General features: G+C 44.4%; 3 protein-coding genes and 2 long non-coding RNA genes across 10 annotated transcripts; 3 read left to right on the forward strand and 2 right to left on the reverse strand.

Annotated features, from left to right (window-relative positions):
- Positions 1-324: 324 nt before the first annotated feature.
- On the reverse strand, positions 325-27920 carry PDCD10 (programmed cell death 10). 5 transcript variants are annotated; one of them, XM_053307048.1, is made up of 8 exons: positions 27699-27920; positions 16460-16674; positions 13731-13784; positions 10171-10288; positions 8938-9064; positions 4390-4468; positions 3756-3838; positions 325-822 (listed from the first exon to the last, which is right to left on the reverse strand). In XM_053307048.1, exons 2-8 carry the CDS (start codon positions 16553-16555, stop codon positions 741-743), a joined length of 639 nt encoding a protein of 212 aa, XP_053163023.1. In that variant the 5' UTR covers positions 16556-16674; positions 27699-27920; the 3' UTR covers positions 325-740. The 5 variants fall into 5 exon arrangements, with proteins under 5 accessions (XP_053163023.1, XP_053163022.1, XP_053163021.1 ...); XM_053307047.1 differs by having other exon boundaries at positions 16460-16672; positions 27671-27920; XM_053307046.1 differs by having other exon boundaries at positions 27642-27920.
- Positions 27921-28093: 173 nt separating this feature from the next.
- SERPINI1 (serpin family I member 1) lies at positions 28094-159169 on the forward strand. Of its 2 annotated transcripts, XM_053307044.1 has the most exons (10): positions 28094-28268; positions 38322-38405; positions 108070-108337; positions 117561-117791; positions 121390-121584; positions 123442-123646; positions 141822-141919; positions 149891-149977; positions 157441-157530; positions 158816-159169. In XM_053307044.1, the coding sequence occupies exons 3-10, from the start codon at positions 108088-108090 to the stop codon at positions 158890-158892; spliced, it is 1233 nt and encodes a 410-aa protein (XP_053163019.1). In that variant the 5' UTR covers positions 28094-28268; positions 38322-38405; positions 108070-108087; the 3' UTR covers positions 158893-159169. The 2 variants fall into 2 exon arrangements, with proteins under 2 accessions (XP_053163019.1, XP_053163018.1); XM_053307043.1 differs by lacking the exon at positions 38322-38405.
- Positions 159170-173783: 14614 nt separating this feature from the next.
- On the reverse strand, positions 173784-200119 carry LOC128349875 (uncharacterized). Its single transcript, XR_008319053.1, has 4 exons — positions 199998-200119; positions 190493-190694; positions 187001-187067; positions 173784-175150 (listed from the first exon to the last, which is right to left on the reverse strand). It is a non-coding gene; the product is annotated as an uncharacterized LOC128349875 (long non-coding RNA).
- Positions 190536-230431, forward strand: LOC128349873 (uncharacterized). The gene is made up of 7 exons (XM_053307045.1): positions 190536-190714; positions 209640-209793; positions 214221-214314; positions 217068-217186; positions 224682-224824; positions 227950-228147; positions 230271-230431. Exons 1-7 carry the CDS (start codon positions 190704-190706, stop codon positions 230380-230382), a joined length of 831 nt encoding a protein of 276 aa, XP_053163020.1. The 5' UTR covers positions 190536-190703; the 3' UTR covers positions 230383-230431.
- Positions 230432-247749: 17318 nt separating this feature from the next.
- Positions 247750-252384, forward strand: LOC128350999 (uncharacterized). The gene is made up of 2 exons (XR_008319540.1): positions 247750-247855; positions 252236-252384. It is a non-coding gene; the product is annotated as an uncharacterized LOC128350999 (long non-coding RNA).
- Positions 252385-266670: the final 14286 nt, after the last annotated feature.

Below are 266670 nucleotides of genomic sequence, written 5' to 3' on the forward strand. Positions count from 1 at the left end.
CAACATAGTCCTTGCAATGTGCAAGTCCTCTCTGTACACACTTCATCTGTAGTGATGAGTTCTTTGCTTCTTTTAATAGATATAGTTCTAGATTAAATATTTCAGGGGGAAGTCAACTTCTGGGTTTAGTTCTCTCAGACATTAAATTGATGGTTTTGATCTTCTGCTCAAGAACCTTTAAAGATGCAGGTTTTAAAGAAGTGGTTCCCCCCATTATCAGGCGAACACAAAATTTAAACCCTTTGTGGTTATGGAAAAAAGCCTGCACAATTCTCCCTCCCTCTCAAATGTATACGATAAAGTCATGGAGACCGATCACTTAGATAATCTAATAGATGTAAACTATTTATTGAATATTTGCCACCAATATTGTTAAATACATAATTCTGCAGTTTTTCGCTTTCAAGTTAAAATGTCAGAAACACCAAATATTTACAATTCTTATAAGGAATGTTACATAATGACACATTAAGGCGTAAATTCTTTTGGCTTATAATTCTTAAAATGATAATAGCAAAAAAGTGATGCAAAATCTTCATCGTGAGATTATGATTAAGCTACAATGTTTTTACAAAAATATGGTGTAAGATGGCAATAAATCCCATTCAAAATCCTGCATTAGGTCCCTTCAACTGGGACTGATAATTTATATAGTCAAGACTTTAGAGTTTACATATAAAGGTTTCCTATCCACCATTGAAAAGTACAGCTCTCAACATATACAGTTTTTTGTTTGTTTTTCAGGCCACAGTTTTGAAGGTCTGGAGTATCAAGTTGGTTTGATGAATTAGTCGGTTGGCACTTATGAACACGTTTATTGCCCTGTTGTAAGAAACAAAACATATTTCAGCACCACACCAGCAATCAGGAAGCTATCCAATAACTTTAAAATATATTCCACCATAAATCTAGATAAACAGGGACATATATATTTTGCTGAGTAACAGGCAGACTACATATACCACACACTGTTTGGCACTGAAGCACATCAGGCGATCATCTCATACCTTCTCATCAATGGTGGAGATGAACACCATTCTAACTGATGTTTGCATTTAATAGGTAGGCTTAGAGGCCCAAGTATTAATCTCCAACTAAACAAAGATACTAAACTTTTGTACAAGAATTGCACAGATTTGTGTCTTGACTCCTAGGACTCTAAAAGAAAAGTTTCATTCACAGAGTACTGTACACAATAAGATTTCTTACAATGTTGGGTGAAAGGAACACTTCTTGCTTATCAATGTGTGCAAAAAAATATAGTTCTCTCATTCATCTGAAACCCTACCAGAAAACTCTCATTTTAAAAAAGGCTTCTGAAATAGAAGTCTAGCTGCTTCTGTAGAAGCACATTCCTCAGAAGATTTAGTCTTTCTTTGTGAAGTATCTCCAGGCTTTTGAAACTCCTTTCTGTTCCAGAAGTGGCTTTCCATAGGGCCCTGTCTGAGAAACAGATCCAAAGCCTCCTTGGGTGAACACAACTATCTGAGTGGCTTTTATTTTTCACACTGGCCAGGTGCATTAGGAATTCTTATTCATTCGGCTGCACTGCCCTAACCAAAGGGCATCTAAGATTAATAAAAATTTATTATGACACTAAAATCCAGTGACACTTGTACAGCAGTGAACAAAGGCAACTGAAACTACAGACAGTTCAACTTGGGTGTTTGACTGCCATTTTCATTATGGCATTAAACACCAATCTCAAAAGCAGGTGTAGCTGCCCAAAGCTTCCCCATCTTCTCCCTCTGCCACCCGACGTACTGAGCTGACCTCTATTTTGTTTTCAATCTCTCATCCACTCAGCTCAGTTTCACCTTTCCGTTTACAATTTGGTCAGAGCATGCATGGGTTAGTTTCATGTCTGCTGACCTCCTGGGCTGCCCAAACCAGAAAAAGGTCTTACCCTAAACTTTAAAGACACACTGCACAATGCAGAAGACTGGAAAGGTTTGTGCATTAGATTTGCTCACTTAACTTTAAGGACCATGAAACAGGTCAAGGAACAGATGGAATTTTTTCCTCCTCACTGCCTCACAAACTAGAATTGCTTGTGCTGGCTTCTGCTGCAGTTTTATTTTTGTTGCCTTCTAAGAGTTACAATGCACCTAGTTTTGTGTGTGCCGCACAAGGCTAGCTCATTACACGTGTTCTCTTCACAAACAGGCAGGGGAGCAGCTTAAGAGTGGTGTGATCCCATGCCACTGGTGCAGGGATGGGGGGTGGCAAGCAGAGACGTGCACAGAACTGGCAGGGGGGGCGGGCTCGAGGGTGGAGCAGGGATACCTTTAAGGACTGGGGAGGGTGCACTCACTGCATTTCCCCTGCTGGCGCTGCAGTGTAAAAGGGTCTGGCGGGGAGGCAGCGTACCTTCCTGCTGACCCGTTGCCTCCTCGGACTGGAAGTGACCAGAAGCATCCGGCACGCGTACTCACATTGCGTTCACTTGAGCGCACCGGGTACTTCCAGTCCGAGGCGGCAACAGGGCAGCGGGAAGGTACGCTGCCTCCCTGCCGGACCCTTTTACACTGCAGCGCCAGTGGGGGAAAACGCGGGGGGTGGGGGTAAGTGCACCCTCCCCAGTCCTTAGAGGTATTCCTCCCCCAGCCTTCGAACCAGTCAAACCGTCGGTCTTTCGAACCTGTTTGGAGGCACATAAAAGGGCCTCCGAGCAGATTCGTGCACATCCCTAGTGAAAAGTGCAATCCCATGCCACTGGTGGAGGGGGGTGGCGGTAGCAAGTGCATGCCTGACCTAAGCAGCCGCATGCATGGGGGCCACCTGCACCCAGGTTCTGATCGGATGAAAGAGTCCTGCACAACTGGCTCTGCCTACATGATCATTCTACGTCACACACACCCCTGTGATGTGATCTCACACTAGCAGGGAAGAGGCTCCCACGCTGTTAGATGGAGGAGAGAGATAAGGGAACACATTTATTGCCATTTCATGCCAGCAATTTATATTTGGAACACAAACCTTTAAAAAAATTGCTTTAAGACAAACATAAGAATTGCTATGCTGCATCAGACCAAAGCCCACCTAATGTAGCATTCTTTTTCCAGCAGCCAGGTGACCTCATGACAGCGATAGCTGCCTTTGTCCTTAGCATCTGGCATTCACAGATATATGCCCTCTGTACATGGAGGATCACTACCATGGCTAATAAGACAGATAACTGCCATTCACTTGACCATGTAGGATAATTACTTCTAGGCAAACAGGAGATTTCCCATCTCTTGCTCCCCTTCCCCAATGGAATGACACAGGTTGCTCACCTGTAACTTATGATCTGGTAGTGATCCGTTGTCCCTGCGTAAGCACAGAACCCATTCCTTATTAATGCAACGGATCACAATCCAGATCTTAAGGCTCTGTCACAACACCACTTTGGTATTCACACATGATCTTTAGATTGTGCTGGGGGTAATGCAGTTAGATGCTTGTGCAACCTTTCCTGTTTTGAACTAATCAGCTTGTGGTTACCTTGTCCATGAAGTAAGGGGAGGCTTTTTGTTTTAAAATATTATTTGTATTCTTATGGGTTTAAAGGCAAATTAAGATCACTCTTATACCCAAGGATGCCAAGGCTTAGAAAATCAAGCTGTTTACAACAGGTGACTACTTTAATAGAAAGCAAACGAGCATTTACAACAATATACTAGCCCATTTAAAGAATGCTTTTTGTTGGTATGAAAATAAAAATAGAAGAAAAGGATTAAACTGCACTAATTCAACTTGAACAAAATACTTACTTTCCATCTTTAAAATAGGTTTTCAAAGTGTCGCTGAAACTTTTGGAGTATTTTACAAACTCTTTCTTTTGGTGTTCGAGTGCCTGAAAATATGTATATGTGAAGAGTCATTCAATCAAAATCTCACCCTTCACAAAGCATCCTATTTTAATCACTAAACAGAAGTGGCCAAGGAGATAAAACTGAGGAATATATAAATATTTGTCATCTACGTATTTGTATATTCTCCAATAGCAGAATTCACCCATTTACAAATGTCCATAGATGCTTCTAGGAAATTATATGTTTGCACACATGAAATATATATGGATCAACAAAGCTTTTTAAAGTTACACTAAAATTTAATGGAGCCATTACCGATTAAAAGGCCACATACTAAAAACACACGCACCAGGAAATAGGAAAAATACTAAAAACACACGCACCAGGAAATAGGAAAAATATTGGCTTAGTGACAGTAGATAAGGTTTTCATTCTTCTTCATCTGCAAGTCTGCCTGTCTTAACTACCAATGATTGTTGTAATGATTTAAAATTCCCATCATTTAAACATAAAACTGCAGATTCTTTCATATTTATAGCTAATATGTTTATATTTCTGACAAAACACAGCAAACAAGGTTTAATTCACATACCCTCCGGTTCTGGTATTGATATTTCTTGAAGACATTATTTACTGTGTCAAGAAGTTCCTTTATTGCACTGGCAATGTCCCTGTTTGGCAATGAAAAGATAATTACATCATCATTTAAAATTAGACTCATTCAATGCAGAATTCTAATCACTTCCAAAATTATGTCTGACATATATTTCTAAAGGATTTGCTGTTTTACAGAATGAGTTTTAGATGTAGCACAGCAAGACTGAACTGCGAGAACTAATCAGATTATGTGGCACTTCAAAGTCCAAATTAGATTTAATGCAATTTTCATAGGTGGGAAGCTAGCATCTGCTTGCTATAGAATTCACAATACCATTAAGCAGCAGGAGCCCTGGTCTACCTTCAGAATCAAATTTTCCTTTTAGAGCAATTCTGAATACATATAATGAGCAGCTCTGACTTTTGCTATTTCACTCTGAATAAAGAAAAGTGGCCCATGATTTGCCTCAAACTATTTTGTGAGTACTGATCTTATGAATTGAGGCTGTTATCTTGCCCTGGCCAAGTCTCTAGACATTTAAATAAAGCTAAACCACCTGGAAGAAAACTGTCACAGCAAGTATCCTTGAAAGCAATTTAATGTCAGTAGCCCTGACTCAGGATTAATGGATACAATTTCATCTGGTTCTAGCTTGGCAGGATTTAAGGTCACGTTATAACATGACAACAGCCTTCTGTTGGGCTATGAGAAATCAGAAGGGAGAGAAGGTAGTTCATTATATTCTTTGCATACAACTCTCACTTTTTCACAATTACAATTAAGACCATGGGATGTCTACCAAAAGCCACTTCTAAAATTAAAAATCATAGCCTGGGAAGGGTTTATGCAAATATCTTCACACAAGATAGGCACATAACCAAGGATCTTTGAGTGAGGAAGCATATTCATGCCTTCAGCCTTGCCGATAAATAAAGGTCTCTCGTCTTCTTGGAGTTCACGCTGAGAAACAACTGTCAAGGCATACAATTTTAAATGGCTTAACTGCCATGTTGAATACAATTACACACAAGTTGAAACTATAATTTGACAAGTGGAGACTGTCAACAAGATGTTGAGGGGCATTTTGTGCTTGGCACCTCAAACACCATAACGGGGCATAACTACACTAAAGCTGCGCAGAACTCCGATTCAGAGTTCAGCATGGAGGATGCTATTCATCGAGCCCCAGATCTGAGCAGTGCTGTGCTACTGTAAATGTTTGAGTGTTGAAAGCTATTTAGCTGAAGAGCAGATAATATGTTTTGGAAAGAAGTTATAGTGCAATTGTTCTCCTGTGATATGCAATTCCATTTCAGGCCTGGCCATGCAGCCAAGCCGAACAGTGAGTAGCACAGCAGACAAAGAGGAAATTTCACATCCTACTGTCTGAGTTAAAAGGCATTTGGAAGGGGGTGCAGGATATGCACCCCTAGAGATGTGCATATTAGGCAGAACAGAAATATGATAAATAAATAAATATGCACCCGATGACGCTGGGGGAGAATTAGCTTAGTTTGAAGGAACAGCCTCCTCTACTCCTAATAAAATGTCCTCCCCACAAAACCCTTAACCTGCAAAGTGTGCAGAGATTGCTTGTGCATGCCTTGTCACCCCTCAATACTCCCCACACTTAAACAGGAGCTTGCAGAGGCTGTGTGCCTATCCATACACAAAGGAATCAACAATACATTAACAGATAGCAGATGTTTTCAAGACAATGAATGGTTTCTCGTGCCCCCCCCGCCCCCCCTCCAAAAATTCAATTTTGGCCAATATCTATTAGATTGTAATCTAAGATTGTAGAAAGAGCAATTTAAGGTTAATTATACCAAAATGTTTTCAAAAGTTAGTTTAAACCCCATGGTTACCACTGGCAGTAATCCAGTAAGTTAAACATGTTTAAGCCTGTTAAGCATAATTTAACTGTGCTGTATGGTGGCCACTGAGTTTTTAAAAGTGTTTGTGACCCATCGGGGCTGCTGGACATGTGACAGACAGTCCCAGTGTTGCAGAACAGTTAGTTGTACAATGCCTTAACACAGCATCTGCACAACTGTAGAGCGCTGCTTCCACTGTTTCCAAAAGTAGCAGTATACTTCCATTGAAACTTGGAAGCATGTATATACTAGCTTAAAAATGCGGCCACCACCACTACGTCTGGCTAGCTGGAAACCCCACTTTGACCATTCACGTCATTCTTCCGCTACAAATCTTCATTCCTGTTTTAGAGATACCTACAAGCCAAGCAGATAGCCAACAGGAGAAGCTAGTATTCGTTGCTTGAGAAGGAGGGAAGAAAGCTTTCTGAAGAGAGCTATAGGAATGCTGGGTGTCTGCTTCATGAAGGAATAAAGAGGTGGTTGCCACCTACACAATGCATTCTTGACTTCACTTGATATTTGACTTTCATGGAAGAGGCAGTCAATTGACAGTTTCACTGGCCAACTGACCAACATCCCAACCTTCATCACTGCAGCTCCCAGAACAGATTACAAAAAACGAAACACACACAGCTAGATTTGAATCGCCACTTATGATGCAGTGCTCCTCATTGTCCTTCAAGACTCTGTACTTTCTCCAATGCTTTTTAACATCTACATGAAACCACTAGGAGAGATCATCAGGGGATTTGGAGCTGCGTGTTACCAGTACGCTGATGACACCCAGATCTACTTCTCCATGTCAACTTCTTCAGGAGCTGGCATATCCTCCCTAAATGCCTGCCTGGAAGCAGTAATGGGCTGGATGAGGGAGAATAAACTGAAGCTGAATCCAGATAAGACGGAGGTACTTATTGTGCAGGTTCAGAACTCTAGAGACGATTTCAATCTCACTGTTCTAGATGGGGTCACACTTCCCCAAAAGGAACAGGTCCACAGTCTGGGAGTACTTCTGGATTCACACCTCTGCCTGGTTTCTCAGGTTGAGGCGGTGGCCAGCTGCGCCCATTTCTCGAGATCAATGACCTCAAAACAGTGGTACATCTGTTGGTAACCTCCAGACTTGACTTCTGCAATGTGCTCTATGTGGAGCTGCCTTTGTACGTAGTCCGGAAACCTCAGTTGGTTCAGAAATGCGGCAGCCAGGTTGGTCTCTGGGTCATCTCGGAGAGACCACATTACTCCTTTACTGATGGAGGTACACTGGCTGCCAACAGGTTTCCGGACAAAATACAGAGTGCTAGTTATAACTTATAAAGCCCTAAACGGCTTAGGCCCTGCATATTTAAGAGAGCGTCTTCTTCACTACGAGCCCCACCACTCATTGAGGTCATCTGAGGAGGTCTGTCTCTAGTTACTGCCAACCCGTTTGGTGGCTATACAGAGACAGGCCTTCTCGGTCACTGCCCCAAGATTGTGGAATGCGCTCCCTGCTGAGATACGATCCTCCCCATCTCTGGCAATTCTCAAAAAACACTTGAAAACCCATCTTTTTGCCCAAGCTTTCTCAGCTACCTAAATTTTTTAGGTTTTAATCTATGGTTTATTTTTAAATTGTTAAATTGTTTTAAGTTTTTTTTGTATATGCTTTTAACTTGTTTTATGCTATTCTTAACTGCCCAGAGACAAAAGTTTGGGGCGGTGTATAAATTTGATAAATAAATAAATAAAAATAATTGGCAGCAGCTCATACAAATGCCCTATGCGTCCCAGAATCACTGGAAGACAGACCCTCCCCATCCATAATGTGACTGTTTTGAAATTAGAACCAATAGCTAGTTGAGATACAGTACTAGACCATGGTTTGAGTCAGAGGGCACTGATGCAGGCATTTTGTTGAAGCGAAGCAGATCTACATCTGCTTAGTGCCTGAATGAGTCAAAATCAAAAGTTTTTCATGAGTTTAAGGGGACCATAGACTGGTGTGCACCCTCCCCTGCTTGTGAATGTAGGAGAGGAGAGCAAAAGCTTTCCATGAACTGGGCAGAGTATTTATTTATTTATTCGATTTCTATACCGCCCTTCCAAAAATGGCTCAGGGCGGTTTACACAGAGAAATAATAAATAAATAAGATGGATCCCTGCCCCCAAAGGGCTCACAATCGAAAAGAAACATAAGATAGACACCAGCAACAGTCATTGGAGGTACAGTGCTGGGGGTGGATAGGGCCAGTTACCCTCTTCCTGCTAAATAAAGATAATCACCACGTTAAAAGGTGCCTCTTTGCCAAGTTATCAGGGAAGTATGCATTGCTGCCCCCACTTGCCAAGTAGCAAGTGTTACTTTAGCCACTATGGCTACAAATACTGCTTATGCTGCAGCAATTAAAGCCATTCAGGCCACCAAAGTGGCCAAAGGCAACTGCCATATATGATCACAGAGTTTTATTCATCTTTTGATGTAACTGACAGTTGTGTTTATTCTACAGCATTGAAGTGCAGAAGCATGTCCCTACTCTGACTACAATTACTGCAGTGGGAGAACGCTTCACATATACTCAAGGAAAGACAGGAGAGCACCAAACCTCAAGTAGGCATAAGGCTCCATTTTAGGACAGTCTTTCACTTTGATCAACAAACCAATTTAAACAGAAGCACTTACTTGATTGTCTGAAGAAACCTCACTCTGTCATTAATCTCATCTGGAATCTTACTGAGAATGTGTTTAAGTGCTCGTGCCTTTTCATTTAGGTCTTGGAATTCTGGCTCTGGCCTTTCAATCATATATTCTGAGGAGAGAAAAGACTGGGGTTTTTATTCCAAGTAAATTTCAAATGACTGAACATGCTTGACAGAAATTGCACCAAAAGCAAGTACACCAAATACGTGGGATGAACACACTGAACTATCATTTCTGACCAACTTTGTCCTTTCCTCATAAGCTAGAGTGTGCAGCATTCAGACTAGTTCTGCTTGTGCAAGTAGACTTGCAACAGGAGAGGAGCAGTCCTCTGCATCGTCCGCCCAAATGTCTGAGGGTTGGAGGACCTTCAACAATATTTTCAGGGGACACAGAGGGCTGTAGACAAAGGTGGTGTGGGCAAAAGTTGTCCCTTCACCCTTGTGGAAAGTGAACATTCTACTACACATCTACTAGTCTGGATGCCGTCTCGTGTACATAACTGAAACCTAAAAACATGTGCAAAGAACAGAATGCCTTAAGAATGTTCAACCCCTATAGCAAAGCAGGTGCTGCCCCTGGGGCACAATGGGCATTTAAGAGCCAATGAAGAGACTACAACACAAGGACTTGGGTTCGAACTCCACCTCCATCACAAACCAATTGTAATGCCTTGGGCAAGTCATTTTCTTTCAGCCTTCATTCCCCTTCTTTAAAGCAGGGATATTTGTTTTCTTTAGAAAACTGTTTCTTTCACTCTTCTCACAGACCCAAACTGGCCTAATGGCAGATTAATAGTGCCAGGATTGTAGTCTGTAGAGCATGCATAATTTACAAGTACTTATATAAGATTTCATTCTTGTAGTCAGAAAACATTTATGGATTGGGTTTTTACCTAGCAATCACTAGACAGCATCTAGGCCTTTAAGTACAGCGATACACTGCTGGAGGAAACTCCTTTCATGGATGGAAGGAAAGCTCCACTCGTGCAGTGACGCCTTGCAAGAGCACAACTCTCCTTCCATTCACAGAAGAAGTTTCTACCAACCGTGCACCAACGCAAAGGTCTGGATGCTGCCCATAACCATTCAAGGAGTCACCTTTTCTTGCAGAAACAAAGTAGTAGCTTAAGTATTTTTGACCTAATTTTCAGAAACCCCATATCTTGATAAAATAACCTCAGGCAGCAGGTGTATAGTCATTTATAAGCAATACCTTCAACATCATCCGCTGCCATGCGCAGAAGAGACTCGGTAAAGTTAACTTCAACACTTTTTTTCTCCAAAATTTTTATGATGATGTCTTGAGTGAGACCAGGATTTTCCTTTTCAGCCTGCATTTCAAAGAACAGTTTATTTAGTACAGCAATGAACATCTAGAAACAAACAAACAAAAAAGCTAAGAACAGATACATGATGGAAATTTAAGATAATTTTAAAAAGCTAACCAAGCAGAACTGGTGCATAATAGGCATCCCATTTTGCACAGCATTTTCACCCACCTCCCCCCAAAAGAAAGACTCATGTTTCTTGTACTACATCAATATTTTTCATTTGTCATTTCCCCCAATAAGCATTTGGGTTCTATTCAACCCAAAACAGCATTTAAAATTTTTACCCTCTAAGGTCAACTGAAATTAAAGCGACCCATATACATTATTGTCACTACATTATGGGCTGTCATGTTCAGCTTATCTTCAGTTTTCACTTATCTTCAGTGATACCTTAGAATTATTTTCCCTACAGCTGGCAAAGTGTTCGTATTGTAACAGGAACAAGATTTTGTATACTCCACAGTATTTCAAAAGAAGCTGCAAACCCTCAAAAGTTTCCTACATCCCATGTCACTCATATCCTACACAGTGGTTTTACACTATTGATTCTTCTCTCTAAAAAGCGAAAGTAAATAAAGTACTAACAGCCACCGAACCCAATAAAGCCTATACTTAATTATGAAATAAGGTTTCCCCCCAAATTTTTTAAAAAAGAAAAAGATGTTCCTGATACAACACATATCCACTCAATAAATTCTCCCAGTCATAAATTGGAATGACTGTCCTTTCCATTTCACATGCTTGTGTCTCAGCATAGTTTGAAAGCACCAGTCCGTCCTTCAAGACAAACTCCTGCCCTGCAACAGGCTATTCTAGACAAGTGATGGCCAACTTCTTTAATCAGGAGGCTGCTGCAGCCCTGGCTGTCCCTGCACCCCAGAAAGAGCTTGGATAAGGAAGGTGCAGCTCCTGCAGGGCAAGCAGACAGACTGGCATTCCATGAGCCATGGAAGGAGAGGCCTCTGTATGTCCTTCCCTTTCACACTGCAAGGGCTCCCAACCAACCAGCAGTATCTTGCAGGATTCTGTTGAACTGGGTGGTGCCGTTTCCTGATCAACATGCTTGTGAAGCAGCTCTGCAAGCCAATGACAGCATACAAGGCACTACTCCCAAGCTAGTGGCACCCAGCATCTCTCGCCCAACTTGAGATGCCCAGGAGGTTTCTACCTTGTCAGCATATCTGCAAGATGTATATCCAACCATAAAGCGAATCTCTGAAGACTCACTAGAACTTTTGCCATTGCTGAACTGCTTTTATGGGCCCCAATCTAGACAGCCAGGTGGTCAACTGTGAGTGCCCAGTGCGTCTTTTGGTGGAGGCAAGCAGTTTTAGGAACCCTGAGAACTTTCAAAGGAACCTTGCAATGCAGCCTGGAAGAAAACACTCATTTTCAAAGGCAAAAAAAATAAGGAATTGGTGGATAAATGCTTGTGCGTGCATAAAAGGGTCTTCTGGATTGTCCATGAACATAAATTCTATCTTTTAAAAATGCTAAGATGTCTATTCTCAAGCAAATAGCATTTCTTTAAGGTTCTAATTCAAACTGTTGGCACAGTTCACCAGAGATGCCCAGTTCATTCAGAGTTTCCCTCATATTTCACTTAGAGATACTCTGATCTCTGTAATACTTCAGAGTCTTGCCTAACTTGCCAAAATTCTTTTGTGATCTGCGGTACCCAGACCTGAGCACAGTGCTTTCAAAACAAATCTACAGTACAATTTACCAACACTAAACCAGGGCTGTACAGCTTTGACAATCCAGATGATGCTGGATTACAATTCCCATTATCCCCAGCCATGGGTCAATGTGCCTAGGGATGATAGGAGTTGCAGTCCAAGAGCAGCTAGAGGAATCAAGTTGTGCAGGCCTGCACTAATAAGAAGATGATTATTATGCACTAAAAAAACCAGTACTATTTAGTTTTTTGGTCCTGGAAACCAACCAAAGCCTTTTGGAAGCTATCACATAAAACTACCATCAGCAGAAGATGTTTCTTCTCTGGCTATCTCTTCAGGGTTCAAGAGTAGGTATTAATATACTTCAATTATTCCATTTGCCCCAGTGACAGAAGGTAGACTCAAGTCCTTCGATAAACACTTGGCTAATCTGAACATTAGCAATAGGACTTGCAAGTCTCCCTTCAGCACAGGCCAGAAATTAAGCCTTCTCCATAAATACTACTTAACTTCAGTGGCCGAAAGAATTCATACTTTATTTACAGTGAATATTATACCAAAATATATTGCAGAGATATAAGTAGCAAAATAATACAGTAAAAGTACTGTAAACTATTGAAATGTGAAGATAAATTTCAACCAATGATTGATTGCATCTCTCAGGATGACAATATTCTACTCTATGCTTTTTTCTTTTTTTTTAAAAAAAAAGAGGGATGGCTCACTTCCATACAGTAAAATCCCAAACATTTCTCCACAACACAAGTCGCTCTTGTTAAAAGTGTTCACAACTCTTAAGAACAGAACGGGGGGGGGGGGGGGGTGTTCCATTTACCTGGTCAAGCAACAGTTGTCCCAGGAAACAGGCAAGAGTGGCAGAATCCATCACTTTCCACTCATGCCTCAAATAAAAAAGGGTGCTAGGGAGCAATCACGATTGCAGCCTTGATAGTCTCATAGCAGTCTTTCCAGCTTGGGGAAAGGGCAGTTTAAGCTCTTTTCATTATTTGAAACCAGAACATACACCAGGGCTAAAACTGCACACGACATGGCTACCTCTGCTGCATCTCCTGGATTTAAAAAAAAGGTGGAAGAGGGAGGAATGTTCTTTATGTCCTTTCTGGCTAGGAAAATAATGCAGCAGTAGGGGGCATGGACATCAGAAGGAACAGAAGTGGGAAAGAGGAAATGGATGTCATCTTCACATCTGAAAGACTGCAATATATATCACCAGTGTCACTGGAACAGGGCTCTGTCTGCCTGTGTACAAACAGTATAGATACTGTGCACAGGTGCTGGCATTTAATATACAAGTTAGTATAAACCAAAGCAATACCACTGATCCATCTAGTCCAGGGTTTCCCAAGTGGTGGTACTCCTGATTTTGCTGAACTACAAATCCCATCACCCTCAGCTACAATTTATTTGGATGATGGGATGTTGGGAGTTGTAGTTCATCAACATCTGGAGTACCACCAGTTGGAAACTACTGATCTAATCCAATACAGTCTATTCTGACTAGCGACAGCTCTCCAGAATCTCTGGCCTCCTACCAAAACTGACAGGAATTTAGCCTGGGACCTTTTGCATGCAAAGCAGGCACTCTACTACTGAGCTATGACCCCATGGCTGAAAAGAGGTAGCTGGATTCCGGACAGAACAAGTTTGGTACTTAGATCTGCTGTGCCACTTAATCCAATTTTTACATTTTATTGATATATATAGGAATGTATGTATATATAATCAATTTTAATTATTCTCACCTTAATAAAGGCTGCTCTCAGTGTCTGAGCTGCAGATAGATTTACCCGCTCTAGCTGCAAGGAGGAGTTAAAAATAGTAAGTTACATTGACTTAAACAAGATACAAACAGTCATCTCTTGCCTTCTCAAACTTCAGGATTCCCAGCTAGCCCAGGTGAGTTAATTTTCTTCTCCTTTAGTATAATGGGATCCTGCCTCTTAAATCAAAATTAAGTGTCAATTCATATACAAATGGATCTCGTCACTCCTGGCCCCAACACCCAGTTTCACGTATCTGCAATCGGGCAATTGAGACTCAACCTTGGTATTTGCAGTTTACAAAAAAGCGTTAATATCCATCATCTGTGGTTACTATGTGGCTGGAAATGACCTCTAAGGCCATTTCCAGCCACCATTTTGTTGAAGAGAGCTATTTTGTGGCTGTTAAAAAATTAGGTACTTTTTGTGGAAATTTGGCCCAACTGGGGGTTGGAGGGCATTGCTAGACACCTGGAGAGCATGGTGTGTTACTTTTTCTCTCTTATTTCTGCTTTTTAAAGCTTTTCCCTGTTTGCACCTTTTTTGCTCTCTAGGAACCTAACTCTCCAATTCCTATTGACTACAAGTCTTGTTATCCGTGTTTTGTTATAAGCAGTTGCAGCAGAGAACAGAAACCCCTGGGGATAATGAGGTCCACCTGTAACAGCTTTCAAACAGAAATAGCAACCTTCAACAAATTTCCTCTCGATAGCTACATGATAAAATCATTATATGAACTGGCCCAAGACTGTAACATTACTTGTCACTAGGGATGTGCATGAATTAGTTCGTGCACTCCCAGAAAGCTGGGGGTGTCCTTTAAGGGGCAGGGAGGGTGCCCTTACCTGCATGGCATGCACGCTGGCCACTTCCGGTATGACTCTGACTGGGGCTGCAAGGAGATACACTGTAGCCCCATGCCAGCAGTTTTGGGGAGAGCACCGGTGGGGGGAAAGCAGTGGGGCAGGTAAAGGCACCCTCCCTCCCCTTAAAGGAAACCCTCCACCTCCTAGCCTGCTCAAACGCTGGACTTTCGAACCAGTTTTGTACTCCAGAAAAGGAGCGCCAAACCGGTTCGTGCACATCCCTACTAGGCTCCACATTCTGACATCACTTTAGCTGTTGGCCTCAAAATGGAAAGCAGTTTCCACTGCATAGCTTCAGCTGTTCTTTCTTAAAGGGACCACCTCCTCTCTTACAGTCTTAAACGCCCCTTTCTCGGCAGCAGCTGCTACCTCGTTTCAAAGACAATGCACTTGGCTAACCTGCTACAGTACGCCCCTTCCCTAATAGCCAGCAACTTGCTCTCCAAACACAACAGTCAGGTTGTGCACAGTCATTCAAGCTGCTAGTCAGTCATGCCCCAGCTCATTGCTGCCCAGACCCCAGGGGCTGAAGGAAGCCCCAAGCCCTCTCTTCAGAGCAGTGGATTGTGCTTTGGCTGCAAGCACCTCCTCAGCTCAGCACACCCTTTTCCTTTTCTTGCAGCCGCATGCACTCCAGAGCACTGAAATCCCCCAAGCCAAACTCTTTCTGAAAGCAACCTCTCTCAAAAGCAGCGGGCTGCATTTTGGCTGCCAGCACCTCCTCCACTTTGCACGCCCTTTCCCTATTCTTGCAGCCACGTGTGCACAGGTGCTTCAGCAGCAGCATGTGGAAAGGACGCATTCTCAGCACACGAAGCAGAGGCAGCAGCAACTGGAAAGCAGCCTATCATGCTGCTGAGGAGTGGTGTTCCGAAAGGCCTGGGGCACCCCACAAAATGCCCGGGTCCCCTTCAGAGTCTCCAGAAAAATCTCCATCTACCTACTGTACACTTTCCCCCTCAAATTAACCTGCCTTCCCTCCAACATCAGTGTTCAAAGTTTAAAAATTTGGATTCCTTATTCAATTCTATAATTTTCATGTTTTCTTTAATTGCTAATATTGCAACAGTATTGTTTTTGAATATTTTTAATTGCAAATGTATAGTATTTCAGCTACATTATGGTTTAAATCAGTTTCTGTGGGCTAGCCTGGGAACCTAACCACCAATTCCAACATTGTTTCTATGAGAAAATGTGTTCCAAGTTCCAAACACCTGACTTACAAACATTTTGAACACAACCCGTTTGTAAGTTGGGGACTTCCTGTATTTGCAAAGGAATTTTAACCAATTACTTATGTTAATGTAATATTTGTATATGGTTTACTGGAAGATTACCAAAGACAAGCTGTTCCTTTATCTATAGTTAAAACAAATGCAAACTCCAGCTTCTCATATCAGCAAAGGTTTCTGGGTTGGACAATGTATAACAAAGATCATTTTTGTAACAACTTCAGTGGCCGTAGAAGCATAACACCAGACACTGTGCCTTCTACTCAGCGCCTGCTCAAACTGGGACACTAATTAAAACCTACTGAGTTTACATTTCAGAAACTTGAAAAATGCTTGGAAGCATTTTGAGAGCCTAGACTTCCTGAAAAGAGTCAGAATTAAGGACCAAACTGGGGCAAATAGTTAAAAGGTTATAGACGTTACTTTTGGTTGGGTGGGGGGGGAGAAGGAGAGCCAGAAAAAGTGGAAAGCAGAGTTGGGGCTGCGAGAAGACTTTGTTAAGAACTATAGTATATCAGTGTAAATATTATATACAAGAGCATGGTTTAACATTAGAAGTCACACCTTGATTCCCAAATATGATAGTGTAGAAATAAACTAGAATACACATTACCTCATTAAAGACAGGATACATAACAGCATACAAAGGCATGGAAACCATAGAAGTGGTCTCTGCTTCATTCTTTATCTCTTCCATTGTCATCCTCATTCAAAGAACCACTCTTGAAGGAAAAAACTATTCAAGCAATGGACTCCTCATTCACTGAAGGGTTGCACCTTTTCTTCCTCGTGTTGAAGTGTTTTAAGAACTGAAATATACAGTATGGCCTTGAAAAGAGAGGAAGAAAATGGCTCCATTACAATCTATACTAATTTTTGAGACAAGAAGTACTAGCAATATTTGAAGGCAGTAGGTTTGGTACTGCCTCTTTCCCCTTCTAATCAAGTTTTGAATATGCTGCCATTTAGCTGAAGATTTATATGTAATTAAGGCAAGGCAATCGAACATGCATTGCAAGTCATTGTTCACCCTCTTTCTTGAAAAGAGCAATGAAATGCTCTTTAAAAGTTTCTTTTAAAGAAACTAGGTCTTTAATATGCTAAAGGTCAATGCTGTTTTTAAAATAATTTATATTGTAAGCATTCAGTGCTAGTGAATTTACTCATGCTTACAGTGAATTGCTTAGAAAGTGATGTAAGTGACCCAAAATAGCAACATATATAGTTGTATGCCAACATAAATGTCAATGACAAAAGTTAACATTTGATATTCATACCTGCAATCCATAGCAGAACTGTTTTGATATAATTTGAAGATAAACATAAGACAACTTATTCAAACCTCTATACTACAGATCGCTTTAGAACAAAGGTCTCAAGCTCCGTTTCCATATGGGGTGTGCCAGCAACTTAATGGAAAATAATAGTTCAGGTAACTCAATCTGGTCTGAGAAGTCTTCCACCCTGCCCAACCCATTACACTTACAGAAGTAAATCAAACAGTGGACCTGAATTTCAAGTATTAGTAAGGAAATACAGCAGCCAGCTATTTCACAGAGTGTATCAGAAATTAAAGCTGGAGAGATGTCAACTGACTATATACCTAGATCTTGCTTTTGAGAAGGTTACAGAATACTAACTTAATCTATACCAAGCCTCTGTATGCTCAAGTATCATTAAGAAATCAGCTCACTACCACCCCTCTCCCCGCCGTTGCTATTGCCCCGACCACATGGCTGCACCGGAGAGAGCTCCCGAGAATGCTTCTCCCTGGTGCCAAGCAGCAGAGCAATGGAAGTGGCCAGGACCAAGTTAACCCACCTCCTTCCCTCATTGGCTGATCCCAGCCATGTGGAGGGGGAGGCAAGATGGCACCCTGTGCCTGCTTCATGTGGTGGGGGGACAACCCTGTTCCCCGTCCCATCGCGCTGGTGCGGAGGCAGGGAGTGGGGCCAGCATTTTGAGGTTAATGTTAGCTATACAATCTCTAGAATCTCTGGTCTGCCTAATAAAGTATTGAACAGGAATATTCACTCACCAAAACACTGCATGAGTTTGTATTTCTGCGTTTGTAATTGCCGAGTGCAAATCCTACACTGAAATGTAGTTGTGGTCAGCTCTGACCATAAGTCCTACAGTGTAGGAGACTTAAGACAACAAATGTAATGTAGAGGATAAAGCAGCTGCTTCACCAACATGTAGTCTCACCTCTTTTGGCTCTTTAAACCAGTTAATTCTCAACTAAGCTCGAAAGTCTTTCATAAGTTACAAAGTGCTAACATAGTTCTCTTTACCTAGAAAGCTGAAAAGCAGATCAAGTGAATATCCATGAGGAACCCCCTCACAAATCTTGCAAGGTTGGGGAGATCAAAATTTCAAAGTGTATGGAGAATGTAGTTTGCATAGCATTCTGAATCGCAACACTTTGGGATGTTTTATATTTCAGCAAATCTGGGCTTCCTCATTTGGGTGTTCACCTACCTGCCCATTCCTTGTTGTTTCACTTCCTCCAACAATCTGACCCTGTTTCCCCACCAGAACCTTTCCACTTCCCCATAGGTGGATGTGAGCCATCCCTCTTCTTCCAAGGAGAAGGCAACATGGACAATTTCTTCAGCCACTACTAGTTACATCAAGGAAGCTATGGTTCAAACTTCATTTCAGAAAAAGGCTACATTAGGGAACAAGGAAGCTAAGAGGACAGAAAAGGTTACAGGGTGATCTGAAGATCCTCCCCCTACCCCAATCTGATTTGGGGCTGCAAGTCAGAAAACTACACAGAAAGTGTAGCAGAAAGGAAAGTGTGCCCTAGGCCTTGTGCTTTCTTCCTCAAGAGACCACCCACATTTGTAAGTAATGTAGTTCTATTATTGGTGCTTTCTGCTTCAGAATGTATAAGTCTCTTCCTACAACTGCTTCCCAAGGAAATGAGGGTATTTCAATGGAGGCAAGCTTTCCACATGAAAAACACTTCATCCTGCTGTATCATTTCTGAAGCACCTGAAGAGTTTGCCAGCTTGAAGTGCAGGGAGGAAAATCATTTCAGGATTTGAACTCCATGAATATCCGAAGCAGAATAAAAAGCCTCCACAAGCATGGTCACATTTTTCAAATACTTCAGGCTAACTGGTTATTTTGCTTCTTGGGGGAAGGGAAAAATCTCTGCTCATCTGGATTAGTAAAAGAAGATGTGTTCAGGTCACCAGCGATTCCTGTAGTGCATGAACATGAGGCAACTAGAAAATGCATTAACTTGTCAACCCAGGCTTGAATGAGCAAGGACACTTCATTGAGGGCCAGAAGGTGCAGTTTTGAATCGTTAGTGGTGCTGTGCACCACCAAACTGCAACTTCTGCTCAAGGCAAGGAAGTCAGGCAAGCTATTCACTGCAAACAGAAAACTACCCTAGGCAAAAAACAAGGGGAACACCACAAATAGAACTGCTTCATCCCTTATGAAATGTCAAATGTGTGTTTAAAAGTTCCCATGTCTAAGTGCCCGCCTCCCTTGCCACACACAGCAAGGTTCCTTAGAAGCTTACAAGAAGTTCTCTTGTGGGCAACTTCCCTAAAGGAACCCTCTACAGAAAGCATTTCTAGAAGGCATGATGTTTATAATCTAGTTCAATGTTTTCAGTGCAAAGCTAATATGCCACTGGTGGTCACAAGTTCAGTGCAACTTAAGACTATACCCTTCCAGGGTACACTATAGTACATGTACAGCCCCCAGTGCCTTGGAGTGGTTTTGTCATTAGTCCATCTAGCCAAGGAATATTTCCATCAAGATCAGAGGGGGCATGCCCCCAACACCAGGTGCTAGGGAACAACCTTTAAAAATAAAAATAAAAAAAAATTGACGGGGGTTGGGAGGCAGAGCAACAACAGAGGCTGCCCTCTGTTCCCTGCTTGTGGGTTTCCTAGATTGGTCACTGGTGAAGCAGGATGATAGTAAGGCCCACAGGCTCTCCTGACAAATAACAAGCTTATACTGAGTTGGGCCACCCAACCTGGTTGAAAGCAGGAGACTTGGAAAACTGACCAGAAGTGCTTCCGTGCTTTAGCATCTTTACCATGAACCAATCCTTGAGCCCATCTGCAGCACCTTCTACCCACTTCCTCTAGCAGAAAAAAGCTAGAACCTAGAGCCTAGACTGTGCCACTAACTGCTAGAGGCCACAAGAAACTGCTCTACATATACCAACTGATTGTATTTTAACTTGGCAGTCTAATTGTAGACTGCTTTTTGAAGCACCCTGACTGAAAAGCAAGGTATGAACCTAAATGTTAGGGCAAAGTGAAAATGAACCAACCCATCTGTAGGTCCAAATGGGAGAGGCATTTCAACATGTTCTCAGGGAAGAGGCAAATGTTCAGTTGCTATTTTTAAAAAATATTTATAACCTGCCCCTCCAGTACATTACTGCTCGGGGCAGCTAACAACATTAATAAATACAATGTAAAATAAAAAGATTAATAAAGTTAAACAAGTTAAAAGAGCAGGCTAAAGCAATTTTTTTTAAAGTTTCAAATTAAAAGTTATATAAAAAGCCAAAAACTGGACTTTTGGGGATAACATCTATTCTAAATATAACAAATTAAACGTGGAAAAAAGAGAGAGAGCTTAGTTCAATAACAGTATAGAAAGTTTTATTCTCCCCTTTATGGTGGCCGTGAGGCACGCAGATTGGTCTCCACTATTAGCTTCCTTAAATCCAGAGCCAAACGAAGTATGACCAGTGGTGAGAGGTGGAGGGGACAAGGAAGATCCATGGACAACCAACTCCTCAAATCAAGGCTGGTTTGACGTAACTTCGAATGGAATTCAGCATTTTCCTAATGAAGAGAAGTCAGCTTTGGAAGATGTAGGATGAAGTGTGTCTGACTATATTGCCATACGTTTAGCATACAAACAAAAGCTTAAGGGAAGCTACAGCAAGGTAATTAACCTTGACCAATTTTCCAACACATTTTCTCAGCACCCCAGCCACAGAGAAAAGCAGATAGAAGCTGGCAGCTGTATATTTGGCCAAGACACATGCACATTGTCAAGCCAAGTTGGCATGCACAACTTGTGCACTTAGCTTCTGAAAAAATTAACACTCATGCTAGGAAGAGTCTGCAGTCCCCAGTCAGGATTTAGCTAGACAAATGCAAACAATGTTTACTAGCTGGCCCGGGTGCAGAGCATCTGCGCCCCTAGTTCACCTTTTTTTCTCCCCCTCCTCCCCCCACCAGTTCTTGGCCCTCCCCCTCCCTCTTGGCCCCCCTCCCTCATTCTCAGGGACTCCCCCTTGGCTCTGCTCATTCTCAGCCCTCCCCTCCTCAGCTCTCCAGTCATCATTTCGGGGCTCTCTGCATAGGCCTGGCCAGTCATTTGGGCATCAAAGAAGGAGATTTCGCCACCCTCTTCCACACCTGCTTAGCCATCCTCCTCATGAGTAGGCCAGTTGGAGGCAACATGTGCTCTCTGCCAGCTTGCAGTCAAGGCCACAGGTTGGAGGTGGCGTGCACTTCCGCTGGACCTCCCTCCGCCACCAGCCGCCACTTCCACTCCCCACTTTCTCGCTCCAGCTGGTCACCTGGCCAGTCGCTGCCACTTCGCCTGCCCACCCGTTTACCTTTTTTCCCCTGGCCGCCGCTTTCTCCCCCTCCACTCCCTGCCCTCCGTTTGCCTTTTCTTCCCCCACTGCCGCTGTCGCTTTCCTCTCCCCCTCCTGGCAGCTCACTCAGAAACTCTTGTGAGAGCTGCTACACATAGGATTAGCCACGGGTATGCTTCAGAGAATTATATAGAGAGATAATAAGCGGGGGGGGGGATCTTTTCTATATTCTACCATCCTGCTACTATGAAATGGTTAAACATGGTTAAAGCAAAGCTGTGAAAACCATTTTTAATTTCTAGTAGCCAGTACTGCACAGTGCTAAAAATAATTCCAGCAACCAGACATGGTCAGCAACAATTTCTAGGCACCTCGACAACTTAGGTGTGTGGAATTTTTCCAGAACCAGACCAAAGCATCGGCAACAAGGAAGACTAACCATGCCCAAACTCATTGTTTCCAGCTGTCATGATTCCTACATCCAAGTATTTTTTGAGGGCGGAAACCAATTCCATATTGAGGATAACAGAGAAACAGCTCAAATTATAATGAGCTCGTGTCCAGCGTCCGGATGTAAGGCTTGCCAGAGCTAATATTTCAAATTTTTAGGTACCAGCATCAAATGTCTAAGTATCTGGAATGTTTCCAACCTGCATTTGAGGATAACAGAATTTAAAGGATAGTGAAGTGAAATAAATCCTCCAGCGAAAAGCTTGACTAACAAGCAGAAGGCTGCTAGTTTGAATCCCTGCTGGTACTATATCGGGCAGCAGCGATTTAGGAAGATACTGAAAGGCATAATCTCATACTGTACAGGAGAAAGCAATGGTAAACTCCTCCTGTATTATACCAAAGAAAACCACTGGGATCTGTGGGCGCCAGAAGTAGAAATCAACTTGACGGCACACTCTACCTTTTTATTCTCAGGTAGCAAGCAGTTGTATATCACCTGTTGGGAGGGATGCAGCAATTGTGTGCAGGTAAGCACAGAGATTCACAGGTGGGCTGCTAAGAACTGAGCACCATGTTACTCTGTCTATGCCAAGTTCACCAATTAGAGTTTGGCACTAGCTATAAAAGCAATATAAAATGTTTAGTTACATGACAGTAAGATATGCAAGTTGGTTGGAGTGTCTGTGGCATCTAGCCCTCACTGCTGAGCAAACTGCCCACATTCAATTTAGCTCCATTGCATAAGACAGCTCAAAGAGAATGAAACAGTGTCACCAGCCCAGTGAGCGTCATGACATCACCTTATCAATTCTTCAATTCTCTTCCAGCATTAAAGAGAATGCCATAAAGCTGCCAGGAGCTTAAAGTAAAGTGTACCGTTGAGTCAGTGTCGACGCCTGGCGACCACAGAGCCCTGTGGTTGTCTTTGGTAGAATACAGGAGGAGTTTACCATTGCCATCTCCTGCACAAAATGAGATGATGCCTTTCAGAATCTTACAACTGTCTATATCAGAACAAAAATTTTTAAACTGTATGTATATATGCGAGTGTGTACATACATACATACTGAACTTTAGTGTTTTATCTCTACACTCTCAGGACTAAAATCCAAGTGGGCTTCTAGTTAGAATTGCCCACTTGTGAGTTTAAAATGTTTTCCCAGCCCAGGAAGAATGATACCAATGATTACAATCAAGCATATTTTAGGGTTCCAACCAATCCCACATACCATTTAGCTGCTGGATCACCAAGTTACAAGGTCACCTTTTATGCACAGTGAGGGGAAGTGGGGCAAGGGGTGAGGCCCATGAATCCAAAGACCAATCTCTCCTACTACGTGTAAAGGCCTAGAAAACAGGCCTAGAAAATGCAGCATTATCTAGGAGGATAGCATATCCTGAATTAGTTCGACTTTATAGGAAGACTATCCAGGTCTCTCTTCACAACAGGTGGAGCTTACCTCACTTGGCAGCAAGTGAAAATATATATCTGTGTTTTAAAATGTTGGTTACTTCAACCAATCTCTAAATATAAATTAACCTGAATAGAAGCACTCAAAGCTTTCCAGAAAGGTAGGCATTCCACTTTTACACAGAATGCTCTGTGAATTCCCTACTCACACCTCTGTGTTTGGCAGTATGCCAACTGCTTCTCTGCATAGTAGCTACACATTAATCCCAGCAGCAGTCTAGCCTTTCACAATTAGAACCATAATATTTAACACTTCTCTACTTATTCTTTTGACCTAGTTTAGTTTAATATGCCACAGGGGAAAGATGTCACTACCTGTTCTTAATGTGGTCTATGTGAAGATTATCTCTCTAGAAGAACAAAGTCTGTTCTCCATCTATTCTTCTAAATGTCTGCAGAGAAAACAGTATTGGCTTGACATTTCAGTCTCTCTTACTGCAGCTGCTAACTTCTCCCTTGACTTCTTTATGGAGTTATCTTTTTAGCCATGAGGGATGTTTTTCTATTTAATGTGGATACTTCATCTTATCAGGATATCTAAAGAACAGCTCATCTGGCTTCAATACCCGGGGCAGGTACTGCCAAACCAAAACAGATCACAGGCCAGTTTCCCATGTCTGACAATGGACAATTACAGATGCTTAAAAGGTGATAGAGAAAACAATATTTTCAGCATAATCTCTATCCTTCAGTAGGAATAATGCTATATGTGTAGAAAGCTAGCATGCTGCAGAGAACAGCATGACAAATTAAACCTGCAGGACTACAGTTCAAATCCCAGTTTAGTCATCAACAAGCCAAAATCTCACCCCTCTACAATACTCTGTAAACAGAACCAGAGGCTTTTCAGAGTGGATTCTAAAAGCAATTGTATAGAGAGCAGTGGTGGCTCACTAAGGTCAAACTAGATGCAATTTTAAACATGCAACAAGGAATAAAGTGCTTGTTTTTTATTCTGTGAATAGCAGCTGGAGGGGGGAGGAGGTTAACCCTAAGTCCCTGCCATGGCTCTGATATATAGACAGAATTCTAGTGCGTGCGCTCCCTCTCTCTCTCGCTCACACACACAGCTATTTACCCTGATAAAAGGTATTTCTAGTGGCAACAACTCTCCACTCCTGGGCAAACAACAGCTATGTGAACTGGGGGCAGGGACAGGGGCTGATGATCCAGATTGAGTCTGTGATGAGGACAAGAGGGTTAACTCCTCTGCAAATCATGTAAAAAGTACACAAGTTACAATCACAAAGTAAAATCTACTGACAAGATATAATACCTAGATTGAGTTTTAGTGGAGAGTGCAGTCACCACAGATATTGTACAGCATGGATTCAACTCAAGGGCTTCTAGGCAGTTAATTATAGGCACGTCTCAAGATATTTGCCTTGACCTCTATATGTTGGACCAAAAAACTCTTGAAAACATCTGCATGTGTCTCTCCTTCTAGTCAACTGAACATCACCTAGTGATTTTCTATGGCAATAAAAGGTTGTGTTGAGGAGAACATTAATGAATTACTGTCACTTAATTTTAGGACTTCCTTTTCTTGGAGTATGTCAAAGCATCTTTTGGTAGTGTTAAAGAAGTTTTAACTCTTTAGGTGTATGATGGTCTAAAATCACCATGTGTTTACTTAAAGTGTATGTAGGTATAATGCTTTTTTACCTCTCAAAATCAAGATCTGCCTACTGCTTTTAAAGGTTGGACCTTTGAAAGATGGCACACAGCTGGTGGATAGCACGGCAGGTAGACTTTCATACCTGTCATACTGATTTGCTCAATCCTCATGAAGTTCTAGAAACTGAAAGAATGTCTGTACGTGTCCATATGAACTAAACAGCAATCACTTTCATTTTCTATTTTTTCAAATATAAAACAAAAAATTAGAAAAGCATTTTGACATCTCAGCATGAATGACTGCACCAAAACATGCAACAAACTACCTTTTAGATATCTGAAGATTTAACATGCACAAAGTATGAGAAAAAGATATTATGCGCTATTGATCGTACAAATAAACAAGCCTCAACAACAGAACCCTAAGCTTACAGATACTTCAGCTGGAGCTCAACTCATGGTTACATCAGCTACATTCAAGTAATCAGGTGATATCATGGAGAGATCAGACAGTCCATCAATATATTGGTACCTTCTACATCTAGCAACATGATGGAGAATCTCTCTCTAAGCCTAACTTTAATATCAAGCCTGCCTCTTGGTGTCTCAGCATTTAATGATCCTTCACTGTCCCCTCCTCCTTCCTATATTCACTTTTCAACACAAGTTTCCAAAGCAGTTTACACTGAAGTAAATAAATAAATATGATGGTTCCCTGTCCCAAAAGGGTTCACACTCTAATAAAGAATCATAAGGCAGCCATTGGAAAGTGGATGTGCTGGGCCAGTTACTCTCTCCCTACTTAACATAAAAAGAATCACCACTTTGAAAGGTGCCTCTTTGCTCAGTTAGCAGGTCTCCTGACCGATATAGATTTCTTGGCCATCCTAAGGAAACTATCTAGAGTCAGGCTACCTTTCTTGAAGACAAAAAATAATTTCTGGCTTCCAGATCTGCTCAACCTAGTCACATGAGGAGAGAGCATGCACCTTCCTCAAGGGAAAAAAAAACCCATGGAATGTTTCCTCCCTTTTCTCAGTTTCCCAAACTACCTATTCCCTTATTGGCAAAAGGATCAACCAATAGAAAGTTCCTTTTATTTGAAAGCAACCTGTGTAACCCACTCAGTAAACCAAAAAGCTCTTCCTCACACAGGACACAGTCTTCTGGTTATAACCCCAACAAACCACATATACCAATTCTGACTCGCTACAACTGCTGACAAAGCACCAATCCAATCCACACCCAACGTTCCCACTCATCCCACTTTCCCCCTGAACATTCCCATTCATAAGAATATAACTGCCACTCATGCTGCACAGTAAACAATCCATCTAGTCCAGAACACAGTTTCCCACAAAGATCAATTATTTGAGATCCTCATTATCCCATGCCTCAATGCCAAGCAGTACTTAGATCTACTGAACAGCCCTCTCAAATTTATCTTCTAAGTACATCAGCACGTTACATCTAAAAGATGTGCTTCAACTTGCACACCCAGACCTTGCCAACTCTATACTGATATGGTAAAAGTGCCCTTGTAGTGTCCAACAGGCTTCAGGATGTGAATTGTGTGACTGAATGCTCCCCCATTAAAAACCCACTTCCCTGCATGTAAAAAATTGAGTGTCAGGGTTGTGACTAGTGTGGGGCCTAGTCTTCTCTTTATTATATACAAGCAAATGTATATACCACCCAAAATTTATGTCTCTGGGCAGTTTGACAGGAGTCAGGAACCATTTCAAGAAGAGGCAGTCCTGCCTCCTTAGGCTGGAGGAAACACCTTGCCCCTGCTCTTTCCCTCATTCTCCACTGCGCCCACTTTGGCACTAGTATAATAATTCTGCATGTGGAAGGATAATTCTCCCTTGTGGAAGGGTTCAGACATACCACCACCACTTCTAGGTTGATGTGGTACAAGTCAAGGGCAGCTTTACCTTTTCATGGACTCCTTGTGTAGACCAGGCCCAAGTCCAGGCTCAATCAGGTTCCAACTCCTGAGAGGAAGAAACTCCTCTTTCTACCTTGACCCAAAAGGGCTCCCAGCTTGCTCCACCACACATACCTTCAGCACCACTAGCTCAATGCAGTCCCCCCACACTCTGGTTCTCCCAAAGCGAGAACCACACCAAGTGCCCTCTCAACCCTGGCTACCATACGTACCTCCACAGCCCCCCACTCCCCGCCCAGTCTCCCGACCCCCTGCCCTGTTTCTGAGCCCCCCACCCCAATGGAAACGGGGCTCTACAAGGGCCTCCTCTTCAGATCGCGGAGTCTGCCCTATTCTTCGCCGCCCCCCCACACAAAAAGCATCCATTTCTTCTCCTCAGCCAGTTCCCTCTCCTCATACTCCCTCCTTTCGCTTCGAGACCCGGGGAAGAAGGAACCGGTCCTCTGGAGGCCGGGGACACGAGACAGACACACACCCCGCCCCTGCTCTTTCCCTCTCCCTGCGCGGCGCCCGCTTCGGCACTAGGCCCCTCTCGACACCAAGGCCGGCCCGTCAGATTCTCGAAGCCCTTTTACGCCTTTCGGGCGGCGTAACTTCTGCAGGGCGGCGAGGCCCTACGTAAACTTACGAGTGACCCCTGCGGACATTGCCAGGGCGACCCCGCAAAGAGATTAAAAGAAAGAAAGCGGCCGCCGCTGCCTTACCTCCCCTCCCTGCCCACCCGCCCTTCGAGGCCTTTGGGGCTCCCGAGCCGGCTCTACCGTCACCGACACCACCCCTGTCTTCTTCTTCGCCGACGCTGCTGCTGCTGCCGGAAGTGCCCGCCGAAGAAGAAGCGTCTTCTTCTCTCACCAGCCGCTGTCGTTACCCCACACCAGGCGTTGTCCGGAACTAGCCGGCAACCGCGCGGGCCCATGGGACATGTAGTCCGCTTTCCGGAAAAACTCCAGCTCCCGAGAAGCATTGCGGTGGAGAAGCCCCAAGAACCCAGGGGCTGGAACGGGGCGAGGGGGAGGAAGCTTTGAAGGGACATCAAGAGGAGGAGGTGCGTGTGGGAAGGCAGACCAATCGGAGCGCAGTGTTCGGAGTGAGGGCGTAGCGCTGCCCAAATTAGGGGAAAGGGGGCGGGGAGGCGGGGGAACTATTCCCGGCGCTGCTGCCAGACGCAACAGAAACAATCCTCGAGGCGGTGCTTGCAGTAGCTGCTGTTCAATTGCTCGCGCAGCTTGGGTCAAAGGAGCAGTCAGTCTTCTTGCGGAGCTAGCCGGGGTGCAGCTACATCTGCAACATCTGCTTCTCCAGCGTCACTTATCAGGGGGTGGTTCGGGCAGGTAAGCACCTTCAGATGCTTTTGCAGTAGCGCAGCTTGAGCTGCCACTTGTGCTCGGTTGTCAGTTGTCAGATGGACAGGTCTTCTACCTTCTTAAAAGATATTTTTGCTTATGTTGAAAAAAAACCCCTCGTGGAATCGTTTATTCCAGGTGCTTTTTAATGAATGCAGTGTTATAGGTCTTTAAAAAATACAATAAAGAGGGGTTTTCTCTCTATTAAAAACAGTGCAATGCTTTTTTTTTTGTCGTGATGCCAGGTGCTTCGGTAAAACAATGTTTCTACCGCTTCTCATTTATTTAATATGTTTTCCCTTTCATAGAGGCGATATAAAGAATCGCTTTTAAACAGTCCACGGGTCGACAATGACCATTTACTCTGTCTCTTCCCTGTTGCTGGATACCAGCTAGAGTATATTGGTGCATTTCCTTCTCACCACCTCTATTGGGTATTATACACTGCATAGTTTTTTAAATCTGCGATTTCCCCCCCTTATTAAGAATTTTGGTAAATACTTGTTTTACTGAGTTATTTGGGGAAACTGATCGTTTTACTTGAAGAGGATCTAGGTTCACCCATTGTCATTCTCCATAAGCGACAATTGACATGTGCTTTTTGCTGGCAATGCTTCAGTTTGTTGTAAAAGATGTCTGGAACTTTAAAAAGATAAGCTTTTATACCTGAAAAGTAGTATTTGTAGTGCATGTGTGTCTATAAGTCACACATATTAATATCACTTCTAAACTGTATTATTGTCTTAGACTAGGCACTCCTCAGTATTATGACACTCTTCATTTGGCTCTGTGTTGTCATTTTGAATTAGTTTTATGTTGCTATCTGAAGGCTGACATGAGCTTTTAAGGACAGCTGTGTTAATATCTCCTGAAAGTTTTTTATAATTTGATCCTAGTGAAATGAGCATCAGCCACTGGGCTCTGTGTCTTTCTGTATCTATTAATAAAGGCTGAAATCTTTTATTGAAATTGATGGTAGTGTTGCCATTAGTTTCAGATGGGTCACTCACTATGGAATACTTACAGCTGCTTCTTAGAAAATGACATCTCAATCTTACCAACAACAGAAATTGATGTGTTGTAGTAACTGGGGAAAACAACACATGCTCCTTCACAAGTCACCTGCACCTGGGTCTACAGTGCTATTAAGACGGTAATCCTGTACATATTTATTTGGGAGCAATTCACATTGATCTCAATGGGACTTGCTTTCATATGAATGTTCATAGCATCAGGCTGCACACTTGAGGTGCTTGGATCTGCATCCCAGAAACACTTACTCAGAAGTAGGGTTATTGTGTTCAGTGATACTTACTCCTAGGTAAGTGTACACAAGAGCCTTAAACAGATCTGTTCCTGTTCACCTGGGTGGCTGATTGATATTGTGCTTTCAGTTTATATTCTTGGTTTGTAATTGTCGGACATTTGTATTGCTTGCAAATGTGAAATCCAGGTTTGGTAAGAACTTTGGAAATTTTACCCTTCATTTGAATGGGAAAAGCAAGTGTTTGCTTAAAACTAAAGCAAAATCTTGCATCCTGTGCATATTAGTTGCAGTGGATGGTTGAACCTATTAGCCATTGGTTGTAACAAAGCACTACTGAGTGAAAAGCACAGATTTTGCCTTTTGAGGCTGTGATGTAAGAGTGAGACTTCAACTCTAGGGGACAGCAACATAGTGTAGAACCATCCTTTACTTTTTCTGTCTAATGCAGGGAAAGCAAACAGACAGGAATGCTATGGAATGCATTTAAATGTTCAGATTTTAAAAAAAGCAATCATATCAATCTTTGCATTTATTTATTTATTTATATGTTATGATCTCAAATGACGGAGTAGATCTATATATTGTATGATGTGGTACCACAAAAATACTAAAGTTATATATTTCTAAGTGCCAGCATTACCTTTAAAAAAATAGTATAAAAAGCATATTCAGATTTCTTAAGATCTAAGGGTTCTCCACAGATGTTAGGTGTCTGGAAAACTAGATACTGGGATTTTCTTAGCTCTGACAATTTGCTTCAGAATTGGATTGCTGCCAAAATAATACTATCATCAGGCTGACCTGTGTCTATAGAGCTGGAACGGAATAAAAGCTTGATTGGGATTTTGTTCTAATGGAAACATCCATAAAATAAACAGTGCAATCTGAGGCATATTTACTTAGAAGTAAGCTCTGTGAAATTCCAGTGAGATGCTTACTGTGGAAAAAGTAAGCTTGTGCATTATCCACGAACTACTTGTTGCAGTCAATGGGCTTACTTTCAAGTAATGGGTTTGTGAATTGCAGTAAACCTGTTGTGAGCATTTGCACTGGCATATTTGTTTGCATTGTCCATATAGGGTGTTTGTGTGGGTTCTGTCAGTGTGGGTCCCAAGCATGTATGTGCTGATGCTGCAATGTTCTAAGTCTGGGCCACAAGTCATATTTGTTACCGAGATAACATATTGCATTCATGTTTCACACTCCCATTGTCAGGCTATGTTTCTCATATTCCCACAATGTGGTGTTCTTGCCTTGTTACCTTGGCTTATCTGCTCTGCTCTGTTTGCCCCAATTCAATAACAGCAAACCATGCATGGAAACAGGTTTCTATGCATGCATAAGCTGTAACGGGCATTCAAAAGACTGCTGAGCTCTGGACAAATGACCCATCCAGCCCTGTGGGCATATGCAGCAACACATGACATCCTTATGATCCCTCTAGCTTTTGTTACCCCTGCTAACTGGGTAAAGAAGCACCTTTTAAATTGCTGGCATTTGTCAGGGAGAGAGCAGCTGTCCCTGTTCCAACATAGCATCACTCTACTGGCTGTTGCTGGGTGTGTATGTGTGGTTTGTGTTAGAATGGGGTGGACAGCTCATAAGAACATAAGAACAGCCCTGCTGGATCAGGCCCAAGGCCCATCTAGTCCAGCATCCTGTTTAGCACAGTGGCCCACCAGATGCCGCTGGAAGCCACAGACAGGAGTTGAGGGCGTGCCCTCTCTCCTGCCATTACTCCCCTGCAACTGGTACTCAGAGGCACCCTGCCCTTGCCCTCAAATGTCCCGGTGGGCCAGAACCAACCATGAACTGGTATGCTGGGGGCTGAGGTCAACTTTCATTCACTTTATTACGTTAAGGTTAATCAAGAATTAGTTACTTGTGGATCGGCTCCCCTCGTCAAGCGACTCACAATTTTAACCAAGGTTAGTGGCCATAAAATAGGCCCTGCCCTTGCTCAGTCAGTGGGGGCCCTGGAGTGCCAGCCAGCCCCAAACAAATGTCAAGTCCTCTCCTCTCCCTAAATCACTGTTGCTTTCAGGTTGCGATCCTAGGCATGTTTACTACAAAGTAAGTCACACTGGGTATGCTGCAGGATGTATGTCCAAGTAAACATGCATCGGAGGTGCTGTAAGGCAGTTTCTGGAGAGGGCAGAGGCTGACCCTCCTTAGAGAAGAGGGAACTGATCAAAAGAATGGCCCTCTGCCTTTATGGGGTGCTGTTGCTGCAGGATATTTCTACCTGTGGGCCCACAAAAAAGTCCCTGCTGGCCATATCTGGCCCCCAGGCCTTATGCTGGACAGGTCTGGTTTAGATTGTGATCTCTTTTGAGATGGGAGACCATTTTTCCCCATGCTTTTTGCAGTGTGCACTGCTTTGAGAACTTCTGTTGAAAAGTGGTATGTGTGGAGATGGATAGTTAATAGGCATGTTAACCCGGCTTGTTACAGAAACAATTCTCCAAAAAGTGTGGCTATCTTTATTATTAGTAGCCATTATAAGCTTATTCCAGGCATTTAGTGAGGCTTGATTAACAAATTTGAGACTGCTTTTGTATGCTTTTTGTGTGTAATTTTCAGTCACTATTTGTATATATTATTATTATTATTATTATTAATTCAATTTCTATACCGGTCTTCCAAAAATGGCTCAGGGCGGTTTACAAAGAGAAATAAAACAAATAAGATGGCTCCCTGTCCCCAAAGGGCTCACATTCTAAAAAGAAACATAACACACACACCAGCAACAGTCACTGGAAGTACTGTGCTGGGGGTGGATAGGGCCAGTTACTCTCCCCCTGCTAAATAAAGAGAATCACCATGGTAAAAGGTGCCTCTTTCTTTGCCCAGTTAGCAGGGGTATATATGGTGTGTGTGTGTGTGTGTATATATATATATATAGAGAGAGAGAGAGAGAGAGAGAGAGTGTATATTTGTTGTTCTGATTTTTATCTCTTGGCTGGCCAACGGCTGTAATAAAAACCAATTGGTTGATTGAATAATAATATTACCTGGTATTTACTTTTTTAAAGCCAGTGTTCCCTCTAACAGGGATTCCCAGATGTTGTTGACTACAACTCCCAGAAACCCCGAACAAAAGCCATTGCAGCTGGGGATTCTGGGAGATGTAGTCAACAACATCTGGGAATCCCTGTTGCTTAAAGCCCTATATGGCGTAGGACCAGGATATCTGAAGGACCCTCTCTTGTCACACTAGCTTTCCTATCCACTAAGATCTTGGCCCTTCTCTGTGTTGTGTTGACCTCTGAGACTCAGTTGGTCAGGATGTGTGAGAGGATGCAGCCGTAGCTCAGCAGCAGAACATCAGCTCTGCATGCAGAAGGTCCGAGGTTCAATCCCTGACCTCTTGGGTGCCAGTTTGATTGTTTTCTGGTTGATCTTTTGGAACTGATCCAGGGGTGTAGGAAGGCTGGCAGAGGCCCCAGGACAGGATGGGAGGCTTGGCGCCACCTCGCCATGTCGCCACTAGGTGAGCTACCCCGTGCTATCCACGCTTTTCCCATCTGCATCAGCGCCCAATCCAGGGGGTGTTGCTGGCGCCAGGCAGGGAGACACGACCCATCTAGCCAACAAGTGCTTTATTCGCCAATCCGGCTGGGCATTTCTTTCCCCTTGTTCACAAGGAAAGATGGGGGGGGTACCCTGGGAAGGTGAGGGGTTGCCCTGACGGCCCCTGTGGCTTAAGGACACTTGTTGTGTGTCCCCCCCCCCGGTGGCTATGCCACTGCGCTGCTGACTTTAGTATCTTTTATGTTTGTGTATTTTTAAAGAAAATGATGTTGGGCAGGATCCGGACTCAGTCGTGACTAAGCAGCATTGGAATAAATGAGACAAGTTGGTCGTGACTGATTTAAGTCCCTTGGATTCCAATAGGACTTAGTCATGAGTAACGTAGTTTGGATCCTGTTTTTAAATGATGGTGTGAGGTACCTTGAGCATTTTTAAACAGAAAGGTGAGGTATAAGGGGCTGTCTCCCCCCCCTTTTTTTTCTTTTTGCTAAATTAAAGCCTACAGCAGCTTCCTGAGGAGCCACAAGAACAAGCAAGGAGTGCTTGTTCTGCTGCTGTCTTAGCAGTGACCTAGGTGAGGGTGAGGGTGACTCCGTGCTCATATTTTCTGTCCACTTAGGTTTATGATTCAGTTGGCTCTTATTAAAGCCTTTTGTACAATAAAGAGGCCTTAACTGCTTGGCTGTGTATCTTTGCATTATTAATAGATCAAATCTTGCACATACTTGGATATGGACAAAACAATAGCTTTGACATAAGCAACACAGGGAGGAGAGCTGGGCTTGTGGGAACAGGCATGAATTGTCCATTTTGCTAAGCAGGGTTTGCCCTGGTTTGCATTTGAATGGGAGACTGTGAGCGCTGTAAGATATTCCCCTTATGGGATGGGGCCACTCTGGGAAGAGCATCTGAGGCTCCGAGTTCCCTCCCTGGCATCTCCAGATAGGGCTGGGAGAGACTCTTGCCTGTAACCTTGGAGAAGCTGCTGCCAGTCTGTGTAGACAATACTGAGCTAGATGTTCCAATGGTCTGACTCAGTATAAGGCAGATCGCTATGTTCCTAACACACTTCCTTTAAGAACATAGGAAGCTGCCTTATACAGAGTAGGGATGTGCACCAGACCGGTCTGGGGCCATGGTAGAGGGGGGGTATGGAGCTTTAAGGGGGGGGTAGTACTTACCCCTCCCGCTGCTTTCCCCCCTCTGGTGCTCGACTTTGCAGCAAAGTTTTTGGGGCGGCAGCATTCCTCCCTGCCGCCCCTGCCCCCGTCGTTGCCCGGAAAAAAGGGAAGTTGAATGCACGCATGCGCCCGCTGCAGCTCGCGCGCCCTGTCTCCGCCATGTGCGCGCACACCGCACATGTTGCGTGTGCAATGTGTGACGTGTGCGGCGCGCCACAACAGGCACATGCGTGCAACTTCCCTTCTTGCCGGGCAACGACGGGGGCTTGGGCGGCAGGGAGGAACGTTGCCACTCCAAAGACTTTGCTGCAAAGTCGAGTGCTGGAAGGGGGAAAGCGGCGGGAGGGGTAAGTACTACCCCCCCTTAAAGCTCCATAGCCCCCAGTGCTGGACCGTGTCTCCGTGGTTCTGTGCACATCCCTAATACAGAGTCATACCATTGGTCTATCTAGCTCAGTATTGTTTACACAGGCTGGCAGCAGCTCCTCCAAGGTTGCAGGCAGGAGTCTCTCTCAGCCCTATCTTGGTGATGCCAGGGAGGGAACTTGGAACCTTCTGCATGCAAGCATACAGGTGCTCTTCCCAGAGCGGCCCCATTGTTTTTCATCTTTAAGTTTTTAAATTGTTTAGTGTATTCTATTGGATGCTTTTTAATGTTGTGCTGTGAGCCACCCAAAGAATAATTTGTTATAGGGAGGCTAACAAATAAAGATTATCATCATCGTCATTTTTAAATCCATTTATCCATCCCCTAAGGGGAATATCTTACAGAGCTCACCCATGTAGTCTCCCATTCAAATGCAAACCAGGGTGGACCCTTCTTAGCAAAGGGGGCAATTCATGCTTGCTACCACAAAACCAGCTCTCCTCCCCTTTGTTTTTAAATGGTGTGTGTTATGTGCTGCCTTAGAAGAGGTATTCCACCTCTTATCTCTTCTAATCTTCTTCTAAGATGGCACCCCCACCCCAACCCACTGTTTGTGTAAATACCTGAATCAAGAATAATTAAAGGTCTTTTGTGTGTGTGTGTGTGTGTGTGTGTGTGTGTGTGTGTGTGTGTTTTTTAAGCATCCTGCCTGGTTATTTATTTTTATTATTATTTATTATTAAAACTTTTATACCGCCCTTCCAAAAGGCTCAGGTGGGGTTAAAGGTGGGGGAGGAAATTTTAATCCATGCAAAAGGGTTTCAGTTGATTAATTTAATTCAATAAATGCTGTAGCAATAAATCTATTTGTCTTTCTGTTGCGAAAGTGCTTCTCCATCTGCTCCCTCAATCGGTTATGGTGTCCCACTGAGGCAGAGTTTTACTAGTCTCTTCTCTGCCGTGCCTATTTACAAGGGATCCAAAGAGTCCCTTAGGCACACTGAAGCACTTGAACAGGCACATCAGAGCTTCCGGCTTTCCTTCTGTTGCAGCTTCTTCTGAAGCTGTGTTGGAAATCTTTTTTAAGAGTGGCTTGTAGAGAGTACAAATGCAGTATTCCCCCTAACAGGGATTCCCAGATGTTGTTGGCTACAACTCCCATAATCCCCAAGCAAAAGCCATTGCAGCTAGGAATATTGGGAGTTGTAGTCAATAACATCTGGGAATCCCTGTTAAGGAGGGAACACTGGTCTGGAATGTAGTGGAGATGAGGATTCAAAAGCCTTGCCCTTCACTCAGATGCTCGCCATGTGGATTTGTGGCTCCCAGACTCGGTTTGTCATTTAAGTTTATCATAAAGGTCAAGACATGAAATTTGGGAGGGTCATATGAACATAAGAACAGCCCTGCTGGGACAGACCCAAGGGTCATCTAGTCCAGCATCCTGTGTCACACAGTGGCCCACTAGATGCCTCTGGGAAGCCCACAGGCAAGAGAGGAAGGCGTGCCCTCTCTCCTGCTGTTGCTCCCCCGCAACCTCGTATTTGGAGGCATCTTGCCTCTGGAGGTGGAAGTGGCTTATAGCCACCAGACAGTAGTAATTGATAGATCTGTCCTCCATGAATTTGTCTAAGCCCCTCTTAAACCCATCCAGACTGGCAGCTATCACCACAGGCTATTCTGTGGCAGAGAATTCCAAATTATGCATTGTGTGAAAAAGTGCTTCTTTTTGTAGGTCCTAAATTTCCTAGCAATCAGTTTCATGGCATTACCCCTTGGTGGTGTGTCCGTGTGTATAATCTACTCTCTCCACACCATGCATATTTTTATAGTTCCTCCACTTTCCGAGATTCGGGGAGTAGTGACCAGGGAAAGGACCTTCTGACTCATGGTGCCCAGTATATGGATGACCATTCCCAGAGAAGCTCTCCTTATGCTGACCCTGATATCTTTCTGGTGCTGGGTGAACACTTTATTAGGCAGGTGCACAAATTGATGTTTGATTCGATTTGTGCCCAAAACAAATCACCCCTGATTTGTTTTGTATCCAAATCTACCCTCTCCAAATCACTCCAGATTTGATTTGTATTTGCTTTGATTCAGATTGATTTGGACCACTTAACAAGGTCCTAGGGGCACCAAATTTGGTTGGTGGGTAGTTCCTTGTGGGTGCCACCTACCACCCAAATTTCAAGGGAGGGGGACACTTGGTTGATTTTTAATGATTTTTTAAAAACTTATTTTGAACATTTCCACCATAGGAAACAATGGGGATTCGAAGTTGCCATATCCTATCCCTAAAACAGATCCCCAGCTTTCATTTTAAAAAGAAAGATAGATAGATAAACTTTATTACGATTGTAGATCAGACTGTACAACAAAAAATTTATACGCTCTAGTCTAAAAAAGAAAGCTAAGCTCTAATCCTTGTAGAAGTGAGGTTACGGAGCAAAATGTCCAGTCATTATTTTTCAAGTGTTTGAATTCTTTGGTGTATAATAACTTTTCCTCATAATGAATCCCTATGAGGATTCATTGCACACCTTCATTTCTTCTGTTCATTTTGACTGTCTTTGGACAGTGGCAACTGTCAACTGCCATGTGTCAACTACACACACCCCCACCACCACCACCACCACACACACACACTGGGGTACTCAGTTTATTTTTAAGGTATTTTTGAAGTGTTTAGATTCTTTGGTATCTTCATTACACACCTTGATTTCTTCTGTTCATTTTGACCCTACTGCTTTCCAGGTAGGGGTGGGGAATTAGTGGCACCCCATGTTCCAACTACCCACAAGCCACTGGCCAGTTTATATTTTATGAATTTTTGAGGTGTGTAGACGCTTTGGTGTGTAATGAATCCTCATAGGGATTCATTGAGGGAAAGTTATTATACAGCAAAGAATCCAAACACTTGAAAAATAGTGACCGCACATTTTGCTCCGTAACTCCACTTCTACAGAGGCTAGAGCTTAGTTTTTGGGGTTTTGTTTGTTTGTTTGTTTGTTTTTGTAATGAAAGCTGGGAATCTGGGGGAATTAATAGGAGGGATCCAAATCTCAAATCGATTCAAATCGAATCAAGCGTGATTCGATTTGTACCTGTATCTAGCCAATGGACCACAGTGGTGATTTGTCTCCAAATCGCCCAAATCAGCTAGATTTGGTTACAAATCAATTTGTACCCAAATCAGTTTGCCCCACTGAGAGGTCTTAAAGCCCAAGTTGAAGATAGATCATCCAGCAGAGAATCTATGTGGTTGCTAAGAGTCGACACCGACTTGACGGCACTTAATCAATCCTCCTTTTTAAAGACCCTGCTCGCCACTCTCCCCCCTTGCCCCCAGCAGTGCCAAACCTGTGCATGAACCTTGGTTTGTGCACATCCCTACTGGTCTTCCTCCACAGACGCAGACTTCTCTCTCCATCGGAATGAGCATATAGCTAAGCTAAGTCTTCTTTCTTTTGAATAAAGTTTCTTACAATTTTGAATCATGGTTCTGAGTGGTTTCTCCAGAACCCAACTCTGCTGACCCTGCCATTCCACTGTCCTGCTATTTGACAGCAACAGAAGGCACAGTTAGAGAGAGGCCTCATTTCTGTTCGTCTCCCGCTCTCCCATACCAGGAGTCAGCAGGCACTGGGAACAGGATCCCCAATTCCTTTCTTGTCTTGCCTCCTGTCTAGACGCATGAACTGGAGCTCCTGTTTCCATTCCATCTGGCTTCCAGTTTTTTCCTGCAGTTTCCTTCTCTGCATTTCCGTGGTGTGGTGAGTTTAATTTTTTTTGTCTTATTTGTTTCTCCTTCTCCTACTTTCCTGAAACACGCCCCCCCCCCCAATTTTAAAATTCTGATCTGGCCTGCCTGTGACTTCCACCTTTTTATTTCCTCTCTCCCTCATGGAACCTTCCCAGACAGAGGATATTTGGGCCAGTTCCCTCTCTGAGGAATTTGCCTCTGAGGAGAGAGGCTGGGCCCTAGCTAGGCCAGGGCCTCCAAGAAGCTTCACTATTGTTCGGAGCAGCCAGGGTTCAAAAACAAGGGTGGCAGCACCATTTTGAGGTGCGAAAAGCTGGAAAGGGCAAAGCCAAGTAAGCAAAATGGCACCAGGCAAAGCAGGCACCTGCTAATTCAGGCCATTTGCAGCCGCATGTGGCTCCTGCAGGTGATGGGGAGACCCAGAGCAAACCACCCCTTCCCCGCTTCTCCAGCTTTCGCCCCAAGCAAACAGGTGGGCGCTCTTTGTGCTCTATCTGCCAGCCATGCTGGACCCAACAACAGCTCTGTTCATATATAGTAAAACCAGGGGATTGCATCGATCCAGCTCCCTTTTTTCATCTCTTTTCACCCTAGCTCCCTGGGTTCTAAGGTAGCGGAGGCCAGCCTCACACACCAGGCCAGAGCGTGTATCACTGTGGCATTCCAAACACTGTCTCTCCCATCATTGCTCATTGAACCTTCAGTGTATCCACCACAGCTGCCTTCTCTGCACACGCTCTGTTTAGTGAGGTTTGCAAGAAAGCTGCCTGGTCTTTCATCTCTCCCTTCATCAAGCTCTAGGAAATAAATGCCTCAAAGGCAGGATGCCTCTGCGTACCAGTTGCAGGGGAGTAACCGCAGGAGAAAGGGCATGCCCTCAACTCCTGCCTGTGGCTTCCAGCGGCATCTGGTGGGCCACTGTGTGAAATGGGATGCTGGACTAGATGGGCCTTGGGCCTGATCCAGCAGGGCTGTTCTTATGTTCTTATTCCTACACTTTATGTGCCCAGCATGTGGCATATGTGGTTTAACTGGTTATAACCGATAGCCTTTAAGAGAGCCCTAAAAACTTACTTGTTTGGCCTGGCCTTCCACAGTTTTTAAATTGTGTTTAAGTATTTTAATTGGTTTTAATGGTTTTGAATTGTTTTTAAATTGTTTTTATATTGTTTACAGTGTGTTTTAAATGGTGTTTGTGTTTATGTATTTTTAAACTTATTGGATGGGGCGGTCTATAAATGTAATAAATAACATCTTTTGTTTTGTTCCTTTTTAGTCTAGCCTACTTGAGGTTTTTTGTAGTTTTTATTGTTTGAATGCTTGTTGTATTTGTACACCCTATACTTCTGTCTCTGGGTGGCTTACAGCAACATAAAACAAAACAGAAATATTTCTTTAAGACCTCCATATTTATTGTATAAAAACAGATGATAAAACTTTATAAAAATATTGTTTAAAATGTTGTTAAAAGCATAATAAAAACAGAAGTTTCGGCGTCAGACGCCAGCCTCCGTGTTTTTCCTTCTAATATGGTTCACAGTTATAATTACACACGCACTCTGGCAGTAATTTCAATCAGCAAATGAGGTTTAACAGGTTGGCGGGGGATGGGAAGAAAGGGGATAAAGAGAGCCAAATTGACACAGCTGTGTGTCTGTGTTCCTATACCACATACTCAGTAGCCAATATACTTCACGGTTGCCAGCCAATATACTTCATGGGTAGGAACCACACTGAGGCTGGTGTCCGACGCCAAAATGTCTGTTTTTATTATGCTTTTAACGACATTTTTAACAACATTTTTATAATGTTTTATCGTCTGTTTTTATGGAATAAATTTGAAGGTCTTAAAGAAATACTTGGGAGTATTTTTAAATAAGTGTATTGGATCACCAGCTTTCCAATTCATACAAAACAGAAATTAAAGCCTTACAATTTAAAACCATAAATCTAGTTAAGAAGCTTGGGTGAATAAATGTGTCTTTAGAGACTTCTTAAAAGTTGTCAGAGCTGGGGAGTGCATTCAACAGGCAGTGCATTCCAGAGTTTCGGGGCGGCAACAGAGAAAACCTGTCCCTGTGTCGCCACAGACAAGCTGGTGGCAACTGCAGATTAAGCTCTCCAGATGATCGCAATGGGGCTCATAGTGAAGAAGACGTTCTCTTAAATACCCTGGGTCTAAGCTTTTTAGGGCTTTATCAATTATAACCAGCACTCTGTATTTTGCCTGGAAGCTTATTGTTAGCCAGTGTGGCTCTTTCAATACAGGATTAATATGATCTTTTCAAATAACCCAGAGACCAACCTGGCTGCCACATTCTGTACCAACTACAGTTTCTAGACGATGCACAAAGGCAGCCCCACATAGAGCACATTGCAGTACAGGCATACCTCATCCCTCACTTACTACCACGAGTAATGAGACCATGAGTAACTAGGCAATATGCCTGGGGTTCAGTTCCAGAATGGACACAAAGGGTTTTTAAACTGTAAAAAAACAGTGAGTGGGAAGCTGAAAATCATTGAAATTATTTACTATACCATGATCTGCAGGGTCTACATGTGTCCAGGAATGTCCTTGCAAATGTGTGAAAAATCCTTTTTTAAAAAAAAAAAAGAAGAGCTACAAAATGTCCTTACAGAATGGCAGCAAGAAGTGACCTCTGCGGTCACTTCCAGCCCTCTAGGAACCACAGATACATGGGTTTTAATCCTTTCATATCCGCAGATAATGAAAATGGGTGTCAATTAGATGCCCACAAAGAAACAAAACTGTGGATATAGAGTCTGCGTATCATTAGGTTTGCCTGCAGTCAAGTCTGGAGGTTACCAGCATATATATTACTGTTCTGAGGCCATTTATCTCAAGAAATGGAGGCCGCTGGTGTTTTGGCTGAAGCTGATAGAAAGCACCTCTGGCCACTGAGTATTGATTGTATTTTGTTTGCTTAACTTGTACGCCACCCTGAAGAGCAGTACAGGGTTTTGTTTTTTGAATACAAACATGTGGTCCTTCTGAGGGAAGAAAGACCCAGAGACTAGCTTGCAAGCCCATGATTCTGGCTCTAGTGTTGAAGCCATGGAGATCTCACCATGGTCAGTGCCCAAATGGGAACCATATGTTAGACATGCTGAGCTCTTTGAAGGAAAACCTGGGAATAAATAAAATTGATAATAATAATAAATAGTAATGTTAAACATGGAATTGCTGGGCAGCAATCTGAAATGAAATGATTAAAAGGAGTAGTTTAGATGGATGTCACCTACATTATTATTATTATTATTATTATTATTATTATTATTTTACTCCTAGGAAGGCTAACTGCAATAAAACCTATTTTAACTTCTGTTTTACTATCTACTTCATGCAGTACCATGGCATTCTTATTCTTTTCAAAGGAAATTTCTATGCATACTATGGGGAGGATCATGTATCATATATGGATGCAGTATTATCAGAAAAAGAGTTTGCCTCAAACTAGGATTATGGCATGACAATTTGGCAAGTGCCAGTAGCAAGAGTGGATGTTCTTGTCCCTGGTACCTCAGTGAGTGCAAGCCACATCTGATCTCCAGCCAACAGGGTACAAACCAATGCTACCCACAGAAAGTGTAAAAACTACAGAAGGAATTGCATGCAAACTAGGAAAGTGCTATTTTAAAAATGAACACCAGGAAAGCCTTCTGGATCAGACCAAAGACGCAGTATTCTGTGTGCCACAGTGTCTGGTCATGTGTCTTCGGGAAGCCCACACGCCATGTCAAGTTGCCTTTGACCTGGGGGATCCCATACAACCAATCCATTGGTGGTCCCTTGCAGGGGGTTGGTAGCCCATTCATTATGAGCAAGGTACTTGTTGACTTTTCTGTAGATGAGTGAGTGGCTGACCAAAAATCATACCCAAATAAAAGCACTTTCCAGTTCTACATGGCATAAATCAAAGGAAATCACAGTTCTCTTACATATGGAATAGTAAATCAAACTGGCAATAAAAGGTTGGAGGATAAGCCAAATCTAGCTACCTGCAGATCGACATAAAAGCAGATTAATAATCAATCACAGTGGAATTTGTAAAGACAAGACAGCCTGTTACCAAATATGCTGAGAGATGGGGTGCCAAGAACAACAGAAACAGCTTTGTCAGGCTTATTCAAAATAAAAGGAAGGAAAGAATTGTTAGACCTCTACTTAACAAGGATGGTGACATGTGAATATTTGGCAAAGAAGATGGTGCTGCTAAACTATTTTGCCTTGATCCTTTCCCAAAAGAGAAACTGTGTGCAACCTCCCATATGCAATATGGATAAATGAGTTCATCTTCAGGTCTGGATGAATTGCATTCCAGGGTACTTAAAAAAAAACAAAACACCAAACACACACCCAAAAAACTTGCTGATATACTTTCAGAACCTCTGTCTAATATCTTTGACAAATCCTACAGAACAGGTAAGGGGCTACAAGACTGGAGATGGGGTGATACTGTCCCAATCTTCAAAAAGGGGACGAAAGAATATATTTTCACTTCAATCCCAGGGAAGATAATACAACAGAAAACGAAGTCGTAAATCTGTAGCACCTTGAGAACTATGCTTGGATTAGTAGAAATGTGTCAAGAATTAATTTTGTCAGAATAATCTTACCTCATTTTTTGATTGGGTTACTGGCTTAGTGGATTGTGGGAATACTATGGTCATAGTTTATCTTGACATCAGCAAAACATGCCTTGGGATAGAAGAGTGAAAGAGTTATAATCCTTCAAGTAACTGAGGCGTGCTGTCACATAGAGGGCAAAGATTCTCGGGGAAGAACTGAATCTAAATGGTTTAAGTTACAGGAAGGCAGATTTCAGCTGAACATTAGGAGAAACTTCTTAACAGTAAGAATGCTTCAGCAATGGAACCAGTTATAGAGGGGAGTACTAGGCTCTCCCTCGCTTGAAGCCTTCAAGCAAGGGACTGGATAGCCATTTGTTGGAGATGTTCTAGCACTAGATTTCTTGCACTGAGAAAAGGTTGAGCTAGATGGCCCAGAATCTCCCCGCTGCCACCCCTGGCCACTCTAGTATTCATTCCAAAAGTCAGAGGTGCTTTGGAGAAGATCCAAGCCAAGAGTGTGGAATAGGCATTGGAGGACAGCTGTCTACATGTCTCTGCTGTTGAGAGTTGGTGTGTGTGTGTATGTGTCTATATCTATATGAAGGACTCCCAATTTCTTATTTAAAATATTTTGTCCCCGTGAGGTGGAGCCATTGGATGGAACAAACGCAGGTGGGGCCACAGTGTAACCTGACAGATTAGTGACAGAGCTAAGCCTAACTCATGTCTCAAGGGTAAAGCCAGGAAAAAAATTGACAGGTCATAGCAGAGCTAAGGCAAAACTTCATTCATTGACTCACGCCCGGATTTTCTATGAGCTATAACCAAAGCAGCTTACAAAAATGATGCAGCAAACTGCCACACTTAAAAAAAAAATTAATTTGCATTTATGGTGATATTTTAAGCTAACACCCAAGCAACAGCAGCAGGATAAAGCATCGCAATCATCATCCAGGCACACCGTGCAAACCAAGACTGCAAATTAAACACCTGCTGGGGCAGGCGTGTTTGGGCTGCAGATCTAAAATCGGATAAAGTGGGAGCCTGGCAAACCGCCCCCAAGAGCATTATAGAGGCCGGGTGTCCCTGCCAAAATGGTACTCTCTTGTGCTTCCCTGCCGAGCCTCCACTGAGGAAAGAAACTGAGAAGGGTCTCCAAGGCAGATTTTAAAGCTCAGGCAGCTGCATGTGGGGAAAGGTAGTTTGTAACACACACGCACAGAGACACAGAGAGAGAGAGAGACACACACACACACATACACACACACACACAGACACACACAGAGAGAGAGAGAGAGACACACAGAGAGAGAGAGAGACAGACACACAGACACACACACAGACACAGAGACACACACACACACACACACACAGAGACACACACACACAGACACACACACACACAAACACAGAGACACAGAGGGAGAGAGAGACACAGAGGGAGAGAGAGACACAGAGGGAGAGAGAGACACACAGAGAGAGAGAGACACACAGAGAGAGAGACACACACAGAGAGAGAGAGACACACACAGAGAGAGAGACACAGAGAGAGAGAGAGAGAGACACACACAGAGAGAGAGACACAGAGAGAGAGAGAGACACACACACGCACACACACACACACACACACACACAGAGAGACAGAGACACAGAGAGAGAGAGAGAGAGACACAGAGAGACAGAGACACACACACAGAGACAGAGAGACACACACACAGAGAGAGAAAGAGACACACACAGAGACACACACACACAGAGAGGGAGACACACAGAGGAGAGAGAGAGAGGCAGACACACACACAGAGGCACATGCACGCACGCACGCACACACATAAACACTTGGTCAACAACAGATGAGAGCCAATGTAGTGGTTGGACAAGGACCAGGGAAACCTGAGTTCAAATCACTATATAGCTGTGAAACTCACTGGGTAACTCTGAGCCAGTCACTTCTCTCTCAGCGTAACCTACCTCATAGGGTTGTTGTGAGCATACACATAACCATGATCTGGGTTCCAGCAAGTTTTGTGGCCTCACTAGCAATGGAGAAAAGCATGTAAACAGGAATCGAATCATTGGCTGGAGTCTGATATAGTCTGATACTATACAGAAAAATATCAGGTAGTGCCAATATTGCATCAAAAACAGTATGTGAAATGCTGCTGATAGGGACAGTATCAGATTGGATCCCATTATTGTTCTGATTCAATGCACAGCCCTAGGACTTTAAAGATTGACATCAGCACCTTGAATTGAGCATAGAAACAAATGGGAAGCCCATGATCAGAATTTAAATTTAATTAGAATTTAAAAGATGGGGTTTTAATTAAATCATTTATTATCCGTTATAAGTATTGATATTCCAGTTTCATTTGTCAGCTTTGTATACCACCTTTCATTAAAATAATCCCAGGCAGTATACAGTATCTTTAAAACAATACAAATATTAATTCCGATAATGCCTAAAATGGCTTACAAACACATAATTAAAAATGTCAATATAATAAAAAAGGAGTTAATAACCATCAATTAAAACACAGCAAAACTGCAGAAATAAAGATTTAAAAACTGCTTAAGCAAGAATATTTTCACGCAAGTCAACCAGGGCAGGGGGAGATAATTTCTCTAGGGAGGGAGTTCCAGGGATTAGATGTGGGCACAGAAAAGGGGTGTGTGTGTGTGTGTGTGTGTGTTTAAGCAAATATTTATCCTGCCTTCCCTATTCTAGTTGACTAAAAATTAGTTAACAGATTTCTCAATCGATAGTAAAAATAAAATGGGGGAGGCAACCAGCAGATAAAAAGAATTAATGTAGGGGTTCTCAATCTTGGTTCCCCAGATGATGATTTTGGTTTTTTATAATGCTTAATTTTTAGCTTTTAAAATAACTTTAAATTTGAAACTTAATACTGATGGTGGTTTTAGCCTGACTTTTAACTTGTTTACTTAGTTTGGTTAATGTTATTACTTTTATCTTACATTGTATCTATTTTATTGTTGTAAGCCGCCCCGAGCAGTAGTGTACTGGAGGGGTGGGTTATAAATATTTTAAATAAATTAAAATAAATAATAAATGATGTTGGACTACAGTTCCCATCATCTTCATTGTGGCAACAGCATCTGGGGACTCAAATTTGAGAGCCCATTTAGCTAATGAGTTCCAAGACCTAGTAGTGTTTAAAATCCTAGTAGCAGCATGTTTGGCCAGCTAATGTTTTTGGAGCCACCTAAAGGCACAGCGGGGAAATGACTTTATTATCAAGCCAGAGGTTGCCGGTTCAAATCCCCACTGGTATGTTTCAGAGACTATGGGAAACACCTATATTGGGCAGCAGTGATATAGGAAGATGCTGAAAGGCATCATCTCATACTGTGGTGGAGGAGGCAATGGTAAATCCCTCCTGTATTCTACTAGGGGTATGCATGGAACCAGCTGGCCTGGTTCAGTTTGAGTCTGAACTGGACCCAAACCAGACCTGGCCAGTTCAGTCCGGCAGCTCTTCAAACCCACCCACCCCCCTGGTGGGAAATTTTAAAATTCTAGAGAGAGAGAGAGAGAGAGAGAGAGAGAGAGAGAGAGAACTTATTTCCTCCGGGGAACTAGCTCTAGGTGGTGATGTGGGATCCGTGAGCCACACGGAAACTGATTGTGCAGGCACAGCAACCTCCAAAATGGTTGGCGCGCCAGAGGAGGAAGGCTCAAACAGGCCGAAGATCCAGCCAAACAGGACACAGACACCCCTGGCCACCTAGAGCAAGTATTCATTCATTCATTAGATTTTATGTTCCACCTTTTCTTCCATCATGGAACTCCGTGTGGTATAGATAGGTTTCCTAGGCAATCTCCCATTCAGGCAGTGGCCAGACCCAAACCTGCTCAGCTTCAAGGTTGTTGTATCATATACCTTCAGACTATGTCCTGGGACCATAATGGAAAATTGGCAGCCCTAGTTACATATGGTAAACTCAATAGCGTTCCTAATTGATCTTAGATATTGTGATGTGGCAGAAAGGAAGGAGATGGCTTTCTAGGTATCTTGGGCCAAGCCTTTATTGCTCTTTTTCTTGTCTTGCAAAGAAAACACAATTGTTCCCCCTGAAGTCCTGTTTTTAATACCTCCTCCCGCTGACTGTGTGTGTGTGTGTGTGTGTGGTAAAGAGTGTGAGAATATTTAGCAATACCCAATTGATCATGCTGTGTGAAGGATAAAGGCACATGTTTTTCTTGGAATGGGCCATATTGGCTCAATGTTATATACATGCATGAAAGCAGGGAATTAAGATTTTAAGAGTAGTTTGATTTAGGTGACTTGACAAGTCGATTGGCAGCAGTAACATGTCCTTCCATTGTCCTCACTTTCCACTGGAGATGGCGGATACTGTTTGTTGCTCTAACTAGCTGACCCGGTGCAGAGCATCTGTGCCTGTAGTTCTCCCTGTCCCCCACCCTCCACTGCAACCGATCCAACTCCTCTTCTCCATCCCTTCAGCCATTCTACACCCCCCCATCTCTTCAGCCAGTTTGTTGGTTCTCCCCCCGCCCCTGCATCCCTTCAGTCTGTTGGTTCGTTCTGCCCCCATGCTTTCTCTTGGCCTTTCTCCTTTCTTCGTTTCTCTTTCTCTTGGCCAGCCAGACGCCACTTGCCAGCACTCCTCTCCCCCTACCCTCACTTGCAAACTCTCGCAAGAGCTGCCACACATGGGATTAGCGACGGGTATGCCTTAGAGCAGGCTTCCCCAAACTGCGGCCCTCCAGATGTTGCTGAACTACAATTCCCATCATCCCAGCCACAATACATTGTAGTTAACATGTAGTTAGGCAACATCTGGAGGGCCGCAGTTTGGGGAAGCCTGTCTTAGAGAAATAGAGAGAGAGAGATTGTACTATGCTGTACATTTAGTGGAAATGCCACAAGTGGCCCAGATAATGAAAAGGTGGCAACTGGTGGAGTCACTTCTGTCATGGCCCAGTAAGGTTGGAGGGGGGAAATGGGGTCGAGATGTGCTAGGCATAAAGTCTCAGATTAAACAGATGAGGACCCAAAGAATCAGAGACAGAAACTAGGTTCAAGGAGGCCTGGTAATCCAGTACTGAATCAGGCAGGCAAAGCAAGGGCATCACTCTGTATAGTTACTCAGACCAATACGTCCCTCAAACTGGAAGCCAAGTCTGGGAGAGTTCTTATATAGGGCCTGCACAGTCCCTATTGTCTCCCCGGGTTACGTGATTCCTTTGGGACTAATTCACTGCAGTTTCCCTTCCTGTTGCTATCAGGAGGGTGCTGTGGAGCAGCAAGACCCAGCCCAGGCAATATCCTGCCCTACAAATTGCCCCAGTGATGCATGGACTAGCCCCTACCATACCTTCCCTCCACTGAGCCCCTGTTTAAATGGGTTTTTCTAGCACTTTTGAGTCAGACACAAGATTAAAGGCCACGGCATGATCATGTTGGCATATCCTTGAGTGATGTTGGTGTGAGCATGTTTGTGCCATAGCCCTGTTATCACATGTAGGAGCAACTGTGGACCAGTGTTTATGTGAACTGTCTCTCTCTGTGTGTGTATATTTAGAGGCCTCTTTCACAGCTACTGAATGCATGGAAGTTTGTGGCGGGACCAGTAGGTGTAATTGTGCTTCCCCTACCCACCCGCATGTTCAATCTATGCATGGAGGGGGCTTATATATTTCTTTCTTGTGTCCTCATTCAACAACTGCCATGGAAGAAGTATGGAAAGTGGATTCTGGATTTGAGAGGAAACTGTCCGAAAGACAGTTTCTGTTAGATTTAATAACCTGCAATGGGGTAAGTAGGTTGGCTTTACAGTTGCGAAAAAGGTACATTAATCTTGCATTTCCTGCCCTGTGTGAAAAGGGTGTAATGAAACCTCATCCTCTTTAGATTTGTGAGATGCCAAATATTAATCCCTAAATTTTACTCAGGTAAGTGATGAAATATAAAATATAAACTTGGTTATAAATCTGAGTGATAAGACACACTATGCAACTTGTATACCCATGGCTGTCTTATTCCAGCACTGATTTAATCAATATTTCTACACTGCCGAGGTTTTATAGGAGAACGTTCTGTACTATCTGAGTGCATAACACCCTGGTCCTAAAATCCTTCCACCAATATAGCATCTCTACCATGCCAGTATAATGCGCTGGTTTGCAAAGATGTCGTGGTTATCAGAGTAATCTACACATTACATAAAAATGAGTGGTAGAATTGGGGGCTGCCCCACATGGAAAGTGCCCTGCATGTAATAAACTAAACTGCATGTAATAAACTTTTCATTTATTTATTCATTTAATGGCTACATCATGCCATTTCTCTTTGATTAGTTAATTTGCTAGTTTGCTCTGTGTAGAGATTTTATGCTGGGAAACACTTCAAACAAATCTCTCTCTCTCTCTCTCTCTCTCTCTCTCACACACACACACACACACACACACACACACACACACACACACACACACACACACCCTACAATATGTGGTGATATAGTCCGGAATTCTGTCATCTCATTCTGCATAAGATGTAAGGCATCTTCTTTTTGTTGGAGTAGCAAGTCTATCATGACCTTGAATGTGGGACTATCCTCCATTTATAGCGTCAAACTCTGGCCAGCCCTACACCCCTGGAACCCCTGCACCAGAAGAACCAGTTATCTGAGCCAGCATCTCCACCATGACAGCCTGCCTTCATCCTTTGATTCTGAGGAGGCTTCTGATGACCCGCCAATCCTAGTAGAGGTTCTTCAGTGCCACCAGGGCCAATGCTTAGAAAATAGGGCAAACCCATTTATGACAGAGCCTTCCCAGGAAAGAGGCCAATTTGCTCTACCTGGGCAGAATCCATGAAAGCCAGCAGGCTGCTCCAAGCAGCATCTGGAGCACCATCCCTCTATGATGTAGATCCAACTGTCTGGTGTTCCTGCTTGGAGTTACCCACAGTCCTGACTTCTTTCTCTTTGAAACTGTTTGATCTGTATCCCTTTCAGTGGAGCTGTCCAAGGTCTGTGTCCTTCCCAGATCCCTGCCTTGATAGAGACCCCAGCACTGCTTAAAACAGGATAAAGTTTTAAGCCTGGCCTGCTTGAACAAGAGCTGAAAAGCCTGACATTGGTGGCACAGAGGGACCTTACTCTGCCTGTTCTCAACAAGACAAAAGAGTTGCATGGCTCTGACACCTGAGATAGCAAGCTTGTTCCGTTAATCATGCCATGGAAGTGACTCAGGAGTTGGAAAAAGTGTCTTCTTGAGCTATATCTAATTCCTTCCCATTGACATAGGTCAATTTTAAGGAATATATGATGATAAGAAGAACCCTGTTGATTCTGGCCAAAAGGGCATTCAGTCCAGCGTCATGCTTACCGCAGTGGTCAATCTGGAAGCCAACAAGCAAGCATGAAGGCAATATCTCTCTCCCATTGTTGGTTCCCAGCAACTGATGTCTGGTGCCATGCTATTTCTGAATATGGAGATTCCATATAGACTGCATGACCAAAGCTAGTGGTAGACGTGTCCTCTCATGAATTGGTTGAACCTCCTTTTAAATCTAACTAAGCTGGTGGCTGTTGCCAGATCTTGTAGCAGTTGGTTTCATTTAATTATGCTGTTAGAAGGATTTTTGCTTCTCTGTCTTGAATCAATTGGATGACCCTGAATTCGAATGTGTTATTTGGGCTCTAGTATTAAAGAAACGAGAATGCTGTCCCAGAATTGCTGCCATGTGTGCCTTCCTTGCTACCTCCCCAGTAATATCAGGAGACCTAGCCAGATGGGGAGAGCACATGACATGGATCTTGCTTCTGCTCAGTATGAGCCCTTTCAGGGACTCAGTCCTAGAGCATGGTCTAAGGGCACATGATAGAGCCACCTTGCTGAAACTAAGGTGGTCTTGGTGTTGTCAGTGCTTGGATGGGAGACCAATATATATCACCTTTGCGGGTGGGGGGAGGCTAGAGGATGCAGAAGGCTCCAAGATTGCATGCAGAATTTATGTATTTATAGGTTGAGTATCCCTAATCCAGACATCTGAAATCCAGAATTCTCAAAAATCCAGAAACCACCACAGCGTGCAGCCACAGCACCGACAAAACATTATTTTCACATGAAATCTGAATTTCATCTCCACCTAAAATGTCATATTTGAGTCTAACATGACCAGCAACATTATTGCATTGAAAACTTCCTCGCAATTAGTTTTTATTACATTTACAGCTACCTGTAGTTATCGTAAATTAAATGCTTATTTGTTTTTATACTTTAAATACCACCCCCCCTAAAAAAAAAACAACCAACAGTGTACAGTAACCTTTCATGTTTAGACTTGGATCCCATTCCTAAGATATCTCATTACAGTATCCAAATATTCCAAAATCCGGAAAAGTCCAAAATCTGGATCACTTCTGGTCCCAAGCAGGTTGGATAAGGGGCACTCAACCTGTATTCTATTTCTATACCATCCTTCCAAAAATGGCTCAGGCTCCAAGTTCAATCCTTGGCATCTCCAGGTAGGGCTGGTAAAGATTGCTGCCTGAAGCCCTGAAGATTCCTGCTTGAAGAAACTATTCTGCTAGTCAGAATATAGAGTACTGAGCTAGATGACCAATGGTCTGACTTGGTATAAGGCAGCTTCCTATGTTCCAGTGCTGGTATGAGAGGGAATTATAGGAACAGCACAAGAGAGGCATGTGTTGCTGCTGCTAAGTAATGTCAAGAGGAGCCTTAAGAGATTAGTATATCGCTGTCCAAGTGTGGAGGACTTCCTTTTCATATCTTTTATCATATTTAATAAAAGATATATAGCAACAATTGAATAAAAGAAACCAGCTGATCCAGTGTAGAGCATCTGCGCCCCTAGTTCACCGCCGCTTTCTCCCCCGCCCGCCATCTTCTTCCTCCCCTGTCCACCCCCTGCCCACCATTATCTTTCCTCATCCCCCACCCCCATTGCTGTTTTCTGGCTGCTCGCCTGCTGGCCGGCCAGCCAATTGCCAGTCGCGACTGTTCAACCAGCCACCTGCTTGTCTGCCAGTTGTGGCCCACCCGCTGCCATTTTCTTCGGCCAGCCTCCACCACTGCCACCATACTCTTTCTCTAGCCCATCCCCGTCGCTATCGGCAGCTGCTTGTGAACTCTTGTGAGAGCTGCCATACATGGGATTAGTGACAGGTACATCTAAGAGAAATATATATAAAGAAGAAGATGCTTATATAAGCTTGACAAAATACCCTTCAAAAGCGATCTTTATATTTTTCTCCTTAATTTTTTTTAAGGGTTACTGACATGTCCTGCAGCATGTCATGCACAGTTCTGAGCCACCTGCACCACTGTGGACATCTAAAACATATGCCTACATTGGTGTGCAACAGGACTGTTCCACTACTATTTATCATTGTGCAACTGCACATTGCAATGCAACTTACTTTGGGAATAACCACAAGTTGCAATGTGATGGTAAGTAGCAGTGGAGCAGCCCTGTTGTGCAACAACATGATTCTGTGCTTGAGATGCCCACGGTGGCACAGGCTGTGAGACATGATAAAATCTCCCTTGTTACACATTTGTCTGTTATTCCAGAGGAACACAGATTTCTCCCCCTATGTTTTGATGATTATTATAGCCTTATTCTGGCAATTTCTGACATACAGAGTAGTTAATTTATATATAATTGTATCCCAGTTCCTTCTGCACCAATCTTCAATGATGGTATTTTATCACTCTACCAGTATTTTGCAGTTAACATACAAGCATCCACTAGTAAGCTTTTTACTATCGCCATATTCGCAATATCAGTGGAGAGGTTTTTTAATCAGCTAAGCAGTGTGGATGAGTTCATGCATATTCCAAGTGGTTTGATTCTGATCCCAGAGGCAGTGCACCTGTCCCTGTAACAGCAGTGCGTCTGTAATGAGGAATGGCATCTTTCTGCTTCCTACTGGGCTCACAATGCCTCCTCCTTGGCCTCTGGATAAACCTTTCAGTCTCCTGTACTAGGCTGTCAACTATCATAAAACTTCGTACATCACTGCTTGGGACGTATTCAGTGGACTCCTCTGGAGCTGCTGATAGAGAGTGCTGCTGGGTTGCAGGGGAGGGATTTCTGGTTTCTGAAGTCATTCTAAAATCACTATTGATTGATTAAGTGCTGCCAAGTTGGTGTCAATTTAGTGGCCACATAGATAGATTCTCTCCAGGATGATTTGTCTTCAACCTGGCCTGTAAGGTCTCTCAGTGGTGCCTTCACTGCTGTCATAATCGAGTCCATCCACCTTGCTGCTGGTCATCCTCTTCTTCTCTTTCCTTCAACTTTTCCCAGCATTATGGACTTCTCAAGGGAGCTGGGTTTTCGCATAATGTGTCCGAAGTATGATAATTTGAGCCTGGTCATTTGTGCCTTGAGTGAAAATTCTGGATTGATTTGTTCTAGGATCCATTAGTTTGTTTTCCTGGCTGTCCATGGTATCCTCAAAAGTCTTCTCCAGCACCAAAGTTCAAAAGTGTCAATGCTTTTCTGTCTTGTTTCTTCAAAGTCCCGCTATGCTGCTCTATAAAATCCTTAAATATTTCAGGATCCTTTAAGAACCAACTTCTCCAGTATTTATTTTATTCTGTCTATCTATTTGCATTTTATGTTGCATTCTTCCTCCAAGAAGCTCAGAACAATGTATGTGCTTATGTTCAAATCCTCACAATGGTCCTGTGAGGTAGGTTAGGCTGAGAAGTAAGTTACTGGCCCAGAGTTACCTAGAGAGTTACATAGTTGAATGGGAATTTGAACTTGGGTCTCCCCAGTCCTAGTCGATCACTCCTAACCACTATACCATACTGGCTCTCCTGAACCTGCCTGAGTGTTTAGATCAGCACTGGAGACCTTTCTTGATGTCTTGTCACCATTGGGTACAGCACGGAGGCATGAGAGACAGGACCTTTTTTGTTGTGCCATCAAGAGTACAGAATGCCTTTCCTACTGAGATCTGCCAGGTCCCTTCTCTCCTTGCATTCAAATGGACAGTTAAGATCTACTTGCTCTAGCATGGTTTTAATCTTTGCTGGTTCCTGTTTTTTAATTTCTCCTATGACGTATTGATGTTGTCCTGTGTGGTGTTTATGTTGTTGTTGTTACAGTGTGTTAATGTGATGTTTTAATTGATCTTGAGATGTTATGACTGACTTGTTTCAATTGGGTTATAAACTGCTGTGGCTATAAAAAGTGGGATGTACATTGTTGAAATAAATACATTTTTGCTTGCTTTCCCTTTGACACAAGACCCTGTGATCTGTGCTTCTGCAACAACCACACAGATTTGGGGGAGAGAGTTATGTAGGTGCATAGTGATGTGGGTAGAAAAGTTCTTCTGTAGGGAAATAATTAATCCCTCCAAGACAGAGTTGCTCTTGTTCAGTTTGCGATCTGGCCAATTGCCGTGTGAGAGTCTATCTCTTGACAGGGTCGTGCTTCCCTTGAGAGAGACAGTTTGTGATCTGGGGGTCCTCCTGGACCCACAGTTCCTGCTTGAACAGCAGGTGGAGACCATGGCCAGGGGTGCCTCTGCCCAGCTTCAGCTGGTTCGCCAGTTACGGCCTTTCCTCGACTGGCAGGCCCTGGCAACAGTAACTCATGCCTTTGTTGCCTCTCGTTTGGATTACCGTAATGCACTCTACCCAGGGTTGCCTTTGAAAATGATTCAGAAGCTTCAACTAGTCCAGAATGCAGCGACCCGCCTCCTCATGGGTGGCTGTAGATTTGATAGTGTCACACCTCTTTTATCGTCTGCAAACCAGCTGCACTGGTTGCCTGTTCGCTTCCAGGTCCAATTCAAGGTGCTGGTTCTCACCTACAAAACCTTTATGGGCTTAGCACCTGTATATCTCTGGAATCGCCTCTCTCAGCTGGTTGTATCTTGTCCTGTGAGATCTCAGCTGGCCCTTTTTAGTTTCCCGGGCCTTGGGTAGTGCGTGGTGCCTCAGCCCGTAGGAGGGTCTTCTCTGTGGCTGCCCCTCTTCTTTGGAACACTCTTCTCAACCCCCCCCAATTCGTTCAGCCCCCTCCCTGGTTGCTTTTTAGACCTGTATTAAGACACACCTGTTTCGCAAGGCATTTGCCCTTTAATTTTTTTTTTTTTTTAAAATCGATGGTATTTCTGTTGTTTGCCACCTAGAGTCTTTGGAGGAGGCAGTATATAAGACATATAAATAAATAAATTTCTACAAATGAATTGTTTCATAAAATTAATTAGTAATATAACAAATGGATATAGTACCACCCAATTTGGGAAGTTTGGTTGGAGTTAACTTTTGTTAGATGGCTATCCCTAGGAGGCATGCATGCACAGATAACCTAAATATTTAACTCTTTGGGCATGCTAAAATCAGCATGTTGACAGTTTTCAGTGATTTTTTCTTAAAGCATAAAGTAAGGAAGCAAGTATATGTTAAGTTGTTATCTTGGAGTATTTACAAGTGAAAATAAAATTTTTCAAAGTAAAGCTTCAAATATATTTTAATCTAACATAAGATTGGCATCCTGGTCAGATATTGCCAGTTGACCACTTATTTGACCCTGCTTGACCTTCACAAATTTTCTTTGGATCTAGGAGCCAGCCCCAAAATTTAAGAGCCAGACAATGGACATGACAAAATTAACAGACTTGATGGCTATTGTGGGTGGGGAGGGTATGTGGGCTTCTCTTTATCCCCTTTACAAGTAACCTACAGAAACAGCGAAGCCACCTAATGGCACAGCGGGGAAATAACTTGCCTAGTGAGCAAGAGGTTGCTGGTTTGAATCCCCGCTGGTATGTTTCCCAGACTATGGGAAACACCTCTGTTGGGCAGCAACAATATAGGAAGATGCTGAAAGGCATCATCTCATATTGCGTAGGAGATGGCAATGGTAAACGCCTACCAAAGAAAACCAAATGGCTCTGTGGTTGCCAGGAGTCGACACCAACTCAACAGTGCAACTTTACCTTTACAGAAACAGGGCTACCTGGGGCAAATAAAGTTTTTATTAAATAACTCTACCTCCCGAAAAGTCTAGTCTAGGCACCATGGTTACATATTTGTAGACTTCCTGACACCTGGGATGTGTCAAGCCCTGATTGACTTGCAGGCCTCATTTTCAGGCAAGCCCAAAGCTAGATTGTTCATTTAGATGAATAGGCAAAATATAGTTTGCTACAAACAAGTATTGGAAGTCATGTGTGAAGGAAAAGAGACAATGAGTGAGCCCAGGAATCCATACAACTTGTTCACATTGCATGGCATTATGTCTGAACAAGTCCATTGTATAAACTCACCTTTAATTCCAAGCAAGCTGGAAGGGTGGGGCGGGACCTCTTTTGCCATCCTCTGTACACGGAAAGAAGGAACATGAACCTATACTCTCTCACAATTATGGGTAAGTTGTATGAGCTTACAAATTGTTCTAATGCTGCAGTTACTGGAGGGATAGAACTGAATTCTAGTGTCTTTCATGGACAGCCCAGGATGACACATTTATTGAAGGCATTAGAGTGATTAAAACACTTTGAATTTCAGCATTTGATGATGGATGTCATGCTCAGCAAATTGTCCTGATATGCTGGAAACGGGTGCTCAGCCACTAAACTAGTTCTCTGTCAGATATAATTATGTTAATTTATTCTTTTGACTTGTAATTCCTATATGGGTTTTGGAAACATTTGTCTAAAAGATGCCCTCTGTGGACAGTACTGTTTGCCCTTCCACAACTATCAAATATCAGCTGGCACTATTTAAAACAATAGTCAAACATCTCCTTCTGACAGTCTCTCTTTCCATGTCTGAGGAATTGATGCCATCCTTGTCCCGATTGCCATTTTCCCAGTGACTCAACAAAATGCCTAACTGCAGCTAATATATTTTAATGCTTAACTTAATTGGCTTAGTAAATCTGCTCTTCCTGAAATGCTTTCCCCTTGGTTGTATTACAGTGAGTTTGAGCTAATTTAATTGCTGTGTGTATCACACAGCTCTTTAGAGTGCATCCAGGTGTGCAGTTTTTGAGAAGCTGGTGTGTGTTTTCCTACCCAGGTCATCCCTGACTTCTTATCTTGTCAATTACATGTCCGTATCTGCTCCCTGTTGTAAAGTCTTGTTGATTGCATAACGAAGCAGTGTGCTTCTTCCACCCAAAAGAGACACGGTGTTACATTAACAGAGATGCATCTTACGAAGGCACTGACTAATTAGAAAACCCTGGTTAACTCTGAATAGCGTGTCTTATTTTTCCAGTCTTCAAGGGGCAATTATTTTTTTTAGTTCTAGTATGTTTTACTGTTATAGTTCTTCCCTAATTTGTTCATTGGCCACTATATTGGCAGTCCTCAGACTTAACACACAATTGCTTCCTAAAAGCTGTGTCTTAACTTGGAACCTGTGTTCCCATAGGAAGCAATATTATAAATGTGGGTTTGATTCCTGATCCGAGGCCAGATACTCTAAGCCACTGCCACAATTATTTCCTCTAGCCAGCAGCCATCTAGCAAAACCGCAAGTATTGTAAAGTGAAACACAGTTGTAAAGTTGAAACAAGGTGACAATCTACAGATGTTTAAGTGCAATTTGTTCTTAGAGCAAGAACAACCTGTATTTCTCCATTATGCTTTGTGCACCACACTTCTGCATGATGAAAATGCGTACCGTGTTCTACTCTAGCAGTGGCTTGCGAATTTTTCTAGCAATAGTGTTGGACTCTTTATGAGCCTAATTGTAGTTGTTTCAGGAAATGCAAATGCATATGTGTTTCTCTTGAACCCATATAAGTTTCCCTGGTTAGAGCTAGCCTTGAGGCACAAACTCTGCTTAATCACTTCTCACAGAACCTGGGCCTTCCCAACAAGAAAAGAGAATTGAGAGATTATGCTTTGCTGATGGGACAATAAGCAGTGGCAGATGAGTTTGTGTTTATGTGACTTGACTTCAGTTCACACGGACTTGTCCTTTATCCATATCAATGAGATCCAAGATCTCCTGGTGCTTCCATGTCATCCTCTGCACATCAGTGGACAACTGGGAAAATGAAGAGGAGCAGAGAAAATTCAAAAACCAAATTCACCATGAAAGTGTAGGCCAGAGAACAGACATCTTAAAATTGCATGTATTCGGGGGACAGGGCAGGGCAGGAGAGAATAAGGAGTGTATCAGAGAGGAATGAGTAGAACTGCACAGTGCACCTGGATGGGTAATAAAGAAATGGGGGTTTCCACTTGGAGGCAGCCTCTGGGTGAGCAGATAGTGCCCATGCATGGCGAATCTACAGTCAACTTGTTTTCAGGTAGAAATACCAGGTTTTTATGGACACCTGTGCAGCAACTGAGATGTATGTATGAATAGTGAGTCTGCAATCACAGTGCACCCACTGCTTGTAAACTTATACATCTATACATATCCTTGAGCCCTTCTTGTTTTGTTTGTTTGAAAGATTTGTATTCTGTACCTTCACAAGGTCTGAGTGGCTTACAAAATTCAGGTTCTTCATTACAATGAAACAATTTGCAATATGGCAATCTATGAGCATCTAAAGTTGGAGGGCTGTGGGCCACCTCCAGCCTCAAAGGCAGGATGCCTCTGAGTACCAGTTGCAGGCGAGTAACAGCAGGAGAGAGGGCGTGCCCTCAACTCCTGCCCGTGGCTTCCAGTGGCATCTGGTGGGCCACTGTGCGAAACGGGATGCTGGACTAGATGGGCCTTGGGCCTGATCCAGCAGGGCTGTTCTTACAGTGGGTATTGAAAAGAATCACCCCCTTTGATAGACCTTAAATTCTGGTTCCCTTACATCCTGAAATGAAAACACAAAGAAAATTCCCTTCACCAGCTGTACTTATCCAATGCAACCTATAACATTCAACTGAAAAACATCACAATTATAGTCCAGAAAAAGTGTCAGAAATAAAAAACAAGAATTACTGAGATTGAAAAAGGATCACCCCCCCCCCAATGTCAATATTTTGTTGAACCACCTTTTGCTTTAATAACAGCCTTGAGTCTGTTGGGATACTTCTCTATCAACCTTGCACATCTAGATGGAGCAATATTTGCCCACTCCTCCATACAGAACTGTTCAAGTTCGGTCACATTGGATGGTAGGTGTTGATGGACTGCTATCTTCAAATCTCTCCACAGATTTTCTATGGGATTTAGGTCTGGGCTCTGACTGGGCCACATGAGGACATTCACTTTTTTCTCCTTCAGCCACTGTGTGGTCAATTTTGCTGTGTGCTTCGGATCGTTGTCATGTTGAAAGGTGAATCTTCTGCCCATCCTCAACTGTCTGGCAGAGGATAGCAGGTTTTCTTCCAGAATCTGACGGTATTTTGCCCCATCCAGTTTTCCTTCTACCCTAACGAGAGCCCCAGTCCCTGAGGCAGAGAAACACCCCCACAACAGGATGCTGCCACCTCTATGCTTCACTGTAGGTATGGTGTGTTGTGGATGGTGAGCTGTGTTGGATTTACGCCAGGTGTACTGTTTGGTGTTGAGGCCAAATAGTTCAATCTTGGTCTCATCTGACCATAAGACCTTTTTCCATTTGGCATCAGAATCTTCAAGGTGCCTTCTGGCAAAGCTCAAACGAGGTTTAATGTGGCCTTTCTTGAGAAGTGGCTTTCTCCTTGCGACCCTCCCGAACAAGCCACATTTTTTCCACAAAAAAGAAAATGAAATGTAGTGAGAAGTCCTGTGATTTTCAGAATCTAATTTCATCAGCAGGTACCATGCTATTTTGGTCAACTGCAAACAATAACAATAATAAATGGTGGTTGTAAAGGAAGGTGCACAAGAGGAATACTGAAATCTTATTCAGTTTGGAGGCCCTGAAGTCTTCGTATCTTAAAGCAGATGATTAACATTGATGGTCAGGATGAGCTCTGTAGGATGCAAACAGCAACCAACACTGAAGTTGTGAATAGAGCTAGTGTAGATGTATATCTGGGTTTTCATGTGGACACCAGCTTGGTCATAGACTCACAGTGGCTTCATTGTCCCTCCGCCTTGGCTGCCCCTCTGTAAAATGGAAGCAGCAATCACCAAGCTTGTGGAGCTCTTACAAGGATGAATATAGGAAAATTGACTGGCATCCTGACTAATGAAGTACTAGTGCTTCTGAAAAGTTCAGCTAACTCGGCTCCGCTTCAGGTTCAAGGGGGGGGGCAAATTTCAACATCCTCCCCTTACCCAAGAAGGTCACATGGCCCTTGGGGACATATTTTAACAAGTTCTCCTTCCTCAGAGACTCTGCAGCACCCTGAAATATGTCCCTGAAGGTCACACAGTCCTCAGGGAAATATTTTTGGGTGTTACAAAGGCTTTAGGGGAAAGGGAGGATTGTTGAAATTACACTCATTCTCTCTCTCTAGCACTGGTGCAACATTAGTCAGGAGAGGAGAGCTGGTCTTGTAGTAGCTGGCATGACTTGTCCCCTTAGCTAAGCAGGGTCCACCCTGGTTGCATATGAATGGGAGACTTGATGTGTGAGCACTGTCATATATTTCCATTAGGGGATGGAGCTGCTCTGGGAAGAGCATCTAGGTTCCAAGTTCCCTCCCTGGCAGCATCTCCAAGATAGGGCTGAGAGAGATTCCTGCCTGCAACCTTGGAGAAGCTGCTGCCAGTCGGTGTAGACAATACTGAGCTAGGTGGACCTATGGTCTGACTCAGTATATGGCAGCTTCCTAAGTTCCTTGTTCCTAGTCTGAAACTCTTCAGATGTGTGGGCGTTGCATTGATGCTTCATTAGTCAGGAAGTCAGCCATTGTTGATTTAGCATGTAAAGCACTTTGACCATTACAGGTGCAAACCGTTTAAAACTGTGCTATGTAAAGGAAACGGCACCATGATTGTATTTGCTTATAAATGTACTGGAGACTGAACTATATTGTCACTCATGCAAAAATTCATTATGTTGAGTACAGTCAGAGCAAATCTAAGAGAATTAGCTTTCTGTACTCTGGAAGCAGGCAACTGCAGTGTAGCAGAAACAATATGAGACAGAAAGAATTGGATAAAATTTGAATTGCTTCATCAAGCTTTGGTAGAACAGAACTGAAGTCAATTTGCCAAGTAAATTGTATTTCTTAAAACAGTAATCTGGAGCTGCTGTTACAGGTTTGCTTGAGGCACAGTGCTTCTTGAATGGCTCCTGCCACCAACCCCCTCTCTCCTGTTGCACTGACCACTGAAGAGCTGGCAAGATACAGAAAAGGGCAACTAAAATGATCACGGGGTTGGAACGCCTTTTAGGTCCGCATGATTGAAGTTTATAAAAGTAACAGTGTGGGGGGAAATGGAAAGAGAACTTGCACGACGTAATACTAGAACTCTGGGTAACTCTAATGAAATCGGCTGCCTGCATGTTCAGGACAGGGGGGGAAAGAAGTAGCACTTCAGGCAACGCTTAATTAACTTACAGAATTCATTTCCACGAGATGTGGTGACGGCGGCGACTCGCTGACATGGCTTTTTGAAAGGGTTAGGCGGATTCATTGAGGATATTATTGCCTATATAGGCAAATAGCAAACTCAAATGGTTGAATGCCTGTCTGACTGGAAGCAAAATGAAGCCGCCCAACAGACAAGGCAGTAGTTCCTACATATTCAGGGGACTTGCTAAGTATGCAGTAACTACATAAATTAAGGTGGGGGGAGAGTCTGAGCGTAGCCCCCCAGAACTTGAGAATGTTGAGGTGCTTGTTGCAGGTGGGAAACAGCAGAACATGGAGTCATCCCCCCCATTCGGGGGGGGGGACTCCAAGCAGGGGAGAATTGTCCTGTTTGGACCCTTTAACAATTTATAGTATCTTAGGGATGGGTGTTGAGAGTTGGAGAAGTGCAACGTCTTGTTTTAGGGCCCACTTACTAATTAGGACTGTCACCTTAAAAAAAAAAAGTGGGGGCTATACTCAAAGTCTCTGTGACCCCTGTTGTTCACTGGATAAAGAAGACTGCTTTAGAGAACCCAGAGTTCTAGTATTATGTGAGAGTTCTTGTCCCATCCATCCTCCTGCTGTTAGGAACATAGGAAGCTGCCATATACTGAGTCAGACCATTGGTCCATCTAACTCAGTATTGTCTACCCAGACTGGCAGCTGCTTCTCCAAGGTTGCAGGCAGGAATCTCTCTCAGCCCTATCTTGTCCATAATATGTCCATAATATGTCCAACCTCCTGTAAAAAACCTGGGTCTCACTTTTCGCACTGCTCTGCGTTGGCGCAAGTCAGCATGGGGCATAGCATGGTGGGAGAAAGGATCTTTCAATGGTAATATCACACAAGTATTAAAAAGAGAACACCTGGACTATTTGAGAGATTTGTTATTCACACTAAAAAAAAAAGGAAGGTTGAACCGGATCTATTTAAAGGATCCTCCTCAGTTAAGCAGCTAAGGAAAACAATTTATGGAGAGATTCTAGAAGTGGGTTTTTAAAAACCTGATTTAGAACATAAACGCTACAAATACCGCACTTCACAGTACTTGTTGCAACCCGATCACCCTATCGCTCTCTTTAAGGAGAAAAAAGTCCCTTTCCATTTATGGGAAACAAGGTGGTGCTTATACCACCAAGTACTACCACTAAATGCGGCTAAACCATGGCTCCCAGAGGACGAGCAAAAGTGTCCTAAAATCACCTGCAAACAGAAAGCTAGTGAGCTAGGCAAAACATTCAGGGAAACCCACTCACATTTCTTAAGAGTGTGTGGTAGCCAAAAGAGTGTGGCAGGGAGTAAGCAAGCTGTTAGAGTGGCCTGATTTGGAAAAACAGACTTGGGAAGAACTAACCTCGGGTTTGAGTGATAGAACCGCCTATGCTCTTTAGCCATGTCTGAAACTGTTGAGAGAGAGAAACTCAGTCCCTCTATCGGTTTGAATTTCCGCTACAGATGTTTCAAACTTCCTCTCAACATAGGTTAGCCATTCTTTAAATCTAGCAAACACCTCTTTTTTTATCTTTTAGCAGGTAACAGAACCCGAATCTCGAATAATCATCCACAATAACCATAGCATACTTGGCCCCTCCTTTGGTTTGAACCAGTGGCCCTATGAGGTCAGCATGTACTAATTCAAACGGCCGTGTAGTAACCCTCTTGCTTCTTTTACTTACGGGATATACCTTGCTTTTAGCCTGTTTGCACACAGAGCAGTCAAGGTATTTAGTACACTTCTTAGCAACACAGCCCTCTGCATATTCAGGCATTTTCTGTATTGTGGCAAAACATGCATGCCCTAACCTTCTGTGTAATAAGTGAGCACACCCATCATGTAAAGGTATGTTCACTTGTACTGCAGAGGCTTCTTTTTGCTCTATGTAGTACAAGTGGTTATGCAACGTGCCTCTTGCCACTATATTGCCATTTTTAGCTATCCTGCATTCCTTATTGCTAAAACACACCTCATATCCAGCAATATCCAGGCGAGGAACACTGACTATGTTCTGTTTGATGCTTGGGACATACAAAGCATTTACATTGTCACATAACCCAGGAATAAATACTGTTCCTTCCCCCTTAATGTCCGAACACCTGCCATTGGCCATGCTGACACGTTTTCCTTTAGCTGGCTTGAGTTCTGGACAAAGTTCAGGGTCTGCAAATATATGTTGTGAATATCCACTGTCTATCAGCCATTCATAGCTACTCACATTGTCCTTCTCCTTAATCAAGTTCACTTGACGACCACCCCTCCGTTGTGGGGCTCCTTTTCGTTCTGCAGGCAATCTCTGCTTACAGTTCCTTTGTAAGTGCTTGCTGGATCCACACGTATAGCACTTCCTCACGGCTTGGACGCTTTCAGCTTCCTCATGACTTGAGGCTTTCCTGCTGTCCTGCCGACACAATGCTTTTTCTTCTCTTCTGCTCCTTCAGCAACCGGCCATACAGCAAATCCACAGTCAGCTCTTTTTCATCCAAAGCCTCCAAGGACATAACAAGCGTGTCCCATGATTCGTCTAGGGAGGACAGAAGCACGTATGCCTTGTGGCTCTCTGTAAAGTCCATCCCTCGCTCAGATAACTTAGCAAACGTGCCAAGCATGAACTCCAAGTGTGCTGCCAACGATTCCCCGGCTCTTAGCTGTTTTCTATACAGTTTCCTGGTCAGTGTGACCTTGGAACCTGCTGTCTTTCTCATAAACAGCCCTTTTAACACATTCCAAAGCTGTATCGAGGCCTCTAACATGAACCAGCAATTTATCTTCCAAGCATAACACGAAGCTAGCCAATGCTTTCTCGTCCAGCCTTTGCTCATCCGCATCTGGCTGGTCAGGGGGGTCATTAATTGCACTCCACAAACCCTCCCTCCGTAGGTACATCTCCATCTTTAAGCTCCAAGCCAAATAATTGTTCCCGTTCAGCTTGCTCACCGGGATATGGAGAGTTTGTCCTCTAGCCATTGTCCTCACTTCAAACTCCACGCCACAAGGGGTTCTCCACTTGCTTCTTCTCCCTCTTCACATTCGTTTATGGGGTGCAGCGGAAGCGTGCTGGGCCCATAACCTGTTGGGTGCTGCGCCCTATTGCAGAGTAAATCACCTGTGTCCCACTTGGTTGAGTAAGAACACTCCACACACAGGTAAAAGTTCAACAAAAGAATACAGGTGAAACTCGGAAAATTAGGATATCGTGCAAAAGTCCATTAATTTCAGTAATGCAAATTAAAAGGTGAAACTGATATGAGACAGATGCATTACATGCAAAGCGAGATAAGTCAAGCCTTAATTTGTCATAATTGTGATGATCATGGCGTACAGCTCATGAAAACCCCAAATCCACAATCTCAGAAAATTAGAATATTACATGGAACCAAGAAGACAAGGATTGAAGAATAGAACAATATCGGACCTCTGAAAAGTATACAGTGTACTGTGCTTGATTGGCCAGCAAACTCGCCTGACCTGACCCCATAGAGAATCTATGGGGCATTGCCAAGAGAAGGATGAGAGACATGAGACCAAACAATGCAGAATTGCTGAAGGCCGCTAATGAAGCATCCTGGTCTTCCATAATACCTCATTGGTGCCACAGGCTGATAGCATCCATGCCACGCCGCATTGAGGCAGTAATTGCTGCAAAAGGGGCCCAAACCAAGTACTGAATACATATGCATGCTTATACTTTTCAGAGGTCCAATATTGTTCTATTCTTCAATCCTTGTCTTCTTGGTTCCATGTAATATTCTAATTTTCTGAGATTGTGGATTTGGGGTTTTCATGAGCTGTACGCCATGATCATCACAATTATGACAAATTAAGGCTTGACTTATCTTGCTTTGCATGTAATGTGTCTGTCTCATATCAGTTTCACCTTTTAATTTGCATTACTGAAATTAATGGACTTTTGCACGATATTCTAATTTTCTGAGTTTCACCTGTATATTGAAGTTGAGGACACTTACATGATGTATTGTCACAGTAAGTCCAGCTATACAACATAAGGCACATATACAGCAGCAGCCAGGTGGACCACAGTGATACAGCATTTACCAATGTGGACAAGTTGCTCTGGTTTGAGCTTTACTCTTATACTAGTAGTGACCAATCACCACAGGCCATTACTCAGGGCCTTATTACTTGTTAACAGGCTTCACATGTTGCCAGTTACACCACCTGCTGTAACACAGTGCCTTGCACTTCGCATTTAAAGCTGTACACACAACACCTCACAGTCAATACATCCTGACAAATCTCTTTTCGAGGTCCCAGAAAGTAACCTTCAAGGAAACGGGACAGAACGGGTGCCCTCATACTAGGGAATTGGAACGTTCCCCTTCTCATAATCAGGTTAGTAAACCTGTATGTCATTTATGCAATGCTCCTGCATAGGAATAGGGAGGGGAGTCACAACCAAGAGGTTCACGCAGATGAGACAGTAAATCACTTCTGGGAAAGTTTGTATGGTTATGTGCAAAAAGACAAGAGTATCTCTTCTAAGCAGCAATGGGACAAATTATAGAAATGGACATTGGACGTAACCCCCCCGATTACCTGATGTGTCTTGTAATCCCCCACCCCTGAGTTACAGTACTACCTGCATATACTTCATAACCTTGTGGGTTTCCAAATCCTTGTGTGTAAATCTTTGTAGATATAACATGTACAAACAACCACTTTGTATATAATTGTGCTTTGACAACGTACTGTATGCTTAGGTAGTTTGTTGGTTCAATAAAAAAAATCTTGTCCTATAAAAAAGCACACCAATCTTGTCCTATCTTGGAGATGCCAGGGTGGGAACTTGGAACCTTTTGCTCTTCTCAGAACAGCTCCATCCCCTGAGGGGAATATCTTACAGTGCTCACACTTCTAGTGCCCCATTCATATGCAACTAGTATGGACCCTGCTTAGCTAAGGGGACAAGTCATGCTTGCTACCACAAGACCAGCTCTCCTCCCTGTTGTTGGACTACCGCTCCCATAATCCCTGACTACTGGCCACTGTTGCTGGGGATGATGGAAGATGTAGTCCAAAAACAGCTGGAGAGCCGAAGTTGCGCATTTCTGAGATAAGGCTTTCTAGGCCAAGACAAGGGGGACCCGTAGGCAGGACTTGTGGGAAGGGGACGAGCTGGGAGAGCGGCAGAACCCTTGGGGCAACCCCAAGCCACAACTTTGAATGCCCCCTCCCCATGACTCTGGAAGAATTGGGGGCCGAGGCTATGCCTCTGCTGCCCTTGAGATCCAGGTGGAGGCCCCAGGTGGAGGTGGATGCTGAGAAATAGCCTGGCATCTGATGGGATGGGACCACTTGGACGCCCTCCACCCACTCAAGTGACTAACCACCTCAGACACCCATGAGAATAGCACACCTAAAGGCAGGAGTGGAAACTGTTGTGATGGTAAAGGTAATCTGTGCTGTCAAGTCAATTTCGACTCCTGGCGCCCACAGAGCCCTGTGGTTGTCTTTGGTAGAATACAGGAGGGGTTTACCATTGCCTCCTCCCATGCAGTATGAGATGATGCCTTTCAGCGTCTTTCCTATATTGCTGCTGCCCGATGTAGGTGTTTACCAGCGGTGATTCGAACCTGCAACCTTCTGCTTGTTGGTCAAGCGTTTCCCCGCTGCACCACTTAAGGTGACTGCTGTGATGGTAACAACCAATAAAGGCCCCTGTGTTGAAACAAAAGACTGGCTGTGAAGCTGCTTTATGCAGATAAGGCAAAGTGTGCCGTCAAGTCGCTGTTGATTCCTGGTGCCCACAGAGACCTGTGGTTTTATTTTGGTAGAATACAGGAGGGGTTTACCATTGCCTCCTCCCACGCAGTATGAGATGATGCCTTTCAGCATCTTCTTATATGGCTGCTGCCCGATATAGTACCAGCAGGGATTCAAACTGCCAACCTTCTGCTTGTTAGTCAATCATTTTCCCACTGCGCCATTAGGTGGCTTACCAGGGCCCAATGATACGGAGCTGTTCCACCCCCCACCCCCGGGCTGACGACCCCATTACAGCCCAAATAATGGCTATTGGCCATAATAGTAAAGAGAACCTCCATATTCAGAGACAGTGTACCTCTGATTACCAGAACCTGGATAAACCAGATAAATGGTTTCCATACCCTTCTTGTGATCTTCCAGAGGCAGTGGGTCAGCTGCTCCTGGAAATACAGTGTTCAATTAGACAGGCCTTTGGTCTTAGCTAGCAAGGCAATTATGTTCTTTGGAAGATTTAAAATGGGGGGAAACAGTTGACAGCCCTAAATCTTTTTCTTTGTCTTACTAGGTAGAAACATCTTTCGATTACTGTCTCTAAACTTGCACAAAGCCAAATTAATTGAGACATGCTATACTTTCCCCCCTTAGAGCCAAAGTAGAATGTTCAGTTGGCCGAGTTGCATGAATAATCCATCACTGTGAATCATTAATTTACAAGACAGTCTGCAGTAATTGATGTCTTTATTCAGGCTATAGGAGCATTCAGGGAAATAATTTATTTATCTTGCTGGCAGATTTTTAAAAATTTGTTTATTTGTTTTATCATGCTTCACGTGCTAAAGACCTTTGTGTTGTAACCTGTGAATCAGACTTATTTGAGGTTAAATGCTTCTGTGAGATGAAATACTAAAGAGAAAAAGAACTAGCCCAAGCTTTTCTTAGGATGGAGAGAGAAGTATGGAGAGCTCAAGCTGCACAGTTCCAAAGATTTTAATATTGAATTCTTCACATGTCATTAGCACAATACAGTATGCATTTTCTTCTGAAGGAAATTGGGCATTAGCCTCTTTGGTGGAGGGCAAGTACAATATACAGTACATATTGTTTTAATGTAACATATGGGATATGCTTATCCCATATTTATATGGGATCTCGAACTGAGGAACATATGAACATAGGAAGCTTCCTTTATACTGAGTCAGAATATTGGTCCATCTTGCTCAGTGTTGTCTGCTGGTGGTGATTCTCCAAGGTTATGAGCAGGAGTCTTTCCCAGCCCTACCTGGAAATGCCAGGGAGTGAACTTGGGACCTTCTGCTCTTCCAGTGAGCCATGGTCCCATCCCTTAGGGCAAGGGTTCTCAAACTTGGGTCCCCAGATATGTTTGGGCTCCCAACCCCATAGTTATGAGAGTTCAAGTCCAACAATATCTAGGGACCCAAGTTTGAGAAGCCTTGCCCTAAGGGAAATAGCTTGCAGTAGTCTCTCATCCAAATGCAAACCAAACCAGGCCCTGTTTAGCAAAGGAGACAGTTCATACTCTCTTCCATAAGACTAGCTCTCCTCCCCAATTAGTAGTGCTGCTACTGTAGCACTAGGTGTCGGGTGCTGCTTTGTCAAGGGTCTACAGACCTTGGACTACAACTCTCATTGTCACCTTTGGCTGTTGTGACTGTGGGTGATGGTAGTCCAGCAACAACAGGGATCCAAGGTTCAGAACCCCTCTGCTCTTCTTCACTGTGGTAACAGTGAGAGGAACCTCATTATGGTAAAGAGAACTTCTGGTCTATTCTTCTTTATGCTACGGCAGTGTGATCCTAAATCCAGGAAATCAAAAGCCCTCTTAGGAACATAGGAAGCTGCCATATACTGAGTCAGACCATTGGTCCATCTCGCTCAATATTGTCTATATAGACTGGCAGCAGCTTCTCCAAGGTTGCAAGCCGGAATATCTCTCAGCCCTATCTTGGAGATGCCAGGGAGGGAACCTAGAACCTTCTGCTCTTCCCAGAGCGGCTTCATCCCCTAAGGGAAATATCTTACAGTGCTCATACTTCTAGTCTCCCATTCATATGCAACCAGGGCAGACCCTGCTTAGCTAAGGGGACAAATCATGCTTGCTGCCACAAGACCAGCTCTCTTCCTTCCATCCTTTTACATCCTATCATCATGCTTGACATTTGTATAGTGATTTCAAGTCTTCAGAGAGCTTCATGTAGATCTTCAGTAATCCTTACAACAATCCTAAAGTGATAAAAGTAAAGACTCCTCTACATACTGGTTTATTCCTGGCTGCCAGCTGTAATTGTATTCCTACATTGTTCATACTTCGGCTTCTTCATGTGATTGTAGATCTGTGTGTGACCAAATGGTTCTGCAAGATGAGCACGTATATTATCTGACCCAACTCATGCAGAGTTATGCCTTATGAAAGACTTCTGCTATTTATTATTAATAATATTTATAGATCACACTTCAACAAAAATTCACAAAGAGGTTTACATAGACACTGCCTCTTTGTTCAGTTATCCTTATACTGTGGCTTGCATATATGTAGACAATATTGAAGATAAAGCCCCAAATCAAGTTCCTCTAGTGGCAAAGGCATTCTTGCCCTTTCATCAGAATAGGACTTCATTGAATCTCTTTTTATAAAAAGAAAACGGAATAGCAACATTGGCTCAGTGGAATTGTCGCTAGACTTTCTAGGCCTGAGATATTTACTCCGGCAAATATAATGCCTCTGAAAATGAATAGCTGCTGCTCATTCCTTTTAGGAAAGGAAAGTACTTGTAGTCACTTTGGATTTATTTTTAGAATAGGGCCTGTCGAAAAAGAAGCAAAATTAAATCTATAAATCAGTGGTGTTGCTTGGGAAATTGCCAAGCTTCAGTGTATGTGTGTGTGTGTGTGTGTGTGTGTGTGTGTGTGTGTGTGTGTGTGTGTGTCAGTGACAAGAATTAAATGTGTTTATAAAATGTGTTATTGACTTGTTTCAAAATAAAATTGGCTTGTGCTCATTTGCATATTTGTACATGTGCCACCGTCCACAAACTGTGAATCTCTCCACTTCCCAGCTGCCCCATTGATGGGTTCTCCTGCCCTTCCACTAGGACACTTCTGTGCCATTCATACATAATTTGTAGCCAGTGCTGCAGGATGTGCTGTGGCCACTAACATAGATGGCTTTAGAAGATTAGACCAGTGATTCTCAAAGTTGGGTCCCCAGATGTTATTGGACTTCAGCTCCCATAATCCCCAACCAAAGGCCACTGAGGCGGGGGATTATGGGAGTTGAAGTCCAATAACACCTGAGGACCCAAGTTTGAGAATCCCTGGATTAGACAAATGGGTATTAGACCAACGCTGGCTTCGTCTAATATCCATGGCTATTAGCATAACATGGCTTCCTCTAAGGAGCCCAGAGCGGTGTACATGGTTATGTTTATCCTCACAATAACCCTGTGAGGAAGGTTCAGCTGAGAGATATGTAACTGGCCCAGAGTCACCCAGTGAGTTTCATGGCTGAAAGGAGATTTGAACTCAGGTCTCCCTGGTCCTAGTCCAACACATGGCAATATGGAACCTGTGGGTTTAAAAGCAGGATGCCACTGAATTCTGTGGACAGCAACAGTGGGAGAGGGTCCTGTTGATGGGCGTCAGAGCTGAGCTATGGACAGCGGCCATTAAGTGGTTCAAGGCCAGAAGTTGGGAGTGGGAGAGCCAAGCAACCAGTCAGGGCTCAGGGATCAAATTCAGGAGTTGAAGGTGAGGAATACATCTGAGGTCAAGCTGAGTACATGTAACATGTGAATTCTTAAGGGCCCAAACAGCAACTGAATTAGATATGACCAGAAGTCGCCTGCCCGTGCCCGTGCCCGTGCCCTCCGGTCATATCTGGAAGATGAGGGCGGCAGGGAGGTACGCTGCCGCCCTGATGGGCTTTTTTTAAAAAAAGCTGACTCTGGTGGGGGGAAAGCGGCAGGAGGGGTAAGTGTACCCCCCGCTCTTAAAGGGAGACCCCCGTCACCTTCAAACCAACCCACCGCAGTTCCGTGCATATCCTTAGTAACAATAAGATCTTGAGTGATGTAGAACTCAGTGGTGCACAGAAAAAACCTGTTGAATTTAGTCTGCAAGAGAGTTCAGTGAAAACACTCTTCTGATTACTCACAAAAGAGGCTGCTGTAATAAGGAAGATGCATGCAAACAGCAAGCTTGTTCACACAACCATTAACTTGGTAGGACAAGCATCCTACCCAGCGTCGGGAGCTGTGCACACTCCCAATTTTCTGTTGAATGTTAGTTAAAAGCTAGGCTGGAGAAGTGGAAGGTGATTGCAGGCTCCTATGCTGTCATCCTACCCAGCATAAGGCATTGCCAGCATCTCATCCAAATAAGCAAGTTATTCTAGTAAGAACTAATCTGCCTACTTTCCTTTCACTATCCTTAGCACTGTATCAAATTTGGTCCAAATCAGTTCCCACTTGCACCTCAAACGTTCATGTGTCCGCCATCTTGAAGCAGGGTGGATGACATCATTACAAACTACACCCTTGAGCCATCCCTATGTGTCCCTACACCTGTAGCAATTTTGGTTCAAATCAGTTAGGCAGGTCACAAGTTAGCCCAGTTGTGCCTCAAATGTTCAGGCATCTGCCATCTTGGATTGGGGTGGATGACATCATTACAATCTACACCATTGAGGTGTCCCTATATGTCACTCACTACAGCTGTTGCAAATTTGGTTCAAATTGTTTAGGCAGTTCACAAATTAGCCTACTTGCACCTCAAAGGTTTAAGCATCTGCCATCCTGAATCAGGGTGGATGACATCATCAGAAACTACGCTGTTGAGGTGTCCCTATGTGTCCCTACAGCTGTACCCGATTTGGTTCATATTGGTCCAGGCATGCACTGGGGTCTTTCCTAGCTATCCCTGTAGATGCCCGGGATTGAACGTGGGACTTCCTGCATGCAAAACATGTGCTCTGCCACTGAGCAACGCAGTGGGCTTTTGTTGATGCTGTGAACTGCAGCTCAGAAGAGCACTCCCTCTAGATGCTGCTTCACTGGAATCCAAACGCCACATGTGTATGAACTGAGCGTGTGTGCACACTCCAAAGAGACCCATCAATATGACAGTAACGTAGGAAGTATTACTTGAAGTCTGTCATCTCTGGAAGTCCCGAGACACAGTCAGCAGGAGAGTTTAGGTGGCCAGCAGAGGGTGAACCCTGGCCCGCTTTCTGTAAGCAAATCACTTAGATTGAGGGGACGGGCCAGAGTCTTGGGCCTTATAGGACCAAATCAGCCCCCATTGGCTGATTGGGTCACCAGACAGCTGCTTAGTCACCTGCAGGCCAGCAGCTTCCTCTTTTGGAAGCTGCCACAATGGTATAGAAAATAAGGTGACTCTGTTTGACGACCAGAGCTTCTGGATTTAGAGCCCTAGTGTCCTACACCAGGATTAAGTAGGCAGTAGATCAGGTTTTACTGGTAGATCTCTGGGTGATTTCCAGTATATCTGCAAGAGTTTCTAACTCCCAGTTGTTTAACAATAATATTTAAAGCCTGCCTGCCTTCCTTCCTTCCTTCCTTCCTTCCTTCCTTCCTTCCTTCCTTCCTTCCTTAATTAGCTGCTGAAAATTAATAAGACTTAGAGGGAAGCCCGGAGTGGATTTTTGTGTTGATGGCAGAACTATGAGCTCAAGTCTACCCCTGCTAACTTAGCAAAGGGATACCTTTTTAAAGTGGCAATTCTCTTATATGGCAGGGGGAGAGCAACTGGCCCTATCTATCCAGCCCCAGCATAGCATCCCTCCAGTGGCTGTTGCTGGTATCTGCCTTGTGTTTCTTTTTAGATTGTGAGCCTTTGGGGACAGGGAGCCGTCCTATTCATGTATTATTCATTTTTCTATGTAAACCTTTTTGAGAACTTGGGTTGAAGAGCACTATATATAGATATCCATAGATATCCATATATATAGATATCCATATCTACCCCTGCTAACTTAGCAAAAGGATACCTTTTTAAAGTGGCAATTCTCTTATATAGCAGGGGGAGGCTGGTAGACCTAAAGGTTCTCATAAAAAAGCAAAGCATGCCTCAAGCATGCCCACCCAGGTCCGACATAGCCCTTTTCAGTCTGGGGGAATTGATGTTTGTGAATCAATAACTTAGACATTCCTGGTTGCTCCATATCAGAACCCCCCAGTGTTAGGGTTGGGGAAAGAAGGATGACCTCTAACACAGGGGTTCCCAACCTGAGGTCCTCCAGATGTTGCTGAACTACAGCTCCCATCATCCCCAGCTATAATTTATTGTGGCTGGGGGTTGATGGGAGTTGTAGTTCAACAACATCTGGAGGACCACAGGTTCAGAACCCCTGATCTGACATATTTGTAGAACTGTATTACTGTATTGTTCAGTGATTTTTTTAAAATGCATTATTGTGGTGTCTTAACTGCATCTAAATGTGCACCAGTGTTTGCCTCAATATGATCTATTTTTTGCTGCCCCATAACCCAGCCCTGCCCCACCGTCTACCGTGCCTAGAATCACTGCCACCTCCAAGTTTCAGAGGGTCCTTAGCAAATTGTACTCCATGCCTCCACCCACAAGGTTCATGGTGTAACTTGGGTAATCAGATGGGAAAGAGAAGGTACTTCTCTCAGCCAAGAGAGTTGCTTTGCCATAACCACACAAAGGTTGTAGACACATAGGTGGTTTCGGGGATCAGCAGTGGGACCTTCTGAGGGCTCGAGGCAGCTGCCCAGCAAAGGCCAAGTCGACTCATTAAAAAAACCAGGGTTATCTGGGAAGGATTGTGCAAGTATTTGTGCTTCCTTAGCAAGGTCACTTGAACGTTGAAGGCCAGAGCTCAGAAGGAATATCACAAGCCTTTAATCCTGAATTAGTCTAAGGATGTGATCTTGCAAGCCTCTTAAGACCTTCTTCCCCCAATAATCCTAAATATCCAAATGGCATGGTATGCTAGACATCTGAAATGGAGAACTTTTATAATGACTGACAAGTAAACTAATCTGCATTGTTGAGAGAATACCATCCATCATGTTGATGAATGGTTGCTGACATTTTTCAGGAGGCCATTGCGACTGCCAAATAAATAGATCATAAATGCCTTTTGGAGCCTGAAATATTTATTGATGCCTGCTTGCTGGTGTGCCGAGCTAAGAAAGCAAAGCAGGGGGGCGGGGGACTCCTCTTGTTCCAAAAATCCTATTTCCCAAACAATGGCTGTGTAAAAAAAAAATAGATTTCAAAACCTGGCTTCTATTGGCTGTTTTGGTGCCTTTTTTCCCCAACAGGGTTCCATTACTGTTTTATGGGTGGTTTTAATTTTTATAGATGTGGGATTATTAATGAAGGAGGTATGTAAATTTAACCATGAATAGGAACATAGGAAGCTGTCTTATACCGAGTCAGACTATTGGTCTCTCAGTATTGTTTACATCAGGGGTTCTCAACGTTGGGTCCCCAGATGTTATTGGACTTCAGCTCCCATAATCCCCTGTCCCAGTGGGCTTTGGTTGGGAATTATGCGAGTTGAAGTCCAATAACATCTGGGGACCCAACGCTGAGAATCCGTGGTCTACACAGACTGGCAGCAACTCTCCAGGCAAGAGTCTTTTCAGGCAGGAGCATTTTCCAGCCCTACCTGGAGATGCCAGGGTGTAAACCTGGGCCCTTCTGCATGCAAGCATGCAGATGCTCTTCTATTGACCCATGGCCTCATCCCTTAAGGCAGGGCTCCTCAAACTTGAGTCTCCAGACGTTGCTGGACTTTGAAGGCCATTGAGGCTGGGGTGATGGGAGTTGTAGTCCAGCAGCATCTGGGGATCCATGTTTAAGAACCCTTGCCCTTAGGGGAATAGCTTACATTTCTCCTATGTAGTCACACATCCAAATGCAAACCAAGGCAGACCCTGCTTAGCATGCATGCTTGCTGCCATAAGACCAGTTCTCCTCAAGTAAGTTCAACAGAATGCCCAATGTTACGCAGTATGGCAAAAAGAAAATTGGGCTTTGGAAGCCAAACAAAGTTTATTTAATTACTAGTAATTTTAAGCCCGTTAAAATAACGGGCGCTAGTACCTTCCCCCCCTTTCTTCCTTCTCCCTCTCTCTCGCCCTCCTTTTCTTTCTCCCCCCCTTTTTCTCTCCCTCTCTTTCCTTTCCCGCCTTTCTTTCCCCTCTTCTCCTTCCCTTCTTTCTTTTTCCTTTCTCTTTCCCTCTTTCCTTCCTTTCTTCTCTCTCTCCCTCCATTTCTTCCTTCTCCCTCCCTCTCGCCCTCCTTTCCTTCCTTCCTTCTCTCTCCCTCTCCCTCTCTTTCCTTTCCATCGCGTCTTCCACCTCTTCTCACTCCCTTCTTTCTGTTTCTTTCTCTTCTCTTTTCTTCGTTTAACGGGCTCGCTCTTTGGGGCTGGCGGCTCCTCCCTCCCTTTCTCTTTTCTTTTATCCTTCTCCCTCACTCCTCACTCCTTTCTCCTGTTTCTTTCTCCTTCCTTCCTTAGATCTCTCTTTCCTTCTTTCCCTCCCTCCCTCCTTCTTTCTTTTGTCCTTTTTCCTCCCTTCTCTCTCTTTTCTTCCCCTTTTGGGTGGTCAATAGCAGCAATATTTGGGACCAACGGAAGTTCCTAAGAACTCTTCAAAGGCAGCCCTTTAGCATTTGTTTTTAAGCTGTTTGTGGCAATCTGTGTAGGGTTTAAATAAAGGGGGGAGGAGTCTGAATCAGGACCATGGCAAGAGCAAAGAGTAAAGCCTCCTCCCCTATTCTGTGATCCCGATAGCGGGATAGTGGCCAACTGGGGAACCAGGGAAGCCCGCAGTGGGGGAAAGAAGGAAACCATATATTCCCCTTGGTGTTCCCCACCAGCGCTGGGTGTTGGGGGGCATGCCCCCTCTGGTTCTGAAGGGAATCAACAGCCATCCCGGTGAGTGGGCAATGACACCCGCTATCCTCCATGGACGTGTCTCCTTCTGTGGGGCTGTTAGGGAAAGGCCCCAGAGACTGGAGACTTTGCTTTCATCAATTCCCCACCCCCCCTTGAGCAGCAGGGAGCGCAGAAGACACCAGCAACGCTCTCCTCCATTCTTGCCTGCCTTAAAGATCCACTCCAAGTAGCCGTTGAGTTCTGGGGGGAAGGGAGGGAGGGGGCAGGGGAAGGAGGGGATTCGCTGGGGAGCCTTTGCAGCTGTTCTCTCAGCCGGCCTCCGTGGCGACTACTGCCGCCCCTGACTCCGTGCACGGCCCGCAGCAGCAGCACCGCCGCCGCTTCCTTTTGTGAAGAGGCTTGCTCTTAAGGAAACAGCACTTAGCTATGTTCTCCGCGGCTGGCCTGGAGCCGCCGCTGCCGCCTCTGCCTCCCTGCGGCTGCTGGAGCCGCCGCCGCCCTCCCTGGAGCCGCTTCCGCCCTCTGCTTCCCCGTCCAGGTACCCTTCTCCTCTGGCCGAGGCGGCGGCTCTGCCGCCTCGGCCATTCTCCCCCGCCGCCTCTTCCCTGGCTTCTGGTCGTCCAACATGGCCGCCGGGTGCTGGCGGTCGTGTCTCCCTCGATCTGTTCTACGCATGCGCTCCGCGCATGCGTAGAACAGCCGAGGGAGGCACGGACACACACTTGGTGTCCGTCCACGGACGGACACCAAGCCTTTTATTAGAGAGGATAATACCGGCATTCAACTTACATGTGGTTCAAAAGTTAAGCTAGGTGGTAGCATCAGCATGAAAAGTACAAGAGGTAGGTAGCGTAGTTGCTTCCACACTAAAGTGTTTTAGCACTGGTTTTCTACAATCTGCTAGAAGTAGAATTAAGAAAGTGGTCCCTCACACCACTTGATATAGTGCTGTATTATCCAGCTATACCTGCCTCCATGGTCAAGATATTAATATAATGTTTACACACAAGTAAGCCCTGTTTGGCACAGTGTTAATTAAAAGTTTGCAGGTTTGGCCCCATTGATTGCTCCTTGGGGAGTTAGAGATGGAACTGTACATTAATTAGTTGGTTTCTGTTCTAGGTGGGGGTGACAGTAGTCAAATTCCTGGTTTCCTTCAAAGTTTCCACCTCATACAGTACTATGTTGCTAAAAAACCAAAGAAAAAATAATGGAAGGCAACCAGTAATTTAATGCATATGGGGAACTGATGTAAGGGTCAATTCATTGCCAACCCCCTCCCCACGACCATGCTGAACAGGAAGCAATAAAAGTGGCTGAACCTGGAAGCAGGATGCTTTCAATTAAAAGCCTAAAGAGAAATTGCAATTGTGTCTTATTATCACCCCCTGCCCCCTCCCCAATTCTACTGACCCTTATTCTAAAAAGGTCAGGACAGCACACATGGTTTTGCCTATTTATTTATTCTCACAGCAACCCTACGGAGCAGATTAACCTGAAAGAGTGTGACTGGTTCCCCCCAGCTTTAATATTCATTAAGCTTCAATCTTGCGACATCCCCATGTGCAGAATAATGGCTATGGAGAACCTTTCTTTTGGATTTCAACTTCTCTGAAGACCGAAGCATGCCGCTGCTTGATTCACATCCACAATTTCATATGCAGCTCTTCCCATATGCTTTGGAGACCTTCAGGTGCTAGGAATGCATGTACATGCCTGGAGTTTTGACTGAGAGGAAGGGAACTATTCCACTTTCCACCAAAACCATTTGCCATGGAACTAAGTCATTGGGCTCATTCCTAGTTGTTGTCTATTTGGCAGTATTCTAGAACCTCAGGGCCTCTATCATTCCAGGAAGTCACAGTGTCCTGGGCTTGAAACGCATTAAAAAGCAATTGTCTGTTGCTGGGCTTACAACCTAAGAAAGATGGTGATTGTTAACCAGAGAGAGGCAGACTGCTGTGATATAGGTACTGCATTCCTCTCTCAGTAGCTGCCTCTGTCATTGTTGCTGTTGTGTACTGTCGGAGCAGATCATGCTGCATTCAGTTATCATTTCTTTTGCAACGCTCCATTTCTCAAACTCATGGTATTGTGCAAAACAATTGCAATGGCAAGAAAGATGTCATTGAGTGTAGGATTTGCTAGAGTGTAGCACCAGTGGAAATGGAGCTGTGGAAGCAGCAGAGATTTCTCTCCCACCCCTCTAAAAAGCATACCTGGGGAAAGAGAAAGATTTCAGTGCATGAAGCACCAGCAAGAGCTATTTTGGGCAGAGGGACAGCTGACCTCCAAGGTGTTTGTCACAGTGATGTGTTCTACATTTTGTCCTAGATCCCAATTTCCTTTGGATAAGCTCATGGAAAACCTGTAGGTAGACAAAACCTCACTGTAGGTACTTTAAAAATATAAGATTCTAATACAGATCTTCAAATGGTCACATCTTCATGGCCAAACTGGAGATGACTTGGGAATTCTGTGATTGGAACTTCCAATGTCATTTTCTGCTTTACAATAAAAACAAAAGATTGCAATTTGTATCGGGGCCATGGCATGGGAAGAGGAAAAGTAACAGGAGGGCTGTGCAACTTCAGCCCTCCTGTAGATGTTGGCCCATCATCCCTCACTATTGACCACTGTGGCTGGGGATTATGGGAGTTGTATTCCAAAATCAGCTGGAGGGTAATTTTTAATTGTAATTTTAAAATACTACTTTCTATTCTCACGAATGTTGATATATTGTTCACCTTTTTCAAAGTCTCTAGAATGAATATGTTTATAAATTGGGTTTGTATGTGTAATCCAGTAATTCTCTGAGAACATCTGAAATAATCATAATGTTTATCCAATTATTTCATTCTATTAAGCAAAAAGATTCCAACAAAAAATAGCATTGCAAGTCAGTCTGCCTTGATTAGCATGCTCTGGAACTTGGCAGTCATAGTTGCATCGATCGTTTTTTGTTTTTTTCAGTGCAGAAATATCTGCCAACAGAGCACCCACAAAACAATGCCTTTGAAACCCCCAGTTGTTGGTAGACAGCTTGAGATCTCCTGCCAGGGACATCTCCATTAGGTGAATAGCTTTGAGCTCCACATCATTGCCAGTACAACTCCCTTATCTAGGTTCAGAACCCTTGCCAACACACAAGCTGCCAGGAACGGCTGGGTCTTTGTTGGCCTGTTGATGATGTGTTTTGGAGTCAATGCAGCTCCATTTTGAATACAGTTTTGTTGGTTGGCTGTCAACATTCTGGCTACCGTAACTGTCTGTTGATTCATACAGTCTCCTTCCAAGAGTAATTACAGCCTGACTGGGAGCTCACCAGTGACTGCTGCTGCCGTTTTTCATCTTGCAAGCTATAATTGGCTATAATGCTAGAAAAGCATTGGAAAAACAACTTCGTGAGTTTATAAGAAATCCTTGATAATGATAAATTGGTATTCCTAACGTGAAATGTAACATCTTCCTCCCCCGAAGCTGTTATGTGATGTCCCTGTTTTGCTCATTTATAGAACTCTTAGGAGATCGATAGATATTATGTCCCTAGCATTTCACGTTTTGTTTCTGATCTACATTTCTGCCATTGTAAATGAAGTATAACTTTGCTGAGCCTCATGGATGAATGCAGTAATCCTTCTGCTGGATTTCTTAGAAATCAGATGATGTTACAAATATAAACACAGAATTTCAGCCAGACTTTGAAGTGGAAGATCTTGATGGGGTGTGGATGTATGGATTAAAAGATCTTATCATATGAAAAGTAGTTAATATTGACCCAATTTGTTATGGGGTGGCTAACGAAGATTATTATTATTATTATTATTATTATTATTATTAATTTTCATCTCGTTTACAGATAAATTAACCCATCGACAGAACTTTGCTTAAAACATCTACAGATCATTACTTTCATTACTGTTCCAAATTATAGTAAAAGCCACCAATAGTCGAGCAATGTATCTCCTATCCAGTATTGTACAGTATTGTACCCAGACCTTTTTCTGATTGGTACGTTTTCTTCATCAGCATGTTTAGTAGGGCTATGCTGGTTTTAGGTCGAGAACATGTGGGGAAGGGCTGTATTTCCCAGCACTCGCTGCATGCATTGGCTTCTGGAGCCGCTATAAATGTTATGCAGGACTGCAACAACTGAAAATCCTGATGTCTTTTGTCCTCAAAAAAGCAGTCATGGCGGGCAGTGTTCCCTCTAATAGGGATTCCCAGAGGTTGTTGACTACAACTCCCAGAATCTCCAGGTGCAATGGCTTTTGCTTGGGGATTATGGGTGTTGTAGTCAACAACATCTGGGAATCCCTGTTAGAAGGAACACTGACAGTGGGGGATGGAGATGGGGTTGATTTGGATCAGGCTCATGGTGCAAGCATAGAGGGGATTTGTCCCCATGCCAAAGCCTTGACTTACAGTATATCACCCCTTGACTATTCCACTAGCCACAGAGGGGAAAGCCAACAGGCACAAACTGGGTTGGGGCTACAGCACAGGGAGAAGGATTGGACCTCCCTCCCCCAGGTGCAATCATAGTTCAGCTTGGGCCACCCACCGCTGCTTTGTGGAAAAGGAAAAAGATACCAGGCGTTCCACTTGAAGTCCACTAGCAGAATTTCTGCATCTCATCTAGTTGGGCTCTTAGTGACCAAAGAGCAAACCAATATTGGGTGGTCTCTACTTTATGCTTCCAGCTGCCTCTGGTTTCTGGCAGTTCTGTTTACACCTCTCTCTCGCGCGCGCTCTTGCCCTCAATGAAAGCTGTGCTGCCTTGAGGCTAGCCATCCATCAGTGATTAACCAGCCTGCCCAGCTCTACCTGACTAATGGGCAGCCTGCTAGCAGCACAGCTCTCATTAATGCTGAGGTAGGATGAGAGAGAGAGAGAGAGAGAGAGAGAGAGAGAGAGAGAGAGAGAGGTGCAAGCAGAGCTGCCGGTCCCAGTTGTGCCTGCCCCCCCCCATCATGTTAGGATGAGCCACTACCGCCTATTACATGTTTCCTTAAAACCTTATTGGCAAGTTATAATATTCAGTGAGGCTCTACACACGATCAATGTGTAGAGCCTCATGGGGTTCAGTGGGGAGAGTAGTCGCTCTCTCATTGCTGGGTGGCCTGATCAGCTGCCCAGGTGAGCAGCGGCTTTGGTTGGGTGCTCCAGCACCCAGCCGTAGCTCACCTGGGAGCTCCGAGGGAATGGGGAGCACTTCCATGCAGCACTCTGGCCCCCAGAGCCCCAGGAAGGCACTGTGCGAGTGCAAAGTGCCTTCCTAGGGTCCCCTCTCCCCCCCACCCTGACTGACACCACCACTTCCGCGGCTGACGCACGATTGCAGAAACAAGGTTAGTGGAGCACTTACTCCATTAACCTTGTTTAAGGGGAGAGGTTGTTAGGTGGCCTCACCTCCGTGGTTCCAACGACCACTGGAAACCAGACTGGGCTCCCTTAGCCCGGCTTCCAGTGATCGTGGAAATAGCCTCAGTATGTCTTATTTTTTGTGTTAGAAAATATCACTGTCTATTCCAGTGGTTCCCAACCTGGGTTCCCCTAGATGTTGCTGAACTACAACTCCCAGCATCCCCATCCACAATAAATTTTAGCTGAGGATGATGGGAGTTGTAGTTCAGCAACATCTGGAGAAACCCAGGTTGGGAACCACTGATCTGCTCCATGCCTAGACTAAATGTACAAATAGGAGTTGCCATTGTAAAGTTAAGTGTGATCCTTCCACACATATACACGCATCATTTGTTCTTGCTCTGTGTCTATCTTAGGTATCTATCATAGGTCAGCTTGCAGGGCTTAATTTGTGCTGTGGCCCACCAAGGCTCATCTCAAGCATCTGAGGAGGGCTGGTGCTGTTGTAGCAAGCATGACTTGTCCCCTTAGCTAAGCAGGGTCTACCCCGGTTGCACTTGAATGGGAGACTTGATGTGTGAGCACAGTAAGATATTCCCTTCAGGGGATGGAACCTCTCTGGGAAGAGCATCTAGGTTCAATGTTTTTTCCCTGGTATCTCCAAGACAGGGCTGAGAGAGATTCCTGCCTGCAACCTTGGAGAAGCCACTGCCAGTGTGTGTACTGAGCTATATAGGAAGATGCCATATACAGACCATTGGTCTATCTAGTTCAGTATTGTCTACACGGACTAGCAGCAGCTTCTCCAAGGTTGTAGGCAGGAATCTCACTCAGGCCTATCTTGGAGATAGGATGCCAGGGAGGGAACTTGGAACCTTCTGCTCTTCCCAGAGCGGCTCCATCCCTTAAGCAGAATATCTGACAGTGCTCACACATCAAGTCTCCCATTCATATGCAACCAGGGTGGACCCTGCTTAACTAAGGGGTCAAGTCATGCTTGCTACCACAAAACCAGCTAGATAGACCAATGGTCTGTCTCAGTATATGGCAGCTTCCTATGTTCCTATCTCCCTTTCAGTGCCACTGCTCAAACTTGAAATGTATGAAATTAGAATTGCTGGGAGTGTGTTGAAATTGCCCAGGGTTCCCTGCAGCTGCCTCATGTGGCAGACTGCTATCCTGCAACCAGAACAGAACAGATACAGGGCACCTCCTAGTGCATACAGAACTGCCAGCCAGGCTGTTCATTGGATCTTCCTGGAACAGGAAGGATAGAAAAAGCTTTCTGTTTGAAGCAAGACTGTCATGGTTACTGAGAATAAAATCACGCCTTCTTTCTTCGGTCACTTGATTCACCCTTGGCCTAGAAAATAATGACCTTTTCACCTGAAATGTCAAGATCTTGGAAAAAATATGGTTAATCTCTGTATATAGTTTATTCTCTGTTCCTCAAACGTAAGGATTAGCGAAGGGATTTAGATCTACATGAAGAGAGTTAATTATATATCTGAGTCAGAGTAACAATGGAAGATGTCTATGCGACGACTGGTTTCCTGTTAAGAGAAGATTGGAATGCTGATGTAACTTGTGCATGAGAAAATTTAGAGGGAGGTCAGGTTGCCTTTAGCATCTCCTCTGGCTTCTTTTGTTGTTGTTGCAAATTGTATGTATGGCTGTGGTAACATTGAATTTAAGTCTAATGCTCCTTGAGATTATTTTTCACAAAAAGCCCCTTGTGATCAAGTATATTTTGATGTGTTTTCTGCGTTGTCTGTTTTCTGTTCTGTACGTGCTGTACTAAAAGCTGTATAGGTAAGCTATTTTGGTAGAAGCTTTCTCTCTCGAGTTCTTATATTTAAGATTGTCAGTATGATACCCTGGCAAACACAAACTCATGAAGTGGTGTATTCTCTGCAATTGCAGTTTGGTACATCCTGCAGTTTCCTGATATAGCTTAAGACTAAACTAAACACAAGGTGTGAAAAGTCATCTAATTGGAGACAAGCCACAACAAGACTTTGCCTTGGTATCAAGGTCTTCTTGGTCCTGGTGCAACCTAGACCTGACAGAGTGCATTTTCCTCAACACAGAGTAAGGTAAAGTGTGCCGCCAAGTTGATTTTGACTCCTGGCACCCACAAAGCCCTGTGGTTTTCTTTTTGTAGCATACAGGAGGGGTTTACCATTGCCTTCTCTTGCACAGTATGAGATGATGCCTTTCAGCATCTTCCTATATCGCTGCTGCCCAATATAGTACCAGAGGGGATTCGAACCGGCAACCTTTTGCTTGTTAGTCAAGCATTTCCCTGCTGTGCCATTAGGTGGCTTCCAACACAGAGTGCTTGCAGAAAATTACTACCACTAGGGAATGAGAGATGGACTTTCAAACTAATTCTCCAGACTGATTTGAGCCTCAGGCATTTCTCTTCCTGGACATCAAGTACAGGTAATTCATTTCTGCTTCTGAAGGATATAGCAACTGTCTCAAAGTAAACAGCCTGAAGGAGTACCAGTAGAATGACCCTAGGGGCAAATAAAGTTTCTCAAGCTTCCTCATGTCCCTTTTTTTTTTTTTTAACATAAAATCTAGCAATTACTTCAGTTTCCAGCACAAAATGGAACACAGGGGCTTCATTTTGGGTCCCCCAAATGTCATCTCTCGAAGTGGAAACTTCTGTTTTCTGGGCTGACTAGTGTTTTCTTTGTTGTTGTTGTTTTGAAGGGTCTTATTCCAGACTACTTCCCCATTTGTTAAAGCTGTAAGATTCCTCAAACTAATCTAGAATACCGTATTGTTCAGAAATAGCTGTCATGTGAACCAGATTACAGAAATATACCAGATATGGCAGGGAGTCTTCTTTGGATTGTGCCAGAAGCCACCAGGGCCAGTGTTGGCCCATGACATTTGGCTGCCAGAAGCAGAACACCAAATGTTGCCCCCTCTTTTCCCTCCCCCCCCAATAAAACCACACTTTCTTGCAAATCTCTGCCCCTTCCTTCATTTTGTATTAGGAAGGGAAGAGGGGAAGCACCAAAGTGCCATTTTGCCTTTCTCTCCACTGCAGGCCACCACAGTTGGTGGTGGTAGGAGGGTTGCTATGCCTCCTGTGAGAACTGGCTCACAATACAGCTGCCTGAAGCAGCTTGCTTCATGGTAAAACTGACCCCAGTGGGGTTAGAAGTAGTGTGCGGCTGCCCCAGGTGGTCTGCTACTAGGACCGTAGTTTGGATCTCTTGTGCCGTGAAAAGTTCTCAGACTCTCTACTGACCCTGGCTGGCCATTGGACTCCTAGGAGGAAGTAATCTGTAAAGGAAGTGATATATTTGGGTTAGGCTTTTGCCTGAGGCATCCTGGCTTGGTTCCTCTTGCTGCTGACTCCACCCTGTCAGTTTCCCATGTCCGTGACTAAACTTCTGTCACTCATAACTCCACCTGCACATCTTGGATGAGTTGCTTCTATGTTTTCCTTCGCAAAAGTAAATCTCTTCCCCTTGAGTGAACTGCTACCACTGTGCACGCTTGGGAGGGACATAATGCCAGGAATCCCCATAATTGTGTGAGAGATTTGGGACTCAGTTCAACTGAAAGTATGACAATGACAGGTTGCCTGTGGTCATACATACCACTCCAACTTCCCATTGAAGACTGCTGCTCTGCCACCATCTTTGCTACTCCTAATCCTCAGAAAGTCACCTCACTAAACAGAAACCAATTTTCTGTTAAAGCAAATTCTATTTAGTGGGTCAAAGGATAATAACCAAGACTGGAATTATTTTGTAGTTATTATTATTAATTTTAAATAGTCCAGCAGATTATCAACCCAGTTGAGATTCCGATGGGGAAGGTGGGGGGACAGGTCAGTATTTCTAGTCATATTCCACATACGCCTTGGCATTTCATGTTTGAGTCCTTCAAAGTTCAAATTTTGTTACATGTTCTTAAACAAAGAGTGACTGCCATTGTTGACCTTAACTTGCTTGGCTGGCAGTGTCTAGTTTGTTGTTGAAAAATTAGGCCACTTTTTGAGTGTGGGGATATGTGTTTTCTCTTAATCTGTATGTGTATAGCTTGTGGGTTTGCACTTTTCCCCTCTTTCTGTTAAATGTTTTAATAAAATATAAAACCAATGATAGTTTTATAGCCCACTGATGTGCTAATATCATGAGGCATAATAGCAACTTCTACACCATAAGTGACAGCTTGATCACTTATAAAACTACGCTTCACTACATGCAATAATGTCGCCCTTAGACTTGAACTGCAGCTATTACAGATGGCATCCACATATGGTGAATCTTAGATACTAACCTTTTAATTAAATTATAACTGGGGAATAGCTTCTGGGAGTAAACACCAAAATGCTGAATTTCACAGTAAAATACAGAATGTGCAACTTCTCCTGTTCTTATATAAGAATCAAGGAAGCATAACAACAACAACAAAGTTCCAAGTATCATTATAAAGCCATTAAATTAAATCTTTTGGTGCAGCCACATATAAAATGCTAGGGTACAGCTCTGGCTTCCCCAGCACAAAAAATAAATTGTGGATCTGGCAAAGGCACTGAAAAGGATGATGTTAAATGACCACAATGTTGAAGCATTTGGCTATCATGAGTGCATTGGGCTGGTTCAGATGTAATGCTGAGCCAGAATTAAATCCTGTCCTTGGGCAACATCCTAACATTAGGAGTGGAAGTGGTGCACACAGTTCAGCAGGTGTTGGACATTAACAGGTGCTACACACACCTTTTAAAACATAGTTCTGAGGAGATAACTAGGGAATCTCTGCTGGACTTCCATGCATGAGCTGATGGACTTGATTTTGGAGTACTACACTTTGCAGGCCTGGGTTTTGATATTGTCCTGGAGTTGCCTTTTTAAAAGGCATCCTTTTTGTTTCTCGGGCTCATCTCAAAATTCCCCTAGAAGCAATTTTGACAAAAAGTGAGGATTCAAGGGGAGAGGAAAGGAGCAGGAGACATTTCAGAGATGGCCAAGAAATCCTTGTAAAGTTCCAAGGGAACTGTTTGGTAGTGACAACCGTGGGTGTTGTATGCGTCTTTAAAAAAAAAAGTTTATGCAGTGTATTTGAAGGCAGTAGCAGAAGCAATGTAGCCATCTCTATATGTCTGTAATTTTTGTTCTTGGAATGTCCTCAGAATGATGCTATGTTGTGATGTAGCATCTTTCCAAGGCGATTTCTTGGGGGCGGGCAGTGTGGTTGGATGGAGCCAACTACTAAGAAGAGATCTTTACTGGCGCCTACAAAGATGCAGTATAAACAGAACAAAAAGACACATGGGTACAGCTTAAAACTTTGGCTTTTGAGAAAGGAAAATAGATCCCTACTGCTGCCACTAACTGGCAGTAGCCTTCTCAAAACTTTAAGAATTTTGCATGAAACTTTTCTCCAGAAAATTCAATTTTTGCCACTGCAGAATAGGGCCTGCTCACACTAGCGCTTGTCTTGATGAAGGTTGGATCAGACAAGTTTTAATGGTGGTTTAAACCTATTAGGGGTTGGTTTGGATATTCCGACCCCATGTAATTATGCAGAACCAGGGATGGTATGCTGAGGGGTGGACCAGAGCACTGCACTCTTGCTTTTCCATGCAGTAGCCTTGTTCAGAAATTTAGTAGAACACTGCTGAATGCACTTCCAGGGCTGGAAATGATTCAGAAGTCTCACCTCCTCCCTGTCACTCACCCTTCTGGTCCTGCTCTTCACACTTAGGCCCCCCAGCTGTTCTTGGACTACAACTCACATAATCCCTAGCCACAGTGGCCAGTAGGCCAACATCTGCAGGAGTGTCGAAGTTGAGCAGCCCTGGTCTAAATAAACGATTGCTGTAAATGTGGTTGTGCCCGTTTCCGTGATCGGGAGACTGGGGCATGGAAACGGACACAATCTCATTTACAGTATTTGTCTCTTTGGACAAATGCTGCAGTAAGCATGAAGAGCAGAGCTAGAAGGGTGAGTGACAGGCAGGGAATGGGACTTCAGATCCATTTCCAGGCCTGTAAGTGTGTTTAGCAGCTACTATGAGCTGCTGCTTGGGCAGGTACTCTGAACTGGCCTGTTCATTCCAAAAGGGCTTCTGGATAAAAATAATGGTTGCCAATGGGCTGAGAATTTCACCAGAATGTAGGTGTAGTAACACCCTGGAAATTGCAGAAATCTCCCCACCCCCCGGCAATCTACTCTGCCTGAGAATTTGGCAGAGAAAGGGGGAAGCATTTTGGAGCCGTTCTTGTTATGTCAGAGAGTTCTTTCTCTGCTTTAATAGCTTGTATAAAGAGCTGTCCCTTTATAGTCTCTGAGATGACATCCTTGCTGTCTTTTTATTTTTCCTTCTAAATTGGACAGCATGTGGCAAACAAAATGGAAATCAACTTCAAGGTTTCTTGGCTCCAGGAAACAAGCGAGTAGGTGAATCAACAGCTGGTGTAAAATATATCCGTTTTGTTATTGGCACTCATGCACGTGGAAAATATGGATATTATTGCACATAACTAAGGGAAGCAGAACAAATATGAAAAGGTTTAATGTGTGACATATGGCCATAAGGACTCTGTGTGCCAAGGCTTGGATAACTTTGTTAGCCTCTCCTGAACCTAACTGGTATAAAAAGTTCTTGCAAAGCACTACAGGTCGAACAGAACTACTTGACTATGCCTTTCAGACAATTGACAAGATATCTATCAGTTGATCCACCCCCAAACAGAAAAGCCGTGTCTCATTTCAGTGTTTTCCAATATGCTCTAGTGTAACCAACAAGTGGACCCCATGCTTGTTCAAACCTGTGTCTCCTACTCTTATGCTTTGAGACCAAAATAGAGGAATTATTCAGAACCAAATTTGCAGATGTGAATAACATACAGATCACAGTATTGACAGTGAAAAGGCACATTCGAGTACCCTGAAGGGCAAACAGACTTGAGCAAATACTTTTGAGAAATAAGAAATAAGCTTTATTTTATACAGAGCAGAGGCACAGTGTAAAAATGTAGTATTTGGCAACCTTGGTCCTCATTGGTGTGAAGGTAGCTCCTGAGAAGAGGTGAGGAAAGGCAGATAGTCTAATAGTTGGCAGGTGCTGGGAAGTGGATCAAGGCGGTGGGGGGAAATAGCAGCTTCTATACCTGTCCGTTAGTCTGATGTTACGTGAGTGAAGCTAAGGGAGTGGATGTCATTGAGGAGTTGCAAAGGTGCTGCCGGAGCCGTTGGCAGGAAGAGATAGCAGTGTGGCCGTGAGCACCAAGTCCTGAGGGCTAAAGCACTCTGTGTGCCAACAGCAAGTCAGGGGGAGCACTGAGATTCCAAAACAGCCAGATATAGTAAGCCCACATAGAGAATAGCCCAGCCTCTGCCGTTCTGTACCAAGTTCTAGTGATTCCGCTCCTACGATCTAGGGATGTCCAAGGCAGTTTTATGCAGGTCTCCACAAAAAGTCCATGCAAGAAATTGCCCAAGAATAGTGATTTCAGCTCAGGATTCAGGAGTAGAGTGCTTCAGCTTGAGAGGGAGGGGGCTTGAGTGCAAAAGTGGCACCTTACTAGGCAAGGCTTCAGAGCAGTACAGAGCAGACTGTGCCACTGCAATCCGACAAAAGAAGTCACACCCCTGTGTAGGGCTCCCCCCCCCCCCAGGGCTCTCCTAGCAGAGGCTGCAAAAGCAGAAAGATTCAAGAACAGTGGAGATAATTAGGAATGTCTATAGTGAAGGGGGAGGAGTGGGGGGGTTGCTGTTCAGATAGATTGTCGAAACACAAGGGCACATGTAGGCCAAATCTAATTAACTGTCTCAGAGCTTGCCTTGATTGCATTACAGAGTGAGGTTATTCCAGGTCCTCAGGCCTTGTCTAAGACCCATGATTGCTCCATATGGAAATTCAGCTTCATTAAGAATTCAAGGATCCGGGGTGCTTTGTCTCTCCAGGAAACTTTTCACATGGGGCTTTTGAAGCCCTTTAACTCAGGGGCGTACCGTCCATTAGGCAAGGGGAGACAGTTGTCTCACGGTCCACTGCCTCAAAGGGCCCCCTAGAAGCAAGTCACATGATCCATCCCTTCTCTCCAGCGCCCGCCCGATTGCAGCCCACTACCCAGGCTTCCTTCAGTATTCCTTCCTTCCGGTATTCCTTCTCTCTCTCCCTCTCTCCCTCCCTCCCCCATCCTCCTTTCTCCATCTCTCTTTTGCCTCCTCAGCTCCTCCTTCCCCATCCTGCCCCCATCTAGCCAGGCTCACAGAGGCTCTCATTGGCTGGCGGGCGGACAAGTCGGCGCCCTCCGCACGCGGAAAAGTCCAGAAAGGCACATCAGCTGGAACATGGCTGGTGCCACATGCCCGCAGGTCATGGGCGGCAGCAGGAGAAGCCCCTGTATGGGAGACTTTAATTTTTAAAAAGAATTGGTTCTGCTTTATGTAAGATGTATTTATTTTTCACGCACACCATCTCTTTTATTGAGAGCTCTGTCGAAGTCTCAAACACACCTACTCGAAAGCAAGCCCCAATAATCTCTGTGGGGGCTTACTTAAGAGTAAAGGTGCTTAGATGAGCAAGGCGCTCCGCCCGCCTCGCTCCCTCCCAAAGGAGTAAGGGGCGCTCTTCCCGCACCCGCACAGGGAAAAACAGAACAGCAAAGGCAGGATGAGCCAAGGTGCAGACTGCACATGCGCGCGCTCTCAGAAGTGAGAGGTGGTGCCTTGTGTTCCCATCCCTCAGCAAAGTCAGGGCGGGGCTCTTCCCCACCTGCGAAGGGGACAATTCATGATTGCTACCAGAAGACCAGGCTGGAAATCCAACTTTGAAGACCAAGACAATGGCAAGCTATTCTACTGAATCTCTTCCCCTTAACTACTGCCTGCCTGCCTCCTCCAATGCCAATTTGTACCTTTTCATTCTCTGCTGTTTCCCTGGTTTCCCCAATCCACAAACCCCACTTAACCAATAACACTTTAGAATGCCATCATTAATTCATTTTTGTTATGTTTAGGTGTCTTTTTTAACAGTTACATCTTCTCCTTTGCTATAATCTGCAGCGAAGCAGAAAATAAGAACCATTACAAACCTTGCAAGTTTTTGTCTTGGAACAATAATATCTGTTGAACAAGGTTCATGTTAAAAAGCAAACACAAATGGCTTCATTGGTTTCTGTCTCTCCGGCTGCAATCCTGGGCGTGCTTACCTGCAAGCAAGACCCATTGAACACATGAGCACCTGCTTCGGAGTAAACACAAGGATTGTACCATTAGCATTCTTTGAGACTGATGGGTTGGGTTTTTTTGCAAATTCTTGTTTGATATATGTTTTGTTAACTGACCGAGAGGCCCTTTGGGGATGGAAGAGACGGGGTATATCTCCCACTTACAATAAAATAATAAAATAAAATAAAATAGCATTCTCAAATAGAATTTTGCAAATACATAAACACAGAGATACATCAATGGGAAGATGTTTCCCTCTGGTGCATCTTGATTTGTGCACATATATTGCGGGGGGAGGGAGGAAAGAAAGCATTAATTAATTTGCTTGTCTATTGTCGACTAACCCTCAATAATCCTCCAATGCCTGCACAAGTGTATTTTGATATTGATGGGAAAGAGCAAGCAGTTAACCCCTCCGCCCCAAGAGTTGGAAGAGATCTGCAGGGGTGTGTTGGCAGAAAGGAGCCATTGCTAAGGAAAAGCAGCATGCCAAAGTGGTTAGAGTGTTTGATTAGGGATCTGAGGGCCTTGGGTTCTAATTCCCACTCAGCCACAAAGTCCCCTGGGTGACTGCGGGCACCTCCTGGACTCTCTCTCCTGCTTTCTTTTTCTCTCTCACACACAGCCTTATGTACTTCACCGGATCATGGGGAGAGTAAAACACAGAATGGGGGCACTGTCTTGTGTTGCCCTTAGAGGAAAGGCAGGAGAATGACGAAATGCATACAGCAGGCCACCCCCCGCCAAACACTCAGTTGCATCTGGGGCGCCCAGTGAAAAGTTAAAACAGCAGCACAGTGGTGGTCTCTGTGCTGTCTGCCTGACCCAGATGAGGATGATCACCGGCTCTGTTGAGAAAGAGGCGATGGGGAGGCAGGAACTCAGGCTCAGTACTGGAACTCAGTACTGCGGGCGGCGGGAGGGGAGAATTAAATGGGGCCGCTTGCGATGGAGGTACCGTCTTGATTCCATCTTCTTTTATGCTATTGTAGGAATATTAATGTCTGATTAAAAAGTGGTAGAGCCAGTATGGGATGTAACTAATGTAGGTTTTATGTTTGAACTGTAGGTGCAGGATGTGTTTTTACCTCTGTCTGCAAAAGCACACTGAGACAATTCTCTCCATTATTTTTATTTTATGGCAGGTATATTAAATACTGGTTTTTTTAGTGTTCAGAAATAATGTCTTAAAAGTCGGGAAATTATTTAGGAACATATGTTTCTCACACGTTGCTGAAACAAAAAGCATGGGCTTTTCAAAATTAAGCACATACAGAATCCATTTCTTTCAGCTAATTGTTAAAGGCTTGCTTTAACATCTTTTGAAATTGATATGTAAAAGTGCTTAACATTGGCTGGATCATGCACCAGTACATTTTAATGTTGGGATAGTTGGCAGAGACATCGGGCCAGGAGAAGGAGAGGAAGGCAGTGAGGGCCCCATTTTAAAATCTCATCTCTGGGCCCACTCCAACCTTGGTATGCCCCTGAACTCACATCTCCTCTGGAATGGAGGGGGTGCATTCAAAAATTGGCTAGATTTACCCCAAAGTACCTGCGAGTTAACAGGGAACAGTTCACACACAATTTGGGTTTTTCACTGTGCCTTAAAGCGTAGCCCGATTTCTATCTGGGGTAAAAAAATCCACTATTTGTGTTGGGGGGTTGGGGACAATTTCAAGTTCACAGTAAAGCCTCCCCGTAAACTCGCAGTAAAACCTGCTGTGTGTAATAGCCCCAGGCTGTTTATACAGGTTCAGGTTGCATGACTCTGCTGTTTTTATCCAAATGGAGGCTTGCTTTCTGTCCAGGCACCAAACAATCTTGCTCAGGTTTAAAGATGAAATCCAAGATGGAGGAGAGGCTGTGTGGTAACAAAGCAGGCTTAGTTTTTAAGGGTGGAGATTACTGAGGGTGGGAAACCGTTTTCACCTCCACTTCAGTGGTGTCCCCAAATGCACTCATTTGATCTTTCTTGTGTAAATCAATGGTTGCATTCATTCTTAAGGAAAGTGCTATATTTAGGGATTCCATTCCAGAGGTGGCAAAACAGGCCCACCACCGCCCCTGGTGGTGGATGGTCCAGCCTATGCCAATTGAAACACCCGAGGCAGTGGGATGGGACACTATTTATTTATTATTTATTCTATTTCTATACCGCCCTTCCAAAAATGGCTCAGGGCGGTTTACACAGAAATAGCAAATAAATAAGATGGATCCCTGTCCCCAAAGGGCTCACAATCTATAAAGAAACATAAGATAGACACCAGCAACAGTCACTGGAGGTACTGTGCTGGGGGTGGACAGGGCCAGTTTATCTCCCCCTGCTAAATAAAGAGAATCACCACGTTAAAAAGGTGCCTCTTTGCCCAGTTAGCAGGGGTAAACATGTCCTTTCTTTTTTTCAAAACTAGCTCCAAGTTGTGGGGACTCAGCAATATGCTTCTTACCACCCCCCACAAGAAACAGAATATGGTTCAGAAGGAGCACAGTTCCTGAGATGACAGGAAGAAGCTGCCCTCACCTTCCCCCTCAGAGCCTGATAGCGATGCTTGACTCAGTTTGGGGGAACAAGCATTAGGGTCAGGTTTTGAAAAGCAGCCCTGACTCCATACTGTGCTCCAACCCAATGGCTACTAGCCTTGATAGCTTTATAGGCTATCTCCAGACTCGAAGGCTGGTAAAGTTCTGCTGTCAAGTCAGTGTCAACTCCTGGCAACCACAGAGCCATGTGGCTTTCTTTGGTAGAATACAGGAGCGGTTTACCATTGCCATCTGCAGTCGGCTGTTTGAGATGTGCTGTGCAGTATGAGACATTGCCTTTCAGCATCTTCCTGTATTGCTGCTGTCCAATATAGGTGTTTCCCATAGTCTGGGAAACATACCAGTGGAGATTCGAACTGGCAACCTCTGGTTTGCTAGTCAAGTCATTTCCCCGCTGCACCATTAGGTGGCTGAACCCCTTGTCTGGGAAACATACCAGCTGTAACGACCTACCTTGGCCGACTGCCCAGCAGCTGCGTGAACCACTTTTTTCAGAGGGAAAGAGAGAGCCAACAGACGGGAACAGAGACGGAGAGTAGTCAAAAACATTGCCAGAAGTCAACCCCAGGAATTCCACGGGATCAGAGGTAAACACGAATCATGGTCAGTCTCAATAAACAGGTCCAGATTGCAAGGTCAAGGTTGCTCATGGTAGGGCTAGCCACTACAGATGTTGTTTCCAGCACAGACCCAGCTTTCAGGCTGCTCTAAATAGGCAGTGTACTAAGAGTCCTGCCCATCACTGCAGCTGAGCCTTGTCAGGGAAATGCAGCCGGGTCAGAGCTGGAACACCTGTTCCTTCTGGCCAGTTTCTCTGACCTACGGTGTTCCTCCCTCTGAACCTGTACTCTGGCCACCGTTGCTGCCAGGGATCTGGGGCAGGCACCTTGACTTCAGCAGCCTCAGAGGCTTCATCAGGAGGAGGAAGGGAAGGAGGCAGAAAGTTTCCGCCTGCTCCCCCTGCTCTGGATCTTCATCTGAGGAATCCTCTTCCATGACCCCCATGGGAGTCATCATACCAGCAGGGATTCGAACCAGCAACCTCTTGCTCCCTAGGCAAGTTACTTCCCCGCTGCCCCATTAGGTGGGTCATCATAGACCATTACTGCATGAGTCAAGAGAACATTATTTTGATTGGTGCTTTGCTGAGCTACAGAAGCCAAGAACTTGGGCAAATCTTAGGTGACCTTGAAGAACTGAACTGTTATGGAACTAGATAATTTCAAAAATATTACAAAATATGGGAGGGGGGAGTGAAATGATCACTGAGTAGTTGTGTCTGCATGCTCTCCACTGCAATTCTTACTACCTCTGGGCTTCAAATTAAGGATTTTCTGATACCACAAAAGCTGCCTTGTCAAGTTTTTATTCCTCTGGTTTGTTCACTTCCAGGTAAGAAAAGATAGCAAGTTGGTTTGGGGTCTCCCCCCCCTCCCCCCGCCTTCTTTATATATACTCTCGTCTGTGTGCAGCCTGACCTGTTATTTGGCAGGTTTGTAGTGAAGGCAGCTGACAGGGTCTTGGCCTTCCAGAGTGGTTTTGTGTGCATTGAGCTAAGTGTGTAGTTTTTAAGGTTTTTTGTTTGTTTTTTTTAAAAAATAAATAAATAAAAGAAAGCAGTAGTAACAATTCCCAGGATATATATGCTGGATTCTGAAGCATTGGAGTGAAGGGAAACATATTTGTGTGTGTGTGTGTGTGTGTGTGTGTGTGTGTGTGTGTGTGTGTGTTTAAATTCTTAATGTTCCCAAGTAGAAGAGCCGGAGGAGAAAGCCTTGCATTTCTACACCTGTCTGGGCACACAGAAGACATGCTGGGCTGTTTTTGTTGCTTTCTTTGAGATATTTGCTGCTCTCTGAACAAGAGTTTTGAAGTGCCTGATGGTTCAAGAATAAACTCCCCATTAGTCTCCTGTAAGAACTGGAGGAGATTAAGGCCTAGAGACAGCACACAAAATGTAGGCACCTGAGAGGGAATCTAGATAGTGTTCTCTCTCCGTGATGGCAAATATAAAATGATAAACAAAATAATTGATCTATAATAGTATCTCTTAAGTTTATCTCTTGGTATAGGCTGCCTAATCCTGTGGAGTGATGGCTCTGGTACTGATAAGGTAAGGCCTTAGGAACTGCCATGTTTCTAAGCTGGCTGCTTATACACCCTTTGTCTGGGATGAGGCTCTAGCCCTCTTCAGACGTTATGAGCGCCCCAGATGCTCAGGCAAAAGCAGGGAGGAAGTCCTGCCTGGATCCCCCCAGATTGCAGCTCAGCATTCACCACGATCACTCTTGGGACACTGACCCCTTCAAGATGAATGGCACCATAACAGTGATCATTGGTGCAAGGGGGTGATGCAGGGCAGTCCTGCAGGGCAGCAGGAAGTGATGCAAGAAGTCCTGCAGGGCAGCAGGACTTCCTCCCCGCTGTAACCGGGAGCACATGGAGTGCTCATAATGGCTTCTATGAGACCAGAATCTGAAGTCTTTGAGTCATGCACAAGCCTCAGCCAATATGGAAGTCAGGGAAGAGATTTCCCACTTCCCTCCGATTCCCTGATAGTCTGGACGTTTCAGTCCTAGCCCTTCTCATGTTGGCTGAGATCCAAATTGCAGGTCCAGTGGACCCATGGCTCCAGGAGAGAGCCCCCTCTCTCCCATCCGCATTCAGACAAAATGGACAGCGATCTAACTACAGTCATGCTGACTCCAGAGAGGTGGGGGAATGAGCTACCGGGGCTTCCTGCTTTAATGATAGACAGCCCTGGCAGCCAGTGGTAGCTGGAGTGAGGTAGAAGCGTAATTCCTCAGCTCCGGTTCTGTGAGGGGGAAACTGTGGTGCCAGCATTCGGATGAAACTCCACTCTGAACCAAAGATTCAGATTGGAGTTCAGGGAAGGAAACCATGGGTCTCTTTTCTCCGTTAACTCCGGTTGCCTGCATACGGCAAAGGAAACTGGAGGTGAAGGGACCTCCAGTTTCCTGCTAAGTCTGAATTCAGCCACTGTGTGTTCAAACAAGCTCTGTCACAGTTCAGAATGTATGTCTAGCACTTTTCTCACCCAACACATGCAAGAAAAATAAGAATCAGGATCACTGTGGCAGTCCTTGCCATCCAGTAGAGTACATGGGCAGATTCTGCATGTGTAGAAACTATGCACGTAGGGTTGGTTTACACTGTCAGTTGAATGTGCAAGGGCATCCTGTTCTGGGCTGAGTTAGTGTCCCAGCTGAGGTAAGAATGAGGTATGGTAACCTTAATGGAATGTTGCTCCAGCAGCTTCTGAGAGAAGACCGTTCTCCAGGCAGAGTGACTTGACCTTGCCCCTCCCCTAGAGAAGGATCTGTTTCCTGGATGTGTCTTCCTAGTGGGAGGGGGCATGATCCTGGATCTGGGTTCATGATGGTGGGGCAGGACCTTCTGCTACGGTCTCACTTCCTCCTCTCTCCGCATGCATTTCCTCTCTCCAGAAACTAGACAGCCCTGTCGCTTTACCATACTTCCGTGTTTCATGGAGGCATTGATTTAGCCACTGTGAGAGGATGGTTGCTGGACTAGATGGACCTGCAGTCTGACCCAGAAGGGTTGTTTGTATGTTCTTGTTTATCTATCTAAGTACATATGTTGCCTTTCAGGCTCGAAGGTGCTCAAGGCAGTTTAACCTGCTAAGACCAAATAAATCCATAATGTTTAAAAACAGAAACCACTAAGTCCAATGCAGCAAGAGGATGAATTGCTCAGCTGCCAAATGTTTGGCAAAATAAAATAAGTTTTTTTAAAGGGATCAGTTTGCCCCCTTAGCAATGATAGGGTCTTGTTGGGGAAAGCACTGGAAGATAATCACCCCCAGCACAGTACCTCCAGTGACTGTTGCTGGTGTCTATCTTATGTTTCTTTTTAGATTGTGAGCCCTTTGGGGACAGGGATCCATCTTATTTATTATTTCTCTGTGTAAACTGCCCTGAGCCATTTTTGGAAGGGCGGTATAGAAATCGGAGAAAGAAAGAAAGAAAGATATACTGGTCCAGGCCATTTAGGTCATTGATGACACTTGGCATTGTGCCTGAAAAACAGACAGGCAGCCAGTGGGATAGAAAGAATGCTGATGGACTGTGCTCTGTTCTCTATGCCCTACTCCAGTTAAAACAGTGTCCAGCTGAATTTTCCAACAGCTGAAGCTTCTAGCCTGTTTTGTTTTGGGTTTTTTTAAGGCCGCCCTATATAGGACAAACTGCAAATCCTTTTTCAAGCTGCCAACTGCAAAATAAAATCATACCTTTTGTTGGTAGTCTGTATGAACCCTTGACAATAAATTGAGCAGAGTACTTTGTGTATCCATAATTAATGACATGTTATCCTGTGTAGCCAGTGGTGACTGGTGACCCACCAGGTTTGCTTGAGTCAAAGGGTGTGGCCAGGTGGCCTTGCTGTTCCCTTTGTTTTTCTGACACACGAGATTGCTGTTTCCTCCTGCTTCTTCCAGTGGGAACTGAAAAGAGCACAATTTGATGGGTGATTTCAGAGATAGCTGGCTGGGATGAGTAATTATGTCATTTAATTCTCTTCTGGGATCAGGCACAATCCTTCTCTTTGGGGGCTTGTTGCTTCAAATATTTTGAAATAAATAAATGTGATAGCAAATACAGAAGTCCTTCACAAAATGCAGAGCACATGAAAGATATTCCTCTCTATAATCTTGCTCTCAGTTTTGGAAATAGCTAACAAGAAATAGATGGTTTCTTTGGAAGGGGTAATATGGGTTATTTCAGGAATTGTTGTATAAGGATTAGAAAACTGTAAGTGAAGACAGTGAAGCTGAAAGATGACTGGATCAGGGCTGCAAAACCTTGGCCCTCCTGCAGATGTTGGCCTACAGTTCCCATAATCCTTGGCTATTGAGTGCTGTGACTGGGAATTATGGGAGTTGTAGTCCAAAAACAGCTGGAGGGCCGAAGCTGAACAGCAGTGCTACAGATTAAGCATGTAGGTCAGTCTTCTATGAAGGCTACTTCTGTCGAATCTGTAGGTCAGTCTTCTATGAAGGCTACTTTTGCAAGGTGTAGATGCAATCAGTAAGTAAATGCATACATACATTTCTATATGACCCTTCATTCTTGGATAGCAAGGTGCTGAGCAGTAGATTAAAAATAAACGAATTAAAATTATTTTAAAGAAACCATTAAAATACAACTAAAAGCCAGCAAACATAAACCTAACTGAAAGGAAGCCTGCTGCGCAGGCTTATCTGTGACTTTGTTTGAGACATATAGAATAATAAATATATACAGCTCCATTTTGCTGTTTGCGCAATCTGATCCTGTGGGGTAGAAAGGAAGCAGGTTGAAAGGCGTAGTAGGTCCAAGTAAGAAATTCTAAAGGAGATAAAAGTAGAGAGAGAAGAAATTGTGATCATAGAGTTGTAACAAGCACAGAAGTTGATGAAATTGCACATATTTACACCACCTGAAGAGCTGGCCCAGCCTGCATGTACTGAAAGGGCAACTTTAATTATTTTTAATTTCCATCACAGTGCACCCTCGGAACAATGTCAGCAGGAGCCTGCAGAGACATCTGACTAATTCTGCTGAGCTCTCTGCTCAAATCTAGAAAATGTGAAATTATCCTTTTATGCTTTAACCACTCTTGAATTTTTTTTCCCCACCAGTTTTTAAGCAGACACATTATTTGGGATAAAAGTAGTATCAAAAAGTGGGGTCCCAGATGGTTTAAATAGTACTCTTAGTGGATCAGCTGTGCTGGTCGGATAGCAAGCTTTGGAGTTGCATAGAGTTCTGCATTCAGCTGTAAAATGGAAACATATAATGCTAATATAACTTAAGAATAATAAACATGCTTCAGGATGGTGGGCAGGACAGAGGCTGCAATCTGAAACTATGCTAACTTCATGGTGAGTCCCATTGAATTTGGTAGGACTGAGTAAGCACACACAGCAGTGAATTTTTCATTTTCACTTGGGTTATATTTGTCTTCAAAGCAAACGTAGGAACCCATCTTCCAGTTGCCACCTACCTGAAGATTTGCTTGCACATGTTTGCACATGTCATGATGAAATCTGCCCCAGAAGCCTGCATATTGGGTAGATGATATGCCTGCTGTTCATAATACATAAAAGTACCTTCCTATTGCTATTTATTATGTTGCATTTTTATGCTTCTGTCTTCCTGTCTCAAAGTGTTTAAGTATTTTACTTCTGCCTAAAGATTTAGTCATATTGGGGAAAACGTGAAATATCTACTTGTGCGTGTATACTATGATCCTCAAAACTGGGGATGTAGTGAAGGATGTGAGAAGGCATGATTCCAGGAAGTTAGAAGGGACACTATATGCTCCTCCAAAACAAAAAATAAAACTCTCTACCCCTTCTACTACCACATGCATCGGACCAGAAAGGTAGCATAGCTTAGCCCAGGAGTTCCCCATTTCGGGTCCCCAGATGTTGTTGGACTACAAATTCCATAATTCCCAGCTGCAATGGCCTTTGGTTATATCTATCTAACTAAAATCTCATACATATCTTTGGCCATATCTGGGGATGTAAAGTTGGGGCCCATGGCTATAAAAATCACAGCAAATGCTAGTTGTTAAAACAATCGCAATATTTTAATATTTATATATTTCTTGCACGTATATCCCGCTCTTCCTCCAAGGAGCCCAGAGCAGTATACATGGTTATGTTTATCCTTGCTACAACCCTGTGCGGTAGTTTAGGATGAGAGATAAGTGACTGGCCCAGAGTCACCCAGCAAGTTGAGTGCCTGAATATGAGTTAAGTCTTTTAACGGTGGCTATAAATAAATATATGCCCTGTTCTCATTCTCCCTGAAAATTACAACCGAGTGAGCAGGACCCAATGAAGTTGCCTGGAAGATTCAACTTTCCAGCCAATGGACTTGATTCCAGATCTTGTGTGCATTGATGGATATACGTAGAGCACAAATACATCAAGCTGCCTGGCCAGGAACAGTAGTACAAAAGAAAAAAGAAAATCCTTTCTCCCCTAATTGCCCCCTTTGCTTACCCAAATGAATTATTCTAGTGACCCCTTTAGTCCATGAGCCAAGCCTACACATTTGGCCATCAACAACAACAAATATTTATATACCACTTTTCAACAAAGTTTCCAAAAGCAGTTTACATAGATACATAATAAATAAATATGATGGATCCCTGTCCCTAAAGGGCTCACAATCTAAAAAGAAACATAAGATAGGCACTAGACATTGTGCTGGGGGTGGATAGGGCCAGTTGCTCTCCCCTTGCTAAATAAAGAGAATCACCACATTAAAAAGGTGCCTCTTTGCCCAGTTAGCAGGGGTTAAAGGGACATCAGTATGGCATCAGTACCATCTCAGGGAGGGAAAGAATGCTCATATTTATTTTTGGCAACATCTGCTCCCTAGAGATGGGAAATAAAATAGGTGATAGCGTTGTGGCACTGATTGCTTTATCTTACCCTCAAATGATATATGGCAAACGTTGTAGCCATTTTTTGCACAGAGAAAAGGGTCAGGTGTAGGGTAACATGAACAAATTGTTGTACTCTCTCCACGGAGTAATCTTTGGAGGACATTCCTTTCCATTTTCATTCCTCTGACAACACTGATTATAAAATTTTAGAGTAGTTTTTGTATTTTTAAAAGTTTTTGAAGTATTGCAGTGCTATCACCAATTTTCCATCTCTAGCAGTGGAGACACCATGAGCATTTAGACACAATGAGGGCTGTAGACACATTGAATTAAATCACATTGACACATTGAATTAAATCACATTGAGGATTTGTCCGTCCCCCCCGCCAGACAGTACAACACCCGCCCCCAGCAAACTCAGGTACTGGGGTGGAGTAGTTGAAACATTCCTGCTTCTGATAAGGGAAGACAGATACATCTAATGTCCCAGGGAAAGTTCTCATGGTGATTTAAATGAAAATCCTGTGTGTGTTTGCTTTGCAATAATATTATACTTGTGCCTGAATTAGTGGATTTTACATCCGAGGAAACATGCATAGGATTGAACTGCAAGTCTGTAATGTGCTTGGCGAAGGTAGGACTGGATATTTCAAAAACCCTGTTTAGACATTACACTGTACGTGTGTTCAGGTGTCTGTACACACATACATGCATTCATTTTGAATGGGAACTTGGGTGCAGGTCTTCCAAATGCATGGTAAAGATAGGAAGTGTCCTGTGCAGGGGCATAAGGACTATGGAGCAAGGGTTTACAATCATCCCACGGCCACTAGGGGGACCACCAAGCCACCTCCTTGCCCAGGGCACCCCTTTGGCCCCTCCTTCACTCAGCCAGTAAACGAAGAGCTCACTGGCTGGGAGCACAAGGCATGCCCCTTTCCTCCCCAACCCGTGTTTCACTGAAATGCTGGCTGTACTGGGGGGAAAGTCCAAACGGAATCTCTCCTGGGCAGTGGCCCCACTGCCTTGATGCTGACACAAGGGGGCGGGGCCAGTGCCAAAGACTGGACCCATCAGCCCTGTCAGAGCTTCCTTTCTCCAGTCAGCGGTTCCATGAACCAGCGCTGATAGGCCCCATCCTCTGCATTGGCCCCTCCCCCTTGCATCTGACATCAGACACAGGGGGAGTGGCTCAGGGCTTTGTGCACACGATCGTAAAGCCTAGGGGATCGGGGAGCTGCCGGAAAATCCTCCAGCTACAACCAAGCTCCCTATGCCCCTGGTCCTGTGCAAGCACATAACATGTGAAGAACTGTACTTGCATACAGATCTGTCCATGCATACACTGTGTACAGATTGTATGTGTGTGGAACGTAACTGAATAGGGCTCCCTCTCAGGACCCTGTTCTCAAGTACGGCGTTCCCATTTGACTGAATGGCTGCAGAGAGCTCCTGCATAATTGGCATTCCTATTTGGGCATCTGATTATTCAGGCACGTTGTACATCAGTTCAGTGCGGTTCATTCTTGGGAACGGAAAATCATTCATTTTTACAGACTGCAGAGCAGACAGGTAAGAATAAGTGGTGGCATTGCAGCTTATTTATATAGCAATTTTGCAACTTGATGGTGTGTGGCCCTGTGGGGGGGGTCACTATTATTTTCATTCCATGCATGGGGAACGGAGGCTGAGATAATGGGTTGCCCACAGATCCAGAATGAGTTCATAGCAGAGGCAGGGCTTGGTGGTGGTGGCTGTTTTTGTTTTTGTTGTTGTTTTTTAAAGATCTTCCTATCAGAGTCCAATTTTATTCACTGGCGCCCACTGGCTCTCATTAAAGAACAAAAGCACAAAGAATGATAATGAATATATTGTAATATTTGTTTATATTTGGATGAGTTGTTTGCCTTACGGCCCTTGAAAGAAGGAATGATGGTCGTGCCTCAGAGAGCGGAAGATATTATTTCTCTCATCTCCCCTAGGAAAATGTTAAATGACTTTATGGTCATGCTAAGATAGGTAGTTCAGCCTCAAGCAGCATTCTGAGCTGATAGTGGTCAGAGACTAATTTAGCTTTCATCCTACTACAGCAAATAGCAAAGAAAATAATAGAGGTTTAGATGGTCAAGTTATCCTTCCCTTCTCCTAATCTTGCAAAGTGTTTGGAAAGTGGCCTATATGGAGAGAGATTTTAGAAGTGAAATACGGTAGATATTCTCTTCCACAAGTAAGGAACACAAACCATCAGTTGTGGAGAAAAGCCTGAAATGGTGGTGGGATTCTGCTTGTAGAATGACAGATAAAATCGGAAGGGACCTGGGAGTTCTTCTAGTCCAGTGCCCAGCAGAGTGCAGGAAACTGCCACAGCATCTGACAGATAGCTGCCTAGCCTCGAATTGAAAACCTCTAGCTAAGGAGGGCCTACCATTGCACAAGACAGTTCCACTGTTGGACAGATCTTACTGTTAGGAAATTCTAAAGCCTAGACCTGCTTCCTTTTCATTTCATCCCATTGGTTCTAGTCCTAGCATAGGAAGCTGCCTTCTACTGAGTCAGACAATGGTCCATCTAGCTCAGTATTGTCTCAGTATTGGCAGCAGCTTCTGCAAGGCTGCAGGCAGAAGTCTCCCTCAGCCCTATCTTGGAGATGCTGGGGAAGGAACTTGGGACCGCAGATGCTCTTCCCAGAGCGGCCCCATCCCCTGAACTGAGGGGAGTTTCTTACAGTGCCCACATGTCTCCCATTCAAATGCAAACCAGGGTTAGCAAAGGGGACAATGGAGGCTTGCTACCACAAGGCCAGCTCCCCTCCACAGCTCTCCTGCCCTTGGGAGCAATAGAGAACAAGTCCATTCTTTCTTCCATGTGAAAACCTTTCAGATGGTTGAAGTTGCAATCCAACTACAGCTGGCGAGAACCCCTGGTCTACAGCACACATGCCTCCCTTTCAGATCTCATGAGGTAAACCAGGGGTGTTCTCCAGCCATTGTTGGACTGCAGCTCCCATTATCCCCAGCAACAATGGCCACACAGGATCAGTAGGGGGTCAGTTCTCCCAGCCAGGCAGTGGAGGACAACAATGATGGTGAGGAGGCTGGAAACAAAGTCTTATGAGGAACAGTTGTATTATGTGCAACTAACACCCTGCTTTCCTGACTGTGTGGACAGCCTACACTAGGGCTGCACAGCTTTGGCCCTCCAGCTGTTTTTGGACAACAGCTCCCATCACCATCAGCCACAGTGGCCAACAGTGAGGGATGATGGGAGTTGTAGTCCAACATCTGTAGGGCTGAAGCTGTGCATCCCTGGTATAGGCTGTCCACACAGTCAGGAACCCAAGGTATTAGTTGCACGTATGTATAGCTGTAAGTGACTAGGCCCCCTTTCAGAACCATATGCACATGGGGCCGGGGTGGTGGGGATGAGCCAGCATGCATTGTCCTGCTTCTGCTTCCATCCATTCAGTGATCCATTCATGGGGGAATTTACTCATGAACAGGTCTGTAGATTACTGCAGTTCCACTGTGCTGTTTGCTTAATCCCTGGTTTAATAAGCAATAAGTTGTGTGCCAAAACTACTTTGCGCAAGCAGCAAGGTTCTTCCATTCATAAAAGCTATCATCATCATCATCATCATCATCATCATCATCATCATTTATTATTGTTATTATACATTTCTCTGTGGCTGCCCCAGGGCTTTGGAATAAGCTGCCTTCTGAAATAAGAGCATCTCCTTCTCTGTTGGTTTTCAGGAAGAACTTCAAGACTCTCCTGTTTTCTCAGGCTTTTAATTAGAATTAAATTTTAATAACTGTAGGAACTTGTTTTAATAATTTTATTCTACTGTTTTTATTGTCATGTATCTTAATTTTGTGACTTTTTATTTTAAATTTTGTACACCACCTAGAGATTTACATATCAGGTGTTATAAAAATATGATAAATAATTTATTTGATGATGATGATGATGATGATGATGATGATAATTTAGTATATTTATATACTGCCCCATACAAGAATGTCCTTGGGCGGTTCTTCCCGCTACAACCACCCATACCCTATCCTGCATTTTGCTGGAGGATCTCCTAATGGCGGGGGGATGGCTAGGCAGGAACAATTACTGCAGAAGAGAGGAAAGCCCCATGGCACACACAGAGCTCTCTGGGGCGTAGCAAGTTTTGGCAGCCCTGGGAGCTGGAGGACCGAAGTTGTGCTGCCCTCCAAGTTTAAAAATGAGCTCCCCGCCAGCCATGCTCCTGATGCCGACAAGTCAGCATGGGCGTGGTGGGACATGGGCACACCATTGGGGCATGGACATGCTGCCTATTGGCCTCTCCCAGCTGCCCAGAGCTTCATTTGCCAGCTGGCTGCTTCCTTTCTCTCCCTCACAAGCCAGGAAGAAAAAGGAAGCACCCAGCCAGCAAAGGAAGTGCTTGGCGGCTGGCAGAAGCCAGTGGGTGGTGCGTTGCTGCCCTGACGTGAGCCACGCCCCTTGTGTTAGCATCAGAAGCACACCGATGTGCTGGTGCCAAGGGGAATGGCTGGCATCCGTGCACGGATGAATCGCTCACCTCTCCCAGCTGGCAACAACAAAGAATATTTATATACCCGCTTTTCAACAAAAGTTTCCAAAGCAGTTTACATAGAGAAATAAATAATTTTTATTGCACTTCGTAGTTCACTTGTCACAAGCTTCCGAAGTGGTTTACATAGAGAATGAATGAATGAATGAATGAGATAGCACTTCATAAATAAGCAATCTGGCTGGGTGCCCTGGGGGATCAAGGGGACCTCCAGGCAGCCCCTGGACACCAGCAGCCAGGGGACGTTTGTCATTCCTCCCCCTGTTCAGTGGTGGCTACAGCCCTGCTGAGAACTCTGCTTGCACTCATTTGGATCAAAACCAGTGATCCTTGTCTCTCTTACACAGTATGTGACAAGCGCTTAATGCGAGTGCTAAATAAAGGCTCTGTGAAGCCTCGTTCATATAAACAGCAAATGAGGTAATAACTCCGTTTCTAGACTGTGTCATTCCAAATGCAGCAAAATGATTGTGTGATTGAATGCGGCAATGTGTATTTTTTTAAAAACACCTCGCAAAAAAAACACCTCCCCAGACATAGAATATAAGATGAACTCTTCTGAGTTCAAGCCCAGTCATTTTTGTACATTAAAATATTATATATACCCAACGCATTCTGGATTATTCTCTTGGCAAGGGTTCTTATTGATCCTTGCAACAAATGGCTTGCATCTCAATAAGCCTGAATCAGATGGAAGGGCTCTTAAAAAGCAGTTTGATGTGTCCTCTCTTGTTTGTTTGTTTCTCTTCTCTTCAGTGCCCCCCACCGCCCCGCTTTCTTCTCTTTTAGCTTTGTACATGCAAGGAGTTATTTTCACAGAGAACACTGAACCATGCATTTTCCCCATCTGCCACTTGAAGAGATCCCGTCCTGCAAAACTTGGTACTGTTGCCAAAACACACACAACAACCTATTACTTTGTGTTTCTTCACCTATAAAATGGGCTTAATCATCTTTAATTACACACCACTCTGAGCTGTCACAAGATTTAATTGGATAATGTTTGTGGAGCACTATGCTAATAAGAGATACCATATAAATGTTAAGTATTATTATCTCCAAAGGTCACTGAAGAGAGGAACACAAATGACCTATTAAACCAGCATAAACGAACCGTATCCCAGTCAAACAAGATGGCCTCTGTGCTTCATAAGACTGGGATGTTGCACAGATGCATAATGGAGACATTCACCTCCTCTTACTGTTTTGAAGGAAGACCCTCCCAAAGAAAAGAAGTTGATGGTCTAGGTGTGGGCTGAACAACTTGGGCCTACCTGCAGACATTGGCCAACAGCTCCCACAGTCCCTGATTACTGGCCACTGTAACTGAGGGTGATGGGAACTGTAGGCCAAAAACAGCCATAGGGCCAAAGCCGTGCAGCTCTGGGCTAGGTATTGCATTTTAAGACACTTTTTGATGGATACGTCGGCCTGAATACAGGAGATTTTATCCCCCAGAAGGAGCAGGTGTGCAGCTTGGGAGTACTCCTGGACCCAGGCCTCACCCTGGTATCTCAGGTGGAGGCCATGGCCAGGAGTGCTTTCTATCAGCTTCTGCTGATTCAACAGCTGCGCCCATTCCTTGAAGAGGATGACCTCAAAACAGTGGTGCATCAGCTGTTAACCTCCTGGCTTGACTATTGCAATGCGCAATATGAGGTGCTGCCTTTGTACATAGTTCGGAAACTTAAAATAGTTCAGAATGCGGCAGCCACATTGGTCTCTGAGGTAACCCGGAGAGACCATATTTACACCTATTTTGAAATAATTGCACTGGCTGCTGATATGTTTCCAGGCAAAATACAAAGTGCTGGTTATTACCTTTAAAGCCCTGAACGGCTTAGGCCCGAGTTATCTTAGAGAGTGCCTTCTTCTGCATGATCCCCACTGCACATTAAGGTCATCTGAGGAGGTTCGTCTCCAGTTATCACCAGCTCGTCTGGTGGCGACTCAGAGACGGGTGTTCTCTATAGCTGCTCTGGGGCTGTGGAATGCACTCCCTGTGGAAATCCATAATTTGAATTCTCTGTTAGCCTTCAGGAGAGCCCTTTAAACGTATTTGTTTGGCCTGGCTTTCCAGGGTTTTTAAATCGGTTTTAATATTTAACCCGGTTTCTGGGTTTTTAATTACTGCAATTGTTTAATTGTTGTTTTAAAATGTTTTTTAATTGTTAATTGTTGTTATATTGTTTTTAATTCTTGCTTAGCTCTATACTGTTTTAGTGGTTTGTTTTAATTGTAAACCTCCCTGAGCCATTTTGGAAGGATGGTATACAAATCAAATCAAATCAATAAATAAATAAGTGTATAGTAGGATAATCCAAAGCAGCAGTGCTGTAGATCAGAGGTTCCCAAATTTGGTTCCCCAGATGATGTTGGACTACATCTTCCATCAGCCACAAGGTTGGGTATGATAGAAGTTGTAGTCCAACAACTTCTGGGAACCAACAGCTGGAAACTGCTGCTGTGGAAGGTCCATCTAATAACACCAATCAGTACTGTAAGGTACTGTATTTACCTGAATCCAAGACTAGTTTTTCCCCAAGTTCTTTGATGTTAGAAAATGGGGGGTCATCTTAAATGCAGAGTGCTATTCCTTTTGAGTGTATATACACATATAACTTTTTAAAACTTCTATTAATTAAAGGGGTCATCTTAAATTCAGGGTCATCTATTAAGGTAAATTCAGTATTTGGATGTTACAAAGTTCATCTTTTTAGTAGCATTTTTGTTTGTGCGCAGCTTCTGTAAAATGCCAAACAAAACAAAAAGCTTTTCATACATATTGGTTTAACAGAGTTTAATTATCCCATTACGTATATAATATCGGATTAATTTCTCATTTCTAACTTGCTTTGCAGATCCGAGATTCTTCGACCATGTTCCTTCTTGGACTGCTGTCTCTGCTTGTTTTGCAAAGTGATGCCTTCAGCACCAGTTTTCCTGATGAAACCATTGCTGAGTTTTCAGTGAATGTTTACAATCAGCTAAGAGCTACCGGGGAAGATGAAAACATTATATTTTCCCCACTGGGAATTGCAATTGCTATGGGAATGGTGGAGCTTGGAGCCCATGGTTCCACCCTGAAGGAAATCCGACACGCCATGGGTTATGAAGGTCTGAAAAACGGTAATGTGTTTTTCAGTCAATCAACACGTTCATAACATTCTTTTGAAGAAATAAGTTCATGTTCACATTTATTTGGGTGTTAAGTCCTATTGAACTTGGTGGAGACTTTCTTCTGGGTAGATATGCTTAGAATTGTGTTGCAGAACTACCAAGAAAAGTGTCAGGTAGTGTTCTATATAAATGATTCTTTAATCAATAGAATTCTGGACAAGACTGATCTATTATGATTTAGGTCATTTCAATATGTCTGTAAGACCTCATGCTCCTGATCTTCTGAAGAGGTAAGTGAGCCCCTGCAATATGTAGCATTAAAGAGAAGATAGTAAAAGAAATCTTTTGTTTATATTCTGTTTTCCAACAAAATAAATCTCAAAGCTGTTTATGCAAGAAAAAGAATGAGAAAACGATTCCTTGTCTGAAGGACTGCTTACTTCCATATAGTTCTGCCTGATTAGTGAGATCATGTAGGGATCTCATGGACATCCTGCCACTAGGGGTGTGCATGGAACCAGTTTTGGTGGTTTGGTTAGAATTTGGTTATGTACAACCCTACCTGCCACCATCTGAAGCATTGATGGTCAGTGACACATGGACAAGTCTTCGCAGTGGTGGCCCCAGTTCTCTAGAACTCCCTGCCCCTTGATCGTGGTCTTGGTGCCTTCCCATTTAGTTTAAACTAAAGCAGAAGCCTTTTAAAAAAAAAATTCCAGAGGTCTTCCTGGTATTCTATACCTCTCTCTGTGACTGCCCTGTTCCAATTATTGTCTCATCCTGTATTTCTGTGATTTTAGAGGTTGTGTTTTACAGTACTATACTGTGTGTTTAAAATGAATTTTGTTGAAAGTTGCCATGAATTTATTTATGAAGAATGTTGGCATATACATATTTTAAATAAAATAAAGGCACTCACATCTAAAAGGATCACAATGGAGACAACAGTATTAGCCACTGGAGCAAAACTGTGCTGGAATGAATAGAGTCAGTTCCTCTCGATAAAAGATTCACCTCTTTGCCAAGTTAGCAGGGGATGATGAATGTTTCAATGCAAAATCATTTTGAAACAAAAACAATTACCTGAATATGTAGATAAAGACAGATCTAACATTGCTTTGGAGCAGTGGAGCCATTTTGGATGCGCCTTCACTGAATTCGGTTGAAACGTAGCCTTTCTCACCAGCCTGGAGTTGCGGGCGGGGGTGGGGAGGAAGGAGCAGTGATTCCACAAGTTTGTAGCAGAAGCAAACTATGCACTGGGCTGATTGATTAGCAGCTGTAATTTTGCCAAAGAAAGCCTCCCTCTGCAATCCCATAAGCATTTCTGCAGGTGGGAAAAAGTCATTTCTAAAATTATTAATAATGTGATTAATTGATAGATAAATGTACATGCAGGGCTCTTAAAGATAAATGTACTGCCTGGGGAGTGGCTAGACTGACAGTGAACTGGAATTCAGTTAGCTGGTGTGTACATCTGCTGTTCAAACTGGGAGAAACAGCTTAAGCTGCCATCTTAATTTTTGATTTATGTGTTTATTTTAGATATTAATATCTTGCTTTTCTGGTTCAAAAACCTAACAGTTTGTAGCAGCTACATAAGCAGAGATTAAAAACCAGCATCAAAACACAGAATAAAAATTAACAAATGCATAACTAATTGAATAACACAACCACATAAAATTTCATTAATCAAGAGCGTGCACAGGGGAAAAAAATCATATCTGCTTTTATCTATGTTTCATTGCACCTGGAACTGAAGTTCTCCCCCACAATTTGATCCCTACAGGGGCTGCTCAACTTCGGCCCTCCACATGTTTTTGGACTACAACTCCCATAATCTCCAGCCACAGCAGTCAATAGGTGGGGATTGTAGGCCAACATCTGCAGGAGGGTCAAAGTTGGGCAGCCTTGCATCATGTTTCCTCACAGAAGACCACAGATCCATTTTGCAAAATGTTCTGAAGCAAGGATGTGGGGTGTGTGTGTGTGTCTGGCTCTTGGAATAAAGAAGACTGTCTTTTTGTTCAGCCTGTACCTCTTCTGTTCCCAGAAGACTACCTCTGTGCCCCTGGTGCAGGAGTAGCCAACCTGAACTTCTACAGCTGCTGTTGGGCTGCAATGAATAACACCTGGGGATGATAGGAGTTGAAGCCCAACCACAGCTGGAGAACCTCAGGTTGGCCACAATACCCTATGGCAGAGCTGCTCAACTTGGGTCCTCCACATGTTTTTGGACTACGACTCCCATAATCCCCAGCCACAGCAGTCAATAGACAGGGGTTGTGGGGACTGTAGGTCAACATCTACAGGAGGGCTGAGGTTGAGCTGCCCTGCCCTATGGTCTTGCAATATGATGTCTCAGCATTCCACCCTTTCCTCTCTGGCCAATAGGATATTTTAAGTTTTCAGGTAGGTGAGATCACAAAACGTGGTTCAACTGTGAGTCCAGGTTTGCCAACAAGATTTTCTGCATGTTACAAAATGTGTAAGGTAAAGTTGTGCCATCGTATCGGTGTTGACTCCTGGAGACCACAGAGCCGTATGGTTGTCTTTGGTAGAATACAGGAGGGGTTTACCATTGCCCTCCCCCATGCAGTGTGAGATGATGCCTTTCAGCATCTTCCTATATTGCTGCTACCCTATATAGGTATTGCCCATAGTCTGGGGAACATACCAGTGAGGATTTGAACCGGCAACCTCTTGCTCCCTAGGCAAGGTACTTCCCCACTGCACCATTAGGTGGCTTACAAAATGTGTACTCTCCCCCAGTTTTTCTCCAGGCTCTTCATGTGACTCAAATTACAAATGCTTGCACAGGCTACAGAAGTTGACACATTAACTTACTCCCCCCACCAAATTATCTTATGTACTCTCATCTATAGGCCTATTTGGGCACCTCATTGGGTGCCCAAATCAACCAGTGTAAGCAGACCCTCCTAAACCAGTGCCAGGTGTTGCAGACACTATGAAAGGATAAAATAATTAAAAATAAACACCTTCCTTACTTTAGCAAAATTGTGACAGCCTGTTGGCATTTCTGATGCAATAGCATTTTCAAGCTGAGATTACTTATTTTCCCATGTAAGCAGCATGCACTAATCCTATGTAAACATCATTAGTATAGCTTCTCGGGAAATCTTTGAAAGAGCTCAATGGAAATCGTTAGAATAATAGAGCAAATTTTCAGCAGCTGGCACAACCGTGTAAATATTTAGCAAAAGTAGTTGGGAACCTCCCATTAAAACTCAGAAACATATGGGCAGAAAATGTTTGTTTATAAAAGCAGTTGATTGTCAACTGAAGAATGCTTCAGGAAAGATATTTCTGTATTGTAATTGTAATGTGCTGCAATGAAAAAACTGAACAAGCAGGTCAAGCATCCATGAAACTTCATTATTTTCAGAGCATGCCATGAGTCCTGTGGAACATAGGGAGCTGCTTTCTACCATGTGAGACCATTGGTCCATCTAGCTCAGTATTATCCACCCTAGGGGTTCCCAAGGTGTGGTACTCCAGATGCTGCTGAACTACAACTCCCATAATCCCCAGCCACAATATTCATAGCTAAAGGTGATGGGGGTTGTAGTTCAGTAACTTGTGAAGTACCATCAGTTGGGAACCCCTGGTCTGCACTCACTAGATGTGGCTGTCCAAGGTTTCAGACAGTAGTCTGATATCCCCTACCTGAGGATACCAGAGATTGAACCAGGGACCTGAGAAGGAGAAAGAGGAAAATGGAGTTTTTTCTGAATAAAGCATAGTTAAACAAAAGATTGTTTTGAGTTTATGCAGGAAGCAAACTATAAAACATTTGGCGATGAGATGTTGAATTAGCTATGTGTGTGAGCCTGCAAAGCTTGTGAAGCTTCCTGTTTCATTGCATTACTGGGCCTGCATTCCTGAACTACTGCATTCTATTATTGCTGCTGCTGATTGTTTCTCCAGCTTCCTGACTGGCACAACCCCTGAACGTACTTTTTCCTTATCAATCCTGGACTCTGTTGTTCACTTGGATGCCCACTGTAGCATGGCTCAGATCCCACCACCACCTTTTTTTTCTTGTCCACCCCAGGAGAACCTGCTCTTCCCTGGAAACAATGGAGGACCCATTTCTGCAATTACCTCCTCTCTATACCAACCCCTGATTTTACTCCAGCAAAGCAGAAGGCTATATTGTTTAACTGGCTGGACCCTGAAGGCCAACAAATATATACTCATTTGTTGTTTCCTACCAACTTGTAAAGGGATACCAACCCTTATGCTCTTCAAGCCTTAGATGATCATTTCAAACCTACTTTGAATGTGATTGCTGAATGTTATGAGTTCTAATCTAGGTTCCAACTGCATGGTGAATCTGTCGATCAGTATGTCACAGTATTGCATGCCTTGAGTGTAACCTGTGAGTTTGCCAGCTTTACTGATGAAATTATCAGGGATCAGATTGTTATGAAAACAAACTGCTCCAAACTGCATGGAAAACTGCTACTGGAGCAGAAACTTACCTTGGATAAAGTTATAGAGATGGCAGGGGGCGGGGGGGGTAGATGCTCTTCACTGTGCCAACTCACTCTCTTTGGTACCCTGAAACTAACTTCCTGAGATCCAGGCTGCTCAATCTAAATCCTTCCAATCCCAATCTCTTCATATGGCACTGCCCCAGAAACTGGCAGCACAAGAAAGAGAGAGCTACCACTGTTACCAATGTGGAGATTGCCCACAATGTCCATTTTGCTCACTGTTCTGCACGGAAGGTCACATGCAACAGGTACAAGAAAAGGGGACTCTTTGCTAAGGTTTGCAAGTCTGCTATTACGGATAGCATTTTAAGTGTGACAGTCCAAGAGCCTGCTTCTCTACATTGTCAAGTAAAACCTAATGGCCACGAATTGCGGATGCTGGCTGATTCTGGTTCTCCTTACACTATTGTTCCCATCAACTTTACAAGAAACTCTTCAATCCATCAGATCTGCACCTGCAGCCCTTCAGACATCCACCCATGGGGTTATGGAGGTGTCCCTATTGCCATAAATGGATACTTCACTGCTGTCCTGGAATTCAAAGGACGTACTGCAGAAGAGAAAGTGTATGTGTCACAAAAGGGCACCTCAATAGTGGGCTGGAAACATCAGAAAGATCTGTGGATAGTGTTAGATCCAACTAGCACGGAACCCGTATGACAGATGATGGAACATCCATATGCTGCTATGATGGCTGATTTCTTGAACATTTTGCTGATGCTCCTGGTACTACCATACATTGCAAACAAAAAATTCGATGAAGGCAAATGCAATACTTGTACAACACAAAGTGAGGAATGTACCCATAGCATTACACCAACCACTTAAAGTGGAGCTTTCAAGACTATAGCATGCTGACATCATAGAACCTATTGATTCATCAGAATGGGTTTCTCTGATAGTTCTTGTACAAAAATCAAATGGTATACCTTGAATGTGCGTGGATTTAAGAGATATGAATTCCAACATGGTAGTGGCTTGTCATCCATAACTCAATATCAATGAAATGTTGCTTATTCCAAAAGAGGCATCCGTGGTCAAAATTTTGGACTTGTCTTTGGCCTATCATCAAATTTCTGTGCTCAAAAGTTCTCACAAATACACATCTTTCATTACCCCAGTCTTTTTCCGTTCAAAAGACTGACCGTTGAATTAGCCTCTGCAGCTTTGGTATTTCAAAGAATAATGCATGCAACTTTTGGAACTATGGATGACATCACTTACTTTCAGGATGACATTTCCATGTATGGCAAAACCATTGAGGAACATGATGCTAAACTGACAGGTATTATGGATGCTCCAACACAGGCTTACTATCTCTTTAGAGAAATGTCAGTTTTGCACACACTCAGTGATGTACTTCGGACGCACACTATCTCAGAGTGGTGTAGATCCTAAAACAGACTTGGGGAAAAGTATTTGGGAAGCACCAGAGTCACACAATAAGGATGCACTTTGGTCATTTTTAGGACTCTGTGGGTATTACTCTAAATTAGTTAGACAATTTGCCTCAAAGGTTGTTCCATTGGGTCATTTTTTTAAAAAAAGAATGGAGCACGTAGCTGGGATGCATCCCGCAAGGCTAGTTTTCAGACTATCAAATCAGCCATTGCCGAAAGCCCTGCTCTCACTTCTTCTGACACCAATGGGCACATTATTGTAACTAATAATGCTTCTAAATATGTCTTGGGTGCTGTCATGACCCAACAAAAAGGGGACAGGGAAGTTGCAGTTGCCTTTGCTTCCACCATGCTTACTGCATCAGAGAAGATGTATTCTGTCATTGAGAAAGGAGCTCTAGCATGTTTCTTGGTGGTGAGGCACTTCAGGACTTACTTGTGGGGCAGATTCACCTTTCAGTCAGACCATCAACCTCTATCTGTTTTATTTACTACTCTGATCACATAAAGCCACACCAAGAATAGCCAAATGGATCACCAGACTTATGGACTTTGATTTCCAGGTGGAATATCTTCCAGATATTTGGAATACTACTGCGGATTGTTTATCTCGACTTCTACTTCTAGGCCAAGAGGAATCACAGAATAAGAGGATTAAGGAATAGTAATTGCACAGATAGCGTCATCCACTCATGAAGTGATCACATCTTCTGAGTGGAAAGTGGCCCTCAGTGCTGATCAAGTGTTTATTGAACTTAAACATTACATAACTAATGGATAGCCATGCAAAAACAGGTTAGGAACATAGGAAGCTGCCATATACTGAATCAGACCAAAGAGTGCATCTAGCTCAGTCTTATCTCCACAGACTGGCAGTGGCTTCTCCAAGGTTGCCGGTAGCAATCTCTCTCAGCCCTATCTTGGAGACGCCATGGAGGGAACTTGGAACCTTCTATTGGAGCCGCTCTAGAAAGAGCAGAAGGTTTCACGTTCCCTTCCTGGTAGCATCTCCAAGATAGGGCTGAGAGAGATTCCAGCCTGCAACCTTGGAGAAGCCGCTGCCAGTCTGTGAAGACAATACTGAGCTACATAGACCAGTGGTCTGACTCAGTAGGTGGCAGCTTTCTATGTTCCTGTGTTCCACTGACAGTGTTTAAAGCTACCACCAAACTTACCCAATGGCAACAACTGGTAGGGCTTTCTATGCCATCTCAACCTGAGAATACAGAGTTTCGTGATTGGATAAGGGAGAAGCAAATTGTATGTGGATCAGAAACTGGGTATGAAACAGCAAGCATTGAAGGTGAGTACAGCTTCCTTATAAAGTGAGAAAGGGATGTTCCCTGGAGACGAGAGCCGGTCTTGTGGTAGCAAGCATGGCTTGTCCCCTTATCTAAGCAGGGTCTGCCCTTGTTGCATTTGAATGGGAGACTACATGTGTGAGCACTGTAAGATATTCCCCTCAGGGGTGCCTACCACCCACTGAACAGCAAAGCAATCGGAGACTCCTGCAGTTATTTGTGAATATTTGAAGTTTTATTTATTTTTGTATTCCTCCCATGGGGAATAATGGGGATTCTAGCAAATGTATCGCTTCACATCGGAGGGAAAGAGGTGGCCCAGAGCAGAGTGTGGTCGATGGTAGTGCCCAATGGGGGCAAGGAAGCTACCATAATTATTTCAAAGGAATTGGGCAAAGAGATGGGTTTTTTTGTGATTTGTTGAAGTTTATGCGTCTTTAAGGTTTTTATCCATAGCGAATAATGGAGGTTTCATCAGCCCCATAACTGCACTTGGGGGGCTCTGGGGTAGCCCAGAGCGAGTGGTGGTGTAGTGCACAGAGGATGCCAACCATCCCCATGGGTTGCTAACCCTTGGGGTACTGGGTTTTGTTGTTTCTGAGGTGTTCTGAGTGTAGATTCTCTGGTTGCAAATGAGAGTGAATTCATGATTTATCATTGAAAATCTAATATGCTTCCAGTGAAGTGATACATTTGCTGGAATCCCCATTATTCCATATAGGAGAAATTAAAAAATGAAAAAAGTCAAAAATCCACAAATAATTGCAGGAGTCTCCGATTGCTTTGCCGTTCAGTGGGTGGTAGGCACTCCTGGGTGCCTACCACCCACCCCAGTTTTTTGCCCCTCAGTACTCCACATAGGGAATAATGGGCAATAATGATAAAAATTTCAAAAATTCGTTAAAAATCGTAGGAGTGTCTAATTGCTTTGGGGTTTGGGTGGTAGTTGGCACCCATCGGTGCCTACCACCCAACCCAGTTTTGGAGGCTCAAACCAGTTCAAAACAGTTTGAACTAGGTTCAGATTCAAAACTGGCAAACTGGTTTTGTGCACATCCCTAATGGCAGCTTCCTATGTTCCTATGATATTCCGGACCAAAATAAATGTATGGACATTGAAATGCGTTTGTTCAAGTTGGAAGATCTTTCATTTGTTTTGTTTACACATTAAAGAGGTCTAAACATTTTCATCTGGAGTATGGAAGTATGTGTATAGCATTGCTATTTTATCACTTTATTCGAAACAAATAATCTAAATCCAAGGAGATTCTGTCATATTAGATATTGGAAAGAAATTGAACAGTGTGAGATTTTCAAGCATACGTGCTATGAGACAAGAGGGAAGGGAGTCTGATCTCAGGAGAGGAACTGGAGAGGAATTTGCTCTAGCCTCCAGTTTTGACCTCACAGATCAGGTTGATGAAAATGATGGGCAATTCTCTGTGCCAGAAAACAAATCACTAATAGCTCCTTTGTCAGAGAGCCCAAGCATTTGGAGAAGTTTGTGTGACAGGAGACCACCAAAACAAGACTTTGACACCAAATTTTAAATGAATTCAATTCCGGTTGTTATAAAGGGGAACAGTGTTCTGAATTCTGTCTAGCAATCTTTTATGTTTTGTTAATCAGAAGTTTGTCCCAGTGGGGATCCAGTAGAGAGTGTGGGGGGTGGAATCAAAAAGGAGGGAAAGGAGGAGGAGGAGAAAAATGGAGTTGTTTCTGAATAAAGCTTAGTTAAACAAACATAAGATTACTTTGCGTTAATGAGGGAAGCAGTTATAAAACAGCCCTATCCCCTGTGGAACTTTGGATGGCTGCTTCCAACTTTTCCAACTTTTCTAAATAGTGAGTCAGAGTCTTACTACTCTAATATTTCATGATGACCTTCTCTATTGAAAGCTAAAGAATCAGTATGATTTTCCACAGAGAAGTCAATGGGACACTTTTTCAACCCTCCTCCATATATTTATCTATCCCGACAGACTTATTTTCTATCTTGCTGTGATTCCAGGTGAAGAGTTTTCCTTCTTAAAAGACCTTTCTGACATGACAGCTGCGGAGGAGAGCCAATACGTGATGAAGCTTGCCAATTCCCTCTACATACAGAATGGATACCATGTCAGTGACAAATTTTTGCAGCTGATGAAAAAGTACTTTCAAGCCGAAGTAGAAGACGTAGATTTCAGTCAAAACGTAGCTGTAGCCAGCCACATCAATCAGTGGGTGGAGAACCATACAAATAGTATGTCCCTGCATTTTATACTCCTCCTTCTGTCACCTGTTGCCATGTTTATGTCTTTATAATCTATACTTATATAGAGATAAGTCTAGGAATTGGGAGCTTAATTATCTTCTATCTTCTATGTGCTTTGATTTCATTTTCCTTTCTTTCTTCATGATCAACCTGTTGAGACACCCCTGAGTGCTTTAAAATTGCTCATGGCCAACATTTTCTGTTGCAGCCAGGTTGCTTTGGAGATGGGTTTAAAGACATTTACATCCTGCGTCTAAATATTTGCTTTGACATTTCTTCCAGAAACTCGGGTGTGAATTCTTCTTCTGCAGTGCAACCATGACTGCCTAGCCTGAGACATTTACTCTGGCACAGGGACTGGCACACCCACTTCCAGGGTGTATTTTCTAGGTCGGGCAAGTCCAGAGGATCAGGCTGTTCAGCTCAATGATGTGCTTTTATGAAAATGCCACCAGCCCTAATCCACCGTTTTTAAAAGCAGAGTCATAAAAGTTGGAAGGGCCTCAAAGGTTGTCAAGCACAAATGGGCAGGACTGTCTGGCTACACCTAAATGAACTGAATGCCACTAGATAAGACACTGGGAAGTCTGCGATGGTTTTCTACAATGACAGATGTAGCTAGCAGAGTTGTGGGATTTGCATTGGGATCATAGTATTGAATTGTTTGTTTTATTACCTATATAAACCACCTAACACCTAGATCTCAAGGTGGTGTACACAGCATAAAACAATAAATAAACACCATAGCAATAGCAATAGCACTTACATTTATATACCACTCTATAGCTGGAAGCTCTCTAAGCGGTTTACAGTGATTTAGCATATTGCCCCCCATGTCAAAAGCCTGCAATTTTTAAATAGTTTTAGGCTAGCAAAAGTCCTGAGAAAACAAGTTCATCTTAAGCAATTCTTTAAAGGCAGCTGGAGATGGAGAAGCTCTTATACTGACAGGGAACACATTCCAAACCCTGGGGCAGCCACAGAGAAGGCTCGGTTCCACGTTAGTGGCAGCTGTAACCGAACCTCCTCATGTGATCTTGGTGAGTGGTGGGGTTCATGACAAAGGTGGCATGCTGTTAAGTACTCTGAACCCAAGCTGTTAAGATTTAACCCTTTCGCCCTGAGCCATTTTCCCCAAATGAAATCTTCTTCCCCTGTCCTATCAGGCTTCTATTTATCCTGCAAGAGAAAATATGCAGGTACATATGCAGTGTTCCCTCTAACAGGGATTCCCAGATTTTGTTGATGACAACTCCCAGAATCCACAGCTGCAATGGCTTTTGCTTGAGGATTATGGGATATGTAGTCAACTATATCCGGGAATCTCTGTTAGATGGAACACTGGTACCCATATGGCACCTGTACATTTAGGTAAAGGTAAAGTAAAGTGTGCCATCGAGTCTATGTCGACTCCTGGCGACCACAGAGCCCTGTGGCTGTCTTTGGAAGAATACAGGAGGGGTTTACCATTGCCATCTCCCAGGCAATATGAGATGATGCCTTTCAGCATCTTCCTATATCGCTGCTGCCCCATAGCCTGGGAAACATACCAGCGGGGATTCGAACCGGCAACCTCTGCCTTGCTAGTCAAGTCATTTCCCCGCTGTGTATATTTACCCCCCTTAGGAAATAACAGTTTGGAGTGAGAAATTTCAGCTGGGACAGTGGCACAAGAGAAAAGTGGAGGGTGCAGTGGATAAAACAAGAAAGAGAAACAAAGAAGAGGAGAGGGAAGGCTAATGGGATGAATATCCGCTAGGAGGCTTTGCACACAGGGCTTCTGCCCCGAATCTCCTTCAGAAGGAGGAATCTCCTTCAGCATTCACACACCATCAAAACTTACCTCGAAGTCCCTTCGAGATTTTTGGATCCACTCCACACACAAACTGGGCTTTGTGATGTGAATTCTAGCTTATCTTGATGTATGTCCAGGTTTTTTAAATGTTGGGTTTAAGCTACTTTTTCTGAGAACTCTGGAACAAATGGGAGAGGAACTGATGTAAAATCATTAGCATGATAAGATGCATGCTCTCTTCAGAAATCCAGATCTCTCTCTCTCTCTCTCTCTCTCTCTCTCTCCCTCCCCACCCCCACATTGGCTAGGAGGAAAATGGAGCGTGCCATGTGGAGTTGTTTTAAAAAAAAACCAAGAGCAGAGGGGAGGGGCTTCTTCCCTCAATGCCATAAGTGTGCTTCAAAATGGCTTCACTCAACATTTACCCTGAAGCCTGAAGCCAAGTGCGAATAACTCCCAGGGCAGCTACACACAGAGGTCATTCACACAATTAAAAACTGCGTTCTATGGTATACTACATACTTAAATTTCTCCTCACAACAAGCCTGTGAAGTAGGTTAAGCTGAGAGAGAAGTGACTGGCCCAGAGTCACCCAGCAAGTATCATGGCTGAATGAGGATTTGAACTCGGGACTCCGCAGTCCTAGTCCAGCACTCTAACCACTACACCATGCTGGCTCTCATCAGTCTCTCATCTTCAAAGCATTTTTAGCACAAATATGTCACAAGTCACTCAGCAATGCCAAAATCTCCCGTATGTATTTGGAAGCACGTGGCTGTTCAGATCAGGGCTATATCTGGTTCTGACGCATGTTGCTTGTTCTATTCCTAATAAAACGAAAGGACCCATCTGTAACCAACGCTGAAATCCGGTGTGCTTACTCAATTCATCACTCTGTCGATGCAGAATTCCAAACTCAAAATTACCATACCGAAAGCAAGCAATCCGCTCCCGGTTGGCGACACCAGGTAGCAGACAATGCCTTCTGATTTGGAGTGATTTATTTCGGAGTGTGGGCTCAGCAGCTGCTACGCTTGGCTAACAAGCCTCTCATGACTCGGACAGATGCAAGACGTCTCTTCCGTTCCTTGAGCAAATGCCAGTGGGCTGGATACTGAGAGCACTTACTCTGCTTATTACTCTTAGAGCCGGTGGGATTTTGCCTGGCAAAAAAATTGAAAGATAAGATGAGGATACGGCACCTAGCTTGTAAAGTTTCCAGTCGGCTGGACTGCTTTGTGTGACTTGTGACCCATTTGTGCTAAAAACGCTTTGAAGATGAGAGGCTGTCAAGAGAATAACTCTGATAAGGTAGACATGTGTTGTCTTTAATAAGGAGAGCCCTAGTGAATCAGATCAAAGGACCTATCTAGTGTATCATTCTGCTCCCCACAGTAGCCAACCCACTCTGATCTCATGGCCCCAGAGAGAATCCTAGTGGCTACATTCAAACTGCATTTAAACTGCAATTAAATCTTTAGCTGATTGGTAAATTAATGGAATTTGTTAAACATTGTAGCACTAGTTTGATGCTGATGCTTCTAAACTATTTAGTAGTAGACACCAGGCAGGTTTATTTACCTACACTGAAGCTTGGGTTCTACCCCCACCCGCTGCCCAAACACTTGACAGTTTAGTCTGAAGAGCTGAAAATCAGTTTTGAACTGGAAATTATCTATCACTTCTGTTTGTTTTGTTTTCTTGCGTTTTGCAGGCTGGGTGAGCTTTGATTTAAATGTTCAATTAGACATGCTGATTGATGTGCTCCTTTTCTCCCCTTTCATCTGACAGACATGATCAAAGATTTTGTGTCGGCAAGGGATTTCAGCGCTCTTACTCACTTGGCCCTCATCAATGCAATCTACTTTAAGGGAAATTGGAAGTCTCAGTTCAGGCCAGAAAACACGAGAACATTCTCCTTCACTAAAGATGATGAAAGTGAAGTGCAAATTCCAATGATGTATCAGCAGGGGGAATTTTATTATGGTAAGCAAAGTGTCCATACATTTCTTTAAGTATCCAACTGCAGACCGGATTTGACACTGGGTTCACATCAAATCATTTGGCTATTTAGTGCCAATTTTTAATGCCAATTAAGAATTGGCATCCTTAATGCCAATTCTCACACTGTATTAATGTCATTGGAAACAAGCCTTTTGAGAATATCCTGTGCACAGTCCACATGAGAATGGATGGGAAATTCCATCCATTTCAGTGGGATGTGGACAAGGGAAGCTGTTGGAAGATGGTTTCCAGGATTTTTGATTCTCCTATAGTCTATGGAACTTACTCTTGGTTGTGATCCAAATGGCTCCCTCTCTCCAAATCTTCTGAAGACTACCCTCTTTATCCAGGTTTTCGGCCAGTGATTTGCCACCTGCTCTATTTTTTGGTCGGAGCTACATCTATTTTATTACTGCTTTTAACTTAACTGCCCTGGGGGCGGGCGTGTGTGTGTGTGTGTGTAACTGATTTTTGCTTATTCTTTCCCTCTCCATGGCAGCTGCCTCCTGTAATACCTTCCATTCAATTCCAGAAGGATCTCCCAACCCTCAGGAAATACTTTTCAATAGCCATAGAGGACTGCAGGGAGAAGTGGGTGGGAAAACACCGTTGCTCAAGTGGAACTTTGCTACAAGCAAAGGAATCTATTCAGGAATCTTCCCTCCTGGATGTGTAGCTTAGGGATGTTATTGAATTTCTCTCTTGCCAAAATTTGCAATAGAATACATAGTTCTGGGCCCTTGCGACTCCTCAGTAGACTGGATTTCATACATACCATGATGTCTCTGCATTTGGTATATTTGTGGAAGAATAAATATTTAAATGCATACTTTACAATATATTATCACATCAACTGTTTTGATTTGAAAATACTTGGAAAGATGTGTTTAAATCCATTGTGGAGTTTTGTTTTTGTTTTGTTTTTTAGTGATGGGGTGGGGGAAGTCTGTGGGTTTTTAATGGAAGAGAGTAGAATGGAAATCAAAGGAAAATGGGCAAAATTCAAAAGGAGTGCAGAATGAGAGTTCCTTCCTTCCCAATCCCAGTTAAGTATCTGTTCAGCTTTAAAGGTGGACTACCATGCCATTTTCTGGATTACGCCATCGTGCACACATAATAGAAGGAACATATTGGACTCTTGCTCTGGGCGCTTTCTAAATTACCCACTGCAACTATGGTAAAATGCTTTGGCATAGCAGGATCGAATTGAAAATGACCCCCAGAATCTTCAATGGAATTTCCCAACAAATACAGCTACTTTTTGCAATGGACATACAATGTTACAGTACTAAATTGCAGCAATGAAATCTGAAACAAGGCATCCGAAATGTGAACAGGACCCTGTTGACAGCGTAGGGACTGTGGTGTCACAACACAGGAAGTACGGAAGCACACTTAGCAGATACGTTGTGACACTGTTGTAGGGGTTAATCTGGAAAGTGCCCTGGTGTGTCAAATATTGACCAACATGATGCAGAGCTTTCCATTGGTAATGCCAAGCATTCGGTAATGCTGATAAAAGAGAAAGAGAGTCTGGAATTCAAATCTCTGCCTTCATTCCTAAGATGCAAAAAGGGAACAATATGGTTATCCAGAGAGTGATTGTGAGGATGATTAAAAACATGATTGTATGGCAAACAAAAAGGGGAAAGAAATTGGTAGACCACAAATAAAGTAACTCAATAATGCATCTTTAAAAAGGGTATAACAAATATATGTATTGCATAGCCACCAAAGGATAAAAACATTGGTGTAATAATACGAGGACACAACCCAAAAGAATGAACCAGTAGGTGGATTTGTCTTGTTATATATAAATTAATTGTTTCTTTCTTTTAGGGGAGTTTAGTGATGGCTCTAATGAAGCGGGTGGCATCTATCAAGTTCTGGAGATTCCTTATGAAGGGGATGAGATCAGTATGATGATCATTCTTTCTAGACAGGAAGTTCCGCTAGTCACACTGGAACCTCTGATCAAAGCCCAGTTGATTGAGGAATGGGCAAGTTCTGTGAAGAAGCAGAAGGTGGAGGTGTATCTACCAAGGTGAGAATGCATTTTTAGCTCTTTGCGGTGGAAAGAGAAGAGCCATTTAGTGCACCGTTTATTATGCTCGATTGGCAGTGACTGGAATTCAGATCTCTCCTCAACCTTGAACTCCCTGGGAGCATTTGGAAAGTTGCTTCTTCTTTTTCGCCTCAGTTCCACAGAGGTAATGAGGACACATTAGCATTCTTCAGTGAGTGGTTGTAAGAAAGAATGAGAAGATACTTGCATGGCAAGCAGCCTTGAATCCAAAGAAGCCCCTAGAGCAGACCTGCTCAATTTAGGGCCCCCAGCTGTTTTTGGACTACAACTCCCATAATCCCAGCCACAGTGGCCAGTAGCCAGGGATTATGAGAGTTGTAGGCCAACATCTGCAGGGGGGCCGGATTTGAGAAGGCCTGCCCTAGATGGAATAGAAGGTACTGAGGTTTGCGCGGGGTGCCGGGGTTAGGGGCGGTTCCTTCGGATATCCACAGACAACTGCAGTTCCAAATGCCACATCGCATGTCATCCTGAGGGTCAGCCCACACCATCAGGACTGGCTTTTTAGCAGGAGCAAAGGAGTTGCAGCAAGAAGGAAGAGATAAGAAATATCTGTTGCATTGGCAGACTTCCCCATGCAATTATTTTGGTACATGCCGTAGCTTTTCAAGCAGCTTCTATTTTGAATATGTAGATATGTGGCATCCACGTTCCTCACCTGTATCCCAGCCAGCATTGCCATCTGTTGTTCTCTGCCTTGGCCTGCTGGCTGAGTTTTAGCCATGCCTGCTTCTTCTCTTCTTGCTCTTAGGCCGGGACACCTATTACTGCAGGGGTTCTCAAACTTGGGTCCCGAAGTGGTGATGGACTACAGCTCCTATCATCCCTAGCCACAATGGTTGTGCCTAGGGATGATTGGAATTGTAGTCCAGTGGCATCTGGGGACCCAAGTTTGAGAAACCCTGTAGTAATGTACTATATAGAATGGTTTGCCTCATGGCATTGTTTGAAGATATTTCTCCATCCACGGGCTTCCTCAGGCTTGTCATCCTATCAAATATCCTGATCAGGAAACAGCTTGAATCTGCTCAGTACTCTCCATCTCTGCATCAGTCATCTGCCCTCCTCAACTGATACTTTTGTCTGTCAGCTGTTTTGCCTCCCTAGTCCACTCTCCATCTTTGCCTCAAGTGGGCATCCCTAGAACTCCTTTCAGCACGTATTCAGGTACAAGGGAGACCAAAAACGTATTGAGAAACTGTGTATTTGGGGGCTTGTTTTTCTGCACATCTGCCGAGTGGTTTCACTTAAGCCCCAATCCAAATCTGGGTGGACCCAATTAATTACCTTCGTATTGTATCCATGCTGAATCTGGCAACACCTTTATTAGTAGATATAAAATATACAATAAAGTAGCCTTTGAAAGAAAAGTTTAAAACTTTGATTCTTGCTCAGGCCTGTACTGAATGTAGACTAGAACCTTTGGAGTAGGAGCCTTTGGTGGTATATAAATAATATAAACATTGTTCTCACATGTTGATAGATAGATAGATAGATAGATTGATTGATTAAGTACTGTAAAGTCGGTGTCGACTCTTAGCAACCACATAGATAAATTATCTCCAGAATGATCTGTCTTCAACTTGACCTTTAAGGTCTCGCAGTGCTGCATTCGTTGCTGTTATAATTGAGTCCATCCACCTTGCTGCTGGTTGTCCTCTTCTTTTCTTGCCTTCAACTTTTCCCAGCATTATGGACTTCTCAAGGGAGCTGGGTTTGCGCATAATGTGTCCGAAATATGAGCCTGGCCATTTGTGCCTTGAGTGAAAATTCTGGATTGATTTGTTCTAGGATCCATTTGTTTGTTTTCCTGGCTGTCCTTGGTATCCTCAAAAATCTTCTCCAGCACCAAAGTTCAAAAGCATCTATACTTTTTCTATCTTGCTTCTTCAAAGTCCAGTTTTCTCATCCATAGAGTGTTACGGGAAAAACCATTATCCCAACAATTCTAATCTTTGTAGGTGTAGACATGACATGTCATCTAAATATATTGCATCATCACATGTTGATTCATCTTAATTATGGCAAAAGTTAACCTGTATGTGTCTAGTGAACCAAAAACAGAGTGGGAGGCACTGTTTCTTCTAAGGCATGTGTGTGCTTACAAGTTTTTGGATGTCAGCTCAGTTCATTTTAGATCCCACTCAGGTTGAATCAGGAAGGCTCCACTCTGAATGCAGGTGCGCGCACACTGCCTTGATACTGCCGTCCAGAACAAAACTCATTCCGCCCAGAGATGTAAAAAAATTAGAGGGACTACTAGTGTGGGGTTATGTATTAGAGTGAGACAGACAAGATTTCAGGGGATAAATTGTCAAGTCAATAGAAAAGTTTGTTTCTAGTATGTAGTAGACCACGGGGCCATTCACATAACCGTGTGGGCAGGGGGATGAGCGGGTGAGGGGAGGCTGGTTCAACTCACCTTCCCCCCCACCAACAGGCGAGCTCTTGAATGGTGCTGGGAGTGTGGACTCCACTCCTAGACTATCCGCACTGCATGAATAGGCCGGGACGACGCTCTGTGCCCTCTGGGGCTGAATAGAGCCCCAGCAAATACACAATCCCAGAGCCCAGCTTAAGGGCTCGCTCAAGCCTTTAACCGTGGCTAAGAGCTGGGTTTAAAAGCTGGGCTAGGCGCCACTGCCCTTCCAAGATCAGGCCAAATCCCAGCGCAAATCTCATGCGCAGCCTAACCCAGGCTGGGCTTCCCTAGACTGGTTAGTGTGTGTATGAGAACAGCCTGCATTTCTATTTAAACCAAGCTTATTGTTTTAAGAACTAGCAAGTTTTGATAAGTTCCTGTGTGAGATGTGGTGATTCTCTTGTGTAGCAGGGGGAGAGCAACTGGCCCTACCCAGCACAGCATCCCTCCAGTGGCTGTTGCTGGTTATCCTATCCTTCTTCTCAGACTGTGAGCCCTTTGGGGACAGGGAACCATATTATTTTATTGGTTTATATTGTTCTGTGTAAACTGCTTTGAGAACTTTTGTGGGAAAGCACTATATAAATATTCATGGTAGTAGCAGTCATTTTAGGTACTAAACAGAGTGCTTTTTGCTTCCTGGTAATAAAGAAGAGAAGAATATTCTACCCCAAGAGAAGAATAATCGGCTTCTTTTAATGCTATGTTGACTAGAAATGAAAACCGCTGCAAACACTGCATGTTCACAAGGTGTATTTAAGTTAATATGACAACACTGGGGATACTTAAGCAGCGTTAAGGAGCATTGCCTCGTTGTTTCAATAACTGCCAGCAGGCGGAGCTATTTCTGTATTTGACTTTGCATGAAGGCCAGCTCTGGTTAATGGAGCATCCCTGCTTCTTTGTGATCTTTTAATGTGAAGTATGCTGTGCCAGATCAGAAAGCAATCTTTCTCTTTCTCCAGAGATGGTGCAAGATTTCAACTGGAAGGGGGGCGGGAGGGGAGTTTGAAATGTAAAGTTCCCCTGGTTTGCTCTGACTCAGAATACACTCCACCTCTGCCACTACCCATGCCCTCCCTGCAAGGCTTCTCCATAGTTGGAGATGATGGGCCTAGCATGCATTCCCACCAGGAGAGCATGGTGCTTGTAGCAGAGCCTCACTTCTGCTGAAGTGAGCCTGCTACAACCTATTACTCATCCTCCATCCCAAGGTAAGCCTTCTGTGTCTTGTGGAAGACTGATGGGGAAGGGGAAGGGCAGTAAAAAAAATCAATTTGGCCTTTTGAGCATTCAGATTGGAAGTCCAAAGGCACACTATCGTATCCCACAATGGGTAGAGGATACTTATCCAAGTAAATAGGTCGTCGCTTCAGACCCATATCCAGTAGTGGTGTGTGAGCCGGGCGTTTGGCCGGCTCGGTTTGAATCGTGACCAGATTCTAACTGGTCCGGGCTCGGGCTTGGCCGAACCAGATCCGGTTCAGCCATCAAGCTGGGCCATAACTGGCTCACGGATCGGCTCGGGGGTATATTTCTAAAAGGGAATCCAATGAGGATTCCCCTTTACAAGTACAGGGGAATTCCCTACAATAAATGAGGGGGGGAGGTGGTATTTAGCTTTAAAATTACGGTACCAGGGACGACAACAGCGTAGACATCGGACGTGGCGGTGCGGGCTCCTCCAATCCTGCTGCCAAATGACAGCCTGGGCCAGCTGCAGCCTGATTCGAGCCTCTGCGCATTCGCAGAGGCCATTAGAGTGACCTCCACATGCGTGCAGACAGAGGCCATTTGCATCACCACACGAAGCAAGCTGGCTCACACATCCCAAATATCCTGTAGGAATCCATGACACTCACGCAGCAACAGCATTCCACATAGGAATTCGCAACCAAAGCCATAGGAATGAAGAGGGGTGTTTCATGTTTCCCCAGGAATAATAGCACACTCGTGGAGTGCTAGGTAAATCCAGCATCCAAACTCCAAACGCCTTGAAGGGAAGATGTGCAATCTTTGCGCTGCTAATGAGGAAACCAATGCACATTTATTGTGCAAGATTCCCGTGCAGAGCAACGCCATTCATGAAGCAAATGCCTCCAACTTGGTTACTGTTATTAGCTGGTACTTCTCCCATTTTGCATTCTTCAACTAAATTATGTTTGGGAGACATTTTTGCAGATTAGTTTCATGGTCTGTTTCACTGCTACACAAAAGTGGATTAAAAAAATGTTGATCACTTTGGCTGAGAAACAATGATTTGAGAACGAAACGAAGGTAATTTAACAATTCTGCGCCATTTTCCTATTAAGACAAGTAAGCTGCAGTTTCAGTCGCAGGCAGATAGCACAGACAGAAAATTGGAGACATTGTGATTAACCCGGCTTTGCTTAGTAGTTCAGGCCTTATTACAAATGTAGAAGTTTAAGAAATGTTCACATTATAATTGGATGGAATCTTTCAGGGCACTGAAATTTTAATTTTATTCCTCTGCTGTTCCTCAAAGTATGGGGCCTGCAGGCCACATCCTTTCCCCCTCCTGCTCTATTTTTTTTTAAAGGCATAGCATAAAATATTTATGAAGTATTTATACAGTACATCGATAACATCCAGCAGATCTGCTTGCAATCCTCAGAGAAATTCAACCTTGGAGTCTGCAATTAATCTCTAGAATTTAATAAGGAGATTACTGCTCTGGAGTACTGCACTCCAAGCTTCTGCTAGCTACCTTTTTTCTTTCCTATTACGAAAATTGTGCTGGAGAGAAATAGCATCTAGTTTTATCCGTTCTCAGCTATGCTTCACTCATTAATATTTACAAAGAGCCTTGAGAATGGGCAAAAAAAAAAAGGCTGCAAAGAATCTCCTTTGTATATAAAAGACGGTTCCCAGGCTTCTGTCACATCTTAGAGTCACACTCTAGAGTTACCAAGAGATTGGTCCCAGCATGAGGCTAGGCAGCACCTTAATGACTGTGGTTACATAGGAACATAGGAAGCTGCCATATACTGAGTCAGACCATTGGTCTTATCTAGCTTAGTATTGTCTTCACAGACTGGCAGCGGCTTCTCCAAGGTTGCAGGCAGGAATCTCTCTCAGCCCTATCTTGGAGAAGCCAAGGAAGGAACTTGGAGCCTAGATGCTCTTCCCAGAGCAGCTCCATCCCCTGAGGGGAATATCTCACAGTGCTCACACTTCTAGTCTCTCTTTCAAAAGTAGGTTTAATCCCTAAGTAGGTGGTGTGCTGGATTGCATCCTTTTCATTTCTCCCATATAAATATTATGCTGTCCATATGCATGCTGGCTTACAAAGTAGAGGAGGACTTTGCTTCTCTGCCCCAAGGAGCTTACAATCTGTCTAATCAAGAGTTATTATTCATTTCAATGAGGAATTGGCACCTGAGATTCTTTTCCAGGACCACCCCTGCTCATGTGGCGGTGGGGGTGGGCACAATGTCTTTCCTTCCTTTCACCCCCAAACCTGGAGGGCAAGAGATTAATTAGCAGCAATTTCCACTTCCTCCACCCATCTGTCAGAGCCGTTTCCCACAGTGGCTAACCAGAGATCTCAGGGAAGCAAGCACATGTCAGGATGTCAAAACAAAAGGTCTCTCGTACTGTTGTTCAGTGGCATATTTATTTTATTTTATTTCTTAAGTTTATATACCCCTTTTCAACAGCAACAAAAACTGTAAAAGCAGTCTGCATAGCAAAAGGAATGAGTGGACGGCGCCCTATCCTCAGGGGGCTTACAGTCTAAAAGACTAGCAACATGCAGGTTCCGTATTTTACCACATAAAGAAAAATGCGGCAGTAACTGTCAATTTTGTTCTAAAGTTTAGAATAATACTAACTTTTTATGGCCAGCATCCTAACTAAGGAAGCACCAGTATGCACCGTTACTGTGGCTGAATTCTAGATTAATTCTGCTCTGGTGCTCATGGAGGTGGGGGAGGTCAAATTTTGACAACCTCCCCACAACCACCACAGGGTGACACAGAGGAAGTCCTTGGGGACATATTGTCGGATGACATGGAAGGATTCTGGGGGAAGTTGAGGCCACCAAATTCTCCCCCACCCCAAACTCCCTGCACAAGTGCTGGAGCTGAATTAGTAGTCCCATCTGCAGCAATGGTAAATCTCACGGAGCACCAGCATTTCATTAATTAGGGTGTCAGCCAATATGTTTTATTATATTTGGAAGAGCGGTTGGTGATTCTATATATACTTTTTTAATCTTGGTTTTTGTGGCATACGGCCTTGAGTACTGTGCAGAAAAGCAGTATACAAGTCCTATGATAAAATTAAAAATATAGCCATCATAGTCAATGGCTGTTGAGAGACTGATTCTCCATGGGGTGGAGAGCCAGCCTTGAATTGCTTCTTTGCTAAGCAGGATATGCCTTGGTTTGCATTCAGATGGGTGACATCTGTGAGCACTTGTCTTCTGTAAGATATTCCCCTCGGGGGATAGGCCCATAGCCATAGATCAGTGGTGGAGTATCTGTTTGTATACAGGAGATCCTAGGTTCACTCTCTGGCTTCTTCAGTTAGGATCAGAAGAGACTTCTGCCTGAAACCTTGGAGAGCCACTGCCAGTCAGTTTTTACAAAACCAAGCTAGATGGACCAATGGTCTTACTCGGTAAAAGGCAGCTTCCTGTGTTTCTATGAATCTGTACCCTTACTTACCTCAGAGGATTGTTATGAAGATAAAAGGAAGAATGGTGAATACCCAGACTAACAAAGTACTGGTGCAATAGCAGGGAAAGGTGGCAATTTTCATCTCTTCCACTTCCTCTAAAGCTTGCTGCAACTCCTGAAACTATGTCCCTGAAGGCTGTGCAGCCGTCAGGGATGTATTTTAAGGAGTCACAGTCTGTTTCAGAGGGAAGCGAAGAGAGATTCATAGTTCCTGTGAATCTGAACCTTCAGAGCTGTCTGAACTAGCAGCCGTCACCATAGCCTTCTGGCAGCGAATTCCATATATTAATTAAGCATTGTTTATAACATTTCCGGTATTGTTGGAGGAGAGAGCAACAGGTAAGAATATATAAGTGCAAATACAGAATTATTTTAAGGTGACTGACATGTCTGCAAGGTCACCCTTGTGTTCCTGAGCTATAGAGAAACCTAGCAAGGCATTCATACCCACTGGCACATCTCTGTCATGTCTCCAGGTAGCTGGCAGAAATCACCACTTCAGCCAGGAAATTGGAGCTGACAGCACGAAGGGTTTCTATTTAGATCAAATTAAATCCAAATAAGTTGTCTTCTCCTAGGTAATTGTAACTGGAAGGCTCCAAGGACTTACTGCCACTATCGGAAATTATTCCCCTGCTGCTGAGCACACAGCAGAATCTCAGGCTGTCATAGAAATATAAAATGCTGAGTTTATTGTCACACTAGTTTAGCTTTGTTCCAGTGTTCCTCAGCTTTATTTGCTCTACACAAAGTATTAGGGATATAAGAGAGGTCATACAGTATTTTACTTACTTTATTTATTTATTTATTTCCCTGCCTTTCCCCCATGCAGCTTGGTGTGATGTACATACTCATTGGTCATCATCCAGACTAACAAAGCACTGGTGCAGTGATGCTGTGCTGGTGCTACAAGGCAGGATGATCTTCATCTGTCTTGCCTTCTCTCGGAAACAGACTGTGACTCTCTAAAATACATCCCTGATGATTGCACAGCCTTCAGGGACATATTTTCAGGAGTTGCAGCAAACTTCAGAGGAAGTGGAGAGATGAAAACTGCCACCACCCCCGCCCAATCAACAGTGCTTCATTAGTCTGGGTGTTCACCATTGTCCCCTTTAATCTTCACAACAACCCTCGGAGGTAAGTAAGGCTGAGAGATAGTGATTGGCCCAGGGCCACCCAGTCAGCTTTTGTGTTGAGCAGAAATTTGAGCCTAAGTGTCTGCAGTCTAAGGCCCACACACTAGCTACTATGTCACACTGACTCTTTTATGTGCTAATCTTTTTTCTTCCCTCTGGAGGAATCATTCTGAGCAACAAGTCATTTTTGTCCAGATGGTCACATTTTGGTACACGTGACTTTGTGCTGCAGTCTCTAGGAATGAATCCTCTGCCTCTTCTCTGGCTAGGGCTGGCCATTTGACAAGTAAAATGCAGCTGAAAAGTAGCAATTCGCTTATATTTAGCAGGGGGAGAGTAACTGTCCCCATCTAACTCCAGTACAGCACCCCTCCAGTGCGCGTTGCTAGTGTCTTACCATATTTTCTTTTTAGATTGTGAGCCCTTGTGGGACAGGGACGTCTTCCTTATTTATTATGTGTTTTTCTATGTAAACTGTTTTGTGAACATGTGTTGAAAAGCAATATATAAGCAGTAGATGGATTTGCCTGAGGGGTGTCTGCTGTTCAAAAGCAAAACAAATAAAAAATCCCACTGGGCTTATACTGGCCCATTAACGCACCTCAAGGAGCTATTTTGATCTGCCTCCTTTATAGAAAATGTTAGGTCAGCATTTCTCAAACTTGGGTCCCTAGATGTTGTTGGACTACAATTCCCACGTTAGCATCATGAGGCTGTCAGAAATGGCTCGTGAGCCTTGCCTTATTTACAGTGCAGATTCCAAAATGCAGATTTGTTTTGAAGGAAAAGTCTGCTATAGATTCCTGTGTCTCTGAAACACTGTGACCCATCAATGCGAAGAGGACAGGGCATGGCCCCGAGTCGGTAGGCAGGGCCAGTCACATTTCATCTGTTGATTTGAATTAAGCAGACAGTTCTTTGGATGCGGCCTTCTAGTATTTAATATTGCATTCGTTTCTTCTAGCACAATCCCTATTGCTGGTTTTGTAGAGGGCATGATATTCCCTTAAAAGAGCATATGCGCACACGCACACACATGCGCACGCACACACGCTTATCTGTTTTGAAATTGTCCACAGCCTCTGTCTGTGTGAAGAGAGCTTAGAGTGTGGTGAAAGGCTGGGAGCTAGCAGAGAATGGCAGACACTTCCATGTACTCAGTGAAGACATGGAGAGGAAGCAGGGTATTATGCAGATCTATGGTGCGGCCATATTTGGAGCTGGCAGAGACTGGCAAACACTTCCATGTACTCAGTGCAGGCATGAAGCAGCAGTGCACCCACCCACCCCCATGCCCACAGGCTTACCAGGAGACTAAGAGAGGCCCCATACACTTGGAAACTGTGCATGGTGTGCACATATCCAGCACCTTCCACACTCCCTGTAAACACCTGGGCATCAGGGACAGGCCGCAGGCCTGACACCTGGAAGCATTTGTATGAAGAGGACTCTAGTGTGGCCAAGATAAGGCAGTCCGCTCAGGCATGGGCATAAGGAAGGGTGCAGGGAACAGCGAAGGCTGGCCACCATGGGCATTACCCCATGAGACTCCCTGCCACCACTGGGGCATGCTGTTCATGTTCCCTGATGTGAGCTAGGAACGCCCCTGCCACTGCTGCTTCATGGCATAAGTGTGCTGATACTGCTGCCTCCATTGCCTCAGCAGCATGCACAGACTGCTGAGCACTCCCCACAGGTGGGAAAGCATCATATTGGGCTTTGCCTCTGGCAGTAAACTGTTGTGGTCTGCCCCCGACCAAGACAGCCCAGGCAGGACTGTACAGGCCGGGGTTTCCCCCTGGCTTTTACTGAGTTTAATGGAATGAAGTATTGCTCCTCCTGAGGCACTGGCCAAGTTAATGGGTACAGAGGAGTGAGAATGGAGGAAGGGCTGGAACTTGCCCTCCTGCTCGGCCTTGTCAAATTTGACAATTTCATGATTTAGTAACAGCTCCCTAAATGCAGTCCAGGGAACGTCAGTGGATTTTATCCTTGTCTTACCCCAGCAAGCTCAAGGCAACAGATTTGTTCGTCCCCCCCCCGCCCCCACCAGCCCATGTTTCTCTGTGAAGTAGGCAGGAATGGCCCAAGAAAGGTTGCTGCCTAACCCTATTAACAAGCCCTGTTCACACATTCTGTTTGACACACATATAATCCTGATCTTCTGTAGCAAGCATGAATTGTCCCCTTTGCTAAGCAGCATCTGCCCTGGTTTGCATTTGAATGGGAGGCTACATGTGTAAGCACTGTAAGATATTTCCCTTAGGGGATGAGGCCATACCTCAGTGGTAGAGCATCTGCTTGCATGCAGACAGTCCCAGGTTCACTCTCTGGCGTCTCCAGGTAGGGGTGAGAGAGACTCTTGCCAGAAACCTTAGAGAGCCACTGCCAGTCAGTGAAGACAATAGAGATCTGCACGATCTAAGTGCTCTGAGAAGTTCATCTAACTGATGCCATCTGTGACCACCAGCCATGAGTCCTTGGCATGATGTCTTCTACCTTTTAGTGGACCTCTTTGAACTTGAGCCCTGTTCACGCATTATGTTGAATCCAGGAACCGCAGTGCACTTCCTATCTGTACCATGCTTTTGATGGGCCTGTACCCAGGTTCACTTCTAAAATGAATGCAGGGACAGTCATTCACACACAAACATGTATGACTGTGCAGATGTCTGTGTGCTCATACAACATAATGAGGCCCTCCACACGAGCAGTGTGGAGAGCCTAACTGGGCTCTGCGGGCAGAGTGGGCTTAGCCGAGGAGGGAGCTCACCCTGGGTGGCTGGATCGGCTGCCCACACAGCTACCGGATCTGTCATAGATCTGGTAGGGGGCGGCAGGGATCGGGGGCCACTTGGCCCCTGGAAGTCCCAGAATGCCCCGTGCAAGTGCGTGGGACATTCTGTGGAGACAGGGCCTCCCGTTCTGGGGTCTCCTCATGAGGCACCGCGGCACGGAGCTGCACCGTGGCGACTCATGAGCGCCAAAACGGGGTTAGTTAGACTAACTTAGTTTAAGTTAGACTAACTTAGTTTAAGGGGACAGATACTTTGGGAGGCTTGCTGCTGTGAGCCGTGTGGCTCGCGTTGCAACACACGGCCTCCCGAAAGTGGGCTGGGCTCCCTTAGCCCGCTTTTGGGAGGTTGTGAGAATCGCCTCAAGGTCTGAATAGGGCTATAGTTAACTTTCCCTGTTGCTTCTGGCCATCTGGCTTTCTGAAGAACTCTGCGGCATGTTCTACGTGCTCTTTCATTGCATTCCACTGTGGCTGACAGTGGAACTGAAATCCTTCATAATTAATGCTCCTGCCGTTCTAATAAAAGCTCTTAAGTTCCTCCAGTGTTTCCAGCTATGCTGCTTTGTCTGGCGAGATGCCTCGGTGACATTCTTAATCTGGCTCCAGTTACATTTTCTCACCGTTGCTTTCATGCAAACTCATTTGCCACAGGAGTCCAGATGGCCGGGCATTCGGAGTTTGTTTGCAGCTCTAATGGTCCAGATCCCTGTTTTTCTTATTCCTAGAAACAATGTCTCCTGGTGGTGGATACTCTTTGCCTGTATCTCTATATGTGGCGCACAGTCTGAGCCCAAATATTGATATAGTCTTAAAGTGACCAATTTTATTTGATTGAATATGCCATGTCTAACAAGTTCCAAAGGCACATAACACCTGAGGCAGGTGAGGGGGCAGCAGAGTCTCCAAATGCTATGAAACAGAGCAAGGAAACCCTGCACTCTGTTACTCTCTGATGAGTAACCAAAGTTTCCTTCACACTTGGACTATCAAAGCTGCTTTTTGCGGATATGCTCCAATGCAGCTATGTAATGGATGTATGGATTGCCAGGAAATCTAGGACCAACAAACGGAAGTACTTTTTCACACAATGCATAATCAACTTGTGGAATTCTCTACCACAAGATGTGGTGACAGCCAACAACCTGGATGGCTTTAAGAGGGGTTTGGATCACTTCATGGAGGAGAGGTCTATCAACAGCTACTAGTTGGAGGGCTATAGACCATCTCCAGCCTCAGAGGTAGGATGCCTCTCAATACCAGTTGCAGGGGAGTAACAGCAGGAGAATGGGCATGCCCTCAGCTCTTGCTTGTGGGCTTCCCAGAGGCATCTGGTGGGCCACTGTGTGAAACAGAATGCTGGACTAGATGGGTCTTGGGCCTGATCCAGCAGGGCTCTTCTTATGTTCTTATGGCATGTGAATGTTGCCGCAACATGGGTGGGGCATATCACTCAAGTATCTCCTATGTAGTTGCTACTCTCCTGGCAGAGAGGGAAAGATCCATGCTAACACTGCCTTGCTGCCTTGTCTCGTTAACTGGCAGACCTCATGGGCTCTGTGCTGAAGGATGGGATGGGACAGTTAGGTTCAGTTCAGCCATCACATCAAACCATTGATCTGTACAAACCAGAATTTATGTCCAAATTCAGGTTTAGGCTCCCAAATGCACCACAGGAAAGCCATGGTTTAATGCTGCTTAGGAATATAGGAACTGTCTTATACCCATTGGTCGAACTAGCTCAGTCTTGTCTATGCAGACTGGCAGCAACTTCTCCAGCGTTGCAGGCAGGAGTCTCTCTCAGCCCTATCTTGGGGATTCCAAGAAACCTTCTGCATGCAAGCATGCAGGTGCTCTTCCCAGAGCAACCCCATCCCCTAAGGGTAATACCTTACAGTGCTCACACATCTCTCATTCAAATGCAAACCAGAGCAGACCCTGCTCAGCAAAGTGGACAATTCATGCTTGCTATCACAAGACCATAAGCTGCTTGCCTGCTCTCATTTCCTGTCTGCTTATCCCTCCATCCACTAGATGCAGTAGCCTCTGGAGTCAGAGCAAAGTGGTTTACCCCGTCAGACCACACTGACCCCACCACACTCTGTTTTACACCAACCATCATCTGCCGTTCCACTTTAGACCACAGTGGGCTAGTTCTCATGACCCGTGCGATGCCAGAGGACCAAGAAAGGGGAGATTTGTGAGGTGTGTGCATTCCCAATTTCCAGTCATGAGAACCCAGAATTTTTTTGGCAGCGTTGGTTTGGCACCATGCCAAGTGGAATCAAGTTATTTTGGAGATTGGTAATCTAGTATCTGATGTAGAGTTGCTGATCTCTGTAAGATGTTTAACATTTCTGAGTTCTTACAACCAGAAACCAGGGGCGTGTACACCTCGCAAATCTCCCCTTTTCCATGCATTCAGCATTGCACAGTTTGTGAGAACCTGCCCAGTGGCTGATCCTAGTTTGACAGCAAGCCACAAAATAAAGTTTGCCAATTCAGACATTCCACTAAATAATAGTTAGGTTTCCTTAATCATGGTTTGGTCTGCTGTTTGAAGTGAACCAAAGAGTTCTCCCAGGGCCCATTGGGCTGGTAAGGGAAAGAGAGAGATTGTTCAGTCATCTCATAGAGCAGGGCTGCTCTCAGCTTTGGCCATCCTGCAGACGTTGGCCTACAGTTCCCATAATCCCTGGGTATTGGCCACTGCGGCTGGGGATTATGGGAATTGTAGTCCAAGAACAGCTGGTGGGCTAAGTTCAGCAGGTCTGTTATAGAGCCGCAATTAATCTTGGTTCCACATGACATCTCTCATCATCAGGAGTGCATGCTCATAAGAACATAAGAACAGCCCTGCTGGATCAGGCCCTAGGCCCATCAAGTCCAGCATCCCATTTTGCACAGTGGCCCACCAGATGCTGCTGAAAGCCACAGGCAGGAGTTGAGGGCATGCCCTCTCTCCTACTGTTATTCCCCCGCAACTGGTACCCAGAGGCACCCCGCTCCCGAGGCTGGAGGTGGCCTACAGCCCTCCGACTACTAGCTGTCAATAGACCTCTCCTCCATGAAGTTATCCAAACCCCTCTTAAAGCTATCCAGGTTGTTGGCTGTCACCGCATCTCGTGGCAGAGAATTCCACAAGTTGACTGTGCGTTGTGTGAAAAAGTACTTCTGTTTGCTGGTCCTAGATTTCCTGGCAATCAATTTCATGGGATGACCCCTGGTTCTAGTGTTATGAGAGAGAGAGAAGAATTTCTCTCTATCCACTTTCTCCACCCCATGCATGATCTTATAGACCTCTATCATGTCTTCCTACAGTCGTCTTTTTTCTAAACGAAATAGCCCCAGTTGTTGTAGCCTAGCCTCATAAGAAAGGTGCTCTAGGCCGTTGATCATCTTGGTTGCCCTCTTCTGCACCTTTTCCAGTTCTACAATGTCCTTTTTTAGATGTAGTGACCAGAATTGTACGCAGTACTCCAGGTGTGGCGGCACCATAGTTTTGTATAAGAGCATTATAATATTAGCAGTTTTATTTTCAATCCCCTTCCTAATGATCCCTAGCATGGAATTGGCCTTTTTTACAGCTGCCGCACATTGAGTCGACACTTTCAACGAGCTGTCCACCACAACCCCAAGATCCCTCTCCTGGTCAGTCACTGAAAGCTCAGATCCCATCAGCATATACTTGAAGTTGGGGTTCTTCGTCCCAATGTGCATCACTTGACACTTGCCAGCATTGAACCGCATTTGCCACTTTGTCGCCCACTCACCCAGTTTGGAGAGATCTTTTTGGAGCTCTTCACAATCATTTATGGATTTCACTACCAGAAAGAGTTTGGTATCATCTGCAAATTTGGCCACCTCGCTGCTTACTTCCCTCCATCAGTCAGAAGTAGAATTCTTCTAACTCTGAGGCAGGCAAGCTTGGTTCTCCAGCTGCTTTTGAACTATAGCTCCTGCCGTCCCCAGCCACAATTTATTTATATTTCAACAGCAGCTGGAGGGCCAAGCTTACCTACCCCTGTTCTGACTCATGTGCAGGCAAGGGACAAGGAAGCATGGGCCTTTGAGTTGAGGATGCAAAGATTTAACAACAGTTCTGGGGCCATGAAGATGTAGGGAGATGTACGGAGGAAGGTGAATGATAAAGGGAGGAAGATGAATGAGGCAGGCAGATGTAGGGGTGGGGTCTGTCGACTAGAGAAACACAGACAGACCTGGCTACAAGCTGTCATGGACTGAGGTTTTGAAATTAGAATTTCCAGAAGTTAAAGTCTGACTTGACAGGAGCTGGTTGTAATTTTTCAGTGGTGAGTCCAGAACAACTCTGGTCCCTCCAGAGCATTACAAAAGGGCATGAATAAGCCAATGGGTGCTAAAGCATATTATGGGTTCCCAATCTTCCAAAGTCAGCCATCTCTCTTGCAAGAGAATGCAAACTAGAGATGCACCAAGGAGACCAGGCAACAGCAGGATCAGAGAACTTGTTTTTGTTTGGCATGGTGTAGTTACTTTACCATGCTCTGCCCAATGCTCAGAAGTCACATTTGGTGATTATAGTGCTCTGGTAGTGGAGAAATGCATTGTGTCCTCACACAGGTGGGTTATTTACTTTCACCTGCTGTCGGGTTTATGACTTTCTTAGCAAAGGCATCTGGAACCATTTGCTCTTGAAGGCAGAATGTCTGCAGGACAGCTGTCACTGCCTGCTGTACACTGTGGTCTGGATTGTATAAGTCAGCCTGTGAGTGGCTGTTCTTACTTTGAGGGCAGCAAAAAAATAAATAAATTAAATAGCCAGCCATCTGTGGCTTCCAGCTCAGTTTGGGGTTCCTGGCTGTCCTTGGGCATACCAGGACATGGGCTTCTCGTTTCTAGCATTTTCCTCGAACCTCTGCTTGGTTTGGTTTGTGTGCGTCTTTGTGTTTCTCATCACAGCCTTGGAGTGGCTGTGATAATAATAAAGAATATTATTCTGCCTAAAATAAATATTTTCTTTGCAAACATTCGAATAAAGATTAACTTTTTTTAAAATGGCTACCACTGATGTACATCTCTTTCATAATCATTTTATTTGCAGCTTTCTTGTGTTGGGTCAGGTTTTCCCCTGTTCTACCCTTAGACTCCCTGTCCATATGTTACTTAAAACAGACTAGGCTCATTAACACAACCCGAAACATGGTCAGAGGAGCCGCAAGAAAGGGTAAGAGAGCCATGCATGCTCCAAATCCACAGTTGTGTGGGAGACCGGTCATGTGGGAGATCGGTAGTCCTGGCATGCCCTACCTAATTCCGTCCCCAGCATTTTCTCAAGGGTGGGCAAACCCAGCTCCTGTCTCCCACACGATCACTCTTGCCCCCTCCTACCTTGCTTTTGGAGTTCACACAATCACGGATCAGGAGCATGCCCAGCTTTCCCACCCTGGCTGGCAGCTCCTCTGCCCTGTTTCAGGTTGTGTGAACAAGCCAACTGGTTCATTCATCTGGTTTCATTCATCCTCCACCCAAACTCCAATGACTCAAAGTCCTTTGCCGGGACTCTGGGAACTGTAGTATTGTCTGAATATAGCTCAAATCATGTTAGGATACTATTGGAAGCAAAACAATACACAGTGTTAAGCTAGTGACAAGTATCAGTACAATGATTACTATATTGGTTACTTTTTAAAAATGTTATTTCCTTTAATATTAATATTCCTATTAAAACTGCTAATATCATCATACCCTTATTATACAAATCTATGGTGTGGCCATATTTGGAGTACTGCGTTCAGTTCTGGTCACCATATCTCAAAAAGGATATTATAAAACTGGAAAAGGTGCAGAAGAGGGCAACCAAGGTGATCAGGGGCCTGGAGCACCTTCCTTACGAGGCAAGGCTACAGCATCTGCGGCTTTTTAGTTTAGAAAAAAGATGACTGAGGGGAGACATGATAGAGGTCTATAACATTATGCATGGTGTGGAGAGAGAGCAATTTTTCTCCCTCTCTCACAGTACCAGAGCCAGGGGTCATCCCATGAAACTGATTGCCAAAAAATTTAGGACTGGCAAAAGGAAGTACTTTTTCACACAATGCATAATTAACCTATGGAATTATCTGCCACAAGACGTGGTGACAACCACCAGTCTGGATGGCTTTAAAAGGAACTTAGATGAATTCATGGAGGACAGGTCGATCAATGGCTACTAGTCTGAGGGCTATAGGCCACCCCCAGCCTAAGAGGTAAGATGCCTCTAAATATCAGTTGCAGGAGAGCAACAGCAGGAGAGAAGACATGCCCTCAGCTCTTGCCTGTAGGCTTCCTAGAGGCATCTGGTGGGCCACTGTGTGAAACAGGATGCTGGGCTAGATAGGCCTTGGCCCTGATCAAGCAGGGCTATTCTTATAAGGAGGGGAGGTGATTGTGTGGGAGACGGGCTGGGTAGTGCAGACATCCTTTACCCAGATTCCAGTGCCAGCATTTTACCAAGGATAAGACAAAATGCGATCCTACCCACCAACCAACTCCCACATGACCACTCTTCCCTCCTCCTCCCTTGCTTTTGGAGTTCACACGATCATGGATCAGGAGCATGTACAGCTCTCCAACCTGGTTGGCAGCTCCTCCAACCCTGTTTCAGGTTGAGCAAGCCAACTATATTTCATCTGGCTTCATGCAGATACTCTCTCTCTCTCTCTCTCTCTCTCTCTCTCTCTCTCTCTCTCTCACACACACACACACACACACACACACACACACACACACGATTGACTCAAAGTTCTTTGCTGGGATTCTGGGAACTGTAGTGTATGAGGGTAGCACACATCATGTTAGGATATTATTGTGAGTAAAACTATGCACAGTGGTAAGCTAGTGACAAGTGTCAGTTCAATTAATACTATTTGTCACTTTTTAAAAATATGTTATTTCCCTCATGCTGTGCTTACTTAACACTTTTCTGGCTTCCTCGATATTAATTCACAGGGTTTTTTTTCCTTTGTTTCACTAACAGCAACGTGCAAATATGCTGCTTCTTTTTTAACCATTGAAAGTTTCATCTTTCTTTCTTTCTTTTTTTAATGTTATCTAGGTTCACAATAGAGCAGGAAATTGAGCTGAAGGAGGTTTTGAAGGGTCTTGGAATTACAGAAGTATTCAGCCCAAGTGCTGATTTCACTGCAATGTCTGGTAAGAAGCTTTTTCTGTTTGGTTTCTTGCATATTTCAGTTTCAAACTAATTTTATAGGTGCCAGCGGGGGGAGAGGGGAGTTCTAAAACTGGAGCAGGCAAAATGGAGCATGTACCACTTTCCCCAGCCTCTGCAGCTGTGTTATGTGTCCATTTGCAACTTGCCCGTTGGCTGGTCCTTTCAGAAGAAGAGAAACCTAGGAAGCTGCCATATACTGAGTCAGACCATTGGTCTATTTAGCTCAGTATTATCTTCACAGACTGGCAGCAGCTTCTCCAAGGTTTCAGGCAGGACTCTCTCTCTCAGCCCTATCTTGGAGAAGCCAGGGAGGGAACTTGAAACCTTCTGTTTTTCCCAGAGTGGCTCCATCCCCTGAGGGGAATATCTTACAGTACCCCACCGACTTGGGACTGCCTGGGGGAGTTCTGACACAAACTGCCATGCCCCCAGACCCAATTTGGGATGCCCAGGCACCCCCCAAATTAGGGGGGAATGGGGCATCCTCAAATCCCCATTATTCCTTATAAGAGAAATGCAAAAACTGGGGAAAAAAATCTTCAAAAATTCATTAATAATCACAGGAGTGTCCAATTGCTTTGGGGTTTGGTGGGTGGTAGGCACCCCTGGGTGCCTACCACCCACCCCGGTTTTGTGCCCCTAGGTGCTTCACATAGGGAATAATGGGCCAGTTCACGTTCCCATTATACCCTATGTAGAACCTTCTAGAACTGGTTCGAATTCAAACCAAACCAGAGGGGGGTTCAAGCAAAACCAAAACCAAACCTAACTACACTGGTTTGAAGCTGGTTCGAATTCGAACCAAACAGGCCAAGCCGGTTTTGTGCACATCCCTAGTGTGTCCCAAGCAGCATACCTCTTAAAAACCAGAAATGGTCTACAATGGTTAGTTTAAAAGCAAAGCACCATATCAAAAAGAGAAGCAGAGTAGCAGAAAATCATTCAACGTGGTGAGGCAAGACAGAGCAAACTCATGCTTGAATAAAAATATGCAGGATGCAAGACGTTTGGCAGCCCTGTGGACTTGTAGGGGATGCTAGAATTTGCAGGATGAGGACAGGACAGAATAAAAAACAAATACTTCTGCATCTGTGTTCATATTTAACGTGTAGATCACTTTTCCCCCAAGAGGGTCTCAAAGCAATTTCCAACAGAAACTTAAAACATCACCACATGTGATCGCCAATGACAGAATTTAGTCTTTACTAAAATCTTAGTAAATAACCATGTCAGCAAAGTTGGGTGGGGTGGGGTGTGTGGAATCCAAAGGCATAACTGGGTCAATATGGCTGTGTTTTAATGCCTGGATGGGATGGCCACTCTTGAAGAGTAATGGAATCCCCTTTCTTTCAGAACTCTTATGAGAGCTGTCAGGCCCAATGCAAGCCTTCCCACGCTACCTTGATTTTTAGCAAGGTATAAGTCATACTTGTTTCTATTTAAGTTCAGTTGCCTTCCGTTTCCAATTAGGTCTGGCTGTGATACCTGTTATAGTTCACCTTTGTGTATTTTTCTCCCTTTCCACCTGTGTACTTCACAACTGATGCTTCATGCTTACGAGACTTGTATTTTGGGCGGTATATAAATGTTATAAATAAATAAATAAAATGCCAATTTGTATGGGGCAATTCAAATTAGCAGTAAGCACCTTGCTGGGATCTGGCTTAGAGCCAGGCAATAGCAATTGGCTGATAGTTACAGCATCATTGTCAGACTGAGACAGAATCGCGCCTGCAACTGGGATGTTAGAAGGTTGCATCCTGTTACACACTCCAGAGATACCCAGAGTGTGTAGGGATCTCACCTATTCACTGAACGTTATTGCCATTGCTGTGATTCAGATACAACAACAACTATTTATATACCGCTTTTCAACTAAAGTTTCTAAAGCGGTTTACAAAGAGAAATAATAAATAAATAAGATAGCTCCCTGTTCCCAAAAGGCTCACGATCTAAAAAGAAACATAATAGACACCAGCAACAGTCACTGGAGGGATGCTGTGCTGGAGGTGGATTGGGCCAGTTACTGTCTCCCTGCTAAATAAAGAGAATCACCACGTTAAAAAGGTGCCTCTTTGCCAAGTTAGCAAGGTCCCAAAGTAGGGCCTTTCTCCATTCAGAGCGTCCTTCCTGCATCCTTCTGCCCTGATTATGATGTGCCAGAAATGTTAGTATCAGACTAAGTTGGTAATGGAATGGTCGGCTTAATCTGGGAGGTGTGCTGGTCTGGTGGTAGCAAGCATGACTTGTCCCCTTAGCTAAGCAGGGTCTACCCTGGTTTACATTTGAATGGGAGACTACATGTATGAGCTCAGTAAGATATTCCCCTCAGGGGATGGGGCCGCTCTGGGAAGAGCATTTGCCTGTTTGCATGCAGAAGGTTCCAAGTTCCCTCCCTGGCAGCATCTCCAAGATAGGCCTAAGAGAGACTCCTGCCTGCAACCCCGGAGAAGCTGCTAGTCTATGTGGACAATACTGAGCTAGATGGACTTATGGTCTAACTTGGTATAAGGCAGCTTCCTATGTTCCTAGGGTCCGTTTAAATGCTACTTTCCAGAGAGAACAGTCAATACATTAATAGTACTCTCCCTAATACAATAATCAGGAGAAAGGCAATTGTAAACCACACCTGTATTCTTCCAAGAAAACCACATGGCTCTGTGGTCGCGAGGAGTCGGCACTGACTTGATGGCACAATCTTTAATCTAATACAATAATAGTACTCTCCTCCTCCCTGTTCAACCTCTTTTATATGTAGAATGTACAATTAGATCTCAGATGCACCACATATATCTGGATAGGAGTGTGAAGTCCCCATCCCCAGTTTTGTAGCACAGTGGGGGCAGCCCAAGATATTCCAGCACCTTGGACAAGACACCAGATGCTGCCTTGCCCTGTACCCATCTCAAAATGGAACCTTGCAAACTTCCTGCATTCTCCATCATCTCCATCAACTTCATATTTATTATGGTCACCGACATAGCAAGAAATACAAGCAGATAATAAGGTAGCAGTACATACATATATACACATCCCCTAAACAGTAAAGTCAACTTAACATCGTTATACTTATTAAAACTAATGAAGAATAAAAATTCTATAAAGTCAGGCAAACCTTGACAAATTCTGCTTGCCAGCAAACAAAACTTAGCTCCTTTTAAAAGAAATCTCATCTTTCTGGTCAGACAAAAGAGGACAGGCTCCAGCATTCGAAGAATGTGAGGGAATTTACTTTAGAAGAGGGTGACCAGCTGACATCCTAACAACATGGGCGCCTAAGGAGGGACTGCAGGAACCTACAGGGAGCCCTCATGCCTCTCCTCCAGCTCTTTCACAAGTGCTCTTGGAATTCGGAGCACTCCCTGTGCTCTGGAAGCAGTCCGTGAGATCCGAAATTCCTTGCAGTGTGTTTCTGATCTTACTGAGCACTTCCAGAATGCAGGGAGCTCTCTTCACATTAGTGGTGCTTGTGCAACATGCAAGGGGACTGGTGGAGTTACACAAGAGCTCTTGGTGTGTCCTCGTGGCCCCTCCCTACGTGCATGCTTTGTTAAGTACAATGCCAGCCACTGTTTTCAGTGGCTGTAAGAGGCAGGGAGGTCATACACATTCCAACCCAGGTCCGGCCCATCCACTAAGCAGACCTAGGTGGTTGCCTAAGGCGTCAGTTCCTGGGGGGCACTCCATGTCTCCCTTTCCCTCTCCAAGCAACCACTGACAAATCTGACTTGCTGGGGGTGCCCATGGGCTCCTCCCCAGGTTTGTTGGGGGGAAAGAGTAAGTAAGCAAAGGCAACCTGGCCTTGCTTCGCTGTGCTCTCTCTCCTGTGCCAAACTCTCTCCTGTCCTGGAGAATGAGCAGCCTGAGCAGCACAAGTTCAAGCTAGCGCTCCACACTTCTTGATGGGGTGGGCGGGCAAAGTCAAACTTGGTCTCTAGGGTATCAAAACCCTAACACTGGTCCTGTCCAAACCTCATATCTCATTCCCAGTGTTACCATGTTGACTGTTCTCTCCAGGAAGCCACAGGCTCCTGCAGTCAGGTTAGGGACGCTTTGGGCATCATCAGCACAGGGGCAGTGTTTAAAGGCCCACAACCATCGATGGAGCCAGTCATGAAGATCCTGTAGCAGGAAATTGTTCCCCCATCCAAGGTGGGCAGCCCTTTTGTGTTAAACACCATGGCCATTGGCCATGCCCTCATAATTGGACTATTTAGCAGGGGGAGAGCAACTGGCCCTATCCATCTCCAGCACAGCATCCCTCCAGTGGCTGTTGCTGGCATCTATCTTATGTTTCTTTTTAGATGGTGAGCCCTTTGGGGACAGGAGACCACCTTATACATGTATTATTTATTTTTCAATGTAAACCACTTTGGGGAACTTGGGTTGAAGAGCGCTATATAAATATCCATAGTAGCAGTAGAATTGTTAGCTGCAGTCCCACCTTTGACCATTTGTGGGGGCAGCGCTGCAGTCCAGCAAAGAGGAGACCAGCAACTCCTTCCTCTGACAACTTGCCAGATGGTGACAGAGAATAAAACTGCTGGTTTCCCTTGGCAGAGATCTCTGGTGTCTAACACGGAGTACCAGATGCAGAGGTGAGATAGCAAGGGAGGGGCAGTAGCATTCATGCTTTGCTTGTGAGCCTCTCAGGAGCATCTGGCTGTCCACCATCGGAAACAGATTGCTGGACTAGATTTATTTTAGGTTTGATCCATCAGAGCAGTTTTTCTGTTCTTACTTCCTTTATTTAGCACCTGAAGAGTGCTGATGAAGCAAGTCATAAGACTGGGCTATAAAGCACAAAACCCAACAGATGCATGGAATTAGTTCACATTTCATCCAAGAGATGAATGTTTTCCTGGAGATTTATGTGTCGTTCTACTTTTACCTGCAATGACCAAGAAAGCTTTAAACCCACAATTCCATTTCACTCAAACAAATTAACTCGTCGCCCATTTAAAGATTAAATTGTTTATACAGGAACGCAGAGCATTAAGAATAGGGAAGATTAATGAGCTTCACAGCAGCAAGAATAAAGACAAAGTCTCAGGTAGTGCTGAAAGGGTTGTTCACAGTTTGCTTTATTAAATTAAATATTCTTGAACGACTATTTTTGAAGCACCCTCTTTGAATTACTTGGAGGACTGGCTTGATAGGGTAAATACAGTTCTTCATTCCTTTTCATGTTTTACAAAAGCTACCATCCTTTTAATTATTAGATTGGTGAGAAAACAAAAAAAGATATTTCATTTTGTTATTTTGTCTGAGCAGGCAGGCTAATGCATGCAAAACCTGACTGCATAAATTACTATTTGCATGCTCAAACACTTTCTCCCAATTTAGGGTCTCACAATCAAACGAGCAACAGTCTTCAGCCCCTTTTGAATCGGTGCGGATGAATCAAGTGCAGGATGTCTGCTCTGCTTTTTATAGTCGTCTGCTTGTACTTTCTGGCTTGCACAGTTCTGGAGATTGAGTGGGTTGCAACTCATTTAAATTAGGGGATGGACAATTTTCTCTTTCTCTTCTATGCAAGCTTCACACAGTTTGCTTTGATTTCTGTTTTAAAAATTCCCAACTTTTTGTTATTGTCACTGAAAATAATGGATATCTTAGTCATGTATTTTTTCCACATATTTTTACATAATCTGTATTCAAACAGCTGCTGAGATAATGCAGCGTGGGAGATCCAGTCAAACCTCCTGATGCCTTTTTAAAGCTTAAAATAATAGTGGGGGGGGTGGGGGCGGGTTAGGTCTGGAGGGCTCAGGGTTTTAACCTCTTCCGACCTTGGGGAGATGGTGCTGGAGATGGAATGGTTTTGCCTTGTGGCAAGAGGGTTGGACCCGTTGACCTGCACTGAGCATGGACTTGGATTAGGAGACCTACAAGGTCCCTTCCATCTCTAAAATTGTGTGATTCTATAATATTTAGGTACATCCTGGCTCTATGATTCTACGAACGGATTATATCCCAGGTAAAATGCCAATCAATCAATCAATAAAATTTTATCAATGGTAAGTCACAGACACCACTTCCCTAAATCTGCTAATTCCTTTGCTGGTGCAGCAGGGAAGTAACTTGCCTAGGGAGCAAGAGGTTGCCAGTTCGAATCCCCACTGGTATGTTTCCCAGACTATGGGAAACACCTATATTGGGCAGCAGTGATATAGGAAGATGCTGAAAGGAGATGGCCATGGTAAACCCCTCCTGTCATCTACCAAAGAAAAAACACAGGGCTTTGTGGTCACCAGGAGTCAGCAGCTACCCGACCGCACACTTTATAGTACTGAAAATCAAGATAGGAATTTTTTTTCCCCACTAGATCAGATTGGTAGTGAATTTTCAGTTGGAAGGATGCCTTCCACTACAGCATATGACTTGGCTGATTGTGATAGCCATCTCAAGCTATTTGGCCCCTTGCTGCCGAGCTCTGGGGTGTAGAGACTGATCTTATGGAAGTGGATAGATAGTCCTGCCTTATGGGAGGAGGTTGGGCTGGGTGACCTTTAGGTGCATCCAGGCACTATGATTCTATGAAATATGTCCCATTAGTCATGATAGCTGTGTAGTTCCTCCATATGCAGAGGCAATGTACCCCTGCTGGAGAGGAGTAACCACAAGGGGGCACTGTTGCCCTCATGCCCTGTTTGTGGGCTTCTTAGAAATATCTGGGTGACTCTTGTGGGATGGAGGATGCTGGACTGAGTAGACCTTTGATCTTATCTAGTAGGCCCTTTTTTGCATTTGGTGCATTAATTTATATCCAGCCTGTGAATTTGTTTTGTTGAAAAGCAGTATATAAATGTGCTAAATAATAACAAGAACAAACAACCATAATAATAAAGTAAGTAGATTGAAGGCAGCTTCTGATAAATAAAATAAAAAGAAGAATGTACAACACAACCCATATGAAATGACAAAGAAATGCAACAGAAATGAAGGGAAAACTTCAAAGGGACGATCTTTTAAAGCCTCTACCAAGTTTGCCCATATTTAATGCTCTTCCAAATGTGACTGGGCCAGAAGTGCCTCTCTGAGAGGCATACAGACTGCTCAGAGGTTCTCTTCTACATGTTTGTGTTCTTGGCTCTTATTATCCCAGACAGGGGCATAGGGAGCTTGGCCGGCAGCTCCCCCACCTACTAGACTAGAGGGTTCATCTCGTGCTCCCAGTCAGTGAGCGCTTCGTTCACCAGCTGGGTGTGGAAGAGGGCAAGGCGCCACCACAGCCAAGGCCTTGGTGGACCCCAGAGCCTGGCAACTGGGGGATGATCTTCCCCCTTGCTCCATGTTCCGTATGCCCCTGATCCCAGAGTCACATACAAGAGCAGACAGGCAGGAAACAGTTACCTCTGTGGATGGAGTCAGAAGGAATTTATTTTATTTATTTATTTATTTGATTTCTATACCGCCCTTCCAAAAATGGCTCAGGGCGGTTTACACAGAGAAATAATAAATAAATAAGATGGATCCCTGTCCCCAAAGGGCTCACAATCTAAAAAGAAATATAAGATAGACACCAGCAACAGTCACTGGAGGTACTGTGCTGGGGGTGAATAGGGCCAGTTACTCTCCCCCTGCTAAATAAAGAGAATCACCACATTAAAAGGTGCCTCTTTGCCAAGTTAGCAGGGGACTGAATTGGCATCCATCGGAGACTTTAAGCAACATGGTGGGGCATCAAGATCTTGACAGTGGAAGTGGGGAAACCATCATTCGATCTCACAAGAGAAGAGAACTCATCCACTGCTTGCCTATTGTGTACAAAGGGTGCAATCCACAGCCCACTGAAATGAATGGCATGGAATCTCCCATGGAATTTTTGTGGCTGTGGATCATGTCAAACTCTTGTTTTCTTCTGGTGCTTGAGGAACTCAACAGATCTCAGGAGGCCATCCTGAAGGTCTTACTTATCCTCCAGCTTTTGTTTCTCCTTTTTTCTGCAGACAATAAAGGACTGTACCTTTCAAAAGCCATCCACAAGTCTTTCCTAGAAGTTAATGAAGAAGGCTCTGAAGCTGCTGCTGCCTCAGGTACCCTGCACCTAAAAATGTGAACTGCCGTATGCAAGCCCTGTTAGTTGACATGGTGTTCTGGTTCCGAGATAGACAACCATCGCAGGCAGCACAACCCTGAGTGGTCATGGGCAAACCACCATCTTTCAGCCCTTCCTCCCTGTCTGTTGTGTGAGATAACAACTCTGGCCTTCCTTATAGGATTGCTGAATTAATGTAGCCCTCTTCAGACAGTTGCATGTGTTGTTGCGGTGCCTTTACAGACAGTCATGTTTTTGTGTGAATGACTGTACCTGTGCTTATTATAAAAGTGAACCATGCCAATAGGAAACGTACAGCTGTGCTTGCATTCAGTATAGCATATGAGTAGCTTTACATGAATGCAGATCTGTACCTGTGCACAAATTGTACATGCACTGAACAGAATGTTTGAATAAGCCTCATACCTTGAGCTCTTTGAGCACTTAAGAAAAAGTACTGTTTGTTTATTATTGTTCTCAAGAGCGATACTGATTTTTCCAGAAAGATGTTAAGATCACCCTGTTGAACCCATGTGACTAAATGTAGTGAGTAGGCTTACAATCTTGGCTCAGCCATAAAGGTCGTTCATGTGGCCAGCCCTTTCTGGGTGGGAGAGGGTTAACTTGGCTTCAGTGGCTTGTCTGGAGCCACAGACACCTGTCCTACTCAACTCCTTCCTAAGCGGGTAGCCCAGCTTCTAAAGTAAGGTTAAAAGTGAGGTTGTCACCTTAAGTGGCACAGCAGGGAAATGCTTGACTAACAAGCAGAAGGTTGCAGGTTTGAATCCCCATTGCTACTGTATCGGGGAGCAGAGATATAGGAAGATGCTGAAAGGCGTCATCTCATACTACGTGGAAGGAGGCAATGGTAAACCCCTCCTGTATCCTACCAAAAGAAAGCCATGAGGCTCGGTGGGCGCCAGGAGTTGAAATTGACTTGACGGCACATGTTACTATACCTTTAGGAGAGAAACAGCCCCTCTACTTCTTTTGCATTTGGTCATCTGTGCCACTGCTGAGTGCTCCCAGGGCTGATCATGTAGTGCTCCCAGGGCTGGCAGCCATAGAGTCCCGTGGAAAGCACAGCCAGGGAGAGGAGGCCTGCTGCATTGGCAGGGACTGCCTCTCCGCTGCCCACACAGTGCATTGTGGGATGCAGGAGGACTTCCTCCTTCTGATCCCACTTCAGGAGTCTGCTGCCACACCGTTTGTGTTGAAACATGAGTGTCAGAACCCCAAAGAGGCTCCAGTCATCTGGGGGAAGGTAGGTAGGCTCCTGCCATACTCCCCGCCCTCCCTGCTTTGTTTTTTTATTTTATAGACTTGCAGAAAAGCCTTGCCCATGTCTTTAGTCTGCTTCATACACTTATCAAGCTAGGGATCCCCTCTGCATGGTGGAGGAGACGGTGTATATCAGGCCTGCTCTACTTTACCTCCGCCCCCCACAGCTGTTTTTGGACTACAACTCCCTTAATCCCCAGACACAGTGGCCAATAGCCAGGGAATACGGGAGTTTTAGGCCAACCGCCGCAGGAGGGCCGAAGCTGAGCAGCCCTGGTGTATATCCTCCACCGTGCTACGTGTAGGTTCCCCAGCATACGCCCAAATTGTGGCCTTTTTCTGCCTCCCCCTTTTATGGGACAAATCATATAAATTGTGCCTCCACATGGAACTCCTCCCTCACACTTTACTTTATGTGTACAGTGAAGAGGGGAGAGATGGCGCTGCTCTCAAGATGTTTGCTGGCCTGTTAAGTTTAGGACTTGTCTTTCCCACTAGCAGAGCCAGAACATGGGCGGCCTGTGTCCGGCCACCACGGCGGCCCTGCTCACCCCGCCCCCTACGTCTGACGTCATACGTGGGGGTTACCCATGCCCCCACATCTGACATCAGAAGTGGGGGGCATGGTCTGGCTCCCGAACAGGGCCACATGGCCCTGCTCCGGAGTTAGATCCAGGCCGGCGCTGTGTTTGCAGCGCAGCCAGGAGCAGCTCTTCCTTCCATAAAAGGCAGGGAGAGCTGCTGCTGGCCACACGGCGAACACAGCACTGGCCATCCAATTCCCAAATGGGGCCGTGCAACCCCATTCGGGAGCTAGATTGGGGCCAGCACTCCGTTCGCAGCGTGGCCAGAAGTGGCTCTCCCTGCCTTTAAGGCTGGGAAGAGCTGCTCCTGGCCATGCTACAAATGCAGCGCCGGCCATTTAACTCCTGAACGGGGCCACACTGCCCCGCTTGGGAGCTAAACCAACACCCCCCACATCTGATGTCAGATGCAGGGGGGGTGTCGGGGCCGCGAGGTGTGGCCCCTGAGGGGCGGTGGCCCGGGTTCTTTGAACCTGGTCACCCAATGGTGGCTACACCCCTGGTCTTTCCTCCTCAGACTCTCATCAACACAATTTGTGACTCACCTCCCAGAACCATTGTCAAAACAAAGGTAAACCATTTGGTATTTGTGTGTGCACACCTTGAGAGTGCCTTCTGAAAGGGTCTCTGTTTGTTTCCCAGAGCACCTTGTTCAGATTTTGTTTTGCACATCTCGCTCACTGGGGAGTGTGTGATCTAGACACTCATTTAGGACTCATGTTTTGGATATTGTTGGTGCACCACCATTTGACAGCTTCTGGGTAATTTCCAGAGCTGCTGTTAGTACTGAAGAGTAATAATAGCTTGAGTGCAAGCTCAAAAGGACACTGCACACAGCTACTGTCCAAAGGGGACGTGAAAAACTGAACTACTCAGTGTTTCCTTAACAGAGGCGTCAGAAATACTATTTCAGGGGCTTGTAGGGAAGAGTGGGCTTCATCTTAGACTACATGGCTGAAGATCTTCTTGCTGAGATTTGAATCTTGGGAAGTGTTTGTTTTGACTCATGAATAATTTGTTAATTGGCAACCAGCCCCTACATACCATTTATCCCAGGGCATGTTTGAATGATAAATCTGAATTCTGAGCCAAGATCATTCTGCAATTGATTTATATTGTGTAATTTATTCTGCTCCGGCTGGAGCCTTCTACTGGGTTTACTGGCACCCTGTTGCACCTGTGCACTATCAGAGAAAGGCTTTGCACTGGGTTGCCGCAAGGAGCAAGGGAATAAGGAAGACCCTTGCACTGGCACTGGGGCCACCAGGTTGGATCCTGCACTCTATGAATAGAGCAAAGCCCTGATTTTTCTTCTTCTTCCAAGAGCAGTGGGAATAGCATGGAAGTGCCATTGCATTTTGAGAAGGTCATTTTATTATACAAAAATGTGGCTGCATGAATCAGAGATGAGATCCGTAAAGCCAGCAAAATATATGAGAGTTTGCAAAACCTTTCCTGCTCATAGGGCATGGAGGAAGTTAAGGTGATTTCCTTAACTTGCCATCTCCATGCTTTTCAAAGCACAACTGAAAATTGTAAGCATCTCATCTCAAACTTCAGGTTTTGAAATATCTTGCTATGAATATATAACATGATGCACAGTTACAAGAAGAGCTTTCTAACTGTGATGGAAGGAGCAGATGGTAGAATCATTTGTTTGCCACATGCAAATACTAGTTTTCCCCACTAGCAAATAAGTTATATTTCTTCCTTGATTTATATCATGGATTGATCTCCCCAGGTACTTTTTTTTTTCATTAGGAGGAAAGTAATTCACTGTGTGGTGAGCATTATTTGTAGCCCTACTTCTGGCTGGGAAACCACATTCCCCAAACTATTCAAACAAAGATTACTGACATGCCTGGGCATGCATAAAGATTTATTTATTTTCTGCTCTTGTTTAAATATGTCAGTGTAATAGAAATAATAAAATGCTTGGAAAACAAAAGGCTCTGGAGGCAAGTCATTAAAGATTTCTAAATTTAATTAAGACCAAATCCTGCCTCGCTGCTAATATGTTTGGCCCACAATAGACCCTTTGTGTGCTAGATATTAAAATTTAAATCAGCTTACTGTAGGATCTCTCAGTAACAAACACCTCAGGAATAGGAGGTGTTCATAATTCTCAAATGTGTGCAGCTCACTTATCTCCTTCCTCAGCCTCTGATCCTTTCTATCAAAGCCCTGACATTTCTTTACATCTGGGTGACCTAATCCTTCCTTGGCTGTAGCTGCTACCACAAAAGCCCCAAGAGTCTACTACAAGAGCTAGAAGCCACTGCAGATGTCGCATTGGTTCCCTGTTAATCATAAACAAATCAAGGGGTCCTTCCGGACAGCAGTAAAATCTACAACGTGAAGAGCTAGCATGCAAGCTAATAACAAAAATAGCTTTATTTATTGGCTACCCCATCACAGTCGTTCTCTGGGCAACTAACAAACTAGAACAATAAAATGATGACTGAATAAAGCATACAGTTTAAAGCCCATTAAAACAAAACAAAAGGTTACAATAAAATGCAAGAACATTTTAATAACGGTTTAAAAAACCTTTGTAAAAGGCCTGGGTGAACAGAAAGAATAAAGTGATGGTGCCAGGAGAAGCTATTGCAACGGGGTGCCTCCACCACAGAGGACCTCTCTGAGTAGCCATATGCCTTGCATCATTTGGCAGGAGTACTGAAGATCTAAAGGTTACCTGGGGCAAGGCATTCTCTCAGGATTCTAAGCTGGAGCACACTCCCTCAGGCGTCCATTGTCCTTCCCAGTGTGAATTCATGCTCTGTTCAGACACTGAGCAGAGTCTTGTGTGATTTTTGCAATGCCCCTTGCCGGCCAGCTTTTGCTGTCCAAGAAGAACCAATGACAGCTTTTCTAGCAAATAGGGGAAAGGGTGGATTTTCCTCAGAAAGCAAGAGCTGGCCAGCAGGTGGCACTGTGGAAGTTGTGCAAGGGTGTCTGGCCAGCACAAGAGATCCTGGTGGGAAAGAAGATGGATGCCTGCAGGAATGTGTGAAGGGCAAGTAAGCTGTTACTTAGAATTTGCATGAAAGTTCTTCACAGTTCACACTTTACTGCAGTCCCAAGAACAAGTCATCAAGATACAACCTCTCCACAGCGGTGCTCTTCCCTGGAGGATATCCCCCCAACCCCTTTCTTAATTGCATTAAACCAGGGGTTCTCATGTTTGGGTCCCCAGATGTTTGGATTACAACTCCCATCATGGCCAACATCTGGGCACCCACATTTGAGAATCCCTGCCTTAAGCACTTAATTGGCATCAATTTAGGTTCAATTCCGGGGCTGTGGAATGCGCTCCCTGTGGAAATCCGCAATTTGAATTCTCTATTAGCCTTCAGGAGAGCCCTTAAAACGTATTTGTTTGGCCTGGCTTTCCAGGGTTTTAAAATTTGTTTTAATATTTTAACCCAATTTTGGGGCTTTTAATCACTGTAATTGTTTAATTGTTGTTTTAAAATGTTTTAAAATTGTTAATTGTTGTTATATTGTTTTTCATTTGTTTTAGCTCTTTATTGTTTTAGTGGTTTGTTTTAATTTGTAAACTGCCCTGAGCCATTTTGGAAGGGCGGTATATAAATCCAATGAATGAATGAAAGGTGTTGGTTTTAACCGACAAAGCCCTACATCAGGGGTTCCAAACCTATGGTACTCCAGATGTTGATGGACTATAACATCTCCAGCTACACTTTATTGTGGCTGGGGATTATGGGAGTTGAAGTTCAGCAACATCTGGAGTACCATAAGTTGGGAATTGCTGCCACATATCATCAGGGACCGGGGCATCTGAAGCCATTCATTAACATCCAGATGGGAGGCACTGCAAAAAGCAATGGGTGGAGTTGAAAACAGGGCCTTCTTAGTGGTGGTGTCCCAGTTATGGAATGCTTTCCCTAGAGCCTGGCACCAATTTCTCTTGTCTTTTTGGCTAAAAACTTTTTAATTTTAAACTCTTATTCTATTCCCACTTTGTTTTGTTTTACTGCCGTGTTTCTGTTTTATGTTTGTTTTTATCATAGTTTTATTGCTGTGTTTCACTGTTTTTAACCTGTTGTTTTTATAGTAATTTGCGGGGGGGGGTGGTTTGTTTTATAAATGTTATGTTGCTAGCTGCCTTGGAAATCTGGTCTTCAAGGCAGTCTAAAACTCTTTTAATTAACCATGATTAGTGCAGTTCGTCTTAAGCTCAACCTTGGTTAATGTTGGTGCTGATAGACTAATCAACTGGTGCTCCTTGCTCCTGGGTGGAGGGAGGTTAGGGAGAAAGAAGCATACATTCACAAGCCTAGCTCTCCATTTTTTCACTGTGGGTGTAACAGGACTACACTCCAGCTATTGTTGAACTACAGCTCCCATCTTCTCTGACTATTGACCACTGTAGCTGGGGACGATGGGAGCTTTGGTTCGGCACTTGGAGGACCGAGGCTGTGCAGCCCTAGCCTAACAACATGTTACATTAAGCATGTGATGTAATGGGACCTTCCCTCCTGGAGAAGTAGCAGCCACAGGGGACCACTCTGGCCTGGGACTGCAGCAGAGGGAACGGGTTAGCTTCCGTCCACTCCTGCCATGGTCTGGATTGAGATCAGAGTCCCTTTGCAGCTGATATTTAACTTTTTTTAAAAAAAAGAGTGTGTGCAAGGGTCAAACTCTGCCTTTTCGTGTGGCATTTAGTGATTAGCCAGCAGACGGCCCTGTATCTACACCAGTGCCTTAAGAGGCATCTTGTTTCTGGGTGCATGTAAATCCCGCAGTGACAGTGGTGTGAATACCGTATTTTACGGACTATAAGACGCTATGGACTATAAGACGCACCTTAATTTTAATCCAGTTTTTCAGAGTTTTAACATATTAAACTGTTAAAACATATAAGACGCTCCTGAATTTTGGCGGATATTTTTCGAGGAAAAAAGTGAGTCTTATAGTCCATAAAATACAGTAATCATCTTTTCAGCAGCAAACCCAGCAGAGTAATAAGAATAAGTCACAAACGACTTTCAGTAACCCATTCAGAGTTTGCATTTCTTTGCCCTGAACGAAAGCTCCAGATTTAGATTTCAGGAAGGCGGGAGTGGGTGTAGGGGGGCATGATCAAGGCCAATTAGAGCTCACACTGAAGACGTTTCTCCAACCTCGCACAACCTCTGCTGAGCATCACCTGTGTGGGTGGCAGCACTGTCAAACAATGTGCTTCCCTTGAAAGAGAATGGCTGTCGTAACTCTCTCTTAAAGTTCTGCCTCTTTATAAGTTACAAGCCGTTCTGCCAGCAGCAGAAAATAAATTGCAGCACAGCCAGCGGTTAATCATTCCTGGAGCATAACTAGACACATCATTTCTTTTCAGGACTCTCTTCATTTTAGATTAGATTGCTTGCTGTGTGTCTTGTTGACAACCTCTGTTAGCATGGTAGATTTTTAATTCTTGTTTGTGCCATGTGTCAGTAATGGGGTGTGTGTGTGTGAGAGAGAGAGAGAGGGAGAGAGGGAGAGGGAGAGATCTTTTGTACAGGAGAAATATTGCTGTGACATTTCAGACATTGCCTCTTTGTTTTTTCTTCCCGGTTCCTCCACCCACCAGGAATGATAGCCATTAGTAGAATGGCGGTGCTGTATCCCCAGGTGATAGTGGATCACCCATTTTTATTTGTGGTCAGAAATAGAAGATCAGGTGAGTTCATCCATCTCTTCGGGTTTTTTCTTGTTTTTACTATTGATTCATGACAAAAAGCTTCCTGCTTTCAAATCAAGGAACTGTTTCTCTTGAACCCACATGCTAACATAATTGCCCAATATTATGCATGGCTATTTGGAAACTGGTGAATGTAGGAAGCTGCCTTATACTGAGTCAGACCCTTGGTCCATCTAGCGCAGTATTGTCTACACAGACTGGCAGTGGCTCTCCAAGGTTCCAGACCAGAGTTTCACCCAGCCCTACTTGGCAATGCCAGGGATTTGACCTGGGACCTTCTGCATGTGAAACAGATGGTCTACCACTGAACTCTGGCCACATCCCATAAATACATGACATGGTGATTTCATTCATTCACTTCACTAGCGCTACTGATGTGCAAGGTGCTTTGCCAAATAACGAAGAGCCTGGAGATGCCTACAGTCTAAAACTCAACATTATAGGGAAGCAGCGGAGGAAGGTGGAGGACTCTAGAAAGAATACACTGACACATATTGAAGCTTAGTCTCAGTAGGCGATGAAGAATTAGTAACACAGAGTCCAGGGGCATAACTATAATAGGGCAAATGGAGACAGTTGTCTGGGGGCCCACTGTCTTGGGAGCCCACCCACCCCCCCGAGGCAAGTCACATGACTGACTCCCCCAGCCGCGCACCCACCCAGGCTTCCTTCAGTTGTATTCATCCTCCAAAACTGATGTGAGTGTTAAGACCTGGAGCTACCAGAACAGCATGTCTTTCTCTAGTACCATTAAATGACTTGCATTGTGGTGGGGCATTTTAAAATCTTGTCTCTGGGCCCACTCCAACCTTGCTACACCCCTGATAGAGTCAGTTTTGAACAATGTGTGGGAGAGACATTGAACAGTTGGATCATTCTGCTTCAGATCGCAGAGGACATGGTTTGTCCGAATCACCCCCTCACAATAACAAGGAACTCCACAATGCTGGATCCTACCCACGTTAGCCCTGTGCAGCCATTTGTGGAAGGACAGATGCTCAGTGGCAGAACATTTGCTCCTTTGCATGCAGAAAATCCCAGGTGCAGGCCCTGTCTTCTCCAGCAAGGGCCGGAAAGGCCCCTGTCTGAAACCTGAAGAGCCCCTCCTAGTCGGTGTAGACAATACTGACCTAGGTAGACCAAGGGTCTAGAAGACAATTTCCTGTGTTCCTTTTATTCCCATTGAGTGGCCATCTGACCGCTCCAGAGTCAGGACGGTAGATGTGAACTCACTATATTTGTCTTCTTTTTCTTTTCTCTTCAGGTACCATTATCTTCATGGGGAGAGTTATGCACCCAGAAGTGATGAATACAAGTGCCCATGACTTCGAAGAACTTTAATATGCCCACAGGCCCACACACTTACACATACACACAAAGAAAATAAGCACACTGAGTTTGCAGTTGATGTATTTAAGGTTTGCCGTGTTTTTCGCAATGTTACCTTTGAGACACTGTTTGGGGTGGGGGTGGGGGGGACAACTTCCAGGTTTAACTTCAGCTAGGATTTGCAGACCACAGTGGTGGATGAAAGAGAAGCTTTCAGTATTAAAGTCAATGTTGTCCTTTGTGACTTGTTGTGTTGGTCCTTTAAAATAAAAACTGTATCCATGTCAAAGGCCACGCTTGCTGTTTCAGTGAACTGTAATGGAGGACTTTCCCGTAATGCTGAAATTCCCAGATGGTGTGCTGGAGTGTGCCGTGAGAGGCCTGCTAGGGCCAGGAGAAATAATTAAAGGCCTCTCAGTGTAGCTAACCATGGAAGAGGCTATTTTCTGCACCAGCATGGAGAGCCAGTGTGGGGTAGTATAGATTGCTGGACTGACAAGCATCATATCCCTGCTCAGCCATCGAGCATTCTGGGTAACCCCCGCCCTCAGCCAGTCATAATCTCTCAGCTTTCTTTGCAGGCTTGTTTTGAGGATAAAATGGGCCAAGCACATGAGCTCATTGGAGGGAAGGATAAAAACATAATAAGTCGAGCCTGACTCACTCACTGTTCTGGCCTTGTTCCTCAGTGGACCTTCTTTGCATGCAGAAGGTCCCAGTTTCCATCCTTGGCATCTCCAGCAGCTTTCCCAGACTTTACCAAGGGTTTTCTGCAAGGCTTTACTGCAAGCTCTAAGTTACAAAAAAAAAAAAAAACCCCGACGCAAAAAGTGCATTTTTCTAAACTCCAGAATCAAATTGGACTACAGTCTAACGTACAATTTTAAAAACCTTAAATATGTGTGAAGTGCTCCCTGGTAGCTCATAGGGACTTGGGGGTAAATCTGGCCGATATGGGAATGCACACCTCCATTCTGGAGGAGATGCAAACTAAAAGCCGGGTGGGGAAAACATCCAGGTAGGGCTGGGGGAAACTTCTGCCTGCCTGAAACTTTGGAGAACTGCTGCCAGTCAGTGTAGATAAGACTGAGCTAGATGGACCCTAGCAGCTTCCTAGGCCCTGCTGCTCTGGCCTTCTCTCTGTCAGGCTCACTCCAGTTCTTCCCAATGAGCAGAAGTAACTCGAAGGGGGTCTCCCTGCTGCACCTTGGCAATGACTGATTGCTCTGGCCTTGTTTGCTTCACTTTGTCCACAGCTGGGATTGAGCCAGATTGTGTGTTTCTGATCTTATAGGTAAAAGGTAAAGTGTGCTGTCAAGTCGATTTCGACTCCTGGCACCCACAGGAAACATTCTCCTGATCTGGATGCTATTTGCCCCAGGAGGAAAGTCATGATTGTCAATGTAAAATAGAAAGAGGAGAGCTGGCCTTGTGGTAGCAAGCATGACTTGTCCCCTTAGCTAAGCAGGGTCTGCCTTGGTTGCATATGAATGGGAGACTAGAAGTGTGAGCACTGTCAGATATCCACTGTAGGGGATGGAGCCTCTTTGGGAACAGCAGAAGGTTCCAAGTTTCCAATGGTCTTGACTCGGTATAAGGCAACTTGCTATGCTTCTGAAGGGTTAGAGTTCTCTGTGGCTCCTAAGGAGTGTATAATTGCAGTTAGATGCTAGCATAGTGTAGTGGTTAGAGTGTTGGACTAGGACCAGGAAGACCCGAGTTCGAATCCTGAATCAACCAGGAAAATCACAGGGTGACTCTGGGCCAGTCATGTATCTCTCAGCCTAACCTACCTCACAGGGTTGTTGTGAGGATAAAAATAAGCATGTACACCACTCTGAGCTCCTCAGAGGAAGAGCGGGATATAAATGTTAATAAATAATAATAATAATAATAACAATAACAATAATAACAACAACAACATTGCACACACTGAAGTTAAAAGAAAAATTGGAAGTGAATACATCAGGAGAGTTAGAAAAATCCTAAAGTCCAAACTCAATGGCGGGAACACCACACAAGCCATAAACACCTGGGCTATACTTGTTATCAGATACACTGCAGGAATAATAGACTGGATCCAGGCAGAGCTAGAGATGCTAGATTGTAAGACCAGGAAAATAATGACCATCAATCATGCTCTGCACCCCTGCAGTGATGTAGATAGGCTATATCTCCCTCGCAGCTCAGCTGCAGAGGAATGCTGCAAGTCCATCAAACAGTAGAGGAGGAGAAAAGAGACCTTGAAGAATATATCAAGGACAGTGAAGAAGATGCACTTCAAATGGTCAGTAACAAGAAACTATTCAACACCAATGAAACCAAGCAGGCCTACAAGAAAGAACAAGTCAAGAATCGAGCAGAAAAATGTAAAAATAAGCCACTGCATGGTCAATATTTGCACAATATAAGTGGAAAATCAGATATCACCAAGACCTGGCAATGGCTTAAGAATGGCAACTTGAAGAAAGAAACAGAGGGTTTAATACTGGCTGCACAAGAACAGGCACTAAGAACAAATGCAATAAGAGCAAAAGTAGAAAAGTCAATAACAAACAGCAAGTGCCGCCTTTGTAAAGAAGCAGATGAAACCATGGACCACCTAATCAGCTGTTGTAAAAAGATCACACAGACTGACTACAAACAAAGGCATGACAAGGTAGCAGGGATGATACACTGGAACATCTGCAACAAATACAAGCTACCTGTAGCCAAAAATTGGTGGGACCATAAAATTGAAAAAGTTGAAGAAAATGAAGATGTAAAAATATGATGGGACTTCCGACTACAAACAGACAAACATCTGCCACACACTACACCAGATATAACTGTAGTCGAGAAGAAAGAAAAACAAGTTAAAATAATCAACATAGCAATACCAGGGGATAGCAGAATAGAAGAAAAAGAAATAGGAAAAAAATCACAAAATACAAAGATCTACAAATTGAAAGGCTGTGGCAGAAGAAGACCAAAATAATCCCAGTGGTAATTGGCGCCCTGGGTGCAGTTCCAAAAGACCTTGAAGAGCACCTCAACACCATAGGGGCCACAGAAATCACCATCAGCCAATTACAAAAAGCAACTTTACTTGGAACAGCCTATATTTTGCAACGATATCTATAATAACCAACAGTACTGATGATAAAATTCAGCCATCCCAGGTCCTTGGGAAGGACTCAATGTCTGGATAAAATAAACCAGTCAATAACACCTGTCTGACTGTGTAAATAAATAATAATAATTAATTAATACTCCCATTGAGAATGATTGGAACAATATCACAACTATGATGTTCCTTTAGAATCACTAGTAGTCACGGAGCAGCCCCGCCTTCAGAAGCAGCAGAGACAGGCTTTGGAGTGGCTCAGAAGCAGCACCTGCCCCTCTTTAAGAACACAAGAACAGCCCTGCTGGATCAGGCCCTAGGCCCATCTAGTCCAGCATCCTGTTTCACACAGTGGCCCACCAGATGCTTCTGGGAGCCTACAGGCAGGAGTTGAGGTCCTGCCCTCTCTGCTGCTGTTACTCCCCTGCAACTGGTACTCAGTGGCATCCTGCCTTTGAGGCTGGAGGTGGTCTATAGCCCTCCGACTAGTAGCTGTTGACAGACGTCTCCTCCATGAAGTTATCCAAACCCCTCTTAAAGCCATCCAGGTTGTTGGCTGTCACCACATCTTGTGGCAAAGAATTCTACAAGCAGATTATGTGTTGTATGAAAAAGTACTTCCGCTTGCTGGTCCTAAATTTCCTGGCAATCAATTTCATGGGATGACCCCTGGTTCTAGTCTTATGTGACAGGGAGAAGAATTTCTCTCTATCTACTTTCTCCACACCATGCATGATTTTATAGACCTTTATCATGTCTCCCCGCAGTCTTCTTTTTTCTAAACTAAATAGCCCCAGGTGTTGTAGCCTTGCCTCATACGGAAGGTGCTCTAGGCCCCTGATAATCTTGGTTGCCCTCTTCTGCACCTATTCCAGTTCTACAATTACTCTTTCTTTTATTGGCTGTGTGTTGCATGGCATGCAAGCTTATGATTATGTTATAAAGGCTGCATCAGCTTGCAGCTGAGTTGCTGCCATTATAGCTTGCAAAACTCCACCGTTGATGGGGAGAAATGAATAATTTATCAGATTTTAATGCACACAGCTTCCAAGCAATCACATGCTCCTCCTGCCATGCCATGGATTGTTGATGAAAAGATTATTGCAGTGTTACTTGGTTCCAGCTGTGGAGATAGAACACCATGGCTAAAGATAGGCATGATTAAATTCTGTTGAAAGCAATGGGGCTTGCATCGATTGCTTAGACTACAGCCCTGTGCACATTTAAGAACATAAGAAGAACCATGCTGGATAGCACAACTGAGGTCCATTCACAGGTTCGGCACCAAACTGGTTCAGGTGACTTTGAAAGAGAGTGCAGCAGGTCCTTACCTGTCTCCACCATGCCATGCAGCTTCCTGCTGTGGGGAGGGGGCAGCACTGTGACAGCATACACATGGACTCCACACCTGCCCATTGGCACCTCAGAGCACCAAACCGGTTCAGTGCCAAACCTGTGCACAGACCTCGGTTCGTGCACATCCATGCTGCTGCTGGATCAGGCCCAAGGCCTATCTAGCCCCGCATCCTGTTTCCCCACAGTGGCCCAAGTGCATAGAATCAGGTTGCATAGTTGTTAGATGAAGATTTTTCCCTTCCCAGTCTCTAATCCTGCCTTTCCCAGTCTTTTCACTGAGCTAACTGGTGTCCCTTTAGAATCACATGACTTTCAAACATATTGAGGCACTTCACACAATTGGTGTGAAGCGCTGGAGGGGGTTCTGTGGGGAGAGCGGGGTGGCCACCCACATGACTGCCGGCTCCATCATGGAGCCGACAGGGGCGGTGGTGATCGGGAGCCACACAGCCCCCAGAAGTTCCAAGATGCCCCAGACAAGCGCACGGAGCATCCTGGAGAGACCTCCGGACCTGGGAGGCTGCTTGCAGCCTCCCAGCGGGGGACTCCTCATGTGTCGCCATTGTCGGAGCCACACCACGGCACCATGGCAGCACACAATCAGAAAACCCGGGTTAGCAGAGTGCTTGCTCCACTAACCTGGGCTAAGGGGAGGGCTATTTTGGCGGGCTAGCCACCAGAGAACCACCAGGCTCACCCCCTGGTTCTCAAGATGGGGAAAAACCGGGTTGGGCCTCATTGTGAGAATAGCTTCAGTATGTCAGTGCTTTAGAAAATGTGGACCCAATAACCTAACCCCCTCCCACAAAACAACATGAAACTTTTCTTCCCACTTGAAAACTATTATTATTTTTATTTTCAATAATACACTGGTTTTATAGAACAAAATGTCACTTGCAGCCAGCTATTTGCTGGAAGAATAGGAATCTATCACTAATTCATAGGAGGCAAGATAAACTGCAGCAGCCATCAACACCTAATCCCTAATGTATAATTACTGCTTCCCGCTTGGTACATATATTTTTTAAAAACACAATGTAATTTAGTAACAGCGGAAATGTGGAGAAAACAAGAATAAAAAAAGGGGATGAGAACTCTAATCCTGGTGTTTTTAAAAAAAAAAAATCCAAAAGGAAACATACTTGGGGAAATAAATGAGTTGAATCATTCTCCTGTTGAAATAAACAAGGATTATAAAGTGAAATGTGTATAAAGTAAAATTATAATGTGTCTGGTTATTGCAAATCAACATGTCACTCCTTATCACTGCAGCTCCTTACCACACCCAGTCACTGGGATGTTTTATTTATTTATTTATTTATTATTTATTTATTAGATTTATATACCGCCCTTCGAAAATGGCTCAGGGCGGTTCACACCATGATAAAAACAATTAAAACAAATTAACAATTAAAATCAAACTATTAAAACACAATACAACCAATAAAACAACTAAAAGCCCTGAAAATCAGGGCAACAATTTAAAACAATATAAAACAGATAATCATTTAAAACCTTGGAAGGCCAGGCCAAATAGGTAGGTTTTAAGGGCACTCCTGAAGGATGGCAATGATCTCAAATTATGAATTTCTGCCGGGAGTGCATTCCACAGCCCAGGAGCAGCTACAGAGAAGGCCCACCTCTGCGTCGCCACTAGACGAACTGGTGGCAACTGGTGACGGACCTCCTCAGATGATCTTAAGGTGTGGTGGGGATCATGTAAAAGAAGGCGCTCTCTTAGATAACTTGGACCTAAGCCATTCAGGGCTTTAAAGCTAATAACCAGCACTTTGTATTTTGCCCGGAAACATATTGGCAGCCAGTGTAGCTGTTTCAAAACAGGCATCATATGGTCTCCCCCATCCAGCACAGGGAGATCTAACTCACCCCTCAGATTCTGAGCCCCCACAATGAGCACCTCCATCTTGCTTGGATTCACCTTCAATTTGTTATCCCTCATCATTACTGCCTGTAGGCAGGCATTTAGAGAGTGAGTGCCATTTCCTGAAGATGAAAAGAAGAAGTAGATTTGGGTGTCATCAGCATACTGATAACACCCAGCTCCAAATCTCCTGATGACCTCACCCAGCAGTTTCATGGAGATATTAAAAAGCATTGGTGACAGAATGGAGCCCTAGCGGACTCCATATAGCAGCTCCCATTTTGAGGAGCAACTGTCACCAAGCTCCACCATCTGGAATCTACCCAAGAGATAGGAGCAGAACCACTGCAAAGCAGTGCCCCCTATCCCCAACTCCCCCGGGCGATCCAGAAGGATACCATGGTCGATGGTTTCGAACGCCACCGAGAGATCCAGAAGAACCAGCAGAGTCACACTCCCTCTTTCGATTCTCCGGTAAAGGTCATCCATCAGGCCGACCAAGGCTGTCTCAACCCCATAGCCAGCCCTAAAGCCAGTCTGAAATGGATCTAGACAATCAGTTTCCTCCAAGACTGCCTGGAGCTGGTCAGCCACCACCCTCTCAATCACCTTGCCTGACCAAAGGAGATTGGAGATTGGCCTGTAACTGTCCATCACTAAGGGATCCAGAGAAGGCTTCTTTAGGAGTGATCTAATCCAGTGTTTCTCAAACTTTTTGGAGTCAAGGACCGCTAAATTCTTCGTGCAGAGTTTCAAGGACCGCTACATTCTTCATGCGCAGTTTCCCGGACCAGCAGTTAGTAAAGGGGATTCAAGTCTGTCTATCTATCTATCTGACTTCTGTACTGCCTAAAACTTGCATCTCTGGGCAGTTTAGAATGAAAATAATATAAGCATTAAAATAATTAAATTTGGAATCTTTTGCAAACATGGAATATTAGGGGTTCTTAACCTTGGGTCCCTCAGTTAAACTCCCATAACCCCCAACAACAATGGCATTTGGCCATTATGGCTGGGGATTATGGGAGTAGAAGTCCACCAACGTCTGGGTACCCAAGGTTGAGAACCCCTGAATCTAAAAGCCTGGGTGAACAAATTTGTCTCCAGTATGTCTTCAGTATGTGCGGGGTGGTGGTGGAGGTGCTTCTGATTACTCAGTGGAGAGGGGATGTTGGGCCATTAGAAAAATTCAAAAGCTACATGGGGCCAATGAAAACAACATACAAGCAAGCCCCACTGATGCAAGAGGGAAACAGCGTTCCCTCTCAAGGCGCCTCGACCACAACAGGCAGCTGGGTTTCAATCAACCAACCTTTGGCTGCAAACAATGAGCATGCAAGAACAAGCAGCCCTTCAAGTGGCGCCCACTGCCATACCTTTTCCTCCATGCCCCTGCACCGCATACAGTTTGAAGCTGTAAAGATAGGGAATAAGATAGCTGTAGGAAGATCTCAGCAGCACGTGGAGGCAAGGCACAAGAAGGGTCCCATGCCTCCGTGATACTCTTCCTCTTCCGTGCCATGTGCAAAATTGAGGAAGTGAGTGCCTTGATTTCAGTTGGGGGGGGGGTTGACTCCCAGTCAGGGACCGGCACTCAACCCTTTGGGGACCGGCAGCGGTCCAGGGACCGGTGGTTGAGAAACACTGATCTAATCAATGCCTCCTTGAAACAAGGCGGCACCCTACCCTCCCTCAGTGATGCGTTTGTGATATTAACTAGGCCATCTCCAACAATCTCCCTGCTAGATAGAAGCAGCCAAGTCGGGTAAGGATCCAGAGAGCAGATGGTAGGCCTCACCTCCCCAAGCAGCTTGTCCACATCCTCAGGAGTCACAGATTGAAACTGATCCAATCTAATACTGCAAGAGGGATTGCTGGACACCTCCTCCATAGATCCTGCAAAAACAGTGGAGTCCAAGTTGGCCTGAATACAGGAGATCTTGTTTGCAAAAACCCCATTAAAGGCATCACAGCAGAATGACCCTGGGGACTGATTTGAAGTAGAAGGAGCAGAAACCAAACTCTTCACAACCCGGGATAGCTCTGCTGAGCGCGAACCTGCAGCCACAATGCACACAGACCAAAAGCTCTTTTTTGCTGCATGCACCACGACCACATAGCTCTTCAAATGGGTCACATGCTGTATCCTGTCAGATTCGAACCGAGTTCTCCTCCACTTGCGCTCTAATCGCCTACCCAACCGCTTCAGCCCCTGCAACTCCTCAGTATACCAAGGGGCCATTTTTGCAGCAGGTCGGAAGGGACGCTTAGGAGCAATCATGTCTACTGCCCTGTTGAGTTCCAGGTCCCACCAGGCCATCAACAGAATCACCAGCCACACCAACGTCAAAATCCTCCAAGGCCTTTTGAAATCCCACTGGGTCCAGCAGCCTTTTCGGACGGACCATCCTAATAGGTCCACCACCCCTGCAGGGGTGGACTGTGGCTGTGAAACCAACCTTAACCAGGTAGGGGTCTGTCCATGACAATCGGGAAATGACAGGATCCCCCCCCCCCCACGGAACACCTTCCTGATCCAAACAAAAGACCAAATCAAGTGTGTGGCCGGCAACATGAGTTGGTTCAGAAACTAATTGGGATAGGCCCATAGTTGTCATGGCTGTTATGAACTCCTGAGCCGCACCAGACAAGCCAATCCCAAAGTGGATATTGAAGTCCCCCAGCACTAAAAGTCTAGGAGACTCCAACACCAACTCCGCGACTAGCTCCATCAGCTCAGTTAGGGAGTCGGTTGGGCAGCAGGGTGGACGGTACACCAACAGAATCTCCAATCTATCCCTAGTTCCCAGCCTCAAAAATATGCACTCGATATAAGTCAGCTGTCTCACAAGGGCACTGGTAAGGGAAATGGTATTCTTATGGACCACAGCCACTCCACCCACCACCCACCCACATCCTCTAGCCTGTTCCACGACAAAATAACCTGGTGGGAGAAGCTGAGCCCACACAGGACCACTCGCCTCCCCCAACCAGGTCTCAGTTATACATGCCAGGTCAACTCCCTCATCCACGATCAAATTGTGGACAATTTCAGTCTTATTCCGAACTGACCTGGCATTACAGAGGAGCAAGGCCAGACTCTATGGGTCGTTGGGGCTACTCCCCGAGGCCTGAGAACTGACAGAGCAGTTGGAAGTGGAAACAGTTACTAAATTACTAATTTCCCTTCCCCTGTAACAGCCAGCTGCTCTGCCAGCGCCAATTCTTCTATTCCCCACCACAACAGTAATAGCTGCCCCAGAAACGCTGGACGCACTCCCAGAACCATCCCCCTCAAGAGAGCCCAAACACATATCTGCAAAAGGCCTGACCTGGCCCAGCCCAACCCAACCCAACCCAGCCCCCAGCCTCACCCTTGAAGGCCCAGCCCCAAAGGCCAGCCCCTTTTGGCAGCCACCTATAGGCGGCCCGATGGCTACGCCTTTGGTGAGCCTCCCTACTTTTAAGCCAACAAAAAGCCACACCTCTTATATGTAGCTCCCAGAACGAGCAGCAGGTGGTTCTCCTCAACAGTCTGGGGGCTGGCAACCAGCCAGCTGGAACTTGGCAGCAGACAAGCAGGCTGCTCCCTGTCTGGGCTGGAAGCTCCACAGGAGGCAAAGGGACCAGTTGGTAAGCTCCTGCAGGCAGATGGAATAGCCTTGCAGCTCCTTGTCCCTGCAGGCAGATGGAATACTTGCAGTTTTCTCTTTGCCCACTCCCCCTCCTTAATTCTTAGCTCACTTCCTAACCCACCTTGCTTTCCTTGGCCTGCTGCCTTTTGTTTTCCTAGACCAATAGTTCTTCCTCCTTTCCTAGAACCTTCCAGCTGCCCTGTCTCTGCCTGTAATATGAGCAGCTCAGACATTAGCAGCCAGAGACCTTTGTACCTGCTTCTGCCTCTCAGTGACATCAGAGCAGCTCAGCCTATCACCGTCTAAACCTTCACTGCCACCACAAAATATCTGCATGCATTACAGATTTTATTTATCTAAAATATGTATACCCTGCTTTATCTTCCAAAACAAAGTAGCTAACATCAAAAGCACTGACACAATCAACAACAAAAGCAAAAATTAGCAAAACAGCAAAACAGTAAATGCAGTAAATGTATTATTATTATTATTATTATTATTAATTCGATTTCTATACCGCCCTTCCAAAAATGGCTCAGGGCGGTTTACACAGAGAAATAATAAATAAATAAGATGGCTCCCTGTCCCAAAGGGCTCACATTCTAAAAAAATGTACTCGTGTCAACAGGATTATTTTAAAGTACACAAAATTTATTCATTAGATTTATACATCACCTTTCTTCCAAAATCTGGAACTCCATGTAGTGTACAATTTAAAAAGTTAAAAATTAAAAATTAGGTATACAATAAAATATAACCAGTTTAAAAGCAACACTTATATAATACCATTATACTGTATAACCATACTGTATTATAATACTGTTATAAATAAATAAATAAATAAATAAATAATCACAACAGGAACATAGCATCTAGACTAGACAGGCAAGGGGAGAGCAGGTGGCCCTATTCAACCCTCCAGTGGCTGTTGCTGGTGTCTACCATGTCTGGGGGTTTTCAGATGGTGAGCCCTCTGGAGACAAGAGACAATCATATTATTATTTCATTCCTTTCCTGTCTAAACTGCTTTGAGAAATTGTCATTAGAAATGATTGATTGATTGATTGATTGATTGATAATACAGACATCATAATTTTAAGCCACACATTATAACAAAAAAATTCCACACTTCTTAATTAATTAACCTTCTTAACTGTTGCAGAGTCAGGCCTCTTTTGGAAAGCTGATCTTTAAGAATTCATTGAATCATCAAATTGGAGGGGTCTCGTAGCCCATCTAGTCCAACCTCTGCACAATACAGGAAATCCAAAGTTAGAGCATCCCTGACAGATTTATTGTCCAGGGTCTGCTTGAAGACCTCCAGGGACATACAGCCCGACCCCTGAAACTGGCTTGATTGACAAACTGCTCCCATCGTTAAGAAGCTCCTTCCCATCTAACCCCGCTTCCTGTAACTTAAGTTCATTAGATCTAGTCCAGGCCTCCGAGGCAGCACCAGGGGACAAATCCCCGCCTTCTTCATTGTGACATCCCTTCAGGTATTTGAAGAGTGCTAGCCTGGCCCCTAGAGAACAGGAGGCTGTTGGTTTGAATCCCTGCTGGTGTGTTTCCCAGAATGTGGGAAACTCCTATATTGGGCAGCAACAATCTAGGAAGGTGCTGAAAGGCATCATCTCATACTGTGCGGGAGAAGGCAATGGTAAATCACTCCTGTATTCTACCAAGAAAACCCCATGGCTCTGTGGTCGCCAGGAGTTGACACCGACTCGAAGGCACATCCTTTCCTTTTCCTTTATCATGGCCCCACCCCTGCCTCTCAGTCTTCTCTTCTTCAGGCTCAACATACCCAGTTCCTTTGACCTTTCTCCTTGTTTTCTAGACGCTCGCCAATCGTTGTTGCACTCTTGTTCCAATTTGTATAAAACCTTCTAAGTGTGGCATGTAGAACTGGATACAGTACTCAGGCTATCTAACCATCGAGTCCAGGCTGGCTCAGTATAAGGCCCAGGGCCTGGATCCAGCCAGCAGGCACTTTTCTGCTGACCCTCAAGATTGCATAAACTGTAGCAATAGCAGCAGCCACAAAGAGCTCTTGGCCTGTCCTGCTGATGAACAAGCAGCAGAGGATCAATCCAGTTAGCTGCTCAAGACTGGATGCGCCCCCCCCCCCGGAAATGCCCTACTGATCCCATCCCTCTTTCCCCTTGCCTTTCCTCCTGACTCCCACCCTCTGCCCCCTCACTTTCTTTAATAATTTTAATAATTTTAATGTAATGAATGTGCTGAAAATTAACCTCGGCCCCCACACACCAAGTCATGGTTAGGTCTGGCTCATGGGGGCATTTGAGTTGGGCATCCCTGGCCTCACTATCTAGTCAGACCTAACTAGTTAGATCTAAGTATCTAGTTAAATCCAACGAGTGTGGAATAAAGTGGAACTATTACTATGTGTGCTTTGGAAACTATGGTTCTATTAATATAGGCTAAAATTGCATTACCTCTCCTTTTTTATTTTATTTTTTCTTTTGCAGCTGTATCACACTACTGACACATCTTCAGTTGTGACTGACAGCAGTCCCAGGATGCTTTTCATATGTACTACTGCCAAGTCAGGTATCCCTCATCCCATACCTGTGCATTTGCCATTTCCTCCTAAATGCAGAAATGCACGTTTGTCTCTGTTGTATTTCATTTTTCAAGTCTCAGCTTAGTTTCCCATTCTGTCAAGCTCATTTTAAATTTTATTCTCATCTCCTGTGCTATCCTTCTCAGTATTGTGTCATTTGCAAATGTGATGAAGAATCCCTCTACCCCTTCAACTGAGTCACTGATAAAAATGTGGACGCATAACCAGACAGAGCCCTGAAGCACCCCACTCACCACCTCCCTCCAATTCAATGAGGTGCCATTGATGTACACTCTTTGAACAGGGTTTTCCAACCAGTTGTGAGGCCACCGGATGATTTTTTATCATCTTTCCTGCATTTGATCAGTTTGCTAAGCAAAATATAATGGGGACTTTTGTCAAATGCTTTGCAGAAGTCAAGATAAATTACATCCACAACATTCCTACAATCCACTCAGCTAGTAACCCAATCAAAAATGAGATAAGCCGATTTTGACAGGATTCATTCCTGACAAATCCATGCTGACTTTACTCATCACTGCATTGTTGTCAAGATGCTTACACATTGATTGCTTTATCCTCTGTTATAGTATCTTCCCTGCTCTCAAAGTTTTGCAGCTCTGCCTTTTCCCTCTTTTTGAAGATTGGGACATGAGCTCATCTCCAGTCCTGCTGTGATACCTTCTCTGTTTGCAGGATTTGTCAGAATGCCATTTTGCTTGCCAGTGCCCTTACTGCCCTTGAATTGATCTGGCCTCATTACTTTTAATCTGACTTGCTGTGTCACCCGCTGAGTCAGACCATTGGCTCATCTAGTTTGATATTATCTGCACGGATTGACAGCCACTCTCTAGAGTTTCAGACAGAGGTCTTTCCCAGCCTTACCTGCAGATGGCAGGAATCAAACCTGGGACCTTCTGCATGCAAAGCAATCACTCTGCCACTGAAATGCAAACTTCCCATCACCCCACTCTTGAATACTCCTTACTACCAACATAGATTAAAGTCCATACTCCAGACAGAAATGCATATTAAAAAGGTGAGAGGGATGGAACGCCATCTTTCTATGTTTCTTTAGCCACCCAGTGTGTGGGGGTAGGTGGGTGGGTGTGTTCATTTAACTGAATGGATACAGTAAGAAAAGGACAACTTATCTGAATTAAGTGATCTTGAGAATGCGGCTCAGAGTTTTGGCTCCCAGAGTTCTCCAGTGACCAATATTTTATTTATACATAACGATTTACAGAGTAACAGAAGCAAAGCATATAGATTGCTGCACTGAGCAGCTGGCAGTCTAAATTTCAAGACTGGGGCAGAGAGACGACATGAGAGGCCAGAGTAGCCAGGTATGAATGTCAGACAATGAACTTGCTCAGGTTTTGGCTTGTCTTCAGATATTTTTGTTCAAGGCCGAGTTCAAAAGGGATGCTCAAGTCAGGATTTGCTTCTGCCCCTCATCCACAAATCAGTGCATTTCCTCCCCCACTCCATTTTTTTTCTAATCTTGCATTCACCACTTTTACAAGTGATGCATTTGAGACTAAGGTTGCAATCCTAAAGATGATTACTAATGGCCAAATGACAGGTTACTTTATGCCAGGCCAGCTCAACTTTGCCCCCCCCCGCCAGCTGTTTTTGGACCACAACTCCCATAATCCCCAGCCACAGTGGCCAATATTATGGATTATGCGAGTTGTAGGCCAACATCTGCAGGAGGGCCAATGTTGAGCAGCCCTACTTTAAACACATAGGTTGGCCCTTGTGTGCTTGTTTCCTAGAAGAAATAGGAAAAGCAGGGAGAGGGCGATCTGGATAGGGACTGAGTTACAAGGAGAAGGGAAAGAAACATAGGAAGCTGTCATATACTGAGTCAGACTATTGGTCTATCTAGCTCAGTATTGTGTTCACAGACTGGCAGTGGCTTCTCCAAGGTTGCAGGCAGGAGTCTCTCTCAGCCCTAGCTTGGAGATGCCAGGGAGGGAACTTGAAACCTTCTTCATGCAAGCCTGCAGCTACTGTTCCCAAAGCAGCTCCATCCCCTGTGGGGAATATCTTACAGTGCTCAGACATGTAGTCTCCCATTCAAATGCAAGGCAGGGCAGACCCTGCTTAGCAAAGGAGACAATTCATGCTTGCTACCACAAGACCAACTCCCCCACCCACCCCCGCACCATGCTCCCCCTCCGTATTGGGCCCCAGAAATGTTTTTCCCAACAGCACCAAAGGAAGCTAAATAGCAGCCTCTGAGGGTGGTGTGACAATCCATGATAGTTTCAATTGTTGAGCAGCACAGCACAATTGTTGAACAGCAGTTATTGAACAGCACAGCAGGCGACATTGAATGTAAAACTGATATGGTTATATTGTAATGTACCACAAACAGAGGCTGACAACAACTATAGACTCAGATCACAGAATCACAGAGCTGGAGGGGTCTTGCAGGCGATTTAGTCCAAGCCCCTACTTGATTCAGGAAGTAAAAGTTAGAACATCATCAACCAGGACTGACTCCAAGGGGTAGCAGCAGGTTCTCCCCAAAAATATTTCTCACTCCCCCATCCACCAGACTGGAACCTTACAGCAAAGTGCCAGACAATACAGTCAAAGTTTATTACAGTTTATAGCTCGAATTAATTGTTTTTAAAAGTCCCCATTGTTTAAGGAAGCCTCATTCTCTACTCCAGAACAAGCAGCAGAAGCCAGTGCAGCCAGTAGGAGACTCCTCCAGCCTCCCAGAAGCCAAGCCAAGCCCTTAACTTCCTCCCTGGCCAGGAAGTGGGTGAGACCATGTGTGCAGGGTCATCTCCCCTGCAGATTTGAGTTGGCCTGGTACTGACCTCTTTCCCCACCAGAGCCACATGGTCTTAATCCAAAACAAACAAAAAACTCACTATTCTCTAAGAGGCATTTGGCTCATTTTCTGAATAAATTTGAAAACGTCGAGCGATCTTCATTAATTAGGCAAATAAACTAACAACATTTAATGTCTTTATCTCTATAAGTATGTAATGTGTAGCAAAATCCTCATTCCAGTAATCCCGTCCTCTGCCACCCCTTTGCTTCCTAGAGTCACCCCTTTCCCCAACAGATGGTTGTCCAGCCTGGGCTTGAAAACTTCCAGTGAGGGAGAGCTTCCCAGGCTAACTGGTTCGATTGTCAAGCCATTCTTCCTGTTAAGAAGTTTTCCCCCTAATGTTCAACTGAAATCTGCCCTCCTGGAACAGATTAGATCCCATTAGATCTAAGTCTGCCCCCTGGGGCAACAGAGAACAAATCTTTTCTCGCTTCTGTTTGACAGCCTTTTGAAGAGTATTATCATGTCAAATATTGCATTAATCTCACATTTCTACAATCGCCCTGCTCTATTAATTCTAACACACACACAGGGAGCTCCTGCATGCAAAGGTCTCCCTTTTTATGACAAAGGGGAGGGGAGCTTAGCATAGGTAAAGAAATGCATGGAGCCCTCTCCATTGATGTGAATGGGGAGTCCTGTAGGAGCTCCCTCTAGGCATAGCTCACTTCTGTTCATGGGCTTCTCAGTAATCTGTATCCCACATCAAAGCATTTAGATGGCTGCGATTATAGCAGTGCTTGTATTCTGGCAGTTCTTCACAGTAAATCCCCCAGTACAAACAGTCATTGGGAAAGCTCTGAAGCAGGAAGAATTCTTCGGATCCTGATTTGAAAATGAACATTAGCAGCTGCAAAAGGCAATAAAAACAGGGTTGACAAACAGGGCAAGATTCTCATTGACTCAAGAAAATAAATGTCTATCTTGATGGATAAAATAAATGCTTGCAAGACCAAAACTCATAAAATGACAGCAATGAGTAAGTGATCGTTTAGTTCAAACATGTTATGCTCATATTTTTCCAGATGCTTTTTTCTCTCCTGTGCCAACATTTATCACAGAGACAGACTTGCTGAGTCATATCAAGCCTTTGCAGAAACAGAATCAATGTACCTTATGCCTTTGTTAGAATACTGATAGCAAGATCAAATAAGGAATCCATAACGGCCATTGTAAAAGACATAAATATGTGTGTTGATAGCAAGGCTGGAGGTAGAGGCGTGGGTTGTCATCCACCTTGAGTCTCCAAGAGAAGGTATGATCCAGCTAATTCAACCCTGGGGACACTGGCTGCCACGATGTGCAGTGGCATAGCGCCACTGCCGCACATTGCATCAGAGCTGTTTTGGACTCGGAAAGCAGTGGCAGGGAACAAGGGATTTCAAGCAGTACTACCGCAGTTCTTCCCATTGTGGCAAATGGGGAGAACCGTGGAAATGCTGCTCACACAACTGTGGAAATGCTGCTCACACAACTACTCATGCTGCAGAATATGAGAGTCACTTTACAACTCTGTACGGTGCACAACAGCACCACTGCACATCCTGTCAGCCATAGCTTGACCCTGCATTCTGTGTTGTGTTTGAGGAGGGGTAGTGGTGGTGAAGCAGCAGCTCAGGGGTCAGATTCGGGCTGGAGCATGTGGGTAGGAGGCGTTGAACTGCTCCCCACCACGCTACAGGGCCAACAAAAAATTGTGCCTCCATAGGTGCTATTTGTCAGTGAGGAAGCAAATCCAAAGAGAGCCACTGCGATCCACTGATATGTCAAAAGAGTCAGTAATGATGTTCACTTCTACAGTCTAATAGCCTATTAGTCACCATTTGGGGTCAAATTTTAGTTGCACCTGCTTCAAACAATGCTCTGTGCTGTAAACCATGAAGAGATTTCAGTAGTGGCCAGTATACACATTTATTAAATAAATAAATAAATAAAGAAAGAAAGAAAGAAAGAAAGAATAAATAAATAAATAAATACTGTACAAGTCACTGACTGACATACATCAGTCTAGTAAAGTTGCATTTGTGCAAATTGTTTTACACAGGTGTAAGCCCATGGTATCTTATTGGAACAACATTATAATTCCAATGTTCTAATGTTAGCCCCTGCTAACTGAGCAAAGAGGCACCTTTTAAAAGTGGTGATTCTCCTTATTGAGCAGGGGGAGAGCAACTGACCCTATCCAGCCCCAGCACAGCATCCCTTCAGTGGCTGTTGCTGGTGGCTGTTTTACATTTCTTTTTAGATTATGAACCCTACAGGGACAGGGATCCATCTTTATTTATTTTTATTTCTCTTTGTAAGCCGCTTTGGGAACTTATGTTGAAAAGCGGTATATAAATATCCTTTGTTGTTGTTGTTACTAGGTTGTCATACTCTTGCTCAGTAAATCAGCCACTGTGTTCTTAGTATTATTCTAGAAAACAAAAACAGGTTAGATTTGGCTGGCCAAACAGCCATTTGGGTCAACGTCACACTCAGCTGTGTCCAGGGGCGTAGCCACCATTGGGCAAACAGGTTCAAAGAACCCGGGCCGCCAAGAACCAGGGCCACAAGCACAGCCCCAGACACACACCCTGCATCTGATGTCAGATGTGGGGGGCATTATTTCGGTCCCAAATTATTTTGGAGCTGAAATCAGGCTGCGCTGCCACTGGAGTGACTCTCCCTGCCTTAAAGGCAGGGAGAACCGCTCCTGGTCTCGCTGCCAATGCAGCCTCGTTTAGGAGAGAGATCAGCCTGTGCTGCATAGGCAGTGCAACTGGAACAGCTCTCCCTGCCTTTGAGGCAGATTGAGTTGCTCCAGCCCACGGTGCCCAATGCAGAGTGGGCCATTCTCCTTTCCAATTGGGGCCGTGTGGCCCCGTTTGGGAGGGAGACAGGGGCATAGCTCTCCTATGTGCCACAATAGAACATCATCCTGAATTAATTTTTTAAAGGTTTTGTAAATTGTGGAGATGCAAGTCATTTAATGGTACTAGAGAAAGACATGCTGGTCTGGTAGCTCCAGGTCTTAACACTCACATCAATTTCAGAGGATGAATACAACTGAAGGAAGCCCGGGCAGGTGCGCGGCTGGTGGAGTCAGTCATGTGACTTGCCTCGGGGGGGGGGCAAGGCAGTGGGCCCCCAGACACTGTCTCCCCTTGCCCTATTATAGTTACGCCCTGGAGAGAGACCATGTTTCCTGTGTCTGAGGTCAGATGTGGGGCGTGGCTAGCTGGGCCCCTGCATCTGCCATCAGACGCAGGGGGCAGGGCCAGAGGGCCGCGGTTGCCACCGCACACAGGCCACCGCCAGCTTCCCTACACTGTTGGCTGTGTCTCAGCAGGGCTTCATGCAATGAACAAGCAAGCAAACCATGGACAAGAATTTCCACTTCTTCCTGCCCACGAAGGCACAGCCTTATCTAACTGCAGTAGCTGACATGATGTGCAGCAGTGTGATTCTGCTGTGCATTACGCAGGGACTGCTGCGTACTCACAAGGCAGTCCCAACTCTGCAGAGAACTCTGCAAAGAGTTGTGCAATGAGTACTACCACAATCACTCCCATTTGTGACAATGGGCATAACTACTGTAGTGCTGATTGCACAGCCAGTCATTCCCTGAAGAGTCACAGCTGACTTGCAAGTTCACAGCAGCCCCAGCGCTGTGCACAGTGACTCTTCACCGCTGCGCACTAGGTCAGCCAGTGTTGCTATATCACCCAAATCTCCTGCTGCATCTGCTGTGTCCTACTTCTTCAAGAGGCAAGCCCAGAAGGCTTCAGGGTGAGACTGGCCACCTGAGCGAGCTGAATAAAACCATTTCAGCTTTCCAGCAAAGGGCTGCATGACTGGTGAAACTTCACAATCTCCTCAGGGGCCTGAACAATCCTAGCCTCAGATGGACTAAAGACAGAGAACAAAATCATTCTTAATAAAGTTGTACATGTTATCCTTCCAGTCTTCCCCCCAGTGGAGAAGTGACAGCTTGTGCTTTGCAGTCCAGCAACACCTGGAGAGCCTTAACCCCGTGAGTTAGGAATCTCTGGACTAGATGGGCCTATTCCCTAGAACAGATGGGTCACTGGTCTGACTCAACAGAAAGCAGTTCCTTTATCCTTACAATCTCACTCTCAGTCCTTGCTCAGAGCCAAGTTACAAGTTTAATTAAATCAATTTTGCCTCTACATTTGTCACAGTGCCTGCATTTACAAAGAGTCTGTACAGTCAGAAACATGCATGGTTATCCAAGGAATACCTCCTCCACACAACCCGGAGGCACTTCAGCGGCAGGGGTAAGCAGCGATGTGGCCAAATTTGCAGATGATACCAAACTCTTCCGATTAGTGAAATCTCAAACGGATTGTGAGCAGCTCCAAAAGGATCTCTCCAGACTGGGGGAGTGGGTGACAAAATGGCAAATGTGGTTCAATGTTAGCAAGTGTAAAGTGATGCACATTGGGACGAAGAACCCCAACTTCAAGAATATGATGATGGGATCCGAGCTGTCGGTGACGGACCAGGAGAGGGATCTTGGGGTTGTGGTGGACAGCTCGTTGAAAGTGTCGACTCAATGTGCGGCAGCTGTGAAAAAGGCAAATTCCATGCTAGGGATCATTAGAAAGGGGATTGAAAATAAAACTGCTAATATTATAATGCCCTTATACAAAACTATGGTGCGACCACACTTGGAGTACTGCGTACAATTCTAGTCACCACATCTTAAAAAGGACATTGTTGAACTGGAGATGGTACAGAAGAGGGCAACCAAGATGATCAGGGGCCTAGAGCACCTTTCTTATGAGGCAAGACTACAATACCTGGGGCTTTTTAGTTTAGAAAACAGACAACTGCGGGGAGACATGATAGAGGTCTATAAAATCATGCATGGTGTGGAGAAAGTGGAGAGAGAGAGATTCTTTTCCCTCTCACACAACACTAGAAACAGGGGTCACTCCATGAAATTGATTGCCAGGAGGTCTAGGACCAACAAACGGAAGTACTTTTTCACACAACGCATGATCCACTTGTGGAACTCTCTGCCACAGGATGTGGTGACAGCCAACAACCTGGATGGCTTTAAGAGGGGTTTGAATGACTTCATGGAGGAGAGGTCTATCAGTGGCTACTAGTCAGAGGGCTGTGGGCCACCTCCAGCCTCAAGGGCAGGATGCCTCTGAGTACCAGTTGCAGGGGACTAGCTACTAGTCGGAGGCTACCTCCAGCCTCGGGAGTGGGGTGCCTCTGGGTACCAGTTGCGGGGGAGTAACAGTAGGAGAGAGGGCATGCCCTCAACTCCTGTCTGTGGCTTCCAGCAGCTTCTGGTGGGCCACTGTGCGAAAGAGGATCCTGGACTAGATGGGCCTTGGGCCTGATCCAGCAGGGCTGTTCTTATGTTCTTATGACTGCGATATCGCGTTATACCTCTCCAGCAGTTTTGAGTGTTCCACTCCTTTCCCTCCTCAGAGGCAGTAGACTGTAGTACTGCAATGCAGAATCACCCCCACACCTTCAACTAGGCTGATGAAATTAAGGGGGATGGTGCAGAGGGGAAAATGACTTGATTAGAAAGCCAGAGGTTGCCAGTTCGAATCCCCGCTGGTATGTTCCCCGGACTATGGGAAACACCTATATCGGGCAGCAGCGATATAGGAAGATGCTGAAAGGCATCATCTCATACTGCATGGGAGATGACAATAGTAACCCCCTCCTGTATTCTACCAAAGACAACCACATGGCTCTTTGGTCGCCAGGAGTCAACACCAACTTGACGACACAACTTTACCTTTAATCAATGCTCATAATCTGAAGAGGCACAGACCACCAGATGTCACTGTGCCCTAAGGAAGATTACTTTTTACAAACCATTGTTTTAAGGAATGTCCAGCAGTTAGTCCATCAGGTCCTGCTGAGAGGCTACTCTGGTTTGGGGGATTCCCAGTGCAATTGATGCAGAGCCTCAGGAGAGTCCCTTTGTCCACTCTCTCCACTATTTTATTGGACAGAAAAGTTATTCTATGAGAGCCAATGTGATGGAATGGGCAGACTGTGGAACTAAGAACTGCACACACACACACACACACACACACACACACACCATCAGCCCACTGGGTGACCATGGTACAGGCACCATCTCACAGTCTCATAGGGTTGTGTGGGTAGTCCTGAAGACTACATACATTGTTTGCGAGAATGGCTGGGTCAGGAGAAACCTGGGTTCAGATCCTCACTCAACCATGAAGCTGATTGAGCAGCCATGGGCCAGGCTACCCTCTCAGTCTAACCTACCATCCAAAGTTGTTGCAATGGAGAACAATGTACACTGCCTTGAGCTCCTTGGAGGAAGAAGGAGCTATATTTACCATGTTGGGGCTGGACAGACTTCTTTGTCAGGCCAAAGTCAGGGAAAACAAGTTCTTCCCATTTCCAGCTCTGATTGGCTAGTGTTTGTGGCGTCATGAAGCCACTTTCCCCTTTCTCAGAAACGGTTTAACAATTTAAAAAAAAACCAAAAACCCTTGGATAGCAGGGGTAGGGGATAAAAGGGCCCCAAACAAATGCTTGCCCAGAATCACTTGTAAAGTGCTTTGAAAAGTTATGCCTCCTTTATGGAATGCTTTACAGAGAGGCTCCCCTGGTAGCACGACTCTTAAATTCCTTCCAGCACCAGCCTGGCAACACCTCCTGCTTGTACAGGACATGCGGCAGAAAGAAAATGCCCAAATCATAACATAGCTAATACAAAGTGACTTCAGGACAGCTCAAGCATGTGCCGCCTCTGCTTTTTCTTCCATATGAAGGCAGCTCATTTTCCAGTGCCTTTCAATCTGTTATTTTTTTCACTGCTTTTATATCTGTTTTTTGTTGTTTTATAGTAATTTTAATGGTTTGATTCTCTTAATTTAAAACATGTAAAACTTTTACACCTCTTTTCAACAAAAAGGTGCCTCGAGCAGGTTACAATGTCTACACTATTAAACTAAAATAATTAATTATAGTTTTAATTATATTCCAAATGTTAGCTGTTATTCCACACAGCACCCCAGGAACCCATCCGGAATAATGTGGTTGTGGTAACAAACTATAAAACAACCACCCAGCCACTGAATAATGATATTCCAAATGTTAACATGGGAGGAGAGCTGGTCTATGGGAGGAGAGCCAAATGTGGTAGCAAGCATGAATTGTCTCCTTTGCTAAGCAGGGTCTGCCCTAGTTTGCATTTGAATGGAAAACTGCATGTAAGCACTGTAAGATATTCCCCTTAGGGGATGGGGCTGCTCAGGGAAGAGAAGAAGGTTCCAAGTTCCCTTCCTGACATCTCCCACATAGGGCTGAGAGACAGTCCTGCCTGCAACCTTGGAGAAGCCACTGCCAGTCTGTGTAGACAATACTGAGCTAGATGGACCAGTGGTCTGACTCAGTATATGGCAGCTTCCTATGTTCTGTGGCCCCTAGTGAAATTCATAAGCCCTACCCAGACTCCTAGTTTTAGCCAAATTATGGCCCTAAAGCCTTCTGAAAACAGCAGCTAAGGGGAGCTGGACCCCCCTTTATAATTCAAGCACTGATTTCATGTTATAATTCCCTTAAAAATTTCTTCCAGGTTCCTGAAATGGTGATGTTTGGGGTGGAGGGCAGGAATAACCATGGTGTGTTTCATTTTTGAAAGAAAGAAAGAAATGGCTGAACACTTCAGCATTGTGGTGGCACACAAAGTGAAACTTCAGCACAGTGGGAGCACTCACTGGTGATATTAAACAATGGCTCACATACTAGGGATGTGCAAAACATTTCAGCGTCAAAACATTTTAACTCGAAATGGGCCGTTTCGAGCTCAAAACAAAATACCCTTTAAATAAAGCTAGATAGACCAAGCATCTGACTCAGTATAAGGCAGCTTCCTCTGTTCCTAACTGCCATGGGAACACTATATATTAAAAAGCAAGATATAATATTTCAAAAATGAATCAATCCATAACAATACTGACAGCCCATCTGACTCACCAGGAGTTACCAGACTGGAGGCTTTACCATGGATTTACTGAGAGGCTTTACAGCAAATTTGAATCCCTCCCCCCAAAAAAACCAGATGCAAAAAGTGGATCTTTTTCACCCCAGACATAAATCAGGCTAGGCTCTAACATACAATGAAAAACCCAAATCGTGTGTCAAGTGCTCCCCAATAGCTCGCATGGACTTCTGCACGAATCCAGCCAATGTGAGAACACACAAACTTCATTCCGAGCTAAAAGCCCAGTCTGGAAATGCTCCAGGGAAGACATGAAGAGAAATTGGATGTCAGTGTTGAATTTAGAGGCAAGCGCAGTGGGGAAATGACTTGATTAGCAAGCCAGAGGTTGCTGGGTCGAATCCCCGCTGGTATGTTCCCCAGACAATGGGAAACACCTATATTGGGCAGCAGCGATATAGGAAGATACTGAAAGGCATCATCTCATACTGCGCAGGAGATGACAATGGTAAACCCCTCCTGAATTCTACCAAAAGACAACCTCAGGTTTCTGTGGTTGCCAGGAGTCAACACCGACTCAAAGGCACACTTTACCTTTACATGTGAGCAACAAAGATGGAGGGGAGCTGTGCTCAACTACAGAGTGGTGATGCAGGAACAATTCGGCTTCTGTTTGTTCTTACAATACTACACAACCTCAGAAGTCAAAGGAGTTGCTGAATAAAATCCACAGAGCTCAAGGGCAGAGCATCTAGCTCCTTGCCTCTTCCTATAGCTAATAAAAGCAGACTAAATTACTCTAATAGCAACCAAAAAGCAGAACTATGCAAATTAGACAAATATATATTGGTCTATTTTATGTAGATCACAGAACCAGTTTTCCTTGTGCAGAATTTGATTCACTTGGCGCAGAAATTTTATTTTATTCTTAGCCTTGACAGGCAGATGCCAGGTACATGTGATGTGAGAATACTGTCTCTTTAAGAATTGCTGGAGTGAGAAATATGGCAATAAACGGAGGGCCAGAACAAATGTTGCTGCCTCAGCATCAGCCCATATTTCCACCAGGAAAATAGCACACTCAAATATTCCACCGACTTCCGCTGTTGTAGCCCAAGGGGAGATGACTGGCATCTAACTTCGCCTTTCAAAGACGCTGACTGCAGCTCCTCCACACCCCCAGGGCCTTCCAGCAATGATGGACACAAACAAATGGAAGAGCCTAGGCTACAGAGCAAACCCAATCCCAAAGAGAGCACATTAAATGCACGTAGCAATGAACTCAGATATATTTAGTGCATCTGCCGATAAGAGCATTGCTCAGATGCACAGAGGCATTTCCCCCTTTGATTCAGTGCTGGAACTTTCCATCTTGTTCCAAAGTGACTTTGAAGAACTTGAACTAAGTTGTATAATTGTGCAATATTATTTACAACAAATATATGTCCTATACCTGTAGGAAAGCCACCTAATGACACAGCGAGGAAATAACCTGCCTAGAGAGTAGGATGCCATTGGTTCGAATCCCTGCTGATGTGTTTTCCCAGAATATATCGCAGCAGAGATATAGGAAGGTGCTGAAAGACATCATCTCATACTGCATGGGAAATGGCAATGGTAAACCCCTCCTGTATTCTACCAAGAAAACAACATGGCTCTGTGGTTGCCAGGCAGGGGCGTTTCTAGGGGCAGGGCAGGCAGGGCACATGCCCCGGGCGCCACTTGAAGGGGGCGCCATTTTTCTAAAAAAAAAAAAAAAAATTAAATGGCTGCTGAAAACAAAATGGCCACCGTGCATGCTCAAATGGCCTCTATGAGGCCCTAGGCCATGCCAGGCCTCACAGAGGCCATTTGAGCATGCACAGTTGCCATTTTGTTTTCAGTGGCCATTTAAAAAAAAATTTTTTTTTAATGGCCACCGCACATGCTGAAATGGTCCCTGCGAGGCCCTAGAGGCCAGAGAGGGGAGGGGAAACCTTTGCAGACCGTCCCCCTGAAGGGGCTACAGGTATTTTTTTTAATTAATTTTTTTAAAAAAAATTAAAAAATTAATATAATATAAGTCAATGTACACATATTCAGTATGGCACTATGTACAGTGAATCAGATGGGTGTCAGATGTTTGGACAGGGGGCGCAATTTCAGTGCTTGCCCTAGGCACTATTTTCCCTAGATACGCCTCTGTCGCCAGGAGTCGACACCGACTCGACAGCCCAACCAGCCAATACCTGTAGGAACACAGGGAACATAGGAGCTTCCTGTCTTATACCAAGCCAGACCCTTGGTCCATCTAGCTCAGCATTGTCTACACTGACTGGCAGTGGCTCTGTAAAGTTTCAGGCCTGAATCTTCCAGTCCTGCTTGGAGATGCCAAGGAGTGAACCTGGGACCATCTGCATGCAAGCATGCAGATGCCCTTCCGCTGAGCTATGGCCCGATCCCCTTCGTGGAATATCTTAGACCGCTCACACATAGTCACCCATCCAAACTGAAACCAAGGAAGATGCTGTTTAGCAAAGAGAAGGATTCATGCTCGCCACCATAAGAATGGCTCTCCTCCCCAATGTAAACGACTCCTTTATAATAGAAGGGCATTGTTTCATTCCTTGTCTACCACTTGGGGATAAGAGTGCGAAGATTACAATACGCTACCTTTGAAGGAAAATCCACTGGAGACTTGCTGCTAATTTTCCACAGATGCAGCACTACAGACTGAGGGGCTGAGCACAGGTCCCAAACCAGAATCAGGAGAGCTCTCACACCTAAAAAGGTCTGATTACACTCAGCAGCTTCAGCAAAGGTCAAACGCACTCTTTGACTGCAGCCCTATCTGTGGTCTTGCACAAACAGCTCTATCTCCTTCAGCTAAATGTCCTCTCAACAGCTCCAGATGTTCAGTGGATTCCACTCTGCATCGGCAGAGGTAAAGGTGACACATTGCACAATGTTAAGTGCACCTTGCAATGCAGCCATGCAATTGCCAGCCATTGTTCCCAGCAGCTAGCAATTGTGCATTTGCTCAATTCCTGCATGTTGTGCAAGAGCACTCTTGTGCCACTGTGTAAACGTGATGACGCAAGGCACACATAATGTTGTGCAATATGTCAGCCAGTGTTGTTATGCCTGGAACCTGCATATCTCAGAGAGCACCGCTCCGGAGGGCTGCCAACAGCGGGGCTGGAACATGACCTGAACTGGGCCCAGAGGCAGCAGAGAGCTCTCTGGGGATTGCCACCCCATCTGCCTGCCCCGACCTGCCTGCCCACTGTTGCCTCTCCTCTTTGCCATCACCGCTGAAAAGAAGTGTAGCAAGGCCCATAGAATGCTGGCCTTGAGTGTCTACACAGAGACACTCTAGGCCTGCATTCTTCTAGCCCCAATAGACTTCTGCTTCTTTTCAAAGGAAAAACATGGTGGCATGGTGACTGGCGTGTTGAACGCAGAGCAGGGGAGACCCCCTGCTGAGCCATAAAGGGTACAGAGTGACCTTGGGCCAATCCTTCTCTTTCAGCTTAACCTACCCCCCCCACCACCACAGGGTTGTTGTGACAATAAGAGCATGGTGTGCTACCCTGAGCTCTTTGGAGCAAGGGCAAGAGAAAAATATTCATGGCTGGCAGTCATTGCCAGTTCAATCCTCCATATACTTGTCTAACCCCTTTGTTGTTTTTACAAGAATACTCCCCCATCAGTGTTCCCTGTAACAGAGATTCCCAGATGTTGCTGAGTACGACTCCCATAATCGCCAAAGGCCACTGCAGCTGGGGATGATGGGATTTGTAGTCAACAACATCTGGGAATCCCTGTAACGGGAAACACTGATCCCCATACTCTAAATTTTTGTTCAATTATTATAAAGGCTCCAGAGATAATGTATATGAAGCACTCTGGAAACTTAAAATATATTATTGGAAAGTTAAGCAGTATTTGTTTGTGGAGAAACAATCTTTTCCTCAAAGATTCCCAGCCAGAGGTAGTTTTGGAGCCTGGACCTAAATTTTGGAGCCCCCCATCCTGCTGGAGGCCCGCCCACCACAAGTTAAGCATCATCCCCTTTACACACACACACACACACACCATGACAAATGCAGTATTTTCAACACATGGGTTCTTGAGGGCACAAACAGCAACTGAACTCACAAGAATGTAAGAATATAAAAGAGGTACATATATCCAAATCTGCATTAGCAGAAACATTTCAACACACAACTTAACATATTCCCATCCCAATATTTCTTTCTCCACTCCCCATCTCTAACTATTTTTTAAAAAACATTTGAAGACCCATCTCTTCACTCAAGCTTTTTCAGCTTTTTAAATTTGTGGGTTTTAATTTTATGCTGTTTTTAAATTGTTAAACTATTTTAACCTTTTATATTTGTTTTAATTGTTTTAATGTCACTGTTAACTGCCCAGAGATGAAAGTTTGGGTGGTATATAAGTTGAATAAATAAAAAAATATAAAGCACTCGGCACAGGTCAAAATCACACTCAGCTGCCCGGCACAGTGTGGGCCAGCAGCAACCACACTACCCAGGACAGACTCAAAACGATTTGGGGGTCCCCAGGGGGTATGGAGGCCCTGGACTTTGGCCCTGAAGTCCAGGGGTAAGAGCGCCACACTGCTCACAGCAACTTTCAGTGAATAATGCATCCCAATGCAAACAGGACATTTCTGCTGCTAGCCTTTTACAAGTCATCTTCACAGATCTCCTGCTGAAAATTAATCAAGATTCAACCCACCTCACTTCTGAAGGCAGGAGAACATGGAGCTGAGCTTCAGATGTTGACCTGAGCACATAGCAGGCACCTGTAGAAAAAGGCAAACCTTCACTCGAGAACGTTTAGGGCTTTAAAGATTAATGCAGAGACTTGAAATTGGGCCTAGAAACCAACTGGTAGCCAATGCAGATGGAATAAAATCGGAGCTGTATGTTCTGTGCAGCAAACACCAGTTGAAGTCTGGCCGTTGCATTTTAGAACCAACTTCTGAGCACTTTTCGAGGCCACACCATGTTGACTATGTTACAGTAGTCTAATACTGGGCTTATGCACACAACCAAAAGGGGTGGGTGGAAGAGCTAGAGGGCAGGCAGGATCCGACCTTCCTGCTCCCAGATGACTAGGGCCTGTTCATGGCGCTGCCACTCATGCACCCACACAAATGGAATGAGCGATCTCCATAGTCAAGACTGGGGTGGGGGGAACCAAGCTGGGTCTCTAGTATCCCACAATGCACCATGTGAGCAGCAGAGAGGCAGCCCTCAGTATAGCAACAGTGCTCCTCTCCCTGGCCTCACAAGTCTCAGAACTTTATGGTAAACATGGCCGCCAGCCACTTGGAGTAGTCTAAAAGTGGCGGCAGCACGCAGACGACCCAAGCAAGAGGTAGGACAGGTTCCATTTTCCTCCTACCTCACTTTTAGCCTAGATAGTAGATCTGGGCTACCTAGGCTCAGACCCTCTGGGTTAGGAGGCCTTCCGATGCCCCAGGCGACCAGAGATTCCTGGGTTAACCCTTTCCTACCCAGGAATCTCTGGTCATGAGAACAACCTTATTATAGTTCAAGGATAGTGCCAGCATGGTATAGTGGTTAGAGTGCTGGACTAGGACCGGGGAGACCCAAGTTCAAATCCCCATTCAGCCATAAAACTAGCTGGGTGACTCTGGGCCAATCACTTCTCTCTCAGCCTAACCTACTTCACAGGGTTGTTGTGAAAGAGAAACTCAAGTATGTAGTACACCGCTCTGGGCTCTGAGCAGGATATAAATGTAAAAATAATAATAATAAAATAATGACGTCAATGCCTGGGGCCACAGCTGCCATCTATAGGAAGAGTCATAACTGGCCCACCAGCCCAAGCTAGAAAAAAGTTTTGAGTGCTCCCTCACAAGGTGAGAGTTGCAGTTTCCCATATCAGAGGAAAAGTGGGAGAAAAAAACGGCTATCCTCATATGAAAAATCTATGTTATCATTACATGGGGATTTTTGTCACATGAGGCCCACTCACTCTTATATTCTATACTTCCTCCAAAGACCTCAGTGCAGCATTTTAGGCACACAAGAACCCTGCAAGGCAGGTCAGGCTCAGTGATAGTGTCTGACATACTGTGCAATGTTACGTGTGTGTTGTAACGTAACATCCATACAGTTGTGCAAGTGCGCTCTCTTCTGCAAGCACAAAAATTCCACAAATGCAGTTGTGTGACTGAACAGCCATTCTTTCCAATGGGCATACTGCTGTGCAACTCTGCACAATGTTTGCACTTCTGCGAGCGCACACTAGCGCACCTAGTACTGCCCATATTTTGTGCATGTTGCCATGTATATCACATACTCTCTTCCACCTAGAAGTTTCATAACTGAGCAGGAATTTTAACTTTAGGTTCCCCTATCCAAATCCCAAATTTTAGCCACAACACCAAGTTGGATCTTATCTTGGGTGATTATCATCATCATCATTATTATTATTTGTTTTTATTTCACTTTTCTGCTCCTCAGTGCACAGTTTAAACAACATAATACAATAAAATAAAATATCTCAAAACAGGGCATTAATTAAACAACAGAAACTATAAAAACAAATGGGAGCAGGGAAGTGGAACAGTCTTCACAATCCACCTAAAATTTGTGAAGAGAGAAGATGTCAGCTGGACCTCCCAAGGGAAAGAGTTCCAAAGCCTCAGTGTCACTACAAAGAAGATCCTGTCTCATGGACCGGGCAGATGATGTCAGGACACAGAGCAAAACCACCTCAAAAATCTCAGCGGGCAGGCAGAATCATGCAGAAGCAAGCAGTCCTTTTGCACCCAAACTTTAAACTGGGGCTTTAAAGGTAATGACCAGATTTGAGTATGGTGAGTCAAAATTCAAATATCCCCATTGTGGAGGCTGTATCTTGAGGGCAAACCTCACTGGCATAGCTGGTGGTCCCCCCCATTTCCCTTTGGAGTCGGAAACCTTCAGGATTTGACTCACCGACCAGTAGTCACTGAGCCTTGGAAATTAACCGAGAGCCTATGAAAATTGAATAAAACTTGAGTGTGCTGCACTGATGAAACCCCTGACAACAAACAGGCATTTTGCTAGCAAGAACAAGCATTTGGCAACAATTGGAGCTTCCAAACACTCTTCAAAGGCAGATCTACCTAGAGCACATTGCAATGGTCAAACTTGGGAGCAGTGTTCCCTGTAACAGAGATCCCCAGGTGTTATTGACTACAACTCCCATCATCCCCAACCAAAGGTCATTGCAGTTGGGGATGATGAGAGTTGTAGTCAACAAAATCTAGGAATCCCTGTTACAGGGAACACTGCTTGGGAGGTGGTCAAAGCATGTGTGAAGTAGCCAGATCTGCCACTGAACATGTGGATCCAAAATAACATGTGAATCAGCCATAACATGCATGGATAGAGGGTCAGTATATAACATCAGAAGCAGAACTGAACTAGGGCTCAGTGGGTGAGCCAAATCCAGTTGCCTGAAGGATACTGACCCCAAAGGGAAATGGAGGGACCACCAGCTATGCCACTGAGGTTTGCCCTCAAGGTACATCCTCCACAATGGGAATATTTGAATTGTGACTCACCATGCTCAAATCCAGTCTCAAGCTCGCCTTTTGACAAAACTGGCTGCTGTGCTGACCATGATTGTTAAATTAATCATAAATATTTAGTAAAAAGAAATAATGTTTTTTTTTAATGCTAGAAGTTGGAGATCCGACCTGATCTACTCTACACACATGCAACAGAATGAGGTTGCAGAGTCCCAAAGGGATAATGGAATATACCACTTTAAAAAACAGTTTAGGGATCGCATTTTTACATTATCCCCTATATTAACCATTACCCACCCCCCAGTAAGTAGCAAACTAGCACCAAAGGGAATGGGCTGGGCCAGAAGACCCTTTATCCCCCAATTCTAAGATTTTGTTTTGCTTTTTGCAGGGGATATTTTATGTGCGAAACATTTTTTTAAAAACAAGCACACCCACCCTCCATCTGGTAAAGGCCACTCTACCACCTCAAGATTTGATCACCTTTGTGTGCTGTATGTCTAGGACCAGGTTTAACGGAGGACATGGTGGATTTATCCAGATGATTAATCATGTGTCTCGCGAAGCATATTGGCAGGCTCCAGAAAACGCCTGAGAAAAAAGCTATCCTCCTTTGCCATTGGCTAGAGCCACACAGGAAATCCTTAGAGGCACTTAAGAGAGATTGGTAACCATACCTCCTCAAGTTAACGGGCACTGCAGGCTGAACAGGCTGTCTCCCTGGTGACACCGAATCCATAGCGTTCCAGCCAGGACCCCAAAGGGGGTTCTGTGTTTTCAAAGGGATGTTGGCTTGCAAACGCAGGAGGCGGAAAGATGGAAGGAAATGCTCTTGCAGAAGGCAAATAGCTTCATGGAAGCCTTGAAAACTTCACGCCGCTGCACGCCATGTCCGAAAGGTAGGAGAACGAAAGTGGGAAAGTAACTTTAGTCTTTGCACTATTGACTTGACACACTTTGAAAAACCAAGATAGGGTTACAGGATTGAGTATCTTGCTAAGCACACCGTTAGCAGCAATTGAATGGTTGATGCCAGCTCGTGAGCCATGAAAGCAGAGGAGAAATATGTCATGTATTCATTACTGAAGACAAATAGCATCTTCAAAGAAATGGATTATTTATGAAAAGCAGGTACTAACAGCTGCTTGAATGTGATATTAAATGGACAATCATTAAGTTATTGACGATTAGCCTGGCATTTCTGTTATATACATCCACCAGCAAGGGCTAATTGTATGTGATATGGCTAATTATGTTAATTGTGTCTGAATTGCCAGGAAGAGGCATTTTCCACATAGCAGGAAAATGAATGCCACAGTGTGAGGACAATAATTCTTGTGCCTGCACAGTGGCTGTGGACATTTATTCATGAAATTGCTTCCAAACAGTTCTGCCATAATAGTCCAGGCTGCTAATGAAACACAAGAGACATCCTGCTGGGTTGTGCGTAGTAATGCCTCATATGTGAAAAACTTGCTATTGTTGAAAGCCTTTCCAAGTTATCTTTGGGTCCTGCCATTAGAAGTCGATAGAAGTGCTAAGCAATAGGGATGTGCATGAATCGATTTATTCTATTTGTACCCGAATCAAATCACCCCCAATTTGTTTAAGGTTTGAATCTGGCCAGCTTGCATGGGGGCGATTTGTTTTGTCTACAAATCTCCCAAAACAGGTAGGTTCGGGTACAAATCATTTTGTACCCAAATCAATTTGCACAGACAGCAGGCACAGGGAGTGATTCTCTCAGCATCAGGAAGAAGGGTGGAAAAAAACTATCTTCTCTTTTCCTCAATCAGGAAAGCAGGAACAAAAAGCAGAGTATCCACTCCAGGCAGCAGGCAGGCAAGGCAAAGCAAAGCAAAGCAAAACTCCTCTGGCACACACACTCTCTCTCTCTCTTCTCCCACGAGGCAGAAAGGCAGAATGGTGGCTGGCTGACTCCTTAAGTACATTTGAAAAACCCTCCTTCGAACTCCCCCCACCCTTGTCCCTTCTTTGACCCTTCCCAGAGGCGTATCTTGGGAAAATAGCGCCTAGGACAAGCACTGAAATTGCACCCCTGTCCAAACATCTGACACCCATCTTTCAGATAACTTTACCATAATATCAGCTCAAAAATACAAGTTCAGACACTTTCAGGAGAAACGGGTTGTAAGCAACACACACATGCACACACACATACAGCCAGACATGTGGCACATATGTGCCAGTTGCCTTCCCAAAGAAACACAGCACATCCATGTGCTGGGCATGCCTCCATAGAGCTAAGCAGTGAAAGCTCTCTTTAGCAAATGCTCTGCCACCTCAGCACACCTCATGACAGGTTGCTGCCTCCATGAAATTCAGGGAAGGGTATTTTCTGTCCAAACAGCTTTTGGTTTAAAGGGAGATGGTTGCCATGGGAAATCCTAGGGACCCCAAACAATCTGAAATTATCCAGCAGCAACAATTGTGTTCAAAGTAAAAAGGGAGTTGCATTGGTTTTTTTAAAAAAAGACATTCTAAAATACAACTTTTTTAGAAAGCAAGGAAACTTGAGCAAATCTACTTGGGATGTACAGGCAATAAAAACTCGAGTACAACTCAGCTAAATTGAAGAAAATAATTTGCAGCATGTTAACCACTTATTTCAAAAGACAAGCCATTTCTCAGTATGGTAAGACTGCACAACACAGGGATGGCAATACATTGCAAATGCAACATTTCTGGGTATGAATTCCTACAACCGTGTTTTTTTTTAAGCACCACACAAGCTAAAGGCAAGCACTTTCCATGTTTGAAATCCCACAAACCTTATAATCAGATGGCTTGACAAATATGAAGATAAAGATAGAGCTCTGAATAGAGAATTAAACAGCATGCGAGTGAATATTTCCATTTTATTCCTTGCCTCTCCCCACCACCCTTCAGTTTTGCCAGCTTACAAGGTATTAAACCAACATTATCTTTTTAAGGGATGTTTTGTCCACTTACTTTTGTGCCATTTATATCTGTTTTTAAAATGCTTTGGTCCCTTGCCAACAACTTCTTGCCAACAATGTCAGAAATTCTTCTGACTCCCTAGATCAGGGAAAAATCTAGACTTGGGTCTTACAGAGGCCATTTGAGCATGTGCAGAAGCCATTTTTGTTTTCAGCAGCCTTTTAAAAAAAAGGCTGCTGCACATGCTCAAATCATCCCTGTGAGGTCCTTTGCCTTGCCAGCCTCCCAGAGGCCTTTTGAGCAGGTGCAGCCACCTCCAAAATGGCTACTGCACTGAACTTTGTAGGCCCGAACAGGCCTGAAAATCAGCCCGGGGTGGGCTGCGGCAGTGATCCAAGAGGCCAGCGGGGAAGGGGAAACCTTTTTAGACCCATGGCCTTTAGAAAGCCCCCCGAAGGGGCTACAGGTTAAAAAAATTTTTAAAAACCAATCTGTGAATTGGGGTGGGGGTGGGGGGCAGCATGGCACTGGTGCCCCCCAGTGGTGCCTAGGGTACGTGCCCTGGCTGCCCTACCATAATTTCACCTATGACCCTTCCCCTAGCCAATGTGGGTTCAGTCACCCCTTGTAACACAAGATTTGTATGGAAACGAGCCAATCTGGAACCCGGGGGGGGGGGATTGCCAGCCAATCGCTGCACACTGTAAGTCACCAATCAGAAGCTTGGGAGGGTGGGATTTTCAAAAACAATTCCTGACACAAAATGGAGACAGCAAGAGAGATCGCCACAAAATGGAGGCCTGAATCTATAAATCTTTCATGAACGAAATCTGAGCGATTTGTTTTGGACCTGAATATGTCCAGCTAGCACAGGGGCGATTTGTTTTGTCCACAAATCACCCCAAACCGGTAGACTTGAGTACAAATCATTTTGTACCCGAATCAATTCGCACATCCCTACTAAGCAACAAGCAATGGAGAAAGGAAAAGAACTGCAGCAGTTATGTAGAACTTCAGAGTATTCAAAAGGCTTCAGGATGAGGCAGACCTTCTAAGAGGAGAGGGGCACACAGATTGCCCTAACCAATCCCTCTCCCTCTCTTCTCACGAGGTTGCCAACCAGCCAAACTGCCCCGCGCCCGCAAAAGACCAGCTTGGCTTTCAAGTTAGTTGCTAGAAAATAAAGGAACAATGCCAAGTTTCCCCAAGCTTTTTTCTTTACTAGTAAAGCTGAGCAAGTTGCATTGGGCTTCATGCCTGGACCTGCCCTGAAATCCTGGGCTACCCCACCCACATAGGTTATACAGGAAGCTGCCTTTTCCCAAGTGGAAAAGGCATTGGAAAGGAAGTGGAAAGTCCATTGGTTCACCTAGCACAGTACTGTCTACTCTGCACTGACTGGCAGTGGCTCTCAAAGGCTTCTTTCTCAACTCCACCTGAAGATGCCCAGGATTGAACCTGGGACCTTGTGCATGTAAACCTTCTGCAGATGCTCTTCACTGAGCTACAGTCCATCCCATTAAGGATGGAGCCCATCATCCACCCTCAACAACAGGGCTTCTTCAGGAACTGACCACATGACCTCTCACACCCTAATTGGGAATCATAGCCTTAGCCCAACAACAAGTCACACATTTTAGCTTGCTCTAGGACCTGAATGTTGTATTCCAAGATTTGGCAACCCTACCATGAAGGCCAGTAGTGTGTGCCTTGATTGGGTCACCAGCAGTTTCCCCTCTAACATGGATTCCCAGATGCTATTGACTACAACTCCCAGCATTCCCAACTGCAATAGCTTTTACTTGGGGATTATAGGAGTTATAGTCAACAACATCTGGGAATCCTTGCTAGAGGGAGCACTGGTCACCAGGAGCTACCTATCCACCTGTCCCAAGTAATTCATGGCAAAAAGACGTGTATCCCACTGCTCTAGGTCAGGGTTTCTTAACCTTGGGCCCCCACAAGTTGTTGGACTGCAACTCCCATCATCCTCAGCCACAAAGGCTATGTCTGGGGATGATGGGAGTTGTAGTCCAACAATCTGGGGGCCCAAGGTTAAGAAACCATGCTCTAGGTGATTGCTAGTAATTTACAGCAAGTCATTATATTGTTGTTGTAGTTACTTAGGGCTGCCAACTCTGACTGAAGCTATTCCTGGAGATTTCCCCCCAATATTTTTCACAATAAAGCCATTAAAATATCCAGGATTGCTTTCAATAGTCACCTGGAGATTGATGCTGATTCCTAGAGATTCTCTAGGTCAGTTCTGGAGGACTCACAACCCTTAAGATAACCCATGCAGGACAGTAGTACAACATGGATAGCAAAAGCCTATTGTCGTCTCTCTAGCCAGGGCTGCTCAACTTCAGCCCTCCTGCAGATGTTGGCCTACAACTCCTATAATCCCTGGCAACTGGCCACTCTAGCTGGGGATTATGGAAGTTGTAATGCCGATTGCCTGCTGTTGGTTGTTTTACAGAGGGCTGCGTTCAGCTGTCATTCAGCCAGCAACACTGGAGTCCCATTGATAAGCAACTAGCTTTTCTTATCTCAGTGGCTTTTGCTACTCAAGAATCCTATCCCATGGTCTCAGATAACCCTGATCCCTTTCAAATGCTTTCCCACAGGCACAACGGGTTGGTTAGTTGCCCAGGGTGCCTACTTAAAGGGGGCACCAAGCTGAATATGGTGGTCCCCTATTTGTTGAGTGTATTGTCTGCAGTGAGTTGGTGGGGTGGGGAGCAATATCCAACATTCAGACAAAATTACTTGTGAGTAATCCCATTGAAATTAACTTGCTATTAAATTCAATGGGACTACTTATGTGTAGATTAGTCTGAATTTGTGTGCAACATTTTCTTCAAATTTTTAGATTGTGAGTCCTTTGGAAAAAGAAAGAGAGCCATCTCATTTATTGTTCTGTGTAAACCATTTTGATAACTTCTTGTTGAGAAGTAGTATATCAATATTTGAAAGAAAATTGATGATGATGATGATGTTCTACAGGTTTGGGTACTAACTACAAAAATGAAGTTCCATCCATTACGGGCAGGGGCACCAAGGGCACTCCTTGCCAAGAATAGTATTTACGCTAAAGCCCTCTACCCACAAGCCATGGATAAGCATGATCACTCCTAGTGATCAGTGCATTTCATTCTGTCTTTGTCACCTGTGGGCAGGCTTAAACAGTAAGGTTGTTCAGACAACCATTCACCATTGCACTGGGGAGGGCTCGAGGGAGATAGGCTCCTACCTGCCTCCCCGCAGACGATCAAAAACAGCCCTGAACCTCACCGTTCACACACCACATGCATGCCAGGGTGGCGATCGGCACAGGGCCAGTGGGAGGGGGAAAGCTTGCGCTGGGTCCTCCATGGACTGAGAATGCAGCATGCAATCAGCAGAGTGGCTGCTCTCAGTATTGTGGCCACTCTGCTAAGTGCAGTTGCTCCTGGGGAGCCCAGCTACCCGGTGATGATCATGCACACAATCGCCTACTAAGGCAGAATGAACCATAGGTTTAAGAACATAAGAACAGCCCTGCTGGATCAGGCCCAGGGCCCATCCAGTCCAGCATCCTGGTTCACACAGTGGCCCACCCAATGCCATTGGGAACTTACAGGCAGGAGTTGAGGACATGCCCTCTCTCCTGCTGATACTCCCCTACAACTGGTACTCAGAGGCATCCCGTGAGGCTGGAGGTGGCCTATAGCCCTCCGACTAGTAGCCATTGATAGACCACTCCTCCGTGAAGTTATCCAAACCCATTTTAAAGCCATCCAGGTGGTTGGCTGTCACTACATCTTGTGGCAGAGAATTCCACAAGTTCATTATGCATTGTGTGAAAAGGTTGTTTTACCTTGGTAAAGCCCTGGGTAGAAGAGCTGGGCTACCCAGGACTGGAGCAGCCAGGGCCACAGAGCTCCTAGTGTTCTATCTGGTAGGCTTGTTATGGTCAAAACAAAGCAGAGCAGGAATTTGGCAGACTTGATTGTGGTAACTTTCCAAATATGGGTTGACTTGTCATCTCTGTGTAAACCGTTCTGAACCGTTCTGAATTTTTGGAAGGACGGTATAGAAATCACATAAATCATCATCATCATCATCATCATCATCATCAGAATGTGGCTGGAGCCTTGAGTCTGGCTCTGCCCGAGTAGTGGAATGAGATGGAAGAGTCCCAAGGTGGTAGAATGGACTGTAACACTTCAGACTGTAGGGGTGGGATCCCATGTAGGATCCTCAGGAAAACTTGTGCCAAGATTCCTCCTAATTAGCTAGCCCCCAATGCTGAGCACTGACTACAGCTATTGTTGCTACACAAAAGGAGGAAAGCACAGCCTCTGAATCACAAGAACAAGATGCAGGGCTGCCTGAAGAAATTGTTCAGTGTGCGTATAGCCCAAAACATGAGATTGATAAGACACAACTGGCTGAATTAGGTTCTCATCAACAACAATGTCACCATTATTTTGATGACAGGAAAACATCAGAAATTCAGCAGTTTAATAATTCTGTTAGGACCTCATGAACTCCAGATTGTGCAACATGGCATGTATTTATCCATTCTTTCATTGCAGCTTCATGTATAAGCTGAACTGGGGAAAATGCATGCTTTTCTTTCATACATTTAAGGGACCCCAAATGATACCCTTACCCAGGGCACCTAAAACCCTTGGACCACTGCCAGTGTTCCCTCTAACAGGGATTCCCAGATGTTGTTTATTACAACTCCAATAATCCCCAGACAAAGGCCATTGCAGATGGGAATGCTGGGAGTTGTAGTGAACAACATCTGGAAATCCCTGTTAGAGGGAACACTGGCAGTGGTCCAAGGGTTTTAGGTGCCCTGGGCAAGGGTATCATTTGGGGCAAGGGTATCTACCACTGCTAGATGGACCATTGGTGGTCCTTCTCCTTCTTCATTTTAGTCCCTTAAGCCACCAGGGTGCTTTCCAGGTTGCACACTACAACAGTGTCACTACATTTCCCTTAAGTGTGCTTCTGTAATACCTGTGTTTCAACATTGCCCCTCCCTTCGCGCTGTCAGCAAGGCGCCGTTCACATTTCCAATGCTTTCTTTCAGATTTTATCCTTGTGTTTTAGTCCTACAATGTTGCAAGTCCATTGCAGAAAAAAAGCTGTCTTTTCCCATTGTAGGAGGGTGGTGCAAGTTATTTAAGTTTTCAAAACTATCCTGACAAGGTGAAGCATTTTACTGCTGAACAGTGTGTAATCTGGAAGGTGTCCAGGCAGCAGCAACTCATAACATTAGCCCCTAACCACTCTGCGCTTCTCAGAAGAAAAGTGGAATGTAAAAATAAAATAAAATAAATAAATACAGTAATACACCTGTAACCAAAAGGTAGGTGAACAAACTCCAGCCTTCTAAAAGTGGGCTCACACATGCATTCATCAGCTGATTACTCAACACTTGGGACTTTCAGCCAAATGTGGGTACTGTTTCTATTAAAGGCAGTTTAAGTGGTGGGAGCTAACATTGGGTAATATGAAATTAGACCATCGCTCATTCAATCAGTTAGATGATGCCAAGCATGCAGATGCTCTTCCCAGAGTGGGCCTATCTCCTGAGGGGAATATCTTACAGTGCTCACATGTCTCCAATTCAAATGCAAACCAGAGTGGATCCTGCCTAGCAAAGGGGACCATCCATGCTTGCTACCACAAGACCATCTGGCTGGTCAACAGAAACCCTCTCAGGAATGCTAAAATTTTTGGCAAACTCTCCAGAAAGAAGACCTCTCCTTATGACTTACCAGGAGAGCGGAGGAGGAAAGAGAACGTCCAGAAAAGCTAACAACACAGCCGTTGCTTGAATTCATTCAAGCAAAATGAATTCCTCTCTAGAAGTAAGGTTGGTGATTTATGATAACAACCTATTTCTTACTGCAGGCAAAAAGAGGGAAATAACTCTGCCAAGATAGACAGCGTGAATCTCATTTCCCCCCTTAATGGTTGACATAATCTAAAGCACACCTCCCAGAGGGGCTGTTTGGGGAGTGAGACCAAGCCAAAGGGCTTTCCAATCTAGGCAGAAAGTTAGGACAGTTTAAAATATGGCACGCTGTAATTGTTTTAAATTGCATCCTGCCTCTCCCGCTGCAATTAGTTTTTAGCTCACCCTTAAGAGGTAATAATAAAAGGAGAGAGCAAAAAATTACTATCCAGCTGAACCCATCACCTCATCCCTATTCAGTTCTTACATATTATGAGGTGTGTCAGTACAACCACCTAAAGCTCAGCATTTTGAAAATAATGTTCACCATGAACATAACACTTGAAGCTGCCCCTAGCTCAGTGCTTCTAACAGCCTGACTATGAGTGGCTCCCTAGGGTCTCCGCCAGAAATCTTTCAGCATCCTGCTGCTGAAGATGCTCTCACAGGTTGAGTATCCCATATCCGGACATCCAAAATCTAGAATGCTCCAAAATCCAGACATGCACCGTAACAAAAACAAAAAACGAATCGCCTCATCTCACTCGCTCTCCGCTTCCCAATGTTGCTGCTTTTAAACATGCAGTCAAAACTTACCTATTTCAGAATGCTGTTAGTGACCGGGGTTTTGTCTGTAATTCTCTCTAGTTGCGGCTCTGTTTTTATCGTGAAGCCTTTTAATGTGTTTGATATTCTCGCTTTGGCGCTAGAGGGGAAAGGGAAAGACCCCCACTCCAGTCCCTGCTCAGTTTGGCGCCTGCTCTGTTGGTGTCTGTTTTGGTGTTCTGTTGGTGCCTGCTCTGTTTGGTAAAGGTACAGTGCAGGGTAATGTCGAAAATGTCAAAAAGGCCTGTAGTTATTGTAAATTCAATGTTTTTATACTTTAAATAAAACCTTAAAAAAATAAAATACAGTAACCTTTCATGTTTAGAGTTGGATCCCATTGCCCATTATGCACATATTCCAAAATCCGGGAAAATCTGAAATTCAGAACACTTCTGTTCCCAAGCAGTTCGGCTAAGGGATACTCAACCTGTATCTGAATGCCTGGGATTGAATTTGGGACTCCCAGTTTATCTCATCCCATTCTTGGACCTAGTGTGTGCTTCCATGCTCCCTACTTCTCTGACCAGTGAAATGATTGTGAATGGGGGAGATTTTTGTATCCTCAGAAACTTGCCTCCTCCCAGGGAGATATCAGTTCCCAAAGGGAATGTCAGACTTTAGGGCTCATCACTGGCCCTGTACTCTAGGCATTGCAAGTCTATGATATTTGGCTAGAGTCAATTAAGCTCTGGTCTTACCAGCCGTGCTTGCTTAAGGCTGGCTGCTGTGTCTTGCTCCTAGGCTGTAGAAGATTCTTCCAGAATGTTCTCCTGCAGGAAACAGATCTCAGCACCATACCAGTCTTGAGGTGGTGGTGCACATTTGCCCTCCTCAGACTGAGGCAGTGGGAGGGGGAATGATTCCCTCCAATGCCCTTCCCTTCCTGTTTCCTGCTTTTCTTCCCAGCCTCCACTGTCAGTGACTCACAAGGAGACTTGGAGAGATGGGCTCAGCTGCTTTGTCTTCCTGACAAAAGCAGTTCAGTTGATTTCCTTGTGAGAAGAGTGTGCCAGAGATTTGTAATGTTTTGTCATCACTTTTTCACTTACAAAAATGTGGGTAAACAAGGGGTCCTTCCAGACAGCAATAAACTATATGATGTGAGAATAACGCAAGTTCTAAGCACAAGGTTACTCATCCTCCACACACTGATGTAAGCTTCCATCTTCCTTTCCAGCATAAATTTACATTTTGTTCAGATGCCAGAGCCGAGTCGTCCTCGTGCAATTTCTGCAGCACCATCTGCATATTCGCTCTTGCTTTCTGAGAAGAACTGAGTTGGACTTTTCTGGTAAATGTGCAAAATGGTTGGTTCTTCTTTAAAAGCAAGAGCTGCCAGACAAATGGCCCTGCAAAATTTGTGTGAGTGTCTGAACAGAGTGTGGAAAAGAAGATGGAAACCTGCTGCTAGAGTGTGTGGAAAGTGAGCAAACTTGTGTTTGGAACTTACACGGAAGCTTCTCACATTGCGCAGCTGATGGCCACCTGGAAGAATCCTAAAGCAGCCTCAGTCCCCCCAAAGCAACTGCACATCTTTGCAGCTTCCCAAAGCTGCTTCTTGCCAGCCAGCTTTGAAAACACTAATGTATTTATTTTTCCCCTCTAGGAACATAGGAAGCTATCTAATACTGAGTCAGACCATTGGTCCATCTAGCTCAGTATTGTCCACACCAGGGGTTCCCAACCTGTGGACCTCCAGATGTTGTGGAACTACAACTCTCATCATCCCCAGCAGGGGCGTAGCTAGGGGAGAGGTGGCCCGTGTTCATCCCTCTCTCGGGTGGCCCCCCAGAGTGAGGGAGACAATGAAGAGAATAGGGAGGGATGGAGCTGGAGGGCCCTCAGAAGCTGGGGGTCCGTGTTCTTTGAACCCTTTCGTTCAATTATAGCTATGCCCCTGATCCCCAGCCACAAATAAGTGTAGCTGGGGACGATAGGAGTTGTAGATCAGCAAAATCTGGAGGACCAAAGGTCTGGTCTGTACTGACCGGCAATGACTCTCCAAGGCAGGTCTGCACAGCATAAGGCCCGGGGCCAGATCTGTCCCACAGGGGCTCTTTTACTGGCCCCCAGGTAGAAATATCCTGCAGCAACACAGGAACTAAAAACTGCCTTACAGTGCCATCCTATGCATATTTACTCAGAAATATGTCCCATGGTGTACCCTGTGAGGCTTAGTCCAATGTAAGCATGCCTAAGATTGCAGCCTGAAAGCAACGGCAATCTAGGGAGAGGAGAGGACTTAGCATTCGGGGCTGGCATGCACTCCAGGGGCCCCACTGACTGAGCAGGGACAGGACCTACTTTCTGGCCACTTTCCTTTGTTAAAACTGTGGGTCACTTGATAGGGGAAGAGATCCACAAGTAACTAATCATATTTTTAATTTTGCAATATGCTAATTTTAATGTAGTAATGTGCTAAAAATCGACTTCGGCCCCTGCATGCCAAGTTGTGGTTGGTTCTGGCCCACCAGGGCATTTGGGTTGTGCAGCCCTGCTCCAAGGTTTCAGGCTGGATTCTTTCCCAGCCCTACCTGGAGATGCCAGCGACTGAACTTGGGACTGTATGCATGCAAAGTAAATGCTCTACCACTGAAGTAGAGCCCCATGACCTGGACTGGGAAGACCCGAGTTTGAATCTCCATTCAACCATGAAACTCACTGGGTGACTCTGGGCCAGTCATGTATCTCTCAGCCTAACCTACCTCACAGGGTAGTTGTGGGGATAAAAAATAACCATGTACACTGCTCTGAGCTCCTTGGAGGAAGAGCAGGATATAAATGTACTGAATGAATGAATGAATGAATGAATGAATGAATGAATGGAATATTATAATCTCTCATATATAGAGAACTTTCTCTTCTATGCAGCAGGTGATCCTGTCATTCCAAACTGGTCTTTTAACTAAAAACTAGCTGACCCCACACAGAGCATCTGTGCACTCTTTGGGGCTGGCAGTTACCTCTTCCCCCCACCTTCTGCCCCAGTCTCCGATTCTGGGTCCAGCCGCCTTTCCTTCCCACTGCCACTTCTGCCCCCCCCCCTTCTTTCCCCGCTCCTGGGTCTTGCCTCTGTGTCTGGGCCGGACCCGCCACCACCTCTGGCCTCCGCGGCCAGGCCTGCCGCTGCCATGGCAACTAATCGTCCTGGGTGCGCCTCAGCCAATCAGGCGCCTCCGCAGCCCAGCCAATCAGCTGGGCTGCCGGGATGCACATTTCAAGGCACACCCAGGAGAATTATATATATATAGATGCTCCCTATCCTCTTATCAAGATACATGGTCTAAGGAGAGCAACACTTCACATAACATAAGAGCAAGTCTGCAACCAGCGTGGTATACTGACATCCTCCTGCCAGATCAGTTTGCTCTATATTGCTCTTGCCTCCCGCCCCCCTTTTTTCCCCATGAAGGCTTTTCTCTTCTCCAACGTTATATTTAATACAAAGACCCAGAGACAAGTGAACCTGCAATAATCCTATTGTAATGTCTGGAATCTCACACATTTCAGAATTGGAGCAAATAGACTATAACCTGGATTAGGGGGTTAAAGTCTGTTCCAACTAATTGCTCTCCAAAAGCAAAAGCCTGCAATTTCCCCAGCGCTGTGTCAAGACCTTAGAGTATAAATATTACACCAACACAATATACACCAGGCCAACACGGTACAATGGCAGCAGCTACCATGGCCAGGTAGATTATAGCTTCAATGTGCACCATGTCACAGAAACCACCTACAGCCCTAACCAGGCATTTGTCCTTCATGAATGGCATTGCAAAGGGCCCAGGGGATAAACAAGAGTGTCCTGGCCATGCTTCCCGGCCACATATGCTTCCCGGCCACATGCACCCTGTTCCTTCCTTCAGCACTTGCCTCCGGACAGCAGCCTCTGAATGTGAGGAGAGACTCCTTCTGTGATTTAGAAATCTGGGCAACCAGGTTTTTAATCACATGGAGGCTCTCTCTCCTTGCTCAGTGCTGCCCTCTACAGACAGGTGCTGAAGAGGGATGCACAGGCAGCATGATGTCTGTACCCAAGTCTGTGTTGCCTGAGCAGGTGGACAGGCTTAGAGGCTTTCCAGTCAGTCTTCCGACCTGGCTATGGGGAAGAAACTGCCTTGGTTGCCCTAGTGGGTGCTGCTGCTGAGCAACAGTGGGGGAGGTCTTCATGCCCTGCTTGAACCAGAGGCATCTGGTTGGCCAGTGTGGGAACATAGGAAGCTGCCATATACTGAGTCAGACCATTGGTCCATCTAGCTCAGTATTGTCTACACAGACTGGCAGCGGCTTTTCCAAGGTTGCAGGCATGAATCTCTCTCAGCCCTATTTTGGAGATGCCACCAGGGAAGGAACTTGGAACCTAGATGCTCTTCCCGGAGAGGCTACATCCCCTAAGAGGAATATCTTACAGTGCTCACACATCAAGTCTCCCATTTATATGCAACCAGGGCAGAACCTGCTTAGCTTAAGGGGGCAAGTCATCCTTGCCCCCTTAATACCACAAGACTAGGTCTCCTCCCAGAATGTTACATAGCAGAATGTTACATAGGTTACATAGGAATCTGCCTTATACTGAGTCAGACCATTGGTCCAGCTTGCTGAGTATTATCTACACTGACTGGCAGCAGCTCCCCAGAGCTTCAAATAGATATTTTCTCACCCCTGCCTAGAGATGCCTGGAATTGATCCTGGGACCTTCTGCTAGACACTCTTCTATTGAGCTACTGCCTATCTCACTAAAGGTAGAGCCACAATCCGGTAGAAGAGCATGCTGAAGACTATTTGGCATCTCCAGGCAGGGATGGGATGTACCCATTTGAAACTCTGCCTTACCTGGGCTTTTGATCTGATCCAGAAAGGTTCTTATGAATGTCAAAAAATGATTGTTGATTGATGATGATTGATGGGTTCCTCAATGAGAGGATCAGACATGAGAGACAAACTTCTCTCATATGCAGATTGTCCACCACGACAGATTCTTCCCTCCATCACACTGCAGGCAGAGGTCTGGCTAGTGCTCTATGTGAACTGACACCCTGCTTTATAATGAAATCCCAGGGTCCTCTGCAATGCACAGGGGTTCCATGGTGCACGTGCAGGGGGTCTTTGTCAGACTTATTTGTTTGTCTTTCTAGCCTGCCCTATACCCAAAGGTTTCAGAGCAGGTTACAATGAAACCAGTATAAAACATAATTAAAATCCAGCATCATAAAATCAAAATTACAGTAAAAAATACAGTGCCTGAGAGGGGAAGAATCACTCCATTACTAGTCAAAGGTAAAGAGGTGCATCTTCACCGTTCTCCTGAATGTGCACAATGTTGGAGCTTGGTGCACCTCAGAGGGGAGGGCATTCCACAGCCTCGGGCCACCACAGAGAAAGCCCTCTCACGTGCCCCTACCCCTTTAACTGCTGACAATGGTGGCACTACCAAGAGGGCCTCTCCTACAGAGGAAAGAAATCAGTGTGGAAAGGGTTTCTCTTAGGGAAAGATGTTTGAATAACACTGGCTGGGCTATCTTAAGCAGACCTGGTACAAAATATTTTGCAAAACTATTTTCTCTCTCTGTTTTTTCCAGCCTATGAGCATTGCCAAAGCAATTTATGATTCTGTTCAGGATTATTCCCAAATAGCAACACTGCTTCAATTCGCAGCCACTTAGTGCTTTTATATTGGTCTTACGTTCTTGCTTAGAAGGAAGCTTCCATTACCATTCATAGTGGAGCATTTTATAGTTGCATGTCTTCCTCTGTTCCCTTGTGCAGCTGTTATAATCATGTTTTGTGACAGATCCTGGGACTTGTACAATAACAGGAGCGTGGTGTGCGGAATTTGCTGTGCTACTCAGGGTCAACATGAATATCTATCAAGATATTCCACAATAGACTTCTCCGTGCCTTTTGAGATGTTCATTTGCTTGAAATCACAACCTCAAAAATTGCACCATCTATGCAATAAAGAATAAAAACAATTTCAATTCTCTTGCCCAACAAAATAATAAGCTTATGTGGCGTAAGTATAAACTCATATGTGTTCAGAGCCAGCTCCATTCAAGCTGGGGGGCGGGAGGGCAGTCAGGATAAAGCAAGGCAGAGGATGAGCGAAGGAGTGGGGAAAGCAGATAGCCAGGACCAAGCAGAGCCTGCAGAGACCAGTGAACAAACTGAACTGGAAGCCCATATAGGGAGTCAGGGACTATCGCTTGACCCATTCGAACCTAGTGGATCCTTAGAGCCAGCCTGGTGTTGGACTAGGACTGGAGAAACCCGAGTTCAAATCCCTATTCAGCCATGAAACTCACTGGGTGACTCTGGGCCAGTCATGTATCTCTCAGCCTAACCTACTTCATGGGGTTGTTGTAAGGATAAAACATGTATGTATATAATCCTGCTCTGGGGAAAGCAAGATTTAAAGAAAAGCAAACAAACCTATTGCTCTTAGGAGGATTTAGTGGCCAATATTCTGACAAAGGAAGCATCGATGCAGCATTGTTGAGTTCCAAACTAAGGCCATGCTGGCACGAGCAGGGGGAAACAATCTCCCCCTTTCTTCAGCAGCTGCTTGCACCACCCAGAAACATGTCCCTGAGTCTTAGGGGACTCAGGGACATGTTTCTGGGTGGTGCAAGCAGCTGCAGAAAGAAAAGGAGACCATTCTTCATCCCCTCTTATGGGACAACACAGCTTTAGTCTGCACTTAATCAAGATATCAGCCAATAACATTTTGCCCTGCCATTTCTCCCAGAGCTCAGGGCAGTATATCTGGTTCTTCCCTCCCCTTCTTATTCTCACACCAACCCCATGAGGCTGGCAAGATTCAGAGACAGTGACTGGTCCAAAATCACTGTGGAGGCTAAGATCTAATCTTCCACTTTGTGTTTACCTGCTTGTTTTCATTGTGTTGTCCATGTTTTGAAATGTCTACCTGTTCCCCATGTTCTGTTCTAATGGCCATGCAATAGGTCAAACATTCACCATGTTATTGTTTTGTTTAGGAGGGAAAGTTCAGGAGGGAAACTTGAATTCAATCTGATTGGTTGTCTACAAAAAAAAGAGAGAGAGAGAAAGGCTACTGTATGTAAGGAAGGCAGAGAGAAAGAGAGAGAGAGAGAGAGAGAGAGAGAGAGAGAGAGAGAGAGAGAGAGAGATGGGGGTCATTCACCCATCCAGGGAGGTGGGACAGTAGGTGGGGGGGAGGCTTGTTTTACTCACCTTCCCCCCAGATGAGTGATGTTATGATTCTGGGAGTACGGACCATGCTTCCAGAAAAGTAGCGCTGCATGTGTCCCAGCCTCCGTGAATCCCACAATGCACTGCTCAACATGCACAATGCATTGGGGGATCCCCCCAAGAGACAGGTGCTCTAATCACCCATCTCTCTGTGCCTGAAGATGCTTCCGGGCTGGACGCAGCCCGTGTTCACACATGAGCAGATAGCCCGGGTTAAGGGATCGCTCACTTTCTTAACCTCAGCTACCAGCTGGGCTGAAAGGTTCTCAGTTTCAGCCAGGCTGAAAAGTCTAGTTCTTCCCTGCCCTAGTCTGACACTCTAATCTAATCTAGTCTAACACTGGCTCTCTTAGTCACAGAAGTCCTGTAGGAGCCTCACTCCCTTAGGGATATATACACTAGGAGTTCCTCTCTGAATTAAATTAAATTCCTTTAAACATATCAGACTTGTATTTAGGGGTCTGTAGTTCCATACTGACATACAATATGCACTTCCTGTTGGGAATTCTCTGTGGTGAGAGAATCCCTTTCTCATTATAGCAGAGTGCACAGAGGCACAACACAGTGGAACTCTTAGTTAGGCATGCGTGTATGCTGCGAGTAAAGTAACTTGGAGCCAATTCATAGTTTCAAATCAATATATAAGGCATTTATTAAGGAACTCCATTCTAGATAGGAAAGTGAGGAGTTAGAATATCTAATCTATCTATCTAGCTGGATGCAGATGGATTCTGCATCTTCTCTGCACACACAGTGCAGGGAGAGGAGCTTGCCATGTTGCAAGGTAGAAGGACAGGTAGGGAAGAGAGAGAGGAAGGAAGTTAATCCCTAAGAGTACCAATCTACATTCCAAAGGGACAGTGTCAGAGCAGTAGAGAAGGGATGACCAATGTCTTGACCCTCTAGCCCTCTGACTCACTAGTCGGTCCTCCACTGTCTGAGACAAGAGACAGCGCAAAGTCCTTAACTTCCAGCATTCCCAGTATATATTTAGGCCCTCATACTATATCATTTCTGGCTATGAATCTGAGAGGCTTTGTTGCTGATCTGGCTTATATCCCAGTAGCTCCCCTCCTGAATGGTGGTAGTAATACTAAGTGGGTAGGTATGCCTTCCTGGCAACTTTAGGTTCATTACTTGCTATATGAGGGCAAGAACAGTGAGAAACACATTCCCTCCATTGTCACTAGTTTTTGTGTGGTATAACCCTAGATCTGTTGCCTTTGGTCTGCATGTGTACTGGACAAGAAGGGCTTTTACTCTGATCTGTCATGGCTATTTTTACTGCACAAGTATGGACCCACAACAAAATATTGTAGTATACCCCTGGTGTGTATGTGTTACTTGAGCCTGTGCCTGAAGATGCTGAAGGTTTGAGGCACTTTTCCCTCAAAGAAAGTAATTGTGACTGTCTTGAGGGAATATTCTTCTAGCTGAGAAATTTTTGAATCTTTTTGTTCATCCTTTCCCCCTCCTCACCACACTGAGTTCCATTAGCTCTGCCCACTTTGTATCTTAACTGTTCTCCGAGTCCACAAACATTCCACTCCTTTGAGCTGCATTGGGGCAGTTTGTGGGGGAGGGGGTTTGCACCCTTAGGGTATTTTTCCCCTTCAGGTTTTGTGAAACTGTCTAATCTATGGATTACTCTGAGTCTGCCAGTATCTCCTTCTTGCCCGCAGGTTCTCCAGTTATACATCTATAAGGATATTAACATCTCCAGCTCTTATGGAAATAGATATATTTAGATATTCTCCAAGATCACTTTAAAATCTCCTCCCCCCACCTCCGCTGCATGCTATTTTTGTGCAATCTAGCTTCAGAACATTGGAATGTCTGTTTTCAGTTCCTTAAAATTGTTGCTAACATAATTCGTCAAAACAGAAACCACTTTGTTACCTTGAAATTTCTTATTGCCCTATTATACAAAGTTTCTAGAAATATATCATTATCAGAATAAACATGACATTGGACACAAATTTAGAACTAAAGGACAAAAATGCAATACTGGTGTATGCCCCCAAATACATGCAACCTAGATTTGCATTCCAGACAATGACTATTGAGGCAAAACAGTTAAGACTGCAACACCGAACTGTTTCTAAAGTGGAGGACTGGGTACAAAATTTACATGATCTTGCTCAGCATAGAAAATGGGCCTTCGCCAAGGATGATAAATCAGAAAAAAGTGGTAAAAGATCTGACACAAATTCCTAGAACGATATGTACACTAAAATGCAACCATACATTTTCTAATCTCCTTATTAGGAGTGTACCCAGATCAAGATTGCATCACAGAACTATAAAATGATTTGCTGAGAACAGCCGGCTTGGCTAGCTGTCTCGACGAATCATCCCCAAATCAATTTGGGTGATTTGAATGCCATTTTGAGGCCCTTTTGCTGGATAAACAGGCCTCTAAATGCTGCTTTTTTCTGAGGAGAGCTGGTCTACCAATTGGGATCAGCAGGTAGACCAGCCCTCTGCTCCTTTCTTAGCATGTCTACCTGCCTTGGAGGACTGGTCCAGAGGGGAGAGCTGGTTTACCTTCCAAACCCAATTGGTAGACTAGCTCTCCGCAGAAAAAGGTGCCATTTTGAGGGTCATTTTCCCAGCAAAATGGGGCTCAAAATGACCTTCAAATCACCTGAATTGATTTGGGTCGAATCAGGGGTGATTCACTTTGACCCTGAATGACTCTGAATTCACTTTGACCTATTTTGAGGATGATTCAATCTGAGGCCAAATTGCCCCCGGTTGAATTGATTCAGGTTGAATCAGGGGCAATTTGGCTTCAAATTGAATCACCCTCAAAATATAGGGCCCGATTCATGGTCAAAGCAAATCACCCCTAATTCGACCCAAATTGCTAATCCACCTAGGCACCCATATGTTACAGAAATGTCTCTCTCTTTCTCTCCTTCCTCTTTTTCTGCTTTCATTTCCTTTCCTTTCCTTCCTTTATTCAGTGGATAAGTATGGGAATGTGAGGTAGGTAAGAGGATCATTACAATGACAGTGATCATTACAATGATAACGAGGAATTAAATGTGTTGTAAATGAGGGGAAATGTTCAATAAACATTTTTTTAAAAAACATTATCTCCTTAGCTCCTCAGGTCTAAACACAAGCTGCCTTCGATTCTGTACCTCCCATTCATCCCCTTGCTCTGATCTAAGTGATACAGAAATCCTTTTGCCAGTGCTCTCGTCAAGGAACAGAGGGATTCTTCAACCCAGCTGTGATTCCGGCATTGCCTCTCCAGTAAGCATTCTGGTTCTGGGTTCTGTGGAAAGAAGCACAAATTGATGGTAACCTCACTACTAGCTTCTCCTTCTGCATCACGACAGTGAAAACGTTCTCCAGGGCCCAACTGCACATCATGTTAAACATATAGTTTGACTTTGCAATTTTATTTATTTATTTAGCGCATTTCTATACCACCCCATATGCAAATATCTGGGAGGTTCACAATCTATTTATTTAAGTTATTTTGCAGCTGCCGGATGGGGGAGCACAATCAGAATCTGGACCACATTACGGGGGGGTGGGGGGGAGGTGGGGTTAGCCCTTTCCTCTTGTGCAGTCCCAACAAAACTGTGCCCTCAAAACTGCTATTATCTTCCATTGGTGCCAATTATTTATTCAGACACGAGAGATTGGCTTTTGTAATGGGAGAAGATAGGGCTTCCATGAATGAAACAGAATGACTCCATAGCTCTGACTGAGACATGAGCCCTATTCACAAGTTATGTTAAGCACACATACAATGAGTGTACAGTGTACACTGGCACAGAACTGTACATAGGTACAATTATTCACATGCTTATGTAATGAGCTACAGCAATGCACTTTCCTATCTGTATCCTACATTTCAGGGCACATTTCAGGATAATTCATTTAAAATGAATGCATTCATTGTCATTCACACAAAAACATGTATGTGTGTACAAACTCTGAACACAGGTACAACCAGAGCCATTCTTTGGGCAGGGCAACTGGGGTGATTGACCCAAGCCCCCTCTCCTCCAGGCCCCTTGCCTGCTCACTTCTGCTCCTCTCCCAGCTAGCCCTCCAAGTCCCAATGACATTTGCTAGGTTTCTGCAAACACCAGTCAAAAACCAGGACAAGAAATCTGCCTCATGGATTGGCTGCTGATTGAGTCAGCAGCCAATCAGGGAGATGGATTTTGTACATTGGTTTCTGACAAGGAGGTGATGGAGAACTAGGGAATGTCAGTGGGTCTCAGAGGGCTGGCTGGGAAAGGAGTGGAGGAGATGCATGGGAAGACCCAACACCAGAGGACAGGGAATGTGTGGGTCCTCCTCCAGTGCGGAGATCGGTGCTGGATAGGTCTGCTGGGGAGGAGAGAGTTTCTGCAGTGCATGCCCGTGTGCAGATTGAAGGCTGATCGCTGCCTCTGCTCTGCTCCCAACATTCCTCTGACAACGTGCAGTGGTCTGTCCTGCCTGTCCGTTCCTTCCACCCCCTCCCTCAAGCCTTGGCTCCTCTGTAAGTTGTTTCATGGTTTATTTATTTCCTTTGCTTCCCCATTGCTGCCCCCAATGGGAATGAAGTTGCTGCTATTGGGGGGGGGGAGTAAGCAAGGAGGAGAAAGGGGCCATTGCAGGTTGCCTCTGCTTGGGGCTGGGGTCTGTGAAGGGGGGTGGGATGGGGGCTGAGCAAGGAAGAGAGGAAAAAGCAAATTGCTTCTGCTTGGAATGCACTGCAGTGAAGGGAGAGACACCCACTGAGGAAGGATCTATGGGGGTCTAATTAGTTACACTTTGGGTATTCTTTTGGAAAAAAGCTGACATCTCTTTAAGGAAAGAAAAAGAGGTGAGCAGCCCAGCTTTCATGCTGCAGGGTTTTCCTTTCCCATAAGATCATGAGCATCTTATTCATGTCTACTTGGAAGGAAGCCCCATTGTACTCAATGGGACTTACTCCAGGGTGAGTATAGGATTCCAGCCTCAATTAACAAGATACTGAAATGAACATGATTAAACGCCGAGACCACGGACCTCTGGAAATGCTACCGCTAAAATCAGGATCCAAATTTCCTGTATCTTCTACCATCAGTACCCCATGCAATTGAACACTTGAGAGCCAGTGTGGTGTAGTGGCTAGAGTTTTGGGTTAGGATTGGGAATGCCTGGGTTCAGGTCCCTCCCTGCTCAGCCATGAAACTAACTGGGTAACCTGAGTCCAGATACTCTCAGAATAAAATGGGTGGGTGAGTCATAAAATGCAGTGGCGGGGGGAGATACAAGGAACCCTGAGCTCCTTGGAGAAAGGGCAGAATATAAATGTCATCAATAGTAAAATGCCCACATATATGTATAAAGGAGGACCTTGATATTCACGGGGGTTCCATTCTGCGGTTGTGCCTCAGATACAGAAACCGTGAATATTGAGGCATTGTCTCAGTGGGGAACTGAGGGTTAGGTTCCCAGTTGTGGGGAAAATGCAAAAAAATGCCGGGTTTTTTGGCAAATTGTGGGGGAGGACATGATGGGATAGCTCCTCTCCATGCTGTGCTGCCTCCCCTGCATCGCGCTGTGCCCCCCCCCAATGCCCCCCCAAATCACATTTTTATTTTATTATTTTAATGTGAGCAATTTTGTGGCTTCAAAAAATAAAATGATGGCCAGAAATGACCTCCACGGTCATTTCCGGCCACCTCCGACGTGTGGATGCGTGAGGTCAATGTGTTCCCCCCCTTTCCCCCACCAGCACATGTCTAGGTTGGATGTCCTTTACCCAACCATGGATACGCCGAATCCGCAGATCATGAATTTGCAGATAATGAGGCTTCCCTGTATTTAGAACTCTTTAGATTTTGTGGATCTGCATATGTTCACTAACAGCATTTGGAAATTGTGGGAGAGGGTGGACTTCTGCCTGACTGTGTTGACTACCCTTGACAACTCTGAATATGTTATTGAGGAGCAACAGTGGGGAGAAGCCCCTTGCCTTCATGCCCTGCACTGCAAGCTTCTAGGGGCATCTGGCTGCCTGTTGTTGGAAAGGGGATACTGGATCCGGTAAACATATGGAGTCTGACCCTTTGTCCTTCTAGCCTTTGTCCATCTAGCAGTGCATTTTCTACACTGACTGGCAGCATCTCTTCAAGGTTTCAGTCAGAAGTCTTTCCCAGGCTTACTTGGAGATGCTGCCAGGCCAGGGACTGAACCTGGGACCTTCTGCTTGTATGCAGATGTGCTATCACTAAGTATAGTAGGCACCCAGACACTCCATTTTCCCAGTTTTACTTTTGATGTTGCCTTCTGCATCAGTCAATACTGCTGCCTGAATCACTTAATTTTGGATCCTGCTCAGGTTGAATCAGAAAGGCCCCACTCTGAATGCATGCATGCACACACTTATATTATGTATAGTATATTATATGTATATTATATTGAAATGTTAAGGAGGCCCTGCACATGCTGATTTGCCCTCAGCCTCAAGCCCCCCCCCCAGGGATAGCCCTGGGTGCAACATATTAAGGTCTTCCACATGATCATTTGAGGATGATTTGGGGGAGGGAAGAGCCCCTACCCTGATCCCCATAGATGAGCAGAGCTTCTGTTTGGCTCTGGTCACTCATCCCACAGATGACTGAGGCAGCTGAGTGTTCCAGTATGGGAAAACGGAGCTGGGTTCTCCAAGAATAGCCTAGCATGTATTCCATGCACACTAGAGAGGCAGCCATCAATACAGCAGCAGCTCTTCTCCGATTGGCCCCTCTAGCCGTGGAACCATCATGAAGATGGCTGCTGGCCACCCAGGAACAGTTTTCAGCTGTGATCTCCACAATGAGCAGTGAACTGAGGTTCAAGGGCTTCTATTTAGTAAAGACTTGGGTAGAGAAGTGAGGCTACCCAGATCAGGATGGGCTGGGTCAGAGGGAATTCAGTGGGTTCTCATGATCAGAAATGGCTGGGTTTACTGCCTCCAACCACCCTTTGCTGGTGGTATATCTCATTTTCTCATTGTATATCTGATTGTATATCTCAATGTATATGTGCTGATTGCATATCTCATTGCATATCTGATTGTATATCTCAGTGTCTGAATAGGGCCATGAAGTGTCAGCTTATATGCCCACTTGCAGAGTTGAGAGTTGTGTTTCATTTATCTCAGGGGTGACCTGAGTCTCTCCTGCTGTTGTTGGATCCCATCATCCCCAACCACATTTTATTGCAGCTGGGGATGATGAGAGTTGTAGTCCAACAACAGCCGAAGACCCTCAGATTGACCAGCCTTAGTTTATTTGCTCCAGTACTGGGGTAAGGTGGGTGTCGAGACGGAGCACTATTTAACCTGTTTTTCCTCCTGGGGGCTAATTTCAAACTGAGGCACCTCAGTAGTAAGGCTGACCTAACAAGGAAAGGAGACAGAACTCAGGGCCACCCACAATCTAACTCCAAGAATGCATATGGATGTACTTGGAAAAAAAGAGTAGGTGAAGGTTTTCTTTGGTGGAGTGATGGTTTCACACACTTCCATCTGAATTGCAGCCATGTTAAATATGGGTGGCTTTGGTCTTTTCCATTTTCAGTAACCTAATGCACTGAAAAAAGAACATGCCCGTTGTTGCTTCAGAACAGAATGAAATGAATATACTGATTCAGAGATATTTGGCAGAAGGAAAAAACTGTCCTTATTTTGCTTCTCTCCTTCTAAGCTTCCATCAGATTCGTTCAAGTATCTCACCTGGCATGAATTAGAAGACCATGATGTTCAAGGGAGTCAAATCCGCTGCCCTCGAGTGAGAGAAGGTATAGAAGAGAATCTGGTTTGTAGCTTCCATAACAGTTGATGATAGTGGAATGTAATGGCAAAATACTAGCTTCTTGATCGAATTAGAGCCCTTAAGTTCACATGTACTTCAGTGAGGAAGTGGTAAAACTATGCATTCAGGCAGCTCTATCACTTAAACAGATGGGCGCTTAAAGGATGTGCACAGAGATTGAGCAGACCATCTCTAATAAGTCTAATTGGTAGATTACTCAGTTAAGCTTTTAGGTGATAAATTACTAGAAGGCTCAAATTAATTAGTGAGGGCAAAGTTGCTTCATCAGGGCTGCAAGTGAAGGGTAGACGAGTTTATATTTTAAGATGTGTTCTGGTGTGCGACTACTGTGACATGGAACTAGCAATAGTAGCTTTTATTAAATAACTAGAGAAATGGTCATTATTTAGTAGCATTTATTAAATAGAGAAATTAAAAATAATATTTTTATTGAATAACTAGAGACACACACATCCAATTCTAATGGGTTGGGTGTGCATGGAGGTGGGATTCAATGTGTGTGTGTGGGTGGGGGGAGATGAGATACACCTTCCTGTGGGGATCCCAGTCAATAGGCAGTTGACAGAGCTAGTTTTGCCCTCAAGGCAAAAATGGCTGACATATTGCACAGAAGTCTGTAGGTCCAAGAGAGAGGCACACACGGTACTTGTAAGCCACTCTACAGCCTTGCAAACACTGCTTGCGAAGGCAGGGCTGCTCTGTGTCTACTAAGAAGTGTATCTTCACAGTTGTGATTCTACTCTCATTGGAAATTATGGGAGTAGTATCACAATTGCGATGACACACTCCTCAGAAGACAATGGAGCAGCCCCGCCTTTGCAAGTAATGCAGACAGGCTGCAGACTGGCTTGCAAGCAGTGTGTCTGCCTCTCTCTTGGAATTGCAGGACTCTGTGTGGTATATCAGCCAGTCTCTCCAGGCAAAGCACTGTATTTATACCCAGAGGAGTGAATGGCAACCATTCATTTATATGGGAGGAAGTAAATGGTTTGCAATTCAAAATACCACAGGGGCAGAGGATAAGCCTGCTCCCTGCCCTTTGTGATCCCAGCCATTAATAAGCACAACTGCTGCTGTTAGGACCATGCCCTTCACAGTGTAGTCCTTGGTCTTGTTTGCTGGAGGTTTGGTTCTTACGAAGCAGAATAAAAAGTGGCAAACCTTTGCCTTTATGATTCCATGTCAGATTGCAGGTGGGGGCTCCCCCGAGCAAAGAAATGTGCTAAATCTCTTTCCCCTGATATCTAGTTTTCAATGTGCAGGGGTTTTCTTTTGGAAAATGGGTGTGTGGAAGCATTTGATCATGTGAGCCCCACTGGCAGAGTATTCTGTTTTGGGCCAAGTCAGGGCCTCCACTAGGGCAGGATCTGGAAGAGGCACAGGCCTCAGACAGCTCCAAGGCAAAAGGGGTCAGGACCTTGGATAGCTCCAAGCAGGAAAGCAAGAGAACAAGGTGCACCAGTATAGATGGATGTTGCTCCGGTGTGTGCATGGACCTAACACTGTTTTTTGTCACCCAGTTACTGCTCTCCCAACGTTAAATGGTGAAATTTGGAGGAGGGCCTCCACAGATTAAATAGGGTCCAAGCAAGGTTGTATTGTGTATCCCTACCAAGATACTGTGCTTGGTTTACGCCTTGTGACTAGTCCCAGCTTACATTAGAGATGTAGACTTTGGTCCATCCTAGAACACTGGGAACCAGGTTTTATAAAGAGCTATCATCTTATACTTCCTTCAGTATCTCAAAAACATGTCTTTATTGAGGTTTTAGTCATGTATGCACATATTTAATATCAATTAATTGATTAGTTGGTTAAAGGGTAGCTGATTAATCAGCTAGATATTTCATCGACAACCCCATTTATCATCTTCAGTACTAGCTAAGCTGCCTAAGTGTACACAGAACTGCATCTGATATATGCTACTGTTCCCATTATTATACTGTATTTTAAAAAATCAGAGGATAGAAAGGAATCAAAATCTGGTCACAGAGATAAGACAAATTTGGAATGAGAAACAGTTCAAAGAATACCAATTTGTTTTCCTGGCAACCGTCATCACCCCTTTCTTCTTGAAAGCAATACAATACTGTATTATCATAATAATGCAGGCATCCATGATTTTCCAGATTCACCATCAAACATGGTACTTCTGATACACAGATAGAGATCAGTTTTGCCAGATTTAACTGCCTTGAGATTCAATTCGCCACTAGTTATTTTATTCAATATTGCAGGCAAATGAAAAATGTGAGAAGGATTATAGAAGAACTAAAAAAAAAAGACCCTAAGAAATGGAAAATTATATTGTTATTTACAATATAAGAGTCTAAGATTTCAGCAAGTCTTATTGCTGAAGACTTGCAATAATTTTTTTCAGAGAGTGCTGGTTTAAAGAAGAATTGCTGCTTGTGGTGTATATACTTGTCCCACTGTTACATCTAGTAAACAGGCTTTGCATGTTTTTGTGTTGTCTCAAAAACCTGCAAAACCTGTTCGGCTAGAAGTAACAATGGAGCAAAACAAATGCATGTGCGTACCATGGAAACTTCAGACTTTTTCAAAACTCTTTAAACCTTACAAAAATAGCCTGTCTCCAGTTTTAGAGTCTATATATCACTTTTCACACATTTCTAAACTTTGGTAGGGTCTATGAAGATACAAATTAAACAAGCAGCAGTGTAATATTGGAATGCGTATTCTATATGTTCCGAACAGGACCTTCTGAAGAAGAGCGCTTTTTCAGAGGAGAACATCATACTCTGCCCACAAGAAAGCAAATGACAGAGAAAAACAAATGGGAGCAAAGGCTGCAGGAAAACTGGGAAAACTGTATGGTAAGAATATTTATGTACAGAGAGTTAATGTAATCATACTAGCATACACTTCATTCAGTGATTTCTGCAATAATATTTGTTTGTTTGTTTGTTTGTTTTTTATTCGATTTCTATACCACCCTTCTAAAAATAGCTCAGGGCGGTTTACACAGAGAAATAATAAATAAATAAGATGGATTCCTGTCCCCAAAGGGCTCACAAACTAAAAAGAATCATAAGATAGACACCAGCAACATTCACTGGAGGTACTGTGCTGGGGATGGATAGGGCCAGTTACTTTCCCCCTTGCTAAATAAAAGAGAATCACCATGTTAAAAGGTTCCTTTTTACCAAGTTAGCAGGGGTTAATAATAAGTGAAACTAGTTAAGGCTTGGGGGGGGGGGTGGCTTCATGGGTTGGCTGAAGACAGGTCCTTGTTGCGGGAAAATCCTCTGGAACCTTTCCCTCCTGTTTAATTCAGCCCCTTGCGATCATCCTTCCATCAAATTGACAGAGAATGAGACTTTAGACAGAGGATTAGACAAGGTTTCCGCAATAGAGCTCATTGCCTGATGGAGAAACTCCCTTTTACAAGTCAATACAATGAGGGTGCATGATCAAATTAGCTTTTATTCATGATCATGGAGGCAGAGTACAAGTCAGAAGTCTGACAAGCACTGTGCTCTCGGGGTACGCAGTTGCCAGTTTATATAGGTTAAAAGCAAGTCAGTACATCCATTGACAGACGTCATTTTTGGTTAAACATATGCTTTCCTGTCTGTGCCATTTAGAGCCTTAAACATGAGTTCATGTCTGAGTCTTTTCTGCTGACCCTACTAGTTATCAGCCAACTATTTTTCTTTCTGCTGAATAGTGGATTTGTCTCATGACCCTAGTCACATATGTTGTCTCCTGTCAGGCTCTGGTATTTTTACCTATTGGCCGATTGGCCTCACATTCTTAACAGTTTTATTCTGGCCTACTGGCTTTACATTCTGTTTAGGAGCCTGAACCAAACTTTTATACACTTATTTGTGGGCCTGGATTAAACATTTCTTTGTGACCTTGCACAAGTGCACAGCCTGGCTCACATATAATGCCAGCCCTGCTCCTCATAGCTTAGCAGTCACCATTTCATGAAACCTGGTGTGTGAGGTGATTTCATCAGCAACTCCAGTTCTCTGATCAGGTTAATTTTCCACAGCTCCAGATGCTTTTACACATCTCATTCTTCACTTTCCTGATGGTGTTGATTTACTCATTGGTAGCAGACAGATGGTAAACAAATATGATATTCAAAAGCAGATACGTCTCTGGCTTCCTTCAAATCACAGTAAACCATACCCTGTTCCAAACCATCGAGGGAAGTTGGAAGGGGAAATGTTTCTGTCAGCAGAGTATTTTGTGTGAAATCGCTTCATTAATGAGTCTGTCAAATCACAAAATACCAGGCCCCTCCAGCATGGCAGGATAGACTTCTGCCAAAAGGTGGAAAAGTTCTAGTTGTTTGGGTCCAATTTGACATTCTAATTTATTTTTGGTTAGATATAACTGAGCACTCATTCAGAAACCCAAATTACCTCAGCATGAGCTTACCACACCAAAAAATGCTTGGTTGTTTTTTCTATCAAAGGCAGGTTTTACCACACACCAAGTGCAGTTGTGTGGGGTAAAATCTGTGGTAGAATGTGTGACCTGTGGGTTGTTGTTATGATGATGATGATGATGATGATGATGATGATGATGATGATGATGTTATTATATAGGATATTATTATAGAGGCTCCTTATATTATTATAAGGAGCCCAGAACAGTGTACATGGTTATGTTTACCCTCACAACAACCCTGTGAGGTAGGTTAGGCTGAGAAACACATGACTGACCCAGAGTTTCATGGCTGAATGGGGATTTGAACTTGAGTCTCCCCAGTCCTAGTTCAACACTCTAACTACTACACCACACTGGCCAGATAGAGTGAACAGTATTACTTTAGACTGCAGGACTGTTTTACATTTCTAAATCTTTTCCCACATTAACAAACAAATATGAATACGATGAATATTTATATACTGTTTTTCAACAATAGTTCCCAAAGCTTTCTAAATAAATAAATAAAATAAAATAAAATAAATAAGTAAATAAAATGGCTTCCTGTCCCCAAAGGGCTCACAATCTTAAAAAGAAACATACTGTAAGATAGACACTAGCAACAGATACTGGAGGGATGCTGTGCTGGGAATGGATGAACCTTCCTGGGGATGAATGAACACAAGAAAAAATATAGCATTGGAAGGTAATGGCCCATCCTGCTTCCTGCTGTGTGCTACTTCTTTCAGGGAGCTTTTATTATGTGAGGAATTTGTAAAAATATTATCTCCTCCTACAGTCCAAAAATTGTACAATCCATTCTACTACCTCAAGACTTTGAACATTTGTATGCCATTTTATAGCCTCAAGTGCACAGGTTGTGCATTCTCAAAGCAGCTTATGAAAGATCCCTACAATGAAATCACACTAACGGTTTGTTTCAGGCCTGACATACTGAGTAAGAGTAAGGACACTTCCCCCAACACACATAGAAGAGAGGCAACATTTTGCCATCCCACCATCCCTCGGCAGCTGATTGTGCTTCCCAATAATATGTCCCTGAGGGTCCTGAAACCCTGAGAAATATATTTCTCAGGAGGCACAAGAAGCTACAGAAGGAATGGGGGGATGGTCAAAAAATTCATCCCTCCCCTCCATGCACATAGGAAGCAGATGATTGGTCAGTCTAGCTCAGTATTACCTACACTGACTAGCAATACCTTTCCAAGCCTTCAGGGAGGAGACTTTCCCAACCCTACCTGGAGATGCCAGGGACTGAACCCATGACTTTTGCATGCAAAGCAGATGCTCCACCACTGACATACAGCCCCATCCCTGCATTCCTTGTCTGTAGCTCTTACTCAGTAGGTCATGTGTAGTGGTTAGAGTGCTGGATTAGGACTGGGAAGACCCGAGTTTAAATCCCCATTCAACCATGAAACTCACTAGGTGACTCTGGGCCAGTCATGTATCTCTCAGCCTAACCTACCTCATAGGGTTGTTATTATTATTTATTTATTTACACAGGCAGACAGGTGTTATTGACTGGTTTGTTTTATCCAGACAGCGAGTCCTTCCCAAGGACCTGGGATGGCTGGATTTTATTGTCAATGTTGTTGCTGTTGTTATAGATATCGTCGCAGAATATAGGCTGTTCCCAGTAAAGTTGCTTTTTGTAATTGTCTGATGGTGATTTCTGTGGCACCTATGGTGCTGAGGTGCTCTTCAAGGTCTTTTGGAACTGCACCCAGGGTGCCAATTACCACGGGGATTATTTTGGTCTTCTTCTGCCACAGCCTTTCCATTTCCATTTGTAGATCTTTGTATTTTGTGATTTTTTTTCTATTATTTTTCTTCTATTCTGCTATCCCCTGGTATTGCTATGTCGATTATTTTAACTTGTTTTTCTTTCTTCTTGACTACAGTTATATCTGGTGTATTGTGTGGCAGATGTTTGTCTGTTTGTAGTCGGAAGTCCCATAATATTTTTACATCTTCATTTTCTTCAACTTTTTCATTTTTATGGTCCCACCAATTTTTGGCTACAGGTAGCTTGTATTTTTTGCAGATATTCCACTATATCATCCCTGCTACCTTGTCATGCCTTTGTTTGTAGTCAGTCTGTGTGATCTTTTTACAACAGCTGATTAGGTGGTCCACAGTTTCATCTGCTTCTTTACAAAGCCGGCACTTGCTGTTTGTGGTTGATTTTTTGACTTTTGCTCTTATTGCATTTGTTCTTAGTGCCTGTTCTTGTGCAGCCAGTATTAAACCCTCTGTTTCTTTCTTCAAGTTGCCATTTTTAAGCCATTGCCAGGTCTTGGTGATGTCTGATTTTCCACTTATATTGTGCAAAAATTGACCATGCAGTGGCTTATTTTTCCATTTTTCTGCTCGGTTCTTGACTTGTTCTTTCTTGTAGGCCTGCTTGGTTTTATTGGTGTTGAATAGTTTCGCATTATTGACCATTTTAAGTGCATCTTCTTCACTATCCTTGATATATTCTTCAAGGCCTCTTTTCTCCTCCTCTACTGTTTCATGGACTTGCAGCATTCCTCTTCCACCTGAGCTGCGAGGGAGGTATAGCCTATCTACATCACTGCGGGGGTGCAGAGCATGATTGATGGTCATGTTTTTCCTGGTCTTACGATCTAGCGTCTCTAGCTCTGCCTGGGTCCAGTCTATTATTCCTGCAGTGTATCTGATAACAGGTATAGCCCAGGTGTTTATGGCTTGTATGGTGTTCCCGCCATTGAGTTTGGACTTGAGGATTTTTCTAATTCTCCTGATGTATTCACTTGCAATTTTTCTTTTAACTTCAGTGTGTGCAATGTTATCAGCCTGGAGAATGCCAAAGTATTTGTAATGTTCTTTCTCTTCCAGGTTCTTGATGTTGCTTCCATTGGGCAGTTCTATTCCTTCTGTTTTTCTTATTTTCCCTCTGTTCATTATTAATGCAGCACACTTGTCTAGTCCAAACTCCATTGCTATATCGCTACTGAATATACGGACAGTGTTTAGCAGTGATTCGATTTCTGACTGGGACTTTCCATACAACTTCAGATTGTCCATGTACAGCAGATGGTTGATTTGACTTGATGTTTCAGATGTTTGGTATCCGAGGCCTGTTTTGTTTAGTATTTGTGAAAGTGGGGTCATGGCGATTACAAACAACATAGGGGATAGTGCGTCCCATTGGAAAATGCCTCTTCTAATGCTAACCTGTCCAAGTGTCTCACCATTGATTGTTAACTCTGTACTCCACATGCTCATTGCTTTTTAAAATAAATATCTGAATGTTTTTGCTGACACCAGTTGTTTCTAAACATTTTAGTATCCATGTGTGAGGCAATGAATCGAAGGCTTTCTTGTGGTCACTCAATGCAACACTTAGACTGGTTTTTCTTCTCCTGCAATTTTCTAAAATCATTTTGTCAATCAGCAGCTGGTCTTTTGTGCATCTGGTATTCGGGCAATTTCCTTTCTGTTCAACTGGAAGCTGTTTGTTAGTTAATAAGTGTTGCATCACTTCATCTGCTATTATTCCAGTTAATAATTTGAACATGGTTGGCAGACAGGTTATCGGTCTATAATTACTTGGAACTGCACCTTTTGCTGGGTCTTTCATTATGAGATGAGTTTTCCCAGTTGTTAGCCATTGTTCAATATCACCTCCTTGCAAAATGTGATTGAACTGTTTTGATAGTTGTTTATGAAGGCTTGTTGGGTGTCTAAGCCAAAAGCCATGCAGTTCATCGTCGCCTGGAGCAGTCCAATTTTTAATTTTCTTTGCTCTTTCACTTATTAATTCTGATGTTATTATTAGAACTTGCATTTGTTGGTTACATTTTTTGACCTCTTTCATCCAGCCTGCTTTTCTAGTATAATCTATTGGATTGTCCCATAATTTCCCCCAGAATTGCACTGTTTCTTCTTTATTTGGTGTTTCTATGTTTCTTCCAGTTTCTCCTTCTGTGCTTTGGTAGAAACGTCTCTGATTCAACTGGAATTGGAGATTCTGCCTGTGTTGTGTAATTCTGGCTTCATATCTGCTAATCTTCTTTGACACTGCTGTTATTTGCTGCTTTATTATTTCTAGGACTTCTCTAATTTTCTTGAATCTATGTGGTATTTTTGGATCAGATACTGTTTGGTGTTTTCATTCTTCAGCTTCTTGTCTTTCATATCTTTCAATTTACTAGCATCTGATCTAAGCCTGGAGATTTTATTTTCTAGTCTAATCTTCCATTTAGGTGATGTACTACTTTCTGTTTTTACAGGTCCATTGATCTTATATCCGAGCTCTTGTGTTGTTATTGTTGCTGCACTGTACATTAGTTGGTTTGTTTCTTGCAAATTATTGGTTGTTATTTCTGCAAGTGCAGCACTGACATCTTTTAATACCTGAGCAAGTTGTTTTTTGGCAACTGTTTTTAGAGCTGGATGTCGAACCCTGGTGGTTGTTTGGTTCATGTGCTCAGTTATTTTTTGCTTTAGTTCTTGTTGCTTTTCTGTTAAATGGCATTTGGGTTTTTGAGGTGAAGGCAAAGGGGAGGTTGCCTGGTTTTGATTTTGAAACAGTTCAGCAACAGTGGTATCCTCTATTTCCAACACCTCCTCCACCTGCGCCTGAGCAACTGCTTCAGTTGGTGGTAATTCTTCTTCCATATCTTGAGCCTGTGTTGCTCTTTGCAGTTCTTCCAGCTCAACTCCTGTGAATACTTTATTTCTTATTATGAATCTTCTCTGGTCTGCTAGCCTTTGTTCTGTTATTTCTGTATCTGGATGCTTCTCTTTCCAAATTGGGTACATTCTTTTAAAATAACCTCTTCTAGTTGGACTGGACTTGTAATAGCAGATCATTATTTCCTTGTTGGCATTTTTCGTATATTTTTTTCGGTTAAGCGACATTTCTTGCAGTATCTTTGCTGTCTTCAGCCCTGGTTGCTCAACTGAAGATCCTGAGTCCTGTTGCCCACTTGCCACCAGATGTCCAGGGACTCCAGCACCTGGCGCGGTCCTTGTTGACCCGGGCGATGACCGATCCGGTATAGATTTATTAAAGTTACATCTCACCATATTGTTGATGGGAGAGGCACTCTTTGTCTGGCTCCTCTGGTGAGACCTGTCCAGTATGTTTGGACCTCTGGCATAGCTCTCACCTTCCTCAGAGCACGCAAGCCCCACAACCACGCCAAGGTAGTGCCTCATTGGGGGTATTATTATTATTATTATTATTATTATTATTATTATTTCAATTTCTATACTGCCCTTCCAAAAATAGCTCAGGGCAGTTTACAAAGAGAAATAATAAATAAATAAGATGGCTCCCTGTCCCCAAAGGGCTCACAATCTAAAAAGAAGCATAAGATTGACACCAGCAACAGTCACTGGAGGTACAGTGCTGAGGGTGGATAGGGCCAGTTACTCTCCCCCTGCTAAATAAAGAGAATCACCATGGTAAAAGGTGCCTCTTTGCCCAGTTAGTAGGGGTGGTTGTTAGAATAAAAAATAACCATGTACAACGCTCTGAGCTCCTTGGAGGAAAAGCGGGATATATGTGTAAATAAATGAATAAATAAAAGAAATAATTTCCACACGGTGCGGGGAAGATTCAGATAGAATTTCCTGATCTTGCCAGTTACCGTTTTCTGGCTTCAAGACAGCAGTTCCTGCTGAGGACCTCTAGTCTCAATAAGGCTGAGCAGTTGGAGTCCTCTCACCCATGATAAATGCAAGTCTCTTCCTGATCGCAGTTACTATGTTGTAGCTTCTATTTTACCACTTCATTCTGCTGTATGTACAGACCAGGTCAAATTCATATATTGTGCAAGCCACTGTGTATGCAAAAGATCTTAACTCTCTGTTGAAGTACTTTAAATAAGAGGACTCTATATGTGTATTCCATACCTCCTCATCCCCTGCCAGAGTTTGAATCTTTCATATCAAGATTTGGGAGACCTTTACCAGGTAGAAAACTTTAAAAGGATTCTGCGGCGATTAATTCGAGTGGAGAGGCTTTGGTTGGTGGACAACTCATTGACGGATCTAAGTGCCACATGCTTGCCAAGGTATGTTTTAAAAGAACACTTGGACTTTTTCAAGTATTGGCCAAGTTAACGGTAGCACTATGCATATTTCATACACATATACTTCACATGGGAGGAATTTGTCTGAAATTTCTCTGCAAGCGAAAATTATTCACCTTGCCAGCTCAAAGTATAGGTCAGGTTCCCTTGTGATGTTACCTTCACAGTTCAGGAACCACGGCCACACAGCTCCTCCTTTCTGCCTCATGAAGGTGAAGTCAGGAGCCCCGAGTTAAATTGCAGGAGGTGACTTTTACATGACAGCATAGCCCCAGCTTCTGATCTTCCACAACTTGCGACTACAGAAGCAACCGTAATCGCACTTAGTGTTTGTCTCTTCAGGCAACCACCATATGTTTGAGGAGCACAAGGCAGATGGTACTTCCTGGCAATCAGCACCAGGGTGGGACTTGGTACAGTGTCCCCCCCTTCCCTCCCCCAGGGGCGTAGCAAGGTTGGAGTGGGCCCAGATACAAGATTTTAAAATGCCCCCCTCACTAAAGCTCAGCTCATGAAGTAAAGAAATCTTAAATGAGGCTGAATAGTGGTAACAAAAAGCATAGTAAGCATAGTAAAGAAATAAAAGCATACACACATCATCCTAAATTATTTTTGAAAAGGTTTTGTAAATTGTGGACAATGCAAGTCATTTAATGGTACTAGAGAAAGACATGCTGTTCTGGTAGCTCCAGGTCTTAACACTCACTTCAGTTTCAGAGGATGAATACAACTGAAGGAAGCCCAGGTGGGTGCGCAGCTGGGGGAGTCAGTCATGCGACTTGCCTCTAAGGGGACCCCAAGACAGGGGACCCCCAGAAAACTGTCTCCCCTTGCTCCCCTTGCTCTATTATAGTTACGCCCCTGCCCTCCCCCCCCCCCATATCTGAACAAGCTTTTGAGATTTGGGAAGGAACTGCTCTACAGAAAGTAACATCACAAAGATACCTCTGCTTGTCTAGCCTTCCCCCACCCCCCGCCCCTCCAATATATTTCATGGCATAAAAATGCAAGAAGAGCCCTGAAAGAATAGACCAAAAGTCTAAACTAGCATCCTGTGTCTCACAGTGGCCAATCAGATGTCTTTGAGACGCCCACAAGAAGAGCATGAAGAGAATGCAATCTCCTACAGTGGGTCTCCATAGTGGATGTTCAGTGGTATACTGCTTCGGAACATGGAGGCTTCGCATCATGATTATGAGCCACTGATAGACCTATCCCCCATTAACATGTCTTATTTCTTTTAAAGCCCTCTAAGCTGGTGGTCATCACCAAATCTTAGGGCAGCGAATTCCATAAATGTATTATGCCCTGTGTGATGAAGCCCTTTCTTTTGACTATTTTGAATTTACTGCTAATCAGTTTCATTGGATGAACCCACGTGCTAGCCTTAGGAGAGAGGAAGAAATGCTCCTCTCCTACTTGCTCTGCACCTCTTATATCTGTGCTTACCCCCTTTTTAGCTAAGAGAAAAAGTTCCAAACATGTTAACTTTTCCTCATAGGGAAGATGCTCCAAACTTGGGTTCCCAATGTTGTTGAATTACAGCTCCCATCATCCATAGCCACAATGGCCTTTGGCCAACAGCATCGAAGGGCCCAAGTTTAAAAACCCCTAGATTGCCCTATTCTACAACCTTTCCAGCACTATGGAAATCTCTTTCCATCCTTTTGAGATGTGGTGACCAGAGCAATATACAACTGCTGACATGAAGAGGAAAATTACTCCAAGTAGTCCCACTGAAATTAAAATGAGAAGCTAAGCAATGCCTAATTTGACCTTGTAATTTCAATGGAGCTATTTGGAGTAATTTTCCTCATGTCAGCCAATATTTCAAATCTGTGAATACCACAGATTTGTATAAGGTCATTATTATACAGTACTGTCTGTTTTGTATCCATGATGCTCCTTTGCATGGAATTTGCCTTTTTCACAACTGCCAATCACAGAGTTGACACTTTCTGTGGAAAAGGCCATGAGACAAATGCCTCTTGATGCAAAACTGAGCTGGTATATTCCTGCTGCAAGGCTTTTACCATGTCACAAATGGGATTTAACCTAGCATAACTGGTGCAGTACTGGAGATGATTTACCACATCCACTGGTGTAGTGCTATAAAGGGATGTGCACAAATCGATTGTTTCATTTTGATTTGTACCCAAATTGAATCATCTCCGATTTGTTTTTGGTCCGAATCCACACACACACACCCACCCCCGAAGTACCCCAGATTCAATTTGTACCCGAATTTTCTGAATCTGAATCCGAATCAATTTGGATCCCCCCACAAAGGGTCCTGGGGCCAAAAGAGTGGGGTGGGTGGTATTGCCCAATGGTTTCTGAGGTGTTCTGAGAGTAGATTCTCTGGTAGCAAATTAGAGTAGATTCAATGACCAACATTTGCCCAATTTCTTTGAAATTTGGGTGGTAGCTTCCACCCATTGGGCACTACCACCCAGCCCACTTTGGCCACAAAATGGAGGACCGAATTTCTGAATTGTTCGGGTGTGACTCTGGGGTGATTTGTTTTGTACCTGAAGCTGGGCAACTGAGGACAGGGGTGATTTGTTTTGTCTACAATCACCCAAATTGGCCAGATTCGGGTACAAATCATTTTGTACCCAAATCTTTTCACACATCGCTAGTGCTATAGCCTTCAGTGAGGTTATACCAGTGTCTGACATACAAAGCAAGGAAGCACCAGTGCAACAAGAGAGCAGTCTAACATCACTTCCTAACTAACTGCAGCAGGGAAATGGCAATATTTGTTGCCCTCCCCTTCCCCAGGAAGCCCGTTGTGCCACCCAAAAATATGTCCCTGAGGATTGCACAGTCCTCAAGGACATATCTGTGGGTGACACAGAGGGCTTCCTGGGGAAGGGGAGAGCAACAAAAATTGCCCATTCCCTGCTGCATTTAGTTGGGAAGTGATGTTAGGCTTCTCCCTCACTGCACTGGTGATCCGTTGCTCTGTATGCATGTTGGCTAGTGTAAAGATCCACTGAGTCTCTTCCTTAAGGAGTGTATCCTTGCCTATGCTTCTGAAGACATTCTGAATTTCTTTTCCTCCATATGTAATGGTTGATATCACATGTTTATACATTTTACAGATGCAAAGAACTGAAACTCAGCAGAAATCATTTCACATCCTTCAAACAGCTGCCAAAGATACCCGAGATTAGACACCTGTCCCTAGATGAGAACAACATTGAGACTCTACATGGGCTATCAGACCTGAGGCACACTCCATTAGAATCTCTTGTACTCAAGAGGAACCCCTGTGAGTTTCATGAAAACTACAGGCAGCTGTAAGTTCTTGCATACCATTGAAATGCTACGTGCAATTACAGAATAAGACATTCCTTGGGAAACAGATTTGTATAGCAGTAGTGATGAAAGACATAATACTTGAAAGAATATATCAAGTGCTCAGTGCCATAGCCTCAGCAAGGCAAAACCAGATAGAGCAGTGATTTCCAAAAGTGTGAGCCAGAACACACTAGTTTGCTGTGAGAGGAGATGAAGTGTGCTTTGGAAAATAAAGCCCCAAGGTTATGAACTTAGGAATCTGTTGTATACCAAGTCAGACCACTGGTCCATCTAGCTCAGTATTTCCTGACAGTGACGCTCTAGGGCAGGGCTGTACATCTTTGGCCCTCCGGCTGTTGTTGGACTACAACTCCCATCACCCCCAGCCACAGTGGATGATGCGAGCTGTAGGCCTACAATAGCCGGAGGGCCAGAGTTGTGCAGACCTGCTCTAGGGTTTCAGAGAGGAGTCTTTTCCAGCCCTACGTGGAGATACCAGGACGTTCTTCACACAGCAGGCTGTACCGTGAGTTTACTGGGAGGCTTTACTGTGAACTCAAAGTTGTCCCCAAAAAATGACGCAAAAAGTGGATTTTTTAAAAACCCTCCATATATAAATAAGGCTATAGTCTAACATGCAGTGAAAAATCCGAATTGTGTGTGAAGTATTCCCTGATAGCTTGGAGTAAATCTGGCTGATATGTGAACATATAGGTCTCCATTCTGGAGGAGATGCGAGCTAAAGGGCTTTAAAAGCCCCATGTGAAAAACACCCAGGAACTGAACCTGGGACCTTCTGTATACAAAGCAGATACTCTGCCTCAGAGTTATAGCCCCATTGGTTTGAGTTGAATGGATCCACCACTCTGTGCCTGTCAGAGCACAGAAGCCACATTGATCTCTCCCTCTTGGTTGATATGGGTAGAGGCATAATCCCCATTCTGTATCAGGATTCTCTGATAAAGCTGACAGGGACAGAAGCATCACAATTATACAGCTGACAGGGATAGAAGTATGCCTGAAGCATCACAGTTTCCCAGAAAGAACAATCCACTCCTCAAATCCTGTCCCGGATTGAGCAAGAAAAAATTGACATTATATTAACTGAGCTGTTTCACAGTTACAAGGAGAATGCCTGCCTGTTCTTACTGTTGATCAAGAAAATTTATATGTATTGTATTTGTATATCATGTACATGAAAAGGATAAAAAACCTTTGGTTTAAGAGAGGAGTTAAGGCATCTACAAATTACACTCATGTATCAAAAAATAGGCCTATGCCCTATTGTGTCAGATTGCAACCCAACCTGCCCGTGGCCACATCAGCTCCTCCCAACTGTTGGGTTGAGTCAGAGATCCAACAGTTCTGTCAGATCCTCCCTTGCTTGCCACTATCTCCTCTTCCTTCATCTCTGACCAGATGGAGGAAGTGGACAGGCTTCATTGCTTCATCTTCACTCTGGAGGGAGTGTGCACACACAAGGGGCTGCCTTGTGGCTTGGGATTTAAAAGGGATTTCCATTTTCCTTTGGGGTTTTATGGGTGATGTGGGTGCTTCTGTGACTGGTAGTTTTTTCTGAGGCTGCAGTCTCAGTAAAAACTCCATTTCCCAGAAGCACTTGTGGCACTCACAGGACTTCGAAGGAAAGTTAAAGAAAAAAAGAAAAGGTAGCTCTGTGTGTGTGTGTGTGTGTGTGTGTGTGTGTGTGTGTGTGTGTGTGTGTTTCACCCCTCTGACAGATCAGTTGGATTCAGCATGATGCACAAGTCTGACCAAAATATATTGTAAGGGGAGGACTTAACGTCTGCACTATTGTAAGTCATTGTCAATATGTCCTGCAGTCTCATATATTGTGCTCATTTACTGTACAACTTGGGTTCCATGCATGCACCCTCATTCTCATTTGGTCTTTCAACAACAACAAATATTTATATACCACTTTTCAACAAAAGTGTCCAAAGCAGTTTACATAGAGAAATAATAAGAATAAATGAATGAATGAATGAATGAATGAATGAATGAATGAATAGACAGACAGCGGGGTGGGCACACTGAAGCTAGGCTGAATTATTTGGAATATGAGAAAAACACTAATCTATTCCTAAATCTTGTTCTCCTCCAGTGTGTTCTCCAATTTGCCAAAGTTGAAAATGCTGGATGGGATCCTGAAACTGCCAGAGGACTGTCCTCCACTAGAAACCAATTTTCTGTCTAAAATATGCACCATACTATAGCATTATATTTTGTGATGGAACTGAAGGAATTGCCATGATTCACGGAATAAATCCTATGAATAGACAAGTCTGTTTCCTGTTCTAATGGTCACAGTCCGACCTGAGTGCATACTGTGCCAAAATGCCCCTTGCACAATGAGATCACACTGAAGTCTTCCATACAGTTTTAAACCATTCTATGGATCCTAGTCTAAGATTTTTCAAAATAAAAAATGAAGCATGGTTCACATACACATACCTGACATTCCTATCCATCTTCTAATCTTTCTCCCTGACTTTCAGACCTTGAAACCCAGAACCACAATCATAGTTTTAGTCAACAAAGAAGACACTGAAATGGTGAAAATTACTCCCAAAGCCATTTAGGGATGTGCACAGACCTGTTTGGAGGCCCTTTTACAGGTTCGAACCCCAGGGCCGGTTCGAAGTTCAAAGGCCCTGGGGGTAGTGCTTTAAGAGTGGGGGAGGGTGCACTCACTCCTCCCGCCGCTTTCCCCCCACTGGCGCTCGTTACTTTCCAAAACCTTCAGGGTGGCAGCGTACCTCCCTGCCACCCCTTCCCCGTGCTCAGCTGGAAGTGGCCGGAAGTACCGGGCACACGGGCACTCATTGCATGCGCATGCACACACGGCAGATGGGCCCACGCACACATGGCAGAGAGGCGCACGCGTGCCTGGTACTTCTGGCCAGTTCCAGCTGAGGATGGGGAAGGGGCAGCAGGGAGGTACACTGCCGCCTCGAAGGTTTTTGGAAAGTAACGAGCACCAGCGGGGGGAAGTGGTGGGAGGGGTGAATGCACCCTCCCCCACCCTTAAAGCACTACCCCCACCGCTTTCGAACTGTGGAGGTGCAGTTCCATGCCATTGGCTGGGGAATAGGATAGGTTTACATGTAATGGTGGCAAGTAAGTATGAAAGAGCCACAGGTTCCTCTACTTCTGTTTCCATGTCGTGCAAACCAGGAATTGTGAGGTGAAGAATGTCAGTAACACACCTCAGCCCAACCTTTTCCAGGCTATTTCAGATGCTGGTTAAGAATATCAGGCAAAAATCCAGTTGAGGTGGATTACCAACATTCTCCACCCAACACATCTGGGTTTGCATGACATGGAAACTGCTGCAGGAGTGGGAACACAGGCCCAGCGAGAACCGGCAGTTCTTCCATACTTGCTGCCATTACATGTAAACATGCCTGTTATCTGAGTTAGGAAACTCCTGATGATAAGGTCATTCACACAACCAAAAACTGTGTTCTACCCAGGTTTGGGAGCTGTGTGTGCTCCTAATTTTCGGTTGTGTGGAAACAAGTTAAGAGGAAAACCTGGATAGAAGTGATTGGGGCTATTCTCACAATTAACATTGGGCTAGGAGAGCTTAGCCCAATTTTTGTTAATCGTAAGAACCACCGGGCTCGGCTGCGAGCCCGGTGGTTCTAGAGCGGGTAACCCGCTTGAGAACCCCTGGTCAAAAACCAGGTTTGCGGAGCAAGCGCTCCACAAACCTGGTTTTTAGTATCGTGAGTAGCTGTGGTGCAGCTTCGCGAAGCGCCTACTCACAAGTAGACCCCAGAGGGGAGGCGAAAAGCCACCTCCTGTCTCCGGGGGGTCTCCCCAGTATGCCCTGCGCACTCACGCAGGGCATACTGGGGCTTGCAGGGCCGCGCGGCCCCCACTCCCCCCAGCCCCACCGGCTCTATCACAGAGCCGGCAATCATGTGGGCTGCCGATCCAGCCACCCAGGGCTCCTTCCCCGCTCACCGCCCCAAACCGGGTCTCACGGACCGTGAGACCCAGCTCATTGTGTAGAAGCATTGTGTAGAAATCTAAACAGAGAGGACACACAGCTCCAAACCCAGGTAGAACGCAGTTTTTGATTGTGTGTATGACCTCAATGCCTAGCCTGAATCTGCTTCCTTATAAATTTAACTAATTGGTTCTGCCCTCAGGTCCAACAGAGAGCAAGTCTGCTCCTCCTCTTGTGTGACAGCACTTCAGATATTTGAAGGCAGCTATTGTATCTCCCCTAGTCTTCTTTCCCAAGGCTAAATCTCTATTTATTTCTTTAAAATGCTTATATTCTGCCCCTCCAGAACACTGCTTCATGGGGTGGCTTCAATAAAAACATAAAACCCAGGATACAAGAGTAAATGACAATAAAATACAATGAATCATCCTAAAACAAAATAAAAGACAGGGCAGATAATGTAAGACAAGTAGAACAGGAGCCAGCACTGAAACTAGATAACAATCACAGCTGATCTTTAAAAGCTTCTTTTAAAAGGAAGGTTTTTAAGTTAAGCTAAGCAAAGAGGAAGACTGATGAAGCCTTTCAGGGAGGGCATTCCAAAGATGGGGGGCCACTACGGAGAAGGCCCTATTCTTAGCCAACTGGAGTTGTGACAATGGCAGGGCTGAGAGAAGGGTTGGGTTGGATTACCTTAGGGCTCAGACTAATTCATATGGGTGAATGAGACCGGTCCCAAGTCATGTAGGGCTTTAAAGGTCAAAATCAGCACTTTGAATCTGACTCAGAAGCAAACTGGCAACCCATGAAGCTGCCACAGGATGGATGTAATACTTGAAAAGCAACTAGTGCCCACAAGCATCCTTGCAGCAGCATTCTGGACCACCTGAAGCTCCCAAGCAGTCTTCAAAGGCAGCCCTACATACAGCACATTGCAGTAGTTCAATTTGGATGTGATCAATGCATGAGTGACAGTGGTCAGTTCTGATTTCTCTAAGTAAGGTTCCAGCTGGCATACCAGTCGAAGTCGGTAGAAGGCACTCCTGGACACCACTGCCACCTGGACTTCCAGGGACAGTGTTGAATCCAGGAGAACCCCCAAACTACGGACTTGATCTTTCAGGTGGAGTGCAACCCTATCCAAGACCAGATTTGCCTCACTACTACTGACCCAAAGCACCTCCATCTTATCTGGATTAAGTCTCAGATTGTTCACCCCATCCAACCCAGAACAGCCTCCAGACTTTGGTTCAGGACATCAGCTGCCCCCCTGACATCAGCAAACCTAAATGGCAGGTAGAGCTGAGTATCATCAGCATACCAACAGATCACCTTTCCCAGTGGTTTTGTGTAGATGTTAAATAGCATGGGAGACAAGATAGAACCCTGTCGCACCTGACAGGCCAATGGTCAAGGGGTGAAACAGGCATCCCCCAGCACCACTTTCTGGGAACAGCCCTCCAGTTAGGACCAGAGACATTATCAAACAGTGTCCCAGTCCAACCAGAGGTGCACCTAGGTAATTTTTGAGCCTAGACCTAAAGGCCTTTGCCCCCCCCCCCCCGCAAATTAAGCATCAACATGCTCTGCTGGGCAACCACACCACCCGGGACAGACTAAAGAGGATTTGGGGGAGCCCAGGGGCTGTGGAGGCCCTGGACTTCAGCCCCAAAGTCCAGGGGTAAGAGCACTTCTGTTCCCAACCCAGAGAGATGACCTGGAAGTACCATGTTTGATGGTATTGAAAGCTGTGGAAGGTCCAGGAGAATCAATAGGGCTCCCCTGTCTATTTCCTGGCATAGGTCATTCACCAGGGAGACCAAGGTAGCTTCAGTTCCATATTCAGGCCAGAAGCCAGACTGAAATGGATCTAAATAGTTGTTTTCATTCAGGGTTGGAGATAAGACACCACCATACACTCCAATATCTTGCCCAAAAATGGCAATTAAAAACTGCTAGGTAAATATATACCCGGGTTACCTGTCTTGAAGGTTCCATTTATATCTGATAACTTTATTACACAATGTCAGAGAACTTTACATAAATATGACATCCAAGCTAATGTTGTAGTTCATTCAGCTAAGACATTGAAACGAACAAGGTTATATGACAGGAAGTGTGAAATGACAGACCATCCAGTTTGTGAAAAAGGGGAGCGGAGCTGCAAATTGAAAGTAGTGTACAAAATAACACATAAAGAGTGTGGGGAGTTCTATATAGGAGAAACAGGAAGAGAGTTGATCACCAGGTTTAAAGAACACGTAGCAGATGCGAAATACACTAATAGAGAGAGACCATAGGCAGTGCATATGTTAAAACAACACGATGGAATAACAATGCCCATAAAACTAAATGAGCTGGAGGTGGAGCGGTGCTTGGTGCGAAGAAAAATTAGGGAGGCAATATACATAGATAAATTCAAACCCAGTGTATATGGTAAGGAAGAGCTTAAAGAGATTGTGTAGTATATTGGTTACTAAAGGATGTGGAATGAAATGGAGAGATAGAGACTGTGAAGTTGGCTGTTAAGGGGTGTGTGGTGAAATGTAGATAACACAGCTGTATGTCTTTGAATGGCCTTTTCTCCCCTTCCTAACCTATTAAGAAATTGCTGCCCAGTTGTGTGTAATTATAGGAGAATAATATAAGATTGTGATCCACAGAAGGAGGAGGAAGAACACTGAGGCTGACGTATAGACACATTGACATGTTTGTTTGTTTTTACAACGGACTGATATTTGCCTTTTTAATGCAATAAATGAAAGCCCTGAAGGAGAAACTGCTTGGTAATTATCCAGGACAGTTGGGTCCAAGGAAGTTTTCTTCAAAATTACCTGATGACCTACCTCTGTTTCAGGGAAGCACTTACTACCTCACAACCCAGGACCCCAACCCATCTCTGCCTGCCCTCAGTAACCATGAAAGGCAAGGGTCAAGCATGCAAGTGATAGAATTCCAAGCAGCCTGTCCACCTCTTCAGGCAGCACAATCTGAAACCCAACCATAACAAGGAGACCCTACGGGCCATCGGGAGCATTCAGTTCTAGCTCTGCAAAAACCTTAGCGTCCAAGTCAGCAATTTTATCCACAAAATGTAAAGCACATTGGTCATAGTGGGCTGAGGGGACATTATGATGGTCCAAGGGGGCCTCGTTCAAGAGTCCCTGAACCACTTGAAACAGCTTCACTGGGTGACACTGAGCAGATGCAATAGTGGCAGAGAAATGAGATTTTTTTTGGCACCATCACAACCACAGAGGTGCTAAAATGGCTTGTGTCCAAACACGGTCATTTCAATTTTTCTGCCAACAAAGCTCAAGATGTCTCCCAGCCTGCTTCATTGCCCATAGTCCCCCTGTATACTAAGGGTTTGCCAGGACTTAGTGGGTCAGAAGAGGGCACTTAGGCGCAACCATGTTGAACACCCGGTGCATCTCCTCATTCCAGGAGACTGTGAGGTCAACAGGGTCATCTGTTCTCTCAGCAGGAAACTCCTCCAGGGCCATCAGGATTCCTTTAGGATCTATAAGCCTCCAAGGGTGGACCATCATAACTGGTCCCCCACCACTGAAGAGGTTTTCCAAGTCAACCCTCAATCCAAACTTCATCAGATAGTGATCTGTCCATGGCAACAGCACTAAATATACCCAGCTTCTGGGTATTTCTCCACTTTGCCACACACACAAACATAAACACACATATTTCTACCTAAACAATCTGTCTGTCTGATTAGGAATGTTTCCTTCTGGACAGAAAAAGACAAGCTGATTAGCATACCTGCAGGCTTTATGAGGAGATCTAGATTCAGAAGAGATCATTGGTCTGATGCTTGAAAACCAGATAAGGAGGCGAGTCTCACGATCCGTGAGACCCGCTTTGTAAGAACTGCAGGGAGAACGGGCTAAGCCTGCTCTCCCCGCAGACGAACAGGCAGGGAGCCCTGGGTGGCCGGATCGGCTGCCCACATGATGGCTGGCCCCGAGACGGAGCCGACAGGGGGTGGGGTGAGTGGGGGCCACATGGCCCCCACAAGCCCCAATATGGGGGGAGCCCCATACTGGGGAGACCCCCGAGCCTGGAGGCTGCTTTTAAGCCTCCCGGCCGGGGGTCTACTCATAAGTAGGTGCGGCGCGAAGGCACACCGTGGCTACTCATGATCATAAAAAGCAGGTTTGCAGGAGCACTCGCTCCGCAAACCTGCTTTTTACGAGGGGTTCTCGAGCGGGTTTGCTATTCCAGAACCACTGGGCTTTGCTGCGAGCCCGGTGGTTCTGACGGTCAACAAAAATCGGGCTAGCCTCTGCTAGCCCGATTTTTGTTGATCATGAGAAGTGCCCCAAGAACTGCATTGCTTGGAGGTTTAGCAAGCTGAGTTTTTCAAACACGGTATCAGGAATATTTACTTGTCATATAGGTATCTGCCCTGCTATGAGTGACAAACAAAATATTTCCAATCATAAAATGTGTAGTCCTTCAAGCATGAAGTCATTGATTTCATCCTGGATTCAGACATGGCTGGAATGCCTGATGACCCTGGTGTTGCAGAGAAATTACTTATGCTCTGTAAGTAACTGAACAGGAAGCCAACTTGAAATTAGAAACAAGAATTTGATATTTATTACTAACTAAAACATAGGCTAAGAGAACAATAACAGACTAACAGTATCTTATGCAGAGAGAGGGAGATCCTCTCCGTTTGAATTTAGGACAGCAAGTAAAGGATCAGACAAACCAATCCAGACTCCACCCCGAAGCCAGTACATAGCTGCATTCAAATATAGACAAGCATGTCCCATACACAGAACTGAGACAATGTCTGTAGTAAATCCCAACACAGGGGCGTAACTACCATTAGGCAAGGGTAGGTGGCTGCCTGGGGCCCCCCACGCCTTGAGGGGCCCCCCAAAGGCAAGTCACATGTGAAGTGAATGTGTGTGTATCAGCGAGGGGCCCATTTTAAAATTTTGTCTCTGGGCCCACTCCAGCCTCGTTACGCCCCTGTCCCAACACCTGGCAATACAGAAGACACTGGAGTCAATATACAATAACAGGACAGATAAGAAGGAACTTGGAACCAAGCAAGATGTGACAAATGAGTTCTGTGACTGGAATTCCGGATATCTTTTTCATTTTCAAAAAAACAGCCATAGAGATCCCCAATTTGGATCAGGGCCACAGCACAGGTGCGGAGGAGCTGATCCTTTGCCCCAATGACAGTTCTGGGGTTACTGCAGAGGGAACACTTCCAGGAATAACTTTTGTTTTCTGGGTTTGGGGCCAAAGTCGAAGCAACCTGTGATCATTCTGTGAAGATGGAGAAAAGAGTTGATCTGAGCATACGATTGAAGCATCTCTAAAGGGAAGAAGGCCTGCCCCCTTTTCGTGTAACCTTTTGCTTGAACTACGTGTTCTCCTGGAAAATCCTGGTAAGCATCATTGCACACACTGGGACCTACTTCTGAATAAACATGCATAGGTTTTAGTGTTATTGAAATGATGTGAAAGAGGCATCGGGGCGGTCCGTCCATCAGGTGAGGTGAGGTGATGGCCTCAAGGGGTGCCTGCACCATGAGGGAGAGTGAGGCATCCTGCCCCTCACTGCCCACAGGTATTGCCTCGCCTGCCTGTAGCCGCCAACACCACTCCTTGGCTCCTCGCCACTTCCCTTTTCTGACCTCCGCCCCAACCTACTGGCCCGGCCCAGCCCCCTGATGGCAATATCAGCATCAGGGTGCACGGCCAGCTAGATTTCCTCACCTGCACCATCCTTCCCCCACCTTGCACTGACGTCCGTACCTTTGCCACTACTTCACTTGCTGGATTACATTCTTTTCTTTCTTACTGTCTCTCCTGCAGACAAGCCTGTTGGTGAAAGGTTGCGAGGCGGGGGGGGGGGGGGCGGCAAGCAGAGGTGTGCCTAGGTTATTTTGGAGCCTGGAGCTAAAGATCTTTGGAAGCCACCCCCCTTGCTGTGGAGACCTCCCCCCCTCGCCGCTGCAAATTGTTTTTTAAAAAAATATATTTATTTGATTTGATTTCTATACCACCCTTCTAAAAATGGCTCAGGGTGGTTTACATAGAGAAATAATAAATAAATAAAGATGGCTCCCTGTCCCCAAAGGGCTCACAATCTAAAAAGAAACATAAGAGACACCAGCAACAGTCACTGGAGGTTCTGTGCTGGGGGGTGGATAGGGCCAGTTACTCTCCCCCTGCTAAATAAAAGAGAATCACCATGTTAAAAGGTGCCTCTTTGCCAAGTTAGCATCACCCTCCTAGTCTTATCCCACATATTTATTTCTTCACTCCCCACTCTGCCTCTAAAGCACCCAGCACAGGTCATAATCACACTCAGCCACCCGGAGCAGAGAGGGCCAGTGACGACCACACCACCCTGGACAGACTAAAGAGGATGGGGGGGGGCAGTGGGTGTGGAGGCCCTGGACGTCAGCTCCAAAGTCCAGGGGTAAGAGCACCACTGGGAGCAAGAGAGAAAGAAAGCCACCCAGCAAGCGATGCAGAAAGCAACTGTCTGGCAGTTGCGAGACAGGGAAGGACCGCCGTATCCTGATGGCGATTCGTTTTCAGTAAAAAGATGGCTTTTAAAAGAGACAAATTCACTGGGGAAAGATCTGGCAGTGCCTAGTCGTCTAAATGAACCCTCCATGTTCAGAGGCAGTGTGCCTCTGGATACCAGATGCTGGGCAGTCCCCAACTGCTTGTGCATACTCCGCCCATCACAGCACTGTATGCAGTTTACGATTAGTCCTAACGCAGAGTTGGTAGCTAAGTTGTGTTAACAAGACTGAACAGCAACAAATTCCTGTGAGCTGTAATACTGCAGGAGCAGGAATGGCGAAAGGTATAGCAAAGAGAAGTAGCAGGTTGCAAAAGGAGGTAGCTGACCTCTGCATTTTATAGCAGAGAGAGTGCCTGTGCCTTACCAGGAGACAAGAGAGGAGAGCTGGTCTTGTGGCAGCAAGCATGACTTGTCCCCATAGCTAAGCAGGGTCTGCCCCGGTTGCATCTGAACGGGAGACTTGATGTGTGAGCACTGCAAGATAGTCCCCTCAGGGGATGAAGCTGCTCTGGGAAGAGCAGAAAGTTTCAAGATCCCTCCATGGCTTCTCCAAGATAGGGCTGAGAGAGATTCCTGCCTGCAACCTTGGAGAAGCCGCTGCCAGTCTGTGAAAACAATACTGAGCTAGATAGACCAATGGTCTGACTCAGTATATGGCAGCTTCCTCCTATGTTCCTCCTCCTCCTCCTACCATGGAGTGTATTGCAGTGGCAGAAAATGGAACCATTTGTTTTCCACCTTCTCCCTCTTCCACTGACTAAAATAAAATCTTTTCCATTCATTATAAAGCAGCTTTCACTTGGCCGTAGATTTGGCCATCCACAACACTGAGGATCACGTAGCATCTGTAGTGAGAATTCCTCTGCCATCATCATTAAAAGAGAAAAATGATTTTAACACCTACACTGATTGATGCTTTGATCAATTTGGATACATGTATAAAGCACACAGGGGCACAGTTGCGGGAACTATAGTCAGACGCAAGCTATTAAGTTGTTTCGGAGCCATCGTTTTTCATTTGTGATCTCCATCCGAGATATATATATATATATATTTCAGGTTGCATGCATTCCGCCACACTTAATAATTGAAAGCCCTGACAACAAGGGATGGGGGTTCACAGACATATGCCAGGGATCAAAGGAACAGTATAAATAAATGTAATCAGTTGTGGGAGGAAGCTACAGGCAGGGACAGTGATGAATTAGCAATGACCATTGAACTCATGAATAGTCGAGGCACAAAGAAACTACGGTGTCCTTAAAAGCGACAGGAAAGAAAAGATGCTTTAAAAATGGGAAAGTAATTGGTGTAGAAGATTGCACTTGTCACCCCAACAGAGTGGTTTGCAATATGTGACATGGGTATATGGCAAGGATAATCATGCCATGATGATCCCTAGACTGTGCACTGGGACACCCCAATGTTCCACAAGAGGGGTTAAAGTGCGCCTTGAATATCTGAGTTATCCTGTTGGATGCATCCACCACTCTGTGCTCATCAGAGTGTGGAGGACTCCCTGGCACACTGTTTCCTTCTTTATCTGCCAATATATGAGTAGAGGCAGGGCTTTTTTAAAAATGTGCAACCAGAAACAAAACATGCAGTTCCAAAAATGATATGCAATTCTAAAAGAACATCTGCGCAGTTCAAAAATTCAAGTCATGCAGAAACTGTATCGTTAGATGATGTAAAAAATGATAACCGCAACAATGAGAAATTATTAGAACCGGACAACACGCGGTTTCTGAGCAATGTTTATCGTACAATTTCTGAGAAATCTAGAACCAGGCCCAGATCAACATACCATTTCTCCTCTCCCTGCGCCAAAGGTGCTTCCTGCAGACTCCACTGCTACACTCCACAGAGTCTTCATCAATTAATACAATACTATCCTGCAACAGCGCTGTCAGATTCCAGTTCTGAGGATTTCCTCCCACGCTGTGTAGGCTTCTAAATGTCATGCAGTGTGATTCCAGGCAACAAGCGATGTGTGCATAAACAAGGAAAACGTACAGATGTGTGTTGTATCAGCACATGCTACATGTGTGAATTACAATCACATACCATTGTCAGTTCTAAATTTACCTTTTAAAAAGCTCTGGGGAGAGGTATCATTCCAAAGGGCCAGGTAAGAACACACCTGGATTCCATGTCACGGCCTGCCCTATGACTGGCAGGTATGGAACAATCCAAGAAGCATCACTATATTCCAGAAAGCACAGTTCCATTTCTGGACCCTGCCTGCCTGGTTAATGGAAAGAGCAAGCAAGCAGGGGGTAATATTATCTGAATTATCCCATCATTGCAAGAAAGATGCCAGCCCATAAAGCATGCCTCCAATTCTAATGGGGGGTGGGGGTGGGCTGTACCCCAGGTAGCAAAAGCTTAAGAACTGCCCTGCCATGTGGTGTAGCATGAAGTGGTAATAAAAATAGATAGCTGTCTTTCCAGCTATTAAAGCACATCCTACATACATCAGTCACCAACCCACTCTGCCATGTGGAGTGATATAAAACTCTTGGTGGTAGTTGTAACAAGTGCAGAGACATAATAATAATAACAGTTCATCCCTGTTTGCTCCCCCAGCAATTGGTATTCAGTGCCTCAGAACAATTGTGCCACAGAACAAAAATATGCCATATATCATGGCTGATAGGTCCTGCAATGGTTTTTAAAGCCCTGCTAACTGAGCAAAGAAGCACTTTTTAAAGTGGTAATTCTCTTATGCTTAGCAGGGGGCAAGCAACTGGTCCTATCCAATCCCAGGACAGGATTGAACCACTCTGGTTTATTTTAATATTTGTTAGATTTGTATACCGCCCCCAACCTCCTTCTCCTGGGCATTTTTCACATGGCAGGCTTTATCACAAGTTTACTGCGAGGCTTTATTGTGAGTTAGAAGTTGCCCCCCACCCCAACCGATAAACCCTGAATATAAATTGGGCTACATTCTAACACACAATGAAAAATCAGAATCTTGTGTGAAGTACTTCCCAATAGCTCACAGGGACTTGGGGTAAATCTGGCCGATATGTGAATGCACACCATCCATTCTCGAGGAGATGCGAGCTAAAGGTCCTGTGTGGAAAATGCCAAGGTGGTTTACAGCAATATTAACACATTAAAACCTGTGTACAGCAATATAAACACATTAAAAATCCCTGATAACTAGGCATAAAGGTACCTTTTTAACATGGTGATTCTCTTTATTTAGCAGAGGGAGAGCAACTGGCCCTATCCACCCCAGCACAGGACCCCTCCACTGACCGTTGCTGGTGTCTATCTTATGTTTCCTTTTTTAGATTGTGAGCCCTTTGTGGACAGGGATACATTTTATTTATTTATTTATTATTTCTCTAAGTAAACCACTTTGAACATTTTTGTTGAAAAGCGGTATATAAATATTTGTTGTTTGTTGCTGAAAATGGAAATTAAAACCGTTAAAGCATTTAAAAACACAGGTCTAATTTAAAAGCGCAGAAATAGCCATAGTGGGCATAACAGAAACATGGTGGAACAGTGAGAACCACTGTTATCCCTGGGTATAAACTCTATAGGACGAGACCTTCAGGGATGTGATAGAGGCATCCCACTCCAGGGCTGGTAGCGACTCTGCTGTCAGGGAGAATGAAGGTCTTGGACGAGGAGGACATCGGTCTGAGGAAGAGGGAAATGCTCCTTTAGAAGGGACCCCTTCCGTGGATGATGAGCCCATATCCTCTCGCACAGGGGATACTCCTCTGGGGGGTGGGGGCCTCCTTGTAGTGGGTGATTCGATCATTAGGGGGATAGAGAGATGGGTGTGTAACCCGCGTGTTGACCGCACGGTGACTTGCCTGCCTGGTGTGAAGGTTGCGGACATTACGCAGCGTCTAGACAGGCTCCTAGGCAGTGCTGGGGAGGAGACAGCTGTCGTGGTGCACGTCGGCACCAACGATGTGGGGAAATGTAGTCAGGAGGTCCTGGAAGCCAAATTTAGGCTGATAGGTAGCATTTTGAAGTCCAGGACCCCCAAGGTAGCATTCTCAGAAATGCTACCTGTTCCACGCGCAAGTACAGTGAGACAGGCAGAGCTGAGGGGTTTCAATGCGTGGATGAGACGTTGGTGCCGGGAGGAGGGGTTTAGATTTGTTAGGCACTGGGACACATTTTGGGGCAAGCAAGGCCTGTACAAAAGGGACGGGCTGCACTTGAACCAAGATGGAACCAGACTGCTGGCGCTTAAAATAAAAAAGGTTGCAGAACAGCTTTTAAAATGACACCTGGGGAACAGCCGATGGGAGCTGGGCAGTATCCCGTTTGGCAAAAGCCATCCTTTAAAGTGTGAGGCTGCAAAGAATTCAAATAAAACAGAAGGGGACAGAGCAGAACCACATAAAGAGCAGACGGGAGCCTGTGCCAGCAGGTCAAAGAGTCAAAAGAATAGCATACATCAGGGGAGAGATTCAGTGTATAGGTGCTTGTATGCCAATGCCAGAAGCCTCCGAGCCAAGATGGGTGAGCTGGAGTGCTTGGTTGCTAATGCAGAAATAGACATAGTGGGCATAACAGAAACATGGTGGAACAGTGAGAAATTTCTAGATACGCTAAATGACTGTGCCCTAGAACAGTTGGTCATGGAACCGACCAGAGAGAAGGCGACCTTGGATCTAATTCTGAGTGACACCCAGGACCTGGTGCGTGACGTCAGTGTCACCGACCCTTTAGGGAACAGTGACCACAGTGCCATCAAATTCAGCATACATGCGGGGAGAGAATCATCAAGGATGTCAATCACAGACATTTTGAATTTCAGAAGAGGAAACTTCTCTAAAATGAGGATTATGGTGAAAAGAAAGCTGAGGGGGAAAATCAGGAGAGTCACTTCGCTCCAGAATGCATGGAGTTTACTCAAAACCACAATACTAGAAGCCCAGTCAGCTTGTATACCCAAAAGGAGGAAAGGTACCACTAAGTCCAGGAGGATGCCAGCGTGGCTAACAGGCACCGTCAAAGAAGCCATAAAAGGGAAGAAGACTTCCTTCTGAAATTGGAAGGCCTGTCCAAATGAAGAGAACAGAAAGGAACACAAACTCTGGCAAAAGAAATGCAAGGTGACAATAAGGGAGGCAAAAAGAGAGTTTGAGGAACATTTAGCCAAAAGTATCAAGGGGAATAACAAAAACTTCTTTAAGTACATCCGAAGCAGGAAACCTGCCAGGGAGGCGGCTGGGCCATTAGACAATGAGGGAGTGAAAGGGATTATTAAGGAGGATATGGAGGTTGCAGAGAAGCTGAATGAGTTCTTTGCGTCTGTCTTCACGGCAGAGGATACTGAGCATATACCTGTTCCTGAACCAGGCTTTTTAGGGATGGAGGCTAGAGAGCTGAGTCAGATAGAAGTGACAAGGGATGATGTTCTAAACTGTCTGGAAAAACTGAAAGCTAACAAATCACCAGGGCCGGATGGCATCCATCCAAGAGACCTCAAAGAACTCAAATGTGAAATTGCCGACCTCCTTGCTAAAATATTTAACTTATCCCTGAAATCGGGCTTTGTACCAGAGGATTGGAGAGTAGCAAATGTAACACCGATTTTCAAAAAGGGATCCAGGGGCGATCCGGGAAATTACAGGCCGGTTAGCCTAACGTCCGTTCCGGGCAAATTGATGGAAAGCATCCTCAAGGATAAAATTGTAAAGCACCTAGAAAAACAGGCCCTGCTGGGAGTGAGCCAGCATGGCTTCCACAAAGGTAAATCTTGCCTCACCAAACTTTTCGACTTCTTTGAGAGTGTCAACGAGTGTGTGGATCAAGGTGATCCAGTTGACATAGTCTACCTGGACTTCCAAAAAGCTTTTGACAAAGTTCCTCATCAAAGGCTCCTGAGGAAACTTAGCAGTCATGGGATAAGGGGACAAGTACATGTGTGGATTGCTAACTGGTTGAAAGACAGGAAACAGAGGGTAGGTATAAATGGAGAGTTTTCACAATGGAGGGAAGTAAGAAGTGGGGTCCCCCAGGGATCTGTACTGGGACCGGTGCTTTTAATTTATTCATAAATGATCTAGAAGCAGGGGTAAGCAGCGATGTGGCCAGATTTGCAGATGATACCAAACTCTTCCGGGTAGTGAAATCCAAAACGGATTGTGAGCAGCTCCAAAAGGATCTCTCCAACCTGGGCGAGTGGGCGACAGAATGGCAAATGCGGTTCAATGTTAGCAAGTGTAAAGTGATGCACATTGGGACAAAAAACCCCAACTTCAAGTATACACTGATGGGATCCGAGCTGTCGGTGACGGACCAGGAGAGGGATCTTGGGGTTGTGGTGGACAGCTCGTTGAAAGTGCTGACTCAATGTGCGGCAGCTGTGAAAAAGGCAAATTCCATGCTAGGGATCATTAGGAAGGGGATTGAAAATAAAACGGCTAACATTATAATGCCCTTATACAAAACTATGGTGCAACCACACTTGGAGTACTGCGTACAATTCTGGTCACTACATCTTAAAAAGGACATTGTTGAACTGGAGAAGGTACAGAAGAGGGCAACCAAGATGATCAGGGGCCTGGAGCACCTTTCTTATGAGGCAAGACTACAACACCTGGGGCTTTTTAGTTTAGAAAAAAGACGTCTGCGGGGAGACATGATAGAGGTCTATAAAATCATGCATGGCATGGAGAAAGTGGAGAGAGAGAGATTCTTTTCCCTCTCACACAACACTAGAACCAGGGGTCACTCCATGAAATTGATTGCCAGGAGTTCTAGGACCAACAAACGGAAGTACTTTTTCACACAACGCGTGATCCACTTGTGGAACTCTCTGCCACAGGATGTGGTGACAGCCAACAACCTGGATGGCTTTAAGAGGGGTTTGGATGACTTCATGGAGGAGAGGTCTATCAATGGCTACTAGGCAGAGGGCTGTGGGCCACCTCCAGCCTCAAGGGCAGGGTGCCTCTGATTACCGGTTGCAGGGGAGTAATGGCAGGAGAGAGGGCACGCCCTCAACTCCTGTCTGTGGCTTCCAGTGGCATCTGGTGGGCCACTGTGTGAAACAGGATGCTGGACTAGATGGGCCGTGGGCCTGATCCAGCAGGGCTGTTCTTATGTTCTTATGTTCTTAAAAGCTTGGTGAATAAATGTGTCTTGACACATCAGGTGAAGAAGTATTTTTTTTCTCCTGCTGGTCTCGAACCTGCTGTCAGTCAATATCACTGGGTGACCCCAAGTTCTAGTGTTATAGGAGAGAGAGAGAGGAAAATACTCTATCCATTCTTTCCACAACTTTTTGCAACAATGAAACTGAGCAAATCATTTCAGCATAACATTGTAATGTGTGATTTGTGTAGTCAAAAAAGGTTCATTTTAAGAGGGGTCTTTTTTAGAGTTAGGCTGATATCCATTGAGCATCCTGTCTGGGAACGAAGAGGTTCACTAGGATCCAGATGATCCATTAGATTCCTTGCAGCCCTCTAATACTCTCTCTTCTGCTCTCAAGTGTGCATCATCCATCACTGTAATCAGTATGTTCAACAGCAGGTTGGCAAATACTATGTAGCCCACATTGATCACATAAATCACAGGTGGAGCAGGTGCGTCTTCAGGAGCAAGCAGATCAATCAAGCCCTCCATCAATTCCAGAGTTGTACACAGCGTCCTTGGATAGTCTTTAAAAGGCAAACAGTGCTTCAAGACCAAGATATAAAAATGCTAGAAATAAATAATTAAGAAAAAATAAATGCATCTAGGTACCAAACACCTGTTAGATTATGCAATACACAGACAAATGGATGGAACAAGATCTGGGTTTTCCTGATAATGGGGAGAGCAATGCTGTTGGAAAAGCAGCTCAAAATGGTTCCAGCATTTGGAAGGCAACAGTCAGATGCTATCAATTCTGAAAACACAGAATTGAACCTATAGGCATCTTTCTTTCTTTCTTTCTTTCTTTCTTTCTTTCTTTCTTTCTTTCTTTCTTTCTTACAAACATAGACACACATAGACACATGTTGAAAATGGGACATTGTTCTTTTTAAAAACAGATATAATTAGGCAAGGAACAAGGAATTTACTAGCAGTCAGGGAGATTATCAGAAAGGTTCAGAGGGCACTCTGCAATATACATTATTCAAGATTAAACAGCAAAAAAGCAGCCTATTTTATGAGCATGTGTTGTGGTTATTTTGGGGGTATAATGAGTTATACTTGCATGCTAAGAATTTCCTCTGTTGCTGCAAGGGGCAGGGGTGGGGGTCACACCTTCAGGGACAGATTTTATATAATGTCCGGGGGGGATGGGACGACTGCAGAGTAAAGGAGGGAGTGGCAAAAATCACCCCCTTAGTAAATGGAATTAGGGATGTGCACAAAACAGATTTTGCATTTTGTTTCAAGATTGAAACAAAATGCAAACAGCTGAAACGCTTAATCAAAACAGTGTTTTGGCCATAGGGAACAAGGATCCTGTGGGGGTTTGGGGAAAAGGTTAAACATTTGTTTACAATCACCCGCTTGTCCGTTTTTGGGGTGGGTGAGTGGGTTGGATGGTAGGTAGCACCCATTCATGCCCTACCACCCAACCCACTAGGGTATTCCTAGGAGCCACCCATGGGGAACAAAGCGGTGTTTCAAGTTTCCCCATTGTTCCCTATGGCCGGAACAAGCTGCACTCACAGAGTGCACACACACGTTTCTGCGTTGCAATTTGCAATGCATTTTGCAACCCTGCCTTGAAAAACACTGCAGAAGCACACAGTAAAAGGAAAGCTGTCTCTCCCAACAGAGAACACACATTTCAAACAGTCCAAAAATGGCCAAAATGAACCACCGACCCGGAATCCATTGCCATCCACAGTGCCTGCACTGCAGTAACGTCATTGGCACTCTTACACACAATTATGACTCCTTTCTTCCTAGTGTAACCCCCACCATTATTATCCATATAATCACAGGTGAGTGTTAGTATAAGAGGGCCAAGAGTTGGCAGTTAAAGGGTATACTGAAATTCCCTCACCTTGCCTTAGGACTGTGGGAGCATGCTCAGAAGCTCCAGAGAATCTTCTGGAACCTGTTGCAGCAAGAAGGAGGGTAAACTGCCACTGACCTAAAGAATCAAGTGGGGACTTCCGCAGCTTTCTGCTTTATCCACTTGCTTATACCATTGCAGGTAAAAGAGAGGGGGTTTGCTTTTACAAAGGAAAGAAACATTTAAAAGATGGGGAATTGTTTTATTGTGGGGTATGGGGGAGAAGGGGGAAAGACAGAGGTAAATGCTAATCTGAGTCTGGGAATAAGTAAGATTTGTTGTAAACAATTGTAAGTCTCAGTTGCAGCTGTTGTGCCATCAAGTCGGTGTCGACTCCTGGCGACCACAGAGCCCTGTGGTTTTCTTTGGTAGGATACAGGAGGGGTTTACCATTGCCATCTCCCGCGCAGTATGAGATGATGCCTTTCAGCATCTTCCTATATCGCTGCTGCCCGAGAGAGGTGGGATTCGAACCAGCAACCTCTTCCTCCCTAGGCAAGTTACTTCCCCGCTGCGCCATTAGGTGCAGTAATGTAATGTAAAGCCTCCCCTTGCACACTCTCCGCCAATGGCACACTTAGGCAATCTGGGCACCTGGACTACCCAGCCGTGAGGCCCCGACCACCACCGCAAGGGTTTGCGGTGGGCTTGCAACACTCTATTCTGGCTCAGAAGCCACTCCCACTCTGCCCGCCGCTAGCACCATGGGGAGGGGGAGGCCTGCTCACCTCACCCACCCACCCTGGCCGTTCACATGGCTAGAATATCAGTGGTTTGGCCTCACGTCAGCAGTGGGAACAAGGGCTCACTGCAGTGATGGGAGGCTTGTGGCAGCAGCAGGAGCCCCTGGTCTTTGGAGGGCCACCCCAGGTCTTGGAGGTCACGGGCCAGGGCCCCATATCCGGGGGTAAGAGCACCTCTCCTCTGCACTGCAGAGCTCTGGAAGCATTCCGCATGACAGGCATGTCTCCCTGTGTCTGCCAGAACCTTAGTTAGGATGTCAGCCACTATACTGTATGACAGCAGAATGAAAAATATAGATATAGAAAATATACACAGTGATAAGATAACAGCTAGTCAAATTGTATACAATAAACTCTAGACATTTTTAATGGTTGTCTACACCTTCTATGTAACTTTCAATCTTTCCGGTCTATGATAGCTTTACAAATTTAGATCGCAGCCCGAAATATATTTACTAGAGAATAAGCCCTACAGAACACACAGAGAGGCTTATTACAAGTAAATATGCACAGGACTGCACTGTACGTGATCCTGTTATCTGATCCTATTTAACCTATTGTCAGCTGTGTTTGTTTTATTACACTTTAATTATTTGGATTGCAATACAGTTTTAAAAATTCTGTATGCCAACTCAAATATTGCAAGAAGATGTGTGGTTTGGGGCGGGGGGGCAGAGTCTATAAGCAAATAGAGCAGCTGGATCTTTTAAATTAAAGTTTGTATTAAAACACCTCATGGTGTACAGTTGGCTAGCTCACTGACAAGATGTGCAGTTCTAATGTCATCTGAAGAACTTGCATTGCCATTAGAGCAGACCCAGAAGCAACAGCACCGTTGGAGAGTGTGGGCAGTGGCACTGCAGGCATTACTGTATTTATTTCCATTCTCAGCAATGGGGGGAAATGGAACAAAGAACATAGGAAGCTGCCATAAACTGAGTCAGACCATTGGTCCATCAAGCTCAGTATTGTCTACACAGACTGGCAGCAGCTTCTCCAAGGTTGCAGGCAGGGATCTCTCTCAGCCCTATATTGGAGATGCCAGGGAGGGAACTTGGAACCTTCTGCTCTTCCCAGAGCAGCTCCATCCCCTGAGGGGAATCTCTTCCGGTGCTCACACATCAAGTCTCCCATTCATATACAACCAGGGCAGACCCTGCTTAGCTAAGGGGACAAGTCATGCTTGCTACCGCAAGACCAGCTCTCCTCTCCTAAGTGCTGTGATGCTGGAAGTGCTACAGGGGTGCCACCACTTCCGGTTCTGCCACAGCAGCAGCACAAGTTCTTCAGACAACCTTAGAACTGCGCATTGTGTCAGCCGCTGACTTGACTTTGTATAAAGCAAATTGTCTTCACAACAGCAGGAATGAAATAAAGTCATGTGAAATAAGAGCCTCCCCATCTCTGACAACTTTTTAAAAGTCTTTAAAGATGCATCTGTTCTCCCAGGCTTTAAACTGATATTGTTTTGATTGTTTTAATGTTGTTTTTAGAATATTGTTTTAAAATTTTAAATTGTGTTTTGAATTCCTTGCTTTTGCATTTTTGTTTTTGTTTTTAATTAATGTTTTACTTTTCAATCTTGTTGTAAACCACCCAGAGACGTAAGTTTGGGGCGGTATAAAAATATGTTGAATGAATGAATGAATGAATGAATAAATAAATGTGCTCCAGTCCAGAAAACCATAAATGCTCAGAAGCACACACAGATATGAATGGATGTTTACACATTTACTGTATCCGATGAAATCAGCCAAGAAACCATTTCTGATGGGTAAGGCCGAGGTCTGTGCTAGAGCTGATGCATCTGGAATAAATCATTCTGGGTGACAGACTCTGATCTTCAACTATCTTTTCCTTGGTTGTGTCCAATTTCAGTGCAGTCTGGAGATGCCGTTGTCTCCAATTTCAGTGCCAGCCAATCTGAATAAGTATATACAGTACTGCAAATAAAATCTTAAGATTTGCACTCTCCAATTAGTACCAAAAGCCAGGATGAAGTTAATAAAGCAAGGGCCTTCAGGGTGGACAGAATCCAAAATTTTTAGCCTTACCCTCTGTATCATAATTGAGATCTGCCCCAGTATTTTACATTTTCTGACACAAAGGGACTGAATTGCACTATCCAATAAATAGCAGCCGTAGAGAGAATAGCTCCCAAATCATGACCAATGGTCCACAGCATAACTGTCTGGAAAATTAAAGTGAACGAAATCATCCTCGGCAAAATAAATGTGTTATTTAGAGGCTCTCCCAGAGACTGTATAAGATGAATAAGCACTTCAGAGAGGGGGGAAATTAAATGAACAGACTGCCTTCAAACTAAATGCCAACTAAATGCCAAACTCTAATCTACAATTTCTTATTTGCTTTTTCAGTTCTTTCCTTGTTCATCTTGTGTTAGTTGCTGGAAAGTCTTCCCCTCTGATTGTTTGTATTTTAAACTTCAGAAGACAGATCTCCAGTTTTTATTACTTTCAAGAAGCTAATGCAGAATAAAAAGTTGTAATGATTTGTGGCGACTACCCATTCAAATTTTAGGACTTAAAGGTTACCTAAGATAATATGCCTTGTTCTCAGCACACTGTAAAAATTGTATTAAGATGCAGAACAGATGTTACTTCATTACTTTTCATGCCGAAATCCATCCTGATCCAGAAAAGGAGGTAACGGTGCAGAGCTGATGCATTACAAAGCTAATCTGGTCCATCGACCTTGATGGATGGATTTGATATGGAAGTATTCCAATTGGCTCCTAGTTACATATACAAAAGTTAGTTGCAACTGACTTTTTCCATGACTAATATTGTTTCCATTTGTTTCCATGACTAATACTGATGACTACCATTAGTAGATCAGTACCATCAGAATTACACAGAAAAACTAGTTGCAGAGAATGGCTAATATACAGACTAGCATTGCAATGGGCACCCACAATGCAAGAAAGCTGCATAGCTGAATGGATGCTTGAAGTGTTCAATCTCTTGGGCTATTGGGCTGCTTCCTCAAGCATTTGCACATGTGCAACAAGGATAGTGCATAGCTTTGCATGCATGGATTGAGAAGGAAGTTTCGCCGCAAGAGGCTGTGCATGCACACCCTGTTGCAACACTAGTTTGGAATGCAAGCGCTCGACTTAGCTGAACTGGTTAGTGCAACATTCTCGCACTAATGCAACATGTTTGCACGATTGCAGTGTTAGTCTGTTGGTCAACCAATCTGAAAAGGTACACCTCTTTTCTAATATCTAGCCCTTCCAATAATTCAGAATAATATCTTTGTGTGTGCGTTTATTATAGTTGTTATTTGCCATTTCCATCGCCCATTCAAAGGTATAAATTGCATGGCAAAGCTAAGTACGCTTATCCTAACAAATCATGAAGACAGTTTAGCCTAAGAGATAGCTGTCCTCCTGCCTGGGCAGTGACTGGATTCTCCATAGACAATGGAATATAAACTTTTCAGGCCCATTTCACAGCAGCAAGTCCAAGTGTGCAAGTGAGTGTACAGATGATGGAGAGCTGTACCCAGTCCAGCACCCTACCAATTGTATCGGAGGATGATAAAGAATTCAGAATTACATTTCTCTCTGCGTTAGATACTATAATTTTACAGTATGTCTACAAATAGCAGCTTCCCACTCAGGGCAAAGAACAGGTTGTGTTGTGTGTGTTTTTTTAATCAGGACTGTAGCACAGGGATAGAGAAGTAAGACTCATTGCCACTCATTGATCTGAATTAGGTGCCCCACACTTGTCTTTTTTTTTTTTTTTTAAAGGAAGGAAGATAGAAGCAAAACAACACATTCAGCACTGCATGTAGTCTGACCCAAAGATGAGAAGTTGGCAAAACCTTTGCAGCCTAACAGGGCTGAAAATCCACATGCTCAGTCAAAGAGAATGAAATGAAATTGATTGTTTTCAAATACTGCTTGGATATAATTGTATTAATCGTTTCTTCCGGTATTTGGGCTTTTTTCAGGAAGGAAAAGCAGATTGCAAATTTTAAAATGAGCCTCAGTTCATTCTCACTCATCCAGCTTCAGGCAGGCATTTAGGGAAATTAGGCCATTCCCTGATGAAGCTGACATGGAGAAATAGATTTGGGTGTCATCCGCATATTGATAACATCCTGCACCCAATCTCCTGATGATCCCTCCCAGTGGGTTCATGTAGGTGTTAAAATGCATTAGAGATAGAATGGAGCCCTGTGGGATCCCATACAAGAGCTCTCGTTTTGAAGAGCAACCATCTCCATCAACACCATCTGGAACCTACTCAAGAGGTAGGAGAAGAACCACAGCAAAGCCATGCCTCCCACTCCCAACCCCTTCAGGGATTCCAGGAGGATACCATGGTTGATGGTATCGGAAGCCACTGAGAGATCCAAAAGGATCAACAGAGTCACACTCCCCCTGTCAATTCCTAATTGGAGATCATCCAACAGGCCGACCAAGGCTGTCTCAACCCCATAGCCCACCCAAAAGCCAGTCTGAAATGGATCCATGTAATCTGCTTCTTCCAAGACTCCTGGAGATGAGACGCCACCATGCCTTCAATCACATTGCCCAATCATGGGAGGTTGGAGACAGGCCTATAATTGCCTAATTCCAAGGGATCCAATTCAGGTTTCTTCAACAGTGATCTAATGATTGCCTCTTTGAGACAAGGAGGCATCCTTCTCTCCCTCAGAGAAGCATTAATTATCTTAACAAGAACCTCTCCAATAATATCGCTGCTAGATCGTATAAGCCATGTTGGGCAAGGAACAGAACAGATAGTAAGGTGAAGCATCCCTAGCAGCTTGTCCAGATCCTCAGAAGTCACAAACTGAAATGGATTCAATTCAGCCATACAAGAGGAGTTGCTGGACAGCTCCACGGTAGGCTCTGTAGTAACTGTAGAATCTAGTTCAGTTCGAATACGAGATATTGTATCCGCAAAAACGTCACAATGAGTAACTGATGGATCCAAATCCTCATTCAAGGGAGGAGGGGCGTGTACTAGTCTTCTTGCAGCCCTAGATAACTCCACTAGTTGTCTATCACAAGTCTCTGATACCATCCGCCATCTTGTAGCTAACACACTAACTAGTTCATGAAGGTTCTTCTTCTCATACACCTCTGATGGTTAGAAGCCCCTTCTAAAAGTATTAATCTGTTCAGTTCCCACAGTTCGGTTAAATACACTACTACAGTCTCAAGAGGAAAATGCTGTAAGCATGAGGGTGGGCATTTCTGCGACGGTGAGCTTTTCTGTGGGACACCCCAGGCTGCTGATCATGAAAACTCCCTCTTTCACACTTATGGCATTTGCCTCTTCCAGTGAACGCCATATGAATGCCATAACTTTGAAGAGTGTGGGGTGGGTGAGGTACAGGTGAAACTCGGAAAATTAGAATATCGTGCAAAAGTCCATTAATTTCAGTAATGCAAATTAAAAGGTGAAACTGATATATGAGACAGACGCATTACATGCAAAGCGAGATAAGTCAAGCCTCAATTTGTTATAATTGTGATGATCATGGCGTACAGCTCATGAAAACCCCAAATCCACAATCTCAGAAAATTAGAATATTACATGGAACCAAGAAGACAAGGATTGAAGAAAAGAACAATATCGGACCTCTGAAAAGTATACAGTGTACTGTGCTTGATTGGCCAGCAAACTCACCTGACCTGACCCCATAGAGAATCTATGGGGCATTGCCAAGAGAAGGATGAGAGACATGAGACCAAACAATGCAGAATTGCTGAAGGCCGCTAATGAAGCATCCTGGTCTTCCATAACACCTCATCAGTGCCACAGGCTGATAGCATCCATGCCACGCCGCATTGAGGCAGTAATTGCTGCAAAAGGGGCCCAAACCAAGTACTGAATACATATGCATGCTTATACTTTTCAGAGGTCCGATATTGTTCTATTCTTCAATCCTTGTCTTCTTGGTTCCATGTAATATTCTAATTTTCTGAGATTGTGGATTTGGGGTTTTCATGAGCTGTATGCCATGATCATCACAATTATAACAAATTAAGGCTTGACTTATCTCGCTTTGCATGTAATGCGTTTGTCTCATATATCAGTTTCACCTTTTAATTTGCATTACTGAAATTAATGGACTTTTGCACGATATTCTAATTTTCCGAGTTTCACCTGTACATCAGCACTGGGGGCAGGACCTCCAGGCATGCTCTGGGATGCTGTATTTGCATGTATTTCTATTTAAAGACAATGTATTGTACTGTATTGGCTCTGTATATTTAAATACTGTATTGTATTTAAAGACAATGAGTGAAAATCACTTCAATCCTTCTCCTATAGCTTCCTGGACCTAGTCTCTATATTTCTCATATCTTCAAGCCTTTCTCTTATTTGCCCATGGACTGTCCATGTTCTGAAGTCAACTAGTTTTAAAGCTTCAGTTTTATAGTTTTTATTGTATTTTAAGTTGTTTTAATTACGTCCATGTTTTAATGGCTTTATATTGTGAACCGCCCAGGGACCTTTTTGTATGGGGCATTATATAAATGTACTAATAAAATAAATAAAACTTTAAAAAGACACAAAGCAAACAAAACCAGGTTATTTCCCTAGCTCAGAGGTTTCCAACAGGGACTCCCTTTGGCTTCCTCACTCTGCTCCCCATCTGAGGATTGCCAACTTGAAGCTGACACGTCCTCAGCGATGCGTCTAGTGCAGACAGTGAGGAAGGAGAGTGAAGACCCTCCTTCTCTGCTCCTGAGTGGCTGGCTACATGCTGAAGTTCAATGTGCCCCTCCCTCAGCCTAACTGACAGGCTTTGGAAAATTAGCACTCAGTACTCCCATTGAAGCCACCTACTGGCGCAGCAGGGAAATGCTTGACTAACAAGCAGAAGGTTGCCAGTTCAAATCCCCTCTGGTACTATATTGGGCAGCAGTGATAAAAGAAGATCCTGAAAGGCATCCTCTCATACTGCGTGGGAGGAGGCAATGGTAAACCCCTTCTGTATTCTACCAAAGGAAAACCACAGGGCTCTGTGGGCGCCAGGAGTCGAAATTGACTTGAAAGCACACTTTATCCTTACTCCCACTGAAATTAATAGGAAACGTCTGTCCCATTAGTTACAGAAAGACTGCTTATGAGTAACTTAGTGTGGATGTGAGCCACTGACTACCCTGTCTCCCTAACTGTAACACTTAAACTTGTGTTTTTATGTATATATTATCATATGCATACACACAAATTTAAATGTTACACTTCTGAAACAGGCTACTCCAGACATTGGTTTACCTCTAGATTAAGTTACTCATGAGCAATCATTGAAATTAATGGGACAAGTTTTAGTCTGGATGTAAGCCAGTGACTTAGTAGATAGATTCTCTCCAGGATGATCTGTCTTCAACTTGGCCTTTAAGGTCCTTCAGTAGTGCCTTCATTGCCTTCATTCATAATCGAGTCCATCTACTTTGCTGCTGGTTGTTCTCTTCTTCTGTTTCCTTCAACTTTCCCCAGCATTATGGACTTCTCAAGGGAGCCGGGTTTTGCGTAATGTGTCCGAAGTATGCTAGTTTGAGCCTGGTCATTTGTGCCTCATGTGAAGATTCTGGATTGATTTGTTCTATGATCCATTGGTTTATTTTCCTGGCTGTCCAGGAATGAATGAATGAATGAATGAATGAATGAATGAATGAATAAATAAATAAATAAATAAATAAATAAATATTAATAACTATGATGTGATTATTATATGATTATATTATTATTAATATATTATTGGTGATCATATTAGTATATGACAATAACCCTTTGGGATCAGTGTTCCCTCTAAGGCATGTGCGCACACTCACACATTTCTTGATATCGCTCAGTTAATGTTAGATCCCACTCAGGTTTAATAAAGGAGGTCCCACTCTGAATGCATGTGTGCACACACTGCCTTGACACTGCTGCCCAGAACAAAACTCATTCTGCACACAGACGGAAAAAAGTAGAGAGAACACTGGGATCACAAAAACAATTTAACAGCTTCTATCAAATGTCACTAGGATTCCTTTACCTCCCTGGCTATAGTATCTTGAGAAGCAGTTAGAACAGTCTAATACAATATTAAAATCCTGTCACAGAAGCCGTTTCCTTCTTAAGCCTATCCTTAGTTCCGAGTTCTACTTTTGAAATGAATTTGTCTGCTCACATGTTCCTAATAACTATAAAAGATGGAACTGAGTGGATTCAAGGGATGTTCAGTCAAGGATTATGCTGGGCAACACTGGGAAAATAAATCCCATTATTTCAATAGGACAAGCTTGTAAGATGTTCTTTGGTTACTTCCCATCACAAACATTAATTAACTCTATGACAGCTTTAAAAATGGATTCCCCTCCCCTCTTTTTTTCAGCCTGTTGATGTGCTGCAAATACATTTCATTTCAAAATATTTATATGCCACCTTACTGCTTAACCACAAGCCTCAGAGGTACTTAACAAAAAGATAAAATGAAAATGGAATAAACAACAGAACACAGTATAATCACAGTAAAAAACAGTAATTTTTTAAAAAGTGGTGCACTCATTTCAACTCTGAAGTGATGACTTACTCCTTTGGTATATTCCCTTTGGGGATGACCAGCCACCTGCAGTGGCCATGGCAGAAATCGTTCTCCTTAAAGTATGGTTTCTAGGAACCAGGGCTTGGCGATTCTGTTGCTAGGAAGCAGGGCTTCTCACCTGGTCAGCTGGATAGTTTGCAGACACCTGGCTCTTCTTGGCAGCAGTGGTGGCTCATCAAGGCACTGGGGGGACAATTATATTTGCTATTGTTTATCATTACTATTATTTATATACGAGGTACTACTTTTCAACAACAAAAAGTTCTTAAAGCGGGAGGAGGAGGTTCCCTGACCCCAAAGGGCTCACAACCTAAAAGGAAATATAAGGTAGACAGCAGTAACAGCCACCGGAGGAATGCTGTGCTGGCGCTGAATAGGCCCAGTTCCTCTCCCTCTGCTTTATATAAAGAGAATCACCACTTTGAAAGGTGCTGCTTTGCCAGTCCTGTTAGCAAGACATTATGAACTGTCATCTTCCCAGGCAACCATGGTTGCTCTTTAAAGATTCTCTAGTGGCCTCAGGGGAGATAACACACCCAGGGTCCACCCCCAGAAGTATGCTCCTGAGCAACCAGGGCCAGCTAACACCTCAGGTTTTGATTTCTACATGGCGGGACTTCTCACCCAGGCAGCTGGACATGCTGTGGCTCCTAGTGCTTTCTGGAGGCAATGGTGACTGATAAAGTTGTTCACCATTGTAAACTGGCCTGCCCTCAAACTTGTGTTTGTTTTTGTAGGCAGCTTGGCTAGTAACTTTTGTGAATTTATCTGCAAGGTTGAAATAGGACTTCTTTGCACGTCATTTGGTAGAGCACTGTAGGCTCTCAGTCCTAAGTACTTTGACTGGGAAGGAAACCCCACTGATTTAGTCCGAGCATATTTCCATTTCAGTTTCCTTAGGATCACAGCCTCACAACAATGTACGTTGTGTATGAATCCTTAAATACTTGTGGTCGAAATGTATGGTTTGTTGCATCTGCAAAGTATTGGGGTAGGATTGATCATGAGAGTCCTAGCAGCATGAGGCCACTCCATTGGCAATGGAGAAGACTTTAAACCTAGCACCAAAGAAGCGAGTCGCCGAGGCGATTCTCACAAGCAGCAGAAACTGGGCTAAGGGAGCCGAGCCCAGCCTGGTTTCTGCTGCTCGTGTGCAGCAACGGGAGCCGTGCAGCTCCCGGTGGTAGCTTGGCAACAAGCCTGCTTTCAAAGCTTGCCGCTTAATCCCCATTTTGGGCATGAACATGCCCAAAAAACAGGTTTACGAATTGTGTGTCTGCCACCGCTGCTTGCAGCTGCGGCGGGCACACACGGGGAGGGGAGGAGAGGGGAGGGGGATCCCAAGAATGCACCGTACACCCACGCGGTGCATTACTGGAGCTCCGGGGGTGGGGCGCCACACGGTGGTGCTTCCCTTCACCCGACCCCCGGAGCTGCCGGGCGAGCTGCAACCGACCTTGGGAGCACCAGAGCCAAGCCGCTGCTCGTCTGGGCAGGCGATCCACCCGCCTGAGGAGGGATGCGTGATTGTCTGCGGGGAGAGGTCAAGCCCACTCTCCCCACAGAACCCCTTGCGGCTCTGCACACTGACTATGTGTAGAGCCCTACCGAGTCTTTCCCCTGGCAAGGGATCCCATAGCTCTGGAGGTGGTAACCTTATCTAGAAATCCCCCACACTGTTGCTATAGTTCACAGTATCTGACTATTAAATTAACAAACTCGTTCATGTTATAAAGCCTTCTGTATAAGCCAGGCTGCACAGTGCACATTGCACAGCAGTATTAAATGTCTGTACAGATGGGGTGATAATTGGTGGCTGAATGATCAGTAAACAGAAACGTGTGCAGAGAGCTAGATGGGATTTTGTGTAAATTGGCGTTGGCTTCCGTCCAAAAAGAAATAATTCCACTGAAAGAACCACAGGAGAAAAGGAGGAAAAAACAGTGTTCACTATTCAAATAAGGAATGTTTTTCCAAGTCTGAAATTTGCTTCTGACACCATTTTAATTAAGGCAGTCATACTTTAATGGGCTCTGGCTGACATCCTGACTAATGAAGCATCAGTGCCATGGGAGACGCAACAGGGTAGTGCCAGTGCTTCTGGAGAGTTCCAGACTAATGCTGCCCTGGTGCTAGTGTGTATATGTGGGGAGGGGAGCAATTTCAGTGACTCCCTCTTCCTCCGGAAGCCCTCTGAATCACCTGAAAATAAGTGCCCGGGGGCTGTGCAACCCTCAGGGACATATTTCAGGGAGCACAGAGCAGTTCTGGATGAAGTGGCGGTTGTCAAAATTTGCCCCCACCCTCTCTGAATGAGTGGTGGAGCTGAGTTAGTTGTGGCATGCTGTGGTTATGCTACACTGAATGCAAGCTCCAGATTTAGCACAACTAGCTAGTCCCACAACTTCTAGCTCAATGTCCTCCCATAAGAAATATGCTGTTCTGGATGTTGGTCACTGCCATTAGAAGGGGGAAACGTGTATATAAAGAGCCCCTGGTGGTGCAGTGGTAAAACTGCCGCCCTGTAACCAGAAGGTTACAAGTTCGATCCTGACCAGGGGCTCAAGGTTGACTCAGCCTTCCATCCTTCCGAGGTCGGTAAAATGAGTACCCAGAATGTTGGGGGCAATATGCTAAAATCATTGTAAACCGCTTAGAGAGCTCCGGCTATAGAGCGGTATATAAATGTAAGTGCTATTGCTATATTGCTATTGCTATATAAAGGAAGTGCTATCACATGATCTTCAAATCTTTTAAAAACAATTGAGGTTCATATAACCAAATCATATCATGGAAACTGGATAGCTTTGTTTTTCTGCTTTAGCTTGATTTGGAACTTGCACATGAGCAGTTTGTGATCTGTTCCACAATCAGCCCCCAGCCATGTTTTTGCTGTTATAACTGAGCTCTTCCACCTCCTTGTAACAATAATGTAATCAGTTTGATTTCTTTGTACTCCATCGGGTTATGTCCATGTGTATAGGCGCCACTTTGGTTGTTTGAAGAATATGTTAGCAATGAAGAATATGCCGCAGACTAGCACTTGGTAGGGTTGCAATGAAGGCCTTGGAAAGAATATTTAGATGCCATGACGTGTCTATATCTACAAAGATTAGAATAGTTCAGACAATGGTTTTTCCCATGACCCTCTATGGATGCGAAAGTTGGACTTTGAAGAAGCAAGATAGAAAATGTATTGACGCTTTTGAACTTGGGTGCTGGAAAAGACTTTTGAGGATACCATGGACGGGCAGGAAAACAAACAAATGGATCATAGAACAAATCAAACCAGGATTTTCACTCAGTGCACAAATGACCAGGCCCAAACTGTCATACTCCGGACACATTATGCAAAGACCCAGCTCCCTTGAGAAGTCCATAATACTGGGGAAAGTTGAAGGAAAGAGAAGAGGACGGCCAGCAGCAAGGTGGATGGACTCTATTACGACAGCAATGAATGCACGACTGAGAGACCTTAAAGGCCAAGTTAAAGACAGATCACCCTGGAGAGAATCTATCTATGTGGTTGCTAAAAGTCGACACCGACTTGACGGCACTTAGTAAATCAGTGAATCACCAAAAACATGGTAGGACAAGTGTCCCACCCAGGTTTGGGAGCTGTGCACACTCCCAATTTTGAGTGGTGTGGGAGCAAACAGCTAAATAGGAGGGGGAAGTGATTGTGTGGGAGACAGGAACTGGGTGAGACAGCAATGTCCTACCCAGCTTTCATACTCGGCATTTGACCAAAGTAGGAGGAAGGTCAGAATTTGACCAAAGAAGTAGGCCTACCCAGCTCCTGTCTCCCACACAATCACTTCTCCCACCTCCTGAAAATTGGGAACATGCACAGCTCCCAACGCTGGGTAGGACACTTATCCTACCTAGTTTTCAGTTGTGTTAACAGCCTCCCCGTCCATCACCAGCTAAAGCAAGCATAGCCTATGAAAGGTGAAGTTTAGGTGGAGTAATGCACTCTTTCCAGCTGTGCCATTCATAACAGCACTAACATGCATATCTGCTCAGCTTTCTGTTTTCAGCAGCTGGAAATATTTCTATTTAACATAGAGCATTTTAGCTCCTTTTATATTCCAGGATTCAGCTAAGACTCAATGATAGCATTTAAATTCTAATAAAAATGTAAGCATGCATTTTCAGTTGATGTGGCAGGCACATTTATTTTCATTCTCATTTTTAAAATAGTTGATGATGACAGAGAAAATAATGAATAATTCTAAAATTGAGTCAACAAAAAATATTGAATTTCTTCTGGAAAACTGCTTGAAGTCAAATTATATACCATGCATATTAAGGGAGATGTTTTATCTTGCTGTATTTCAGCTGCTTTGAGTGTTTGGTTCTTGACATTCTGTAACCATTTCAATTGTAAAATACAGTCTATCTATTTATGCATCGTAAACAAATGTACCCATTCAGAACTGAAGCCCTTCTGAAGGTCCTTGAACCACTAGAAAATCATCATCTCACTCTACAGTTCTGGCTGCCTATCTTGAATTGGTATGTGAGGAATCAGCCTTCATTGCCTTTTTCCTCCACTTTTCCACCCACCTAAAGAAAACCTGTCTCACACTGCACAACAAAATGTGGACAGAAGAGCTCTGCCCTCACAGAGAGGCTGGAGATTAACTCTAGCAAAGGCAGCCCTCAGGGACATATTTCTGGAAATGAAAGAGTCTTGCTAAGGGAGAGAAGTGGAAATCATGTCCCCATCCCCTACACGCAAATTGGACCGCAGAACAAGCCTTCTTTGAAGTTACTTACCTTAGCTGGTATAGGATCTCCACCACCACCATTTATATCCTGACTTCTTTGACTGGGGCACAGATCTAGTCTCCCAATTCCTTTGTAGTATTATTCTTCCTGTTTTTAGCCCCACCCACCCCAAACTCTCACACTTGGCCTTCCTTCATGCCACAACTTGTATTTGCTATGTATGGGATTTCCCCTATTCTCCTTCTGCAACCATAGTCATGTTGAATCCTTGGCCTCCTTAACACAATCTTCCCTTCCTAATACCTATGCTGCCCTATCTCTGGGCTGTGAAATGGGATGTGGTGATGACCACTAGGTAGGATCTTTAAAAAGGGCTTAGACAAATTCATGCAAGACAGGTCTATCAATGACTACTAATCTGGTGGCTATAGGCCACCTACAGCCTCAGAGGCAAGATGCCGCTAAATATCAGTTGCAGGGGAACAACAGCGGGAGAGAGGGCATGCCCTCAGCTCTTGCCTGTGGGCTTCCTAGAGGCATCTGGTGGGCCACTGTATGAAACAGGATGTTGGACTAGATAAGGCCTTGGGCCTGATCCAGCAGGGCTGTTCTTATGTTCTAGAAGGGGTTTTCCCTTCACTCCAGTGGTACATTCTTGAGCCCTTATACCCCTCAGACCCTTCTTTCTAATCTGTATACTTATGGTCCCTTCCTCCACAAGCAAATTGATCTTCCATTGTCCTAGATAGCAGGTGTATACATTTTCAACATTTTATAACTGACACCTTCTTCCTCATTAGTTAGGACATTCATAAACATCTTGGAATATCATTTTTGTTGAAGAGGCTCAAGAAAACCTCAAATAAGTGCTACAAGGGCCTCAGAAGCCTGCAGAACATGGTATGGGAAGAAAGACTGAGAGCAGGTTTGTTTGGAGAAGAGAACACAATGAAGGATTGAGTAATAGTCTTAAAATACATGAAGAACTGATTTCAGAACAGGGGTCAGTTGCCCCCTGTCCATCATTGAGAAGACAAGCCATAAATAGGCTCAAAATGGAAAATATGCAGGTTGAAAATTAGTTTCTTCCCTAGTCAAAAATCCATTTGAATCCAATCTGCTTGATACTAGAGCAAAGTTGGCGGGGGGGGGGGCGGTTGGGATTGGGATCTTGATGGTTCATTAAATAATTAGAGCTTATTCAACAATTACCACCTTGGCAAACTTTTGTTTCAGTATCAAGCAGATTGGGTTGAAATGATCCATATCTGTACGTTTCTGACAATAAACAGACAAATTGAATATTTGCAGGCATGGCTTAACTGTGATTTTATTCATTTACTCCCTGGAAATACACAGCTGCAGAAGGTTATCAGAAAAATAGCAAGAAAAAACAAACAATGAGCACAATAGTTGTTACTTTGGATTCTACCTTTTATTGATGACTCCCAAATATGCCTCAAAATAATTAAATACTGACCATATGGCATTAAAAATGCACACAAATGTATCAAAATATTTGTATTCCAATGATTATGTACATATTATACACTTTACAGTTATATATGTATACAGGGATATCTTTTCCCACACATACATAAAGATAAATCCTATTTGTGGTAACCCAAATCTACACTGACCCACGCAATCCTATGAAACGTTAACAGTAGGTTACTTTTTTAAAAAGCTATTAAAAAGAGAGAATCCAAAACATCTACAAAAGCAAATTATCATCAGGTTAGTAGAAAATGAATTATATTACAGTCATATAAAAATTAAAATAGAAATCTTTTGTTATGAAATCAAACTTTTTTTTTTAAATAAAAGAAGTGGGAAAACAGGAGATGGGATATTTTCTATCACTGAATGGAAAATCATTGAGACTCTTGCTTGTAAGCATGTCACCTCTGTTGAAATGGAATGGAATTATCTACCTGAGGAGAAAGAGGAAGAAGGCCTTGAGCCCCTGAGAGAAGGTCTGGAAGATTCCGTAGCTGGTCTGCACATGTGACAATGTGGATACAAAGGCACCACACTTCCGAACTCTAGCTAAGCCTTTCCCTTATTGATCCATCTGCCACAGAAGTTCTATTCATCTAGTACTGAACCTCTGCTAACTGCAGAAGATTCTGGGATGCACTTTCAGTTCATATGGGATGCTAGCAAGGCCTGCTGGGCTTAGCAGTCACCCCACACAAACTGTAGGCCAATTCTCAGCGTCAAAATCAAAATCACTTCCACACAATGAGGCAGTTCCTACGATGAGTGGGAGCCGCCTGGAGAGGGTTGGTGGGGAGAGGGTGCTTAGCCCACTCTCCCCGCAGATGACCCAGCAGTCTGCTCCGGGCGGCTGAACTGGCCACCCACACGACTGCCGGCTCCGTTATGGAGCCGGCAGGGGCTCGGGGGTCTCTCCAGCATGCCCTGCGTAAGCACACAGGGCATGCTGGAGAGACCCCCGAGCCAGGAGGCTGCTTTTAAGCCTCCTGGTTGGGGGTCTACTCGTGAGTTGCCACGGTGCCGCAGCAACTCACAATTGGAGAGCCCGGGTTAGCTTGCTCTGCTAACTTGGGCTTAGGGGAGGGTTATTTAAGCGAGTGACCCGCTTAAGAATCACCAGGCTTGCAGTCAAGCCCGGTGGTTCTCAAGATGGGAGAACATCAGGCTAGCCTCTGCTAGCCCAATTTTTCTCCCATCATGTGAACAGCCTCACAATATCCCAACTTTCTCTAACTGTGAATGCCCATGGATATAAATGTTGCAACCCAGAAGCAAAGCCTGTGAATGTGGCAGCCTGGAAGAGTCCATTATGATCCCAGAGATCACTTCCAGGTTGTTGTGGCAGTACCTGAGGACACTCCAAGCCACACATTATGTCATCCATGCAAATTGCAAGCCATGCAGATATGCATACTTGAGGACAACCCTGCCATCCACAGGGCACAGTTTGAAAACCACTGCCATCAGAAAATGGAGGAAAGGAATGCATTAAAGCAACAGCACTAGGGTCATAACTTCTGGGCAGGCCATTTTGAACTCCTGCCCCATCCGCCTACTTCTCCTAACAATACTTTAGGGCAGGGGTGGCCAACCTGAGGCTCTCCAGCTGTCACTGGACTACAACTCCCATGGTTGGGAATGATGGGAGTTGCAGTCCAAGTCCAACAATAGCTGGAGATGCATGTTACCATATTTACCCAAATCCAATATGAGGTTCCCCCCAGTTCTTTCCTGTTAAATGGTGGGGGCGGGGGGGGGAGGTCATCTTGAATTCAGAGTCCTCTTTATTTGGGGTATTTTAACCTCTATCTTTTAAGTGATGTAAACTTGATAAAACACTGAAAAATACCCAAGGAATCTTCTGCTGCCGTGTCCAAATCATAGTGCAGAAACTGGATTTTAAGGCATCTTATACTCAGTCACTTTCTATTTGGGTAAATACAATAACTTTCAAAAGAGAAATGTGCCAGTACCTTGGTCTTTGTGGCCTGTTAAGACTGTAGCGAAAGTTAATGGCAGCAGAAGTATTAAAGGCAATATTCTTGGTGATTTGGTTATTCTGGCACAGTAGGGTTGCTACCCTACAGTCACCGATACTCATTCTCTGGAACTATGAACGCTTGCTTGAAAATAAGATTACATTATCAAGGTGTTACTACAAATATCATAGATCACAGATACCTCTACTGGGCTTAGAGCCATTTTGTACCCAAAGTGATCTGCAACATACATCAGATACACTGATCTGGGTGAGTATTTACAGACCATATAACAGCAAATTATTTATTCCCATTCTAGCCTCCTTCTGCAACTAAACTGCTTTTGGGAAAAGGGGAGCATAACTTCTCTCATGTCACTGATTTCTAATCACAATGAAATAACTCTTCATATCAAATGACTTCTACTACATACTCCTCCCAGTTTTCCTGGATCAACTGCATTTGTCTTTATGTGTTATGATGGGGGAACTTCCAAAAAAATAGACCAGACAGAACCAACATCTGAGAGCTAGTAGTTATGGGAATAAGCTGTGAACTGGGACATCTCTGGTTAAAAAACTCATGTCAGTCACCAATTTGTTGAAGGCCAGTGCAAATGTTGACATTGCCTAGTCCTGAACGATGACAGCCCCCTCCATCTAGAGCATGAACTCCACACTGACCAGGATTTGAAGCTGGTTTCAACTCCTAGGTAGGAGAGAATGGTCGACATCAGTGCAGCCATTAAAAGTATGATTGAGGCTGCTGATGAAAGGACCGGAGTGGACAGACAGGAAATTCACATGCAAAGGCTTGTACTGGCCCGCTGGGTAGCCTTAGGCATGGCTCCTTCTTTCAACATCAGCCTGTCTCCTTTTGTAATATGGGACTATGTTAATATACAGGTCTATGTTACAAGGTGGTTTTAAGGATTACTGAAATAGTACCTGAAGAGTTGCTGGTTCGAATCCCCGCTGGTATGTTTCTCAGACTATGGGAAACACCTATGTCAACAAGGAGCGATACAGGAAGATGCTGAAAGGCATCATCTCATACTGCGCGGGAGGAGGCAATGATAAACCCCTCCTGTATTCTACCAAAGAGAACCACATGGCTTCATGGTTGCCAGGAGTCGACACTGACTCAATGGCACAACTTTACCTTTACTTTACTGTGTAGCACTTCTAGCCTTTAAGAAAAACACTATATAGGTGGATTTTTTAAACCGTCTTTTGAGAGTTCTGTAGTAATAGAAACATTGGCTGACATGATATGCAAGGCAACCTGGTCAGTTCTGAACCACCCGTGCCACTGTGGGCATCTAAAGCAATGCCCATGATGTTGCAGAACAGGGTTCATCCACTACTATGAGGCGATTCTCACGACCGCAGGAAAGTGGGCTAAGGGAGCCTAG

The sequence above is a fragment of the Hemicordylus capensis genome, chromosome 3 (assembly GCF_027244095.1).
Source record: "Hemicordylus capensis ecotype Gifberg chromosome 3, rHemCap1.1.pri, whole genome shotgun sequence".
In the NCBI taxonomy this organism is placed as follows: domain Eukaryota; kingdom Metazoa; phylum Chordata; class Lepidosauria; order Squamata; family Cordylidae; genus Hemicordylus; species Hemicordylus capensis.

Excerpts from the sequence above, each read along its gene's own strand:
- PDCD10 (XM_053307048.1), bottom strand. The coding sequence starts at position 16,555 with ATGAGGATGACAATGGAAGAGATAAAGAATGAAGCAGAGACCACTTCT. Across the intron at positions 10,289-13,730 it reads TGAGAGCAGCCTTTATTAAG|GCTGAAAAGGAAAATCCTGG; the intron begins GTGAGAATAATT and ends TTTGAAATGCAG. Across the intron at positions 823-3,755 it reads ACCTATTTTAAAGATGGAAA|GGCAATAAACGTGTTCATAA; the intron begins GTAAGTATTTTG and ends TTCTTACAACAG.
- SERPINI1 (XM_053307044.1), top strand. The coding sequence starts at position 108,088 with ATGTTCCTTCTTGGACTGCTGTCTCTGCTTGTTTTGCAAAGTGATGCC. Across the intron at positions 117,792-121,389 it reads GGTGGAGAACCATACAAATA|ACATGATCAAAGATTTTGTG; the intron begins GTATGTCCCTGC and ends TTCATCTGACAG. Across the intron at positions 123,647-141,821 it reads GTGGAGGTGTATCTACCAAG|GTTCACAATAGAGCAGGAAA; the intron begins GTGAGAATGCAT and ends AATGTTATCTAG.
- LOC128349873 (XM_053307045.1), top strand. Across the intron at positions 214,315-217,067 it reads CTGCCCTCGAGTGAGAGAAG|GACCTTCTGAAGAAGAGCGC; the intron begins GTATAGAAGAGA and ends TGTTCCGAACAG. Across the intron at positions 217,187-224,681 it reads AAAACTGGGAAAACTGTATG|AGTTTGAATCTTTCATATCA; the intron begins GTAAGAATATTT and ends ATCCCCTGCCAG.